This window comes from Dipodomys merriami, unplaced genomic scaffold (genome assembly GCF_024711535.1).
Source record: "Dipodomys merriami isolate MVZ:Mamm:240054 unplaced genomic scaffold, mDipMer1.0.p SCAF_3, whole genome shotgun sequence".
Classification (NCBI taxonomy): Eukaryota; Metazoa; Chordata; class Mammalia; order Rodentia; family Heteromyidae; genus Dipodomys; species Dipodomys merriami.
In genome coordinates this window covers 81,122,087-81,410,444 of record NW_027204492.1, presented here as the reverse complement: position 1 = coordinate 81,410,444, position 288,358 = coordinate 81,122,087, and the positions used below count along the sequence as shown (strand labels likewise).

The 288,358-nt window shown below is 40.6% G+C and overlaps 4 protein-coding genes, 2 long non-coding RNA genes, 2 other non-coding genes and 4 pseudogenes across 15 annotated transcripts; 5 read left to right on the top strand and 7 right to left on the bottom strand.

Moving 5' to 3' along the window:
• Nucleotides 1-19,910: 19,910 nt before the first annotated feature.
• On the bottom strand, nt 19,911-20,119 carry LOC138839587 (general transcription factor IIH subunit 5 pseudogene; annotated as a pseudogene).
• A 49,469-nt stretch (nt 20,120-69,588) lies between these two features.
• Tro (trophinin) lies at nt 69,589-81,120 on the top strand. 7 transcript variants are annotated; one of them, XM_070040383.1, is made up of 13 exons: nt 69,589-69,668; nt 70,991-71,064; nt 71,348-72,517; nt 73,147-73,251; nt 73,363-73,426; nt 73,654-73,733; nt 74,198-74,289; nt 75,383-75,462; nt 75,556-75,598; nt 76,003-76,065; nt 76,603-76,717; nt 77,864-80,871; nt 81,042-81,120. In XM_070040383.1, exons 2-12 carry the CDS (start codon nt 71,020-71,022, stop codon nt 80,858-80,860), a joined length of 4,854 nt encoding a protein of 1,617 aa, XP_069896484.1. In that variant the 5' UTR covers nt 69,589-69,668; nt 70,991-71,019; the 3' UTR covers nt 80,861-80,871; nt 81,042-81,120. The 7 variants fall into 7 exon arrangements, with proteins under 7 accessions (XP_069896484.1, XP_069896483.1, XP_069896487.1 ...); XM_070040382.1 differs by having other exon boundaries at nt 69,590-69,668; nt 70,976-71,064; XM_070040386.1 differs by having other exon boundaries at nt 69,650-69,735.
• Nucleotides 76,270-76,397, top strand: LOC138840588 (small nucleolar RNA SNORA11). The gene has a single exon (XR_011376148.1). It is a non-coding gene; the product is annotated as a small nucleolar RNA SNORA11 (small nucleolar RNA).
• Nucleotides 81,121-82,953: 1,833 nt separating the features above from the next.
• On the bottom strand, nt 82,954-139,859 carry Pfkfb1 (6-phosphofructo-2-kinase/fructose-2,6-biphosphatase 1). 2 transcript variants are annotated; one of them, XM_070040381.1, is made up of 14 exons: nt 139,526-139,859; nt 112,508-112,633; nt 109,859-109,952; nt 108,974-109,040; nt 106,862-106,936; nt 106,079-106,135; nt 105,059-105,180; nt 102,418-102,625; nt 100,755-100,901; nt 96,537-96,641; nt 87,693-87,822; nt 84,584-84,646; nt 83,619-83,683; nt 82,954-83,261 (listed from the first exon to the last, which is right to left on the bottom strand). In XM_070040381.1, the coding sequence occupies exons 1-14, from the start codon at nt 139,551-139,553 to the stop codon at nt 83,202-83,204; spliced, it is 1,347 nt and encodes a 448-aa protein (XP_069896482.1). In that variant the 5' UTR covers nt 139,554-139,859; the 3' UTR covers nt 82,954-83,201. The 2 variants fall into 2 exon arrangements, with proteins under 2 accessions (XP_069896482.1, XP_069896481.1); XM_070040380.1 differs by lacking the exon at nt 139,526-139,859 and adding an exon at nt 134,559-134,921.
• A 2,015-nt stretch (nt 139,860-141,874) lies between these two features.
• Apex2 (apurinic/apyrimidinic endodeoxyribonuclease 2) lies at nt 141,875-154,755 on the top strand. The gene is made up of 6 exons (XM_070039156.1): nt 141,875-142,102; nt 143,471-143,554; nt 145,424-145,604; nt 146,114-146,260; nt 147,236-147,305; nt 153,376-154,755. The coding sequence occupies exons 1-6, from the start codon at nt 141,949-141,951 to the stop codon at nt 154,282-154,284; spliced, it is 1,545 nt and encodes a 514-aa protein (XP_069895257.1). The 5' UTR covers nt 141,875-141,948; the 3' UTR covers nt 154,285-154,755.
• Nucleotides 154,756-154,942: 187 nt separating this feature from the next.
• Alas2 (5'-aminolevulinate synthase 2) lies at nt 154,943-181,097 on the bottom strand. The gene is made up of 11 exons (XM_070040378.1): nt 181,017-181,097; nt 175,414-175,609; nt 173,775-173,897; nt 172,721-172,831; nt 169,754-169,976; nt 169,050-169,234; nt 165,689-165,868; nt 163,032-163,196; nt 162,196-162,464; nt 160,714-160,876; nt 154,943-155,227 (listed from the first exon to the last, which is right to left on the bottom strand). Exons 2-11 carry the CDS (start codon nt 175,592-175,594, stop codon nt 155,064-155,066), a joined length of 1,764 nt encoding a protein of 587 aa, XP_069896479.1. The 5' UTR covers nt 175,595-175,609; nt 181,017-181,097; the 3' UTR covers nt 154,943-155,063.
• On the top strand, nt 170,845-175,341 carry LOC138840308 (uncharacterized). Its single transcript, XR_011376062.1, has 3 exons — nt 170,845-170,928; nt 172,947-173,019; nt 175,256-175,341. It is a non-coding gene; the product is annotated as an uncharacterized lncRNA (long non-coding RNA).
• A 4,497-nt stretch (nt 181,098-185,594) lies between the features above and the next one.
• On the bottom strand, nt 185,595-186,815 carry LOC138840306 (nuclear inhibitor of protein phosphatase 1-like; annotated as a pseudogene).
• Nucleotides 186,816-200,277: 13,462 nt separating this feature from the next.
• Nucleotides 200,278-201,121, bottom strand: LOC138839264 (mitochondrial import inner membrane translocase subunit Tim9 pseudogene; annotated as a pseudogene).
• A 29,912-nt stretch (nt 201,122-231,033) lies between these two features.
• On the bottom strand, nt 231,034-231,136 carry LOC138840517 (U6 spliceosomal RNA). Its single transcript, XR_011376095.1, has one exon. It is a non-coding gene; the product is annotated as a U6 spliceosomal RNA (small nuclear RNA).
• A 4,687-nt stretch (nt 231,137-235,823) lies between these two features.
• On the top strand, nt 235,824-286,393 carry LOC138840307 (uncharacterized). The gene is made up of 7 exons (XR_011376061.1): nt 235,824-235,907; nt 237,303-237,430; nt 251,622-251,659; nt 252,460-252,583; nt 282,653-282,768; nt 285,638-285,756; nt 285,937-286,393. It is a non-coding gene; the product is annotated as an uncharacterized lncRNA (long non-coding RNA).
• LOC138839262 (hypermethylated in cancer 2 protein-like) lies at nt 272,314-281,710 on the bottom strand (annotated as a pseudogene).
• Nucleotides 286,394-288,358: the final 1,965 nt, after the last annotated feature.

Below are 288,358 nucleotides of genomic sequence, written 5' to 3'. Positions count from 1 at the left end.
GTGGCTGGGCCAGACGGAAGCAGGAGCAAGGGCAGCTCAGGGGCTGGTGGTGGGAGTCCTCTCCCACGTTCTCCATGGCTCTTCCAGGTCCATTCTTCACCCTTACCATCTTGCTCTGTGTCCAGGGAGAGGGGCACTCGTTCACAGTAACATCTGGACTCCCCTGTTCTGCACAAAAGAGGCCCTGGGTGGGGTGTGGAGAGGTGGTCAGGAAGTATGTTTGTGTGGGAGGGGGTGGGTAGGCACATGTGGGAAGGGTGGGGGGTTATGCTCCCCCACCTTACCTTCTAGTTGTGCTTTCGCTTTGGTGAAGTTGCCTAACTTTGGCCACAGCCGCTGGGAGGGTGAGCCTCTCATCCATACCTGTGCCCCCCACTGCTCCTCGGCCTTTCATGTCACATGCCATATGATGCTGGGTAGCCTCAGTTGCAGGCTGTGAGTCCATGCACCCCGGCTCCCTGTGACACTGTCCGCCTCCGTATAGCATACCCTCATTCATTTATCTGCCATCTTCCCAGTGTGCACCTGCTTTTTGACAGCACTCTGAGTGACAGTGAGTGTCAGTGAGAAAAGAACAAGTGAGTGAATGGTAGAGGAAAGCGTGGGTGAATGAAACGTGAGCGAAGGCTTGAATGGAGGCACACACATGTGCATGGGGAAAGGCCTGAGTGGCATGTGAAACTTTCCCATCATCCCTGAGGGTGGCAGCAGCCAGGCTGGCAGAAGTGTGCTTTGCCCTGGAACCCCCATGGAGGGCTGAAGGAAGATGGGCAGGCAGGGAATGCAGGCTGCTCTGGAGGGGCCACTGCAGGCCCTGTGGGCACAGAGCCATCCTGGCTGCCAGGCTTACAGCTGGGGTCAGAGGGTGGGGAGGAGCCCAGCAATGCCGGTCCTGAACCAGCGCAGGTGAACCTGAGGCCCAGTCAGGCCCCAGACCTCAGCACCAAACACAGCTCCCATGAGAGCTGAGGGACAGCACAGGGGTGTGCCAGCCCCCGTGGCCACCTTCCCGAAGCTCTGCAACACTGGGCACCCTGGCTAATTTGACCCTGCTGACCAGACAGGCAGTGGGGAACACACAGTGCAGAGAGACAGACACACAGACCAGTTCCCATCCCTGCTAAAGTGGGGCCATCACAGCAAGTCAGCCCATTGCTCTGTCTCTCTTTTCCCATCCATAAGAAGGAGTTGGGTGCAAGAGATGTCACCTGTGGCCCAGGACCAGGAGGAGAACTAGATAACAGTGCGCCCCAAATTTATGGTGCAGAGCAGTGAATACTGCATGCTGGCCTTCAGAGCGAGCTCTATTTGGCACTCACAAGATGCACAGATTTGCACATGGGCCTGCTGGAGTTTCATGCCCACATGGACTGCCTGGGAAGCAGGAGACATGGTCAGTGCTAGGCTATGGACAGGGAGGCTGGGGGTGGGAGGGAGGGATGGCTGGTCCAGGGCTTCAGGGCAGCAGCAGGGACCTGGGCTCACAGGCCATGTGAGTGCTGCAGCCTCTGCTCTTAAGCCCTAAGCTAAAAATGGCAGCTCCCTCCCCCTTCTCCTTAAAGGTTGAAAGAGAGGAGAGAAGCAATCCTGAGGGGATCAAACAAAACAAAGACTTCTGGAAGGAAGGAAGCCCAGGGAATGTATGTCAGCAGGCGCTCAGGAGTATGGGGCTCCCTTTGCCCCTAAGCTTCCTGACAGCTGTAGCAGGAAGGAGGGGGAGCAGAATTCCCAAGTCTCCTTTTTCTGGGAGGAGGGAGGGAGGGAGGCCCAGAGAGAACATGTCTAAATGGACGCTTGTCATAGACTAAAATTCCAGAGCAGTTGCTCTTGTGGCCAGCTCAGCAAACTTCCGGAACCAGCAAGTCACCAGTGATTTCATGAGCCACTAAAAGGCTCATTCCACATGTGATGCTGGGAGTGAGAGGCAGAGGGGAGGAAAGCACATGCAACTCCATCCCAGAGGGAAACCTTGCTGCACTGCTGTTTCCCACAGTCAGGAGGGGGATGGGAGAGACCCAGGCTTGGATGTGTGTGTGTGTGTGTGTGTGTGTGTGTGTGTGTGTGTGTGTGTGTGTGTGTGTGTGTGTGTGTGTACCTGCCCCTGTCCTCACACCCAGCATTCTACCTCTCTGGGAGGAGACCCAGGCTCCTAATGGACCTGAGGACTTACTTGCCAGTGGTGTGGAGAGTGGCCAGGTTGGATAGTGGGGCAGGGAGAGGCTGTGAGTGAGAACAGACTTCCAGGGCTGGGGCCGAGGGCAGAGCTTGGTGTGTGAGGCAGGGGAGGCAGGGGGCAGAGCAGGAGCAGGCTGCAAGGTTTGGGGCAGAGCAGTAACTGGAGCAGGTGGAAGGGCCCAGAAGCCAGAGAGAACTGCCGGTGATGGGAGGGTCCCCCTTCTCACCCTCCCCACCAGTTGTCCCTTTAGCTGTCCTCACCTGTGGCTTTTCTGTGGGCTGAGCCCTCCATGCCACCCCACTGTGACCTTCCCCAACCCTCCAGGTGAGGCTGACTCGCCCCCATCCACCAGGATTGAGAGAGGAGAGACCTGTGTTCGAGTCACCTTCTCCCCAACAATGCAAGAACAGTCTGCTTCCTCCAGCTCAGGCATCATGGCTGACTTCATAGTGCAGTATGACGTGACCATGGAGGACATCATTGGGGACGTGCAGGTGCGGCCTCAGGGAAGTGGATTGAACTTGGATCTGAGCAATGTGCTGGTGTGGACAAGTTGTCTATCTGAGTCTCCTAAGGGATAAATGAATTGTGTGATCGGGGTAGAAAGATGTGTAAAGACACCTGGCTTCACACACCTATGAGCACCCCAAATGGCAGGGCACCTGGGACTGTAGAAAGGGAAATCAGGTCTTCATATACCGACCTTAATGTGAGAAGTGATGGCCCATTCTGGAGCATCTTTTAGTGGAGATGGTGGGCATTTTGTGGTCATTAGACTAAGTGGTTCTGTAGCTCAGACATATCCATGTAGTCTTGTGTGTCTTGCATTACCTAGATTTCTAAAAGTTCCTCTTCTTCACTTAAGCCACATGCCTGAATGCAAATCCCTTCAGTTGTGAACTAGTGAAGACAGTATGGAGACTCCATACTACATGGGAACAGCTCCACGGGGATCCAGGGCCCCTGGCTGGAAGAGGAGGAGCAGGAGGATGGACCCAGAGAGGTCTGTTCTCACCCTCCCTTCCTGCCACTTCTGGTGCCCAGCACACTAGCTATTGTGATGGTTCCCACCACCTGACTCTCCTTTCTCCACAATAACTTGTGCTTTCCCCTCACATATGGGCAAGCTTGCTCAAACTATCAGCTTTCCTAAGTGTGTCTTCTTTCTCATCCATTGGCCAGCATCCTCCTCTTCCTTAATCCCTGTCCAAACATATGGCCATGTATGTGTCAAGATATGCAGGGGCAGAAAGAAATAGCATGCTAAGAGAAGAAAGAGCATAGACACAAGTGCAGAGAGGTATGGTAAGGCCTCATCTGCCAGGAGGGAGGAAAGAGAATACTCTTTCCACTAAGAGGATATGAAGGAATCTGGCCAGTAGATGGCAGCAGGTGGCAGCATCTGGTACTCTAACAGGTGGGTGTGTTTTGTTCATGGAGGCAGAGTCAGCTGCTTCATTCCTTAGGTTTTCCACAATTGCCTAAGGAGAAATGTAGCTATTCAAGGTAGGATCCAGCATAAAAAGCACACTCAACGCCCCCATTGCCTGTGGGCTCTGACTGTGCTGCCATCCCCCCTGGAGCCCTGAGCTCCTGGCCCACTTCCTGTGTGGCAGGGAGGCTTATCTGTCAAATGCCCCACCGCCACCCGCGCCTTCACTCAGTCTCCTGTCTCTGTCATAAACAGGGCTGCCTGACACTGAAGGAAATCCCACCTAGGTGCCACTTCTTGCCTCTTGGTAAGGGCAGGGTGGACACTGACTGGAACTAGTGACATGCCTTCTGCATCACAGACAAGATGGGGTGGAAACCAAAATAAAGGGAATTAAGAGGATCAGGGACTGCTTTGTGGCTGTCAAGGGACTTTGAAAGTACAAAGAAATGGCCCTTGTGAAAGGCTCTGAGGGCAGGGAAAGCCCCAGAGCCCAGATGACTGCTGGATGACAAGGAAAGGGGTGGAGTTAGCCTGGTCAATCAACAATATTTCGTGTGGCAGGAGAGTAGGGAGCACAGATTTGAGATGCAAATAGTTAAATGTGAAACAGAATACTTTGGAGTCACACAGTGGCTAAATTGTGTAAGATACATGACTAGGGGCCTTACAGGAAATAACAATGTGAGGTCCTGTGTCTGAATTGTACAGCAGTTGTTGTAAGCAGCTGAGACGGGAGGCCTATACAAAGCCATGGAACCTCAGGAAAAAGAGAGCTAAGTCTAAGCTTGGTTTCCTTGAGACGAATAAGTTGGCACCCCAAAATGTGTGCAAGAGAAATATAACAGGCAGGGGTGCCTGACCACAAGGGCACAGGACGACTAAAAATTATTTTGGGGTCTGGGGAAAATGAGCCTGGGGATGATGGTACCCAACATGATAATAACATATAATGGATGGAGGGAGGGAGGCCTAGCTCAAGAAAATGCTGAAACATAGCTAGCATGTGGCTCTGAGCTAAGGCCCTCCTATCACTCTAAAGTGGGATAGAGAAATCTAATTGGAAACAAATATCACACAGGTCTACATGGTGGGGGAGATAATACTTGTCCTCTTTGTTAAAGAGACATGCCACTAGCCATTTCACTCATCTAGGTGAACTGGTCCATGGAGTATTTCTACACAGATATGAGATGTAAGTGGGTATCTGGAATGGAGAGGAAGACATGAGTCACAGGTGGTGACTCAGTTCTATAGTGCAAACATGTGAGAACAGAAAATGGTTGCAGTCAGAAGATAGGATGTCTGATGGTGATAACTCAGAGGTAACCACCAAAACCTATATACACGGATTTCAGACCCAAGGAATTGATGGACTCAGGATCCCAGGACCAAGAATTTTGGAAAAAAATGAGAGTCCATGTCGACTGTCACCTACAACACAAAGATCCATCTGGGGAAGGTCCACACATGAGCACAATGAGTTTGGAGACATGCTAGTCGTCTTAGTTACCTTTGGTGAGAAGTGGAACAGGAGGTGGAATGACCCAGGGGCTTGTAAGTTCTACAGGATTGAACTGGAGGCGAGACAGTGGCAATCCTGATTATTCTTAGTATGGATGCTGTGGACAGCAAAAGACCCTAGTTACAAGTGAGAAGAGCCCAGTGCCAGTGGCTCACACCTGTAATCCTACCGACTCAGGAGGCTGAAATCTGAGGTTCACGGTTCAAAGCCAGCCCGGGAAAGGAACATCTGAGAGACTCGTAAGTCCAATGAGCTACCAAAAAGCTGGAAATGCAGCTGTGCCTCGAGTAATAGAGTGACAACATTGACCAAAAGAGTTCAGGGACTGTGCCAGCACCTGAGTTCAAGCCTCAAGAGCAGCACAAAAATTCAAAAAGTGTCTGGGTGGTGGTGGCACACGCCTACTGTAATCCTAGCTACTCAGGAGGCTGAGATCTGAGGATCATGGTTCAAAGCCAGCCTGGGCAGCTAAGTCCATGAGACTCTTATCTCCAGTAAACCACTAGCAAAACAGAAGTGGCAGTGTGACTCAAGTGGTAGAGAGCTCACCTTGAGCTGAAGAGCTGAGGGACAGTGCCTAGGCCCAGAGTTCAAGCCCCAAGACTGACCAAAAAAATCCAAAAAGTGTGAGGAAACTGGGGACAAGGGGTTGTAGACTTGGATGGTAAAGATGCCTAGTGAAGAACATCCTATGGGTGGGTCCTGTGGGAGGTGCTGAGTGGGAGACAGGAGGCAGAGCATGCCTCCCGAGGGGGAGGGCAGAAGGCACTTGTGGAGCTGCCTGGCACTAACCAGAGGGAAAAGGCTATGGAAATGGCTACCCTACCCAACTTCAGGGTGGGTTTTGCGCCCATGGGAGGATCTACACCTTTCACCTTCCCTGTGGCAGGGTGTGGATGGGATGAGCACACTGAGGAGGGCTGGCCAGTGTGTCCTGCCCCAGAGGAATGGGCTCACAGAGGAGCTGGGCCTGGAGAGAGCAGGGGCAGGGCCGCGTGGCAGGGCTTCCCCAGTTCCCACACACCACACAGGCTGCCAGTTGGATGCTGCTCATGGCCCGGGCAATGGCAGGCTGGCTGGTGGAGGCCTTGGGGAACTGGGATAGAGTGCTAGGATTGGGTGGAAGCACAGACCTCCCATCCACAGGCCATTCCTTGGGAGTCAGAGGAAGCAGGAAGCCACCATGTGCTTCCACCTCCTCTGTTCCCCTGATGCAGGAGGCAGCAGGGGAGAGCCTCGTGATCTCAGCTGGCCCAAGGGCAGAGAGGAGGATGAACTGTTTCCCTGGGCAGAGAGAACTGCTGCAATTCCTTCAGGCTTCGGGCCCAGGCTTCAGGGGAGCCCAGGGCCTCAGCAAGCCCAGACATCAGTGGGCTGAGTTGCCTGCCTCTGGTCCTGAGGGGCCTCCCAGCCCCCTTCCCTTCCCTCAGCTGGCCCAGCCCCCAGGCTTTGCAGAGGGAGAGGGAGAGGGAGAGGTGGAGGGGGCAGGGGGCCAGCGGCCAATCACATCCAGGACAGCCCCAGGCATCTGTACCTGGTGCAACCAATCCCCTCTGTACAGACAGCTCAATTGGCCTCTGCTGCCTCCTCCTCTCCCTGCTCTGCCCAGCAACAGCAGAAAGGAGGTTTGAGGGGGAGAGGGAGGCCCTGCAGACTCTCAGCCCTTGGCAGCAAGGAGCTGGGCCCCAGGCTCATTCTATGGAGGGAGGTTAAAACAATACTTGGAGTTCCTGGAGCCCAGGCAAACGTCCCTGGGGGACCCTCAAGACTGTGTAAGCCCAGCTCTCTCACGGACAGGAACTCACATATTACAGAGATCCTGGTCCTTGGAGCCCTGGGCCACAAGCCAGTCTTCTTCACTCCACAGCTCTGGGCAAGGCCTGGGATGGAGGGCTGAACCGCCAGCAGAGACACAGCTCTGGTGTGGGAGACAGACATGAGGCAAACCTCCACACACATGGCCACTGAACTAGAAGCAGGGATGTGTCCTGGGAAGGAAAGTGCAGGCTCTTAGGGGCGAGAGGCAGAGGGTCTGGTTTACATTGTCTCTCACCCTTCTTCTTCCTCTTGGTTTCCCTTCTGTTTGTCCAGATTTATGGGGGCTATTTCATTCACTACTTTGCCCCCAGGGGCCTCCAGCCTGTGGAGAAGAACGTGGTGTTTGTTATTGACGTGAGCGGCTCCATGTTTGGAACCAAGATGAAGCAGGTACCAATGACCCTGGGGTCTTCCTAAGTCCTGCCGTTATATTCCCAGGCCCACAAAGCAAAGAGACAGAGAAGGACAGACAGAGACCGAGAGGTGGCACAATGAATGGGACCAGAGACCCCTCCCTCACCATGAACCAGAGACCTCAGCCTGTCTCAGCCTCTCAGAGCTCATGAACTGGGCTCTCCCTAGGGACCTCGTGCCCTACCTCATGGCAGCCACACTTCCTGGAGCTACAGAATCAGAGGAACATTGAAACATGGATCTCTGGGGCTTGAAAGCACTATGAGTTTCAGTCCCACTTTTCCAGGGCTTGATGTGTCTCAAGTTCATTGAACCTTCAAGACAGAGAGCCCTGTGATCATAGAATGCTGATCCAATGTGACTTTTAGGAATGATGACTGATTCTTCTGGATGCCCTATCCCCTAGGGTTTATGTTCATTGTATTTCTTAATCTGAAGCCCTGATATTTTAGGATGCTGAAATTGTAGCATTTGAACTCCTGCAGTTCTGGGGCCATGTATTTTCTCCTTGCAACACTCCTATCCCTGAGCCTTGAATCACTAGTTTCCCTGCCCCTTGTGTGTCAGTCATGGAGTTCTAGAAGCTGCGTTTCCATTCAGAATGCTCTCAGCCCTGGAGAGCTTAGGCTAACTAAGCTTTTTTTATGACTCAACCAACGTGTGGTCTCACAGGAAGTGTCTCAAATGAGCTTGAGTGCAATGGGAGGGCCAGATCCGACTCAAGCCCTTTGCAGTCTTTCCAACTTACTCAGGTGTGTAGGGGTCAGGATCCCTGGTATAGCTCATCTCACAGGAACACTAGCTGGATGAGGGCCTGAGCCCCAGCCTCAGAACTGCAGAATCCTTTCTCTCCCCTAGTCTTTAACACTATGCTAGCCTGGCTTCTGCACAGTATGTGGAGGAATCAGCTGAAAGAATTTTTATTGGTTCTGATCTTGGGGTTTTAACTCTGGAGCTAGGCACTGTCCTGTATAATTTTCAGTCAAGGCTATCCATCTACCACCTGTGCAATAGTTACACTTCTACGTTTTCAGTGGTTCATTGGAGTTAAGAGTGTCATGGTGTCCAGCTCTGGTGACTCACACCTGTAATCCTAGCTATACAGGAAGCTGAATTCTGTGTATCTTGGTTCAAGGCCACCCTGGGCAGAAAAGCTGGGGAGATTCTTAACTCCAATTAGCTTCCAAATAGCCTGAAGTGTAGCTGCATTTTAAATGGCAGGGTGCTATCCTTGAACAAAAAAAAAAAAATCTCAGAGAGAGCATTTAGGGCCGTGAGTTCAAGTCTCAGGACCCTCTTCCCCTCCCCCCCCCCCCCGCAGAGTCTCCTGTGAGTTCCTGCCCTGCCCTGGCTGGCTTTAAATGGCAATCCTTAGATCTCACCCTTCTGAGTAGCTAAGTTTACCTGTATAGGTAAACTTAGTGCCTGTAAACAGGTGCCTGCCTGAAAGGCTTATTTGTAAGAACTATTAAAATTACATCAGGATGGAGAAGTATGTATTTTAACTACTTTGATCTACATAAAGAAAGGAAAAGGAATAAATTGGGATATAAATATTTTCTTCTGTTATCTGTCATTTATCATGTTTTTGAAATAATTACTCAAAATAATATATTCATGGAATATCGTTTATGTATAAGTAAAATTAATGAGAGCAATGCTTTTGTAAGGAACAGAATGGAACATTTGGGAATACATTATTACATATAGTATGTATGAAGGTATGTGGAATTATTTGAAAGCAGATTTATGTAAGTTTTAAATGCGTATTGCAAAGTGTAAAGCAATTGTGTGTGCATGTGTGTGTGCATGCCCTCATGCACACGTACTGGTACTGGGGCTTGAATTTTGAGTCCTGGGCATTGTCCTTAAGATTTTTGTTGAAGGCTGGAGCCACATGAGTTATAGCTCTACTTCTGGCTTTTTTGTTGGCTAATTGGAGAGCAGGTATCTGGGATTTGTCTACCTGTGTTGGCTTTGAATCTCAATCTTCAACTCTTTGACTCGTGAGTAGCTACAATTATAATACTGCCACCTGAATTGTTCTTTTTCTTTAAGTATAGTGCATATCCTAACAGCTGTTAGCTATTAGAATCATGTAAAATACTTTCTTTTTACTAGAAAACGTAAAACATTTTATGCTATATAAATGACTAAAGTACAATGGCCAGAAATTGAAAATAGTTACAAATATGCTAAATATTAATTTTCTATACCAGTATCCTTATAAATATTAGTGTTTGAAGTCCACCAATTTAAAAAAGTGTCAGCATGGATAACTTAGAAGCAACATTATTCTGTGTGTAAAAATGTCTCACTGTAACTATAAAGCCATAGGTAGATTTAAAGTGATAGATAAACATGTACTATACTGACAGAAACCAAAGGATATCTGAAGTGTTAATTACAGACCAAGTAGACTTTGGAGCCAGGAAATTGCTTACATGTTATTTTTAAGGTGTAGAAAAACCTTAACAATATCCACTGAAAGAGGCATCAATAACAGGCCTTGTGCTGAACAATGAAAAAGAAATCTATGGGAACTTTGAAAAAATTGAATGAGTTTTTAAGGGACATAGGGGAAAATTAAGTTCATATTCATCAAAAATGTTCTTCCAAAATAAATGTCATAGGTTGGGAATGTAGTTCATTGTATAGCTTCACCTAGTTCAATGTCCTGTGTTTGATACTTAGAAACACACATTCAAGTAAAATAGTGACATTTTTAGACAAAGATTTAAGGAATTTGTGGCCTGCAAGCTCAAGCTACATGGTGGGTTAATTGAACTGTGGCTAAGACATAGATTTCTCAGAAGAAAATAGCTATGCAACTAAAGATAAAAAAAATTTTGTATTATATACAAAATATAAGATACAAAAAACTAAGAGAAATAAAGAAAAAATACCACAATAGAAAAAAAGAACAAACTGCATGCAGGGTCTAATATGAACTTCTTGTTTCCATATATTGGAGTTCATGTTGATATACTTCATTATATATGGTTCTATGCACTAACCAATTGGGTTATTGAGATCCTCTGTTAAGAATATCATGAACATATTCTACTTCTTACAAATGAGGGAGATCATGCAACTGTAACCCCCCTGTTCATCACCTTTTCAATCAAAAAATGTTGTTTGAAGGACAGTATTATTTGCCAGGGACTCTATAGCATGTGGAAGCAAAAGATATTAAAACATTAATGTAGAATACCTAAAGCAGTTAAATAGACTTAAAAGGTTTTCTGATTCTTTCAATTATTTAGGATGAGGTAATATGTTGAAGATAGACTAATAATTCATATATGAATATCGTAATTTTTCAGGTAAACACTAAAGGAATAATATAAGAATGTGCAATGAAAACATTATAAATGATATAAAATAGGACAGTACGATGTGAATTAATCCAGAAGAGTGTAAGTGAAGAAGATCAAAGATACAATTATGTGGAATGAACAGAAAAGAAAAACCAATACATTAAACTGTCTATATTGCACTATACACAAATGGAACTCACACTTCAGTGAAACTACCTAAAAACAGAACTTAATTATGTTTCTAAAAATAAAGTGGTGTAACTTAAGGAGAACGACACCAACAAGCTGGAAGTGGACTATGGCTCCAGTGGTAGAGCACTAGCCTTGAGCCAAAAAAAAAAAAAAAAAAAGCTCAGGTACAGCGCCCAGGCCCTGATTTCAAGCTTCAGGAATGGCATGTACATGTATGCACATATGCATGTGCAAACACACACACACACACACACACACACACACACACACACGAACAAGGGCAGACTGAAAAAAATCAGGCCAGTTAGGTTTTTATTGCCAGCCCAGAAAAACTTTTAATCAAGAATTTTTATGAATGACATAATGATAGAATTCAATTCACATGCAAGATGTTACATTTACAAGTTTGTATGTGCCTATTATAATAGGTCTTCTCTGTGTGTATCTCTTTTTTATTCTTAGCTCTACATGTATGAATCTATGCCTATGCATATATGTATATATATGCATACATATGCATGTATATCACAAAAATAAGAATGAAAGGAGATGAATACATTCACAATTACATGTAGAAAATTGAACGTAATTCTCTTATTAACTAGCAAAACACTTATTGAAAGTTGGGCACTGATGGCTTATGACTATAATCCTAATCAGGAGGCTGAGATATGAGGAATACAGTTTGAAGTCATCCTGGGCAGGAAAGCCTGTGTGCCTGTGTGCACCAGCAATTCTTGTTCTAACTTTAACTTTTTTGCTTTTATTTTTGTGACAGTCCTGGGACTTGAACTCTGGACTGTGTGCTGTCCCTGAGCTTTTGTGCTCAAGGCTAGCACTCTACCACTTGGGCTATAGTTCAGCTTCTGGCTTTTAGATGGTTAATTGGAGATAAGAGTCTCATGGACTTTCCTGCCCTATCTGTCTTTGAACCATGGTCCTCAGATCTTAGCCTCCCAAGAAGCTAGGATTATAGATATGAGACACTGGCACCCAGCTTTTTTCTTTTTTGCCTTGGACCAACCTCTTCCCATCCTGTTTCATCACTACACTATCTCATCCCTGATAACAACAATGCTATGTGTTGCATCTATGATACCAAGATGTTCTCAGTTCCACATAAGAATGAAGAATGCAGGGGCTGGGAAGGTGGCTCAGTTGTAGAGCGCTTGCCTTGCATGCATGAGGCCCTGGGTTCGATTCCTCAGCACCACATAAGCAAAAAGAAAAAAGTCGGAAGTGTCACTGTGGTTCAAGTGGTAGAGCGCTAGCCTTGATCTGAAGAGCTGAGGGACAGCACCCAGGCCCAGAGTTCAGGCCCCACGACCAGACCTCCCCCCCCCCCAAAAAAAGAATGAAGAATGCAGTATCTGTCCCATGACCAATTTTTTTCACTGAATATAATTATCTCAGAGTACATTTATGTTATTCCAAATGGATTTCATTCTCTTTTTTCCCCACAGTGGATAGCATTATATTGTGTATCACTTTAAAAATTCACACAAATTTATGCACTTTCAAAGAAGAAATGACCATAGTGCTAAAGAAAAAAAATCACAAGAATGTGATTACTCATGGGCCCAACATAATCCAGACTTTTCCTATAGGGAAGGGAGAAATAAGGAATTCCAAGGCTTTTAGAGGAAATAAGTAGGCTTGGAATGCATACAGTAACCTGTTACAAAGTCTGGCTCACAAAACAGATGATAGTTTATGAGATGATGGCTTATGAAGGATTTCTTTCGGGACCAAAATAGGGGACAAACTCTGTCCAAGTATATTGGCAGTCATCTACTTCTCCTCCTATGATATAAAAATTCAAAGAAGGCATTAGATATAGGGTTTTTGTACTAAGGATTGAATTTAGACTTCTAGTTTAGTTTTTCTCTCTCTCTCCCTCTTTTCTCAAGGCTGGTGTTCTGCCACTTGAGCTACAGCTCCACTTCTTGCTTCTTGCTGGAATATCACAGACAAAAGAGTCTCATGAGATTTTCTGCCTAGCCTGGCTTCTAACCATGATTCTCAGATCTCAGCTTCCTGAGTAGCTAGAATTACAGCACCCAGTTTCACCATTTCATTTGACTGCAGAACTTTTAAATTGAATATGGTCCCATTTGTCAATTCTTTATTTGATTTTCTAAGGACTGGAAAATAATTACCTATGTGTATATCTTCCCTGTTTTTTGGTAGTAGTCCCAACATTTCAGATCTTAAGATCTTTGATGTATTTGGAAGTGACAGAATGAGAGATAGGCGTCTGCTTTCAGTCTTTTGTATGTATATAGATAACCAGTTTTCCAAACACCATGTGTTGAAGAGGCTTTCTTTTCTCCAGTGTATGTTTTGTCTTCTTTGTCCAAAATTAGTTATGTGGATTTATTGCTGGGTCTTCTATCTATATCCATTGATCTTTGGGTCTGTACCAGTACTATGCTATTTTCATTAGTATGAGTCTGTAGTATAATTTGAAAGCCAGCATTGTGACATCTCCAGCCATTTTTTTACTCAAGAATTTGATCCACTGATTATTTAAGGATATATTTTTAAATTTCGACATATTATTTGGATTCTCACATTTTATGTTATTCATTTGTAATTTGAGTTTGAATGTAATTAGAGTTTGAATGACTTGTACTATTTCTATCCATTTAAATTTTTTGAGATTTATAGTCTAAACACACTGTCAATCCTGGAGAATGTTCCATATGCTCTTAAGAAATATCTATGTTCTGTTGTTTGGGGTATAATGTCTTATATATGTTTATTAATTCTCATCATGAAAGGCTTCTTCTTTCATATTGATGATATTCTTAGGTGTTGCATCTACTACTGAAAATGAAGTACTGGAATTTCTAAGTATTATTTTAAAAGCATCTGCTGCTAATTCCTAATTCTGTTAGTTTTTCCTTCTTGAATTTTGGTGCTCTGTTGTTAGTTGTATATAGGTTAAAACATTATATATTCCAAATGATCGACTGTTTTATCATAACAACATGTCCTTCCTTCCTTCCTTCCTTTATTCCTTCCTTCCTTCTTTCTTTCTTTCCTTCCTTCCTTCCTTCCTTCCTTCCTTCCTTCCTTCCTTCCTTCCTTCCTTCCTTTCTCTCTCTCTTTCTCTCTCTCTTTCTCTTTCTCTCTTTCTCTCTTTCTCTCTTTCTTTCTTTCTTTCTTTCTTTCTTTCTTTCTTTCTTTCTTTCTTTCTTTCTTTCTTTCTTTCTTTCTTTTCTTTTCTTTTCTTTCTTTTTCTTTGTCAGTTGAAGGCCTTTAACTCAGGATCTGGGCATTTTCCCTGAGCTTGTTTGCTCAGGGCTAGGGCTCTACCACTTTGAGCCACAGGTCTACTTCCAGTTTTCTGATGGTTAATTGGAGATAAGGGTCTCACAGACTTTCCTGCCTGGGCTGGCTTTGAACCATAATTTTTCAGATCTCAGCCTCCTGAGTAGCTAGAATTACAGGAGTGAGTCACCAGTGACCACCTGTCCTCTGTTTCTAGTAACACTTTCTTTAATGTCTATAATCTGACAGTATAGCCACTCTAAAGTTCCTTTGGTTGCCACATTTTTCTTATATGTCTGCATTTAATTTTATCTTTTTAATTTTAATGCATTTATACTTTCGAATCTAAACTGTTTTATGTATATAGTTGGATGTTAATTTTTATCCAGTCTGACAATCTTTGTCTTTTAAACAGTCTAGTTAGATTGTTTAATTCAGTGAAAGGTAAACCTTTAAAAATTTTTTTTGCCAAGGGACAATCATTTGAATATTTATGACATTATTCACAGGCCATACAAAATTATCAATACTAGAAGACAGCCATGGACAGCCAATGAGAAACATATGAGAAACATACATGTCTGTCCTTTCATGGATAGAATAATTTTGTGGACCTTATGTGGCCTGTGGCCTAGCTGTTTCCCACCCCTAGTTTACTCTATTAATATTTAATGTTATTACTAATGTCCATATTTATTCATGCTATTTTGCTTCTTTATTGTATGCTAGTCATGGGGCTTGAACTCAAGGCCTGGGTACTGTCCCTGAGCTTTTTTGCTCAAGGCTGGTGTTCTACTACTGAATTTTTTGATGGTTAATTGGAGATAAGAGTCTCATAGACTTCCTTGCCTGGTCTGGCTTTAAACTACTATCCTCATATCTCAGCCTCCTGAGTAGCTAGGATTACAGATGCATACCACCAGTGCCTGGATCATTTTCTTCTTTTTTTGGGGGGGGGTCTGGTCGTGGGGCCTGAACTCTGGACCTGGGTGCTGTCCCTCAGCTCTTCAGCTCAAGGCTAGCGCTCTACCACTTGAGCCACAAGCGCCACTTCTGGCTTTTTTCTTTTTGCTTCCGTGGTGCTGAGGAATCGAACCCAGGGCCTCATGCATGCAAGGCAAGCACTCTACCACTGAGCCACCTTCCCAGCACAGATAGATTTTATTTCTTTTTAGCACATTCAAGATCTGAGGACTGAAATTAAGAACCAGCCTAGACAGGAAAGTCCATGAGATTTTTATCTCCAATTAACCACCAGAAAAGGTGTGGCTCAAGTGGTAGAGTAGTATCATTAAGTATAAAGCTCCGGGACAGTGTCCAGGTTCAGTGTTCAAGCCCCAAGACCAGCATAAACATACAAAAAATTCCTAGTGAGAAATTTGATGTAACTTATTTTGGGTTTGTATGAATGTAATATGTAAATATTTTTGGTTGTCTTTTCTTTTTGTTTTTGTTTGTGGTAATGCAATTTGAACTCAGGCATTTGTACTTGCTAGGCAGATACTGGCTACCACTTGAGCTATTTCCAGCATTTTTTTCCGTGGTACTGGGGCTTTAACTTAGGGCCTTGAACTCTCATTGGATTTTTCTGCTCACAGCTGGTATATTACCACTTGAGTCATGCCTTGATTTCCATATATGTTTTGGTTAATTGGAGATAAGAGTCTCATGGATTTCCTTACCTCAACTGGCTGGCTCTAAATCTAATCTTCAGATTTTAGTCTCCTGAGTAATTAGGATCAGTGGTGTGTGCCACTGGTACCTGATTAGCCTATTTTGCTTTATTATTTTTCACTTGTATTTGTGTCTAGGTTGGACTAGACAGTCATCCTTATATTTATACTTCCCACATACCAGGAATGATTGGTACTCACCAGCGTACCTAGATTCTTGTTGGTTGAGATAGGGGTATCACAAACTTTTTGCCTGGGTGAGACTTGAACCATGGTCCTCCCAATTTCAGCCTCCCAATTAGGTAGGATTATAGACACAAGTCACACTACAAAATTTTCTTTTTGACTGATTTCAAATAGTATTTATAGATAGGTGATTTTTGTTTGTTAGTATTTATTTACTTTATGCTTTTTGATATTATTACTATTTTGTGTCTTGCTAATTTTTAAAAATTTTCAGCTATTTTCCTTTTAAATGTTTCTTATTTAAATGTTCATCTTTTTAAGGATTCTAACACACATAAGTTACACCATTTGACACTGTTTCATGATTCTTGTATGTTTGTTTTTCTTTCTTTTTTAAAAAATTAAAATTATATTACAAAGGTGATGTAAGGAGGGGTTAGAGTTAAATAACTCAGCTGAAAAGTACATTTTTTGAATACTGTTACCCCTTTCCTGGCTGTTTCCTAGTTTTTTCCTCCTATCCCCATCCACCAGTTGCATAGTTCATCTTCCACATAGTGTCTAGTGAGTATCACTGGGATGTTCTTTTCCCCCACTCCATTCTCTCTTTGTGTTTTAATTGAGTAATTTCTCTATTGTGCATTTATGGTAACCTGTCCTGAGCATTATTTGTTTCTCTTACATTGTTTTTCAATCCTAACATTTCCATTTGGTTCTTTCTTAAAGCATTATTTTTTCTACTTAAACTCCTTCTGGAGTTAGACTTGTTATCTATATTTCCAAGTGTAATCTTTAATATAATTTTCATAATTGTTAATAGTTCCTGGGCTGATACTTCTAACCTCTCTATCATATATGAGACGTACTGATTCTTGCTTTATCTGTGTCTTTGTATGACTCATGTTTTTCTGTTGAAAGCTAGACATTGTGCATAGGACAGTAGAAATTGATGTAATTTTTCTGCCTGGAAATGAGCACACCTTTCCCCCCTCTGGGCTTTTAAGTAGGGGAGAATATTGAGGGCAATCTAGTCAGGGTTTGAACTGCATTTTGAGTCTTGTTGCTATAGTAACCCTTAGTGCACCACAGGCTTCTATTTCCTGGCTTTGCCTTGTGTTTAATATAGGCTGATTTGCTAGATGAGTTTCCTTAAAGCCTGCTCCACTTGCACATTTGGGTTTGAGAATGAAAGAAATGATCAGTTCCTGACATTCAGAAGCTGGCCTGCCATTCATAGATAGGCCATATTATGCATTTTAAACTTGGATACTTTTATTTCAACATCATGACAAAATGAGACAAAGAAAAATCATGTCATAATTTTGCCAAAGCATAGGAAAAAGCAAGATCTCTCTGTCACCTACCACCCACAAATTAGCAGATATTTGCTTCTCTTGGCAAAAGGAATGTCTGATACTTTTTGATAGTTTATCCCCATTCTAGTCTCTAGGTAAGATTTATTGAGATGCTCAATAATACAATAGCCCCTACTTTATGACAATATTGTATCTAGCATGAACCATCCCTTCCTCAAATTATACAACCAAATCCTATAATCAGACCTTCTAATTTCCTGTTATTGAGATACCTCATGATCCCTTATGATGTATATTCTCTCTTCCTGTGATAAGCAATATACCCAACTACCTCAAATACATATGTGTAGTTGGATAGACAACATTAAAGGAATTTGAGATTTATCAAGATGCATCTGAAACTGTTATTGCTTTGAACCTGGACCCCATGAACTCAGAGACAATGTGCTCATCTCTGATTTCTCTTGGTTAGGGCTACCTGTCTTTGATAAGAGGTAAGTTCACAGTCAATTGAACTTTAATGTTTTATTGGAAGTATTGAGTGTTGTGTTTTTTTTAAAAATCAAAATAGAACCCTTTTTGGGATCTTGGATTTCTGCCTATATTCTTATTTTTCTTTGATGAAGTTGTTTTCTACCATACTTCGCTTGTTTGTCTAATTCCTTGCTTGTCTCAATTCTTCTCTGGTATCTTAAATGCTATTTTTATACAAGATAATAAGTATTTTTGGAACAACTCTCCAGCCTTGACCTAGAAGTTCAGGTTTCTTCTTACGCTGGTGTTTTGTTGGTCAATATTGAGTCAAGTTAACATTTCAAGCTTCATAAATACCTTTTAAAAATGGGTACTTTAGTTGGGGGTTGGTGGCTCACGCCTGTAGTCCTATCTACTCAGGAGGGTAAGATCTAAGGATCACAGTTCAAAGCCAGCCCAGGCAGGAAAGTCTGTGAGACTCTCCAATTATCCAACAGAAAACCAGAAGTGGTGCTGTGGCTCAATTGGTACTGTGCTTACCTTGAGCTGAAGAGCTGAGGGACAGCACCCAGGCCCAGAGTTCAAGCCCCATGACTGACAAAAATATGGGTACTTTATAAGTATCTTTTCTTCATTCTTGTGGGATGTGGGGAATGTGTGTGTGTGTGTGTGTTCTTGTGAACTGATTTTTTTTTTTTTTTTTTTTTTGTCGGTCGTGGGGCTTGAACTCTGGGCCTGGGCGCTGTCCCTCAGCTCTTCAGCTCAAGGCGAGTGCTCTACCACTTGAGCTACAGCGCCACTTCCATTGTGAACTGATTTTGTTTTAGTTTTATCTTGTGCAACCAGAAGGTTTGGTTCTGTTCAGTAATAATTAATCTTTGGCCAATATCCAGAAATACATGTTCACAGAAGACATGTTGCACTTCTTATAGGTCTTCTTAATTTAAAACTGTTTTCTCCTCTAAATTGATGTCTGTTCCCTTCATTTTCTCAGTACAACATGAATTCCTGTGTATTCTTTTCTTTGTATTTGTTTTTTAATAATATATACCTACACAAAGTAAGATTTGTGATGACATTCCATACATGCATATAAAATATCTAAATCATGCTCATCTAACACAATTTCAGTTTGGAATACAGTGAATATTTGACATCTTTTGATATAGACAAACTTGTTTGTTTGAGAGGTAACTTAGAGCAAAAACAAATGAAAATGCTGCCTATCCAGTGGCCTACTTTCTTTACCTATTAGGAAGAGACATCTAAATGTAATGTGGGCTAAGCAATTGAGGTCTTGAGCTAAGTCCAATGGAAATTATAAGCAACTATGACTCTCTTCCATGTGTGTCCATAAAAACCTCATTTCAGTTCTTCCCATCTGTAGCGTACTCGCCCCTTACGTACTTTACTTTCACCATCAGAACCATGTTAATTTTTTTTAACCAAAGTTTCTACTCTGGTATTTTTATTTAAGCAGTAAATCTATAAAGCTTATAACTGAAACAAAATCAACAGCATTCATACTACAAAATTCTTAATTATGAACAGGAACAAGTAATATAATCATCTAAGTTACACTGAAAATTTAATGGCATATTACATCTTATTATTTATTAGTGCATTAAATTAATATTAAAAAAGTAAGAGCCGGGAGCCGGTGGCTCACACCTGTAATCCTAGCTATTCAGGAGGCTGAGATCTGAGGATCATGGTTCAAAGCCAGCCGGGGCAGGAAAGTCCTTGAGACTCTGATCTCCAATATAAAACACTAGAAAACAGGAAGTGGTACTGTGGCTCAAGCGGTAGAGTGCTCGCCTTGAGCTGAAGAGCGCAGGGACAGCACTCAGGCCCAGAGTTCAAGCTCCACAATGGACTAAAGGAACAGCCCACTGTTAACAGTTTCTTGTTGATTTTTTTTTTATTTCTAAAGTACAACACAATCAATTCAGGGGCTTTTTTTTTTTGTTTGAACAAATGATCCCATGGTCTTTCCCACAACATGTTCCTGCACAATCTGCTAGGCTTAACTGATCACATGATTTGAAATGGGGATGGTCTTTCACATTTGCTGCTTGTCACGCCTAAGTGGTCAGTGTTTAGTATTTTCACTTCTGAATAAGAGAAAAAGCATTTTGGTCCATTAATTCACCTACTTGCTCCTGGAGGACATTAACTAACTCAGTGCTATTACAAAGACATGAGCGTCATCAATGTCTTGAATGATGAACTTCTTCTCCAACTCATCCAAGTACAAGAGGAACTGCTTCATGGCAGGATTGCATTCTATAAGCCCACCTTTCAAGACGTTGACCATCTTTTCCCAGTCAGAAGGTGCAGATGGCCTCAAGAATGCCCACTTTTCCCCGTCGCTCAGAGGTTCCACATGCACACCTTCCAGCTGGTCCAGCAGTGCTCTGGCGTCACTGACCAAGAGCCCATGTTAATTCTTATGGGGTCCTTGATTACCTCCATACCCTTCCGGATAAGTTGTGTCATCTTTCCCTCAATGTTGCTGAAGAGTGCACACAAACACAGCACACAGATCCTGGCAGTGACTGGTTTGTAGATTTGTAAGCTTTCCTCACATTCAGGTCTCCACATAATGTTATGGACTTTTCTACTTCTAAAATGGAAAAGGAAAAATCTGTAAAGAATTCAAGCTTGTTAGGGGCACATAAAACCCAGGCCTTTTTGACTTCTTCCAAGAAATCCTTTTTTTGGTGAGACTAAAAGATGGAAATATTTCAAGGCAGAGACTAATAGAAAAGACCCAGGAAATTATTTAGAAATAGAGAAATGAGGGGGGCAGGAATGGTGATACATGGCTGTAAACCCAGCTAACTTGGGTTGTAGATACAGGATAACTGGGGTTCAAGGCCAGCCTTGGCAAAAGCTTGAGACTTTATTTTAAAACAAACTGAAATTCCAGGCATGAATGGCTCACTTATTATCTCAGCTACTCAAGAGGCGGAGATTATAGCAGGATTGTAACTTGAGGCTTGCCTAGGCAAAAGTTAATGAGATGTTAATTTCAACCAATAAGCCAGGTATTATAGTGCATGACTGTGATCTCAGCTACACAGGAGGCTGTAAATAAGAGGATTCTAGTCTGAGTCTGGCCATATGCCTAAAGCAAAACAACAACAACAAAAAAAACAAAACAAACCTCAAGACCATTTCTGGACAAAAACTAAAACCAAAAAGGGCTAAGGACATGGATCAAGTGGTACAGCACCTGTGTAGCAAGTGGGAAGTCCTGAGTTTAAACCACTACTAACAAGAAAAACTAAAATAAAAAACATGAGGATGTCAAATGGTAAAACACTCGCTTAGTAAGTGCTAAGCCCTGAGTTAAACCCAAGTAGTCTCAAAAAATAAGAAAATGTATTTTCCTCAATCAGGCCATTTAACTCACAATCTATCTAGAATCTTTAGGAAACAACACAGTATGTTCTTTGCCAAAGTAAACCATACTGTAGTTTAGTATTGCAACCAATAAAATAATAGGTCAATAAGGGATTAATAATCAGCATCCTGTAGACAAAATCCAGGGTTAGCACTCAATATGGGCATTTCTGATGTCTGTTCCATCTTTCCACTGATAGATTTAAACAAAATTGCATGCAGGCACTGGTGGCTCATAGCTAATCCTAGATACTGAAGAGGCTGAGATCTGAGGGTCATGGTTCAAAGCCAGCCTGAAGAAGAGTCTATAAGACACTTATCTCTAATCAACTAGCAAAATGTCAGAAGCAGAGCTGTGGCTCAAGTAGTAGAGCTCCAACCACGAGTGGAAAAGCCAAGTAAGAGCCTAATGCTCTGATTTCAATCTCTAGTACCAACACCCCCAAAAAGTTACAGATACTGTATGCAAGCACACAAGTGGCTGATAATTATTTCATTACATGGGCTTTAATATTTGACTGAGCTTTTTACATTTTTAAACTATTTTATTAGGGAATATCCTATAGATGTGAGAAGTGCACAATACATAAATATATAACTTAGTCAATGGGCACACACTCACACATAGTCCTAATCCAGGTCCAGAAACAACCCCAAAGTCCCCTGTGATCTCCTTTCTTATTCTTTCCTCAAAGCTAACTATTACTTGAACTCTGTTTTCTTTCACACCTGAGTACAGTTAATTTGCCTGTTAAACAAATGGAATAATCTGTTCTATTATTTAGTGTCAGTCATCTTTCATTCTGCCCAAACAGTTTGAAGTGGCTTTACATACATAAAAGGAAAATGCAAGCACAAACTAATTTCATACATTTACAATGAAAACATTTAAATAAAGATCCCCTTTCTGCAAGAGACAATCATTTCACTTTAACAAAGATACTTGCTCAAACTATTAATAAAAGTGTTACTGGAAAAATAACACTAAAAGAAAATTCAACTCCTCTTCCTACTCATTCTAAGAAATTAAGAAGGGATCTTGAAGGGGATTCCTGTAAATCAAAATAATTTGTGCATGTGCATGTGTTTGTGGGGGAGGAGTGGTGTGTGTGTGTGTGTGTGTGTGTGTGTGTGTGTGTGTGTGTGTGTGTGTGTGTGTGTGTATCTGACTACTGGGGCTTGAACTCAGAGCTTTGTCATCTTGGCTTTTTCATTCAAGCCTGATGCTCTACCAATTTCAAGAATTGTTTTTGCTGGGCTGGGAAGGTGGCTCAGTGGTAGAGCGCTTGCCTTGCATACATGAGGCCCTGGGTTCAATTCCTCAGCACCACATAAGCAAAAAGAAAAAAGCTGGAAGTGGCACTGTGGCTCAAGTGGTAGAGCGCTAGCCTTGAGCTGAAGAGGCGCCCAGGCCCAGAATTCAGGCCCCACGACCGGACCCCCCCCCCAAAAAAGAATTGTTTTTGCTGTTGACTGTAAATTCTACCACAATAACTCTCCATTTTTCCCTTAGAGTCTCAAACCTTGTTCTGGTATGAATTTCAAACAACTTTCAAACTATTTACATTACAATAAACTGTGGCAATAGCTTTTCATCCTTTTATCAGCTAATATGTATTTCTTTTCTGTGGCACCAATTAGGAAATTCATGGAGGGAAAGCGTTTTTTTGAATGTTTTTTTTTATTGTAAAAATGCTGTACAGAAGGGTTACAGTTATATGAGTAAGGTAATGAGTACATTTCCTATTGAGCATTGTTGCCTCCTTTGTTTTCCCCCTACCATCACTTCCTGGAGGGAAAGCTTTTATGCAAATAGTTGTCAAATCAAGTGTTTCTTGGGAGACAGTTCCTCAGAATGTCTGAATATTCTCCTATGCATGATCCTTCTAAATTTTGGTGAAATCCTGATCTGAATGTTTTTGTGAAGTTCCTGATCCCCATTGAACCAGAAGATACACTAATGCAGAAATAACCCTAAGAGTTAAAACATCAAGTAGAAAATGTCTTCTTTTAAACCTTTACCTAAAGTTGCTCAATACATTTTGGGGGATTTTGTTTGTTTTGAGACAGTATCTTGCTCTGTAGCCCAGGTTAACCTAAAACTTCCAGCCCTCTTACCTCACCCTACCAAATGCTACAGGTGTGTGTTACCATGCTCTGCTGCTCAATATGAATTTTGAGAGGACATAAGTACAGCAGATGTGTTGTAAAGATTTCCATGTGTAGATTGAACAAGAACTGTAAGTGTTTGGGGTCCTATCTGGGGAAGCCAGGATTTATAATTGATAACATGACCTGAGCATGAAAAACTGTTTTAAGGTGGCACCACTGGTTTACACTGTATTCCTAGCTACTGAGATCTGAAGATTGAGGTTCAAAGCCAGCCATGGCAGAAAAGTTCATGGGATTCATCTCCAATTAACCAGTAAAAAGCCAGAAGTGCATTGATCGAGAGAGAGAGAGAGAGAGAGAGAGAGAGAGAGAGAGAGAGAGAGAGAGAGTATATGTATACACACACACACACACACACACACACACACACACACACACACACACACACACACACACACACACACACACACACACACACACCTCCCAAAGTGGAGATGTGCTAGAACACCATTCTTTTTTTTTTTAATTTAATTTAATTTTATTTGAGAACATACTGTACAGAGGGGCTACAATTACATGGGCAGGATAATGCATACATTTCTTACCAAGCATTGGGGGAGGGGGGAGGCTGGGAAGGGAGGTGAAGGGTAGAACACCATTCTTGAGTGAAAAAGCACACAAGGCCCTGGCTTGCCCCTCCCCCATAGATAATTTTTTGGTTTAATTTTTATTATTATAAATATGATGTACAAAGGAATTACAGTTACATAAGTTAAGTAAAGAGTACATTTTTATTTGGACAATGTTTTTAATATTCCAAGTAATGTAAGTTTACTGCATTTAGAAATCTTCATTTTTAATGAAGTTTTCAGGTAAAACATATCCCAGTTTAGTGTTGGAACAATTGAACTAGTTTATCCATTTCTTGAAAGTTAATGTGAGTGCTATGTCAAAGTTCTGTTAACACAATTACAAAGCTGATTTGAAGGCCACCTATGAATTAGCTGTAGAAAGTGTGGTGCATTGAAAAAAATAGAGCATAGAAGAGCATAGAAGCTGCATACTGGCAGCTCATGTCTATAATTCTAACTACTCAGGAGGTTAGCCTTTGAGGATTGCAGTTTGAAGCCAGCCTAGGCAGGAAAGTTCGTGAGACGCTTATCTACACTTAAGCACCAAAAAGCCAGTAGAGCTGTGGCTCAAGTGGTAGAACACCAGCCTTGACAGTAAAAGATAAGAGAGAGTGCTTAGGACCTGAGTTCAAACCCCAGGGCACACAGACACATACACAGACACAGACACAGACACACACAGACTAAGAGAAACAAAAAAGACCATACAGAATTAGGTCAAAATCCCAGCTTTGCCATTCATTTTTTTTTAGCTTTCAGAGAACCATAGTTTCATATGTATAGAATGATAAAGATCCTAAAGAATCATTGTGAAAACAAAAATAGTATCTGCAAAACACTTGGGGACATCAAAAGGAAAACAGCAGTAAATATTAATTGGACACTTCCTGTGAATCAGGTGCTGTGCAAATGTTTTATACCTTTACTCTGCACAATCATTATCTTTAAGAAGGCAGTTCCCTTAGGGTACATTCTTGTATGAGTATGTATAGGCTCCATGAATATAATTCTCATGCTTCCTTCCTTCAGGGAGAGCATATGCTTTGGAAGTAATTTCCATGTTCTCTTTACCTGCTGCAGGTAATAAATCTTTTTTCCACACTGGAAAAAAAATAGAAAGCCAGGCCTGGGTGGCTCATGTGTGTAATCCTAGCTACTTGGGACATGGAGATCAGAGGAATGGCGATTTGAGGCCATCCCAGGAAGAACAGTTTGTGAGATCAGATCCTTTTTTTTATCAGTACTGCCATTCTAGTGACATGGGAGGCTAAGATGAGAAGGATCAGGGTTCTAGGCCATCCCAGGTAGAAAATCTGTGAGGCTCCATCTCGATGGAAAGTGCTAGGCATGGTGATATGTACCTGCTATGCCAGTTATAGTGGGAAGTGAAAAAATAGGATTGCAAACCAGGTACACTCCCTGGAAGGAAGCAAGACACGATTTCAAAAATAACCATGGTAAGAGGTCTGCAGGTATGCCTTATTAGTGGATAGTCTGCCTAAGAAATATAGAGGACCTGAGCTAAAAACGAAAGAAGAGATGGGGGAGGGGGGGAGGAAGGAAGGAAGGAAGAAAAGAAGAAAGAAAGAAAGGGGAGAAGAGAGGGGAGGGGAGGGGGAAGAATATAAGCACCTGTTACCTTCACTATGTTACATTTTTAGGTGATAGACTTGAGAATGGGAATAATTTGTCTACAGTTAGACACAGCTGCAAGTTTCTAGTCCTTCTAGGCTATATGAATTCAAATTGCCTGCTTTCCTTCTTTTTAAAAATAGCTTTACAGAGATAAATTTGCCATACAATAAAACTTGGATATTCAAAGCATAAAATTTGCTATGTATTGGGATACTTACACCCCAAGGACTATTTTCAGAATGAAGATAATGGACAAAGTCACTAGCTCTAGAACTTTCCTCTACCCTGTTTGGAATTCCTTTTATCTTTTTTGTTTCACTTACCTCCTGTCTTAGGAAGCCACTGATACATTTTTTGTTCTCGTAGATTAGTTTTCATGTCTAGAACTTTTGAGAAAAGAAATATATTATTGTGGCACAGTATATAGTCTTGAATTGTCTGGGTTTTTTAACTCAGCAAAATTCTGTTAAAAAGTCTTCCGTGTTGTATGTGTTCATTTCTTTACATTGCCGAGTAATGTTTTGTTTTGTGGTATACAGTTCGCTTATTTATGCATTGATAAACATTTGGGCTAGGTCTAGGTTTTAATGACTACAAACAAGTATATTATAAGTATTTGTATATAAGATTTAAAAAATTTAATTGTTATTATGAAGGTGATGTACAAAGGGGTTACAATTTCATAACTCTGATAATGAGTACTTTTCTTTTTGGACAAAGTATGCCTTAAGTCTTTATATAAATATATAAATTAATTCTTCTTAAGCCATCCATCAAAGCCATTTCTGAATACAGTGCATCTTGATCAATGCCACTCTTTCAACATTCTCACCAACCCCTGCCAACCCACCCCCTTCCTGCACTTTTCTTGATTTTAGTTTATACATTGAATTTTGCCATCTAACAAAGTAGTTTATGTGTGCAATGCATCTTGATCTGTGTCATCACTTCAACATCTTCACCCCCTTCACCCTTCTCTTATATTTCTCAGTTCTGTGATATACACAATGAATTCTTGCCTGCATTCTCCTCCTTCCCCTGATCATTTCCAACCCTCTCCCTTTGACACCGTTGACCCTGTCCTCCCCTCTTGCAAGTACCCATTTTCTGGTACTTATTTTGTTGGGCTTTGACTTATTCTTTTGAAAAAAAATTATACTATTTGTGGTCTCCATAGCGTCCATTATACTTCAGTTAATTCAGTTGTAACACCTTGCTTATGTTTACTTACAGATTTATAGGCACATTCTAGCTACCACAGATGAGGGAAACCATGAAACCTGTTTCCCTTTAAAATAACAGCAAAATTATTTTTTCACAGTCATTGTAGCACAGAAACAGTGAGATAGGTGTATTAAGAGATTTATTATGAGTAATTTGGCTTACTTAATTATGAGGGCTCCCATGGTAAATCCAAAAGCTACTCAGGAAAAGCATGCTGGAACTCCCAGGATTAGGTAAAGCTAAGTTCACATGCACAACTTTTTCTTCAGGAAAGTGTAATCAGACTCATCTAGGTTATCTAAGCCAATTTTCCTTACTTAAACAGATATTTTCATTTCATTATCTGCAAGATAAATTCACAGCAACACTTAGATTAATGTTTGAATAACAAATTATAACCTTGCCATATTGACTGACACTATATCACAGCCATTATACCATTTTACATTCCAGGCAGTAGTGTATAAGAGTTCCAATTTCTCCACAACCTTGCCAATACTAATGATAGTCAGATTTTTAAAAATGTTTTTTTTTTTTTTTTTTACCATTCTAGTGTGTAGTGGTATTTTGCTATGGTTATGATTTTCAATTTCCTAATGGCTAATGATGGTGAACAGCTTCTCATGTACTTACTAGCTACTTCTCTTTGGAGAAACGTCTATTTATATCTTTTGTTAAATTTTTTTATTTTTTATTTTTAAATTTTATTTTATTTTATTTGTGAACATACTGTACAGAGGGGTTACAATTACATGGGCAGGATAATGCATACATTTCTTACCAAGCATTGCAGCCTCCTCCTTTGTTTTTTTAATAGGGTTATTTTTCTTTTTCATATTGAGTTTGCATCCTTTATACATTTTAAATACATGTCCTGATCAGGTATACTATTTTCTAAGGTTACTTTTTCCTTTTTTTGATGATAGTTTGGAGCACAAAAGTTTGCTTAAGTCTACTGATCTGGTTCTTGCTCATCACATGTGGATTTTATGGTTTTTGGGGGGGGGGCCTGAACTCTGGGCCTGGGCGCTGTCCCTCAGCTCTTCAGCTCAAGGCTAGCGCTCTACCACTTGAGCCACAGCGCCACTTCCGGCTTTTTTTCTTTTTGCTTATGTGGTGCTGAGGAATCGAACCCAGCGCCTCATGCATGCAAGGCAAGCGCTCTACCACTGAGCCACCTTCCCAGCCCCGGATTTTATGTTTTATAAAAGAATGGAGAAACTATTTTCAAACTATATGTCTGACAAAAGATTAATGTTCAGAGGGCTGGGATGTAGCTCAGTGGCAAAGCGCTTGCCTAGCAAGTGCAACGTCCTGGGTTCGATCCCCAGTACCAAAAAAGAAAAGACAAAAAAATACAGTTAAAAAAAACCCAAACAAAAATAAATGTCCAGAATATACAAGAAACTAAAAAAATTTAACAAGTCCCCAAATAATCCAATTACAAAATGGGCAAATGTAGCTGGGTACCAGTGGCTCATACCTGCAAATCTTGGCTACTTAGGAGACTGAGAGGTAAGGGCTAAAAGTTGGAAGCCAATCAAGGCTGTAAAGTCCATGAGACTTATTTCTAATTAACCTACAAAAAGCTGAAAGCGGAGCTGTGGCTCAAGTGGTAAAGTGCTAGTCATGAGCAGAAAAGGCCCAGCAAAAGTATAAACCTCTGAATTTAATCCCCAGTACTGGCCCCCCCCCACACACACACAAAAAAAGAAAGAAAAGAAAAAGGAGGGAGGGAGGGAAAGCTGATAATATGTGGCATAATGATACAAACCAACTATCTAATGTAGCAGATAACAATGAACCTCCACCATCTTTTGCTAACTTTATGAGAAGAAGCAGTTCTAATAGAAGGAGTCAGAATCTAGGTATTGCCCATGTGATCAGATTAGCTTTGTTAAAAACTAGCCAGTCACTTCTCCAAGTCTTCAGAGACTAATCTTCTAAGATCAAATGAGGTAATGTGCTTTTTGCTTAAATGATAAGGTGTTGTGTGAATGCAATACAGCGTTCCTGTTGTTTGCTATAGTTCTGTTAGTTTTCATGTTGTTTAACATGGATTCTGGTGTATCTGTTATAATTATATTAATACATCTATGTTATAGCAAAAAATGTATTTTTGGACCCAGTTTCCAGTTTTATTTTTTTCTCTCATCTTTAGCGAAAAAGCTAAAAGAGAATGCAAGGCCTTGAGTTCAAGCCCCAGTACTGGCAACAAAAAAAAGAAGGCAAATGTTTCTAATAGATATTTCACAATATAGGAAACACAAATGTCCAGCAAATATATGATAAATACCCAATATCATTAACTGTTGTGGAAATGCAAATCAAAACCACAATAAAATAGTATCACCCTAGTTGAATGGCTATTATCAAGAAGACAAAAAAGATGCTTATGAGGATGTGGAGAAAAAAGAAATTTGTATCCATTTTTAGTAGGAATCTAAATTAGTACAACCATCATAGAGAATGATATGATAGTTTTTTAAAATTCTGAAAATAGATCTCTCCTTTGATCTAGCCATTCCACTTCTGAGTGCATATTCAAAGAAAAGGAAATCAACACAAAAGGCCTACCTGAAAACCCATGTTTATTGTAGCACTATTCACATTGGCTAAGACAGGAAATCAACAGAGGTACTCATCAGTATATGAATGGATAAAGAAAATGTGATATAAATGTCTACACAAGAGAATATTATTCAGCAAAACAGATGGAACTGAAGAACATTAAATGAAATAAGATAGACACAGACAAATACTGCATGTACTCTCTTATATGTGGAAACTTAAAAATAAGCCAACCTGAGTATTGAATTCCTGGGGACAGGGATGGAGTCAGACTTGGTAATAGTTTGGGAGCAATGGGCCCTATACCACAGGGAGGTGTGGCAACTGTGACCTTGGGCATTGCCAATGTTCATCTATGTTCTATGTTATGTCCAACAACCCTCTGACCTTGGCCATGCTGATGCATGGTTTTGAGAGCCACGACCAAGACTTCTCATTTGGGCCCTGGAAGCTGGAGATAAACAAGACTCATATGCTAAAGTTTGGGAATGTAAAGAAGCAAGTCGAATTTCACCTGCTGTTTCTCCCTAAAACCATGTTTGGAGACAGGTTTTAAGAATTCAATTGGAAATGAACTATACAACTTGGGGGAGAGGGGGTCTGGAGGGAAAATGTAGAAGAAAATGAAGGAAAGGGTGACATTGTGAAAAAGAAATTTACTCAATACTTGACTTATGTAACTGTAACCCCTCTGTACATCATCTTGACAATAAAAAAGAGGGGAGGAGAGGAGAGAAAGATTGAGTAGAGGGCTTGAGTCTGACAAAGATGTGTTGCATGCATATATGGACACATCACAACAAAATGAAATCCACTTGTACAACCAAAAGTGATGTTACTAAAAGTGCAAAAACAAATTTAGCATGGTTCTGACTGTGGAAATGAGTTCAGTGCAATATATGTGCTAATATGTGTGACCAATGAGAGCAAAATGAAACTCATTGATAACTGTCGCATAATCAGAGATGGAGGAATGAAGAAAATGAGAGTGGGAGGTAAATCTAAAGTACTGCAAAGTAAAACAGGCCTGTCCAGGTGTGGGTAGTGGTGGGAGAGAAGAGGGTGAACAGAGAAGGTGAAGGAGGGACAATATATCAAAATACTTTATAGGTAGGAAAATGAAACAGCAAAGCTTTGTTTGTAAGAAGGGAGGGAGCTGAGGGAGAGTGATGGCAGGGTGAGTCTGATCAAGATATATTGTATGAATATGTGGACATGTTAAAAGGAAACCCTTCTGTATAACTAATTGATGCTAACAAAAATGTGGAGAAGAGATGTGTGAACATCTGTATACCAAGGAATTCTTCAAGTAACCTGTGCTTCAGTGTGGCAGTAAAGCAGGGTAGAGCATGAGTACACCAAAGAAGTTATTAAACCATAAGATTAAACCCTATACTGAAGACTGTAAAGTAACATTACTTTAATCTCTTAAAGGTTGTTCCCACCACAGATCATATTGATATGGAGAAACTGAAAACCAGAGACCAGAAGTTCTATTCGAGGATGAGCTGCATGGTTGTAGAGTTTCAAACCTGAGTGTGGAAATTTGAGTAATATTTTGTTTTGTCTTTTTTCCTTGCAGTTGTAGACTGACTCCCTCCCTCCCTCCTTTCCTTTCCTTTCCTTTCCTTTCCTTTCCTTTCCTTTCCTTTCCTTTCCTTTCCTTTCCTTTCCTTTCCTTTCCTTTCCTTTCCTTTCCTTTCCTTTCCTTTCCTTTCCTTTCCTTTCCTTTTCCTTCCCTTCCCTTCCCTTTCCTTCCCTTCCCTTCCCTTCCCTTTCCTTTCCTTCTTTCCTTCCTTCCTTCCTTCCTTCCTTCCTTCCTTCCTTCCTTCCTTCCTTCCTTCCTTCCTTCCTTCCTTCTTTCCTTCTTCCCGTGCCAGTACTGAGACTTAAAGTCAGGGGCTTAAACTCTTTCTTGGCTTTTTTTTCTGTGCAAGGCTGGTGCTCTACAACTTGATCCATAGCTCCACTTATTGCTTTCAACTATTGCTCTATGTGTCATATATCATTATATATTTATTTGTTCCAAATATCCTTTTGTAAAAGGAGAATAAACAATAAGCAATTAGTGATCTAAAAGCAAAAGGCTGGGTGTGGTGCCTTATGCCTATAATCTCAGCTACTGGGGAAGTGGAGACTGGAAAGATTGTGGCTTGAGACCAGCCAGACAAAAAGTTTAAAAGATCCCAACGTAATAAATAAGCCCAGTGTGGTGATTCACATCTTTTATTCCAACTAAAAGAGTGGCCGTGGCAGGAGATTTATAATCCATAGCTATTCTAGGCAAAATTGCAAGACCCTACCTGAAAAGTAAGTGAGCTCAAAAGGGGGTTAGGGGGCAGGGCAAGCTTCAAATGGTAGAGTGCCTGACTTGCAAGCATGAGACCCTGAATTCAGTTCCTAGTACTGTCAAAAAAAAAGAAAAAAGAAAAAGAAAAAAGAAGTTAAAAAAGAGAACAGTGAATACTGGAGTCTGGAAAGGATGGGAGAAGAAGTAGACAGAAAGGCTAGATTACAGGTACCATAACAAAGACAAAGGGAAAAGGTTTTGTTGTTTAGTTCACAATGATCTATTATGTATCTTATGTAGATATAGAAAAGAGTAGTCCAGGGGCTGGGAAGGTGGCTCAGTGGTAGAGCGCTTGCCTTGCATGCCTGAGGCCCTGGGTTCGATTCCTCAGCACCACATAAGCAAAAAGAAAAAAGCCAGAAGTGGCGCTTGTGGCTCAAGTTGTAGAGTGCTAGCCTTGAGCTGAAGAGCTGAGGGTCAGCGCCTAGGCCCAGAGTTCAGGCCCCACGACCGGACCCCAAAAAAGAAAAAAGAAAGAAAAAGAAAAGAGTAGTCCAAAGGCCCCAAACATAAGGAAATAATAAGCAGAGGATGATGCTGATTACCCTGAATTAATCATTACATGTTGTTTACATGTTTTGAATTACCACATTGTTACTCATTATTATATGCTAATAAAAATCAAATTAAATGAAAAATTTTAAACAATGGCAGGAAAGGCAATTTACTATAGCATTTAATCATTAATGCACACTCAGTCATTGGGGCAGACTATTATAGTAATACTATTTTGAAGAAGTTCAGAGAATCTAGCCAGTAGCTCATGTCTGTAATCCTAGTTAGACTGAGATATGGAGGATCACACTTAGAAATTAGCCAAAGCAGAGAATTCCGTGAAACTCCATCTCTAATTAACCAGCAAAACACTGGACTGGAAGAATGGCTCAAGTGGAAGAGCACCAGCTGAGAGCATGGATCTTTAAATTGTTTCTACATCCTGGTTATTGTGTTATTATGAACAAAGGAATGCTAATTGCTGTTTAATATCTTAGTTTCAGTTCTTTTGGTTGTGCTCATAATTGGGATGGTTGGATCATATGAAAGTTTTACTTTCCACTTTTTGAGGAAATTTCATACTGTTTTACATGGTGGCTGCAACATTTTGCATTCCACTGTGTCCGGGGACTCCAATTAATTCCTTACATTCTCACCAACACTTGTATTTTCATGTTTTGTTTTTTGACAAGTATGAGGTGATATCTCATCATGGGGTTGATTTGTATTTATCTGGAGTGATTTTGAGCATTTCTTCACAAATCTATTGGCCATTTCTATGTCAAGATAAATGTCATGATACTTTCCCTTGTTTTCTTCTAGAGTTTCAGTTTTTAGTCTTTTAAATATTTAATATATTTTCAGTTGATATTGTATATGCTATGAGACAAAGATATATGTTCATTGTTCTGCCAATATGCACAATGTGTTTTCTCAACACCATTTATGTTGTGCAGATACTGGGGCTTGAATTCATGGCCTTTTGCTCTTGCTCAGCTTTTTCACTAAGGGCTCGAACTTTGCCACTTGAGCCATACCTTCACTTCCAGCTTTTTGCTGGTTAATTAGAAAAAGTGTCCCATGAACTTTTCTGCCCAGCCTAGCTTCAAACCTCAACCCTCAGATCTCAGCCTCCTGGAATAGCTAGAATTATAAGTGTGATGACAAGTTGGGAGCTAGCATCTAGCTCCCAACATCACTTATTGAAGAAACTATCCTTCACTACGTTTGCTTTGCAACTTTGTTGAAATCATTTGGTTGTAATTGCTTGGATTTATTTCTAGGCTTTCTATTCATTCTATTATTGCATGTGTTGGTTTTTATGGGAATACCATGCTGCTTTGATTACTGTAGATATGTATTTGGTTTTTGAACAATTTGATTATGATTTGCCTTAGTATATTTTCGCCATGTTTCTTGGTTTGTGAAATTCTTGGAACTATGACTTTCTTTATATTATCATTAGGCTTCGAAAATTTTGGGAAACTTCCTCTTTCAAAAAATACTCCCTTTTTCCTCCTTTCCCATCCTCCAAGACCTCTCATCATGCTTTTTTTTTTTTGAGGAAACTTTTCTCTTTGTACTTCATTTGTCTAAAGTTCAATGATATTGTCCTTACTAATAATGCTTTATCCACTGTCAATCATTTCATATTTTGCATTTCACTCTGTCCATGTATCTGCTTAAATTCTGATATATTCCATACAGTTATGAGAACAATTTTAATATCTTTGTATGTTACCTGTAACACCTGTGTCGATTCTGGGTCAGTTTTCATTGAGTGATACTTCTTCTTATTGTCTGCCACATGTTTTTTCTATGTATACTGATAATTATGAAATTACCTGGTTGGATGCTTTTATTTATTCCTATAAATATTACTCAATTTTATTCTGATTCAGAGTTAGTAGGGAAATATTTAAAATTTTGAATACTTCATTTGTTAGGCAGAAGTGGACCAGTTCTCAGTCAATATGAGCCTAATGATTTCCTGTTATTGGGGCAAATTCATTCTGTATTCTCTAGCCAATGTAATAAACTTTACCAATCTGGCTGATGGGAACAGTCTTTTCCAATATGACCGAATGTTAAATATTCTTTGAAGTCATTCTTCAAGTCATCTCTAGGAGCTTCTTCAGAGGCATGTTAGTAATTGGCTGGACTTGAGAACTGTCTGGAGAGATATCTGGAGTTCTTCCTCTGTGCAGCCATCCTTTGTCCTTATCCAGTTCCTTTAACTCTATACGTTTTGATTTGTTTTCAACTCTCAGCTCCATCTTCTCAACTTCAGGGTCCAATGAGCTCCATCTGAGGTCTACCTTGCAACTGTAGAACTGATCTCATTTATTTCCTGTTTTGAGAGATACTTGTCTTTTCCTACCTGATATATGACATCTTAAAACCCTCTACTCCTTAAAATTTGACTTTTGAGAGGAGGTTTCTTTCAAGTGATAGGATCTATCAAATGATTATTTATCCATTTTTTTCCAACAAGCAGTATCACCAACAAATATTCTGCATATTTTTTGTAGTACTGAGTTTTGAACTGAGGGCCTCACCCTTTCCAGGAAGGCATTGTATGTATTAGTTATCTTTTAAAATTGCAACAGAATCTCCTGTTATGCTTGAACTGGCCTGGACTGAGATCCCCCCATCTGTTCTTACCTTTATCATCTGATGAGACCCATATGCACTGGGATGAAGACGGGCAATACCATGCCCAGACATTGATTGAGACTGAGTCTCTAAGTGTGATACCCTGATCCCCACCTCCCAAGTAGCTAGATTATAGGCTTGAGCCTTTGCATCTCGCACTAAAAACTATTCTTTTTTTTGTCGGTCATGGGGCCTGAACTGTAAGCCTGGACACTGTCCCTCAGCTTTTCAGCTCAAAGCTAGCACTTTACCACTTGAGCAAACCTCCACTTTTGGCTTTTTCTGCTTATGTGGTGCTGAGGAATCGAGCCTAGGGCCTCTGCACGCAAGGTAAGCACTCTACCACTGAGCCACCTTCCCAACCCTAAAAATGATTCTTAAATCCTGTTAATTGAAACAATGGTGCCAATTCTGGGTCAGTTTTTATTAATACTCTAGATTGATTGATAAACTGCTCCATTTCTGCATAACAAAAGAACCACACAAAAGCAATAGTGAAAAAAAATTAAACATTTCTCCAAATGGCACCTACTCTAATGTCCCTTCTTAAAAGTTAAAAGCAGAGGATTCAAGCAATCCTGAAGGATAACATAAAAAAGATTTCTGACAGCAAAGAAACCCAGGGAATGTATATCAGCAGGTGCCATAGATATTTGGGGGCTTGGTTTGCCCCTAAGCTTCCTGACAGCTGTAGCAGGAAGGAGGGGGAGCAGAATTCCCAAGTCTCCTTTTTCTGGGAAGAGGGAGGGAGGGAGGCCCAGAGAGAACATGTCTAAATGGACGCTTGTCATAGACTAAAATTCCAGAGCAGTTGCTCTTGTGGCCAGCTCAGCAAACTTCCGGAACCAGCAAGTCACCAGTGATTTCATGAGCCACTAAAAGGCTCATTCCACATGTGATGCTGGGAGTGAGAGGCAGAGGGGAGGAAAGCACATGCAACTCCATCCCAGAGGGAAACCTTGCTGCACTGCTGTTTCCCACAGTCAGGAGGGGGATGGGAGAGACCCAGGCTTGGATGTGTGTGTGTGTGTGTGTGTGTGTGTGTGTGTGTGTGTGTGTGTGTGTGTGTGTGTACCTGCCCCTGTCCTCACACCCAGCATTCTACCTCTCTGGGAGGAGACCCAGGCTCCTAATGGACCTGAGGACTTACTTGCCAGTGGTGTGGAGAGTGGCCAGGTTGGACAGTGGGGCAGGGAGAGGCTGTGAGTGAGAACAGACTTCCAGGGCTGGGGCCGAGGGCAGAGCTTGGTGTGTGAGGCAGGGGAGGCAGGGGGCAGAGCAGGAGCAGGCTGCAAGTTTTGGGGCAGAGCAGGAAACTGGAGCAGGTGGAAGGGCCCAGAAACCAGGGGGAGCTGCAATGGGTGGTAGGTTTTCTCTTCTTAGCTTCACCAGGCTTTTGGCTATTCCACCCTTCACTTTAATAAAATTTAAATATTGATAGGATACCATGTATTGTTTTTATACATTGTATCATATTTTTGTGGTTAAATTTATGTGCCTCATTATTTCTTCATGGTAAGAACTTTTAAAATCCTTCCTTGTAACTTTTTGCAATGTATAGTAATTTTGTTACTAATAGTCAACCAACTGTGTTTTATCCCACCAGAACTTCTTGCTCCTACCTAACTTTAATAGTACTCATTGAACAACATTCCCCTACCCCAACCCCTTTCCCTGTCTGCTGAGTTCTCCATTCTTAGTCATTCATACAAGTCAGCCTGACTAGATTGACAATAACTGACTATAACTAATGGGATTGAGAGGGGAGATCCCTGCATTCCTATTATGGGCAGTTCGTCACTGGACAGTCAGTTTACTTTCACTACTTCAAGCATCTTTAAAAAAAAAAAACCTTATGGTCCAGTTCTATGGAGGACATGGAGGACATCACTGAAGATGTGTGAATGAGGAAACCCAGAAGCAAGAAAGATGATAAGCTTTGGGGTTGATACTTGTTACTGTATTCCTTAGGTATATGAAGGCTGCCAGTGTATAAGAGAGTTCCTTAAGTCCACCAAGGTCTCTAGTTAGTATATTCACAAGTCATTGAACCATATAGCAAATATAACCATATTCATATCAAAGTGAAATTTAAGTTTCAGATCACTAAGTAGAATAAGAAGGTCATCGCTTAAAATTAAAGTCGTTTTCTGAAAGAATCGTAATATAAAGGCCAAATACCTACTGCTGAAATTGTTACAAACGGGAAGTATAAGCATACATTTATAGTAGAGATTTTAATTATCTTATTTTAAAATGAACTGTATCTATGCAAGGGAGGATTTTAATTGTGTAACACCTAACTTACAGTTTACCAAAATGAATACCTGGAAGCTAGGAATATATGGGGTCAAGGACAGTGGGCAGGGCAGATGAATGGAGAGAGGAAGGGTAGGAGAATGTTGTCATATCCAATGTGCATGTGTGAAAATGGAACCAGGAAAATTGAAGGAATCAAAGGTTGGGAGAGATGGGGGAGAATGATTAAAGAGGGTGACATTGATCAAAATGCATTGTATATATAAGCTGACATGTTGAATTGAAAACCTTTTGTACAACTACTTAACATAATTAAAAATAAAAAAACAAGATGTCAAAGAAGAAAGAATAATTTAGCTACAAATCCAATCATTGCAATTTATAACCTTTGCAAACTGAGTATAACTCTATGAACACATCCTAGAAGTAGAAGATGTTGACTTCCTTGATTTTCTTGATACCCATAGAAACATATGGTCAAACAATCCCTGAGCTTTTGGGATCTGTCTGTTCTATGCATTGTAATTTGAAGACTTGAAGATTAATCAGACTTTGCCTCATGATTTTGATGAGCTGACCATCTTTTAGAAGGCAGATATGTAAACAAGTAACAGCAAAACCTTGCTCTAAGTGACATGGAGACATCTGTACCAACTTACTGGAAGTCAAACAAAGAAGTTAGTTCTACTTGCTTGAGTGGTGAGGAACAAGAGATGGGGGAATAAACAAGGCTTCAGAAAGAAACATGTGTTTGTGTTCAGATAAAACCATACATGGCCCTCATTTTCATTAAGTGAACATGGTTCTGGCTATGATGTACTAGCCAGAGGCATAGTATGTGTAGAAGCATGTAACTTACACAGGAGCAGGAAACCACATGGCATGTAGGGAGAAAGCATTTCATCTACTCAGAACTGAAAAGAGCCTCCACTCTAGAGTATACTGCCACCAGGTGGCTGGAAGAATCTTATTCTTGGAGTCTGAGGCATAAATGTGATTGGTAGACTTAAACATGTGTTGGCTTTTCCATTTAAAAAACAATCTATACACATATATTAATTATACAAGAGGCTTCATTGTGATATTTCTATACATGCATACAGTATCTCTTGATCAAATTTACCCCTTCTATCAGTCTTCCTCATCCTCTTCCCCTTATTAAACAAATTTCAACAGGGGGTTCCATTGTTCTATTTTCATATATGGATAGAAAGTACTTTGACCATAGTCATTCTCCTTCACCCTCTCCATTCACGAGGCCTCCCTCCCAATGATACCTGCTCTCATTAGAACCTGTTTTACTTTCCTGTCATTCATACTTTTTTTTTTCTTTTTTCTTGTGTTGGTCCTGGGGCTTGGACCCAGGGTCTAGGCACTGTCCTTGAGCTTTTTTGCTCAAGGCTAGCACTCTACCACTTGACCCACAGCTCCACTTCTGGATTTTTGGTAGTTGATTGGAAATAAGAGTCTCATGGACTTTACTGCCCAAGATGGCTTTGAGCTGTGATCCTCATACCTTAGCCTTCTGAGTAGCTAGTATTACAGTCTCGAGCCACCAGCAACCTGCTTCATTATCTTTAGTGTACATGAATTGTAAAAAGAGGTTTCACCTATTCACAAGAGACAACATGTAGAAACAACCCAGATGCCACAAATAGATGAGTGGATCCAAAAAATGTGGTACCTATACACAATGGAATTTTACACAGCCATTAGAAAGAATAAGACAATGACATTTGCTGGGAAATGGATGGAACTAGAACAAATCATGTTAAGTGAGGTAAGCCAAGCTCAGAGAGACAAATGGAGCATGTTCTCTTTGATATGCAGAAGTTAGATCTAAAATGCACTGGAATATGAGACAAATTACACAGTATTCTAGATAATCACATACAGTGAGATGAAAAGATGGTAGTCTCAAGAGAGAATCACAAAGGTACAATGCCCAAATGCTTCTTCACATTTGTAAGATATGGACACAAAAGATTTAATTTTTTTTCTTCATTTTTCTTTTTTCTGATCATTCTGTATTCTTTACCTGATAGACAGTGTATACACATGTATATCTTTGGGAGAGTGAGGGAGGACACAGAACTTGAGGAAAAAGGGTGACAATGTGCAGCAGTGGAGTAAGAGAGGGACTAGAAGAGAATGAGGGAACAGATAACACTGTACAAAAGGAAATGTACTCATTATCTGACTCATGTAAATGTAACCCCTCTGTACAGCATCACTATAATAACAATAAAGTAATTTTTTTGTTGGTCATGGGTCTTGAATTCTAGGCCTGGGCGCTGTCCCTCGGCTCTTCAGCTGAAGGCTAGCACTCTACCACTTGAGTCACAGTGCCATTTCCGGTTTTCTGGTGGTTTATTGGAGATAAGAGTCTCAAGGACTTTCTTGCACGGGCTGGCTTTGAACCCCGATCCTTAGATCTCAGCCTCCTGAGTAGCTAAGATTACAGGCATGAGCCACTGGTGCCTGTCTCAATAAAGTAAATTTTTAAAAAACATAAGCATTTCAGGAAATAAAAGAAATTAAAAAAGAGGTGTCACTATGGCATTTCATGCATATAAATATTGTTTAGTTAGAGAAATTTCCTCTGTTGCTTTCTCTTTCCATATCTTCCTTATGCCTGTACTATTCAACAACTTTTCATGAGTTTCCTTATGCCATTTCCAGCACAACCCAGTATGGAGACATGAGTACAGCTGCCCAGGAGCAAGTTCAGAGAAGCCAGCTGAGTAAGTACCACATCCCTGGCCCCAGGGCTGGTGGGTGAGTGAAACCCCTCTGCAGCTGACTCCTCAGCTATATATAGGTCAAAATAGTCACCAGATTCCCCCTGGGAGAAGCAAGATGTAGGATACATGAGTGCTCAATAGGTTAACTGTGCTGGTTCATACACCATACTACTAAATCCCAACAGATCTTTTTACATGCCTAGAAACTACTTGCTTCTATCAGAATCCACTTAAAACATTTTAAACTTACCTACACCAAAAATACAAAACTGAGACCACAAATTTATTTGTAATTTAAAAATCTTTAAGTAGTTGTATGAAGGTGATGCCACTTCATAAAGTAGTTTATGAATGCATCTTAATTAGTGTTACCCCTTTCAACATTCTCACTCTCCTTCAATCCACCCCTTCCCTTATTTTTCTTAATTTTGTGGTATATATAATGAATTCTTGGCTACATTCTCCCACCCTTCCTCCTTTCATTCATCTACCTCTGTCCCCTTGGCCACAACCCACCTCCTGCATGTACCCATTTCCTGATGCTGATTTTGTTTGGCTTTGGCTTAGTCGTCCTAAAAACTTGTGCTATTTGATGAACCCACCAATTTAAAGGTGTAATAAATGTTATTTCCTTTCCTTTGATTTCTATTTTTCTAGTTTCTATGTCTACTTTTCTATTTCTAACTCTGATCTTTTCTTTTACCATCACTATTTACATATAGACTGTTTAGGGATCACTTTAGAGTTGTATTTAAAGTCTGGAGTGGAAATTCTGGATTGGCCATCTAATATCCAGTGGTCTTACATATCCATGTTGGCATTACTGAGATAAGTTCTTCTTGCATAACTTGTACTTGTTTCTAATATGTCTTTCCTTGTTTTGACCACAGAACCATTTCAATGAAATTTATCATTGTTTATGTACTGCTTTGAACTACAGGAATTTGAGTCAGTTTATTTCCTTGCATACTATAGCTTCTTTTTGTCAGTTGTGGGCTTGAACTCAGGGCCTGGGTGCTGTCCCTGAGCTTTTTGTGCTCAAAGCTAGCGCGCCTCCACTTAGGGACACAGCTCCACATCCATTTTTAGGTGGTTAATTGGAGATAAAGATTCTCACTGCCTTTCCTGCGTAGTCTGGTTTCAAACCACAACCCTCAGATCTCAGTCTCCTGAGTAGCTTGGATTACATGTGTCAGACACCTTCATCCATGTTTCTTCTTCATTCTTGTAAAACATGATATAATAGAGGACTCTGAGACCCAGACAGGTACTTGTTCTTTACTAGGAAGGGAATATAGTATTTCATTCTCATTTTTGAAATCAAGGCCACTCTGTGAGTTTTATAGTCTTATCCTAAGTTTTAGCAGGGTAGAAGCTCTCTGCAAGGTCCTCAGTGATACCTATGCTTTGTTTGCTTTGTGTGTGAAACTGTCCTGCTCTTCTTATATTGAGGAAATTTAATCTGATCTTACAGGAAAAATTGACTGACTGTTTAGTTAACAATTCTGGAAACATCTACCTAATGGCTTTCCAAAATCAAAAGTCAACAACCAACTTCAGTATTTTCTTACTTCATTTGTAACTTCCTGGACCAATACAGTAAAGGCAGAATACCTTCTAAATAGGGATATTATCAGGACAAAATGGAGTATAGAGAGGTTAAGTATCTGGAATGACTGGTGAGGGGACTGTGAGTTGAGACTTATTTGTGAATTCTTGGATATACATGTGGGGTCCTAGGAAAAGTTTGGACAGGTGGATAAGTAATTGATTTTTACCACAGCTTGTCACCTTTCCAGGTAAAGGATCCAAAGCAGATAGCTGAACAGCTAGTATATATGTTTGGGCTGTTGGGAGGTGGGATTTTCCAAGTGCATGGAGAATATTGCTAAATTTATTGGACTGAGGACAGAGGAGAAGAATGTACTAAGTTTATTATTATTCAAAGAAATATACCACTTGTAGATTCAGATGATTTACTTATATAGAGAGTGAAAAAAGAAGATCCAAAGATAAGCCAGTTGTTCATAGTCCTTGTCTCACACTAAGAAGAATAATAAAAAAAACCAAAGGGAGCTGGGTACCTGGGGCTCATGCATGTAATCCCAGCTACTCAGTCTACTGAGATCTCCATCTGAGTATCGCAGGTTGAAGCCAGTCCAGCAAGATAGTCTGGGAGACTCTCACCTCCAATTAATTATCTCCAACTAATCACAAAAAAGTGGTGGCTCAAGTGGTAGAGAGCTAGCCTGGAGCACAAAAGCTCAGAGACAGCACTGACTTAAGGCCCAAAGGCTGAACAAAAAAACACTAACAAAAAAATTGAGGAGCCAATTCTAAAACTCAGCTTGATGACTTTGTATTTTGCAGGCTAAGGCAGGAACCATACTTCATCTGAACCCGTGAGGCAAATGAGAAGTTACCTTATGATAGCTGGGAAGCCAAATAGAAAATGGCCTTATAATAGCTCCTCACAAGCCTCCTAGCAGTTTGTGTTCTGTTAGGATCACAAGTATTCGACCAAGACTCAACTACAATTAACAAGACATAGTGATATATGCCTGTAATCTTATAACTCAGGAGGAGAAGGAAGAAAAATCAAGAGTTCAAGGCCAATATGTGCAGCATAGTGACAAGTGTGGTTCAAACTAGCTAATTTGAAGACAGACATTGGTAGGATCAGGGTTTAAGGCCAGCTAGGGATAAAGCTAAGCAAGATCCTATCTCAATGACAAAAAAGCTGGGCATGATGGTACATGTCCATCATCACTGCTAGGCAGGAGGCCTAAGTAGGAGAATCATGATCCAGATAGGTCTAAGCAAAATGTGAAAAGAGATATGGGGCCATGGCTCAAGTGATAGAGCATCTGCCTAGCAAGTATGAGGCTCAAAATTCAAACTCCAGTACTGCAGCAATAAATCATCATCAGCAGCAGCAGCAGCATCATCAGGTGCTATGACAGACAGAGTCTTCTTCACTGTCTTTCCATTTTCTTCCTGCTTCTCCAGGGAGGAGAAAGCAGTGAAGTGAACAGCCTGGTGGTCTCGGCTTGCCTAAGGGAAGAGAGGAAGATGAACTATTTCACAGGACAAAAGCAGCTGCTTCAGGCTTCTTCAGGCTTCGGGCCCAGGCTTCAGGGGAGCCCAGGGCCTCAGCAAGCCCAGACATCAGTGGGCTGTGCTGCCTCTGGTCCTGAGGGGCCTCCCAGCCCCCTTCCCTTCCCTCAGCTGGCCCAGCCCCCAGGCTTTGCAGAGGGAGAGGGAGAGGGAGAGGTGGAGGGGGCAGGGGGCCAGCGGCCAATCACATCCAGGACAGCCCCAGGCATCTGTACCTGGTGCAACCAATCCCCTCTGTACAGACAGCTCAATTGGCCTCTGCTGCCTCCTCCTCTCCCTGCTCTGCCCAGCAACAGCAGAAAGGAGGTTTGAGGGGGAGAGGGAGGCCCTGCAGACTCCCAGCCTCTGCTAGAAAATACAACTATATGTATCCCAGGCTCATTCTTTTTTTTGCCAGTAAATTAATTTGACTTTTTTATGTTTTTTAATTGTAAAAATACTGTACAGAGGGGTTAAAGTTACATGAGTAAGGTAATGAGTACATTTCCTATTGGGCCTTGTTACCTCCTCCTTTGTTTTTTCCCTACCATTCCTTCCCTTCCCACCTCCCCAACTCCTCCCCTCCCACCAAGTTGTAAAGTTCATTTTCAAAATAGTCTTGTACATTTCATTGTTACAGTGCATCAACCTGTATCCTTATTTAAGCATTTTGTTATTTTCCTTCCCCTCCCCAAATTATAAAAATGTATATACAAGATGCAGGGCACTGGAATCAAAAACAGTGAAAACGGGTTATACCATGGGGGAAGAACATACAAAAGAAACAAAAATATAACATAGTACATTATAAGTATATTAAAAACAATAGCAGGAAAGAAAAAACCACTTGTGTCCCTATCTTGGGGTTCATTTCACTTAACATCATCTTATATGGTCATATGTACATAGCTTTTGACCTTTTCTACTTGTCCTAGACATATACTAGTTATTGCAAATAAGGGAAACCATGGGACCTATGTTTCTTTGGATCTGGCTTACTTCAATTAATTTAATTTTTCCAAGTCTTTCCATTTCCTAACAAATGGTATATGGGCAATGTCATTCTTTCTGATGAGGCATAGAATTCCATTACACACACGCACACACACACACACACACACACACACACACACACACACACACACATCACATCACATTTTCTTGATCCATTCATCTACTGAGGGCATCTGGGTTGCATCTGTTAGTATTATGCTCACACCTTTGGTCCTCAGCTCCACCCAGACCTGGCCCCCTCCCATTCCTGGAGTTCCCTACTTACAGCTGGCCCCTCCTTCTCTCAGCCCAGACCCACCTGAACTCCCATCTACCTCACTTCCTATCCCCCAGACCCTCCTGCTACCTGGATGGTGACGGAGGCCATGTGCTCCCTCTTGGGAGAAATATGGCTCCTCTAATAGACCTTATAATAATTTTTCTCCTGTGCCTGCCTGCTTCTGTGTGGTCCCCTGGGATGAATGTGTCTGATCCTCTTTCAGGGTACATATCTTAGCTGTGATAAACATGGTTGTGCTGGTAGGTATAGTATAGCCTTGTTTGTGATAATTTGGATAAATGCCCAAAAGTACGATTGCTGGGTCATAGGGGAGCTCTATGTGGAGTCTTTTGAGGAACCTCCATACTGCTTTCCAAAGTGGTTGAACAAGTTTACACTCCCACCAACAATGCAGTAAGGTTCCCTTTTGGCCCTGGCTCATTCTTTAGAGGAAGAAAAACATTGATAGCTTTTGGAGCTTCCAAATCTGTGATTACATATATATAAAAACACCTCCACTTTGTTCCTGATCCTGAATTTTCTTTTAGATAGTAATATGGTTTGAATTTAGGGTCCCTAGCCTTCTTAGTTAAATGCTTTACTTCTCGAGCCATCTCACTAGCCCTTAACTTTGATATCTTATAAGATGTGTTAAAGGTGAAAGAACAAAGCCTTTAGAAACCTATATTCAAAGTTCTAGTGGTCACAGAATAACTGGAAAAACAAGTGTCTGATTGTAGACAGAGACATTGTGATTTGAAGTACAGACCCAATCTCACCTTAAGGAGTCAGAACTCATCTATTCTTTTCCACAGTGACCTAGACAATTAGTCTCATTTTCCCACTGTACCTTCAACCTGGATTCTCTCTCTCTCTCTCTCTCTCTCTCTCTCTCTCTCTCTCTCTCTCTGTGTGTGTGTGTGTGTGTGTGTGTGTGTGTGTGCGCCGGTACTGGGGCTTGAATTCAAGGCCTGGGTACTGTTCCTGAGTTGTTTTTGTTTGTTTGTTTGGCTAAAGGGTAGCACTCTACTAATTGAGCCACAATTCCATTTCCAGCTTTATGGTATTTAACTGGATAAGAGTCTCACAAACTCCTACCCAGACTGGTTTTGAACCACAATCCCCAGGACTCAGCTGCTTGAGCAGTCAGGATTACAGGCTTGAGCCACCAGTGACTGGCTCCCTTAGCTTTTTCACTCAAGGTTGGCTCTCTACCACTAGAGCCAGAGTTTTACTTCTGACATTTTGCTGATTAATTGGAGATAAAAGTCTCATGGACTTATCTGCCTGGTATTGAATCTCAGTCTTCATATTTTAGCCTCCTGAATAGCTAGGATTATAGGTGTGAGCCACCCATGCTCAGTGCAACCTGGTTGTTGTTTTTTTTAAATGAAGAACATGTGCTCTCAGATGTTAAAACCGTTCATGCTGAACTAGAGTCATTGGTTTATTCAATCAGGTTATTGGGAATAATAAATACCTTTTCCTGTATGGCAGAGACAGCTTTCTGAAAAATACTTTCTTCCCAGGAAACAAGATGCCAGAATGGGAGTCTGATATAGGACTAGGGAAATGTTCTTCTGGCTAAAGAAGGGAAAATGGAAGGCTTGGGGACCAGGAGTTTATACCTATAATCCTAGCTACTCAGGAGGCTGAGATCTGAGGATCACACTTCAGAGCCAATTCAGAGCCAGTTCAGAGCTAGACTGGGCAGAAAATTCTGTGAGACACTTATCTCCAAATAATCAGCAAAAAGATGAACGTGGTTCTATAGCTCAAGTGGTTGAGTGTTGGCCATAAGTGGAAAAGCCAAGCAAGAGCTTAAAGCCCCAGTGAGAAGTAAAAGGGATAGTAATTAAAATATGTGTGGTTCTGGTTATTGTCCCAGAGGATCTCAAGAGAATATTGATGGTTTGTCCATGAGAAAGTCTCTTCAATTGCTATTGCTTTTCTAGGGTTTTCAGATGCACTGATACATTGTATATTTGAAATATAGACTTTTATTGCTATGTGCTTCTGCACAGTCCTAATTTGGCTATATCCTATAAGCATTTGTAGATTATATTTCCATTTTCATTTGTTTCAAGAATGCCTTTTGAGTCAGTCTCACTATGTAGTCCAAACTGGACTCAAACTTCCAGTCCTCCTGACTTAGCTTCCTGAGTGCTAGGATTTACAGATATGTGTCATTATGTACACTTTTGAGAAATGTTATGTTTTCTTTTGATTTCTTCACTGACCCATGGTTTGGTCAGCAGCATGCTGATAAATATATATGAACTTCTAAAGTGTCTGTAGTTTCTTTAGTTGTTAGTTTCTATTTTTATTCCATTGTGATCAGAGAAGAGAAGATAAATGATAGGATTTAAATTTTTTAATTCATTGAGACTTGCTTTGTGTCTCTTTTGTGTCATTGTAATGTTGTATGTTTTTAAAGAAAGAATGTGTCTGTACTTTATAGTTGGACAAAATAGTCTATAAATACCTGTTAAAACCATTTGGTCTATAGTATAATTTAACCCTGGTGTTTCCTTGCTAATTTTTTTTTTTGGTCGGTCATGGGGCTTGAACTCTGGGCCTGGGCACTGTCCCTCAGCTCTTCAGCTCAAGGTTAGCACTCTACCACTTGAGTCACAGCGCCACTTCTGGTTTTCTGGTGGTTTATTGGAGATAAGAGTTTCACGGACTTAGCTGCCCGGGCTGGCTTTGAACCTCGATCCTCAGATCTCAGCCTCCTGAGTAGCTAGGATTATAGGCGTGAGCCACCGGCGCCCAGCCCTTGCTAATTTTTGTAATGAATGATAGTTCATTGAAGAATATTGTGTTGGATTCTATTGCTACTTTTAATTCTAATCATATGTTTTTACTTAGCAAATACTATATTTTGGGTTTTGGTGCATATATATTAACAACTTCAATATCTTTCTGGAAAAATGGATCTCCTGATCATATAGTGGCCTTCCTAGTGTCTTTTTCACATTTCTTGTTTTTGTCTACTTTTTTTTGACAAAAGAGTAGCCACTCCTATATGCTTTTGATTTCCATGTGCATAGATTATATTTTTCCATCTTTTTACTTAAAGTCTATTTTTTTCTTTATTGGCAAAATAGGATGTTTTGTTTTGGTGCCAGTTTTGGGGCTTGCACTCAGGGCCTGGGTGCTGTCCCTGAGATTTTTTTTTGCTCAAGGCTAGCAAGTCCTCTACCACTTGAAAAACAGCCCCATTTCTGGTTTTTTTTGTGATTAACTGGAAATAAGAATCTCATAGACTTTGTTGCCTGGGCTGGCTTTGAATTACAATCTCATACCTCAGCCTCATGAGTAGCTAGGATTACAGGTGTGAGCCACAGGCAACCAGCACTACTTCTTTTATTTTTTGTAGGTCGTACACTAAAAAAAGATACATTATATGGCATGGGCAGCCATAGGAAGATAACACTTTATCTTCAACCATTGTCAGGGTAAAGACATAGGGTATAAGTTTAAATAGATAACTAGGGGCTGGGGGAAAAAGAATACACATAAGCAGTCACAGTCATAAGTGTGTTCTAGTGGTTATTATCTCAGTCCTAGATTAGGGAAGGGTTCTGAAGAAGTCATTAGGGCTTTGACACTTGAGAGGAGCATCCTGGTGAAGATAAATAAGTCATTGATGTCTATCTAGCAAGTTAGTCAGTCCTTCCTGGATTCCAAGAGGGCTGTAAAATGACTTCAGTAGAGAATAAGTGTTTCAAAGCAAAGTCCGTGGATATAAAGTAGATACTGGAATGTCAAGGTTTTATTTTGTTATTAGTTAATTCTTGGGCTCAGTAAAGAATCAATGTTTCTCAGCAAATACTCTTTTTATTGCCAGTCCTGGGGCCTGAACTCAGGGCTGGGCCACTGTCTTTGAGCTTCTTTTGCTCAAGGCTAGCACTGTACCACTTGAGCCACTGCGCCACTTCCAGCTTTTTATGTATATGGGGCACTGAGGAATGGAATCCAGGGCTTTATACATACTAGGCAACCACTCTACCATTAAGCCACATTCCTAGCCTTCTCAGCAACTATAAAGCCCCTGTTGCATTCTCCTCTTATGCTTGAATACTCCTCAGTATTGAGGAAATTAGGGTTTTGGTTAACTGGCTTTGAAAGTTCTTTGGCTAGTTCCTTGGCTGGTATAGAAAAGGGAGGAAATTAGAATAGCTTAATTATTTGAAGTCAAAAAAGCCTAATTTTTCAAGCCTAAAACTATGCCTATCATTATAGAGCAAAATATGAGAGATTTAACTAAATATTTTGCATAAGGATCCTCTTTTAAATGTCTTTGAGCTGAAGGTGGCTCAGTGGTAGAGCGCTTGCATTGCATTCCTGAGGCCCTGGGTTCGTTTCCTCAGCACCACATAAGCAAAAAGAAAAAAAAGCCGGAAGTGGCGCTGTGGCTCAAGTGGTAGAGCGCTAGCCTTGAGCTGAAGAGCTGAGGGACAGCACCCAGGCCCAGAGTTCAGGCCCCACGACCAGACCCCCCCCCAAAAAAAGAAAAAGAAACGTATTCATTATCTTACTTATGTAACTGCAACCCCCCTGTTCATCACCATTACAATAAAGATACTTTTAAAAAAATGATCCTGGGGCTGGGAAGGTGGCTCAGTGGTAGAGTGCTTGCCTTGCATGCATGAGGCCCTGGGTTCAATTCCTCAGCACCACATAAGCAGAAAAAGCTGGAAGTGGTGCTTGGCTCAAGTGGTAGAGCGCTAGCCTTGAGCTGAAGAGCTGAGAGACAGCGCCCAGGCCCAGAGTTCAGGCCTCACGACCGGACCCCCCTCCCCCCCAAAAATGTCTTTGAGCATGGACTACTAAAAATATGAATTTGGAGCCAGTAGAAATAGTCATTTTTAATCTACTTAAATAGGAGGCTTTGACCAAAATGATGACCTTGTTTTCTCTCAGACGTGTCTATAAGGGATTTAATGTGAAATAATGATGCATTTATAAAAACTTATTCCTTAAAACCGCTCAGCTTTATCAGGGCACCAGTGGCTCATACCTGTAATCCTAGCTACTTAGGCTGCTGGGATTTGAGGATCACGGTATGAAGCAAGCCAGGGCAAGAAAGACCTTTAGACTCTTAACTCCAATTGATCAACAAAACTAGAAGTGGAGCTGTGATTCAAGTAGTAAAGCACCAGCCTTGAGCAAAAGAGCTCAGAGACAGTGCCTATGACCTGAGTTCAAGGCCTAGGACCAGCACACAAACAGATAGATGGACGGACAGACAGACAGACAGACACGCCACACACACACACACACACACACACACACACACACACACACACACACACGGACACGGACAAGAACAAGTGACTTTATTTGTATTCCGATACTTTCTTCTCTTGTTTCAACATTTTTTTCCTCTAAATAGTTTGTCTATGGACAGTTTTCTTTGACCCACCATTTAGCTATTTTGGTTTCTTATCATTTGGGCTCATCTTGAGATGAGCCATTTCCTGAAGCATCTGTTTGGTTCCCATGTTTGAGGGAAAGTAACATGTCATGTGGGAGTTAGTACCCTTTTGGAAGATTGGGAAGAATGGTAGATTAGAAGCATATACCACTTTGATTCCATGAAGGAAGAGAGTCAGGTAACACAGAAGAAACTAGATTCTGAAGAGGGGAAAGGGGAAGGGAAGGAATCATGATAGAGATAGCAGGAAGGTGGGGGAGGACCCACATAAATCAACCACATTCTTGGTTCCATGGGAGGGGAAAAGAAAACTGAAGACATCATTACAAGGTAAATCAGACAGCCCTGATGACAGACTGCCAATTCTAACTGTGAGACAAGCCCACAGACCGTGAAACCTTAATCCTAGTACAGGGATTTGTGAGACTTGACTTCTCTGGAGTGAAAGGTTAGCCTTTGTTATAAAAAGGCTTTTTATCACTCCTTTTATCCCAAAGAACAATAGTATGATAACATCTTGAGAGAGTGCCTACTATTGGAAACTTAGTTATTGAGGAGGCCTGAGAACAGAGAATAATCATAGTACACAGAGCTTTGGGACATCTTGCCAAAGAGATTGTCACAAGATGTGGCTAAGAAGAAAGAGAATGTCCAATAGAGCCTTGCAGAAAATATTTTTAATGTCAGTTCTGGGGTTTGAATACAGGGTCTGAGTGCTGTCTCTGAACTTTTTTGCTTTTGGTTAGCGCTCTACCACTTAAGCCACAGCTGCACTTAAGGCTTTTTTTTTTTTTTTTTTTTTTTTTTTGGTGGTTAAGTAGAGATAAGAATCTCCTGTCCAGGCTGGCTTTAAATCATGATCCTCAGTTCTTAACCTCCTGAATAGCTAGGATTACAGGCATGAGCCCCTAGCAACCTCCCCTCCAGGGAGCTATCATGGCAGCTTGGACCCTGGCAGCAGATGACAACAGCTGGGGCAGCTGGAGTGTCCACAGCCTTGATGCCTGCAATGCCCACCCATGGGTGGGGAACTAGCCGTTTGGGCACGGGCAGCTACTCAACATCAGCTTAGATGCTAGAGGTAGCTACTTGAGATTCCTGGAAGAGACACGTGAAGGTGGCTTGGGACTACCCACAGAGGCATACAGGGTAGGCTAGGATTCTGTGGACACTTAAATTGACTCCAAATTGTGCAGCTATGGCTTAAAATGAAAGGTGGAGGTGCCTTTGGAGATAGCTGAGGCACTGAAGGCTTGGATTTTGCAGTTGTCCAAGTTCCCACTGTCCCTGAGCATGAGTTATTTCCATTGGCTGACTTCAGCAACAACATTTTGAGAAAGAAGGCTGCTTCCCATCTCCATGTGTTCACTAGTATGGAGGTCAGAGCACTTCTATCTAGACTTTCCACATCACATTATACCCATAGCGCGTGCACGTGTGCACGCGCGCGCGCGCACGCACACACACACACACACACACACACACACACACTCCTCACCAATAGGTGGATCATTCAAACAAAAAAAAAGTCAACAAGGAAACCTCAGAACTAAGTGGAAGGCTAGACTGGAAAAACCTTTGTTTTTGTGCCAGCCAAGAGTGAAGCTTGAATTAAGAGTCTCATGCTTTCACTCAAGATTTTTTGCTCAAGGTTGGCTTGAACCACTTGAATTACACCTCCACTTTTGGCTTCTTTGTGGTTAATTGGAAATAAGAGTTTCATGGACTTTTCTGCCTGGGCTGGCTTTGCACCACAAAACTCAGATTTCAGCCTTCTGAATAGCTAGGTGTGAGCCACCAGTGTCCAGCCAGATGGACTTTTATGCATATACATATACGTAAACATTTATACCTACATACAAATACACAGATATCTCAAATAAATAGTTTATTGGGCATCTAAAGCTCATTAATAAAAACAGAGGCAAGCCAAAGCCCAGATTTTCAGATGGAAAAAAAGACTAGAAACTATACAAAAATCAATGAATAAAAAACTGAAAAAATAAATAAGACTGATAAACATGTAGCCAATCTGACAGAATGATGGTGGAAAAAAAGACACAAACCAAATAAAATTAGAGACAAAAAAGGGGATATCACAGCAAACACCAATGAAAGCTAGAGCATACTAAGGGAGTGCTTTAAAAACTGGAGACAAAATATAACTATAGGACTTTTTTTTTTCATTGGTTGTGGAGCTTGATCTCGGGACTTGGGTGCTGTCCCTAAGCTCTTTTAGCTCAAAGGTAGTGCTCTACCACTTTGAGCCACAGCACCACTTCTTGTTTTCTGGTGGTTAATTGAGGATAAAAGTCTCATGGATTTTCCTGCCCAAGCTGGCTTCAAGCCATGATCCTCAGATCTCAGCCTCCTGAGTAACTAGGATTACAGGTGTGAGGCACCTGGGAATGTAGGATTTCTTTGGGAGGGTGGTGCAAGTTGGGGAGAGGGAATGAGAATGGCAGAGGATGGATAATATCAAAACACATGGTGTCTATGCATAAAATAGTTTAAGGAAACTCTAAAAGCTACTGAAGGTTATGGAGGTAGGAAAGATGGAGGAGAAAGAAATAGATAAAATTAATCTGACTGAATTATGAGCACCTGTGAATTACCATGGAGCAACTCCTTTATATAATTAGTCTGTACTAGAAATGAGTGATAGGAAAGTAATACAAACTATGTTGTGTTACAGGTACCAGAGGGGCTGGAGAGGGCCAGCAGAGAGGGTGAAAGATAGTAGATATGGTCAAAGTACTTTATATGCAGGTATAAAAATAGAACACCGAAGCTTTCTGAAATTGAATTAAGAAGGTGGGAGGGTTATAAAGGAGAGCAATAGAAAAAATAAGGTTGATAGGATCTAAGTGTGCATGTATGGAAATGTCACAATGAAACTCCCTCTCATATAATGAATGTATCTAATAAAAACTGTTTTTAATTAAAGTTTTATCGAAAAGGTGATGTGCAGAGGGGTTACAGTTACATATTTCTTTTTGAACAGTGTTACCTCCTCCATCATTTTCTCCCACTTTTTCCCATACCAGCCCCCCCAAAATTGTAAAGTTCATTTCTTACATAGTGTCTAGTGAGGATCACTGTTGCATTGATTCAACCTTTGTTCCACTGTTTCTATGATTCCCATTCCCTTCCCCAAATCGCATAAAATTATATACAAGACAAAGGGTACAGAAATAAAAAAAAAACAGTGACATCTGGGAATAAACCAAAAGGAAAAAAGAAAAAAGAAATAACTGCAAACACTACAATAAAAACCCTCTTGATTCCATTTCTTGGTGGTCATTTTGATAAGCATCATTTTATATGGTCATAGGCACATAGCTATTGAGTTATTATGGTCCTCTACTAAGCATATCTTAGACATATTTTAGTTAGTACAAATGAGGGAAAACATGCAACCTATGTTTCTTTGGGTCTGGGTTACTTCATTTAATATAATATTTTCTAAGTCTTTCCATTTCCTTATGAATGGGGCAATGTCATTCTTTCTGATGGAAGCATAGAATTCCACTGTGTACATATACCACATATTCTTGATCCACTCACAAAAAAATAATAAAAAATATTTGTAAAACATCTCAAAAACCACCAGGCTCATGTCTGTAATCCTATCTACACAGGAGACTGAAACTGGAGGATTATGATTTGAAGCCATCCCATGTAAGAAAGTCCATGAGACTCTTATCTGCAATTAACCACTCCCCCCAAAAAAACTTGGAACTGAACTGTGATTCAAGTGGTAGAGCACTAGCTTTGAGCAGAAGAAGCTTAGGGATAGTGCCCAGTCTTGAGTTCAAGCCCAGGACTGACACCAAAAAAAAAAAAAATCTCAAAAGCCTAAGGTTGAACAAAAAGGGCACTGTGTGTGTGTGTGTGTGTGTGTGTGTGTGTGTGTGTGTGTGTGTGTGTGTGTGTGTGTGTGTGTGTATGAGAGAGAGAGAGAGATACAGAGACAGAGACATAGACAGAGACAGAGACAAAGAGACAGGGTGGCACCTGGCATCCATTCCTATAAGTGGAATCAAAAATTCTGCAAAATGTGAACAGAAAACAGTTCTAAAGTATTACAGGAAAATGTGAAGCAAAGGCAACAAAGAAAAATATCTTTAAAAGGCAAACTTGTCTGGCAAATTAGTTGTTGTTAAAGTCATTTTCCTTGAGTCTGATTGCAAATGTTCCAGAAGGACTCACCCTATGACTTGCAAAACCCTTAGAACAACCATGGCTAAAATTTTGAAAAAAAATAGTATAGCAAATGACAGTATGGTCTAGTTATTTCCATTGCATACAACATTTTAAGATAATAATTATGATTGACAGCATTATTCCAGTATTATCAAGCTTTCCTTGTTACAATTAGGAACACATAGACACAAGCTTACAAAACACTAGCATTATTTTTTCAATTTAGAGGACATAAGCTTGGTAAAATGTTTTCAGAAGCTTTGTGTTCTAGAAGGCTTAACTATTTGGGGGACATAAATACATATAACATTCAAAAGAGTCAGCAAGAATTAGGATTATAAAGGGGAGAACTGGGAGACATCCAGAGGAGGGGTGACATTGTCCAAAAAGAAATGTCCCCTTTACCTGATTTATGTAATTGTAACCCATTTGTTCATCATCTTATAATAACAATTAAAAAATAAATTAAAAAAGAATTAGCATTATAGCTACACAGAAGTAACATATGAATTTAGCATTTATCTTTCGAGTCAAATTTTGAATCTTTGGTTAGGTAAGGCGATAAGTATACAACACTGTCACAAAACAAAACATTAGCTCTTTCATAAGTTAGGGAATAGTTGTAGTGACCCTAATAAGATTTATCTCCTAATGTACAAGTGTATCTCATATATACAAGAATTCTGATTTAGTTAAAACAAATAAACATAGGCCAGCTTGCCCCAAAGGCAAGACCTTTGTCACCTGCATGATACTGATTACAAACAGTAGAAATTGCAAAGGTTATTGATCTTATTTTTTACAAGTCAGAGGTATAGATGTAATGCATTTGGGCTAAAAGAGAGAACTAGTTGGCCTTTTTACACGTATTAAGCTTATATAACTTTTTGTGCTGGTACTGGGGCTTGAACTCAGGGCCTGGGTAGTGTCCCTTAGCTTTTTGGCTTGACGATAATAATGCTCTACCACTTGAGTTACATCTCTACTTCCAGCTATTTGGTGCTTAATTGGTGGTAAGAGTCCTGCCTGGGCTTGTTCCAAGCATCACTCCTCAGATCTCAGCCTCCTGAGTAGCTAGAATTACAGGTGTGAGTCACCAGCAGCTGGTTAAACTTACACATTTCTAACTCGGCAAATGTTTGCATAACATTCAAACAGAGTTCAGACACATAGGTCTACATATCTGTGTTCACGTAGGTCTACATAGGCTCTGACAATGTTAGAATGACTTAAAATAATATTTGTTTAACCATTTTGTGATAAGGTGGTCATTTAGAGTATCACATATAAACATGTATTTAAATGAACTCTGATTTAGGGTTCAATTTTCTAATGAATCAAAATCCTGACAAACAATTGCCTTGATAAAAATGTAAAAATCTTTCCTTTAAGACAATTCCCCCCCCACAAATGTTACTATGAAAGAGCAATATTCTTAAGAGCTTTGTATTTATGTTAGAACGGAATAACTTTCCATAGCAATTTGAATTTAGGCAAAATTATTTCATTTCCCAAAGAATAAAATACTTTCAGTGAAAATCCAAGAAGAAAAGCTCTTATTGTATATGAAAGAACTTACAAAAGTATATTTGATAATAGACTCATATACACTAAATTAAACTTATGACAGAATGAAACAGATCTGTCCATGAAATCCTTTTTTCTTGAATCAGCTGCTTTTCAGTTCATCTTGGTTGAGATAAGAAACTGAGAAAACCTGTTTTCTTAGAAGTGATAACAGAAGAGAAAAGATGCAACTGCTCCTAAAGAATCATTTCAAAGATGTTCACATCATAAAAATATCTATACATTTAAAAAAGATTTTGCATTAGGCATGCCCCAATAAAAACATGCATGAGTTCAAGAAAATGCTAAAAATTTATTTAGAGGCCACAAATATCTTGGTCATATATATCTAGGAATTCCGGGAGCAGATTGAGTTATGAAGAAATGCTGTTCTTTTAGGATTTATTTTGTGAGGCTTTTCTTGGCGATTGAAATAAGAATTTGGTCAGTGTTTTCTAGGTCTGTACCAAATAGGGCTATTGCCATAGCCATCAATCAAACTTCTAACTTTCATCAAGACAATAATCACATCACAGACAAGTAGACACCCACAAAATGACACTCTCAAACAAGTACATTAATACAGATTGTATTCTTTTTTTATTGTGAAAATACTGTACAGAAGGGTTACAATTACATGGGTAAGATAATGAGTACATTTCTTATCAAGCACTGTAGCCCCCTCCTTTGTTTTCCCTTCCCATCCCTTCCCATCCTCCCCCTGCCTCCCCACCCAATCCTCCCTGCTCCCCCTCTCACCCCTCCCCCCCACCAAAGTTGTAAATTTCATTTTCGACATAATGACTTGTACATCTCATTGTTGCAATGGGTCCACCTGTATCCCTATTTAAACGATTTGTTTTTCCCCTTCCCCTCCACAAATTATACCGACATCAAATACAGCGAAAGCAGGGGTTATACTGTGGGGGAGGGACATACAAAGCAACAAAGAAATAATCTTATAAATGTGTTAGAAACAATTGCATGAAAGAAAAAAATTTGAATACATATCTTAGAGTTCATTTCCCTAACATCACCTTATCTGACCTTTTCTGCTTGACTCAGACATATACTAGATATTGCAAATAAGGGAAACCATGGGACCTATGTTTCTTTGGGCCTGGCTTACTTCACTTAATATAATTTTTTCCAAGTCTTTCCATTTCCTAACAAATGGGGCAATGTCATTCTTTCTGATGGAGGCATAGAATTCCATTGTGTATATATACTACATTTTCTTGATCCATTTATCTACTGAGGGGCATCTGGATTGTTTCCATATCTTAGCTATAGTAAATACTGCTGCAATAAACATAGTCATGCTGGTAGCTTTAGTGTATTCTTAAAAAATTGTCCTTTTCACCTGTTTGTCCTTCTGTCCTCTTTTAGTAAAATAATCAGCTAAAATTCTCTCCAGGTGGAAAGATAGACTTGGTACTTTTTATTCTTAAGCAAATAACAACAGAGTTCTCCAACACAATTACCCTGATTTCTTTGTGTACCTCATTCCTTCCCAGCTAATTACCAGTATAAAGTTTTCAAACGAACTCAAATGCTCAGAATAGTCTCCAAATAAAGGATCCAAATGACTGTCAGACAAACTGCAGAAGCCCATATAATCTCACTGAACCCAAGAGGGGTTCTAAAAACCTCCAAAGTGTATAGACTCTAATACTGTCCTCTTAGACAAATGGCAAAATCCCAAACAGTTCAGTAGAACCCAAGTGACTCAGGAGAGCCTTCAGACAAGAAAGAAAAAGAAGAGGAAGTCTTAAGGTGCACTGATCAGAAAAGGTTCTTGGAATAAAAGCAATTTCAGCAGCTGCATAGAACCAATTCCATCTTTCTTTTCCATTCATGTCCAATTATGGCTTATACCTAAAGAATACATTTTCTCCTGGATTAATTCACAAAGCTGAAATCAGGGTTTTTAATTGGAGAACTTAGTCTGTTTATATTTGAGGTTATTTAAAATATGTAAAAACTTGCACCTATCCTTTTGTTTAATCTTCTTCTTCTTCTTCTTCTTCTTCTTCTTCTTCTTCTTCTTCTTCTTCTTCTTCTTCTTCTTCTTCTTCTTCTTCTTCTTCTTCTTCTTCTTCTTCTTCCTCCTCCTCCTCCTCCTCCCCCTCCTTCTCCCCTCTCCTCCCCTCTCCTCCCCCTCCTCCCCCTCCTCCTCCTTCCTCCTCTTTCTTTCTTTCTTTCTTTCTTTCTTTCTTTCTTTCTTTCTTTCTTTCTTTCTTTCTTTCTTTCTTTCTTTCTTTCTTTCTTTCTTTCTTTTTGCTGGTATCAATCCTTGAACTCAGGAATGCACAGTTAGAGCCTTTTTACTCATAGATGGCACTCTACCACTTAGCTGTGCCTCTTGCCCAGTTCTTTGCTGGTTAATAGGAGATGGAGTTTTGTGGGATTTTCTTCCTGGGTTGACTTCAAACTGTGATCATCCAGATCTCAGCCTTCTACATAGCTAGGATTACAGGAGGGAGCCAGCTCTTCTATTTGTTTTAAATATTTAAATATTGTTTACTTAAATGTTGTTTATTCTTGTCTTCCTCTCTTTTTCATTTTTGTAGTTTCTTGATTTGTTGTATCGATAAGGTTTGTGTCTACCAGTGGGCTTGATAGGTTTACATGTTTTCATGATAATAGTAATTATCTTTCTTTTGCTTCTGGATAAAAGATTTTTAAGACTATTTTGTGGTCTGGAATTCCTTTTTTTGAAAGTCTTTAGTTCTCCTTTGTCTCTGAAGATAAGTTTCCTCAATAAAACTTGTTTGGTTGCATTTTCTTTCAAATCTTGAAATTGTACACCATATCGTGTACTAGTTGGTGATGATGCCATGTAGAGTCAGGCACTTTAGAATCAGGATGCCTCCGTTTCTGTGTCTCATCATCTATGTAGGAGTCCTAGCTCATGCCTATTATTATTTCCTAGTTATGTGCATGCCCCATAGTGGAAGGAAAGATGAGGTTGGAGGCATCAGCACTAGCAAAGCCAGCTTGGCACATATTGGAGCTTTTGTCAAGGAATGTAACAATGCAGTCACTGCGGTGGTGTGGGTGGTAGTTGTGGACCTCCAGTAATGAAGCAGCTATAGTAAAGGGTCTGTGCTTGCTGGTCGACAATGACCTTGGTAGCTGTGGATGGGTGATTCTAAATGGTGCTTCTTTGGCTCCCCAGGTATGATTGCTGGATTTAGACAATTAAAGATATTGGTGATGATTATCATAAAAATGAAGTCACAACCTTTGAGTTTCTCCTCCTTACATGGCCCATGTGTTAGGAGTTAGGAGATGTTTTAGAAAGGTATAAAGGATATAAAGAAAAATAAACACTGTTGAGATCCAGAGGGATAAGATACTGAGGAAATGGGAAAACAATGAAGTGATTGCTAAAGAAACGAGTCATACAGTCATGTGGAAAGAGAAAAACAACCCTAGATGGGGGTGAGATAATCATCTTTGACTCTTTGACCATCTTTGATGGTCAAAGGTGAGGAAAAATATAGCCTCTCTTTCCCATTCCATCCCCCTCTGTACTTACCTACAAGGCATCTAGTAGATTTATGCTAGACCACTTATATTCCTATTATGATTTAAACAGCTATTATTAAAATACGTGAGGGGAACTGGGCACCATTGGCTCATGCCTGTTATCCTAGGTATTCAAAAGGCTAAGATATGATGATCATGGTTCAAAGCCATCCCAGGCAGAAAAGCTTGTGGGATTCTTACCCCCAATTAACTAGCACAAAAGCCAGAAGTGGAGCTGTGGATCGAGTGGTAGAGTGCTAGCCTTCAGCAAAAAAGCTAAAGGGCAGCACGTAAGCCTTAAGTCCAAGCTCATGTATCAGCACAAACAATTCTGTGAGGGTAAATAGTTTTCTTTTGGTCTGTAAGACCTATTTAATTCTGAGTATCTTTCATGTGTCTACATGAGCCACACAGACCACAACTTTAACCATAGCTTCTCTATATCTTGTTTTAATGCTTTGCTTCTTTCAGAATGCAAAATGATGGGAGATTTATAAGGAACTATCATAATGCCATGTCCTATGTCACAGGCTTATTCTACTATCTCTCCTGAGAGACTGTCATCTGAGAGGTTTTTTTTTTTTTTTTTGTCGGTTGTGGGGCTTGAACTCTGGGCCTGGGCGCTGTCCCTCAGCTCTTCAGCTCAAGGCAAGCGCTCTACCACTTGAGCTACAGAGCCACTTCCGGTTTTCTGGTGGCTTATTGGAGATAGGAATCTCACGGTCTCTCCTGCCCGGGCTGGCTTTGAACCACGATCCTCAGATCTCAGCCTCCTGAGTAGCTAGGATTACAGGCGTGAGCCACCAGCGCCCGGCTGTGAGAGGTTTTTTGTTTGTTTGTTTGTTTTGTGGTCGTGGGGCCTGAACTCTGGGCCTGGGCACTGTCCCTTAGCTCTTCAGCTCTAGGCTAGTACTCTACCACTTGAGCCACAGCCCCACTTCCGGCTTTTTCTGCTTATGTGGTGCTGAGGAATTGAACCCATGGCCACCATGCATGCAAGGCAAGCACTTTGCCACTGAGCCATCTTCCCAGCCCTTGAGAGGTTTTTTTTTTTTTTTTTTTTTTTTTAGATTATCTCCTCTTATGTGTTGACTTCATTTTGATTAGACACTTACTTTATTTCTTTTTAATTTGTGTGTATGTGTGTGTAGGGCCCCATGTTTTTACCTAGCTTTTTAGCTTATGGCTGGCACTCAAAACTCCAGTTCCAGCTTTTTTATGGTTAACTGGAGGTAAAAGTCTTTCAGATTTGTCTGCTCAAGCTGACTTTGAACTGTGATCTTTAAATTTCATCCTCCTGAATAGCGTGGATTACAGACATGGGCCACCAGCTCTGGCTCTCATTATGGATTTGACTTGTATTTCCTTAGTGACTACTGATATATTTTGTTGTGTACCTGTGAGCTATTTGGTCTTTTGCCTGTTTTTTGTGTAAGTTCTGGGCTTGAAATCAGGGCCTGGGTTCTGCCCTGGAGCTTTTGTGCTCAAGGCTACCATTCTTCTGAGCTACATCTCCACTTCCAGCTTTTTGGTGGTTAATTAGAGATGAGTCGTGGACTCTCCTACTTGGGCCAGCTTTTAATTTCAACTCTCAAACCTCAGCCTCCTTAGCTTGGATGACAGGCATGAGCCACTGTCACCAAGCTTTTGCCCATTTTTAATAGGATTGTTTCCTTGCTATTGGTTTGCTTGAGTTGCTCCAATATTTTGGAAATCAACACCTTATTGGATGTATAGTTGGCCCATATTTTCTCCCATTGGAAACAAAAGGAAAGATTTAAAGTATGCCTTGATAGATAGATTTCAGTTTTCATAGAGGCCTAGGATCTCTTTTTTATGGTTCATTTCCCCCTTCTGTAATAGAATGGGCTATTTTGTTCTGTATTCTCAAATGAGTTAAGACTTGGGGAACTGTTGACATAGTATGGATGTATTTTGCTTTGTCAGAAGGACCTGAAATTTGAAGGCCAGAATCAGAATGCTGTGGTTGGAAAATGGTTTGTCTCTCAAATTTCTGTGTGCTTGAAGCATGGTCCCTAATGTAGCAGTATGACAGGTGGTAGATCTTTTTTAAGAGATGGCACCTAGTAGAAAGTTAGTAGGTCATGATGGTGCCATGATCAAAAGTGATAAATATCTTTGCAGGACATGGGTTAGTTCTTATGATAGCAGATTGGTATAAAGCAAGACTGTTAGCATAGGCAGCTAGGTAGACATGAGCAGGAACAAGGAAATGCCCCTGGTCACAAAATTCTATTCCCCTTTCTTGGAGGTGGAATCATAAAACCCCAGATGGCCTATACCCTGAACCTGCAATTAAGATAACAACTCTATATTCTCCTTATGTAGCACACTTCCCATATCAAGTCTGTACATGTGCCTTGAGGAGCATAATGACTGGTATAGGACCTCCCACTGGCATCACTAAACCAGGAAGGGCACAAAAGATTAAATTCACACACATCTTCTCGAAAGGACATCTATATATTTTCCATATCCAGAGAGCCCACTACACAGTTGCCAAGGGTCACAACATTAGGAAGGCTCTAATTTTGTTCCAGCTAGTAACCATGGTTTCAAAGCAGTCAGTCCTTATCCAAATTGCCTCTTTCAAGTGTCAAGGTGAACGTTTTGCTATCCTAGTAAACCATTTCTTACATTCTTCCTACTCTTCATGGTTATTTTTCTATGCCAAGGCAATGTCGTAAACTTGAAAACCTGAGGGGCATCCATTTTACTGGTAACAAGACAACCCACATTCTTGGATGCTTTTGCATCTAGCCAGTTAACATTTTGCTTCTCTGTCATGGGACAAGAGTCAAAGGAACCTTGCCAGACTTCCAATTCTTCACACCCAGACTCATAAGCAAAATAAGCCCTTATTTTTTTCTTATATGGCCCCAGCTATTGTATGATAACAACACAAAACAAATTAAGACACATTTTACACCTAATTTATTGTGAGTTTTTTTTAAGAATGAAGAGATAGAGTCCTCTCTATAACACAGTTCACTTATCGTGGCTTATTGTGGCTTCACTGTATCGCGGGTTTCAAATAATGCATAAATAGTGATCCCTCGCCTACCGCAGGAGTTATGATCTAGAGCCTCCTGCGATAGGTGAGAATCTGCGAAGTAGCAATAAGTGAACAGCGATATAGTGAGGGACGACTATCTAATGCTGCTACTCCGCGGATTTTCACCTATGGCTAGTGGCTCTGGAACATAACTCAGGCGACAGGTGAGGGATCATTGTATAGAATGTTGTCCAAAGCCTTTTCTGCATCTATTGAAATGATAAAGTGATTGTTTTATTTTTAAACATGAATATCATGTTTGATTTTTGTAAGTGGATCCATTCTTGCATCTCTGATATATCCACACTGGCTCACAGTGAATAATCTTTTGATGTCCTATTGAATTTGGTTTGTTGGTAGTGTCTTGAGGATTTCTGCATTGTAGTACATCATAGTATTGGTTGCTGTTTTTTACTGAATTTGTCTGGTTATGGTAACAGGGTAATTTTAGCATTGTAGAAAAAGTTTGGAAGTATTCTGTCTTCTTTATTTCTTTGAAATAGTTTGAGAAGAATTGGATTAGTTCTTTTTAAATGTCTGGTATAATTCCACAGTGTAGCCATGATATGATAGACTTTTCCTTTTCTAAAAATTTATATTTTAAATTAATTTGTATTATCTTTTAGTTGTAGGTTTCAATTCAACATGTACATCTGTGAGTACAATGCATGTTGGTCAATGTCACCCTTCCATCATTCACCCTCACCTCTCCCAATCCCACCCACCCCCACAATTTACCTGGTTCCAAATTTACTTATGTACTTTACGATGACTATCTTTGCCTGTCCTTCCTATATCCATTGGTCTACCCTCCTCTTGATCTCCCCTACCGCACAATACGTTCCAGCCTCCTGATACTCATTTTGTTAAACTGTAAGTTAACTGTTCAAAGAAGTTACACCATTGAGATCCTCCCCTGCATATATCATACTGTCTTTGATGGGTGACTTTTTTTGTTGGTTGTGGATCTTGAACTCTGGGCACTGTCACTCAGTTCTTCAGCTCAAGGCCAGCGCTCTACCGCTTCAGCAGCAGTGCTACTTCTAGTTTTTTCTGCTTATGTGTTGCTGAGTAATTGAGCCCAGGGCCTCATACATGCAAAGAAAGCACTCTACCACTGAGCCACCTTTCCAGCCCTGATGGGTGACTTTTTGTTGATGGTTCAATCTCTTTCATTATTAGTCTATTCAGATTCTCTCTTTGTTAATAATTCACTTTGGGTAAGTTGTGTATGTACAGAATTGTATACATTTCTTTTAGGTTTTCAGATTTGTTGACATACAATTATCTGTAATAACCTTTATGATTCTTTGTATTTCTGTGATAGCAGTTGTAATGTCTCATTTTTCATCTGATTTTGAATATTCTCTTGTTTATCCCTGAGCCCAGCTAAAGAACTGAAGATCTGGTTTTTCATTTTTAAAATCCTCAAATGTTCACTTTGCCAACTTTTTGTATTTTCTAGTCTATTTCATTTGTTTCTAGTTTTATGCTTATTTTTCCCCCTTTTACTATTTTTGAGATATTTGCTTTTGTTTTTCCATCTCCTAGAAGTGTAAAATTAGGTTGCTTGAGATCTTTTGCTTTTATGTTCTTTTTTCTTATGTGTGTGTGTGTGCGCGCACACACGCGCACGTGCTAATACTGGAGCTTGAACTCATGGTCCCCTGTTCTCCCTTGGCTTTTTTGCTTAAGGCTGGTGCTCTACCACTTGAGTTATACCTCCACTTGAAAAAAATTTTTGAGAGGGTTCCCTATGTAGCCCAGGCTTTCCTCAACTCTGCATTCTTTTGCCTTAGCCTCTTGAGTGCTGGGATTGCAGAAATGTACTGCCACATTTAGCTGTATGTATGTTTGTAAGTGCTGGTGCTGAGACTTAACTCAGAGACTCAGGGCTGGTGGCTCTACCAATGGAGCCATGCCTCCAGTGCCAGGTTTATTTTCATTGCTGTTAAATGGAGATCAGTCTCTTAGATTTATCTGACCAGGCTGGCTCTGAATATGATCCTCAGATATCACCCTCCTGAATAGTTCGAATTTAGGCATGAGCCTGGCTTTTATTTTATTTTTCTGGACATTTATTACTACTAATGTTGTATTGGAACTCAGTTGCAAGAAACAGAGAAGCCAGCAGTTAAGAGGTCAAATTATGAGTCTTTATTGGAGAGCCTGAGGACTGATGGTGGATTCTGGTCTCAAAGCCCCAGTGCAGCTAGCACAAAGCTTATATAGGCCAAGACCACATAAGGTATGTGGAATCAAAACCAACAAAATTGTTACACATAATTAAAGCAAACCAGAGGCCACTTAAACCTAACAAAAGCAAACCATCTAGGGAAACAATCAGGGGAAATCAAGGGCTAATTATTTATGGGAAGCTTAGACCCAGTCTCCTTATTTCACTAGCTTCTTTCTTGGAACTGCTTTTGTTGTATCCTGTAGGTTTTGATATGCTGCGTCTCCTTTCTCACTTACCTCAAGAAACTTTGTGTAGTGTTCGCTTCGGCAACACGTATACTAAAAAATTGGAAGATTAGCACGGCCCCTGCACAAGGATGATACACACACACACACACACACACACACACACACACACACACACACACACACACACACACACACACAGTGCACATGCCAGTCCTGGAGCTTAAACTTATAGCCTGGGTGCTGTCCCTGAGCTTTTGTGCTCAAGGCTAGTGCTCTACCACTTGTGCCACAACTCTACTTATAGTTTCTTCAGTAGATAATTGGAGATAAGAGTCTCATATACTTTCCTGCCCAGGCTAGCTTCAAACTGATATCCTTAGATCTCAACCTCCTGAGTTCTTAGGCTTACATGAGTGAGCCACTGGCATCCAGATTAAAAAAACATTTTAATTCACCTTTTAATTTCTTCATTGACCCATTGATTGACAGCATGCTATCTAATTTCCATGGATTTGCAAGTCCCCGAAGTTCCTCTAGTTATCACTTTCTACGTAGCTCATGGATGTGCTTCTGTAAAGGTGGACCATCTGGATGGTTCTTTGATGAGAGGATGCATGGCTGCTCTTTTGGCTCTGAGTTGGCTTCCCTACCAGGGAAGACCACTAGCTCCTTGGGGAATAGAGAGCTACAGAGACTTGGCACTAGGACCTCAGTTATTCTGCTGGGTTTAAGCTTTATTTTTTACCAGTCTTAGGGTTTGAACTCAGGGTCTGAGCACTATCCCTGAGATGCTTTTTGCTCAAGGCTAGCTAGCACTCTACTTGAGCTACAGCGCCACTCCTGTCTTTTTCTGTTTATGTGGTACTGAGGAATCGAACCTGGGGCTTCATGCATTCTAGGCAAATACTCTACCACTGAGCCATATTCCCAGCCCCTGGGTCTAAGATTTGAGTATCTGGGATTGGAATACTGCAGCCACAGAGATGGGGAAGATAGAATACTTTTTAGCTAGCTTGCTCCCAGGGGTGGGAATGGGGGTCAGAGAGCTCTAGAAGCTCATTTAAGGAATAGTGCCATGACAGCAGATCTTCTGAGCTGGAGAGAAACAGTAGCTATCTGCCCCCACAACAAGTTGTTCTCTTGCAGTGGCTTCAGTTTCAAGATGGTACTATATAGTAGCAGCTTCTGCCACTCTCTTGATGTATCCTAGCAGTCTCCTTTAGATACAAATGTAGCTGGTTTAAAAAAAATGTTTTGGTCCTTTATGTATGTGAAGAGTAAGCATTAGGCATCTCTGGTCAGCCATTTCCCCCTGTTACCCCCTGGTTGTTTTTCGTTTTTAGTACTTTCTAACTTTCTGGTATTATAAGATACCTCAACTTCATTATTGTTTTTCCTAGCCCAGTCTTATAATCATCTATTTCTCCCAAGTCCCGGCTCCTTTTTATTACAGAATATTTTTAGAAACCAAGATGTAGGTGTTAGGCTTGGTAATTGTTATTGAGGTATCATTATCCCCTGGCCTTTTCCATAAATTTAACTGAGGGATATATTTCTTCTGGGCTTAGTTATATAAACACACATATCTTTTTATTTTTTATTGTAAAGATACTGTACAGAGGGGTTACAGTTACATGAGTAAGGTAATAAGTACATTTTCCATCAAGCATTGTTAACTCCTTCTTTGTTTTTCCCCTACTATCCATTCCCTCCCCACCTCCCCAATTCTTCCTCCCCCCCCAAGTTGTAAGGTTCCTTTTCAAAATAGTGTCTTATACATCTCATTGTTACAATGGGTCAACCTGTATCCTTATTTCAGCATTTTGTTATTTCCTTTCCCCTCTCCAAATTAGGAAAATGTATATACAAGATGCAGGACATCAGAATCAAATACAGTGAAAACAGGGATTATACTATGGGGGAAGAACATAAAAAAGAAACAAAAAAATCACATAGGACATTAAAACAACAGCAACAAAGAAAAAAACCTCTTGTGTCCCTATCTTGGGGATCATTTCACTTAGTGTAATAAACACACGTATCTTTAAGTGTTTTTGTACTCATACATTTTTGTGTGTATTAAGCTAAACATGATTTCATACTGAAATTTTTGACTCCCGTCCTTGAGTATATGTTTAGCTCTGTGCCACTTTTCTTGTTTATCTTCCCTCTCAGTACAAAGTTTGGATATCATTATCAACAACTCATTTGCTTGTTTTCTCAATTCTAATTTACATGCAGAGGGTTTTTAGAATTGTTAACCTATGCTATGGTGAGAAAAGAAACTTACTACCTGGGACGACAGCACCATTTATGTAGCCCCTTTTATCTTTAGTTTTTTTTAATTTAGTTTAAATTTTTCTGAACTTCAAAAGATTGTTCACGGAGGCTGCAATTTAATGTGTCTATATGGGTCCAGTGCTTCCTGTTCAGAGTCATTTCTTCCTTCATTCTCCCCCATCCTTTCTATTCCCTCCTTCTAAACTCTTTCCCATTTCCCACTTCCTTTATTACTTATGTATATTGAATATTCTTGCTGTATTTGTCTTCTGTTCCCTTTTGCATTCATCCATTGCACAACCATTTCTCCCCTTCCCCTTACAATCTCATATCAGCTTCTAGTGTTCATTTTGCTAAACTGCAGTTAATTGTTTGAAAAGTTCAGTCATGGAGATTCATCCCTCTATATATTATGCTTTAGTCAACTAAATTTCTTCCAATCAAATCACAGTTTTCCAAAAATACTTAAAAACTCTCTACCTTTCATTCTTTGTAATGATACTTAAGTGATTTTGTCCTTTTTCATACTTCAGGTCTTCTTTCATCCTTCACCATAAAAATGAAAGATCATAGGATGCATTTGTAATAAAGTTAGATCCATTGTTATTCTCCTTCTTTTGTCAAGGGGTCCCTGTATATCTTGGTTAATTTTGGTTAACATATAATGAATTAAACCCTGTGTGATGTACAATTGTATGGATTCTTGACAAATATTCTTAATATTTAAAATATTTTAAGATTGCTTTGTGTCCCAACTTATGATCTATATTCAAGAATGTCCTTTATACATTTAAGAAGAATGTGTATTCCACAGTTTACTGGATGGAATGCTCTGGAATGCTCTGTATATGTCTGTTAGGCCCACTAACTAAAGTGAAGTTCCAGTCATGTGTATCCTGGTTGATTTCCTGTCTGGTTTATTTGTAAATTGTCTAAATTCAAGCATTGAAGTCTTCTACTATTATTTTATTGCAGTTCATATCTCTCCTTACATCTATAATGTTTGCCTCATATAGTCAGGTGCTTTGATGTTGGCCTGTGTGTGTGTGTGTGTGTGTGTGTGTGTGTGTGTTGTTATATTTTCCTGAGTTGACTTTTACATTTTGGTGGGCGTTTTTTTTTGTTTTGTTTTTTGTGAGTCGTGGGGCCTGAACTCTGGGCCTGGGCACTGTCCCTGAAGAGTCAGCTCAAGACAAGCTCTCTACCACTTGAGCCACAGTGCCATTACCAGCTTTTTCTGCTTATGTGGTTCTGAGGAATCAAACTCAGGGCATCATTCATACAAGGGAAGCACTCTACCACTGAGCCACCTTCCCAGCCCAACTTTTAAATTTTTATATAATGACTTTGTTTCATTTTAGTTTTTGACTTAAAGTCTATTTTATAAGACATAAATGATCAAGTGAATAAATTAATGCCTCAGAAAGTTCCTTCACTGGGAAGTAGTGCACTGTATCCTAAGAGACACTTTAAGTACTAGTTAAGTACCTTAGGAAAGGAAGAACACACAATATATAATATATATTTTACACATATATAAATTTACTGATTTTTGAAAAAGGGCCTCATTACAGAGCCAATGCAGACCTTGAATTTAAGATCCTTCCATCTCTTCCTTCCAAGTGCTAGGATTACAGGTACGCATCACCAATGTTCACCTGGCTCCAATATTTTTCAGATAAGTTGAATTTTATTTGGCAGTCCCAGGGTTCAAACTCAAGGTCTTATATATTCTAGACAGTTACTTTGCCATTTTAGCCATGCCCTCAGCCTTTTTTTTTGGTTTTTATTTTTCAGATAGGGTCTTGCTTTTTTCCTGGTTGAGCTGGACTACAACCCTCCTTTCTGTCTTGCACAGGATTACATGTGTGTGTCACTACTCCTGCGTTGGTGGTGGTTGATAGGGTCTCCAATAACCTTTTCCTGGGCTTGTCTCAAACCTTAACCCCTCTCCCCAGAAATAAATTTAAAAATACTTACATATGCCAACATTAATAGTTAATAAATTGCAATGCACAAAAAAACAAAACCAAAAAACCCCAAACCAACCCATAATCCCCCAGATCTCCGTGTGCTGAGTAGTTGGGAAACAGGTGTGAGCGGCTGAGTCCAACCAGATAATTGATCTCTTTCCACATTTTCTATTAACATCAATTAGTTTGACGGAGGGTTTCATTTTGATGTCCAATAAGCTGATATTAAAACATGAAAAAGGATCGATATAATCATTACAAAATAAATACATTTCATAGGATTTTCTTACATCCACTGTTTTATTATGAATACATATGACGTGGAAGCTCCCTACCTTGTAATATTTAGAGCCTCTAAATATCTTAAGACATTTAGATATATAATCAGATTAATCTGATATGTATGTATATGTGTGTGTGTGTGTGTGTGTGTGTGTGTGAAATGTATATGACCTATTCCTCTGTCTTCTGCTCCTGTGGGAAAGATGTCGAGATTCATACTGTAAGAATCTATGTACTGAGGATGACACATTTTTTTTTAAAGACTGTAATTAATGTTGAGAGATGGGTTTGTTGGAAGAACTTGAGTGGGAACTCTGAAGAGTATGTTACCTTTGGGAGGAAAACGAGAATGAAATAGGAACGGGAATGTAGGATGGGAAATAAATCAAATGGAGAAGAGGAGGGAGTGACTGCTGAGTGAAGGACAGTAAAGAGGAGGTACTATGTGGGGAATGGAAAGTTGGAGGTAGCGAGGGGGAGGGGGCAGGCCAGCAGGAACTGAGACCCCCTCTGGAGGCGGAAAGAGGGAGGACCACTTCCGGCCAGGGAGGTGGGGGGAGGAACAGGCTCAGACCTGAGGAGAAGCAGTGAGAGAGCAGACGCTGTCCGGACTCCCGAGGACGAGGTGAGCTGAAGCGTTCTGATTCAGTGAAGACTTTGGCGGGTGGAGGCTTCCAGGCTGCAGCTTTGAGGTGCCTGACGCCATATGGTTTTAAGGTTTGAAAACCTTTTGGGGATTCGGGATCTGACCACGACGACCTGGTCGTGTTTAGCTGTGCATGTATCCGATTTTCACGGGAGAAAGGAGGGGGCGGAATTTCCTCCGGGCCACCGAAAGGTCTGGACTGGGTTCTGGCGGTAGAAAGGAGGGATGCAGATCTAGTTGGAAAGGAAAGATCAAGAAGCCGTTCGGGCAATAGCAAGAAAGGGAGGAGGGGCCAATTCGGGTGGGAGATCGGAGACAGCAGGACCCCGTTAAGGCTGGAGAACGGACCGGCCCAGGTTTGGGCTATAGGAAGGAGGTATTGGGACCGAGAAAGGAGGAGCAGACTCTTTAAGCGGCCACGATAGGACCTGGTTCAGAAGGGAGAAAGAAAAGGCCACGATCCGGTTGATTTCTGGTTTGAAAAGAGAAGGGACAGAACCTGTTAAGGTTCGAGGGCAGGGACTACACAGAAGGTTAATTTTGTTGGATTTGGAGGTGGGGTATCCATGTTGCAGAAAGGGCGGGCCCAGGCACTTGCAGACGTGGAAAGGGGGAGCCGTGTTGGGGAAGGGGCGGTGCGGAGACGTACTGCAGACTGGGGGGAGGGGGCTTATTAAGAGAAGGGGAGGTGCGGAGAAGTACTGCAGAGCCGCGGGAGAGGGCAAGTCGAAAAGGGGCGGGGCGTGGCTGTACCGCAGAGAAGAGGTGGCGGTGTTGGGGAAGGGGCGGTGCGAAGCTGTACTGCAGAGCAGAGGGAGGGGGCGGGTGTTGGGGGAAGGGTTGGTCGGAGATGTGATGCAGCTAGGAGGGGGGTGGGACTGAGATGTTTTGTTGCTAGGAAAGCTAGGGAGCATTTGTGGGAATGAGATGGTCAGAGTCGAGTCCATCATGGCGCATGCGCACTGAGTGTCTCGGTGAGCCAGCTCTTGGGAAAGCAGTGGGCCTGAGGGGGGAGGGGGCGGGAGCTCTTTTTGGTGCGCATGCGCACCATCATGTTGCGGTGCCGAAGGGGGCGTTTGTAGATGCGGGTAGTGGTGTAGAACCGAGTTGCCATCTTGGAAGCAGAAGGAGCTGAGGCTCAGAAACCAGATGTCCTGAGTTTCTAGGTATGAGGACCCAGGAGCTGGAAGATTTGGGACTCCAGGTTAGGTGAGACCCTTCCTCTGCATTCAGGTTAGGCAAATCTTATCATCATATCATCTCTCCCTCCTTCTTCCTTAACTCAGGTCTATTTACTTTAGACTCAGCTCTCACTTGGCTTCCCAGAAAGATGGATAGAAGAAATGATTACGGTTATAGGATGCCCACATTCCAGGTGAGACTTCTCTACATTTTCAGCAGGCCATCTACCCCCATCCTGAGTTCACCTACCGCTCTTAAGGCCACTACCATTGTGTAGTTGCCTAATTCCCTGCCTCACCTATGTTTGCATGGTTGGGGGGAAGGAGAGGAAGTCCTGCCTAACTCTATCCTTTGCTCCCTTCCTCTTTCCCTTCCAATTGCAATCAAATACTCCTCAGAATAAGGGGAGGACTTCATGGAAAGGGGTGGGTGTAGGGTGGTCCGATGGCCTGGAGAACATAATCCTAAGTATGTAGGGCCCTCTGCCTCCCCCTGGGAGCCTGGGGCTTCCCTTCTCTCCAGATGCACACACTGAAAATACAGAAGAGGACAATGTTTTGTTGATGCATACCCTGTTGGCAGCAACTAAGGATCCACCTGTTGCCAGCCGGCCTAAGAAAAGCAAGACCAAGAAGACCTCTGTTAAGGCTATTAATAAGACCACACCTGCTGCCCCTCCAGTTCCATCTTCCAATGAGATTGCAACCAACAAGCCCCAAATAACTTTGCAGACTTTAAACTTGCCAATCCTAACCCAGATCAGCCAGGCTTCAGCTACTGCCGAGGCAGCCAATATTCAGGCTTCATCCCTCACTGCTCAGCCTAAGAAAGTCAATAAGACAAAGAGAGTTAGTCCCAAGGCATCTCAAGGCTCCCAATCTCTCATTGGCAGTGAGGGTGTCACTCCACAGGTTAAGTCACCCTTGAAGGCACTAAATGTACCAGTCACTTCCCAGACTATCCAGGCTCCAGTTGCCAATGAGTCAGCCAATTCCCTGGCCTTGACAGCCTCCACCAAGCCTAAGAAACCTTCCAAGGCTAAGAAGGCTGCCAGTAAGGCCGCAGCTTGTGCCACTGAGATCTCACTGGCTCCAAGTACCACCCACACAGTTACTCCCCAAGGCCAAATTGCCAATGAGACAGCCAATATCCAGGCCACAGCAGCCTCCATTCGAACCAAGAAAGCGTCAAAAGCCAAGAAGACAAATGCTAGGGCAACAAATACTGATGCTGAGCATCTAGAGGCTCCACATGCCATGGAGGCAGTTAGCAAACAGGTTGAGGCCTCAGCAGCTCTCCGGCCCAAAAAACCTAAGGGCAAGAAGGTTGCCAATAAGGGCTCTAGTTCTGCCTCGGAGATCTCTGAGGCCCCATCTGCCATTCAGATGGTCTCAAATCATGCCCTGTCTGTTACTGTGCGGATCAGGAGAGGATCTAGGGCCCGAAAGGCTGCCACTAAGTCTCGGGCAACTGAACAGCCTCAAATTGCTGATCAAGGGGCTCAGGCCAAGATGGCTACCTCTCAGACCAGTATAAGTGCCCTTGAGACTCAGGTTGCAGCTGCTGTCCAGGCCTTGGCAGATGACTATCTGGCTCACTTGAGTTTGGAGCCCACGACTAGGACTCGAGGCAAGAGGAACCGAAAGGTAAGATCTGTGACATCATCCTTTTATGATGCTCTCTATTCCTATCCCTTTAGCTTGCTCATTATTTTTCTATGAATATTTACTAAACCTTTTTACTCTGAGCTAGTCTCTATCTTCAGATATAGAGCTGCTGAGAAGAAAAGAGAAACAATGTGTCTTGTTGTTCACAGATTGGTAGGGAAGTAAGATGTCTATATACTTAGCTACAGCTTGTATGTAACTCACCTTAAATTACACAGTTGTTACCATGTAATAGGGTTTGTGTTGTTACATTTACATAGGTCATGTCCTTCCTTATGTCTTGAAAGCAACTCCCTACTGTCTTAGAAATATATATCCAGTTTTATAGATGAGAAATTCAAGTCATTGAGAAGTGATATGACTCATCCAAGATGTATGGCTAGCACAGTCTAGTGGTGGCCAAAGAAATAAAAGGAACCCCAGGCCCTGCTCTTGGGTTGCTTCTGCCCTAGCAGGGGAATGAAAAGGAAAAAAAAGGAAAGAGAAGCTGAGGACTCCATGGCCAATGACAGGGTCAGAGCCCACTACAGGAGAAGTCTTCAGGGGACTTCTGGATGAGAGAGGAAGGATCCAGCCTCTTTTTCACCCCCCCTTTTTTCTGATGATAGTCTAAGCATTCAAATGGAGAAGAGAAAAGTGGCAATAATTATAGGCGGATCCCATGGGGTCGGAGGCCTCCACCACCCCGAGATGTGGCCATTTTACAAGAAAGGGTAAGAATCCAATGTTGCCTCGTTGCTGTTCTTCTTCCCTTCCCCTTTTGTCATTCTTTGAAGTTTCCTGCCAATATATTGATATATTCTTATCTGTTTCTCTTTTCTCAGGCAAATAAGTTGGTGAAATACCTGTTGGTTAAGGACCAGACAAAGATTCCCATCAAGCGCTCAGGTAGTATCCTGCCAATCTCCCTTGAGCTCTCTTTTTCCCCCATAGTCTAAGGAGAACCATTCTCCTTTAGAGGACCACCTTCTTTCCTGTCACCACTTCATTATTGCTGACATCGCTCATTAACCCAGATCACAAGTTTGTCTGTACTGACCCCACAGGGCTGGCAAAAGGTTGCGGCTCTATGGTCTATACTCAGACCAGCTTCTCCTACCTTTCCTTTCCTGCAGATATGCTGAAGGATGTCATCCAAGAATATGAGGAATATTTCCCAGAGATCATTGAACGAGCAAGCTATGCTCTGGAGAAGGTGATGGAGAAGCCCTGGGGGATGGGCACATTGGGGAGGCCATGAATGAACTAGGTGTACAGTGACCAAAGAGAACTACTAATACATCCCTATTGCTGTGCACTTGGGCACAGCTGACCTATGGAGGGGTATAGATCAGCCATAGGTCAAACAAGAAGCCAGTGGTGACAACACAGCTCAGATCTCAGCCCCTAGCTTATGGCTTCTGTCTGCTGTTGCTGCACACTTCCTCTCCCGTGTTTCAGATGATCACCTCTAATTCTCCCTGGATTCCCAATAAACAAAGATGAGGTTGATGATGGTAATAATTTGTTATTATTTACTGTGTGCCAAATACTTAGCTTCATGCTTTACACACAGTCACACTGACTCATACATGCAAAACCCTTAGGTACATGGGGGACCTAAAGAATACCTGGGAAGCTGATTTTGTGATCTTATAAAGCTATTCTTTTACTTGGCAGATGTTCCGAGTCAATCTGAAGGAAATTGATAAGCAAAATAGCTTGTATATTCTTATCAGCACTCAAGAATCCTCTGCAGGCATACTGGGAACGTAAGCTGGGAAGGTGCTGGGGTGGAAGGTGGACTTCTTTTATCCATAGTATGAAACCCTTGTCTCTCTTCCTACATCCTCTTAGAGGGTCAGGAAAGACAGGGCTTGCCCCTTAGCTGGATGCTGATAGCTTACGCCTGTAATTCTAGCTACTCAAGATGCTTGAGGTCAGAGGATCATGGTTTAAAGCTACCTGGGCAGAAAAGTCTATGAGACTCTTATCTGCATTTAACCACCAAAAAGCTAGAAGTAGAGCTGTGGCTCAAGTGGTCCAGCTATAGTTTTGAGCAAAAAAAACTTAGGGACAGCACCCAGGCCCTGAGTTTAAGCCCCATGACCAAAAAACCCCACCAAAAATCGGGAAGGATGGGGGAGTGAGGGAGGGAAGAAAGAAGGGAAGGAGAGGAGAGGGAAAGGGAAAGGGAAAGGCGAGAAGGAAGAAGGAAGGCAGGTAGGCTTGCTCCTGCCCCAGCTTCTTCTGCTGAGTTGAACCCTGTATATAGTAGTGGTGCCTGATTATGATTGACTGAAGGATATAGGAGCCTAGGATGTAGAATTCCTGCTGTAAGGTTTCTCTTCTTTTCAGAAGCTTCCCAGGCAAGCATGCCTGTTGTTACTTGTCTGTTCCTATTGAGTGTCTTGCCTGGCCTACATAGAATGGAGCTCTAAGGGGAGAGAGAGCTTCTGTGTGTGTGTGTGTGTGTGTGTGTGTGTGTGTGTGTGTGTGTGTGTGTGTGTGTGTGTGTGTGTGTGTGTGTACATGTACATGTACATGTACTGTGATGCTTGAGAGGTAGTAATATCACAGGCTCTGACTAGAAGTCTGTCAGGTCTGTGAGCTCTGGAAAAACAAGGACCCACATTGACTGGTTTTAACAGGTGTTCTTCTGTTTTCTTGAGTTAGGATATGTTTTTCCCTCTACTGAATCAGAGACCTTGGTTCCTTTACCTTGGGTCCCAGGGAACTGGAAGCATAGGCTGGGCAGAGTTCTCCCATATCTGAGGAATAAGAACAGCACTAGTAAACTGGCTTGTGTATCTTGCAAATGACTTCTAGATATAAATTTTGTTTTTATCTTATTATTCTCTTTAGGACTAAGGACACACCTAAGCTGGGCCTCCTCATGGTGATTCTGAGTGTCATTTTTATGAATGGCAACAAGGCCAGTGAGGGTGAGTGGCTGGGCATGCAGCTGAATGGGTGACTGTGGTCTGAATTCCACATGCTCATTTTCTGTCCCTGTTTCCTCTTGCCTCCCCTTGCAGCTGTCATCTGGGAGGTGCTGCGCAAGTTGGGGCTGCGCCCTGGGTATGATTGGGCTCTCAGCGCTTGCTGTCCGTGTTGTCCTTTGGCAAGAGAGGACGATCTCAGGATTGTATCAGCTTGGTGTTGTGTGGTGCGGGTGGGGTTTCTGACCTGGGTGGATGGGGAAATTGGTCTGAACTCTTGCTTCTTTTCTTCATCATGTCCTCTGTTTTAAGATAAGGTGTAAGGTAGACCTTCAGGAATCCCTGACAAAGCCACCTGGCTTCTGCTGTTTGCTTCTAGTGGCTATGTGCTTTTACTACTTTCTTCGCTTCGTTGACACTGCCCCATGTGCTAGAGAGGTCTCTTCCATGTTGGGAATTGCTTCTGCCCTCATCCAAGCAGTTCGTTCTGTGTTCATTGGTTGTTTTTTGTTTTGTTTTGTTTTGTTTTTTAACCATTGCCAGGGTGAGACATTCACTTTTTGGGGAAGTGAGGAAGCTCATCACAGACGAGTTCGTGAAGCAGAAGTAAGTGGTGTTTGGAAGCTTTATCTTCCTGTGAAATATTCTGGATGTATGCTGGACTGGTTCAGAAAGTGTATAACCAGTACCTTTCATTTCTCACATTGTCTTTAAAGTGATGGTTGTCCTGTGTCCTAGACTTGAGTTTTGTCTAAATTTCCTGGACCTGTCCAGGACTAGGCTATATACCAAACAAAAGGCCTATGCAGTGGGGTATGCTCAGAGCAGGAAACTTGAAGACTGGCTCCTCTGTTTATAACATATTCAACCAGAATCTGGGGTTACTCCTTTTGGCAGCAGGACACACTGGCCTTCTTCTGCCACCAGACCCTCTATCTGCATCCAAGTAACTATTGCACAGGACCGCTGGAAAATGTCTCAGTCTTAGAGACCAAGACCAAGATTATATATATGAGAATGTTAGTCTTGGGAATCTTTAAGGTTCCATAGGCTGTTCAGAATTTTTGGAGGTTGCTATTTGGAGCTTAGTGTTTAAGTAGGATTTTCTTAGTTAGAAGCAACTTTTTGTTTCTTTTTTCAAAGGTACCTGGAATACAAAAGGGTCCCAAACAGCAGACCACCTGAATATGAATTCTTCTGGGGCCTGCGCTCTTACCATGAGACTAGCAAGATGAAAGTCCTCAAGTTTGCGTGCAAGGTAATGCGCTGCCTGAGCCTTAGCATGGTAAGGAGCTGGGTTACCCCCTGGCTGAGGCAGGCTCTATGTTGTGTTAGAAAGGTACATGGTAGCCAGCTGTGTATGTATGTACACACACACACACACACACACACACACACACACACACACACACACACACAGAGGCATAAAGCCTCATTAATACGGAACACTGTCAGATACATACTTTATAATGTATCATTCATTTTTCATAGTTGATATTAATCAGTTTAGGCTGCCATTGCAAAATACCAGAAACTGAATGGTTTAGAAAGAAGAAATTAATTATCTCATAATACAGGATGCTGAGAATGTCAGATCATTACCTAGCAGTCAGTTTCTGGTTATAGTTCTAGGTTTTAGGCAAGTTTCTTTTATGTTGTGCCCTCTCATGGCAAACAATGAGTCCAAGCTCTCTGGTGTCTTATATTACAAGGACATGAATCCTTTTGCCTTAAGTGGAATTACCTCTATAAAAGGCCCCATCTCACCTCACTTTGAAAATACAATCGTTGTGGAGGTTAAATATTTAACATGCTGATTTGGGGTAGGGAATACAAACAGCAGTCATTTCACATACTGTAAAAGATATCTGAAGCCAGGTGCTGGTGGCTTACCCCTAAATTTGTAACTATTCGGGAGGCTGAGATCTGAGGATCATAATTTCAAGCCACTCTGTGCAGGAAAGTCATTGAGACTCATCTCCAGTTAACACCAAAAAGCTGGAATTTGGAGCTGTGGCTCAAGTGGTAGAGCAATAGGTAGCCTTGACACACACACACATACACACACACACACACACACACACACACACACACACACACACACACACACACACACACACACACACACACACACACACACACACACACACACACACACACACACACACACACACACACACACACCATTTGAGCCTAGTGAGATTACTTAAAACTTGTACAAGTTCATATAACACCTAAGTTATCAGAGCTGAAATTAGATCTCAGGACTGACCTATTACAGAAGCTTCAATGAATAAGAGTTTTAAAAAATTGCTATTAATTTTATACAGATACCATAATAGAGACGCCTCATATATAATTACAAAGACTATTTCCTATTAAATGGTTGTCATTTCCATTTCAGGTACAGAAGAAGGACCCCAAAGACTGGGCTGCTCAGTACCGGGAGGCAGTGGAGATGGAAGTGCAAGCTGCAGCTGTAGCTGTGGCTGAGGCTGAGGCCAGGGCTGAGGCAAGAGCCCAGATGGGGATTGGAGAGGAAGCTGTGGCTGGGCCCTGGAATTGGGATGACATGGATATCGACTGCCTAACAAGGGAAGAGTTAGGTGATGACGCTCAGGCCTGGAGCCGATTTTCATTTGAAATTGAGGCCAGAACCCAGGAAAATTCAGATGCCACCAGCAATGTTGACTTCAGCCAAGGAGCTAGCCCCAGGGGTAGCTTCAGTGATGCTGCTAGTATTAGCTTCAGTGGCAGCCCCAGTCCCAGTGGGGGCTTTGGTGGTGGAGCTGGTATTACCTTTGGTGGTGCACCAAGCTCTAGTGCCAGCTTCAGCAGTGCAGCTAGCATAAGCTTTGGTGGCACACCCAGCACTGGTGCCAACTTTAGCAGTGCAGCCAGTATTAGCTTTGGTGGTGCACCTAACACTAGCACTAGTTTCAGTGGTGGAGCCAGTATTAGCTTTGGTGGCACACCCAGTACCAATGCCAGCTTTTGCAACACAGCCAGCATTAGCTTTGGTGGATCACCCACTACTGTCACTAGTTTCAGTGGTGGAACCAGCATTAGCTTTGGTGGAGCACCAAGCACCAGTACCAGCTTCAGCAGCACAGCCAGCATTAGCTTTGGTGGTGCACCCAGCACTACTACTAGTTTCAGTGGCGGAGCCAGCATTAGTTTTGGTGGAGCACCAAGCAATAGCACTAGTTTCAGTGGTGGGGCCAATATTAGCTTTGGTGGTCCACCAAGCACTAGCACTAGTTATAGCAGTGCAGCCAGCATCAGCTTTGGTGGTGCACCAAGTACCAGCACCAGTTTCAGTGGTGGAGCCAGTATTAGTTTTGGTGGTAGCCCTTGTACCAGTGCCACTTTCAGTGATGGAGCCGGCAGTGGCTTTGGAGGCACACTTGGCACCACAGCTGGCTTTAGTAGTGCACTTAGCACAAGCACCAGCTTTGGAAGTGCACCCACCACAAGCACTGTCTTCAGTGGTGCACTGAGCACCACCACTGGCTTTGGAGGCACACTTAGCACCAGTGTCTGCTTTGGTGGTTCTCCCAGCTCTGGTGCCAGCTTTGGTGGCACACTCAGTACCAGTATCTGCTTTGGTGGCACTCCTAGCACCAGTACTGGTTTTGGTGGCACCCTCAGCACCAGTGTCTCCTTTGGTGCTTCTCCTAGTACCACTTCTGACTTTGGTGGCACACTCAGCACCAGCGTCTGCTTTGGTGGCTCTCCTAGCACCAGTGTGACCTTTGGTAGTGCACTCAGTAGCAGTGCTGGTTTTGGTGGAGCACTCAACAACAGTGCTGGCTTTGGCAGTGCCATTAGCAGCACCAGTGCTAGCTTTGGTGGTACACTCAGTAGTGCTACTGGCTTTGGTGGTGCTGTTAGCACCAATACTGGATTTGGTGGAGCACTCAGCACCAGTGCAAGCTTTGGTGGTGCACTCAGTAGTGCTGGCTTTGGTGGTGCCGTGAGCACCAGTGCCAGCTTTGCTGGAGCACTCAATAGTGCTGGCTTTGGTGGAGCACTCAGTGTCAGTTCTGGCTTTGGTGGTGCTGTCAGCACCAGTGCTAGTTTTGGTGGTGTACCCAGCACCACCCCTGACTTTGGTGGTGTATTCAGCACCAGTGCTGGTTTCAGTGGGGCACTTAGTACCACTGCTGACTTTGGTGGTACTCCCAACAACAGAATTAGCTTTGGCAGTACTCCCAGCACCAGTGTGAGCTTTGGTGGAGCTCATAGCACCAGCCTGTGTTTTGGTGGGTCACCCAGCACCAGCCTCTGTTTTGGCAGTGCATCTAACACCAACCTGTGTTTCGGCGGCTCTCCCAGCACCAGTGCCTGTTTTAGTGGTGCCACCAGTGCCAGTTTCAGTGATGGGCCCAGCACCAGTGCTGGTTTCAGCTTTGGCAATGCTGGATTTGGAGGTGGACTGAGTACTAGCGCTGGCTTTGGTGGTGGCCTAGGCACCAGTGCGGGTTTCAGTGGTAGCCTAGGCACCAGCGCTGGCTTTGATGGTGGCCTGGGCACCAGTGCTGGCTTTGGTGGTACATTAGGCACCAGCACCGGCTTTGGTGGTGGGCTAAGTACCAGCTCTGACTTTAGTAGTGGACTGGGCACCAGTACTGACTTCAGTGCTACACTAGGCACCAGCACTGGCTTCGGTGGTGCACTAGGCACCAGCACTGGCTTTGGTGGCGGACTAAGCACCAGTGCTGGCTTTGGTGGTGGACTGAGCACCAATTCTGACTTCAGTGGTGGACTAAGCACCAGCACTGGCTTCGGTGGAGGACTGGGCACCAGTACTGGATTCAGTGGTGGACTGGGTACCAGTGCTGGCTTTGGTGGACTGATCACCAGTGATGGCTTTGGTGGTGGACTGGGTCTGGGTACTAATGGTGGTTTTGGCAGCACCCTTGGCACTGGTACAGGCTTTGGTGGTGGCCTTAGCACCGGCGATGGCTTTGGAGGTGGGCCTAATGCCAGCTTCGACAGAGGACTGAGTACCATCATTGGCTTTGGCAGTGGTTCCAACACCAGCACTGGCTTTACTGGTGAACCAAGCACTGGCACCAACTTCAGCAGTGGACCCAGTTCTATTATTGGCTTTAGTGGTGGACCAAGCTCTGGTGCTGGCTTCTGCAGTGGACAAAGCACTGGTGGCTTTGGTGGTGGACCAAGCACTGGAACTGGCTTCAGTGGAACAAGCTCTGGAGCTGGCTTTGGTGGTGGACTGAACACCAGTACTGGCTTCGGCGGCGGTGGACTGAGCAGCAGCACTGGCTTCAGTGGTGGACCAAGCACCAGTGCTGGATTTGGCAGTGGACCAAGCACCGGTGCTGGCTTTGGCGGTGGAGCCACTAGCCTTGGTGCCTGTGGCTTCTCCTACAGCTAGTGTGGTTTCAGGTAATTGCAATACCCTCCTTGCCAGGGCCCCTGGGGATGGGTACAATAGCTGGGAGATGTTAAAAGTATCCCTGAGATAGGAGGGTTGAGTGGGAAAACAAAAGCAAGGAAGTATGAGCAAACCATCCATTTGGTACTAAAATGTGTTCCTGTTTGCTTTTGTTTTTCAGATTTATTCTCCTCGTTTACGTATTCTGCTAGTGAGTTGCAGCAGTTTTTCCCCTGGAGCCCTGCTACAGCCTTGGAATCTTTGTCTGCACAGCAGTTTAAGCAGCTATTACCAATCAGCTGAGAGTGGTGATACACTTTGAAAAAATCTGTTTGCTGTTCCTGCTTTCTTGTTTGCTTCCTGTGTGCTGTCATATTTTGGTATCAGAGTTACATTAAATTTGCAAAATGATTTGGAAGTGTTTCTGTCTTTTATTATGCTTAAGGTAGTTTTGAATGACACCTTGGTTTTATAGAAGAGCTAGAGGGCAGCATAGCTCTTTGGACAATGTGGGGTTCCAGTTTTAGACTAAAAGGCAGGGATTTTTTTTCAGTGTTAAGAGAAGCCTGGGGGCAGGTTGGAGATGTGGCTCAGTTTGTAGAGTGAAAGCATCAAATACCTCGTTCAAGTCCTGGTCTCAAACCAAAAAGAAAAATAAAAAAAAGAGAAGTCTGGGAAACCATGGCAGTCCAGGGGACATGAGCTTGGACAAACATGGAGCAGAAGACAAAGGGTAGTAAACATCTGGGTACTAAGTACAGATTTACTTTGAGTCATTTGTGTAAGAATGGAGATGGAGAGATAGGAAGAGAGGTAACTAGAGAACATGGGAATAAGGGAAGATTTTCTTAGGATAGGAAAGAAAGATGAGCCCATTACATTAATCAAAACCAAGAGAGAATTTGAAGTTTGATATTGGAAGACTCAATTGATTGATGTGTCTTGAGAAAGTAGGAAGGAAAGAGCTAGATAGGGATCGGGGCTCGAAAGCAGAGGATAACCCTGACGAATACATGGAACATATCAACAGAGATCTATTTCTAGCAACTCCAGGATATCCCAAGCAAAAAAACAGTGTAGACTATTATACAGGGTTTCTTTTTTCCATTTTTGTGGAGTTCATTTTGATAAATATTATTTTATATGATCAGAGGTATTGCCTCTGATCCACTAAGAGTATCATCCTTTGGTTTCACACCCTTTGGTGTGATTGTCTAGAGTGCTTTATATTTTTTTTTGGTTCATCGTGGGGCTTGAACTCTGGACCTGGGCCCTGTCCCTGAGCTCTTCAGCTCAAAGGTAGCACTCTACCACTTGAGGCATAGCACTACTTCCGTTTTCTGATGGTTAATTGGAGAAAAGTCTAATAGATGTTTCTGCCCAGACTGGCTTTGAACCTCAATCCTCAGATCTCAGCCTCCTGAGTATGATTATAGGCATAAAGCTACCAGTGCCCAGCTCCTTTACAATTCATCATGCTATTTAGGGAATTGTACATTGCTAGGTGACTACAATGAAAGAGCAAGGAAACAAAGACAGTAAGTTTGTCTTTTTTCTTCTTTGTGGTACTCAGGTTTGAACTTTGGGCCGAGCCACACCCTAACCCCTTTTTGATTTTATTTTTTGAATAAGGTGTCACGTTTATTTCTAGGCTAGTCCTCCATTACCATGCTCCTGGTTATACTTCCTGTATAGATAATAGGTATGTACCTCTACACCATGCTTTTTTACTGGCTGAGATGGCAGTGTTGCAAACTTTTTGCTTGGACTGATCTCAAATCATGATGGTCCCATTCTCAGCCTCCCAAGAAGCTAAGATTACAGACATGAACTACTGGTGTCTGGCAAACACTGGATTCTTACATAAGGATGACGTACCTTGACCACCAAGGACCAAAGCCCCCAGGCACTCACAGTGACTATTTTTCTGTGTCATTTTTGGAGGTGCTACTCTAGGACTCTGTTCCAGGAAGCTCTTTGCCTCCCCCCCCCCCGACAACCCCCCTGTCCTAACTCATTTCACATGCAGAACATCAGCATTGGGTTTGGACCAAGATCTTGGAAACGAAAGGAGAAGTCTTTAATCACCCATCAACAGGCAGTACGAAGTCTTTATTCATCAGAAAATAGAAACTAAGATAGTTTGATCTACAGCTAGGTAGGCTCTTTAATTGTGCCTAGGAATTGAGACTTGTTTGGGAATTGCTGAGGACTTGTACATTATAGCTAGTGTTCTCTCATTGAGGCTAAGGCTAGAATGGTCTCAGGAGAAGAGCAGGTACAGCTGTCCTACAGGTGGGAGGCAGTGAGCACAGAGGCAGTTTGAACTCTTGGAAAAGGCTCAGTAATGGGCAGGGACGGTATCCAGGGCTTCCTTGGGTTCCCGGGTGATATCCACATTCTGAAAAGAGATTGCAGGGTTAAGATGAAGGAGATAGCAGTGTAGATCCTCAGTCCTTTTCCAGCCTCCTGCTTTCACTGCTGGGCTCCCATATTTTAGCCAGGCCCAGGTTCTGACCCTCTTCTCAGGCAGACCTCTGGGAATCTTAATCTAGGGCCTTTGGGGCAGGGAATGTCCCAGTCCAGTGCCTACAGTGCTTCAGATCTGGGCTATGGCTCCTTCATTTCTGGGTGCTGGTTATTTCCCCATTGATATGAACCATCCAGGATCTTTAGGGCTAGGGTGGCTCTTCTGTGAGGGAGGGTGTTCTCACCATGCTGTACCCACAGCTAATTCCAGTACAGAACGCCTACCTACCTCTGGCTTCTCCCGGTGTGTGTTCACAGCCTCTACATTCAGGTAGATGGACTCCACTTTACAGCCTCAGAAAAGAACAAGCCATGTGTTCATAAGCCCTTGAGGTAAACACAGGTCTTCCTGAGGTATCATTCCCTATCCCATAGCACCGCCTCCCCCCAGCTACATTGTTCTGTAGGGAGAGGAATTCAGACTAGGCAGATGTGTGAGGAAGATGTTCCCCAACTCCACCCCTAACAGTCTCGAGTTGTCTGAGTTTCAGTTGCTCATTTGTACATGGGTAGGAGATGCTATAAGACTGATGAATCCAGAAGACATGGAAGAGCCCTTGGCCACTGGTCTTGGCACTGACACCCAGGCAGTCTGCTTAGTAGTTAGTGTGGTTATGATGATACTGGATGTGTGGATGTCATGAAGGAGTTCTAGGAGCTTGGGACTGATAGAGGAGGCTTAATGCCTCTGGAAGCCCCATTAACTCTGTTCCTGTGGAACACATGCTACTTCAGGTGCAGTAGGTTATGCTGTTCTGTTTATACCCCTGAGTAGATTTGAATATGTCCTTTCTCTGCTTGTGAACCTTTCCTAACTAACTAATACCCAATAGAGTCTAAACTATGCAGGATAGATGGTATGCCTAGAACGATATATAAACTTTCCTCAATATAGCCTCAACCTACAATTTTTTCTCTGGTTTCCTTTGAGGACTACCCTTTATAGCTCAGTGTTCTGTGTTCTGTGCTCAGTGCTGGGTTAGAGACAGAAAGTTGGAGTGAGGCCCCAGATTTAGAGACCATCCTACTTCTTCTCTTTTATTCTACCGCCACCAGTCTTAGCTCCATTAAGATACTCTACCACCCACCCAGGAACCCTCTGCTCCCCAGAACTCTGGGACAAATGGCATGCAATGGAAGCAATGTTTATGGCCTCTATGTCCCTTTCCTTAGATGAGACTGGGGTATACTCACCATAAGCCACAGGTGTGAGTTTGAGAACTGTGTGTAGAGGGCACTTGAGATAGGGCAGCTCATCTACAAAGAAGGAGATAACAGTTTTCAGAGCCACTGTGCTGTTCCTAGCATCACCTCTCAAGCTCCAGGATTTCTGGTCACATCCCCTTCCATATCCCTGTCCCAGGTGGGCCTCATCACACTCTGAAGGGGATGCTAACAGACTGGGCAGGGAGAATGTGAGCAGCCAGACTGACTTGGAACAGGGAGGAAAGAAAGCCTTGGGAAAGGTAAGCTGACTGGGAGAAGAGATAGCTATATCCTCATTCTTAGAATCACCAAGCCTCCCTCCTGCCCCAGGCCAGACCTTCCACTAAGTACTCCCACTACAAAGGCCCATAATTCATCTTGGCAAGTGTTCTCTGAGACCCTCCTATGTTCCAGTTCCGTGGCAGTGATGCATATGGATCTTGACTGCTCCCACAACCTCCTCCAAGCCTGGGCCTGTTTTCTGGGACTCTCCTTCTTGTTCATGATTGACAAACACTGATTAAGGCACTGATTCCCAGTTATTTACTATTATATGGAATGCCATTCCCCTATTATGTGAAAGTTATTGGCAATTAGCAGAAACACAGTTTCCTTTCTGGCCTGTTTCCATTTTTTGGCAGTATTGAAGACTAGGGAGTTAGGCCCTAGGGAGTTAGGGAACTGGGCTTCAATGGGAGAGGGACTGGTTTGAATTCACAGCTAGGAAGTGGCAGTGCAGGGACTCAAACCCGAGGCCTAGTGAGGACAAGACACTTGCTGTACACACGGTCTGCAGCTGCTGCTGTGGAGGACCTCACAGTGGGCATTCTGAGCATTTTTCCCTTTTTTGTTCTGGGGCTTGAGGGCCTGGGTGCCATCCCTGAGCTTCTTTTGCTCAAGGCTAGCGCTCTGCCACTTGAGTCACAGCACCACTTTCAGCTTTTTCCAAGTAGTTTATTGGAGATCAGAGACTCACAGATTATCCTGCAATCTCAGCCTCCTGAATAGCTAGGATTACAGGAATGAGCCACCAGTGCCTGACACTTTCCCTTCTTGTATCTACCCTCCTAGTCCCCAGGATACAACGTGGATTCCCACCTTCCCTCATTAGCTAGAACAGTACTTATCATGGATTCTTTGCTCTTGGGCTCACTCTAGGCCTACAAGGACTGCTACCATCTTCTCAGACTCCTGAGACAAGATGGGCATTTTCCTGGGCATACATCCTATTTCTGTTCATTGTCATCAGACTATTTGCCAAGGATTTTTTGTGCTTGATCTCATTGCACCCTCATTGATGCTCTTGGATCTTGTCTACCCTCATTATCCACATGAGGAAACAGACTCAGAAAAGTGAAGCATTGCCGGGTACTAGTGGCTCACATCTGTAAATCCTAGCTACCTACTCAGGATGCTGAGATCTGAAGATCACAGTTCAAAGCCAGCCCTGGCAAGAAGGCCCATGAGACTTGTACCCCCAATTAATCACCAGAAAACCAGAAGTGGAGTTGGTGGCTCAAAATGGTAGAACTCTAGCCTTGAGCAAGAGTTCAGGAACAGCACCCAGATCCTGAGTTCAAGCCCCATGACTGATAAAAAATGGCCAGCCTCTTTTTCCTTTGGTCCTTCAGATGAAACTTTGATAGCACTTTAGCTCTTTTATTCTATGGGTCTATCTTCTCATTATATCATCTCTTTGGGTCTTGTTCTATCATTTTCCTGAGTGATGGGGGTAAAACTAACAGATTGGCAGTGTGGTACCTGCTGCCCAGGGAAGTCGTGAGCAGCTGGCATAACTTGTATATAAGAGTGGGTATGGGAAGTGGTGAAAGAGAGAGGTACCTATGCTCCCCACATTATGCTCTTCATGTATATTTTAGATGGGAGGGACTCTAGTATGTACCTTGAACTAACTCCTATCCCTGACACTGAGCCCTCTGAGCTTGGGCAAGCCACTTCACATGACAAGCCTTGACTTCCTCATCAGGGCAACAGGGATTATAGTGCCTACCTCATAGTCTGAAAAAGTACCCCGACAAATAGATATGAACACATCAGAATTCTAGTAGTGCAAAAATGCCCATCACCCATCCCATCACCAATTTCCAGTGACAAAACTGAAGACCAGCTAGAGAAAATAACTTATGCAATGTCAAATTCTCAAGTTCCCTGGATGATTCCACATTTTGAAAATAGCCTAATAGAAAAGACCCAAGCATCTAAGATATTGGAGGCATTAAATATAATATTTCATTGTCTCAAACACTCAAAATATCTTGGAACACTTTCAGTATCCACATTACAAATGGCTTTCATATGTGAAGGTGATAACAGCAGTCCCTTGTCACACCCCTTGTCCAGTTTGTAGATATTCTGTAGATGATTTTTAGACAGATTACCATTTGAAAAAAATTAAAATGAAGCCAGACACATGTGACTCATGCCAGTTATCCTGGCTAGTCAGGAAGCTGAGATCTGAGGCTTGGGTTTCCAAACTAGCCTAGACAAGAAAGTTCATGAGATTCCAATTAACTACCAAAAAAGATAAAAGTGGAGCTGTGGCTCAAGTGTAGAATGCTAACCTTGAGTGAAAATAGCTTAAGTGCAGTGCCAAGGCCCTGAGTTCAAGCCCCAGTTCTGGCAACAACAAAAAATTAAAATGAGAAATTATTGCTATAGAAACCTATAATTAGGATCAAGAGGCCACAAAAGATCACAGTCTCATTCAAGGACAGTATACTTCAGACAAATACTAACTCAACATTTTAGGCTAAAGCAGACTTAATTCTGGCTTTTAAATCATTACTTCATAATAATACAACAGCCCATATAAATATTATTATTATATTATATTATATTTTACCATTATATTACATTTTACCATTCACTTTCCCTGCTTCACAAACTGAGGCTCATGAGGGTTACAGTACTTTGTCATAGGTAGGATGGTTAGTATGTAACAAAGAATCCGAGCCTAGGTATCCTTGATTTAGATATTGTACTTTTAACCAGTAAGATTTAAATCTCCAGTTGCAGGTGTCAGCATCTTAAATCACATCCAGATCCCCATGCCAGGAACAAAAAAAAAGGGTATTACCTGAACTTTTATCCAGAAAGTAGGCCAGGAGACACCGCATGACAGCCTGGTGGCAGATCACCAGAACATTCTCCTGTCGCTCCAGCTCCATTATAACTGGCTCCAGACGCTGAACCAGATCCTCATAGGACTAAAGGTGAAAGAAATACTTAGGCATATTTAATATAGAGAAGACTTCCCAGGAACTGGACAAACCTAGTTAGGGGGTCTGTTGAGTTATAACTCATTTTCTCTTTAGGGTCTCAGTTTCTTATCTGTTTAATGGATATACATATATTATAAATATTAAAATATAATACAATAAACATTATATACATACAATATAAACTATATTATATATTACATGTATAATATGATATGTGCTATGTATCACATATTAGATATGTGATATACATTTATATTGTAATATATATGTGTATACATACAAACATACACATATATATGTGGCTTTATAACAACAAAATTTTCCATTACAAGATCTGTACTAAATTGTACCACAGATATTTTAAAAGAATAAGGAAATTCTGAATATAGGGTTCCAAAATGAATATATATATATATATATATATATATATATATATTGGTAAGGTATGTAGAAGCCAAAGTTTTCCTGTGGGCACTTAGTAAGGCTCTTTAAAGAAATTTATAGAATTATAAGACAAAGGGCTAAGTGTGCACACAGAGGGGATTTGGGACCAAGATGAACAAATCTGAGACTCTCAAAGGGCAAGTCTGTAATTCTCAGTAAAATGTAAGCCAGAAAAAGTCCATGAACAGGTAAAAGGGAAAACAGCAAGAAAATGCATCAGTCCCTCCATGATTTTTGCTGGAAATAAAACTTAGGGAAATCCTCCTGTAAGAATTTATAAGTCTAAACTGGTATGGGTGGTTCATGCCTAAACCCTAGCTATTCAGGAAGCCGAGATCTAAGGACTGCAGTTCAGAGCAAGCCCAAGGCAGGAAAGTCTGTGAAAATCATATCTGTGATTATCCCCCAAGAAGCCTCAAAGTAAGCTGTGGCTCAGGTGGTACAGCCTGACTTCAAGCTCCTGGACCAACCACCACACATGCACACAAAAAGAATTGTAACTCTAAGTTCCCTTAGGTGGCTTTGTGATTCTGAATTACACTCTATATATGTTTTACAAGGTGGTTTTTTAATGGTCTTGAGTTGGTAGCTTCTAGGAGTAACTGGAAAAAGCAAATGGAAATTCTCTATAGATTTTCTCACCTCTGATGCATGGGATTTCCATAGATAAATTCTTGTCAAAATGAAGCTCATAAATAGACAAGGAAATAAGCGGCTATGGATGAAAGTAAGAAATAACAGGAATATAATCCTAAAAACGTAAGATAAAGGATGAACAATATAAAATTAATGCTTGAAATATTTAAAGAAACAAAATATGCAAGTAAAAATCTAAGAAAGAAGCAAGAAATATATGATATAGATTTCAGAAAGAACTAAATAGAATTTCAGAAATGAAAACTATAGTCATTAAAGTTGAAAAGTAAATGGAGGGGATAGAGACTGCGTATTAAGTATGATTTGGTTTCTGAAGTGAATTGGAAGATAAAACAGAGCAAAATTTTCTAGAAGCCAACAAAGAAATCAAAGGGATAGACGAAGGATAAAGGGAGGAGTGACACTTGCCTAACAGTATTTCCAGAAAGAGATAACAGAGAAAATCTGAGAAGAATTTTTAAAGATGTAATAATATCTGATAGCATTCTACAATTGATGAAAATCCCAATCCTCAAATTGAGGATGTCCAACTAATATCAAGCAAGATAAAATAAGTAATTATCTAGACTTCAGAGGACAAAACAAAGAAAAAAAGCAACAAACATACAAGATACAATATTATGTTAGTCATGTATATTAGAATGCTGAGTGTAAGATGGTCTTAAAGAGACAGCCTGTAACACTCCCATGTTTCCATAACACTAAGGCTCAGGGATAGTTGAATGACAAGGAAGAGCTAGGGAGGACAATAGTAAACAATAAGCAGAAGCTAGATGAAGTCTAGAATTTGAACTTTGGATTTATATAAGAAGCAGTGAGCCCTAACATAGAGCTCTGAGCAAAACAGTAATGCAGGGGCCCAGCACTGTAGGATCTAGCTTAGCCTGTAAACTGCTTTTTCTAGTCTAACTTGTCTGGAATTCAGAGAAGTAAAACCAAATATTCCCCAGAAAGGAAGTTGAAATCACAAGGCTGAGGGGTAATTCACTTTCTTTTTCTCAGTGAGGAAGAAAAACTGGTGTTTTTTAAAAATTATTTTTGTTTTGCTGTAGTGGTGGTTCATTGCAGTTTTTATTCTGTTCTTGTCCTTTGTACTCAAGTTTTCACTTTTAGTTATTCTTAGTTGTATCATGTCCTCTGTTCTGTTACTCCAACATTTCACATAACTCCACCCCATAAATGTTCCCTTCTTTCCTATTTTGCATCTTCTATTTTCTTTCTGCATCACCCTTTGTTAGCATTTAATTATTAGTACCTCTCTATCTAATAACTTTTAAACTAGTGTATCCTATAAATATTCTAGCTTCTTTCTTTTGTAACTTTATTGGGAGTGTAGTTGATGTTTTGTACTATGGCTAAGTATCTGACAGTAGGGCTTGTGACCCTTAGAGAACACTCTACTAAGAAGACTGAAAAATCCCTCAAACAATATAAGAAGATGGCTGGAATTCAGCTCAAATAGTAGAATGCTTGCCTACCAAGTATGAAGCTCTGAATTCAAACCCAAGTACCACCCAAACAAATAAAAAGAGACACCCATCCTAAACATGCACAAATCACAATGTAGAAACCTAAGAAATAAAAATAGAGAGAATATAACTTCTCAAAGGCTCATAATACCTTAATAACCAAAGTGAAAGTACTAAAATGGCTAAAATGGAAAAGAATTCAAAAGCCAAGTTTTAAAAATGATTGAGGGGCTGGGAAGGTGGCTCAGTGGTAGATTGCTTGCCTTGCATGCATGAGGCCCTGGGTTCGATTCCTCAGCACCACATAAGCAAAAAGACAAGCCTAAAGTGGTGCTGTGGCTCAAGTGGTGGAGCGCTAGCCTTGAGCTGAAGAGCTGAGGGAGAGCACCTAGGCCAAGAGTTCAGGCCCCACGACCGGACCCCAAAAAATAAATGATTGATATGCTGGGTACTGGTAATATAGCTCACAACTATAATCCTAGCTATTCAGAAGGCTGAGATCTGAGGATTACAGTTTGAAGACAGCTCAGTTGGTGAGACTTTGAGCTTCAATTAACCATTGAAAAGCTAAAAGTAGAGCTGTGGCTTAAGTGGTAGAGTGATAGCCTTGAGCACAAAACCTCATGGACAGAACCCAGGTCCTGAGATCAAGTCCTAGGACACACACACACACACACACACACACACACACACACACACACACACACACACACACACACACACACACACACTGTGACCTCAGAAAGAATTCAAACATACTGCTAAATGAAGTAATTTCATCAAATCAGTAACATGGATGAGCAATTCAAGGCTATGTGATTTTGAAATAAAAAGGAAATGATGAAAAAGAAAACTTCAATAAATAAAATAAAAAACGAAGTGGAAACCATCATAGACTATATCAAACAGAAGAAAGCATATAGGGTATTGAAGACAAGGTTGAGAGAGTACTATATTCAGATAGCAATAAAGGAATAAAAGTAAATGTGAACTCAGATTTTTAAGCACTCTGAGTCATAATCAAGAGAACAAAACTAAGAATCTACATGTTAGAAGAAGGAGCAAGATAAAAACTAAAGTTATAGGAAAATGATTAAATGGAATTATTAGGGAAATAAAGAAAGCTGCAAGAGAAAAATGTCAGCTTCATGTAAAGGCAAAAACAATTTTTTTCAAACCTCTGAGCAGAAACCCTAAAAGCTACAAAAGCATGGAATAACATATGTCGAGCCCCAATAGTAAATAACTGCCCATTAAGAGCACCATATCCTACTTATCACTTAAAATAATGAAGAAATAGAGACCTTCAAAGACAAGTACAAAATAAAGCAATCCATGACTACAAAGCCAGCTTTATGAAAAATATCCTATACCCTGAGAAGGAATAAAGATAAGTCAGAAACATGAGAGCTCAGGAAAGAATACATTTCATGAGGAATTTATAAATACATGTGAAGAGGAAAGAATCAAATATGTTTAACTCAATAAATCAACAACCTAAGATGAATGAGAGCAAAAGAACAAATCATAATAGAATCAACCTTTAAAAATACAACAAAACAACAGGAATTACCAAACTCCCCTTGATAACCATAAATGACTTTAATTCTCTAATTAAAAGTCATAGACTGGATTATTGGATTCAAAACAAGATCTACTTATTTGTTATCTGGAAGAGACACCCTCACTGACAAGGAAACACATACTGAAAGTGAAAGAATAGAAATTATATACCAAGCAGTGGAAGACAAAAACAAGCAAGGGTAGCTACATTCATACCTGACAAAACAGACTTTAAGCCAAAATTAGTCATAAGAGATAAAGAGGGTAAATATATTAGCAAAAAGAATAATCCATCAAGAAGATATAATGCCTTCTATAATCTTAGCTACTCAGGAGGTGGAGATCTGAAGATCATGGTTAGAAGCTAGCCTGGGCAAGAAAAATCCATGAGACTCTCCAATAAACTACTCAGAAAAAGCTGGAAGTGGCATTGTGGCTCCGGTAGTAGAGCCTTAGCCTTGAGCCTGAGAAGCTCAGGGACAGTACCCAGGCCCTCAGTTCAAGCCTCAGGAACAGAAAAAGAAGAGGAGGAGGAGGAGGAGGAGGAGGAGAAGGAGGAGGAGGAGGAGGAGGAGGAGGAGGAGGAGGAGGAGGAGGAGGAGGAGGAGGAGGAGGAGGAGGAGGAGGAGGAGGGGAGAAGGAGGAGAAGGAGGGGGGGAGGAGGAGGAGGAGGGGGAGGGGGAGGGGGAGGAGGGGGAAGGAGAAGAAGGAGAAGATGGAGAAGATGGAGAAGAAGGAGAAGATGGAGAAGAAGAAATATTTCATAAAAGACACACTAGTTGATATAAAGGTCCAGATATGATAATAGTTGGTGGTTCTAATATCCCATTCACAATAGCCACAAAAAAACCAGCAGTAATCCTAAACTAGGTAAAAGACTTCTACCATGAAATTATAAAACACCGAAGAAATTAAAGACACTAGTAAATGAAAAGACTTGTTCATGGATCATTGGAATTAATTCTTTAAAAATGGCTATATTACCATAAATTATATACAGACTCAATTAAATCCCCTTCAAAATTCCAATGACATTCTTTACAGACTCAAAAAAACTCCCAAAATTCATATGGAAGCACAAAAAATCCTGAATATCCAAAACAATGCTGAATAAAAAGAGCAATGATGGAGGTATTATATCTGACTTCAAATTAGACTATAGAGCCATTGTAACAAAACCTAAAAATAGACCAGCCATATGATGCTACCGTATCACTCCCGGGCATTGACCTGAAGGAATGTAAGTAAGCACACACCCATGTTTACTGCAGCAATCTTCACAATAGCCAAACTATGGAGTCAGTCTACATGTGATAGAGAAAATGTGGTATACATACACAATGGAATATTGTTCAGCCATAATTAGGCAAAATTGTGTCATTTGTAGGAAAACTGATGTAACTTTAGGCAAAATAAACCAGACTCAGAATGATAAATATTGTATGTTTTTCTAAAATGGCAAATCTAGATATATAAATACTAACAAACCAAAATTATGCCTAAACATGAGAGTACTTGAAGAGAAGGAAAATAGGGGAGGGGGAAGGAGTCTGAGAGAGTGAGGGGGTAAACAGGATCACAGTACAAAATACATGTGTGGAAATGTCATAGTCAAATATATTATTTTGTACAATTAAAAGGAATAAACCACAAAAAGAAAATAAGGTTAAGTATCCCAGTTATATAACAACATACAGTAAAGAATTATTTTGGGGGCTGGGAAGGTGGCTTAGTGGTAGAGCGCTTGCCTTGCATGCCAGAGGCCCTGGGTTCAATTCCTCAGCACCACATAAGCAAAAAGAAAAAAGCCGGAAGTGGCGCTATGGCTCAAGTGGTAGAGCGCTAGCCTTGAGCTGAAGAGCTAAAGGACAGCACCCAGGCCCAGAGTTCAGGCCCCACAACCGGACTCAAAAAAAAAAAAAAAGAATTATTTTGAATGATTTTAAAGAGTAATATTTTGTAACACAATACAAAAGGAAGAGAGAATGAAAACAGTAACAATAGCAACTACAGTGTCTCTTGTTTCCTTCTTTTGGAGTTCATTTCATAGAATATTATTTTATATGATAATCTGTTCATATCTATTGAGCCTTTGGCCCACTACTCCTATGCTTAGGCTCCTTTGGCCTCTGTATATTTATGACTAGGGTCCTATATAGTTTATCATGCCCTGGTTTTATTTATTTGTTTTGGCCATTCAGTGCGTTTACTTGTAGATTTATAGGCACATTCTAGTTACCACAAATGAGAGAAACCATGAAGCCTATGTTTCTCTGGTTCTGGCTTACTTTGCTTAATGTAATATTTTCCAGATCTCTCCATTTCCTTACAAATGGTACATTATCATTCTTTCTGATGGATGAGTAGAATTTCAGTATATATATATATATATATATATATATATATATAACATTTTCTTGATCCATTAGTCCACTGAGGGACATCCAGGTTATGTAAAAAATGAACTGGATATCTTATGGGTGAAGATGGGAGGGAAAGATTGGGGGAGAGCGATGGAAGGGAAAAAATGGTTAAAAAAGAATTGTACTGATTGTACCTGATTCATGTAACTGTAACCCCTCTGTATATCAGCCACAAAAACGCAATAAAAAGGAATAATATTTTGGGCTCTTACTGTTGGTGGAATACCTTCAGGATGGAGTGAGCGTGGATGAAACCCTTAAAAATGTTAAATATAGCCTCTGAAAATATGGAAACAGATTATATAATTTAAATATGGATGTATAAAGATAATGCTAAGGAAAACAGGAATAAGCTCTATGCAGAGGTTGACACCAGTGGTCCCAGCTACTCAAGCAGTAGATATTGGGAGGATTGTGGCCCAAGGCCAGCCATGGGAAAATGTTAGCAAGTACACATCTAAAAAGAAAGAAAGAAAGAAAGATAGGCATGGTGGCATATATCTGTCATCCCAGCTTTGTGGGAGGTATATGAAAAGGATCATATGTCCAAGCCAAAAAACAAGACTATCCTTGAAAAAATATCTAAAGCAAAAAGGACTGGAGATGTGGCTCAAGTGCCGAGAGAATGCCTGCCTAGCAAGTGAGAGGCCCTGAGTTAAAAACCCTAGTACTGCCACCCCCCAAAAAAGGCAGAAAAGATAGAGTAAGCATAGAGAATCAAGACAAGATAAAATGAATTTTAAAAATCAATAGTCATGATACTAATGAATACCAAATATATCATTCAAAAACTTACTCAAAAGACACATTTCAGTTTGGATTGAAAATATCAAAATCCAACTATAAACTATAAAAAAGACACAAAACAAGAAGCTGAAAGTATATGAGTAATGATAAATAAAATTATACAAAGTCATCAGAAACAATCCTATATAGCTATATTAATGTCAGATAAAATATACTTTCAGGAAATAACACTATAAGAAAATATGTTCAGTCATTATGTAATAATAAACATTTGATTCACAAAGAAGATGAATTGCCTTAATTTATATGCCTCTAATTGTATAACTTCAAAAACTATAAAGAAATGATGGCAAATTTTGATTGACTTTATAAGCTATTTCTGAGGATGAAGGCAAACGTGAAAGTGCTTCATAACTGAAAACAATATCGATTGCTATACCTTTCCAAATACTGTGCTTTTTTGATAACCAGTCACAGGAAATTGTATCTGAAATGGAGTGTGACAAAAACACTCTAAAATTCAGAACTGGCTAAGTGGAGGCTGGATTGAAAGCAATAACCACTCATTTCATATGGGGATGGGAAAATGATGATCTTTTTCCTGCAGTAGCAAAAAGGTTGACTGAAGTAGTACCTATTGTTCCCTGGGGGTGATGCCAACTGCCCAGATAGGCTGGAGCTTTAAGCAACTTGGCAACAAGCTATCATATAATTAGACTATGATGAATTATTTCAAGTGTCTTTAATGATGGTGTGTACCCAGGACAATGTATAGGATAAAATGGCTTCTCCTACAAGTAAGAGAGAGCATAAACATGCACAGTTGTATGTTTAGCTTTTCTGAGATTAAGTCTTGCTATGTAGCCTACAACGATCTTGAACTTGAGATGTTTTTGGCCTTAGTATCCTAAACACCAGGATTTCAGGTACATGTTATCATGTGTACCAATATGTAGCCTCCTCTTCCTCCTCTTCCTCTTCTTCTTCTTCCTCCTCCTTATTATTATTATTTTTATTTTTAGTAGTTGTACAAAGGAGTTGCCATTAAACAAAGCAGTTTATGAATACAATATCTTGATATATGTCACCCCCTTTCAAGATTCTTACCCATCCGTTTCCTACACATCTCTTCCCCCATTCTTCTTAATTTTATAGGCTATACATTGGAGTCTTGACTGCATTCTCTCCTTCTCTTCATTTGTCTTTTTTCCTCTTGACCTTACCCTACCTATGTTGCCTACAACTAAGAACCTGAGAAAGCCAAAGACCAGATAATCATGTACTTTGGAGATGGCAGCCATTGAAAAATATGCTTTACCTTGTCTCTAAGGCTGTTTAGGAATGAAGATATTGTGAAAGAGATCTAGTATTTAGGCCACTCCTCAAAAATTTTTACCTCTCCCTTGGGATAGCGGTAGCGATATTTATCTTGGTCCCGTAGTGCAAATTCTTCAGGATAGTGTTCCTGGATTTCTTCATAGGTCATCTCTTCACAGACACCCTAAGAAAAAGCATTTGGAGACAAAAGTATTCACCTGACGAAATCCACACAGCTGTTAGCATAGTTCTAAGACCAATGATATGGAATAGTAGAAAATCTGTATGTCTATGAACAAAGCTCGGAAGTGATCCCTGTTGTTTGTGATTATATATGTGTACAGAGGGTTTGTGGCTGTGTGAGTGTGAGTATGAATGAATGTGTTGAACTGAGTGTATGGCATTTTCCTATATTGTCTCAGTATGTCCATAGATGTATATAATACATACAAATGTGTGTTTTTATAAATATGCAAGCAGAAGGATTTGTGATTGATAGCATATATGCAGCATATTTATGATGCATACACAAGGTATAATTAAGCACTTCATACCTAATATTGGTGTGTATTTGTTCCTACATATGCCATGTTTGTGTGAATGAGTGAGTGTGTGTGTGTGTGTGTGTGTGTGTGTGTGTGTGTGTGTGTGTGTGTGTATACAGGGTGTCTGAACATCTGAAAATGTGCTTGTGTGGGTGTTGCTGTAGTATTTGTCTCCACACAGGTTTCTGTGTGGAACGTATATCTATGAACGTGTTTGTCACTCATGTTTCCATTTATATGTGCATGTGTGTACCTGCATCTGAAGTCTCTGTGAATTTGCAGTAATGTGCTGGAGGATATGAATGTGCTATGTTCATGTCATGATATGCTCCTCTGTGTCCATGTGGGAATATATGCAAGACTATGTTTATAACAAATGTGTCTATATTTATTTCTACATGTATATGTCTCTCTGGGCACATGTGTAGTGCAGGTATGAGTGGTAAAAGATGGTCCCTGTTTGTGGAATGTATGTGTGCATATGTAAGCATACTTAAAGACAGTATCTAGGATTCTATGCAAGTACATATATGTATATAATACAATGATGCTTTCCCATTGAAGAGTCTTCTCTGTTCTTCCTGTTCTGCCTCCTACTTTGGGATCTCTGGAAAACTGACAAGTAGCCACAAACATAGAAGAGGGTGGAAACTAGTAAATGATTAAAGGCTTCAGAATAGGCTTTGAGGAGACATATTCTTCATCTAACAAAGGTATCAGGGACTAAGAGAAAGCGTTACTCAAGCATATGACAGCTTCCATATATTGAGAAATCCCCCACAGGTAAGTGAATGCTGGAGGTGGTGGGAAGTGATATTACGTTTCTATAGTCTCTTTGTAAGTGTGTAAGGGGGCAGAAGCCTATTTTTTCCCTTTTTTTTGGTGCCTGTAATGTAGCTTGAACTTAGGGCCTGGGAGGGTCCCTTAGTTTTTTTTCAATCAAGGCTAGTAGAGTCACAGCTCCACTTCCAGCATTTTTGGTGTTTAATTGGATTTTAGAATCTTCCAAACTATACAAACTATCCTGCTCTGGCTGGCTTTGAACCATGATCCTCAGATCTCAGCCTCCTGGGTAGCTAGGATTACAGTAATGAGTCACTGACACCCAGTTTCTGGTTGTTTTTTGAGACTACCTACCAGGCTTCCTGCAGGGGTGAGAAACTGGACCCTTCCATATCCTAAAAACAGCCCAGCCATGTCAAACCTCTTGAACTGACACTGTACATGGAAAAAAGTGTGCCTACTGGGCACACAGGCCCTTCTGATTGAAATCTACCTTTTATTCTGAGGCATGTTGTAATCCTTTGGCCTGGAGAATGGTCATGGGCTCCGTATTTTGACTTTAGGCAAATTGCGTAACCCTCTCTAGATTTATCTTCCTCATTTACAAAATGAAGAGAATTACAACTACCTTATAAAAGTGTTCAGACTATTAAGCATACCATATGTAAAATGTACTAGTAGAATATGTACAAGCACATAAAAAACCAATATCTCTGGAATTAAACATTTAATATTATTGTTAATAAAAGAAAATAAACAGCCGGGCGCTGGTGGCTCATGCCTGTAATCCTAAATACTCAGGAGGCTGAGATCTGAGGATCATGGTTCAAAGCCAGCCCGGACTGGAAAGTCCGTGAGACTCTTATCTCCAATAAACCACTAGAAAACCAGAAGTGGCATTGTGTCTCAAGCAGTATACTGCTCACCTTTTGCTGAATTGCTGAGGGATAGCGCCCAAGGCCAGAGTTCAAGCCCCACAACCAACAAAAAAAGAAAAAGAAAAGAAACCAATAACTTATTTCTTCTTCTTCCTTATCCATCGACTATAGCCAATTCTCAAGTTTCTACCTCCTATCTCTCTCTCAAATCCATTCCTGGGCTGGGAATGTTGCTTAGTGGTAGAGTGCTTGTCTAGCACTAGTTTTCAGGAGGCTGAGATCTGAGGATCATGGTTCAAAGCCAGCCTGAGTAAGAAACTTCCTGAGACTCACCTCCTGTTAAGCACCAAAAATGCCAGAAGGGTGGCTGTAGCTCAAGTGATAGAGCACCATCCTTAAACAAAGAAAGCTCAGGGACAGTACCCATGCCCTGAGTTCAAGCCCCAAGATGTTCACAAAAAATGTAGTTATAGCCAGGCATTGGTGACTCATGCTAGCCACCCAGGAGGCTGTGATCTGAGGATTGTGGTTTGAAGCCCATGCAGGAAAATCTGTGATTCTTTTTTTTTTTTTTTGTCGGTTGTGGGGCTTGAACTCTGGGCCTTGGCGTTGTCCCTCAGCTCTTTAGCTCAAGGCGAGCGCTCTACCACTTGAGCTACAGCGCCACTTCCGGTTTTCTGGTGGTTTATTGGAGATAGGAGTCTCACGGTCTCTCCTGCCTGGGCTGGCTTTGAACCGCGATCCTCAGATCTCAGCCTCCTGAGTAGCTAGGATTACAGGCGTGAGCCACCAGCGCCCGGCAAATCTGTGATTCTTATCTCCAATAAACCACCAAAAAGCTGAAAGTAGAGCTGTGGCACAAGTGATAGATCTCTAGCATTGAGCAATAAAGCTCAAGGACAGCATACAGACCCTGAGTTTAAGCCCTAGGACAGGCACACACACACAAAACATTGTAGTTACATTCAGACTACTTCTCCTTGACTTAGGCAATGTCATCAGCTTCCCAATGCTGCCAAAAGAGCATCTATATCTAGCAACATGGACTGTAAGGTCCTGTGACCTAGGCTCTTTTTCTAGCCTCATCTCCCTTTCCCCCATATGTCCCTATTATTGTCCCTGCCTCTCCACTATTCTTTTGGCTTCTTGACCAGCTCACATTCTCTTTTCAACACTGGGCTTTCACATGACCTGTTTTCTCTTTCCCTGAACGAAATTTATTATTCCATTCCAAGCCCATTTTGTTCTGTGTCTTACCTTGAGCTTTTTTCAGAAAACTTTGTTTACAATCACTCTTCCAGATTAGGAGTTATTAGACTAACAATATCATGTGAATTTGCCCAGCTCAGCAAGTACAAAAGCTACAGGCAAAAACTACCATTTTGAATCTTTAACTCTCATTTGCATGGGAAGCAAAAATAAGTTTCCTAGGGCTGGGAAGGTGGCTCAGTGGTAGAGCGCTTGCCTTGCATGCTCGAGGCCCTGGGTTCAATTCCTCAGCACCACATAAGCAAAAGAAAAAAGCCAGAAGTGGCGCTGTGGCTTAAGTGGTAGAGCGCTAGCCTTGAGCCTTGAGCTGAGGGACAGCGCACAGGCCCAGAGTTCAGGCCCCACGACCGGACCCCCCACCCAAAAAAAGTTTCCTTCTCTTCATTTCTCCCCACTGTAACCCTGTTATGCTAAAACAAATCCTTGCTAAAACTTAAAATATATAAATCACCCTCCCAGATTTCATCAGAACCCCTTATCTTTTTTCATCCTCCACTGTTCCTTCTCGTCTCACAATACTTTGTTACACTTAGATGTAATATCCTTCTTACTTGCTGCCTTTGGGATGAGAAAATGTCTAGTCCCAATACACAGACGTGTTTTTCATGCACATGGATGGTTGTTGATAAATGTTTATTGATGGTACAGTACTTTACCTAGTATGTGTGAAGCCCTGGGTTCGATCCTTGGTAGCAGAAAAAAGGAGAACTAATTGAACTAATTAGTTTCTCCATATGGGATACAGCAGAGACAACTAGACAATAAGCACAAAGTACAGTCTCCTCCCCCCACCTGCCAGGAGATTCACTCTTTCCATCTCACCGCATCAATCTCATTCAGGGCCTTCCATTGCTCATATGGAACACCGAGGGCCTCTGCTGTCTGGATGGTCCTCTTCATGTGGCTGGTCCATACCTTCAGGGAACTGATGTTCTGGGACTGAATGAAGTTGGCAAGGGCATAGGCATACTAGAGTGTAGAATTGCAGAGAAGAGGAGAGAGGAAAAATGCATGAGAAAGATAGGGAAGCCATGAGAACAAGCTCAAGTCCACCATGATGGTGGAATGGTGATGAACAAGCCAGAGAAGAGAGCTTAAATGTTCCATGCTTACAAAAACATAAATCTTGCTGGGTGCTGATACCTGTAATCCCAGCTACTCAGGAGGCTGAGATCTGAGGATTGCAGTTTCAAGCAAGCCTGGGAAGGAAAGCCTATGAGACTCTTATTTCCAATTAAGCACCAAAAAGCCAGAAATAGGGCTGGGTGAGTGGCTCACACCTGTAATCCTATTTACTCAGGAGGCTGAGATCTGTGGATCATGGTTCAAAGCCAGCTCAGGTAGGAAAGTCTGTAAGACTAATCTCCAAGTAACCACCAGAAACCTGGGAGTAGCGATGTGGCTCAAGTAGTAGAGTACTCACCTTGAGCTAAAAAGCTCAGGGACAGTGCCCAGGCCCAGAGTTCAACGAACTCAACATCAAAAGCAAAAGTCAGAAGTGGGGCTATGGCTCATGTGTTATAACACTAGCCTTGAGCTCAAAAGCTCAGGGATAGCATTCAGGCCTTGAGTTCAAGCCCAAGAAGTGCTCCCCCCGCCCCCACACACCATATTATTTTCATGTTGAATGGTAACCTCTTTGTATAACTATTTAAAGATAATAAAGATATAACTAAATAAAAAAAGACATAGTGTTTGGAAGGGGATACAGGAAGTGGTTGATCAAAGGACTCAAAGTTAAAAGTTATTGTAGGAGGAGAGAGGAAAAATGCATTAATAAATTCTAGCATTCTACTGCACAACAGAATGATAATAGTTGAAAAGAAGGTGTTGAGCATTTCAAAATATCTAGAAGAGATGATTTTTTTCGCCAGTCCTGGGACTTGAACTCAGGGCCTAAGGTACTGTCCCAGAGCTTCTTTTGCTTACTTGAGCCACAGCACGACTTCTGGGTTTTTCTGTTTATGTGGTACTTAGGAATCAAACCCAGGTTTTGTGCATGATAGGCAAGCACTCTACTGCTAAGCCACACTCCCAGTACCAAGAAATGATTTTTAATATTCTCATAATAGCTGGGCTCTGGGGCTGTAATCCTAGCTACCCAGGAGGCTGACATTTGAGAATTGTGGTTCAAAGCCAGCCAGGCAAGAAAGTCTGTGAGACTCTCATCTCCAATTAACTACCAGAAAACAAGAAGTGGTGCTGTGGCTCAAAGTGGTAGAGTGCTAGCCTTGAGCAAAAGAGCTCAAGGATAGTTCTCAGGAACTAAGTTCAAGCCCCATGACTGACAAAATAATAATAATAATACTATTCATAATAAATGCATGAAATATACAATAGCTGACCATGTGGAAGAAGAGTCACTGTTACCTGCTGTGACCTATCACTAGGTCTCCCCACCCCCACCTCAGGACCCAGGCAGTGGCCCCCTGACCAAGGCCAAGCTCAGCCAGCCCGCAATTGTCTGGCATGAGGCCTTCCCTACCTGCTTGCCCCGAGCTGAGAGTCCAGAGTCACCTCCGATGCGGCCTCTGAGGTTGAGTTCACTCTCACCATGCCGGCACAGGTAGATGGAGCGTGGGGTGACGTGGATGTTCATGAGGTAGTAGACTGTGCGACTCTGAACGTGGTCCTGAACTCGATTCACCATGTAGCGTGTGCCCACATCAAAGATCTTGATGTAGGACAGGTGGCTGGGCCAGACCGAAGCAGGAGCAAGGGCAGCTCAGGGGCTGGTGGTGGGGAAGGTTGATCCCAAGAGAAAATCCCAACCGTATACCCTGCTTTCAAGCACTCTCTGCTTGCTAGTCCCAACTCATCTCCTGAATCCTCAGCTGTAACTGCACTCTTTTGACTTTTACTTACCACAACACAAGTAGCTGGGACTTTTTTTTCCCTTTGTGTTCTATATTCTTATTGTACTCAGAGATCCCTGGGAATGTCCCAACACTTACACTGATTATCTCCTTACTTGTCCATTCCCTAGTCTTTTTCAATCCTAATCAGGTCTCCTCCTTTCCCCTGAGTTTCTCTCTCCCCTTCAGCTGTGATAAGCTGTACTTTGTACTGTACAGGCAGCTATCAGGTTGTGCCTGTATGTTCGCACACAGAGAGAAAAGAGATTATCTTTTCTGTGTGAGAACACAGAAGCAGTTTGACTAGAAACACTTTCTCAGGAGCCTAGAAGAATTATCATCTAATGTGACCTTGTTCACTAGATACTGTCTGCTCCTCAGATCAGTCCTGCATGGCTCTAGAAGAACTTCTAAATTCCTCATTTTAGTCTAACAATTGAGTTGCTTTCACACACTGCCTGGTCTGGCTTCATCTTGCAGTTCCATGCCATACCTATATACTTTCTTTGTCTCATTCCTGTCTTCATTATTTTGCTTTTATACTTAAAATTTTCTATACTCCTTGTCTCTTACTCAGACTTAACTAGGCCATTATAAACACTATTCCCTTTACTTGAAATGACATCCCTTGCCTGATTTCCAGTTTCATTCTTGTGAATACATCTTCCAAGTGTTAGCACATGAACTCTCTTGAAGAAGTCTTTGGGTCCAAGGTCATGTAAAAATCACTTAGATTCATTCAGCACCACAAGTATTGTAATAGCTCATACCAATCCCCAGTCCTAAGGCTTGAACTAGGACCTGGGCACTGTCTCTGAGATGTTTTGTTCCACTATGTCTGTTTGGTAGTCAACTGGAGATCAAAGTCTCATGGACTTTCCTACCCAGCCTGGCTTTGAACCACTAATCTCAGATCTCAGCCTCCTGAGTAGTATGATATCAAATATAAGTCACTGGTGCTCAGCTAAAACAACTTTTATAAGCTATATTAATAACATAAGGAGATTTTATCAAATCTAGTTTTGCCTTTTTCATTTTTCATTATTTTGAATACTAAATATTAAAAGCTTTCAGGATAGTTTCCTTAGGTTTTGAAGGGTAACTTGTTAATATCCTAAGCACTCAAGAATCTAACTCTTCCAGGTCTTCTTTCTCCATGCTGGGCCAGGTCTCCTGCTCTGTGTTCCTTCAGTCTACTTTGCTTACTGAGTTCTTACAACTGTTAATCAACTGTGGTCCCACTGTCTTCTCTGACCACCTCGACATTTTATCAGAGCAAAGACAGCTCATCCCTCTTTAGGTTCCTAGCCACAGCTAAGGTTGCCCTTGATACATTGCCTGTAAATAACTACTAGTGGAAAATTAAATCAAGTTGCCCTTCTAGATCTGTCTTATTCAGGCCTAAATTGCTTGTTAAAACAAATATCACTCTTCCTGGATTGTAGTCTCAGATCTCAGGGTTTTCCTGATGCCATTCTTTCACTTCACACACCTCCTCCCAAGCTCTACCATTTGCTATTTGCCTATATGGTGCTCTGAGCATAACACAAAATGCCACTCCAGAAAATAGATAATCCTATTCAGCATACACAACCCCACTCCAGCACATCTGAGAGAATGAAATGTACTCTTGACCAGGGAGTTTGTACAGTGAGCAATATGTAAAATTAGAAATAAAGGCCATGCTCCTTGCATTGAGTATCTAAGCCACATATAATAGTTTTTTATGATATAGGGATACAAGAGGAATAACCAGGCTGGAGAGTTGGAGATATCAGTTTCAGTATATACTCTGCTGATGATTCATCATGTGGCAAGCCTCTGACCTGATCTCGGTTTCATGTGCTCTAATTAAGGAGTAGAGCAGTAACAGTGCCATTTTCTCAGTAATTTGGTTGGGTAAAGCTAAAAGAATTCTATTTAAACTTCTGAGGATGAAATTGACCATTTAAGGCCTTTTGACACTTCACTCTAGGGTCTCAAAGGATGTGGATGGCCAGGGCCTCTTCTCATTACAATCCATTTTGAAAGATATTGCCATTCTGGAAGCACTTCACATGTAAACTCACATCTGTCTTGAACTTCTAGCTATCTCAGTCAATCTCATGAATACCTCATACATCATGGAACATTAGAGCCAGGAATCTCATGAAGGCACCTCATTAAATCTCTGTCCTGATGCAACAGACAAAGAAGCCGAAGCCACAGAGGGAGGATATGTACACAGGTTCTAAAGGATATTAAACCTGGGTTAATAATCCAGGCTCTTACCTGTCCAGTTCATCATCCAGGGGTTGGTAGTTGATTTCATAGCACTCAATTCTTTTTAGAAAGTCTTCTAAAACATTTTCTTGGTCACAGTCTAGGTAATCAGGGCTGCCAAGTTTCACTTGCTGGGAAAAGGAAGAGAGACACAGAATCAAGGGAGAGAGTGGGAGACAAGAGACTCTGGCAGTGTTGAACATACCTTTTGTCACTGTGGGTGTCAAAAAGAAAATCTAGAGAAAAAATCTGAGCTTCCAATTATCTGATGACCTTTCAGGTCTCTTCTGTTCCTGAGCTCAGTACTTTGATGAAATATGTAACAATAAAAGTTGGTAAATGATCTAGTACTAGATAACATGATTAGAGTAGTAATGGTAGAGATAAAACGTGGGACAGGATAAAAAACATGGGCTTTTGAGAAAGACAGCCATTCTTGAAATATAGTTCTCCTTTAATGCTGAAGCATCAGTCTATGACAATCCACCTTACTTCTTAGAACCTCAGTTTCCTCTCTCTAACATGAAAATTATCCCTATTATGTGGGTTTGTTTGTTGTGGATAAAAGAGAACCGGGTTAAAAAAAAAGAGAGAGAGAACCGGGTATAAGTGGCTCACCATGTAATCCTAGCTACTCAGGAAACTGAGATGTGAGGGTCTCAGTTCAAGGCCAGCCCAGGCAGGAAATTCCATGAGACTCATCTTCAATTAACTGCCCAAAAGCCAGAAGTGGAGTTGTAGGTCAAGTGGTTAGAGCACTAATCATGAGCAAAAGGCTCAAGGACTGTGCCTCAGGGCCTGAGTTCAAACCTCAGGACTGCCATCCACAAAAAAGAGAGTCAAGCTTGGTGCTTGGTGCGTACTAAGGGCTATTGTAAGATCATTATGGGCCAACATGATCAGAGGATACTTCCTTTACCAAGTGAGAGATGTTCAGGTAGAAACATTTCCTTTCATGTACTAGAGATCTTTTTAGACATGATGCAAACCTAAGGCAGAGTAAGGAGGAAAGGTAATTGGTGTTTTTACCTTGATGTTTTCTGCAATGATGTCAGGATCATTACAAATGGACTCAATGAAGAAGACCTAAAAGAGAAACAGAAGGGAGATTTCCAGCAGGAAATTATATTTGGTAGGATTTACACATAACTTCCGCCTTTGCAAAGGCTCTAAGACATCTTCAGGGGCATCTTTGACAACATCATGTTTCATACAATGGTGCTTGCAAGTTTTACAAGCCTGTCTGGATTAAAGTTGAATGGGCCTTAGATTGTTTTGTGTTTCTATTAGGTTCTGGTTCTTACATATGTTTTTCACAGCGTTTTTTTTTTTTCTGCCTCTTATTACCACACTCCTACCCCAGTTCCAGGTGTCAACAATCATCTTCAACTGCCCAATGTGGCACTTCTCCTTCCCTGCTGCTTTGTTGCTTCTGACTATATTGTGGAGTACTAAGCAATCAAATTAAGATGTCAAAATATAGAGTACAATTTGGCTCTTCTGGCTATCCTAGTTTGTAATTTTTTGCCAGTAATAGGGCTATAACACAGGGCCTTGCTCTCTTGCTTATTTGGGGCTTTTTGGTCAAAGATGGTGCTCTACCATTTGAGTCACACATCTACATCTGGCTTTTTGCAGGTTAATTGCAGATAAGAGTCTTGGAGTTTTCTGCCTGCCTCAAACTACAGATTTCAGCCTCCTCAGTACCTAGGATTACTGGTATGAGCCACTGGCACCTAGCCCCAGTTTGTACTTCTTTGAGGTTTGGGCTGAGGAAGTAGGCTGTAAGCAAGAGCAGGAGCGATACTATACCTTATAACCATGTTCTTTAGCAAACTGCAGAATTAGTGACCGTCGTTCTCTTGTAGTGTTGGTGGCATCAAAAACCTAGATACAGGTAAGAGATTACTTACTCTGAATCTAATGTTGACAGAACACCACTGTGTTCTGTCCTTCTGCTAAGGGTAGGCTTCCAGAAGGGCACAGAATTTGAAGAGTGTTTTGAAGGAAAGAAAAAACTTAGAATTGGCTCATGTCAATTTCTAAAGCACTGTGAGCCTTTGTTGGCTACTCAGAAATATACTAGACTCTGTGAATGTAATAAGAAGAACATTGTGGAAGCAGGGTGCTGGTGGCTCATGCCTGTAATCATGGTGACAAGAAGCTGAGATCTGAGGATGACTCTTTAAATCCAGGAAGTGGCGCTGTGGCTCAAGGAGTAGAGCACTGGCCTTGGGCTGACAAGTTCAGGGACAGCGCCCAGGCCTAGAGTCAGCACTTGGGCCCAGAGTTTAAGCCCTTACAACTGATAAAAAAAATCTTTGGGGCTGGGAATGTGGCTTAGTGGTAGAGTGCTTCCCTAGCATGCATGAAACCCTGGGTTCAATTCCTCAGTACCACATAAACAAGAACAAAAAGACCACTCTTCAAATCGAGCCCAGGCAGATAAGTCCATGAGACTCTTATCTCCAATTAACTACCAAAAAGGTGGAAATGGAATGTGGCTCAAGTAGGTAGAGTGCTATCCTTGAGCACAAATGATCAGGGACAGCACCCAGGCCCTGAGTTCAAGCCTCAGGACAGGCACAAAAAGTTGTAGAATTTAAACCAAAGGAGGAGTGTGCAATGCTTGGTAAGAAATGTACGCATTATCCTGCCCATGTAATTGTAACCCCTCTGTACAGTATGTTCACAAATAAAATTAAATTAAATTAAAAAAAAAGTTGTAGAATTTTATTAGGGTTATTTTACAGCTGAAACAATTGAGGTTTAGAAGTTTCTGACAGATTTTCTTAAAACTGATCCTTCTGGGTGAGGTCTCTTCCTTCTTTTATTTTTTTTCTGTCCGTTGTGGGACCTGAATTCTGGGCCTGGGCACTGTCCCTAAGCTTCAGCTCAAGGCTAGCGCTCTACCACTTGAGCCACAGTGCCAATTCTGGCTTTTTCTGCTTATGTGGTGCTGAGCAATTGAACCCAGGGCCTCATGCATGCAAGGCAAGCGCCCTACCCCTGAGCCACCTTCCCAACCCCTCTTCCTTCTTTATCACCTTAGAAACCTCAAAAACAGGAAACAATTATATTATCTTTTCTTATTTTTTTCTTCCTTCCTTCCTTCCTTTCTTTTCTTCCTTCCTTCCTTCCTTCTTTTTTTTTTTTGCCAGTCCTGGGTTTAAACTCTGGGTCTAGGCCTGTCCCTGAGCTTCTTTTGCTCAAAGCTACCACTCTACCAATGGAGCCACAATGCCACTTCCAGCTTTTTCTAAGTAGTTTATTGGAGATTTATAGTCTCATGGACTTTCCTGCCCATGCTAACTTCTAACTGCAATCCTCAGATCTCAGTTTCCTGAGTAGCTAAGAGTATAGGTGTGAGCCAAGAGTATAGGTGTGAGCCACCTGTACCCACCCAAGTCTGGCATAAAGGTACACATCTACTTTTCTTTCTTTCTTTCTTTTTTGTCCATAATGGAGCTTGAACTCAGGGCCTGGATGTTATCCCTGGGCTATTTTGCTCAAGGCTAGTGCTCTACAACTTTGAGTCACAGATCCACTTTCCAATTCTATTCTTAACACTTTACTTGGGATCATTTGCATGTGAACATCTTTCCTGTTTATTACTTACAAATTTGATCCTAAGAATCTATGAGATTAAATTGCCTGGGTGTTTAGACAATCTCTAGAACTCAAAATTGTTTATAGTGCAGTCTTAAATTCCAGTATAGTCCTGCTGAATTTTTGAGCCATTTCTTCTGGTCTTTAACATGGAGAGTAATAACAATACATATCTCATGAGAACGTGAAAATTTCAATGTAAGTAAAGTACTTAAAATAATGTGTGACATACAAGTAAGTGCTCAAAACAAAAACAATGTCAGCATTTTCTATTATGAAAGCCATCCAAGGGGGAAAAAAAGAAAATTTCTTTACCGCAACGTGACCTTCCTCATAGCTGAGATATTTATGAACATCCTTCAGGGCTGCTAGGGCACATTGCCTGAAAAAGACAGAAAAGCACACAACCCTCCTCCCAAGATGTGTTCCTCTCTCTCTTTTCACATTATATTCTGTAGTATCTTTCATACATCTTACATTAAATGATTCATCTGTTGAATACATATCCAGAGTGTCCTCTATACTAGGCACTATGTCAAACACAGAGGGGGTCACATAGTAACAATTGGCTGTGTATACAGCTTGAGGGTAAGTATAAAGTGACATGTCCAGAAAAAGCTGAGTGATGACAATATCCCTAATTTTAAGGGCTCCAACTCTTGAGCTAATGGAGCTCAAGCTGAACTTGTTTGTCAACTCAGGTAGGGGCCTACACATGTAGTGTGAAGTTAAAGACATTCCTGGTATGTGTAATATTGTAACCATAGTCTTAACAGTGGTAGTATACACATGCTTCTAGGAAAAAAATCCCTTTAGTGACTGCTCACTACTGGCTTCTATGATAAAGGAGACCCAGGCTCTGTCATGGAAGTACTTTGAGTCATAGAGAAAAGAGACTTTCAGGTTGAGGTGATGAGACTGGAGAGTCAAGAGTAGACCAAGCTATTAAGACTCTCAAATGCTAGGCTAAGACATTTCTATCCACTCCTATCATAATCAGGAGCCTATAAAAGGTTCTTGATGGTTATGATCAGAACAGGCTTCTAGTAGGATTATAGAAAGGCTCTTGTAATTATCCTTTGAGAATTTACAGGGTCTCCTCCCCAGCCCAGATTACTCTGCCTCACTCCCCCTACATCTGAAGAAGGGCCTCCCTCAGCCAGGGGACAGAACAGGTCCCTAAAAATGTTATGTACTTACTTCCTGATAAGTAGGGCCTCCATGTTGTCTGGGAGAAAGAATTCGTAGTTCTTGTAGCTCACTGCCTCTCGTCGATATTGGCCTAAATTAAACACTGAAAGCAGGGAGCCCTAGTGAAAATGTTTGGAAGAACCCAGAAGATATCCTCACTTGGAGGACTATCAGAATAGAAGAAGGGTAATTTATAACTATAAAATGTGTAGAAAACTTCAAATTATGACTGCCAGCCCCTTATTTCTTCACATAGCCCCTGAAGGGAAGAGTCACCCTTGCCTCTTCACAAAGTGAAGAAAGCAAAGTTCGGAGATAGGAAATAAACAGTAAATAACTGGGGATTGGGAATTCAAACCTAGGTCTGTCTGACTTCAAACAATTCCATTTTATTATAAATTTAGCCCTCTAAATGTCCTACTCTACTAGAAAGATGAAGAAACTGAGATCCAGGGAATAAAATCAATCCCCAAAATTCAAACAGTAAATGAGCTGATAACACAGATACAGATTAGGCCTCCTGCCATTTCACTTTTCTGAATCATGAGAGAGAATCTAAATTTGAATCTCTAAGTAATAGTTTCGTACTTGCAATGGTGAAAAACGAGTGAAATGAGAAGGAAAGGAGAAAGAAGATAAGCAGCAGGAGGAAGAGGATGAGAGGTAATATTTCATTCATTCATCCAACAAATACTTTTTGATCTCTATTCTGTGAAGTGGCATATGAGTTCTGAGTCACAGAGAAATAACCAGATCTTTGTAATGGGGCCAACAAGAAGCCCACAATGAAGCAGGAAGGATGGTGAAGAACCACACAGTTTGTTAAGTGCTCTGACAGATACAAAATGGAGGCATGCAAAACAGTAAGAAGGAAGGACAAACTTCATTTGGGGTGATCAGAAATGGCTTCTTAGAGAAAATAAATTTGGACCAGTCTTTTAGAGTACATGGGTATGAGGGTGATGGTGGGAAACAAGAACACTCCAAGAAGAAGAACAGCTTGAGCAAAGGCAAAGCATGTTTTGGGGATGGTGGGTCCACCACTGTGGCAGTGGCTTGAGAGCCTGGAAGGGGTCAGTTGTGGAGAGCCTTCAAGGACAGGGTGAGAATTTTGGGATTAAACCTGCAGTCAAGGGGACTCTTGGAGGCTGTAGGCATGTCCACATTGTACTTCTGACTCTAGGCCTCTGTGAGTACTGAGTACAGAAGGACAGGAGAAAGGAAGATCAGGGAAGCAACCCATCAATGACTGAATCACATTCCCCCACTAAGCAGAGGCTCCTTAGAGCTTGCAGCCCTCCATAGACATAGATCCTTCTCCCCTTTCATTCTGCAAATGCCCCCCTCCTCCCATAGGACCCAGCTCAAGCTTGACGTTACCCTCTAGTTAGTATTCCCTCTGTGAGCCTTCTCATTGCTGTGTGTGATGATTCCTAGGTGATGTACAATCAAGTTGAGAATTCATCAATGACAAAGTAAGAGTATCATCCATTTTTCATAGTTACTACCTACCATGGGTTTTTAGCATGTGGGAAATCATTGGGAAAACTTTTCACTGGTGAACTAGGTAAAGACAAAGTAGGTGAAAGGCAAGGAACAATTGGGTAAAAGAAGAGATTTAGGGGCTCCAGTGTAACTCAGCTACAGAGTTCACACTTATCATCCAGGAAACCCTGAGTTCAATCCCCAGCACAGAGAGAAGGAGAAGGGAAAAGAGAAATGTATATAGAGTTAGAGGGAGACCAGTGGGAGGGAGGATGGGGAAAAGAAAGAGACAGGGAGGGAAAGAATACTGAGAGAGAGATGAATAGAGTGAAGGGGGTAGACAGAATGTTGAGAAGTGTGAGGAGAACTGAGGAAAGCAGAGGACAGAGCTACAACGGATCCCTTTCTCCATCCATCAGTAGAGCTAGGAATTAGACCTTGCACAGTGAATGTCAGGCTTGGGAACAAGCAGATTCTGATTCTGTCACTTACACACATGAGTCCTTACATAAGGCACTTCACCTCTGTGGCCTTCATTTCAACTATGAAATGGCAAAGAAATGATAATACTAAAAAATAGCAATAGTGTGGAAGTAAAAGCAATGATTATAAAAACAATCATCTTATTATTTAAAACAATTATCCTATTACCCAGAGGATTATTTTGAGGTCAGATTTCTTCAAAGAAGTCTGACTTGTTCTTCCTCCCACCACCTTTCTCTCTGTGCAGATACTGGGAATTCAACCCAGAGTCTAATGCTCTTGCTTCACTTTTTCACTCAAGGCTGGCACTCTACCATTTGAGCCACACTTCCACTTATAGCTTTTGTTGGTTAGAGATAAGAGTCTCATAGACTTTCCTGTTTGGGCTGATTTTGAACTGCAATCCTAAGATCCCAATTACAGGATTTCAGGTGTGAGCCATTAGTGCTCAGCAGACATTTAGTGTTAAAACTCATTTTCCTGTGACTGCCTCCCAGCATGTGATTGGACACACATGTCCTGGAATGTGGTGGCAGTGGTTATAGTAGAAGTAGTAAGAGTGTCAGGAGTAATTTCAACCTTGTTAATAATCATGATGAAGATTTTGAGACCAAGGTCTTTGACCTCTTACTCGGTTTTCAGCTAGTTTCATGTACTGGGGCTGTAGAACAAAGAATGATAGAGGTATACCTTTAGTTGGTGTTCCTATCCAGTTTAGGTATCGCGTGAGCTTTGTGGAGATGTACGTCTTGCCTCGAGCTGGTAAACCCACCATGATCACCATCGTGGGGGAATTGGTAAACTGGGGTACTGTTGCTGGAAGATAAGAACAGAGCCTCAAAAGCTTTTTCCTCAGAGTTATATAATCTTTTAGCATCAGCGCAGAGATAGTAATTGGAAAGAACATTTCTTCCTCCCATTAACAAGGGGACAAGCTGAAAAATCTGTACATTGACTTTACTTGGACTTGTCAGAAAATTGAGGTTGCAGTGAAAGTAGGTAACCTAAAACCTAATGAAAAAGGCATCTGTGAGAGGAACCACACAACTGTTTACTTGATACAGATAGTGCTGAAAAACATACACACTCATTAAGAAGAGTTAGCTTAAAAGGATTATTTTTTGTAGTACTAAGATTGAACTCATGGCATCACAATTGCCAGGCAAGTACTCTACTTGAACCATGTCACCAGCCCTTTTTCATTTAGATATTTTTAGATAGTCTTGTGTTTTTGCCTTGTCTACCCTCAGATCTTGATCCTCTTACCTATTTCTTACATAGATGAGATTATAGGTATATACCATGCCTGGCTTGTTTCTTCAGATGAGATCTTAGCTATATTTTTTTGCTTGTCCTGATCTCCAATTGTGATTCTCCAGATTGCTACCTCCCATATAGCTGAGATTATAGACATAAGCCATTGCAGCCAGCCTAAAAATTATTAATGAATTGGTAAAGGCTAGATGCATGGCATTGAGAATGTGAAATCCTCAGGGCTGTGATCTTGTTGCAATTTTCCTCCAGAATTCTACCAGATGCTGACAGTGATAGTTGAGGAAAAATCCCAGGAAGGATATCCTCCAGGGAAAGGAGACAGAACAATATCCACTGCTAGGATTCTGGTCAGACCATGTTCTCTATATTTTCCTTGGGAAAACTCTTTCTCTGTATTTCCTATGGTATTCAGGGAACAGTAACAAAAACTGTAGAGTAGAATGACATCACCCCATTTATTAGGAAATGGAAAGTCTTGGAAAAAATTATATTAAGTGAAGTAAGGCATACCCAAAGAAACATAGGTCCCATGGTTTCTCTTATTTACAATAACTAGTATACGTCTAGGATAATCTTGCCAGACAAGCAGAAAGGGTCAAAAGCTATGTACATATGACCATATAACCTGATGCTAAGTGAAATGAACCCTGAGACACAAGAGGATTTTTTCTTTGTCGCTGTTGTTTTTAATATACCATGTGATTTTTTTTGTTTCTTTTGTATGTTGTTCCCCCATGGTATATCCCCTGTTGTCACTGTATTTCATTCTGGTGTCCTGCATCTGGTATATACATTTTCCTAATTTGGGGAAGGGAAGGGAAATAACAAAATGCTGAAACAAGGATATAGGTTGACCCATGTAACAATAAGATGTACAAGACACTATGCTGAAAATGAACTTTACAACTTGCGGGGGGGGGGGGAGGGAGGAGTTGAGGAGATGGGGAGAGAAGGGATAAAGGAGAGGGTAACAATGCCCAATAGGTAATGTACTCACTACCTTACTCATGTAACTGTAACCCATCTGTACAGTATCTTTACAATAAAAATATTTTTAAAATATAGAATGATAACATTGTGGAAACTTGCTGCAGCTGCCAGTGGAATGGCCACCACCATTGAAATTCAGTCCTGACCAATGTACTTTCTCTCTTGTGAGAGGAACAAATGCTCAATCTGTACAAGGAAGGACAACAAAACCTGCGAGCATGGGTTGAAAATTACTACCTCTGGGAAGAAAAATGGGAACGAAGTTCCAATCTAAGAAGGGCACAGACCTGGGCATGCTTGCCATTACAGTTAAGGACAGGAACACTTGTTATTTTGTTTTTTTCTTTTTTCCCTGAGATCAAGACTCGAACTCAGTATCTGACACTTTAGCTCCTTGGCTAATGCTGTACCATCTGAGCCATGCCTCCAACTCTAAGGGCAGGAACACTTATGAGGGTTCCACCTCCAACACTCAGGGAAAGCCTGCCTGATTGAGACTTATCAGAATAACACAGAATGTCCTAGTCTTCTGTTCTGCAGGCTTAGAAGCATCATTACAAATATTAGTGAAATACATCTAACAGAGATTCAAGAAACAGATTGTCTCCAGGGAACAGTACAAAGGGAAGAATGAAGGCCAGACCAAAACAAATTCTGAAGAGACAAACCAATGATCAGGACCAGACATAGTTATGACATAGGCATGGGAATTGTTAGACAGAAAATTTAAATCACCTATGACTAATAGTTCAAAGCTCTATTGGAAAAGGTAGTCACAGAATCTCAGATAGATATTTTCAGCAGGGGGATTGAAAGTACACTAAATAAAAATTCAAGAAGAAAAAAAAAACAAGAGAAAATTCTGTGTGTGTGTGTGTGTGTGTGTGTGTGTGTGTGTGTGTGTGTGTGTGTTTAAAGAAGATAGTACAAAACATCCATGAACTATAGGCCAAAATCTATGGGTGATATGGAAGGAAGAGTGAAGCAGAATAAATATTTCAAAACTTAATAGCAAAAAATTTCCAAAATTAGTACTGATGTCAACCCATAGATCTAAGAGACTAAGAGAACACTAAGCACAGTATTATTGTCAAGAACCATGCCCAGACATACAAAATTCAAATATCAGATAATCAGGACAAAATAAAATCCTTTAGGCAGTCAGGAAGGAGAGAATAGGCAGAGAACACCACATCTATAGAGAAAAAAAAGAGAAGAATTATACTAAATTTCTTGTTAGAAACCACATAAGCAAAAAGATAGTGAAATGAAACCTTTAGTGTTGAAAGGGAAGAAAAACCCAACCCAGAATTTTAAATTCAGCAAAAATATCCTTCAGAACTGAAGGGAATATACCTGGGTGCTGATGGCCCATGGTCTGTAATTTTAGCTATTTGGGAGGCTGAGAAAGGGAAGATCATAGTTACAGGTTAGCCCATGCAGAAAAGCTCACAGGCCTCTTTTTTGTGTGTGCCAGTCTTGGGGCTTAAACTTAGGGCCTGGACACTGTCCCTGAATTTTTTTGATCATGGTTAATGTTCTATTACTTAATCCACAGCTCTACTTCCAGCATTTTGGTGGTTTGGAGATGAGTCTCATGGAGTTTTCTGCCCAAGCTGGCTTCAAACTATAACCCTCAGTCTAAGTATTCTCAGTAGCTAGTATTACAGGTGTGAGCCACTGATGGTTGGCATGAGGCTTTTTCTTAACCCGTAAATGGGTGCAGTGGCATTTACCTATCATCTAACCTACATGGGAAGTTAAGATTGGGATTATTACAGTACCAAGCCCAGCTCAGGCAGAAGAAGAGAAAGAGAAAGAATGTGAATGAGATGGCACATATCATCATCTGTCATCTCAGCAACTCCAGGAAGCTTAAAATATGTGAAGTATGGTCCAGGAGCATGTCAAGGCTGGCAGAAGACCTTAACTTAAAAATAACCAGCAAAATAATTTTGAGAATCTGGATGAAATGGAAGAATTTCTAGCAAATATTGACATGTCCAAATTAAATCAAGATGAGTTAAACTAACTTAATAGTCCCATATCAAGCATTGAAACAGAAACAACAATAAGAGACCTTCCATCCAAGCAAAGCCCAGACCAGATGGGTTCACTGCTGAATTCTACAAGGCCTTCAAAGCAGAACTCACACCAATACTCCTCCAACTCTTCAATGAAATTCAAAATGAAAGTTCACTACCAAACTCCTTCTATGAAGCCATCATAACCCTCATTCCAAAACAAGACAGGGACTCATCAAAGAAAGAGTACTATAGACCCATCTCTTAGATGAACATTGATGTAAAACTTCTCAACAAAATTTTGGCCAATCAACTTCAACGAGTCATAAAAAAATCATACATCATAATCAAACAGGATTCATTCCAGGGATGCAAAGCTGGTTCAATATATGCAAATCAATTAAGGTAATATATCACATCAACAAGAGCAAGGATAAGAACCACATAATTATCTCAATAGATGCAGAAAAAGCATTTGACAAAATCCAACACCCCTTTATGATGAAAGCTTTGAAGAAGCTAGGAATCCAGAGAACATTTCTCAATACAATAAAGGCTGTGTATGACAAACCTACAGCCAGCATTATACTTAATGGAGAAAAGCTAAAGCCATTTCCTCTTAACTCAGGAATGAGACAAGGATGTCCACTTTCTCCACATCTCTTCAACTTAGTATTAGAATGCCTAGTTACAGCAATTAGACAAGATGTAAACATAAAAGGGATCCAAATAGGGCAAGATGAAGTAAAACTCTCCCTCTTTGCAGATGACATGATCTTGTATTTAAAGAACCCCATGGAATCCACTCCTATGCTACTCAAACTGATTTGAAACTTTGGCAAAGTAGCAGGGTATAAAAATAACCCCCCAAAATCAACAGCTTTCCTGTATGCTAATAATAAGAGGGTGGCTGAAATCAGGAAAGCAATTTTATTCATAATACACCCACAAAAAATAAAATACCTAGGAATAAACTTAACTAAAAAAATGAAGGACTTCTATGAAGAAAACTTTAAAAATCTGATAAAGGAAATTAAAGAAGATCTAAGGAAGTGGAAAAACCTCCCATGCTCCTGGATAGGGAGGATTAATGTCGTGAAAATGGCAATACTGCCAAAAGCTAGCTACAAATTCAATGCAATACCCATCAATATCCCAACATCATTCTTCAATGAAATAGAAGAAGCAATTCAAAAATTCATATGGAACAATAAAAGAACCCAAATATAAAAATAATCCTTAGCGGTGGGCGGGGGGAGGCTGGGAAGGGATGTGAAGGGTAAACAAAGGAGGAGGCTGCAATGCTTGATAAGAAATGTACTCATTATCTTGCCCATGTAATTGTAACCCCTCTGTACAGTATGTTCACAATAAAAATAATAATCCTTAGCATAAAGAACAGTGCTGGAGGAATAACAATACCAGACTTCAAACTCTACAAAGCCATAGTAATCAAAACAGCTTGGTGCTGGCACAAGAATAGACCTGAACACCAATGGAATAGAAATAAAGACCCAGAAATTAACCCACAGACCTATAGCTACCTAATCTTTGATAAGGAGGCCAAAAATAGAATGGAAGAAAGATAGTCTCTTCAGTAAAATGGTGCTGGAAAACTGGTTAAACACTTGTAGAAAATTAGATCCTTATATATCACCCTGCACCAGAATCAACTCCAAATGGATCAAAGACCTCGAAGTAAAAGCAGACATCCTGAAAATATTACAGGAAGGAATAGGAGAAACTCTAGAGCTCCTTGGCACAGGCCAAAATTTTCTTAATAGAGACCCAGAAAGTCAACAAATCAAAGAAAGGTTGGACAAATGGGATTGCATGAAACTGCAGAGCTTCTGCATGGCAAAGGACATAGCTAGCAAGATCAATAGAAAGCCCACAGATTGGGAGAAGATCTTCACAAGCCATATAACAGACAAGTGCCTCATACCTAAAATATACTTAGAACTCAAAAAAAAAGTCACCCAAAAAACAAATTCTCAAAGAAACAACCTCCCAATTAATAAGAGGGCTAAAGACTTAAAGAGAGACTTCTCTGAAGAGAAAACAAGAATGTCCAGTAGACACATGAAAAAATGCTCAACTTCTCTGGCCATAAAAGAAATGCAAATCAAAACAACATTGAGGGAGGCAACAATGTAGGATTAGAAACGTACTCACTACCAAAACAAAAAACAAAAAACCAATATTGAGATTCCACCACACCCCAGTTAGAATGGCTATAATTAGAAATCTAATAACAACAGTTCCTGGAGGGGATGTAGCCAAAAGGGAAGCCTACTGCATTGTTGGTGGAAATATAAACTTGTTCAACCACTCTGGAAAGCAGTATGGCGGTTCCTCAAAAGACTCCACATAGAGCTCCCCTATGACCCAGCAATCCCACTTCTGGCCATTCACCCAAAAGACCACAAACAAGTGTATACTAAAACTACCAGCACAACTATGTTTATTGAAGTATTATTTACCATAGCTAAGATATGGAACCAACCCAGATGCCCCTCAGTAGATCAGTGGATCAAGAAAATGTGGTATATATACACAATGGAATTCTATGCCTCCATCAGAAGGGACATCACCACCCAATTGGTTAGGAAATGGAAAGACTTGGAAAAAATCATAGTAAGTGAAGTTACCAAGTCCCAAACAAATTTAGGTCCCATGGTTTCCCTTATTTGCAATAATTAACATCCATATAAGATAATCTTATCAGATGAGCTGAAAAGCTAAAAAACCATGTACAAATGACCGCATAAGTTGTTGCTAAGTGAAATGAACCCCAAGATATGGACACAAGAGATCTGTCTTTATTGTTACTATTTTAAATGCATCATGTGATTTTATTTATTTATTTATTTATTTTTGTTGGTCGTGGGGCTTGAACTCTGGGCCTGGGCACTGTCCCTCAGCTCTTCAGCTCAAGTCTAATGCCCTACCACTTAAGCCACAGCACCACTTCCAGCTTTTTTCTGCTTATGTGGTGCTGAGCAATTGAACCCAGGGCCTCATGCCTGCAAGGCAAGCGCTCTACCACTGAGCCACCTTCTCAGCCCTTTATTATTTTTTGTTGTTGTTGTTTCCTTTGTATGTTCTTTCTCCTAAGGCATATCCCCTGTTGTCACTGTACTCGATTTTTATACCTTGCATTTTGTATATACATATGTGTAATCTGGGGAGAGGAAGAGGAATAACAAAACACTGAAACAAGGACACAGGATGACCTATTGCAACGAAGATACCTACTGGGCAGTATACTGGAAATCAACTTTACAATTTCGGGTGGCGAGGGGGGAGGGAAGGGATAGTGGGACAACAACAAGGGAAGGGGTAACAATGATCGACAAGTAATTTAGTCATTGCCTTACTCATGTAACTGTAACCCCTCCATACAGCATCTTAGCAATAAAATAAAAATTTAAAAAAATAACCAGCAAAAACTAAGTTGGAGGGATGACTCAGAGGGAAAGAATCTTTCAAGCAGGCCTGAAGCCTTTAGTTGAAACTCCAATGTCACCAAAAATACAAAGGAAAAGTAAAGATTTGTCATACAAATATTAACAGAAAAAAAATTATCACCAATATACTTGTTTGAAAGAAATAGTAAAGGACATTCTTCAGGCAGAAGGGATAATAACATAGGTCAGAAAAATGGGTCTATAATTAAAAGAAGAGTGAGTTAATTAAATAGTTTAAAAGATTAAATGGAAGTAACTTTTTTCTTATTTTTCTCATTATTTTCCTAAAATACAATTTAAAGCAATAATAATACTTTATTAGTGGGAAAAATCCCTAGAGATTTTATTTATTTCTTTCGTTTTATAGTAAAAGTAACAACAAAAAAAGTAGCCCAGAATGGGAGCTTCTGAGAATCAAAGCTCTGTAGGATGAGATCCTTCCTTGTAGTTTGAGGCACAGTGTCAACAGGACACAAGTAGACTTCATACAAAATTTCTGTCTATTTGTGTCCCTCTGTGTCTGTTATCCAGCAACTTGTTTCTGGAAATGATACAACAAGAGAGTACTTTCTGAATAAAGGGAAGAAAATGGGAATTTGAGGAACTGGTAGGTACCAAAAAGAGAAGAGGAAACAGAATTTACCTATGGCCTGTGAGTGCTCAAAGACTGGGAAACTCAACTAGCAAAGACTTGCTAACTAGTCAAGTCCCACAATGACCACTAGGTGGTGCCCACCCAGGACGGACCTAAATAGTACTATTGTAAATGATAAGGAAATTGAACTGACCTTGGAACACAGAAGGCTAAAACAAAAATGTAAACCTTCTCCACAGATTTAAAGAACATTCAGAGTCTCAAAACAATATTTACAACACCCAGCATATAAACTTGTGTGAGACTCAAATTTGCCAACTAGAATACAGTATACAGTACTTTTGGTTATTAATCTTAGAATATAAGTGAAACCGCATTTTTCCAGTCATTTATCTCTATTCCCTTCACATTTAATGATGCTACAAACTGCATATTTGATGTATTAGAGTTGGAACCTAGGGCCTTGTGCATGCTAGGCAAGTTCTCTATCACTGAGCCTTATCCCCAGCCTGTGCTGACATTATACTATACACTTGTAATAGTTATATCCACTCATCACAAATGTCATTCAGTACTAGGTTATCTAGACATTTTAACAATTTATATATAATAAAATTCAGTCCTTCTAGTTTTGAGAAATCTATAAAGTCAAATACTTACATCCATAGTACTATATAGAAAATTCCATTGTCCCTAAATTCTCTTGTACAGCCAATTATAATTAAGCATGCTGACCTTTCCCAATTCATCAAAAATGCTGATCTGTTTTCTATTCTTATATTCTTTGCCTTATCCAGGATACTATATAAATGGAATTATATGACAGTTTTTGGATCTGGTTTCTTTCTTGCACTGATAAATTTTAGTTTGTAATACATTTAAGAATCACCCTATTAGATGAGTCAATGGTTCTCTTATTGCTGAATGATATTCTAGTTTATGGTTGTACTGTAGTTTGTTCATCCATTCATCAATTGAAAGACATCTTGGTTATTTCTAGTTTTTAGTGATTTTTATGAGGCTTTATAAGCATTCTTACATACATTCTGTATAAACTCAAGTTTTTAATTTACTTCAAAACATTGAAATTAATTCTTATAGCAAGGAGTGACAATGTCTGATCATATGTTTTTTTTTAATTTTATTTTATTTTATTTGAGAACATACTGTACAGAGGGGTTACAATTACATTGGCAGGATAATGCATACATTTCTTACCAAGCATTGCAGCCTCCTCCTTTGTTTACCCTTCACCTCCCTTCCCAGCCTCCCCCCTCCCCCCACCCAATCATACCCCCCTCCCCCCCCACACCGACATTGTAAAGCTTGCTTTGACATGACATTTTGTAGTTCTCCTTGTTGCAACAGGTCTGATCATATGTTAAATGTATGTTATGCTAGCCTGTTTTCTGGGAAGTCAGAAAAATGTTGTTGGGTGGTAGGGATTTCTGGGAGGTGCCTAAATCATTAGGGAACATGTTAAAATTTGTGTGATAGTTCTTCTGCAATCCCTTGAGTTCTTGGGAGCAGTTAATTAATTACCTTGGCCTCTAACTTGTTGGTCCTCTCTTCCTCTTTCCCTTGGGTTAGGAACTTCTGATTGGAGATGCCCATATGACAAGGAGCTGGTCTCTGGCTAACAGGTAGTGAGAAACTGAGGACTTCATTCCAATATGCTGTAAGGAACTGCATCTTTCAGCAACTAAGTGAATTATATTGGGAGTGGACCTCCTTTAGGTTTGAGATGACTGCAGCCCCATCCAATACCTTGAGCGTATGTATCCATGCTAAAGATCCTGAGTCAGAAAGAATGCCATTGCCAAATTTAAAGGAAATGGAAAAACCTGGAAAAAATTTATTAAGCCAGGCCCCCCAAAAGTAGGGTGCATGATTTCCCTCATTTATAATAATGAGAATATGTCTCTGAAATTCTTAACAGGGGATCTCAATAGCCCAATTGCTAAGTTCATAGGACCATATATAATGAAGCAGATCAACATGAACTACAAGAATTGGAAACAAGAGGTTCTTATTATGTCCTGTATGCAATTATTTCTTTTTTTTAATTCTTCTGTTTTAATTTTCTGTACCCTTTGTCTTGTATATAAGTTTTTCTGATCTGTGGAAACAATCCAGAAACAGCTGGACAAAAGATGAACTAATGTAACAATGATACTCACTTGACACTATGTTGGAAATGAACTATACAACTTGGGGGAAGTAGTAAGCAGGAGAAAATGAGGGAGAAGGTAATAGTGTTTTCAAAGAAACGTACTCACAGGGCTGGGAAGGTGGCTCAGTGGCAGAGCGCTTGCCTTGCATGCCTGAGTCTCTGGGTTCGATTCCTCAGCACCAGATAAGCAAAAAGAAAAAAGCTGGAAGTGGTGCTGTGGCTGAAGTGGTAGAGTGCTTGCCTTGAGCTGAAGAGCTGAGGGACAGCACCCAGGCCCAGAGTTCAGGCCCCACGACCAGACCCCCCCCCCCAAAAAAAGAAAAAGAAACGTATTCATTATCTTACTTATGTAACTGCAACCCCCCTGTTCATCACCATTACAATAAAGATACTTTTAAAAAAATGATCCTGGGGCTGGGAAGGTGGCTCAGTGGTAGAGTGCTTGCCTTGCATGCATGAGGCCCTGAGTTCGATTCCTCAGCACCACATAAGCAAAAAGAAAAAAGCCGGAAGTGGCGCTGTGGCTCAAGTGGTAGAGCACTAGCCTTGAGCTGAAGAGCTGAGGGACAGCACCCAGGCCAAGAGTTCAGGCCCCACGACCGGACCCAAAAACAAAAACAAAAAAATAAAAATAAAAATAAAAAAATGATCCTGGGGCTGGGAAGGTGGCTCAGTGGTAGAGTGCTTGCCTTGCATGCATGAGGCCCTGGGTTCAATTCCTCAGCACCACATAAGCAGAAAAAGCTGGAAGTGGTGCTTGGCTCCAGTGGTAGAGCACTAGCCTTGAGCTGAAGAGCTGAGGGACAGTGTCCAGGCCCAGAGTTCAGGCCCCATGACTGGAAAAAAAATTAAAAAAATAATAAATAAATAAATAAATGATCCTGAGTCAGAGGGTCCAGCTTAGCTGTGCACTGATTGCTAACTCACAGGAACTGTGAGATAATAGATGCTTGCTGGTTTAAGACTCAAGTTTAGGGGAAATATTTTTATAAAACAATACATAAAAAAAATACAGTGGAGCTGGGGCCAGTGGCTCATTCTTGTAATCTTAGTTCCTCAGGAGGCTGAGATCTGAGTATTGCAGTTCAAAGCCAGCCCAGGCAGGAAAGTCTGTGAGACAGTTATCTCCAATAAACTACCAGAAAAGCCAGAAGTGAGGCTGTGGTTCAAGGGGTAGAGCACTGGCCTTGAGAAAAAAAAAACCTAGAGACAGAGCCAAGACCTTGAGTTCAGAACCAGCACACACAAAACAATAGATCACAGAAAACACTTTTGGGGTTAAACTTAGACATCTATACAAATATGAGTGTGTTTATTGAGTGGCAAAGTGAATGTTTCTTGCTCGGCTACTATCGAAAGATGAAACTTTGTACCCTAGAACTTGGATTTTGAGATATAGCACATAGAAAACAAAGTAAATAAAACTCTGTATGCTCAAAATGGGAAGCTGGGTCTAACATCCTATCTAAAGTGGGGGCTTAAGAGCAAAGAGACAAATGGCACATGGTCTCACTGATATGTGGATGTTAAATCTAAAATGCAAGGAGATTCAACAAAGTAAACAGGAATTGAGAAACAAAGGACCTCCTCTCATATTGTCATATCATTACTAAATGATCCCATGTTGTTGACCACATATATATGATATATAGATATATATCATATATATGCGCACATCGGAGGGAAGCTAGGAGGAGGACACAGAAACAGAGGGAAACAGGGGAAAACATACAACAGAGTGGCCCATCAGCTGTACTGGATATTGATGAAAACAAACTAAGCAACTCAAGGGCAGAGATGGGAGGGAGGGAATGAGAGGGAAAGAGGGAACAGCTTATACTTAACAAAAGGAAAGAAATGTACATATCACCCGATGTGAAAGAAATAGTTGTATTGTCAAAGCTCATAGAATTCACAAACTTTATAGACAACGATAATGACAATTTGATTCATGAAGGTTAGAATGTGTTTGTGACTTTAACTATCACTATCTCACAATACTGTGCAATTTGTGAAATTTATGTAATCACTGAATCACAATAAAAATTATTAAAAAAATAAAGTGAGGGCTTACCAAAGGTGACAACATCAGTAAGAGAGGCAAAAGCACTAAACTGAGAAAGACTGGCTCATCCTTGGCTTACATGAGGATAATAAGGGAGTAAATAAGCATTCCTGGGATTCCCTAACACAATACTGCATTCATATGGGTTCTGAAATGGACTAAATACATTACCTGTATAGGGAAAAAAATAAACCTGCTCAAAACACATATACAAATATACTTGGAGCAATGTGAACAAACACCCCCCCCTCCAAAAATAAATCCCAACCTCTATGAAAAAGAATCTTCTATAAAAAATCAGAATTAAAAAAAATGTATGACTGGAATTACCTGTTGCATACTATGAAATAAATATTTCAAAGACAATATGAAAAAGAGGATGGAGTTGTAGCTTAGTAGCATCATTGAGGGCCTGGGTTCAAAACCTAGCAGTGGAACAAAAGTATCAAAAGGATGTCAAAGAAATATGAAATACACATACACTCTCTCTATATATATATCACATATCACATATGTACATATATCATATATATATACATATGTCACATATATACCATCTGAGGTATTTTCCTTTCTTTCATTGTGCCACACCTGGGACTTGCACTCAGAGCCTGAGACCTGTTCCTGAACTTTCTTCCTCAAGGCTAGTGTGCTACCACTTGGGCCACAGCTCCACTTCCAGCTTTTCGGTGGTTAATTGGAGATAAAAGTTTCATGGACTTTTCTGTCTGGACTGGCTTCAAATAGCAATTCTCAGATCTCAGCCTCCTATGTAGTCAGAATTATAGGCATGATCCATTAGTGCCCAGATCCCTGTGAGTTTTTTTTAAAGAATCAAATAAAACCTCTAGAAATCAATAAGTATTAAACTTACAATTCAATGCATGGGTTAAACAGCAAATTAAATAGAGGTAAAGAGATAATTAGTAGGTGACGAGATAATTAGTAGATTGGAAGACAAATCTGAAGAACTTAGAGGAACATAGGATGCATAGGCTTACATCTGTAATCCTAGCAACTTGGGAGGCTAAGATCTGAGGATCACAGTTCAAAGCCAGCCCCGGCACAAAGTCTGTGAGACTCTTATTTCCAATAAACCACCAGAAAACAGGAAGTGGCGCTGTGGCTCAAGTGGTAGAGTGCTAGCCTTGAGCTGAAGAGCTCAGGGTCAGCACCCAGGCCCAGCGTTCAAGCCCCATGACCAACAACAACCACAACAAAAAGATAAGACACATAAATATCCAATAAAGATTAGAAGACGTGGATTTGGAGGTGTGGATCAGTAAAGCACTAGTCAATTAGTAAAAATGTCAGGCACTGAGTTGGAGTCCAGTCTCAGACTTAAAAGAAAAATACTTGACAAGAACATATGCCTAGATATGACTGAGAAATAAGGTATGTCACTGACAGAGGAAAACAGCCACATTTTACCATTTCTTCTAGCATCCTGTTTCAGAAGCTACATTCCTGGCAAAATGTAGGGGAAAGATCATAGGTTTCTTTCATCCACTGAGTCTACTCATATAATAGAGACTATATGCAAGGTGCTACAGGCTGAGTTTATTAGGTTCCTAATCCCTCACTCCAACTAGCTTATAGAGGAGGTTTTACATGAGGACAGGCAAACTAAGAAGACCTGAGGCTAATGCTTCACCTAGCATCCGGAGTGCTTGCTCAGAGTATGCCTAGGGTAGTACATAGAGGGCATTAAAGCTTTCTCCAAAGGAACTGACTATATTTGAAACAAGGTACAGTGAAGTTCAAGCTTAAGGATGCCACCAAAATCAATAGTTCCTCTTATGTAAGAGCAAAAAAGCTAAGCCATCCGTCAGTTAGTTCAGTAGAGAACTCAAGAAAGGGCCAGCAAAGAAGAGCCTATTAAGAGTAGGGCAAATCTCTGATTCACCTCAAATTGACCCCTGCCGCCTGAGTTTAATTGAATAAGGCATCTGAACAATGTATACCACAAAACATTACTCAAAAATAGAGCAATCAGCTAGTAATTAGTGAAGTCTGGAGTAAACACCAAACACACTGACAGCTTAATAAAGAGATCAAGGAAAGATACAAGGACACCCCAAAGATAACTACCTTCACACCAAAGGCTATGTTTTCCAAGAAGCAACACTAAAGGTTCACTCTGTAGGTAAACAGACTTCATGATAAAAGTCTAGCCATACCACAAAATAAAGCATTCCACTGGAATAAGGAAATGGCACTAGAAGGTAATTCAAATCCATAGGAGCAAAGAAGACAATGAGATCATTTATGTATATATGTATATATATATATATATATATATATATATAGGTATATAAATATATACCTGTGTTCCTTAATTTTCTCATCTCTTAAAAGATAAAAACATATAGCATATGTTTTTTTTATGTTTTATTTTATTTTATTTTATTTTTTTCAGATTTGTTTTCCCCTTTTTTTAAAAATTTTTTTATTGTAAAGATACTATACAGAGGGTTACAGTTACATGAGTGAGGTAATGAGTACACTTCCTCTTGAACATTGTTACCCCCTCCATTGTTTTCCCCCTACCATCACCTCCCTCCCTCCCTTCCCCAAGGTTCTTTTTTTTTTTTTGATTGTGATTAAGTGATTACTTAATTTCTGGAAATTCACAGTATTGTGGAATAATGATGCTCATTTAAAGTCACAAGTTCATTCTAACTTTCCTGGAGCAAATTGTCTATCACAGTCTGTAATATATAACGGTGCTCACATGTTATATACCATATATGTGATCAGCAGCATGGGGATATTTGGTAGTGGTTCAACCAGATGAGTGGGAGTTCTTTGTTTCTTAAGTCCTGTAAGTTTGGTCATATCACCTAACATTTTGGATTTATCATCCACTTATCAGGGAGACCATGTACTGTTTGTCTCTTCGTTCTTGGCTTACCTCGCTCAACATGATTCCTTCTAGGTCCTTCCATTTCCCTGCAAATGCCATTATTTTGTCATTTCTAATGGCTGCATAATATTCCATTGTGTATAGATACCACAATTTTTGGATCCATTCATCTGTGGTGGGGCATCTAGGTTGTTTCCATATCCTGGCTATTGCGAACAGTGCTGCAATAAACATGGAGGTGCACGTGTCCTTGTATATTGGTTCCTGTTGTTCAGGGTAGATGCCTAGAAGTGGTATGACTGGGTCATAAGGGAGGTCAATCTTTAGCTTTCTAAAGACCCTCCAGACTGCTTTCCAAAGTGGTTGTATGAGTGTACATTCCCACCAGCAGTGTAATAGCGTTCCTCGTTCTCCACATCCCCTCCAGCATTTGTCGTTGGCTGATTTGTGGATGTGGGACATTCTGACTGGGGTAAGGTGGTATCTCAGGGTTGTCTTTATTTGCATTTCCTTCACCACCAGGGATGATGAACATTTCCTCATGTGTTTCTTTGCCATTTTTATTTCTTCATTTGAGAAGTCCCTCTTTAGTTCCCTTGCCCATTTAGTAATTGGTTTGTTAGGTTTGGGAGGGATTAGTTTCTTGAGTTCCCTGTATATACAGGATGTTAACCCCTTGTCTGATATATTGCTGGTAAATATTTTTTCCCAATTAGTTGGTTGTCTTTCTAGCTTTAGCATATGTTTTTGACATATAAAAGTTATTACTGCATTATTCAGTTTTAGCATATACATATAAAATAAGTACAAAGTAGTCACACAAAAAGAGGATAAAATAGAATTATAATAGGTCACTCAAACAAAAAAATCAACAAGGACACTTCAGAAATATATGACACCATTGTTTCTTCAAAAATAAGATTGATAAACTAATTTGATCCAAAGGAAGAGACTCAAATTAATAAAATTAATTTGAAGTAGCTATAAAGTAGCTGTAATCCTAGCTACTCAGGAGACTGAGATCTGAGGATAGTAGTTTGAACAGAAAAGTTTGTTAGACTCTTATCTCAAATAAAGTACTCAGAAAAGGTACAAGTGGCACCTCCAGTGGTAGAGTGTCAGACTTGAGCAAAATGAAGCTCGGGTACAGTACCCAGGCCCTGAGTTCAAGCCTCAGGACCCACAGAAAAAAAAGGGAACATTACAATAAATACTTATGAAATCCAAAGAATCATGAAGAAGTACTTTCAAATATACTCAAACCGGGAGATCTAGAAGAAATAAATTTCAATACTACAATATTGAACAAGAGAAAAATAAACCACTTACAGCAGATCTATAATAAAAATGAGGTTGAAATAGCAATGATTTCCCAACCAAAAAAAGCTAAGCATGGATTTACTGGTGAATTCTATCAAATCTTTAAAGGAAGAACTAACAACAATACTGCTCAAACTCTTCCATGAAACAGAAAAGAAAGGAACACTACTGAACTCATTCTATGAAGCCAATTCTACACTTACACTATTCCAAAACCAGAGACACAAGAAAGAGAATTATAGACCAATCTCGATGATGAATATTGATGCAAAAATTCACAACAAAATGCTTGCAACCTTCTGTGTACTGGTGGCTTACACCTGTAATACTAGCTACTTAGGTAGCTGAGATCTGGAGGAATGTTGTTTGAAGGCAATCCAGATAGAGAAGCTTGCTAGACTTGATCCCCAAAATAAGCAGCCAAGCCGGGCCCTGGTGGCTCAGGACTGTAATCCTAGCTACTCAGGAGGCTGAGATCTGAGGATCATGGTTCAAAGCCAGCCCTGGCAGGAAAGTCTATGAGACTCTTATCTCCAATAAACCACTAGAAAATCTGAAGTGGCGCTGTGGCTCAAGTGGTAGAGTGCTAGTCTTGAGCTAAAGGGCTGAGGGACAGTGCCCAGGCCCAGAGTTCAAGCCCCACGACTGACAAAAAAACAAAAACAAACAACAACAAAAAATCCTTACAACAGTTAGGGGCTGGTTGCTCACATCTTTAATCCCAGCTACTCAGGAGGCTGAGATCTGAGGATTGCTGTTCAAAGCCAGCCCAGGCAGGAAAATCCATGAGACTCTCACCTCCAATTAACCACCAGAAAACCAGAAATGGTGCTGTGGCTCAAGTGGTACAGTGCTAACCTTAAGCTGAAGAACTCAGGGACAGCACCCAGGCCCAGAGTTTAAGCCCTACAATTGGGGGAAAAAAAACCTCCAACATTGACAGAATTACTGGGAGACAATGACAAATTTCATACAGTAGTAGAGGCCAAACCCACAGAAAAATGTAAGAACATGTGGACCAAATTGACTAGGACATAAGTGAGGTATATGCTGTATTAAACAGTATTCTATACTGTATATTCTTTTCAATAGCATATGGATTTACCAAAATCAACCATATGTTGCTCCATAAAGCAAATTTCAATAGATTGAACAGAATTGAAATTATACAAAGTTTGCTCTCTGACCAGGATTGACTTAAACTGGAAATGGCAAGAGCCTTGACCTATCCAAACAGAAGCTGGCCCAAGGGCTGGCATCAAGTACTGAGACCTTCTCCGTGCCAGGCATTAATTAACCTTTCAGATGCTAGATGATAATCAGTAGGTCCTAGCAGTGGTGGGATAGAGACCAAGGTGACCAGAGCAACTTAGTAAGTTGCAGAGAAGTGATAGATATGTTAATTGCCTTATCTGATCTACATAGCTTGTATACACCTATTGATATATCACATTGTCACAAAGTTCTGACAAGATTCATCCAGGGAGAAAAAAAGAAGATACACATAAACAAAAGAACAAAAGAAAGGATATAACTGAAAACACAAGAGAGATAAAAAAGAAATCTGACAATGGATATAAACTCAAAAATTTCTTAGAAAATACATAGCTTTGCAAAGCTAACTTAAGTAGAAATGGCAAACTGAAATGAGTCTATAACTATTAAGGCAATTATCAGTTAATTTTTAAAGGACAAACTAGGCTCATATGGTTTTACTTGGAAGTTCTGCCAAATATTTGAAGAACAGACAGTTCCTTGGACAGACTGTCAGAGAACGGAATGAAAGCAAATAGTGGCATGAGGTTAGTATAACCTTGACACCAAAATCAGACAGGGATAACATGAGAATGAGAATCATAATATTGTAGGCCCATCTCATTTCTGAACAACGGTGCTAAGAATCTAAACAAAATTTTAGTGAACTAAATCTAGACGTTTTTATTTATCCAAGCACAGTAAGATTAGTTCAATAGAAGAAAAATTTTTGTTTTACATCATATTCACAGGTTAAATAAAAACCATTATGTCATCTCAGTGGATAGAGAAAACATGCTTAAAATTCAGCATTAGCTCATAGTTTAAAAACTATATTGGAAATCTAGGAATAACAGGGACTTCCTTAACCTGTTAAATGATATCTGTCCAAAAAACTCCATCAAATTTACTCATGATAATATTTTAAAATTTAAAAAATTAGGATCATTTATCTTAATGTACATAACATTTCCATTCAACATTGTATTGTTCTGTGTGTGTGTGTGTGTGTGTGTGTGTGTTGGAAGTGGAGGTTGAAGTCTTAGTAATGTTGCAACATAAGAAAAAGTTTAAAGTCATTGCTATTAGAGGAAGAAAATGATAGCTGTTACTTAAGTTTAACAGGTTTGGCACACAAAGCAATTATATTTGCACACATCACTATCAAACTGCTATAAAATGTTATTTTTCTATAAAAATAGTGCTCACAGTAGAACAAAACATAAAATGATGTGCAAGTCCATGTAGATTAAATTATAAAACTCTACTCAAATAACATACAAGAGAACATACAAGTTTAGAGAAGATTAAATATCACAAAGATTAATTTTCCCCAAGCTCATTAACATATTGAATGTAATTTCCAATCAAATTCCCCAAAGTTTTGTCTCTGTGTATAATTTAATTCAAAAATTAATAAGGAGCTGGGAAGGTGGCTCAGTGGTAGACTACTTGCCTCTCATGCATGGGGCCCTGGGTTCAATTCCTCAGCACCACATAAACAGAAAAGGCCGGAAGTGGCACTATGACTCAAGTAGTGCTAGCCTTGAGCTGAAGAGCTCAGGGACAGTACCCAGGCCCAGAGTTCAAGCCCCACGACTGACCAAAAAAATAAAAATGAGGAAAATCAATAGACCGCATAGTCAGGACCCTCCAAGATGGCAGGACTTGTTCTACCAAGATAAGTATATGAGAATGTCTCCTGTACTACAGTTCATAACCAAAAACTAACAACACTCTGAGTGCTCACAAACAGTAAGGTGGATAGATAAACCATGGTCCATTCATAGACTGTAATAACACACAGCAAGGGGAGTAAATAAGCTACAAATATAATCAACAAAAATATAGATGGCTCATACAAACATGATGTTGGAGATATATTTATATTTATATGGAGATATATTGAACCCTCAGACAATAGCATTCAGTGTGTCTAGTATCAATAGCCTGGTTTACCCAGCCCAGGTAGTTGTAGTTGATCACTAAAGTATCTTATGCACATGAAACTCTATAGTTTACTATGGTGAATGGTCAGTGTGGAAGTAGCATAAGTGATGATTTACAAAGAATCTTCTAAGTATTGAGGGCTTGATGCTAAAAATAATACAACTAGCTTCTTGTTTAAGTAATGCCATTTATTGATGCATACTACATGCTGGCCACTCTTCTACATATCCTAACATGGTTTATTTAACTATCTCACCTTCACAATGTTACTAGCAATTTCAATTTACAGGTGAGGAAACAGAAGCACAGATATTGAGACATGTCTCAAGGCAGGGATGCAAACTCAGGCAGTCTTAGATCCAAAACTTCTCAATCAGTAAATTGCCCCATACAATACCAGGAAGTAGGTAACAATCCTTATAACTGAGGAAAGCAAGACTAAGAACTAAAGTGGGTACATATTATTCTATACCTTCTATAAGACAGATTATATTGGGTGAATAAGGTATATTATCTCTCTAACTTGAAAGACAGATTACCACTGGGTGCTGGTGGCTCACATCTGTAATCCTAGCTACTCAAGAAGCTGAGATATGAGGATTTCAGCTCAAAGCCAGCTTGGACAGAAAAGTCCCCATCAGACTCTTATCTCAAATCAACCATTCAAAAACAAGAAGTGGAGCTGAGGCTCAAAATGCTATTAGCATTAGCCTTGGGCAACAAAGTACTCAGGGCCAGCACCCAAGCCCTGACTGAGTTATAAAGCCCCATGATGGACAAAAGAAATAAAAGCTGGGAAGGTGGCTCAGTGGTAGAGCGATTGCCTTGCATGCTCGAGGCCCTGGGTTTGATTCCTCAGCACCACATAAGCAAAAAGAAAAAAGCTGGAAGTGGCGCTGTGGCTCAAGTGGTAGAGCGCTAGCTTTGAGCTAAATTGCTGAGGGACAGCGCCCAGGCCCAGAGTTCAGGCCCCACGACCGGACCCCCCCCCAAAAAAAAAAAGAAAAGAAAAGAAAAAGAAAAAAGGAAGACAGATTACCCAGGAATATAATGGCTCTTACATGGATGAGGCGTGGCATGCTTGCTTGTCAGCTTAGCCTAATAGGATCTACAATGGCTTGGTGGCAGGCTTCCTAGATCTACAAATGACTAAGTAAAATTACTGGTATAGAAAAGAATGGAGACCAAGAGGCTGGCTTTTGTCCTCTCTTCTTCCTCCTTTATTCACATCCTATAGCTTGTACCATTTACTTAATATTCTTCATCTGAATGGACTCTCTAAGCAGCTACTGCTTCCTTGAGCCTGAATCTTCTCCTCTCCTAGCATTAGGAGCATTGAAGCTTGATCATATAGTCCATGAGATGTCTGGGTCCCACAGACAATAAATGCCTTACCTCTACCCACCTTCTGGCTCCTCAGGACATAATTTTTGTGCTGGAAGCACCTTAGTCCGTAAATGTTCTCTGTGAGCTATGGGAAACAGTATACTCTAATATTCTATTTTGTTTTTGTACCAGTCCTGGGGCTTAACTCAGGGCCTGTGTGCTGCCTTTGAGCCTTTTTGCTCAAGGCTAGTGATTTACCATTATGCCACAGCTCTACTTCTGTCTCTGGCTTTTTGGTAGTTTATTGGAGATAAGACTCTCACAGACTTTCTTACTTGGGTTGGCTTCAAAACGCAGTTCTAAGATCTTAGCTTCCTAAGTAGCTAGAATTATAGGTGTAAGCCACTGGCTGGCTAGAATTATAGGTGTAAGCCACTGGCTGGCTGTGTGTGTGTGTGTGTGTGTGTGTGTGTGTGTGTGTGTGTGTGTGTGTGTGTGTGTGTGTGTGTGTGTGTGTGTGTGTGTGTGTGTGTGTGTGTATAGCTGGGTGCTGGTTGCTCACACCTGTAATCCTATTCAGGAGGCTGAGATCTGAAGATCTTGGTTCAAAGCCAGTCTCGGTAGATAAATCAGAGAGACTCTTATCTCCAATTTTCCAGCAAAAAGCCAGAAGTGGAAGTATGGCTCAAATGGTATAGCACTACCCTTGAATGAGAAACCAAGGCCAAGTGAGATTATAATTTTATAGAGTATAGATTTTATAGAGTATAGTTTCCTCTATGTTTCTTCTTAAATGTTCAAAGTGAACACCACACCAGCAGGCTGGCTCTGATAGACTGTCACCCCTGCCCCTAAGTCTTTAAAGTAGCAAGAGGGTCTATATACATCAAGAAAACAATGAAACAATGCAGGAGATGGGACACTCAGACTTTCCCAGCCCAGGCACGTATAGACTTCTTCGAAGAAGCTTGAAAAGGGGGAGGAGCAATACTGACTAGTGACAGGGTACTGTGGTATACCCAACACCTGTCCTCTGAGAAATGATGCCAGGAACCATCACCTTATTTCACCCCCAGCACCACCAGAGATCATTTTCCATCCTTGACAGAAGAAACCAAATAAAACATTCTAGGTTAGTACTGAACAGTCCCAAACTAGAACCCTCAAATTCCAAACAAGAAATCCAAACAAGGTCTAGATGCAAAAAGGAAAACTTCTTAGTCAAAGGTACCTGTGATTTAGAGATCATTACTTAATTGTCATTCTTTTTCTTTCTGGATTTCTTTACATTAGCCTCTTGTTATCCTGCAGGTATTTCATTCAGCTATATATCTATTCCAACTTCAATGTTAGGGTAGATGGATGGGGAGGGCATCCTTTGCTTTTCTATACCCATTCTACCACCACCACCCACAGAAATAAGCCCCACTTACAGCCCCTCCGCCGTTGTAGCCTGCTGTCACTGCTGTGTGGAATCCAGATCTTCTGTAATCTGGTTTGGGTGAGTTCTCCCATCTCTTGAGACATCTTAGGCTGTGCAGCTAATGATACCAATGTCTACAAGAACCGTGCCTCACTTCCTATCTTCCTAACTATCCTTACTTTTGTTACTGTAGCCAGAGTAGCAGGTGCACAGGCCTGGGACAGAGGAGGCACACTGGATTTCTGAGCCTCTCCCAGCCTGTCTCCAGCTCCCTGTTCTTTGTCCTCTAGTCCTAGTCTACCTCTGCCCCTGTATGTACCAGTGGGGACTTGGGTGCTGAGAGTGAAAGGCTGGGCAAAAGTCAGCAAAGGCCTCTGAACTCCAAGGGCTGTGTACATAGGAGATAAGTTGGAGCCCAGCAAGGAAGGCAGCCAGTAAGACAGCCCAGGTCTGGCCAGTAACTTCCCACCAATAAAGACAGGACTAGTAGAGTATGCAAATAAAAGACCAAAGATCATGTGCTTACATCTATGTGGAGTGGCACGGAAAAGGTGATGAAGGAGAGTCTCTATATATTTAAAAAATCAACTCAAGTACAATTCAAGCTGCAACCCAGAAAGAGAGATGCACAGAAATGCAAGGGCCCCAAGAACAAACTCACATACACAAAATACCTAGTGAAAAATGCAATGTTTTGAGCTAGCAATTAAAGACTAAACTGGAAGTGGAAGATTCACTGCCTCATTGCTCACCCGCACCCAAAATGTCATTGCAACCCTGTCTTCTTCTGAATTCAGTTGCCTTCCCTGCCGCAGGGCTTCTCCCTCCTAAAATGTGCTATCTGGGGCACTCTTGGAGAGACTGGCACTTTATACTCTCTCCAGCCAAGACTAAATAAATCAGAGTAAACCTGACACCTTGGGAAGAAGAGTGCATGTAGCCATTGTGGAGGGGGAGAGATGGTAAGCACTGCTGGCATGGCTGCCAGCTGCCATGACATGCCCTAGGGATAAAGGCATCATATCTGATCCCAAACCTGGCTAAAGATAAGATGGTGGCTAGGAGGGAGGAAGTTGCAGCAGGAAGAGTGTAAGCAGGACAACTCCCTAGGCCAGGGCCACCTCACCCAAATGTCTCCTGTTCACTTGTTTCTGCTCTCCTGCCCTCCCCCCAGTCCCCTCTTTGGTTATTTTGAGGCTTTTATCTATAGAACTCATGTAACTGCACAGCATTGCCTGGCAGATGTCCGAGTGTTCTCTGACTTCATTATTTTGCAACTCTCCCACCCTCTGATGAATCGTCAGTGATTGGCCACTTAGAAGTTCAACTTTCTTCCACTGAGCTGAGAGACACAAGGGCAATCTCTTGGGGATTGAAATCTCCAACCCTTGTCCTCAAATGTTCCCAGATCCACTTTGACTTTTAAAGAATCACCCTAAAACACATTCTTAGTGACTTAAGTCTACACAAAGATTAGATTCTCTCCAGTTGTTGCATATAAATCATATCAGATTTTCCACATCAGAGCCCATCTATTTAAAACAAATCTACTGAAGCAGTGGGTCACAGTGATTAAGAACAACACGCCATGGAACCATACAACCTCAGTAAAATACCATCACTGCCCATATGAGACACTGCTGCATAAGAGACACTAGAGAGAAAATGGAACATGAAAATGTCTGCCTACTTTCTTTACTGCAAAGCAGAGATCTTCAGTCACTTTTGCCTTGCCACCCCACATAAGTTACTAAAGGTTACTGAAGATTTAATGTATTAATGCATATAAAGCAACCTTGGAAATGCTAAATATATATTATCTAACACTTTGTGAAGTAAATGACCAGTCTCCCCTTCAACGTATCAGTAACTTTCATCAGTAAACTTAGAATATGACAAAGGATTAACATTTATAATATAAGGAGCTCCTGAGAGTCAATTAGAAAGATGGATTCATTTTTTCACAGATCATTTCATCTCATGTTCTTTCTCAGGTTAAAAAAAAACAGGCCTAGAGAGGGGAAATATTTTTTAAGGTCAGCAAATCAGTGACTAAGTCAGTGGTATACTTGGAACCTAATTTCTCCCAGTCCAGGGTCTTTTGTTTGGTTAATTGATGAAGTTAGGATAAGAATGGAATCATTCAGATTATGTTAAGTAAATTAACTCAGGAACAGAAAGTCAAATACTGTGTTATTACATATATGCATATGCTAAAAAGGTTGATTTCAAGAAGTTGAGAGTAGAATAGTGGGTACCAGAGTATGGAAAGGGGTGAGGGATGGAGAGAATGGTTAACAGGTGTAGGATGAATTTGGATAGGAAGAATAACTTTTTTGTGTGTGTATGGTACTGGAGATGAAGCGAGAGCCTTGACTATGCTTGGCAAGCATTCTACCACTGAACTATATCCAGATCAGGAAGAATAAGTTCAAGTGCATAGTTGGATAGCTGTGGTGATAGTTACAAACAAATCACTGTATATTTCAAAATAGTAGAGACATTTGAGTATATCCAGAAGAATAAAAGGTAAATGTTTGAGATAAGAGATTTATCAATTATCCTGATCTGATTGTTACACATTGTATACATGTACTGAAATATTACATGGCACCCTACAAATATGTACAATTATATGTTAATTAAAAGTTAAAACATTTTCAGATGTGGACTTCGAGATTAACACAAAACTTTTACTCTCAGAGACAGATTTTAGAATAGATACAACTCTTCCAATCCTATATTTCTAAATTGGTAAAAATTCTGTTAATGCTGATAATCTTATAACTCTTTCACATTTGTAACCTAGCCAGTCACATAAACATGTCTTTTATGTTTGTAACTTTGTCCTCATGACTCTGCCAAAGAGGTAAGGATATAATTTTAGTAGCAAGAAATCTGAGATAGACAGCTAGTGGGATTTTTTTAACAAGGTCTAAAAGGGTAAATCTAGGGTTCAGGGTTGAGAGCCCAATTTAAAAGTATCTCAAACTACCTACACAATATTTCTCTAGTATAACCAAATGAAACAAGCTTTATGGCAAGTATTCAACCTCACAATCAAGCTACTTCTCAATCAAGGCCCAATCTATCTGCCAAGTCTTATGTCTCCTTAGACCATCATGTCTTACTACTTTATTATTATTGTTGTTATTATGTTATTTTATTATTTTGTTGGTCATGGGGCTTGACCTTTGGGCCTGGGAGCTGTCCCTCAGCTCTTCAGCCCAAGGAGAGAGAGCTCTAACACTTGAGCCACAGCGCCACTTCCAGTTTCCTGGTGGTTAATTGGAGATAAGAGTCTCATGGACTTTCCTGCCTGGGCTGGCTTTGAACTGCAATCCTCAGATCTCAGGCTCCTGAGTAGCTAGGATTACAGGCATGAGCCATTGGCACCTGGCTGACCCTGATATTATATACATTATTGGTTGATTCACATGGTCCCCAAACATACCTTCATGTACTCTCTTTCAGACTTTTGCTCAGCCTGGAATTCCTTCTCTTCCCTTCCATTTTCAAGGAAATCTGACTCACTCTATAAGGTCTGTTTCCATGGTTATCTTTCCTGTGAAGTCAGCCTTGTAACCCTGAGAGGCTTTTTCTTTGGTTCTTATATTGCCCAGGTGCCTCCACTGTCTGAGAAGTATCCACTCATGTTTCCTGGGTCTGCTTCCCTACTAGACTGTGGGTTCCTTGAAGAATGGGAACTAGATTCCTGGGAACTATATTTTCATTGTTCATCTTAGTCTCTGGCACAGCTGAGACTATGCCAAATGAGTATTTGAGCTGTTTGTATCCATGTGTTTTAGATGTGGATAGGTAATCTCAGCTCAACCAGAGAGCTGCGCAGAGATGGGAGAACTGACTAGGTCTGAAGTAGAAGATGGCACCTAGAAAGATTTCTCAACCATACATAGTGGGTGCAGTGGACAGAATAAACAAAAGAATGAAGTGCCCTCTGAGAAGGTCCAATGAACTGATTGTAAAAAGGGTTCACTCAGCATCAGATTCCCACTGCAGAATTAAGAGCTAAGCCACAAATTCTAAAATGGGTCTATCTCTAGGGCAGAAAAGTATACAGTGTTACTTCTTGACATCCATATGTCCCAATCTCAGTCCTATTTAAAATATTGATGAGAAATAAAATCACAAATAGGGTCTTCTTAGTTGTAATACTTAGGATATGTGAATGTAAATGCATTGAGAGGTGTTAGAGGGCTGAGAGGGGGTTGGCCATAAATGTATGGACTAGGTGTAAGTACATAAGTACATACAAGGACTTCTGTGGCATCAGTTTATGATCTACTTCCTTCTCAGTCACTACCCCAGCCCATCACTCCCCCTACCTACTATTTTCAGCCCCATACCTGGGCCCCCAGTTTGCTGCATAGTAACGCTGGAAGTGGTTTTCTATAAAGCATAGTGACTCAGGGAGAGGCATACTTGGAGGGTTGTGGGTGGTACTGCCATGGATACTACAGGGAAAAAAAGCAGGTGTGGTATTCTCAGGCAGTAGTCTTTAAAGAGATTTGGCTCTATTTTCTCACCCTTCATGATCTTCAGCCCTCTGGGGGAAGTAGGCTAGGGATTTCAATATCCATTTTACTGAGGAATCTACTGATACTCAGGAAAGCTAAAGCAGCTTGTTCAAAGTGTCATAGCAAATCAACCTTATATTTTATACCAATAGAGGAGGTACAAGATATAATATTTAGCACACATTTCACTCAAACTGTACATGCTAGAGAAACTTCCAAAGATGCTAGATAATTGCAGTTTATCCCACTGCCCTAAAAAGCCAGGCAAGAATGAAGAAAAATAATTAGGTACATTAGAGATACCATTTTCTTCCCAACTCTCCCATACCCATTCATAGATACTTCAACCCACCTCTTATGCAAAGAACTGTACAGAGAGCCCAAGGAATGGATTTGGATTTGTGTAACTCCTGTCTACCTTTCCTTCTTTCTTACCTACCTGTTCTGTTTGAGGATTTTTCTTCCATCACTAATTATTCGACAGCTCTCCTGCATTTACAGACCCCCAAAGCAGATCCAGTAGGTGTCATCAAAGAGGAAACTTGGAGATATTTGTTGGTTCCTGGGAAGGCTGAGGAAGCACCCTTGTTAAGGATGTGTGTACTCTGTTGAAATATCAGCTGCTATAGTTGCCAAAGAAGTTCCTGAGCCACCCGGAGCCTTTTCTCTTCAATCCAACCATGTGTTCACCTTGCCCCAAAGGTCAGAACTAATATTAACAAGCCACAGCAGAATGGAGAAATTAAAACCAGCTGTCAAGACAAGCAAGATCTGGATTTCCTTAGAGCTGAGTTTCAGACTGGTCTTCAGTACAAATGGGCACAATTCTTTACTGGAAAGCTATCTGGTAATGTGAAGCAAGAGCAAGAAAAATGCTCATTTCCTTTGTCCTAGTTAGCCCCACTCCTGGGATTCAATCCTGAGTAAGTAACTCCCAAACCATGATGAGGCTCAAGGCACAGAAATTTGTATTTTAATTACAGAGCTATTTTCTTATAGCAACCTTTGAGTCTTCTGTGAGGTAAAGTAGCTCCTCAGGGTCCTTTTTACAGCCATCAAAAATGATTATTTTTATAACTGAAATTTGCTACCATTCTGGGTGAGAAACCTAGGGATGCATAGTTGTACTTTTCCCTGAAAATTTGGCATGCTTATTATTTTTGTTTTTTATATTCTCAAAAATAAGTTGTGGCTAAGTGATGGTGGCTCACCCTTGTGATCCTAGCTACTCAGGAGGCTGAGATTTGAGGATCACAGTTAAATGCCAGCTGGGGAAGGGAAGTCTGTGAGATTCTTGACTCTTATTTCCAAAGAACTAGCAAAAATCTAGAAGTGGAGGTGTGGCGCAAGTGGCAGTGCACCAGCCTTGAGAAAAAAAAGAAAAAGAAAAAAAAAAGCTAAGGGACAGTGCCCAGGCACTAAGCATGCCCCAATATCAGGGCAAACAACAACAAAAACAACCTCCTTCTTAAAAAGCCCAAATTACGAACATGTTGTTATTGCTATCGTCATTCATTCATTCATCTAATAAATATTTATTCCCTCCTGTTATATGCTATGTCCAGTGTTATAAAATAGAATAGAGCTGGGAATGTGGCTTAGTGGTAGAGTGCTTGCCTAGCATGTACAAAGCCTTGCGTTTGATTTCTCAGGACCACATAAACAGAAAAAGGCAGAAGTGGTGCTATGGCTCAAGTGGTAGAGTGCTAGCCTTGAGGACAAAGAAGCTCAGGGACAGTGCCCAGGCCCTGAGTTCAAGCCTTAGGACTGGCAAAGAAAAAAAAAAAGAATAGAAACAGCTCTTACTGCTGGGTGACTTATGGCAACAGAAATTGAAGTTAATGGTAACTGTCCATTGTGTTAGGTGAAGTGAGGCGGCCACAGGGTGTTGGGAAAGGGAGACCCAGAGGAAAAGACCTAAATGAGAGGCATGTGGTCAGTGAAATCTTACTCAGGAAAGTAATCCTTGAGCTGATTAAGGTTTTGAATCTTGGCTCTAGCATTTCTGTCAGAATAAGGTGAATGCACTTAATTCCTTTCCTTTCTTCAACGCCTCCTACTGGATTGTCCTGAGAACGAAATGACGTATACGGAAAAGCCATGGCTGGATCAGGAGGCACGGTTTCTCAGGAGCTTAAAATTTCTAGGCCCCGATTTTACTCATCTGGAAAATGGAGCCAAGAGCAAAATTTTGTTTGGCCACATCGTTCTGGATGCTATGAGATGAAGCCAAAAATGGCTAGGGTTGATTTGGGACCATCTCCTCCTGCCCCAATAAAACTAGAGGCTATCCTCCCAAGTCTTAGCCCACTAGATCGGTTCTTACGGCTCCCTCTTCCAACCGCGAAGTTCCCTCCGCCCCAGCCCTGTGAGAGCACATAGCGTCAGCGACTGCCGCGGCGCAAGCGCCACAGCCAGAGGCGCACTTAGGCAGGCGGTCTTTTGGCACAGGGGGCGGGACTTCGGTCTCCGCGTTCTGATGAGTTCCGCCGCTTAAAAAGAGGCAAAATCCCATTTGTAAGTCACCGGAAACACCAAGGAGAAACTTTTGAACAGAGGAGAAGGGCAGATAGACTCGGGACCTGGGGACGGAGTGAGGAGTGGAGAAAAGAAGCCTGACCAGAAAACTTTCTTTGGCGGTTCTTTCTCCCTCGGTATCTACTCCGCCCCTTTGACTTCCGCCCGCTGCCAATAAGAATGGAGGAATTCGAAGCCCCACCCAGAGTGTGTCAAGTCCTTCCGAGGCACGCGAGAGGACGCATGCGCAAAAGGGAGTGGAAGGCGGAGCCTGGCCGATTTTAGAGCGGTCAGCCACTCGCTTGTGGCTGCTGGGACTTTTTGAAACGTCCTAGATTGCTTAGGATGTTGCGTTTAATAAGCTGGAATATCAATGGTATACGAAGTCCCCAGCAAGGGGCGTTAAGCCAGGAAGCACGCAACAGTGCCATGACCACAAAACGTATTTTGGATGAGCTGGATGCGGATATCGTCTGTTTCCAAGAGACAAAAGTGACCAGTGAGCACTCCATCTAAGATCCTTACCATGTTTTTTTTTCCTTTTCTTGCTAATCTTGCCTCCTTGTTCCATCGCATTTTCTTTCCCATTTCCCTGTACTGAGTCCTTCCCTTAGATTCACCTCCAAATCCCCATCCATTTTAAACGTCTGTTTTCACTCCAGCTACAACCCCCAATTCCCCATCTCCTGTGTTCGACAGAACATTAATTGCCTCCCCCCTTGGTGCCCTCACGTCATTCAAATTCCACCTCGTTCTATCACCCCAACTCAGTCCTTAACGCCAACCTCCCCACTGCCAATTCCTACCCATAAGTCAGACTTCCTCAATTCTCAATCCTGCCCCCAGCTCAGATCCCACAATTCCCATCCCACCTTTGTCCCCACTTCAGACTCTCATTTTCATCCATTCCATATCCCCAATTTCCTTTATCCCCCTCATGTCTCTTCTTGAGATCAGTCTCTAATTCTCAGTTCACTCCCACCCCAAGCTTAGACTTCCTAATTTCCTTTCCCCCTTCCTAAATCCTCTTAGTTTTTCCTATCTTCATTTTCATTTCCACTCTCTAATTCCCTCAACTCCAACTGAGATTCCCCAGTCCTTCTCCTACATCCATCTCCATTTCCCATCCCTCATACCCTCCCATCAAGCTCCCAGGCTTAATTCTTAATTCTCTTTGCTCCTCACTAATTCTCCACTCTGTAAGCTGTCTCTGTGGGTTGTCTTCATTTTCTCACCTTCTTACTTTTTTCATTCTACTGGCATTTGAACTCAGGGCCTTCTGTTTGTTTGGCTTCCATGCTTGGCCACTCTCCCAGCCCTACTTTTTGCAGGTAAATTTCTAGATGGATTCTCATAGACTTTTCTTCCCTGGCTGGCTTCAAACCATGATCCTCTGGGTCTTAGCCCTCTAAATAGCTAGCCACCCAAACCTGTTTCACCAATTTCTTTGTTTTGCCAATCTTGGGGCTTCAACTCTGGGCCTGGGTGTTGTCCCTGAGCTTTTGTGCTCAAGCCTATGCTCTTCCACTTGAGCTGCAGCTCCACTTCTGCCTTTTTAAAAAATAGAGTTTTTAGTGGAGGTGAGAGTCTCAGAAACGTTACTGCCTGGGCTGGCTTTGAACCGTGATCCTTAGATCTCAACCTCCTGAGTAACTAGATTTGCAGGCACGAGCCACTGAAGCCTGACTCACTTTCTGATTTTTCTATCGATTATCTTTCTGACCTATCCATACTTCTAGCTTCTTTCATCATGAATACTTCATTTTCACTGTCAACTCTGGCTCTGATGTGGACTAATAATTAGCCTACAACTGTAATCCCAGGCTCCTTATTTTACTTCTGACTTTATGTTACATTTTTTCCTCAGGGGATGTACTGACAGAGCCATTGGCTATCGTCGAGGGCTATAACTCCTATTTCAGCTTCAGCCGCAGCCGTAGTGGCTATTCTGGTAAATGATTTTCTTGGGACTTTATTGTGAGTGATGGAGGCAAATGATGCAGAAAAGGTTTTATTTTCATAATTCTCATAATTGATGAGAAGGCTCTAGTTGAAAGAGCTAGAGACTTGCAACATTAGGTTATATCATTAGGTTATGTGAAGCCTGATTTTTTTTGTCAGTCAAGGGACTTGAACTCTGGGCCTGGGTGCTGTCCCTGAGCTCTCAGCTCAAGGCTAGTACTCTACCACTTTGAGCCACAATGCCACTTCTGGTTTTCTGGTGGTTAATTGGAGATAAGAGTCTCACAGACTTTCCTGCCCAGGCTGGCTTTGAACTGTGATCCTCAGATCTCAGTTTCCTGCGTAGCTAGGATGACAGGCATGAACTACCAGTGCCCAGCACGAAGCATAATTTTTAATGTATAAAATTATCCTGTTGGACCTAAGAAGAACAGTCTTGTTTTAGTTAGTTGTGTGAGCTCTGGAGCCAGATTGCCTGGGTTTAAATTATGGCTCATTTCTCAGCAGTGTGCCCTCCACAAATTACCTATGTGTCTCAGCTTTCTTACCTAGAAAATAAGGATAATGGATACCGTCTTGGAGAGTATTGCATAGAGTAAGCATATCAATCCATGTCATAATAAAATCATAACTAATACTGTATGAGCACTTACCATGTATTCATGTAAAATACTTAGAGCACAGCTGTTAGTGTTCTGTGGCTTTTTTAGCCAAAGGAATTGAGGCTTGCAAGTGTGAGTTAAGTTGCCTCACCTTTGAGACAGAGTCATCTACAGCCCTTGAGAGAGTTGTCAGTATATTAAAAAATACATAGTACCTTCTATTTGCAGTACTGTGGATTGAAATCAGGGCCTCATCATTGCTAGCAAGTGCTTTCTCACTTGAGCCACACTTTTAGCTCTTGTTATTTTTGAAATAGGGTCTTGCTTTTGGGCTAGGCTGGCCTGGAATGTGAGCCTCCTATATACATTTCCCAATGTAGCTAGATGACAGCTGCATGCCACCATGCGCAGCTTTTTTTCTGTAGAAATGGGCAGGGTGGTTATGAACTTCTGGGGGTCTTCTTTGGCCTAGATGGGCCTGAAACCGTGATCCTCCTGACCTCAGTGCCCAGCATAGCTGGGATGACCAGTAGGTATGTGCAAGTGCACTTAGCTAGTGGTTTAGATGGAATCCTGCAAACTTTTTGCCCAGGTTGGCTATGAACTGGGATATTCGAAATTTCTGCCTCCTGAGAAGCTAGGATTATAGGCATGAGCCATCACTGCTAGCCACAAGCCAGATTTTTTTTGTTGGTCGTGGGGCTTGAACTCTGGGCCTGGGCACTGTCCCTGTGCTCTTCAGCTCAAGGTGATTGCTCTACCACTTGTGCCGCAGCACCACTTCAAGTTTTTCTACTGGTTTATTGGAGATGAGAGTCTCACAGACTTTCCTGCCTGGGCTGGCTTTGAACCGTGATCCTCAGATCTCAGCCTCCTGAGTAACTAGGATTACAGGCGTGAGTCACTGGTGCGTGGATCATGAGACAGATTTTTTTTGGGGGGTCCAGTTGTGGGGCCTGAACTCTGGGCCTGGCGCTGTCCCTCAGCTTTTCAGCTCAAGGCTAGCACTCTACCACTTGAGCCACAGCGCCACTTCTGGCTTTTTTCTTTTTGCTTATGTGGTGCTGAGGAATCAAACCCAGGGCCTCTGGCATGCAAGGCAAGCGCTCTACCACTGAACCACCTTCCCAGCCCAATGAGACAGATTTTTATGAGGATGACTTAGGTGACTTTTTTGTTGACGATTTAGAGTGTGACAAGCTGTACAAAAGGCTGTTGGCTACCAATCCTGTTCAGAGTACTTTCTCTGTCTCTAGGTGTAGCTACCTTCTGTAAGAATAGTGCTGCTCCTGTGGCTGCCGAAGAAGGCCTCAGTGGTTTGTTTGCCACCCAGAATGGGAATGTAGGTTGCTACGGAAACATGGATGAGTTCACCCCAGAAGAGCTCCGGGCTTTGGATAGTGAGGGCAGGGCCCTCCTTACAAAGCACAAGATCTGGTAATATCCCCTATCCCCCAGCCAGGGAGCATTGCTGGTTCTGCTATATGAAGATTCAAAGTTCCCTTTCTATACATGTATTTAGCTATAGAAATGTTTCTCAAGCTGCCTTTCCTGAATGCTAGTCCTGGCCGTGCTGTTCACTATGTTCCTGTCTGTGCCTGAGTTCCCATCTTTACTGAAGGACACTGAACTGGTAGTTTAGTTCTTTTATTAACACAAGCTCCTCAAAAGCAACTTAGCTAATATGGAATTCATTTTTCCAAGTTTCACTGTCCATAGGTCTCTGTGTCTGTCTGTCTTTCTGTCTCTCTCTCTCTCGGTGTATCATCTTTATGAATGACAGTAGCAGCAGTTTCTTAAGTCCTGTGCATGCGTGCTTAGTTATGATGTCCCCACCAATCCCTTCTCTTAGTATCCTCTGGACAACCATTAACTGGGAGCCACATAGTGTGAGTACAGGAGAGATGGCTTGAAACTAACTCCTTTGAGGTTTCTTTTCTCCCCAGCACACTGGAAGGGAAGGAGAAGACTTTGACACTAATCAATGTATACTGCCCCCATGCCGACCCTGGGAAGCCTGAGCGACTGACCTTTAAGCTAAGGTTCTATCGACTGCTGCAGATTCGAGCAGAAGCCCTTCTGGCAGCTGGCAGGTACTGCAAATATGGGTAGCTGGGCTTCTTGAGATTTTCCTGGGTACCTCACCTTATGCTCCATTGGAATGGATTTTCTTTTAGTTCTGTCACTGCATCATTGCAGACTACCTGAACAGGGCTTGCTCTCTAAGAGTTTTGAGGACAAGATAAAATGGCACAAATATGGATTTTGTACTCTTCTACTCTGGCTTTTCCGCTTACTGCAGGCCCCAAGGTTATCAATGCCTATGCCTCTGTTTTCTCTTTTGTTGAATGTGCAAATCCCTGTCACAGAAAAGAGGTGTGTGTGTGTGTGTGTGTGTGTGAAAAAGAGAGGAGAGAGAGAGAGAGAGAGAGAGAGAGAGAGAGAGAGAGAGAGAGAGAGAGAGAGAGAGATAATATGCTGCTCCTGGGGCTTGACAGAGCTTGGGTATTGCCCCTGGGCTTTTTTGCTCAAAGCTAGCACTCTACCACTTGAGCCAAGCTCCACTTTTGAATTTTTGGTGTTTAATTGGAAGTTAGTGTAGTACAGACTTTCCTGATCTGGCTGGCTTTGAACTGTGATTCTCAGGAAGCTGAGATCTGATGAAATGGGATGAGGATAAAAGTAACTAGTCTTGTTGCAGGGTAGGACAGGAAAGTAAGGATAAGTGAAAGTAATCAAGAAACCCTTCCCAAAAGAAGTGATATCTGAGTTCAGCTTTGAAGGATGAGATAAATAGCAATATGTAGAGATAAATGGAGCAGTCATGTCAGACAGGGAACAATGACATCTTTGGAGCTTAGAATTTGGTTGGTCACTAGTGAAAGAACTTCAGGTTGTAGTAAAATGTGAGCATGGGAGAGGTAGGCTACTATGAGTAGTTGGAAGCTTAAGCCTCCCTATGAGAGATGGTTTATGGGATTCCTTTAGCCTGGGAAAGTATATGGGCCAGTACTACTGACTACTTCTTTTTTTGAATGTCTGGTTAACAACCCCACATTTTTTTTCAGCCATGTGATCATTCTGGGGGACCTGAATACAGCTCATCGCCCCATTGACCACTGTGATGCAGCCAATCTGGTAAGAATCCCTCTATGTCTCAGGCCCCACTCCTGACTTTGGGTCTTTTCATCTACCTAGCCAATGCTGTTTTTTGTAAATTGTGAAAGTACTATACAGAGGGGTTACAGTTACATGAGTAAGGTAACGAATACATTTCCTATCGAGCCCAATGCTGGGGTTTTGACCTCCAAGGCCAGCCAGCTTCCTTTATGGAAAAGCAGAACTTAGTTTGAAATACTATTGTTTCTTTCCTTAAATGACATATAATATTGGAGCTGTGGCTCAAAAGTATGGTGCCAGCCTAGCAAGCATGAGGCCCCGAGTTCAAACTACCCTGTACCACTGAAAAGGAAAAAATGAAAAGAAATAATTGTGTTTGAGTGCCTGTGGCTTACACCTATAATCCTTTAGTAAAGAAGCTCAGGGACAGTGCCCAGACACTGAGTTCAAGTATAAGTACTGGCACACACACGTGTATGCACGCGCGCACACCCCCACACACATTTATATACTAAATATGTGATCTTTTGATGCTTATATATGTTATGCAGTGATGAAATTGTGATCATTAGCATGTCATTTCATTGTTTCTCTGTGTGAGAAGCATTCAAAATCCTTTTGGCTACCTGTTCTGAAACATACGATAAACTATTGCTAACTATAGTCACCCTACTATGCTATAGAACACCAAAACTTTAGCCTTCCATCAAACTGGACTTTATACTCATCACCCAGTCTGTCTATATGCCTTTCCCTCTATCCTTCCAAGCCTTTGGCAACCACTGTTCTAGTCTACTTCTGTAAGGTCACTTTTTGTATATGAGTGAAATACATTTGTCTTTCTTACTTATTTTTCTCATTTAATATGCTATATTCTAGTTCTGCCCTGTTGCAAATGATAAAGATTTCATTCTTCTTTGCAGCTAAATAGTATTCCAGTTGTATATGTGCCATATTTTCTTTATTTGTCCATCAGTGGAGATCTAGATTGTTCCCATATCTTGGCCATATAATGCTGCAGTGGCTAGTCACCATTGGCATACACATATAATCCTAGCTGCTCAGTATGCTGAGACCTAGAGGATCAGTTTGAAGCCAGCCCAGGTAGAAAAGTCTGTGAGACTCCATCTCCAATTAATCAGTAAAATACTCATGACTCAAGTGTTGGAGCTCCAGCTATGAGCAAGAAACCTAAATGCAAGGCCTTGAGTTCAAGCCTTGATTAACTGCACAAAATAATAGTAATATTAATAAAGCTACAATGAACATGGTAATACAGATTTTTGACATACTGTTAATTTTCTTTGGATACATACCTAGAAGTAAGATTAATCATGTGATAGTTCTGTTTTAAATTTTTTGAGGAAACCATACTGTTTTCCAAAATGATTGTATAAGTTTATGTTCCCACCAACAGTATATGAAAGTTCCTTTTTCTCTGTATCCTCATTTGTTAATTCTTGTCTTTGATAATAGTCATTTTAACTAGAGTGAGATATCTCATTGTAATTTTCCCTTATAACTTATGAGGTTGGATATTTTAAATATATAAATTGTCCATGCATATCCCCCCCCCATTTTGGTGCTGTTACTGGGGCTTGAACTCAAGGCTTGGTTGGGCACTGTCATTTTTCTTTTTTTTGCTCAAGGATGATGATCTGTTACTTGAGCCATAACTCCATTTCTAGCATTTTGGTGGTAAAAAGCTGCCAGGGCTAGCTTTGAACTGTGGTCTTCAGGGCTTAGCTTCCTAAGTAGTGAGGATTATAGGTGTGAACCACCAGCACCCAGCTCATTTGCCCATTTTTTGAATCAGATTTTTTTTGCTGTTGTTTGAATTCCTTATATATTCTGTGTATTAATCCATTCTTAGATGACTAGTTTGTAGCTATTTTCTCTCATTCTATAGCTTGTTCAATCTTGATTATTTTCTTTGCTTTGTGTAAGCTTCTTCATTTGCTACAATCCCATTGCAATACTGTTCTAAACGTACTGAAACCTGATGCTTCATTCAGTAGATAATACCGATCCTGCTCTTGACCTGGCCCTGAGCCTTTTGCTAGGGATTCAGTTATAAGTCAGATATACAGTTATAAGTCAGATATAGCTCACTTTGTTTGGCGGGGGTGGGGGATGGAGGAGGTGGGGGACAATAGACACATGGACAGCCAATTGTCAAATGGTGTTTTTAGACCTCAGGCAGAGATGGCAACCCTGGAGAAGTCCAGAGATGAGATTGCTAGGCAAATAGGGTCCTCAGGGCAGCAGATGAAAATAGCTGAATCTTAAAAAGATGAGTATTACAGAGTATAAGGGGTAGAGGCAGCAAAACATTTCAGCATGGACAAAGATTTTAAGTTGAGAAATTACCTGGTATATGTGAGGAACTTCAAAGTGCTATCTTTTTTTTAATGCCAGTCCTAGGGCTTGAACTCAGGGCTTGGGTGCTGACTCTTAGCCTTTTTTGCTTAAGGATAATGCTCTACCACTTGAGCCACAGCTCCACTCCCTGCTTTTTATTGATTAATTAGAGATAACAGTCTCATGGACTTTCCTACTCAGGCTGGCTTTGAACCACAGTCCTTAGATCTCAGCCTCCTGAGTAGCTAGGATTATTGGCATAAGCCACCTGGTCCTATGGGAAAAGATACAAGTGGCAGGAGGTAAGGCTGGAAAGTCCTTATGGAGACCAGATTTTAGGATCTCAAATCCCACACTCTTGGTTATTATCCTAATACACTATTTCCTACTCATGAACCCTTAGTACTACCCTTTATCTCTGTGATATAGAGAAAACAACAGCCAGTATTTAAGACACTTTCTTGTCTCCATATCCATTCTCAGTATTCCTCTACATACTGTCTACTCTGGACTGTTGTCTCTTCTGCCTATTGCAAAAGCTGTTGTCATTCTAGCTTTTCTCACTGTGTCCCCAAATTGATGGTCATCACTTCCCTCCTATCCTTTTTTTCCATATATGAACCTCTCATTTGTAATTCCCTTCAGTCCAGTGGTTCCTAACTTGCTATTAAAAAGAAATAATCCAAACCTTAGCACTACTCCACAATAATGGAATCAGAATCTCTTGGGTGGGGGTCTAGGGTAGTGGTATGTTTTAAAGATTCTAGGATGTATTTATTTTACACACAGGATTGTGACCCACTAACCTAAAATATAGAAGCCACTTCTTATCTTGGCCTAGTTTGGGAGGTTTTTGTGTTGGACGAACAGACTGTCCATTTTTACTTTGTTCTCAAACCACAACAGTAACAACCAGAAGACTTCTGTAACCTCAAAATATGCCATTAGTTCTTTAATGGTGGACAACAGCCGGCTATCCCCTAATCCACTTCAGTTCTATACTCTATCTACAGATAGTATAAGACCCCACACATTGATGGCTAATTCCCCCAACTATTCTCTTCAGACCTAGTCATCAGTCTGACTCTCAAACATCTGACCAAACTGTTGTAAATTGAGGTCCCTACCAACCTCTCTTCAGGTTCAATTAATTTGCTAGAACAAAGCAAAACAAAGCAAACACTCTGCTAGAGCTCAGGCAACCACTATACTTACATGTTACTGGTTAGCTGTAAAGGATATTTTAAAGGATACACAAATAAGCAGTCAGATGAAGAGGCACATGGAGCAGGACTAGAAGGGCCCCAGTGCAAATCTGCCGTTCCTGTGGCGTTGGGATGTGCTACCTTCCCGGTCTTTGGATGAATCCTTGTTCACCTTCCTTCAGGGCTCCACACGTTCAGCTGTCCAGAAGCTCTCTGAACCCTGTCCTCTTGGGTTTTATACAGACTTCATTGCATAGGCACAATTGCTGAAATATTGTGTGGTGAAACCCAGCAAAGCCTGTCTGTTCAGATTTTTCAGCATTCCTTCCTCACTGGTTCAGGCAAGACCCCTGTGGAATGAGGGTCTTATGACCTAGTATTAGACAAGGGTAGGTCAAAGATTTCTTAATAGCTAGCTAAAGGCAAAGAAAGATGTGTTTCTGTGACCTGCCTTAGGGAAGGAAAAATATCTGGTTTTTCATCACTTGCCTTGAGGGAGTTAGGAGGCAGGATCTGTGGATGAAAAACAACAAAAAAAAAATGCATACCGTACTATGAAAGGGATGATCCGTGCTGGTACAGTCCAACTCAGCCCCTAGACTTTGCTTAGAAAACAGGTCATGGGAAGATTCTTTGATTAGTTTGCAGGAAAGTCACGTAAACACTTCTGGCTGTCAACTGAGAAAATGAACAGAATTGAGATGAGGAAAATGGTTGTGGTGTTGTGGGGAATGGGGTAAATCTTACAAAATACAAGGCTTTAGTCTCTCCTGTCACAGTCTTTACTAGTAACTCATTCAGGTGTGTGTGTGTGTGTGTGTGTGTGTGTGTGTGTGTGTGTGTGTGTGTGTGTGTGTGTGTGTGTGTGTGTGTGTGTGTGTGTGTGTGTGTGTGTGTGTGTGTGTGTGTGTGTGTGTGTGTGTGTGTGTGTGTGTGTGTGTGTGTGTGTGTGTGTGTGTGTGTGTGTGTGCTAGTCCTGGGGCTTGGACTCAGAGCCTGGGCTCTGTCCTTGACATTCTTTTTACTCAAAGCTAGTGCTCTACCATTTGAGCCACAGCTCCACTTCCAGCTTTTTTGGTAGTTTATTGGAAATAAGAATCTCACAGACTTAACTACCTGGGCTGGCTTTGAACCATGATCCTCAGATCTTAGCCTCCTTAGTAGCTACAATTACATATGTGAGCTCACTGGCACTGGGCTCAGTTGTTTTTTTTTTAAGCTTCCTGTAATTGCATTACATACCATTATGGTTTCTCTACTTAATTCAGAGTATCCTAGATGTGTCCAGTGCACATCATTCATTCTTTCTTCCAGAAAAAAAAGAACTAACAATAGCAGTAGTCTTTTCAAAATAGCATATGCTTCCAATCATACCAGCTGTCCTAGTCTTCCTGTCTCTCTCTAAATGGACCATCATCTTCTTAGTTGCTCCTACTAGAGGACTGGGAATTTTTCCCTTATTGTCCTTCTTTAGCCCCATTTCCACATTAAGTTGGTCTGCTAACTATCAATTTTCTGATTCTTTTGATGCCACCCTATTCCAGGTGACTGTCATCTCTTATTTGCATGGACTACAACAGTCATATCTTATTTCTTTTGTTTTGTTGTTTTGCTGGTCCTGGGCCTTGAACTCGGGGCCTGGGCTCTGTCCCTAAGCCTCTCTGTGCTCAGGGCTAGCGCTGTACCACTTGAGCCACAGTGCTCCTTCTGGCTTTCTCTGCTTATGTGGTACTGAGGAATCAAACCCAGGGATTCATGCACTAAGCCACATTCCTAGCTCTCTTTTGTTTTTTTTTTGAGTAATTGCATCTACCCTCCACAAGTCCATCACAGTGTCTGTTACCACAGTTAGGAGTCCATTTTCCATAGGTTACTCCTGCTTAGCGTTCACATTTTATTTCCAGATCATTCCTTTAAAGGAAGCACCCTTTGTCCCCAAGACTAGATCTGAAACAAAACAGTCTTCTGTGTAAGTGTTGTTTCACTGAATGAATGTGTAGGTGAGTGGGTGGGCTGAATACTTGGATGTATGTAAGTGAATCAGTTTCAGGGCCAAAAGAAGTATTCAGATGGATCCCTACAGCCTTATCTAAACTCAGGAAGGAGAGATGATCATATGTTGACACATACAAGATAAGCCAAATGGCGGCAGAGAATTTAAAGGAAAGGTCAGCTTTCTTCCTAACTCTTAATCCCTGCCTTACTGCTTCCTCAGGATAACTACTTTTCCATCTGCCCTTCTTTTGAAAAAATGTAGAAATTGATTTGATTAAGCAAAGTACAGAATTTCAGAGTCAGCATTTATGGGCTAGTGCCAGGTAAGTGCATTGTGGTATAGAATGAGGTGGGGAATAAGCAAGAACTTTTTGATAAGTAAGGTTAGAATTTGAATGACCTGAGCAGTAGTACACTCTTGGACAACTAGATTTTTTTTATTTGTAAAATGAAAGTCTCTTAAGTTTCTTCTTGTTTCACACATCTCTAGTTCTGCCTTTCTCTTTATCCTCTTTCCCATTCCCCAGGAGTGCTTTGAAGAAGATCCAGGGCGCAAGTGGATGGATGGCTTGCTCAGTAACCCAGAGGGCCAGGCTGGGTCCCAAGTAGGGCCTCCCTTCATTGATAGCTTCCGCTATTTCCAACCAAAGCAGGAAAGGGCCTTCACCTGCTGGTCAGTGGTCAGTGGTGCCCGCCATCTCAACTATGGCACCCGGATTGACTATGTGCTGGGAGACAGGACTCTGGTCATGGATACCTTCCAGACTTCCTTCCTGCTTCCTAAAGTGATGGGTTCTGACCACTGCCCTGTTGGTGCTGCCTTGAATGTGTCCTCCGTGCCTGCAAAACAGTGTCCACCTCTATGCACTCGCTTCCTCCCAGAGTTTGCAGGCACCCAGCTCAAGATTCTCCACTTTCTAGTTCCTCTTGAGCAAGAACCTGTGCTAGAGCAATCAGTAATGCAGCCTAGCAATCAAATCCAGGTGCAGAAACGACCAAAAAAAGCCCCTGTGTGCTCGACCAAGCCTTGGCCAGATCAGGCTAGCTCCAGAAGAAAGCAGAAAGACCTAATGAGCTACTTCCAGCCTTCCTCAAGCCATCCCCAAACTTCTGATTTGAATCTACCTCACCTGCCTGTCATGATGCCTCATGTGACTCCAGAGACTTCTGAAGAAGAGGTGATGGCCAAAGTGGTAGAAGAGCAGGCTAAGGCTAAAGATGAGAAGGAGGTACGAACCTTGTTCTGGAAGACTGTGCTGGGGGGACCCTCTCCTGTGCCCCTCTGTGGAGGCCACAAGGAGCCATGTGTGATGCGTACTGTAAAGAAGTCAGGACCCAACCTGGGCCGCCATTTCTACATGTGTGCCAGACCCCAGGGTCCTCCCAGTGACCCCTCATCCCGCTGCAACTTCTTCCTCTGGAGAAAACCCAGCTGAAACAACCAAGGGTAAGGGATATCTGGTGTGGTCACCATAGTATAGGATCTGATGCCGGCTCCCTTTCCTTCCTCCTAAGCTACCATGATTGTCTTCCCCCTTCAGGTTAACTTCATTCCTTCTCTTTTTCCTTCTTCTCTTTCTGTTCTTCCTTTTCCTTTCCTAATTTTCTTCTTCCCCCAAAACATCCTTCCCTGTTTCCTTTCCTTCCTATTCCAAGGCCTTTTTCCTTCTCTTCTTACCAACTCTTTCTTGTTGGTGAGCTTCTTATATCTCAATGCTGTGACCTAGTCTTCCACCCCCCTCCCCACCTTAAGAGGAGTACATGGAAAGTGTGCAGGCAGTTGTGAATTTTTTTAAACCCTTCTTTCATTGCTGGGAAATGTATTTGTTCATGAATAAAGTCTGTCTTTGTTTCAATGTACCACATTGAGTGGGTATTTTGGATGGTCTTTATAAAGTTGGGTCAGAGAAGTTGTATCAAAATGGGGTTTGACAGTAGGAAAGAGGAGCAGTGCTCATTACCATAAAGGCTTCTATTGAGTTGTAGGAGTTCTCTTCAGTGCTGAGGTGGGATCAGCAAAGAATATAGCACTTGTCTGAAGGGGTCAGCATAGTGCAATTGTTAGTTCTCTGTTGAACAAAAGGTTACAAAGGCTGCAGTTTGCTCTTTATTTTCAGATTCAAATCAGCTAGGGGCACACAACAAAGCTGAGGAGAGAGGAGGCCCAGCCTCAAGGGAAGTGCAGGTAGGGTAGCCATCCAAGGCAGCTAGCATCTCAGGCGTAGGTGGTGACGTATTGGGGTCCCATGTTCCCAAAGTAGGAACGCTCCCACTCACTCATAAGCTCAAAGTGCACTGGACGGCGGCAGAAATTGCAGGCAGCAGCAGATATATCTTGCAGAGGCAGTCCCACTTCAGTCCAGGCTACCAGCAGCTTCTCTGAAGGTGGAAGAGAGAGGAGGGAAAAAATGTTTAGACTTGGTTTTCTACATCCCTATGTCACAGTATAAAAGTATAGATAGGTCAAAATATTGTTCCTCTTAATCCTTGGAGGTGTATAACGGCCAACAGTAGCTTTGTTTGTTCCAATGTGAGCTGTGGATATTGCCATTTATTTATGAGTGCTGAGATGTGTAAATGATTGAGAAGAAGCCAGCACCTGTCACCCGTGACTCACAACTATAATGCTAGCTACTTAGGAAGCTGAGATCTGAGAATCATGGTTGGAAGCCAGCCCATGCAGGAAAGTCTGGGAGACTCATCTTCAGTTTACCACCAAAAAAAGAGCTGGAAATAGAGCTATGGCTCAAGCAGTAGAGTGCTGGGATTGAGCAAAAAACTCAGGGGCAGTACCCAAGCCCTAGGTTCATGCCTCAGGACTGGCAAAAAAAGATTGAGAAGAAATCCTATGACAAAATTTCAAGTCATACTGGCTATCCCACTCCCTAAGTATAAGAACTGTGTGGGCCATGAGGCCATAGTTAGAATATCCTAGCCTTATGATGAAGATGATACTGTCACATTAGCATCAGTGTTGCATCCAGGGCAGACTTTGTTGTTCCTGAGGAGTGTGGAAACCTATGGAGGGAGCCTGATCTAGCTGTAGGAAGTGCATCAAATTATATGCCAGGCCTCTGCCCTTATAATCTTTTTATGTATATATCTCTGATGACCTTGTGTAGCTCATGGCTTTAAACATCATCTCTATGCTGATTCTGAAATTTCATCTCTAGCCCAGAAGTCTGTCTTAATTTCCAGATTTGTGTATCCAGTGTCATTTGTCCATCTCTACTTGGATGTTTAGTAGTCATCTCTAACTTAACATCACTGGACTAACTATTCATGTCCTTCCTCTCTATGCTCAGCCTGAAACTTTCAGAGCCAGCCTCCATCTTTTTCTTTTTAAGTCCACATTCAGTCTGTCAGCTAACACTGTTTGTTTCAGCGTCACAGTCTGATCACTATTGCGATCATTAAGTATAAGCCACTACCTCACCGGGAATATTACAGTGGCTGATCATTGACTTTCCCTGCTTGCACTTTTCTCCTTTTCAGGATATTCTCAACACAGAAGTTGAAGTGATTCTGTTAAAACTTATATCACATATCCATTCTTAGATCTTTCCTAAGGATCTTCCAGTATAAGCCCAAATCCTTCCAGTGACCTACAATATCCCACACAATCTGGTTCCACATCCCATCTTACTTGCCTAATTCTTCTTCTATGTGTTTACACCACTCTACATTCATCATATTAGTCCCTTAATATAGAAGGAATATTCTTCTTTTTTATTTTTTATTGTGAAAATACTCTACAGAGGGGTTACAATTACATGGACAAGGTAATGAGTACATTTCTTATCAAGCATTGTTGCCTTCTCCTTTGTTTCCCCTTCCCATCCCTTCCCATCTCCCCTCCCCTCTCCCCTGCCCCGCCCCCCAGAAGGAATATTCTTGTGCTAGAGTCTTCCCTACCTTAGGCTGTTCACTTTGCCTGAGATGCCCTTCTCTGGCAATCTAACTCCTTTACCTCCTTGAAAGCTTTACATGTGTCCCCTCAGTAGCTAACCTTGATACCTAGTACTACAGCTCAGTTCCAAACTACTGCCCTCAGCACTTCCCATCCTCCCTTTCTGCTTCTTTTTTTTCTCAAAGCTCTTAGAACTAACATGCTATTTAACTTGCTTATTATTGTTTGTGCCAGTCCTGGGGCTTGAATTCAGGGCCTTAGTATTGTCCATGAGCTTTTTTGCTCAAGGCTAGAGCTCTACCCCTTGGGCCTTAGCTCCATTTCCAGCTTTTTGGTGGTTATGTGGAGATAAGAGCCTTGCAGACTTTCCTGTCTGGGCCAGCTTTGGACTGTAATGCTCAGATCTCAGAAAATTCGAAGTGTGACCTACTGGTGCATGGCAAATTTGCTTATTTTTTTAAAAAAATACTTTGATTGTCTCTCTCTGGAAGAATATAAGTTTTGGAAGGGTAGGAGTTTTGTCTCATTTGCTAATTATTGAGTCCCCAGCATCTAGAATAGTGTTAGCCCACAGCAAGTATTTGTTAAATATTTATTGAAAGAACAAATGAAAGAATACTTGAGTTAAGCCTAGAAGAAGAAGGAACTAGACCAGAAGGGGGGAAGGAGGGCATTCCAGTCAGAAGATAGCAGTGTTAGCAAAGACCCAAAGGTAAAGAGAACAAATGGAAACCAAAGTCATCTGGTTCAGCTAGAGAAATAAAATATGAGAGGAGAAGATATAAATATAACTGTTGGACGCTGTGCTACTGAGTTTCAACTTTGTTCGGTAGGCCAGGTGTCTACAAACTTTGAACTAAACATGTCTCTCAGTGTGGACAGTTTAGCATGTGTCTCCAATGTCTATTTATGTATTATATACATGAATTATTGTCATCTTGTATGTTAAATTCAATGTCAATAATTTTCTGTTTATTTTTGTTCTTGCCTTGGGGCTTGAACTCAGGGTCTGGGCCTTGTCTCTGACTCTGTGCTAGTGCTCTACAACTTGAACCACAGCTCCACTTCAGGCTTGTTAGTGTGATTTTTTAACTGAATATAAGAGTCTCACAGACTTCCTTGCCCAGGCTGGCTTTAAACTTTGATCCACAGATCTCAGCTTCCTGGGTAGCTAGGATTACAGGCATGAGCCAACAGTGATTTTCTTAAGTTCTTATTTTTAAGATAAAAATAAACATAAAACTCTTAATCCATTAACTCATCCCAGGGATTATCTTGTAAACCATACCTTAGAGATGACTACTCTAGTGTATAGTTGCCAGGGAAACATGAAGAGGGAAACATGGCCAGGATTTTAGAAAAATAATTCCCTCTGGGGGTTCGTACAGAGAAAGGATTGGAGAGGAAGAAGAGAGAGGCAAGGAAATAAGGAAGAAATTATGTCGACATGGATTAAAGAAAAAGCAGTAAGGAAAGGATAGATTTGAGAGAAGTTGCAGGAATGGGTTTCTGGATGGGTTGGCTGTGGGGTTGAGGAACTAGTGGAGTCATGATAGATGCTTTTGTTAAATCTTTCCTGCAAATGTCCAGCCTAAGTGAACACTCAGGGGCCTAAGAATACTGAGAGCTTATAACTTAAGCCCATATCAATAGAGACTGAATTAAAGGTCCAGCAGTAGACATGGTATTTGTAACCATAGTTATAATCCCCTACTCCATCCCCACCTAGTCCCTCTATGACCTTGAACCAGTAACATTTTTTTTATATGTGCTAGTGCTGGAACTTGAATTCAGGGCCTGGATGCTGTCTCTTAGTTTTGTCTAATGCTGCTACTGTACTACTTGAGCCACAGCTTCACTTCTGGCTTTTTGCTGGTTAATTGGAAATAAAGAGTCTGAGGATTGAGGTTTGAAGCCAACCCAGGCATGAGTCCATGAGACTCATCTTCAGTAACCGGCAAAAAGCTGGATATGGAGCTCAAGTGGCAGAGCACTAGCCTTGAGCACAAAAGCTCAAGGACACAGCCCAGGCTCTGAGATCAAGCTTCAGGACTAGTGCCAGAAAAAAGTTTCATGAACATTCCTGCCTGGACTGGCTTCAAAATGTGATCCTCAGATTTCAGCCTCCTGAGTAGCTAGGATTACAGATGTGAGCCACCAGTGCCCAGTTTTTATGCTTTAATTTCCACATACACAAAATGGAAATGATGATAGCACATTAACATTGAAGATTCAGTTTGTTAATTCTGTAAAATGTTTAGATACTTCATAATTGTTAGCATCATTTAGTGCTTTTGAGTGACTGGATGAATGAATGAATTGTGCCTACCTATTTTGTCACCCTCAAACTCCTGTACTATCTGTCCTCCAGGCAAAACAACTTTCCTACATACCTCTGCTTTCCAGTCCATAACTCATTGCTGCTGGAATTCCTTTGTTTTGGAAATCCTTATACCATATCTAAATGTACTTCAAAAAGACTTCCTTACCCTACCCATAAAGCCCATTCAATCTTACCTCTCCCCCTTTTGGTGGCTATGAGTGAATTCTCTCCCCACAGCTCTCAGAACACCGGATTACCCCCTCCCCCACACACACCACACCCCAAAATTCTCCCCCTTTTGTGGCTATGAGTGAATTCTCTCCCCACAGCTCACACACACACACACACACAGACACACATCACACCCCAAAATTCTCCCCCTTTTGTGGCTATGAGTGAATTCTCTCCCCACAGCTCTCAGAACACCAGACACCACACACACACACACACACACACACACACACACACACACACACACACACACACACACACACACACACACACACACACACACACACACACACACACACACACACAAATTCTCTCCCCACAGCTCTCAGAACACCGGACACCACACACACACACACACACACACACACACACACACACACACACACACACACACACACACACACACACACCAAACACACACATACACACATACACACACACACACACACCCCAAAAACAAAAAGAGACAAAACTATATTCAACATGAATCTAGAAAACTTCATATGAATTGATGAAGCTGCACTTTTTAGGGGGAAAATCCAAACTACTCAGCTCTACAAACTTCTTAATATAGTCCCTATCTTGCATTGTCTTTCATAGATTCAAAAATTAACTCTTTCCCACTCCATTCCTACTACTCTATATTCTTTTTTAAAAATTTAATTTATAATTTTTTTGCCAGTACTTGGGCTTGAACTAAGGGCCTGGGAACTGTCCTTTAGTTCTTTTGCTCAAGACTGGTGCACTGCCATGTGAGCCACTGCTTCACTTCCATGTTTTGGTGGTTAATTGGACATAAGAATCTTAAGGACTTCCCTGCCTGGGCTGGCTTTAAATTCTGATCCTTCAATCTCAGCCTCCTGAGTAGCTAGAATTACTGGTGGGAGCCACCAATGCCCTGCTCCTATTACCCCATATTCTAGTAATACCTGTCTATTGTTCTTGATATATCTTAAAATGTTTATCACTCTCCTCCTTGTTCTTCATGTTTTTCCCTATGCTCAAAATGTCTCTATTACACTTTTCTTCTCTTGGTACAATACTACTTACCTTGCAAGATTGAGCTCAGTTGTTACCTTTACTTGTGGGCCTTTGAATTCCTTAGACAAGATGAAGCCCCTCCTCTCTGATCCCATAACTCCCTAATGCACTGCCCGTTGAGCTTTGATCATCCCTTGATGTTATTTATTGTATTTGTGTTGGTCTTTGCAACTAAACTAGAGCCCTTGTCAATCTGTGAGCTGTTTCTCATCCATTCATGACCCTGGTATTAAAGCCTGGCAACCAACAGAAAATAAAATAATTTCTAGATTGAATGGAATTTATCCTCCAAACTTCTTTAGATTCTAGGTCGGGGGTAGGGAAATGCTATAATCCTTACCCACAAAATTGAGTACTTACCCACAAAATTTTCCATCATCTGTGGGCTGTGATGGGGGGAAGGTGCCAGGCGCAGCAACTCCTCACCTCGGGGGACAGTTGGGTAGTTGATAGCCTGCACGTAGATACTGTGCTTGGAGAGTAGGAGATCACAGATCTTGCTGTTGAGTGCTGCATCACCCACCTGTGCTCAAAAGAAAGGTCATTGAATACCTGCCACCCTGGACTTGCCACTAGCTCCATTAAACAGATGGAGGGATTCCAGTCAAGGAACATCAGTGAATTGGAGCTTGGATGTTTTTTTCATAAGGGGCTTAGGCAGAGCCACCTGTAGAATTTCTATTGAGGAAGAGCCCAGAGCCAGCAACTGCATTTGAAGGAGAGGTAGAATTAGTACCAGGAATCTTGGCTTGAAACTATTTTTAAAGGCAAGCACATAGATTAATTTGGGGTGGTTCTGGGTGACACAAAAATACCATGAAGGTATCTCAGAGATGTTGTCATTCAGCCCATGAAAAGGTCAGGTATTTAAAAAATGTTTACAAAGGAACATTAAGTTAGCCTAATGAGCAATTCTGACCATTATCCCTCTATATCTGTGGGCTTTCCCAGGTATTCAATGGATTGCAGATTTAAACAATTAAAAGAAAAAAAAACAATGAAACAATATGTATTTAGCAGGGCACAGTAGCACACACCTGTATTTCTAGATACTTAGGAGGCAGAGATCAGGAGAATCATGGTACCAAGCTAGTGCAAGCAAAAAAGTTCATGGGATTCCTCCAACTCAACCACTAAAAAAAAACAAAACAAAACAACAACAAAAAAAACCTAGAGCACAGTTTCAATTGCCTGTCACACCAGCAGTGTGGGATGCACAAATAGGATTGCTGTCTAGGCTGGCCTATGTATAAATACGATACCCTACTCAAAAATTAAGGAAATCAAGATGGTCAAAGGGTGTGGCTGAAGTGTTAGCGCACTTACTTAGAGCAATCGCAAAGCCCTGAGTTCACACCTTAGTGCCACCAAAAACAAGAAACAAAAACAAAACAATAAAAAACTCCGCATGTTTAATAAACCTAAAGGTATTTTTTTCTTGATATTTCTAAACAATACAGTATTGTAACTATTTATATAGCATTTACACTGAATTAGGATAAGTCATCTAGAGATAATTTAATGCATATGGGAGGATTTTATAGGTTATATGCAAATACACCATTTTATAAAGGGATTTGAGCATTTGTGGATTTTGGTATTGGCATGTGTGTGTCGTGAGTGGGGGGGTCCTAGAACTTATCTTTCTGTTCATATCAAGATGACTTTTTTCATCCACAAATGATTATAAGCATTCTTCCCACACATTCTGACTTACTGACTTACTCGTCCAATAGATGTCATTTAAGAAAGAAATAGCAGTTCATTTTTGCTCAGAATATGTGTGGAAAGGCTCCTGCAAGAGTCAGGTGGGGAAACAATGAAGCAGGGTGGCACTCTCACCCGAATGGGGATGATGTGGCTGGGGCAGGGGATGACAGGAAGGCCCTTATCCATTAGTAGCTGGCGCATGTGCTTGACATTCCGCTGGTGGGCCCTCCTCAGGGCTTGGCCCTCTTCTCCCTTGAGCAGACGCACAGATTCCAGAGCCCCAGAGAGCACCATGGGGGGCAGTGAAGTGGTAAAGATGAAGCCAGCAGCATAAGAGCGCACCATGTCCACCAAGTCGCGAGTGCTGGCAATATAGCCACCCACACAGCCAAAGGCTTTGCCTAGAAACAGAGATGAAAGATATGCACAGACTTTATCATTACCCCCCCCACCCGAAGAAACAAGACCATTCCCCATTTCACACAAGGTGATATATCAGAAGCTGGGACTCCAGACTCCCTTTCCAGTCTTCTGCTCATCTCTTTTGTCCACAACAAGCAAAGAGTTGATAATTCTGTGGGTCTGAGATAGGGCTGTCAAGGCTTGCCATATGTAATGACTAGATAGGAGGGAGGAGGGTGGAGACCTTTAGCAACTTAGACATGGAATGGAGCTAAGATCAAGGCTGGAGTTGGTATTGGGAAGGTAAATAGAGCTCTTTACAAATTCAAATTGAACCTGGCTATTTAGCACAGCTCAGGGGGCTTTGCAAAAAAACAAAACTTTGCTAGACTTTCTCAAGAAGGGCTGCAGTAGGAAGAGAGTGAAGAGAGGGGATCTGGTAGGACAGTCTGGCAGTCAGACTTGGTCTGTAAATTCTACCCCCAACAGCTTCTGCAGCTTTGGGGAACAGGAAGAAAAGGATCTGGCAAGAGCCTCTGGATTGCATGCAAGGGCAATTCACTCACCAAGAGTCCCAGAGACGATGTCAATCTTGTGCATAATTCCATCACGTTCCCCAATCCCAGCACCTCGGGACCCATACAGCCCTACCGCATGGACCTCATCCACGAAGGTCAGGGCCCCATACTGGTGGGCCACATCACACAACTCTTCAAGGGGACAGATGGCACCTGAGCAAAGACAAAGCAGAGGGCTTAAGAGATCATACTCTTCCCTGGTTCCTTTGCCAATTTGGAATTTCCCATGTATCCCTACCTGGGGTTGGAAAAAATTGTTATAGAGAAAGAGGGGTATACACTTTCATTTGAGATGATTACACACTTCTTTACATGCACCAACCATTTGTGCTCACCAGCTTTGGCTCTGTGTGTGTGTGTATCTGTGTGTGTGCGTGTGCACACACACGCACATGCATACATGCTCACAAGTATGTGCATGTGTGTTGTGTGTGCTTTCCTGGCCTGAGGTTAAGTGTTGGTTCTCTAGTTTTTCTTCATTATGACAATGTCTATCATCTTGTTTCTGCCATTTTCACACTCCTTTCACTGCCTTTCTTTCCCCCTGCAAATCTGCATTTCTATCTATGGTTAATACTAGCCTTGTTTAAATAAATTGGGAAAACCCCTCATCTTTTGATTTAGGTTATTACAGTTCTAATTTCAGACCCAATTCATCCCTTGGCCAGGTACTTCTAACAGCTGTCAATGACTCATTCTTCACTGGCCCTCCTTTAATCTTTCTGGATTTGTTACTATCTTCATTTTTGTCTTCATTTCCATCCTTATTTTTCTGTTTCTGCCTCTTTTCTCTTCTTCTTTCCTTTTCTTTCCCTTACTTTCCCCTTTCTATTTCTGTTTGTGCACCATTGTGTCTGTCTTTCTTCAGACTTTCTCTGTGCTCTTGTGTCTGTGCTTCTTTGTGCTTCTGTTATTTTGTATTTTCTAGGTCCCCATGGGACTGTTTCTCTCATCTTTGCCAATGCAGTTTCCCAAGGGATCCTTAGGCAAAGTCATAATCTATGAAGTGAGAGTGAATTAGAAGTAATCATTTTCAATAGATTTATCATTTTCCATATTATTCTAGACATTATGTAGATTGACAAATTATTCATAGATCTTCAAATGACTGTAAATCTCATGAAATAGACTTCAAAGCCAGTCTTAATATTGTAAGAATCCACAGCATTTTCCATTTTCCTTTCTTTTACTCCTTGGCATATAGGAGAAACTTCAGAAAGGAGAAACAGGTGCTTCAGACCAGGAATAAAGAATGTAAGCAGTTGGTTGGACAATATGACAGGAAAGAAAAGAATGTGATGTTTCAAGTATCATTTCAAAGGGAAAAGTTCATTCTTGTAATTGACAGTTTAGCAGAGTTTCTACCATAAATAAAATGGAGCCATTCATTTGTAAATGTAAATAGTATGATCCCAACGTAATTTTCACTAGAGAAATAGTGAATTTAATAGTCTTAATGCTAAAATATACAAATATGATAGTTTTGCCTTATTACTTCTTGTAGAAAGGTGGGTGTGGTCATGGAACTAATTAATTACATACATTCATGTATTTCTCCCAGCTATTCTCTTAATACCTCCATGTTGTAAACAGGCTAACTGTGATACAGAACAATTTAAAAACTTGCCAAAGCTACTGAATTGTTCTGCTAGGATTTGAATATGGACAGTTTGGGATTCAAGCCTATGTATACAATTATTATATGATGCTCATTACACTTAGGATAGCAAATCAGGGAATACTTTGGACCTTCTCTTGTTTCAGTTGTAAAAGGGACAAAACGAGGACCTTGTACTGTGAATATATCCAGAAGAATGTACTTAAATAACCTGACTTCTGCTCAACAGGGACAGCAATAGAAAGCTTTGAGCCTTGTTGCATCTAGGAAATAGAAAGGCACAGTGACATATTTCTATTAACACAAAATAAATGGAATGGCTTCCATCATCTCCAATTTTACAATCAGATATTTTACCTTGGGGAACATTGATGCCCGGAGAGTTAAAGAGTTGTTCAAGTTCACAAAGATAAATGTCAGATGTGGGGTTTGAACCCAGGTCTGTGTGATCTGAAAAACTATTTTGATTCTAATGCTTCATATTTGACCTTAGGAGAAATCGTAGGTAATAATTTATGAATGTTTCCATTGTAGAAGCCAGACACAGATGATTGCTTTGCACATCATTTCTAGTGAAATGAGTATTGTGCAAGGAAATTGAAGTTATACATCCTTGGTGAAAATATGTTTAACACCAATTTCCTGAGCCAACTAAAACAAAATTTGATATCATCTGTGAACTTTACTTTCTTTACTTGTAAGATGAATGTAATTACGGCCTCTATCTTTTGGTATCTATTAGCAGTAAGACTGGGTAAGTTACTCCAATTGAAGCCACTGTCCCAGTTTCTCATAGAAAAAGAAATAAAGGTAATAATAGCACCTGTGTCATAGAATTGTCATGAAGAATGAATGAATTAGTAGATATAAAATAGTAATACTTTTGCATGGCATGCAATTAACACTTTATAAGTGTTAATTATCATATCATCATTGTCCCCAACATATCATCATCATCATAGTCATCATCATCAAGGTTTTTGTGAGATACATATTCGTAAACATATTCATTCACACATATACGTACCATCCATGGAATGAACAGTCTCAAATGCCACAATTTTGGGTGTCTTAGGATTAGATTTCTCTAGAAGTTTCTTCAGATGATCAGGGTCATTGTGTCTGAAGACAAACTTGGTTGCTCCACTATTGCGAATGCCTTGGATCATGGAAGCATGATTGCCTGCATCTGAGTAAATCTCACATCCTGAGGGAACAAAATGTGTAATTCTTAAGCTTCTTTCTCAGTATACCCACTTCAAACTTTAGGTGTGACATATCAGGGAAAAGGTGTTCCCCCTCCCCTCCTTTCTTGAAGATCCTTCCCTGCTTCCTCCTCCTCTAGAAATCTTTGTGACACTCATTTCTCCCTTGCCCTGAATTCTGACCCTTACTTTCTTCCTGTCATTTGATTTTTTTTGTATGCTGGCCCTGGGGCTTGAACTCAGGGCCTGGGGCTGTTCCTGAGCTTTTTTTGCTCAACACTAGCACTCTACCACTTGAGCCATAGCTCCACTTATGGCTTCTTTTTGTGAGGGGAGTAGTTAATTGGAGAAAAGAGTCTCACTGACTTTCCTGTCCAGGCTGGCTTCAAATCATGATCCTCAGATTTCAGCCTCCTGAGTACAAGTATGAGCCTGGCACCTTCCTATCATTTCTAATTCCTCCCTGGCTTCTCACTGACTTGGAGTAGAGATAAAAATTAATTTGACAAGAATCTTTAGAGTTTCTTGAAGATAGGGCCTAGGTTCATTCTCTTCAACAAATACAATTAAGGCTTACAGTGGGGTTAATCTGAGGGTATATCTGTAAACCAGGATGATGCTAGATTTTTCCTGGTCTGAAATCATACCTTTTTCAGGTAATCTATGTGCTTTAACAGTTACAGGAATGAATACTTATTAGGCTTTTTCCATTGGAAAAATGCTCATGACAGGTTAGAACAAGGACAGATAATGTCCATGACATCTATTTACTTTACTATACAAGGGAGAAAATGAAGGCCTTTCTTTAGAATATGAGGTTACAGAGAATTTTTTACTGGGAGGGCAAGTGAGGTGGGAAATTGGTAGATTGTTGACTTTTGGATCTTGGAAATTATACTGACATTAAAGAAAAGAGACTTTTCATAAGAGTATGAGATAACTTCTACTTAAGAAAATGTCATGGTTTCTTGAAGGACATCTCTTGGAGTTTCCTCAGAGCAAGAATAAAATCATTTTATCTTTATATCCTTTGTTTCCAGTATAAGATTAAGTATACAATATGTGCTAATGAAAATGACTGGTTTAAGACTGGGTACTTACTGTCAGCTGATGCTTATAATACTGTCTGCTAAGGAGGCTGAGATCTGAGGATTGTGGTTTGAAGCCAGCCCAGGCAGAAAAGTCCATGAGATTTTTAATCTCCAATTAACCATCCAAAAGCCAGAAGTGGGGGTGTGGCTCAAAGTGTTAGAGTGCTAGACTTGAGCAAGAAAGATAGTGTCCAAGTCCTGTGTTCAAATCCTAGTACCAGGACACACCAAAAATACTGTTGCTAGGCACTGGTGGCTCACACCTGTAATCCTAGCTACAGGAAGGCTGAGGTTTGAGGATCTTGGTTGAAGCTAGCCAGGGCAGAGAAGTCCACAAATCTATTATTTATAATTAACTATCAAAACCTGGAAGTAGAAGTGTGGCTCAAGTGATGGAGTACCTATCTTCAGAAAAAAAAAGCCAAACAAGAGAACAAGGTCCTAAGTTCAAGTCCAGTATAAGTACAAAAACTGAATAGATTATAGGGTGCAAAGAAAATTATGTAGGTTCACTAGATTAGTGTGGTGGTAAAAGAAAGGGCAGAAATTAGCCAGGTGCTTGTGGCTCATGCTGTAATCCTGGCTACTCAGGAGGCTGAGATCTGAGGATAGCAGTTCAAAGCCAGCCCAGGCAGGAAAAGTCTGTGAGACTGTTGTCTCCAATTAACCACCAGAAGATTGGAAGTGGTACTGTGGCTCAAATGGTGCTGTGGCTTCAGCTCACCTTGAGCTGAAGAGCTGAGGGACAGCACCCAGGCCCAGATTTCAAGCCCCATGACCGACCCCTCCCCAAAAAAAGAAATGGCAGAAATTGAATTTTAATGGTTAAAGAGGAGGGGAATGACAAAAGAAATCTGAGAAATGTTGACTTTATTTGAGATCATAGATGACCTCAGAAAACGATTCCAAGAAATAATTGTGATAGTGTGCTGAAGAATCCACAGGAGGTGGGGCAATAGATTACAAACTCAGTGACTTCTTCCAGGCAGTTTGCTTCTTATAGGGATAGAGACAGGGTAGTAGCTACAACATGATGAGATGCAAGAGAATTGAACATGTTTAAAAATAGAGAGTGGCTGAAGATATAGAAGATTATGAGGACTGATCAAGGTTCCTGAGTAGATAGTGGGGAGTGGGACACAGAAGCAGTGGAAGGATTAGTCAACAAGAAAAGAGGCATCTCTTCCATTGTGACAGGAAACAAATAGTGAGGAAAGAACAGGTGAAGCCGCATGTGAATTTGCAGGTATTTTGTGGTTTGGAGTTGCTTGCTGTTTGTTGTTTTTACTTCCAGCAGGCTGGAAGGGGCAGGGAAGGTTGGGGATATAATGGGAAGGTCAAAACTGCCCCAGAGACTTGGACAATTGCCTAGGCAAACAGGATTGCCAGACAACATAGAGGGTAGAGTGGAATGATTTGTTAATGGTATCCTTCTCAGCAATTGTATGAGCCTAGGATCGACATGGCAGAATGTGAGAGTGTTATTCATTTGTGGCTGAGCTGTGTTGGAAAAATGACAAGGTATAATAAATTGATGAGGTTACTGATTGAGAATATGTGGGGAAATATGTGATCTAGTGTGTATGTAAATGGTCGCCTTTATGCACAAGGAGAGATGTATCTTTCATTGTAACAAAAGAATGAGGAAAGGTAGATGAACAGAGAAGTTGATAGATCTAGTGTTAATAAATAAGGATATCATACCTGGTGGCTTTTGTATTATTTGGGAAGGAGATGTGGGTTATTTGGTAAGGTTTTAAAGGGGAAAGAAGGTTTGAGAAAATTTCTGTGGAGAAATAAAACTATTTATATGTATTAAGGGCCCTGTTGAGCTGGGAGTGATGAATTCATGGTGCTATTATGCTGTGAGGTTGGATGATGTTCCCTGATACTCTACTCAATCCAGGTATGGAAGGAATGAGAGCAGAAGGTTATAATCCTCTTTTTTTGGAGGATATGAAAGGTAGGCAAAAAGGAGGAACAATGGGAGCACGTGAACTCAGAACAGAGGGAATGGTCTATTGCTGCAGTGAGACAGCATACTGTGCTGTAGGGTATCAGCCTTGACACAAATCTCAGGCCACTGACTTACCTGGCAGGATCTTGGCCATTGTGAAGAGAGTAGAGTCATTGGCCACAAAGCAGGAAGAGAAGAGCAGGGCTGAATCCTTCTGGTGCAGTTCAGCCAGCTCCTGTTCAAGCTCCACATGAAACTTACTGGTGCCTGAGATATTGCGGGTACCACCAGCTCCAGCTCCATGATGTTGCAGGGTCTCCCTGGTCCAGAGATAGCAGAAGAGAGACAAGGAAAAGAACAACAGAAATACTATCAGGTGTGAAGCCTTTTCCCGATGGGACAGTGGTCAGTGTTGATTTAGGAAACCTATATGAATTGTGTCCTATGTGATTCAGTAGAGGAAAGACAGGAGACATGGGACCTTTTTGGGACCGAGGCACTCAGAGATGTTGTGGAAGGTGGAGAGAAACCAAATAGAACTTGAATCATTGGAAAATTTAAAGAGAGGGTCACAGGCTATCTCTGGCAATGCTCATTCTACAGTTAGATAAGAACTCATGAACAGTAGACTTTGATTGTTTTCTCATCCTCCACAATACCAGATGCTCAGGAGTTTAGAAATTTAGCTTATATCTGAGTAGATAGCCTGAAAGACTTGGGCCCAAAGAGTTATATTAGAAATCACGTTTCCACTGCCAGCTCTGCCTTTCCCTTCCATGTGTGCCTCATGATCGTCTATAGATATCCCCCACAGTTTGTGAACCAACTCTACTACTCACTGTGTTGCTTGCAAGACCCGAGGGTGCCTGCTCATGCCCAGGTAATCATTACTACACCAAACAGACACATCCTTTGAGGCCATAGATGCATCGGTGAAGTGTTGCGCAAAGGGGTATGCATCAGCCCAGCGGTTCACAGTCTTGAATACACGGTAAGTGTGGTCCAGTTTCTTTTCCATGATCTTATCTCTGAAGAATTGATCATAACCAAAGACATGGTCTCCTGCAAGAGTAGAAATGGGAATGAAAATAATGTATTTCAAATCTCTCTTTTTTTTTTCTGTCATTCCTAGGGCTTGAACTCAGGGTACTGTCCCTGGGATTTGGCTCAAGGCTAGTGTTCTACTAATTAAGCTACAGCTACACTTCCAGCTTTTTGGAGGTTAATTGGAGATAGGAGTCTCATGGACTTTCCTAGTTCAGGCTGGCTTTGAACTGTGATCCTCAAATCTCAGCCTCCTAGGTAGCTAGAATTTATAGGCATGAACTACTGGCACCTATATATCCATATTGTTGGTTTTGGGTTTTCCAAATATTTGTACTACCACTGTTTTTCTGGATTACATTAACTTGCCACTATTTCATTCAACTGTACTTTTGTTTATTCACTCATTCAGTAATTAATTTACCCATTTCACTCGGGCTTCCTACCCTTGGCATGACCTCATCCCTCCTCCAAGGATTAGTGCAGAAGCCTTCTAACTGGAATTACTACTTCCAGTCTCGGTGGAAGAAGCACTGACAGATCTAGTTCATAGATATATCTCTGTCACTTACTAGTTATGTAGCCTTGAGCAAAGCATAAATCCTCTGTCTCTGTTTTAATGTCCTTATTTGTAGACTGGACTAATAATACTTCTTTGCAAAACTGAGAACATCTGGTAACAAACAGTATGTAATGAACCTGAACTAATACCTGGCACATAGTAATAGTATCATTACTACTATAGTAACAATAGTTAATAAAAAGATAATATTGAATTATATTATCATAACTAGTTTTTAATGAATGTCTTATAGCTATGAGGTCCATTTTCAGGAACTTTAAAAATGTTATTTTATTTATTCCTCACAGAAACCATATATAATAAATTCTATTAACATCTCTGTTTTATAGATGAAGGAACTAAGGCATGAGGCATGAAGAGTCATAACTTTTCAAGGTTAAATAGCAAGTAAGTGTCCAGGAAGTAAGTGACATACTAGGTTTTTATGAAAAGGACTGGGCGATGGTGGCTCACATCTGTAATCCTAGTTACTCAGGAGGCTGAGATTTGAGGATCTCAGTTCAAAGTCAGCCTGGGTAGGAAAGTCCATGAGACTCCTATCTCCAATTAGCCACCAAAAAGTGGGAAGTGGAGCTGTGGTAGAGTGCAAGTCTCAAAAAAAATGCTCAGAGACAGCATTCAGACTCTGAGCTAAGCTCCAGGACCTGCACAGAAAAGGTGAGGCTATGTAGTTTCTTCGAGTGTATTTATATGTGGATAAAACTGACATGCCGAGGAGGCAACAATGCTTGATAAGAAATGTACTCATTGGGGCTGGGAAGGTGGCTCAGTGGTAGAGCGCTTGCCCTGCATGCCTGAGGCCCTGGGTTCATTTCCTCAGCACCACATAAGCAAAAACAAAAAAGCCAGAAGTGGTGCTTTGGCTCAAGTGGTAGAGTGCTAGCCTTGAGCTGAAGAGCTGAGGGACAGCGCCCAGGCCCAGAGTTCAGGCCCCACGACCGGACCCCCTCCCACCCCCCAAAAAAGAAATGTACTCATTATCTTGCCCATGTAATTGTAACCCCTCTGTACAGTATTTTCACAATAAAAAAACCTGACATGCCATCTAAATGGCAAGAATTTTTTTTAAAAAAGAAAATTAGGAACAACCTAAATGATAGGTGCTTATTGGCAGAATGCTCTTGTATCCATTTATAGAACATACTTCAGCTATTAATAATTGTTAGCAGCTCTATGGTTATGGATGTGAAATGATGCCCATTTCATATTGTTAAGTTGTTAAGCCAAACAAGCAACACAACAAACTGTGGATAGAAAATTGTGTTTCTCAAGGATACAGGTTGACCCATTGTAACCATGAGATGTACAAGACACTATGTTGAAAATGAACTTAACAACTTGGGGGGGCAGAGGGAAGACTTGAGGAGGTGGGGAGGGAAGGGATAGTAGGGGAAAAACAAAGGAGGGGGTAACAATGCTCAATAGGAAATGCACTCATTACCTTACTCATGTAACTGTAACCCTTCTGTACAGTATCTTTACAGTAAAAAATATATAAAAAAGAAAATCATGTTTCTGCAAAAAATATATATATGGTGATGAGAATAGAGATTCTCTCTCCCTCTCTGCCACCCCCCACTCCGCTCCGTGTTTAGCTATATAGGAAAGTATCTGGGAGAAAATATAACAAAAAGTTAATGATGAATGATGGAATTCTGAGTGGTTTAATTTTTTCTCTATTTTTCTGTGTTGGTTGGAAAATAATTCCTTATTCTTTCAAAATTAGAAAAATTGAGCAAATTGCATTACAATAAATAACTATGAACACATACAGGAGAGGTCCAACGGCTCTGTGAAGAGTAAGGATTTTTGAGGGAAGCATGGAGAAGAAATAATGGACGTAAAGCTAATATTTAATGCAACTTCATAATAAGTTAAACTTCCATAACTATAATTTAGTTTTCTTCTTATGATCACCTCTTGAGGTAGACTTTAAAATCCCACCCAAGGCAAGTGACTTATATATATATATATATATATATATATATATATATATATATATATATATATATATATATATATATAAGTACTCACATTCAGCAAGTACCAATACTAAAATTGATCTTAGATTCTCCTGGTTTCAAAACCCTTCTATCCCCTTTCTTCCACTGAGTCAGATGCTCTTGCAGAACTCTTTTCTTGTTCTGTTCCTGGTTTATTTATACCCTTGCAAACTTACCCGGCATATTGTCCTGAATCAGTTGAGTAAGTTTTCCTGCAATCTGCTCTGGATCCTGGGAAGAAGAGAGTGTCTTCCTCAGGCTGGTTGAGGCTGGGGAGTTCAGCATGTCTGAGGAGTATAGAATTCATTGGCATTAAGTAAGGGAGAAAGTCAATATGTGTTGTTCACTTTAGGCTCAATGCAAAAAACAGAAAATTGAATTTATATTCCCTGCTTTCTACAGAGAAATCTCATGCAAAGTGAGCCCTTACTCATCTCCCCAAGTGACAAGACTTTTAATGTCAAGAAACCTTAAGGTAAGTCACACTTCTCTTTTTAGGTGAAGTAAGAGGGTCAACACATCCTGCATTTGGGAGACAGATGCAGGAAAATGCATTTGGGTCCTGCATTTGGGAGACAGATGCAGGAAAATAGAACTTACTCTTGTTCTGAACATCATTACATTTCTATTTTGAATTTATTTGCCTATCCCAAAAAGGACTTATGAAAGATGTCAACAGTGATGCCATCTCTCAGGTGTTAGGATCATGGATGGTTGCACCACTTGAGTTGACCTTGGGTTCTACACCCTTCCAAAAGATGTATCTCATTTATAAAACTACTCATTTATTTTAATAAAACTACTAATTCAAAATACCTTTCAATGAACAAGGCTCATTGAAAAGTATGTGGAAAAAAGAAAGGGCATGTCTACTTCCTACCTTTTCTCTTTCATATAAATCCATACTCTTATGATGTCGTCCTGCTAAAATGTAGGATCTTAGCCTTCTAGGTTCTATTTAGCTATCTAGGGGAGGGAAGGCAGAACACTAGAGGTTCATTATATACTTCAGGCTAAAAGTTATAGGTTCCTGGACATGCATGTATACTGGGGAGTGCATGCTTCAGTACAATCTTAAGTTATTGTCTATTGTGGCGTCCCTGAAAAAGGTTAGATATCTCATCAGGAGTTGTGTACTAGCTTCTCTTGGGTTAGATGAACTCAAGACTATGATGAAGTAGATTTAGGCATTAGCAGTAGAGATTGGATAAGGTGGAACTTGATTTCAACCTGTCTTGAAAGTCTTCACATCCTCCTGAACTTCTGGGGTTGCCTTTAGCACAATCTTGCTCTTCCCATCCTGGAGTTCTGACAGCATGAAGGGACAATGGCCTTTGGGCCAAGATGAAGAGTCTAAACAACAATAAGAGAGTGTTTGGAGGTTCATTTCTGGTTACAAGTTTAGTTGAGCAATGATAATGAAACATAATGTATCTATCCTAACCCTATCTCAGGTTATGGTAGAAACAGAGAGATGAATCTGGTCTCTGTGCTAGGAGAGCTCCTAAGCAGGTGGAGATAGTACACACTGAAGATACATAGTGAATAGTTCTAGGATGGGATAGAGGATAGGGGACATGACTAAGGGTTAACATTGGATAAGCTAGCATTGTAAGCAAGCTATGCAAATGTATGATGCCCAAGATCAGTATTAAATGAGATGTTTGAGAGGAGGCAATAATATGGGAAACTATAATCATTTATGTCAGGAGCAAAGGTACAGAATATTGAGACAGTGGGGTTGATTAAAGCAATTTAAAGTAATTTCTGCATGGCTGGGGTATAGGATAGAATGAGCACAGGAATGAGACTCTTTCTAAACACTCTGGCAGAAGACATATCATGGGTATATTTTTAAACAGTCCATTCTGCCTTGACATTTTTTTATTGTGAAAATACCATACAGAGGGGTTACAATTACATGGGCAAGGTAATGAGTACATTTCTTATCAAGCGTTGTTGCCTCCTCCTTTGTTTCCCCTTACCATCCCTTTCCATTCCCTCTCCCCGCCTCCCCCCCACCCCCGCCAAAGTTGTAAAGTTTGTTTTTTGACATAACGTCTTATACATCTCATTGTTGCAATGGGTCCATCAGTATCCCTATTTAAACAATTTTTTTCCCTTCCCCTCCACAAATTATACCAACATCAAATACAGTGAAAACAGGGGTTATACTGTGGGGGAGGGACATACAAAGCAACAAGGAAATATAAATATGTTAGAAACAATCGCAAGAAAGAAAAAAAAACATTTGAATCCTTATCTTTGGGTTCATTTTGCCTAACATCAACTCATCTGACCGTTTCTGCTTGTGCCTTGACATTTTCATATGAACTTTCCTAATTATTAGGCACTGGTGTTTAGTATGACTTGAAACCTTGTGGTTACGATTTATACATTCTACTCTGCCACACAATGTTCTACCTCATAGTAGACTTAAAACAATGGAGCCAGCTAGCTATCCATGGACTGAAACCTCTAAAATCATGTGCCAAAATAGAATTTTCATCTTGTATGTACGTTTTCTCAAATATTTTGTCACTACAACAAAACACTGACAAACACATATATGTGTGTGTGTGTGTGTGTGTGTGTGTGTGTATATATATATATATATATATATATATATATATATATATATATATATAGCCTAAAAAACAAACTTAGACTCATATTTTACATGCTGCTTGTATCTTGCTTTTCCCATGTAGCAAGATGTCTTGGAAATTATTGCATTGCTGCTGCAGTTGTCTCACTAATATGAGATTGGATGGAAATTCATGCAAGAGGAAATGTGTGGTAAGCATTTTTAACAGACAGTTCTTTGAATTCTATTTCCCCTTCTGCCCTGCTAGTGACCTCTTCTTACCTCCTCCAGCTTTGGTTGTCTTAAGATGGATTTGAGAACAGGTTGGTCCTTGGGTGGCCAGGATGGGACAGCGTCCACTACCAAATAGGAATGGATGAGCCTTGACCACTTTACTCAAGAGGTTTGTGGGACCTCGGGCAAGCACTGGGCAGCACTGTAGCAACACAGCTGCTGCCACCATCTTGATCCCGAAGTCCTGCAGAAAATATAGAAGAGATGAGATTCCATTATGACAGCTTGGCCACAAGCCAAGGATCACTCCTATGTTTGATTCTTTGACTTTAGCTTTCCATCCAAAGATTAGTGCTTTCCTCAGAGACAAGGAAAGGATTTCTAATATTATCAGAACAGTAAGAAAGCCTGGACTCAGATTCAGATTCTGCCACTCTGATTATGGGGATCATTGAAATGTATTTGTGTGTGGCAGGATGAGAGTTGATACAACCAGCTTTAATGAATACTTGAAGCAAGGAACCTTTTTAAGAATATCATTCTTAGCCAAGTAAAGACTGATACAGATCCTTAGACTTGTCCTAGAGCATTTCCTAAGAAGGCTCTGCCAGAGATGGAGAAGAAGCTCAAAACCAGTTATCAGCTTAAAGAGATCCAGGGAGCAATAAGAAAGGAGGTCCTAGGGCATTCAGACTATGTACTACCAGGCTGATACTGTCCTATTTTTGGATTTTCTCTTGACATTTGGATAAACACAGATAAAGGAGGAGATGAAAGAAAGACTCAAAGAGTCTGGAAGACGAGGAACAAAAATATTGCCTATGAGTCAGAAGAAAAGGCAGAGGCCAAGACAAGAAAGAAAGGTGCCAGAGAGAATATCAGGAAAAGAGAAACCAAATGAAACATAGCACTCAATGGATATTTATTGAATTTTGGAGCAAATGAATGAATGAGCATGATCGCAAATAGGGGAAGATAAGAGAATTATGGGAAGAACCAAAATTGAAGATTAGGAAAGATCCAAGAGGGAAAGCAGAGAAAGAAAACAAAGGCATGGTCTCGGTAGAATTAAATTAGAAGAGCAGAAACTGTGGGTGAGAAAGAGAAGGAAAAGGGAAAGGTAGAAATGAGAGGAGACATGAGGAAGAAGGCAGAAAGACAAAACAAGATAGTAATGGGGAATTCAGAAGAATAGAGAAAAAAGTAAGATAAGAGAAAGAGAAAATGAGAGAGGGGGAGAATGAATGAATGAAGGAATAAAAATACAAAGAGGATCACAAAAGGAACATGAGAAATGATCCAGTAATTTAGAGGAATATACAAAGACTCATAAAACTGAACAGGAGAGGGGCTGGGAAGGTGGCTCAGTAGTAGAGCGCTTGCCTTGCATGCCTGAGGCCCTGGGTTCGATTCCTCAGCACCACATAAGCAAAAACAAAAAAGCTGGAAGTGGCGCTGTGCCTCAAGTGGTAGAGCGCTAGTCTTGAGCTGAAGAGCTGAGGGACAGCGCCCAGGCCCAGAGTTCAAGCCCCATGACCGGACCCCCCAAAAAAACAAAAAAACAAAAACAAAACAAAAAAAACTGAACAGGAGAGAAAATAATCCAAAGGGAACAGAGTCAGTAAGTCTCAAAGGTAAAGGAGAAATTCTGGGGAGGCTTGAGCAATAAAAGAGGTAGGGGGATAGGAGTTATGACACAAATAAAGAAGATGAGAGAACAGTTGAGTGCCCAAAAGAAGTGGGCAGAGTAAAAACAAAAGATTAATGATAGAAATGGAGGTACTAAAGGGGGAGGAAGAGGAAAAACTGAGATATACCAAGGGAAAGACAGCTAGAATAAGCAAGAAGGGAAAACAAATTGCAAGAAAAATGGCAAATTATGAAGCCAGAGTCAAAGGGTCAGACAAGATAAGGAGAGATACAAGAATGTGGGAAGACTAAGACTCTAACACTGCCAAGAAAGCTACTGCATAGAAGTGAACAGCATCCTCAGTGTATAAGCCTTCTGCTGTGAGAAACTGATGAGAAAGAGCTCATGACCCCATTCTCAGTTGGCATTCTCTCACCTCCCTTCCTCCTTCCCTGATTTCAAAGAGAAAGAACCTTCTCCTTATTACACAAAGCATCCTTTTATTCTGTATTTGAGTATCCTCTGTTACTCTCACAGGCTGTCACAGCAGCCTAGGTTACTTTGTAGGGCCTGGAGATATGGCCCCTGAAATTAGGAAAGGCAAAAGATTCCTGAAACTACTAAACATAGTAAGTTTTCAATAAGTATTAGCTTTTCTTATTTAAATTCCAGCCCCCTATTTCCTTTGTGTAGTGTTTTTTTTTTGACAAGTCACTCCCTTTGTTTGGATCTTTCATCAGCTGTCAAATGTGAGGTAATTTTGTCTACCTCACATAGTTGGTCTTGCATTTGATCCAGTGCCTACTTCATATTTGTAGATAAGAATTTCCCTTCCTTTGCCTGCCCAGGAAGGCTAAAGCCCCTAGGCCTGAGCCTGCAGAGCACAGATAAAGCTCCCCGAGTTTATCACTATTGGGGTCTGAACACTCCCCAAGATGAGTCCAGGGTGTGGGAGAGAAGAGGAGCCTCTTCCTGGAATCACATCTGAGCATCTGGCTGAGGCTGGCTCTGGCTATTGAAGCTGAGCTAAGATGGATGGCCAAAGAGTCCCCCAGAATCAACACAGCAATAATAGCAACATTGAACTATGTAGTGAGAGGGGAAGCCCCCAAGATTGGAGGCAAAGTCTAGTTCTGCCTTAGAATGATGGTAGAATAAGGCCTATCCTCTCTATATAAAACTGAAGAAGTTTAGTATACTCATCCTCTCTAATGAGGTTTTTTTTTGAGGGTGGGATGACAGTCCAGGAGCTTGAATTCAGAGCCTAGGTACTACTATCATTGAGCTTTTTTAGCTTAAGCCACAGATCCACTTATAATATTTTGGGGGGTAGTTAATGGGAGACAAGCCCAGGCTGGCTTTGAACCATGATTCTCAGATCTTAGCTTCCTAAGTAGCTAGGATTACAGATGTAAGCCACCAGTGTCTGACCTCTAATAAACTTTTGACCATGATGTGCTCAGGGTCCTGGGGATATATAGACTATGTGAAATTCATTGTATTCTCAAGTTTATTTAAGCTCTGCTTCAAATTCTACTTCTTCGGATACTCTTTCCCTGGAATCTACTCTTCTTTCACTCTGTCTGGACGTCATTATGATTCATAATTTTGTAAGCTAGGTACATTAGGCACTAGGTCCATTCCATACCACTTCCTACCATGAGACTATAGAGAATAAAATTGAATTAGGAAGGCAATTTTGGTGATTTAAGGTATTAAGATCACAGATTCTGGAGTAAAGCTACTTGAGTTTGAATCCGGGATTCACCATTCACTAGCTCTGGGATCTTAAGAGATTGACTTCCCTGCTATATATCTTCTAACTATAAAATTTAGATATTATAGACCAGTTGCTTCACAGCGTGTTGTAAAGACTCAGTAAGATAATCTATATGAAGTATTAAGAAGACTACCTATTCCCAAATAAATACTAAAAAAGTGTTAATAATTATTTTCTCTAATTTTCTATGTAGGAAAAATGAAGGTACAGCTAAAGAAAATCACATCATAAATATGACAAACAAAGCCTGGAAAGCTAGTGACTTGATTCTTGTCTCAGTCCCGTGATAACTTACTGTGTGTATTTGGGATCTGTGTTTATCCCTTCTGGGACTCAGCTTCTCCACAAATATTACACTAGGTAATTTCATAGATCTCACTTGATCCTGATATTCAGATACACATTCAGTGACTTATTCAGTCTTCATGAAGACCCTCTGGTTAGAAAACGAAGACCCTAAGGGACTTTGGTAAATCTCTAGGCCACAGAGCCTAGTAAATGAAAGGAGCAGGATTTTAACTGAGGCAGATTGTACCCAAAGAGCACTATATATTAATTACTATGGTCCATGATTCAAATATTATTACATATTTTTGTAACTGGGGGCCTAACTCTAGATGCTCTACTCTGCCCACTAACACAGATCCCCTTCTAGAACAATGCCTTTGCCAAAAGAGCCAAAATCCAACTAAAGTAAGATTTTAGGCACTAGTAAAGATTTATTCAGAGCTGGGTGCTGTTGGCTCATGCCTATAATCCTGGCTACTCAGGAGGCTGAGATCTGAGGATCACAATTCAAAGCCACCCCAGGCAGAAAAGTCTATGAGACTCTTATCTCCAATAAACTGCTCAGAAAAAGCTGGAAGTGGCACTGTGGCTCAACTGGTGGAGCACAAGCCTTATGCAAAAGCAGCTAAAGGACAGTGCCCAGGCCCTGAGTTAAAGCCTCAGGACCTGCACACACAAAAATGATTTATTCAGTCCTCTGTTCCACCACTCAAGCATTTTTGTACATTTTACTATGTGTACAAATGCTTTTTAGGGTTCTACTTAAAATAATGCTTTCAATCACAGATAATAGTCAAATTTCAAGCCAAGTTATGGATCAAAGGGTTTCCCTGTATCCTTACAATTCCTTTTCATGCCAGGCGCCCAATCAGCAATCCCAAATGTCATAAGGGCCAACCACAGCTTAACCCAAGCAGAGAAACCAGAAACCATCCATTACAGCATTCTTTGATCCCGTCCCTTTATTTTGTGCTCTGATTTGCAAGCATCAATTAGGACTGGAAAGTAATCAGTTACTTCTCTTCAGGAGTTGGAGGCATCAGGCTTTACCTCCCTTCTTAGTACACTGATCCAACCACTGAAGATAATATTTTAAATACCTGGAATAAGAGAATCAGAAACGCTCACCTATCTTACCAATTATCAATTCCCCTAAATCTTTCCTTACCCAATTGTTCATTTCTATCCCTTTCATTTCCCTTTATATTTTCCTTCTTAAATCTAGTCCCCTAAACTATGACTTGTCAACCTATGTCCTTGGTCAAGTAGAGAGAAGGGAATTAATGGAAGAAGGAATGGAGAATTGTTGGAAGAAATATTAAGACATTCTTCTCTATAAAAAACAAAACAAAACAAAATAGTAAGCTGGGTTCCAGTGGCTCACACCTATAATCCTAGCTACTCAGGAGGCTGTGGCTGTTCAAAATCAGCACAGGCAGCCAAGTCCCCATGACACTCTTACCTCCAATTAACCACCAGAAAACCAGAAGTGGAGCTGTGGCTCCAAATGGTAGAGTGCTAGCCTTGAGGAAAAAGATCTCAGGAATAGCACTTGGGCCCTGAGTTCAAGCCTCATGACCAACAGAAAAAGAAAAGAAAAGAAATAGTAGGACAGGAAGAAATAGAAAGAAACAGAGGGACAGCGACAGAGACACAGAGTTAAGAATAAGAGACAGAAAAAGGAAAAGATGTTAAGAGAACTTAGTGGAAGGAAAAATAAGAGAAAGCAAGTGTTGGAGAGTAGGCGAAATAATGTCAGAAACTACCAACAGAGAGAAATGGGAAAAGAAGCAAAAACCCATTAACAGGGAAAGATAGGAAGAGACAGAAAAAAAGAAAGTGACGGACTTTTTAAGAAACAGAATGTCAGATTTAGTCAGACAATAGTGTATGTAGCACTGAGGTGGACAGGTATACTCAGAGAGAAGGTGCCAGGCTAGAAACAGCTCTTACCTGTTGCCCTGCACTGAGGACGAACGGAAGACGGGTGAGTGCAGTGAGTTAGGACTTGGTGTTTATCCCTGGCTTTGGCTGAGCTCCACCCACCCCGCCTTCTTCTGGCCTGGCTTTCATTGGTCTCAAAAGTATCTCAGGGCCCTGTTAGAGATAAAAACAAAGTAATTCCCCCCACTCTGGATTTTACCCTCCCCCAGCTCTTGCTGTTGCCTCTCTGCATTCTCTTCTAAGGTAGTGAGATGAGCTCAGACTATCCATATAGAATCAGGGAAGGCATCTTGAGTAAAATTATCTTTCTGACCTTCCATTTCTTCAACCACAAAAGTAAGGCAATCAACCCCAGAATAAATGTAGCACAAGTTGAAAAGACTCTGGAGATAGTCCTGGAATCAAGTTTTGTGCTTATGAGCTGTAACAACTTCCACAGAATACATCCTAAGATTATATAACAATTCAATAACATCATGTATAGAAAACAGCACAGTTCCTGTCCAGAGAAATAACAGTGAATGTTAATGGAATGCTTACTATGTAGCAAACTCTTTGTTAATTGCTTTACATGGATTAATTTAGCCCCCATAATGACATTAAGGCATAAATATTATTATCCATGAAGAAACTGAGGCTCAGAAAGGTGAAGCGTCTTACTGATAATTAGCTAACTAGAAATTACATGGCCTCAACCTGGGAAGTCTGCCACCAGGACCTACACTCTTCTTTTCCTTTCAGAATATATAATTAAAGAATATATAATTGAAGTTCTCTGTCTTCTCTTTTCTAATTCTTGCCCTCATAAAAAGAATAATGAAAGGTGTAACATTGATCATGATACATTGTACTCATAAACTGACATATTGATTTGAAATCCCTTTGTACATTACTTAAAGCTATTTAAAAACGAAAAAAAACATGAAAGAAAGAAAAATTGTGAATAAATTTTCACTCTCAGTTCTCATTCTCTGTTTCTTTTTAAGCCAATGGCAATGGAACTGTTATAACCAGACAATTTCATCTCAAAAGCCGATTGTCATCATTAATATTATAACTACATAAACAAGATCATAGCCTGCATATTATTTACAGCTTCCTTTTCCAGTTTGGCCATATGCCAGTATACCCCAGAAGTCTTTCCATGTAAATTCACTGTTGGTGGAATTACATTATGGAGGTCTGGATGCACTATAATTTATTTAAACACTTCCTTGTGGAAATTTAGGTTATTCCCAGGGATTTTCCTCCTCTATTATAGATAATGCTGCAATTAGTAGCTTTGGGCATGCACAAATGGTTTTTTCCCTGTAGGTTGTGGGGCTTGAACTCAGGGCTTTTGCACTCTCCTTGAGCTCTTTTTGCTCAAGGCGAGGCTAGTGCTCTACCACTTTGAGCCACAAATCCACTTCTGGTCTTCTGGTGGTTAATTACAGATAAGAATCTCACAGACTTTTTCGCCCAGACTAGCTTTGAACCATGATCCTAAGATCTCAGCCTCCTTAGTAGCTAGGATTACAGATGTGAGCTACCAGTGCCTGGCTCAGCACAAGAGTATTGTTATATGGTATCATCCTACAAAGAAAGAAGCATTCCTGGTTCAAAAAATAAAAATTTGCCTTTTACATATGTTATACATCTCTAATAATTATGTATTCTGTTTTTGTGTTTTCTTACACTCACCAATACCATTTGTTACCAGTTTAACTGTTTTAAGCACAAAAAGTGACATTGTGATTTATATTTAATTTTTAATAAGATTGGCTTTTTTCATGTTTCTTGTTGTCTGTTGCCCTTTTGACCACCTGATCTTCTTTTTTGTCCATTTTTAGTTCAATTTTGTCCATTTTAGATTGACAGTAAACTGTAGTGGGTAGAAAGTATATGTTGTGGAGTCAGCTTTGCCCATGTTATTTTACTTATTAGCTATGTGGTTCTCTAAGTGTCAGTTTCTTATCTGTAAACGAAATTGTCATAGAACCTATCCTAAAGGATTGTTATTAAGATATCTAGATTATTTTTTGTAGTTTTCTTTTTGCATTGTAGATAACTTTTAAATTGTATGGCCATTAACCCCCTTTCAGTGTATCCATTGCTCCATCTGGATTTATTCATTAGTTCAACAAATACTGATTGTTCACAGGTACTGGTGATGCTACATCAAATTTAACGACTTGGGTATATCATGATGTATTTAACCATTTTCTAAACTTGAAGATCATCTCCAGATCTTCTAGAAGGTATTTCAAATAGAGTTTCAGTAACCCTCAAGCTCCAGTTCTTTATTAGGCCAGCCATTTTCTGCATTAGCTATTGGCTATTGAATGGGAAGCCCTCTCTAACCCTCACACTGAATCTGGTCCCCTCTCCTGTACTCCCACACATCACTCTATACTATCAATACCCTGTTTTATGTCTTCCTATCAGTTTTTGAGCAATTGGAGAATAGAGATCCAAAATTATTGGCAAGTCAGACTATCAGAAATGGATGCTGTATTCAAATTGCATTTTCTCAGATCCTTCCACTCCATTCTGCCTATACACAGGAAAGGGACAAACCTCTAAGATGACTCAAAGAAGACTGTATAATGCCCAAATGGAGGCATTAGGAAGGATGCTTGAGCCTCTCTATACTATTCTTGTTTCATATGAGCATATGTGTGTTTGTATCTGACATCAACATTCCTCAGCATGACTTTAACTCTCACCTCTCCTTCCCTCCCTCCTTCCCTTCCCTCTGTGATAGTAGTCATTTGGTTCTCATTTCCTTGAGAGACAGTGCTCTCTGGAGAATGAGTTTCAGTCTCAGATCCTCATGAGGCTTATTTTGGGTGCAGGTCCTGGGGCTTCAACTGGTATCTGGGGCTGTCTCTGAGCTTCACTTGAGCCACAGAGCCATTTTCAGTTTTCTTTTATTTTTATATTTATTTATTTTGCCTGTCGTGGGGACTGAACCCTGGGCCTGGGCACTGTCCCTCAGCTCTTCAGCTCAAGGCTAGTGCTCTACCACTTGAGCCACAGTGCCACTTCCAGCTGTTTTTTTTCTGCTTATGTGGTGCTGAGAAATAGAACCCAGAGCCTCATGCATGCAAGGCAAGCACTCTACCACTGAGCCACCTTCCCAGCCCTCAGCTTTCTTTTAGTAGTTTATTGGTGATAAAGTCTCATGGACTTTCCTTCCCAGGATGGCTTTGAACCTTGATCCTCAGATTTCAGATTCCCGAGTATCTAGGATTACTGGTATGAGACACCAGTGCCCAGCTTTTTCTGATGGAGTACATCTCTGAATCTCTGTTCCAGCCTTCCCTCTCACCCTGAATTGATTTGTTCTGTGTCTTGGCCGACTTCCTTCCTGCCTACAAATTCCTCTGAGATTAGTGGGCAAGTTTGACTCATTTCTGCATCTCCAGTGTCAACCTGGCAATAGACTTTAGTGATTTAAGGTTTTTCAACTTTTCACTGTGAAATTACACTACAGTGACTATCACAGTCATTTTCTCTTCATCTTAGATTTTTTTAGCATTAATTTCATAAAAGCACACTTTATAAATCATAAAATCTACAGCTTTAGGTTCAAAATCCAGTGTGTATTAGTATATTTATAGAATTGTTCAGTCATTACTCAGTCCAGGGACAATGAGCCTCCAAACCAACAGCTAAGAGGTTCTCTTAAGAGACACTAGGTCCTTAGAGAGTAAAATCTTTTCCCTTTAAATTTCATTTTCCCTAAATGGTTACTGTATAAAAACTGACTTTGTAGCATATTTAAAAAGCAAAATAAGTTCTTAGTGGAGAACAGTACTCTGGAATTAAATTTAAAAACTTAGGCAGTGGAGTGCTTCAGGTTGGACAAGAAAAACATGTAAAGTTCAAATTGTAGATTTAAAAGCATAAATTTGTGCCATGACAGTGTTCACAGATGAAGGAAAATCAAAATATTCTTACTCCAACAGAAAGGACAAAGGAAAAAATCCTGATTATTGGATCTCAAAACCACTGACCTAAGAAAACACTTTTGAGTTTAAACCTTACCTTAACAGATCAACCTGGGATCTGTGGCAACTCTTTTTGCAAAGGTGATGTACAGAGTGGTTACGCTGACGTAAGTAAGGTAAGGAGTACCTTTATTTTTGAACAGTGTCACCGCCTCCCTCATTTTCTCCCAGTTTTTTTTTCCTTCCTGCCTCCCTCCCACCCCCAAGTTGTATATGGTTCATTTCCAACATAGTTCACTGCTGAATTGGTTCACCCTTTGTTCCCCTTTTCTGTTTCCCCTTCTCCTCCGCAAATCAGATAGACAAAGGGTAGAATGAAAGGTCATCTTGTGAGGCCATTTTACTTCCCCAGGTCTGAATTCAACATGAAGGCATGTGACTTCACCCAAGAATCATCCTAGGGAGGAGAGAGAGAGCTGAGGGGGAAAACACAGGACAGTTTATCTAAAAGCACCCATGAAACCTTCATCTACATGGAAAAAATTCTCAAGACAGGCCTTTGTGGGATATTTTAGCCCCACCCAGAGTCTCATATTATATGGTTTAGGATCTCAGGAGACGCTCTGAAAAACGATACTACACACATGGAAACTTTCCTCCCTAGTTTTTTATTTTTGTCACCCACCCCATTCCCCGGGAAACCCCATTGTTTTCCATGACCAAAGGTAACGAGTCAGTAAGGAAGGTGTGGGTTTCTTGCCTGGATGCCTGGCCAAACCTCTTTTGCATATTTCTTCTTTGTTGGTTCATTTTCTGCTTCAGCATGATGGACTGCAGGAGTTGGTGTGGGGTTAATATTCACTATCGAAGGTAGGACAGGATTCAGGTACGCTTCTGGGACAAGGTTCGGATAGGGCACGGGCAAGTTGCAGCTGAATGGTACTCCATGGATACCATGTGGCTGGACACTTGCTTCACTCTGTGGGGGAGGCAGGCCCCCATAGAGTCCTCCACCGAAGGTAAAGGTGGGTCTTCCAAACTCTCTCAGGCTTAGAGAGTCGTGAGCCTCCATGCGCCTCTTCTTCACTGGGACCATCACCGTTCGCCCTCTGTTCTGGAAGCAACCAAGAGAGGGATCCACATCCTCTGGATTGATTATTTCATCTTCTTCATTGAAAGTTACCCGTGAGTTCTTCCTTTTCCTCTTTGGTGTCCGAATGGTTAGCTGTCCCTCCTCACTGGCGAAGATTGGAATCCGTTTGTTGTGGGTAGTATTGAACTTCGTCAGATTATCAAGTTCCCTTTCCTCATCTCGAAGCCCCAGAAACCCCTTGAGTTCATGATCTTCTCCACTCATCTTCCCTTCTTTCACAGCTGATGGCAATGTTTGAGACTTCTTACTCAGAGTATGTGCTCTTATGAATGTGTCAAGTGAGACTAGAATCAATGGGAATTTGCTGATGCTTATGAGGTTCCAACTGAATGTGACGTAATAAAGTGTTTTGTGTGCTATTGAGACCAGTCAGGAAAACTCTGCCGATGCTTGTGGTAGACCAGAAAACGTTGACTCAAGAGGAAGCATGGTGGTCAATGGCAAAGTCACACAAATCAATATTTCTCTCCCCAAAAAGTACTATTTCTTCTAATCAATAATCAGTGTCTCGTTCATTCCACACAGTTCCCTGTATGCATGCAGGAGGAATTCACCAAAGTAGGGGGCTTCCAGTTTGACTAACGCTCATAGACCCTTGATCTATTAAAACTCTTAGTCTTTTGTGAAAACATCCACAGGTAAACCAGGTGAGGGTTTACTTGCCCAGGTCAGGCAGTCAAACAGGGGGAGGCTAGAGCTGGAGTTCGCAGCTGCGGCCATCTTGCATCTCCGTCCCCCCCACCCCCCCTCATTTAGCAGGCCTGAAGCACACAGGTGTTTGCATTTTATTTTGTTTTATTTTTGAGATACTATCTCACCGCTGAGACTGGCATTGAACTTTAGATCCTTCCGCCTCTGCCTCCAAAGTAGTTCCAAGGACAACCTTGTTAATTACCAGAGGTCTGTGCAGTAATTGTAGTAGATACCATGAATGTTGATTCCTCCCATTATAAGCTTTATGTTTTCCATGGACCAACCTCTTCATTAGTCTATTTACCTGTAAGTTTTCCTCTTTGTTACTACTAGAACTTTTTTTTAAAAGATAATAATGAGTACAATAAGGAATAGAGAACCTATCCTGAGATTAAACTTTAGGGGAGGATTTTTTGCAGTGAGGAGTAAGTTTCTGCCATTTGCTGAGTAAAGATAATGTGCAAGCCAGCACTCTGTGCAAATCTACCCCTGAAATAACATTTTGTGTATTCACCTGGCTGATCAAAGGAGTTCCTGTATAAAAGCTTTCAGTTATTGAGGTTTGTAAATGACAATGATAGAATTACTGGGAGCATTACAATCAAACTATTCACAGATATGGAGACAGAACATAGGTAAAATGGAAAGAACTTGGGCTTTGTCATTAGCTCCACTAGTTTACGGTCGTGTGGCTTGATTATGTAATTTAACCTGTCCACTCAGTTTTCTCATCTATAAAATGATGAAATGAACACTTACCTATACTAGAACAGTACTAACACATACTAATTTCAAATACTAGATTCCTTCTATTTCTTTCTCTTTTTTTTGTGCCCATACTGGAGCTTGAAGTTAAGGCCTTATGCTCTCCCTTACCTTTTTCGCTCAAGGGTGGTGGTCTACTTGTGCCACAGTTCCACTTCAGGATTTTTTCTGGTTAATTGGAGATAAGGATTTTTCCTTCCTGGGCTGGCTTCAAACTTCAGTCCTTAGACCTCAGTCTCCTGAGTAGCTAGGATTCCAGATGTGATCCACTGGTGTCCAGATCTCAATAGGCCTACTGTCCTATTTAATACCTGAATGGATCACAAATTCTGCCTCAACTTTACAGTCCTACTCCTATGATGAAAGGGATAACTTTAAGAAAGGGAATATAAGAGATCATAATATCTCAGCCTCCTGAGTGGCTAGGATTATAGGAATGAGCCACTGGTACCCACCCTATTATTTTATTGTGGTAAATACCTGTAACATAAAATTTACCATATTAAGCGTTTTGAAATATGCAGTTGACTGGTATTAAGCACAGTCACACAGTCACCTTGCTGTGTGACTTTCACAGCCACTCCTCTCTAGCTTTTTTTCATCTTTCCCAAGTTTCATCTGAAATTCTTCCCAGAGTTTCATCTGCAACTCTGTGTCCATTAAATGATAACTCTTCATTCTCCCCTCTCCTCATCCTGCCCTCTTCTCAGCCCCTGGCAACAAACATTCTATCTCTATGAAGTATGACTTACTCAGAGATCTCATTTACATAAGTGGAGTAATACAACATTTGAACTTTTGTTCCTGGCTTATTCCATTCCACATAGGGTAATGTCTTTTTTTTTGTCGGTTGTGGGGCTTGAACTTAGGGAGTGGGTGCTGTCCCTGAGGTTTTTCACTCAAGGCGAGTGCTCTACCACTTTGAGCTACAGTACTACTTCCAGTTTTCAGTGGTTAATTGCAGGTAAGAGTCTCACAGACTTTCCTGCCCTGCCTGGTCTGGCTTCTTACCATGATCCTCAGATCTCAGCCTCCTGAGCAGCTAGCTAGCTGGCTAGGATATTGTTTTGAGATTTATCCATGTAAACATGTCAAAATTTCTTCTCCTTGTCTTGTTTTGTATTCACTTGGCTATTTTTTTATTTTGATAATTTTATTTTTTCCATTAAAATGTTACAGATATGTATATATAGTATAGTATACAGCATATTTTGAAGTATATCAATAGTTAAATAGTTATAGGAATATAATAGGAATAGTTAAATCTAGCAACTTATAGGCTATTAATATTCTGTTGTATGTATGTACTGCCTTTTGTTATACATTTATTACTAAATTGGAATGTTTCCACTTTGGGGTTGTTGACTATGTCTCAGTTCCATTTGCTTCTTTCCATCTTTCCTGTGCCTCTTTATTCTAGGCTACTTTCAACTCATTCATGAACTACTCTAACCAATCTCCTAACCATAAAAGAGCTAGCTTTTCATATACTAAATGTAAAATTTTCAAATATCAGATGTTGAATCTAAATTTACTTCAAGCATCAAATCAAGTATGTGATGAAATTATAAAATCTCTAAAAAATCTGACTCCACATTAAAATTTATCAACTGAAAATTGATAACTTGACTATGTCTAGTAACACAGGACCTCAGTGAATATATGCTGGGTCTAACAGTGTTGAGTCTATTGTGTCACAGAAAACCAGCAATGAATTTCATTTGTTTTCAGTTTTCATACAAGTCTTGTTCATTACTGGTGGGTAACACATTTAAACAATGACTTCGCTACTATAGCACTGGTAACTAGATAAATAATCAACTCAGCTAGAAACAAGCTCACAAGTAAGTTAGATTATTTAAAACATAACTTTTTTTGCTATTTTTTCAGTAAACATGAATTTTCTTATTGTGAAATAAAATATACATATTGTGTTTATTGTATGTAACATACATTTGAATAGATTGTATATACAAATTGTATATTGTAGATGTTAAGTCAGTGCTTAACAATATTATTTGCTATATTATATTCCTCCTTACCATTATCAACAATTGTTTGATAGTTGAAAATTTTCCATTATGCAAAAACAACTGTTTTACATGTAAGTGCTTAGTACATCTAGATATATTTATAAATAAGAATATATATTAGGAATAGCATGATATTCTCCTACAAGCATTAAGAATTCCTGAATATAAAAGCATAATTATTTATGTTTAAGATTATGAAGTTAATTATATTTAGATAATATTTGCTTAAAATTCCACCTTTTACAATTAAGAAACAGCATATGTAGAATTTCAGATGTGTAGTTAAAATTTTCAGAATGCACACATGTTCATGTATTTTCTACAATTTATTAGTGCATTTAAATTCCTTTTACTAATAAACTGTTAAATAACAATGGGAGTTGAAGATAGGCATGGTAGTACACATCTGTAATCCCAGCACTCAGGAGAATGAAGCAGGAGGATTCCGAGTTTCAGACCAGGTTGGACTAAATAGTGAGATTCTGTATGAGAACAAACATACAGAGCCTGGCGCTGGTGGCTCATGCCTGTAATCCTAGCTACTCAGGAAGCTGAGATCTGAGGATCCCAGTTCAAAGCCAGCCTAGGCAGGAAAGTACATGAGATTCGTATCTCCAATTAATCATTAGAAAACCAGAAGTGGTGCTGTGGCTCAAGTGGTAGAGCACTCGCCTTGAGCTGAAGAGCTCAGGGACAGTGCCCAGGTGAGAGTTCAAGCCCCATGACTGACAAAATAAAAAACAACATGCAAATAAGTGACAATAATAAAAAAGAACAATTACAGTGAAGAAAATCAATGTAGGCTATCCATTATCACTTTTCCTCCAATAAGTGTTATTTTACGGCTTTACTTTCTACTCACAATCAACTGAATTGAATTAGCTTATAATAATTTTAATTATATATTATGTTCTCTGCTTTTAATAATTGAACTGAAATTGTATGAAATTCATATATTTTGCAACACAACATTCAAACATAAACAGAGCAATGAAACTTATTGAAATAGTTTTAGGAAATGGGAAGGGAGATTAAAGGAAGGTGGCAGGGAGTTTGATGAGAGCACATTGTACTCATAAATGGGAATATACATTTGTAAATGAAAATATCACAATGAACCCCTCCCACAACTCATCTATGCTGATAAAATATTTTTAAAAGAAAAAGTCAAGCGAGGTGGACAAATGAAGTAAGGAAGAGGGAGAATGCAATCATAAAATTCATGCACATCCTACAAAATTAATAAAAATGAGTGAAGAAATGAGGTTGGGAAGGATGGGGGAGAATGATGAAAGGAGTGACTGATTAAGAGCATTGAATTCATAAACTGCTTTGTTGAATGGCAACTCCTTTGTACTGCTACTTAAAGATAATAAAATATAAGTAAAATTAAAGACAGACACATTAAAAATAGAAAAAGAAATTAAATAGTTATTGAAAAAATAAACATAGCCATTAACCAAGAGTGATAACAAGATTATCTGAAAATCTAAATAAGGAAATTGAATTCATAATTGAATTAACAAATGTTTAGGATGATGTGTTACTTGTAGGATGATGTGTTATTTGTAGATTTTTCAGGGTGAGGGTGTAGGATTTTCAAATACTTAAAAATGTACTAATGACATTTTTCTTAGGTGAATATCTTGGTCATAATTTTTTTATTTAGACTGTCAACACTTATTTTATCTGTAAATTATTCTTTATCTCAAGTTCATAATTCTTTTTTTTTCTTTTTTTATTGTGAAAATACTATACAGAGGAGTTACAATTACATGGGCAAGATAATGAGTACATTTCTTTTTTTAAATTTTTATTTATTTTTTATTGTGAAAATACTGTACAGAGGAGTTACAATTACATGGGCAAGATAATGAGTACATTTCTTATCAAGCATTATAGCCTCCTCCTTTGTTTCCCCTTCCCATCCCTTCCCATCCTCCCCCCCACCCAATCAGTACATTTCTTATCAAGCATTGTAGCCTCCTCCTTTGTTTCCCCTTCCCATCCCTTCCCATTTGGTCATAATTTTTAATATATTTTTTGTTGTAAAGATACTGTACAGAGGGGTTACTTGAGTAAGGTAATGAGAACATTTCCTATCGAGCATTGCTACCTCCTCCTTTGTTTTTTCTCCTACCATCCCTTCCCTCCCCACCTCCCCAACTCCTCCCTTCCCCCACCCAAAGTTGTAAAGTTCCTTTTCAACATAGTGTCTTGTATACCTCAGTGTTACAATGGGTCAACCTGTGTCCTTATTTCAGCATTTTGTTATTTCCCTTCCCCTCCCAAAATTAGAAAAATGTATATACAAGAAGCAGGGCACCAGAATCAAATACAGTGAAAACAGGGGTTATACCATGGGGGAAGAACATACAGAAGAAACAAAAAAAATCACATAGTACATTATAAGTACATTAAAAACAACAGCAAGAAAGAAAAAATCACTTGTGTCCCTATCTTGGGGTTCATTTCGCTTAGCATCATTTTCATGGTCATATATACATAGTTTTTGAACTTTTCTGCTTGTCCTATACATATGCTAGTTATTGCAAATAAGGGAAGCCATGGGGCCTATATTTCTTTGGGCCTGGCTTACTTCACTTAATATAATTTTTCAAAGTCTTTCCATTTCCTAACAAATGGGGTGCTGTCATTCTTTCTGCTGGAGGCATAGAATTCCGGTGTGTGTGTGTGTGTGTGTGTGTGTGTGTGTGTGTGTGTGTGTGTGTGTGTGTGTGTGTGTGTGTGTGTGTGTGTGTGTGTGTGTGTGTGTGTGTGTGTGTGTGTGTGTGTGTGTGTGTGTGTGTGTGTGTGTGTATCAAATTTTCTTGATCCATTCATCTACTGAGGGGCATCTGGCTTGGTTCTATATCTTAGCTATGGTGAATAATGCTGTAATAAACATAGTTCTCAACAAAGGAGGAGGCTGCAATGCTTGATAAGAAATGTACGCATTAACCTGCCCATGTAATTGTAGCCCCTCTGTACAGTGTGTTCACAAAAAAATAAAAATTAAAAAAAACATAGTTCTGTTGGTAGCTTTAGTATGACCTTGTTTGTGATCCTTTGAGTAAATGCCCAAAAGTGGGATTGGGGGACCTCCATACTGCTTTCCAGAGTGGTTGAACAAGTTTACTCTCCCACCAACAATGCAGTAGGGTTCCCTTTTGGCCACATTCCCTCCAGCATCTGTTGTTACTAGATTTTTTTGGGGGGGAGGGAGGGTCTGGTCGTGGGGCCTGAACTCTGGGCCTGGGTGCTGTCCCTCAGCTCTTCAGCTCAAGGCACAGCACCACTTTTGGCTTTTTTCTTTTTGCTTATGTGGTGCTGAGGCATCGAACCCAGGGCCTCATGCATGCAAGGCAAGCGCTCTACCACTGAGCCACCTTCCCAGCCCTAGATTTCTTGATGTTAGCCATTCTAACTGGGGTGAGGTGGAATCTCAGTGTTTTGATTTATATTTCTTTTATGGCTAGAGAAGTTGAGCATTTCTTCATGTGTCTATTGGCCATCCTTCTTTCTTCTTCAGAGAAGTTTCTCTTTAAGTCTTTAGCCCACTTATTTATCAGGCAGTTGTTTCTTTGAGGATTTGTTGTTGGGGGAGTTAATTTTTTGAGTTCTAAGTATATTGTAGATATGAGGCCCTTGTCTGCTGTATGGCTAGTGAAGATCTTCTCCCAATCTGTGGGCTTTCTATTGATCTTTCTAGCTATGTCCTTTGCTATGCAGAAGCTCTGCAGTTTCATGCAATCCCTTTCTTTGATTTGTTGTGTTTCTGTGTCTGTATTAAAAAAATTTTGACCTATACCATGGAGCCCTATAGTTCTCCTATTCCTTCCTGTAATGTTTTCAGGATGTCTGCTTTGACTTCGAAGTCTTTGATCCATTTGGAGTTGATTCTGATGCAGGGTTATATACAAGGATCTAGCTTTAGTTTTCTACAGGTGTTTAACCAATTTTGCCAGCACCATTTGCTGAAGGGCTGTCTTTCTTCCATTCTATTTTTTTTAGCTCCCTTATCGAAGATTGGTCATAATTTTAAACTACTTTGAAATTTAAAATATTGATATAAGGATTTAAGATAATCCATTAAAACACATAATCATTTTGTAGAAATTGATAAATATTTGAAGAATGAATTAAAGCCTATGTATATAATATTTTAATACATACAAAGTATACATATACTTACATATAAAAAATATTTTTTATGAAAACACACTGGTGACTCATGCCTGTAGTCATGGCTGATCAGGAGGCTGAGATCTGTGGATTGCAGTTTAAAGCCATCCCAGGCAGGAAAGCCTGTAAGGCTTTTTATCTTCCACAAAACACTAATGCTGGGTGCCAGTGCCTCACACCTGTAATCCTAGCTACTCAGGAGGCTGAAATCTGAGGATTGCAGTTTAAAGCCAACTCAGATAGGTAAATCCGTGAGACTCTTATCTCCAACTAAGGGGCTGGAAAGGTAGCTCAGTGGTAGAGCACTTGCCTTGCATGCATGAGGCCCTGGGTTTGATTCCTCAGCACCACATAAGCAAAAAGAAAAAAAGCCTGAAGTGGCGCTGTGGCTCAAGTGGTAGAGCACTAGCCTTGAGCTGAAGAGCTGAGGGACAGCACCCAGGCCTAGAGTTCAGGCCCCACAACCTGACCGCCCCCCCCAAAAAAATTAACTAATTATCTCCAACTAACCACCAGAAAACCGGAAGTAGTGCTGTGGCTCAAGTGGTAGAATGCTGGCCTTGAGCTGAAGAGCTCAGGACAGGGCCCAGGCCCAGAGTTCAAGCCTCATGACCAACAAAAATATAAAAAATAAAACACTAGCAAATAGCCCAACGTGGAGCTTTAGCTCAAGTGACAGAGCTTTAGCCTTGAGCACAAAAGCTCAGGGACAATGCCTAGGCCCTATTTTCAAGCCCCAGTACTGGCACACACACACACACACACACACACACGTGTGTACCACACATATGTAAAGTATATCTTTCTTTAGCCACATCATATATTTCAAGGAATATTAAATATTTGTCATAGGTGAGTAAAAACATTAAAAATTTTTATACCTCCCCAAAAGAATTAAAAGTAGCAATTCAAATAGATATTGTAATGTCTGTTTTCTTAGCAGTGATATTCAGAATAGACAAAAGAATGGAAGCAAATCCCACTGTTCGTTAACATGAATGGATATACTACACATACATAAACTTTAAAATATTATGACTATATGTTACTAAACCCACAGAATTCTGGCATATGCTGCAACATGGATAATCCTTTTGAATATTATATAAGTGACACAGAAAAGGGCATTGGGTGATGATTCCAATATTGTTCCACCTCTGTAGGAAACCTAGAACCTAGAAATTCTTAGAGATGGAAAGTAGAATCAAGGATGTCAAGACTGGGGAAAAGGTGATCTGCTGTTCTTTCGAGGGGAGGAGGCACTGTTGCTCAGCTGGCAGGGTCAGGCTGCAGTTGTTGTAGTTGGGGAACCCAGTCAATGTTTTATAAGTAAATGAGAATACTGATGTTTCCATAATCTGATCAGTTTAACCTAATTAATCCCCAACCTTTATACAATGAGTTCTTTAAAAATTTCTTTATTGATGAGTGACATTAAATAGATGCTACTAAGAATTTAGTATATAAATTTTATGTGTAGAGAGCAGAGTTGGACAAGCTTCCTTCTTCCCAGATTTTCTCCTTCCAGCTAGGGTGTATCTACTTGAAATAGAGGGAGAAAGCACATGGAATTTGGAGGTAGTTGTTATCATGTAGCTTTTTAATCAGGATCCTACTTGCTTTAATTCTATTTACCTTCCCTCAGATTGTCTTTGTCAAAGGTTAAATCAAAGAAATAGGAAGCTTTATTTGAGAGTATATTGTCCCCAAAGTAGAGATGTAATTGTGTTCATTTCCTGGGTAAAGCAAGTTTGCTTTAGAAACAATGTTATATTTGATAGCTCTTGTTTTCAGTTCCTTTTAAATTAAATTTGATCTCTCTAAAATGGTTGGCTCAATTCTGTGTGTGTGTGTGTGTGTGTGTGTGTGTGTGTGTGTGTGTGTGTGTGTGTGTGTGTGTGTGTGTGTGTGTGTGTGTGTGTGTGTGTGTGTGTGTGTGTGTACACTAGTACTGGAGCTTGAACTCAGCAACCTCTCTGGGGCTTGTACTTGGAGATCTTTCACTTGCTCAGCTTGCCTGCTTATAGCTGGTGATGTAGCCTTTGAGCCACACCACAGAGGATAAGACTGGGCAATAAAGGAGCTGGGTTAAGGCAAACATCCTAATGTTTTGGTTAAAAGAATGAAGGTGATAAATAAATGACTACTGAAGTCTAGGAAATGCTAGCACAGTTGTTAGCAATGAGGGCCCTACATATTGATTTGTATCCAAATCATAGACCTTCCACTTTCTGGTCATGGGATGTTAAAATAATTGAAAATTTTTTAAAAGTTGAGAATTTTCTTTCTCTACTCCACATACTTCCCTCGTGAAAAAATGCAATCATAACCTAATTGTACAGTGGTTATGAGAATGAAAGTAGAATATATTTACCAAAAATGTCCACCAGAATGTCTGGCATATAGTGAGTGTTGAATACATGGTTTTGTCTTTGTTGGTTACAAGTGGCTGTCAGTTCCTAGACTAGTGTTCCTTTCTTCCAGGTATTGGGAAGATCAGTGCAGGGAAGGAAGGCTGCTAGTAAAATGAGGGAAAAGGAAAAGGGTCTAACAGGCTGATCCAGTGATTATCATGGCTTCTCTGCAATGTTTCCCTTTCATTTCTTCATTTTAATTATTCTATGGTAAGTCATAGCATAAAACTTAATGTTCTAGCCATTTTAAAATGTCATTAGCATATGTATGTACAGTGTTGTACAACCATAACCACTAGCCTTTTCATCATTCCACTAAGCAATAACTCCAAGTCCCCTACCCCCAGTCACTGGCAATCTCTATTTTATCATCTATCTCTATAAATTTCCCTATTGTAGGTGCCTACAGTAAGTGGAATGAGATATTTGTCCTTTTACTTCTGATTTATTTCACTAGGCATAATATTTTCAAGGTTCATCATGTTGTAGAATACATCAGAATTTCATTTATTTTTAAGTTGAGTAATATTCTTATATGCATATATATACATGTGCATCATGTTTTATCTTTCCATTTGTTGATATACATTTGCATTATTTCCACCCCTTAGTTATTATGAATAATACTGCTATGAATATTAGTGTACAAATGTCGATTTGAGCCGCTGATTTCCATTCTTTTGAGTGTACACTAGGTAATGTAACTGATTAGTCATATGATAATTAGTTTTAAGTTATTGAGAAAACAACAAATTATTTTCCACAATAGGTGCGTTATTTTACATTTTCATCAGTAACGCACCAGTGCTCCAATTTCTTTACATCCACACCAACACTTGCTGTATTTTCTGTTTTTAAAATCATCAGCATCCTAATTGGAGTGAAGTAGAGTCACATTTTTTTGTTTTCATTTCTCTAATCATTAGTAATGTGGAGCATTTTTATATGCTTAATGATAATTTGTATACTTTATTTGATAAAATATCTATATCCTTTTACCATTTTTGAAATCTTTTTGTTGAATTTTAGCAATTTTTCATATGTTTTGACTGTCAGTCTCTTAAAAGTTGTATGGATTTTCACATCCTTGTTTGAATTTGTTCTTGAATACTCTTTTTGATGCTATATAAGTGGAATTGTGTTCTTATTTTTTCAGTTTGTATATTGTTAACATAGGGATACAAGTGATTGTTATTTAAGCATACATGCTGTCACTTTGCTTGAATAAATATATTAGCTCCATTTTTTGTAGATCTTTAGTGTTTTCTATATATATGAAAGATCATATCATCTATAAACAGGCATTATTTTATGTTTTCCTTTCCCAATTTTGATGCTTTTCTTTTTCTTGCCTAGTTACTACGCAAAGAACTTGTGATAACAAATTAAATAGAAGTGTCATAAGTGAGCCAGGTACTCACACCTGTGATTCTAGCTACTCAGGAGGCTGAGATTTGAAGATCATGGTTTGAAGCCAGCCCCAGCAGTAAAGTCCATGAGACCTTTATCTCCAAATAACCAACAGAAAACCAGAAGGGTGCTGTGACTCAATGTAGAGTGCTAACCTTGAAAACTCAGGGATAATGCCCAGGCCCCTGAGTTCCAGCCCCACCACCGACCAAAAAAAGAAGAAGGGGGGGGTAGAGGAGGGGGAGGAAGAGGAGGAGGAGAAAGAAGAAGTAGTTGCATAAGTGGGTATTCTCAACTTCTTTCTGATATCAGAAGAAAAACTTTCCCCTTTCTTGGTCCTTTCAGCATTCAATTTTATGTTCAGTGTAGGTTTTTCATGTATGGCTTTTATCATGGTTCTTAGTTTAATGTATAAATTTGTCATGAAAGAATGTTAAGTTTTATTAAATATCTTTTCTGCATCAATGAAGATATCTTTTTACTTTATTCTGTTAATGTGTGGTATTCTGTTGTTAGGTTTCCATTATTTGTACCATCCTTGCATTGCAGGATTAAATCCTACTTGGTCCTGATATATAACCCTTTTAATGTGCTTCTAAATTAAGCTTTGTACTATTGTGGCAAGCAAATTTGCATCAATATTTGTAGCCTAATAATGCAACTCAAGTTCCTAGTGAAACCAGAAGCCAAACCCCAAATTAACAAATGGAAAGAAGTAATAAAATAGGGAAGAAATTATCTATACAAAGAATTTATGAAACAAAAAACTGGTTCTTTGAAAAGATAAGTAAGCCTGGCACCTGTAATCCTAGCTACTCAGTAGGCTGAGATCTGAGGTCATGATTCAAAGCCAATCCTGGCAGGAAAGTCTTTGAGACTCTTATCTACAATTAACCACCAGAAAACTGGAAGTGGTGCTGTGGCTCAAGTGGTAGAGCGCTAGCCTTGAGCTGAAGAGCTCAGGGACAGTGCCCAGGCCCAGAGTTCAAGCCTCATGACCAACAACAACAACAAAAAAAGATAAGTAAGATTGATAAATTCATAGTCAATCTGACTAAAACGAGAACAGAAAAGACCTAAATTAGTAAAATTAGAGATGAAAATAGGAATATCACAACAAATATCAATGAAAACCGGATATCATGAGAGATTATTTTGAAAACATATATTCAAATAGACTAGAAAATATATAAATAAGTGATACCTTTCTTTTTTAAAATTTTATTTTATTGTGAAGATGCTGTACAGAGGGGTTACAGTTACATGAGTAATTAGTACATTTCTTGTGGAGCACTGCTAGGCCCTCCTTTGTTTTTCTCCTACTATCCATTCCTTTTCATACCTCCCTCACTCCTCCCCCCTCCCCGAAGTTGTAAAGTTCATTTCCAACAGTGTCTTGTGAGTCTCTTTGTTGCAATGGGCCATCCTGTGTCCTTGTTTCAGCATTTTGTTATTCTCTTTCCCCTCCCCAAATTGGATAAGTGTATATGCAAGATGCAGGGTACCAAAATCAAATACAGTGACAACAGGGGTTATTCCATAGGGGGAAGAACATACAAAAGAAACCAAAAAATCACACAGTGCATTAAAAGCAACAACAACAAAGAAAAACCTCTTGTGTCCATATCTTGGGGCTCATTTCACTTAGCAAATGATACCTTTCTTGATGTATATAATGTGTAATGTTGATTTATAATTATTTTATTCATTTGCCTTTTAAATTCCATAGTAAATAAAAAGAGTAATAAACCAAGATTGTAATATCAATGGCTTTTATATTGCTCATGAATTTAGCAAAGATCTTTTAGCTTCAGCTATAAAGCTTTGAGTTTCAGATATAAAGATTTGAGCTTTGAGATATAAAGCCTTTCATTTCAGTCATTTACCACTTTGGTGAGGGGTGTAGGGGACATATAGTTGTAATTTGCTGTACTGTATTTTTCTTTTTATATTCTTTAAAATATTTTTATCATCTTTAAGTATTTTTAAGGAGATGCCACTCAACAAAGCAGTTTATGAATACAATTCATCTTGATCAATGTCATCCTTTCAACATCCACCCATCCCTCCTAAGCCACCTCTCTTTTTTATGTTAAATATGGCATGTTGTAAGTTTCTCCCCAGCCTCTATGTAGCTTTTTCTGGATATAGAATTATCAGTTCATAGGCTTCCCTTCTTTCAGAATTTAAAATATGCTATCCTCCTGTCTCCTGGCTTCTTCAGTTTCTAATGAGAAATCTGCTAATAATTCCATGAGGAGTTTCTTCTCCCTTGCTGATGTCAAAATTCTTCATCTTTTTTTTAGTGATCTTTCCATTCATTTTACTTTTAGTAATTATTTTTTCTATCTTATACATGATTGGACACATATTTGCCTTAAAATTAAGAGTTACAACTGAAGAAACACTGGTTTTTTTTCTAACCAAAATTACAAGCTGTGAATCTTAAGGCCTCAACAAATGTTACACTTTACTATTTCACTGAACAATGACCTATTTTGATTATTTCCAGGGAACAGTGATTTTTGTTTCTCCAGTGGTTTCCATTTGCCAAGTAGCTAGGATAGATGGTTTAACAGGGTGCCTTAACTGCTTTCAGAGGATTCTACGAGATGAATCCCCATTTCCAGTGCAATGAGTAACAAGTGATCTTTCCTTGGAAGTCCATCCATCAGGATTTCCCTATCGTGGCTGGCCAACGAGTCCTGCTTTTGCTACTAGGGTTTCATTCTGCTGAATATGATATTACTGAAACCTCATGCATATCCTTTGGGTCATTTAAAAATATTTCTGTAGGCGGGCTGGGAAGGTGGCTCAGTGGTAGAGTGCTCACCTTGCAAGCATGAGGCCCTGGGTTCGATTCCTCAGCACCACATAAGCAAAAAGAAAAAAGACGGAAGTGGCGATGTGGCTCAAGTGGTAGGTAGAGCGCTAGCCTTGAGCTGAAGAGCTGAGGGACAGCGCCCAGGCCCAGAGTTCAGGCCCCACAACTGGACCAAAAAAAAAATATTTCTGTAGGCAATGTTTTCAACAGATGAACTTGTCAGGCTTTGCTTCTCTTGTGAAGTCTTTACCACAGTCTCAAAAGAAGGTTTCTGCAAGTTTATTTTAGCTTCTCAGGCATTCTTCAAACTGTTTTGTCTGGTCAGATTCTGGTATTTGTGAGTTTCCTTTCTGTTTTGGAAATGAAGGTGCCCAGCCTTTGCTTGAATATATCTAGTTAGGTATGATTTCTTACTTAATCATAGGCTATCGTATCAGTGGCTGGTACATCGTTAGGGTGTTGCAAAGCCTGTCCAGTATAGGGTGACAGCAGGTGCAGCTATGGTGGGGCCATTTGTTTGCCTTTTTGATCCTTAGGTGGCCTATTATATTATTAAATCAGAATCTGTTTCCCAAGACAACTTCAGGTTTGTAGTCTCTTATAGATTTATTTTTTTGTAGTATTGGGGTTTGAACTCAGGACCCCATGCTTGCTTGGCTTGCTTGCTTGGCTAGTGCTCTACCTTTTAAGACATGCCTCCATCCAACCTTAGAGATTTATGAGTGGTACCTGCCAGTTTTCCTATGTGTATCCTGACTAATGTGAGACTAAAATGATCAAGTCTTTCCTGTAGTTATTCCCTACAAGGTTAGAACAGATTTACACAATAATTTGCAAATAAGGTCTGCTTTTCTCGTTCTAGTCGAAGAGGAAAAACTACAAACTGGGTTACTGTTTCTCAAGATTAATACTGTTGACACTCCTTGGGAAGAGTAGAATTGGGTAAGGGTGAGTAAAAATACCACAATGCTTGTCTTATGTTTGAAGATTATTTCTCTCCTTTTGCTTAATTTCTTAATTGTTAAAGTTTACTTTAGATTGTTTTACAGAGATTCTACAAAATTGGTTCAAGACATTTCTGGCAGTTTTTAAATTTTATTTTAAAGATGCTGTGCACAGGGGTTACAGTTACATGAGTAAGGCAATGAGTACATTTCTTGTTGAGCATTGTTACCTCTTCCCCTGTTGTTGTCCACTATCCCTTCCCTCCTCCCCTCCCACTCTCTTCCCTACCTTCCTTCCATCTCTGCCCCCCCCCAAGTTGTAAAGATGGTTTCCAATATACTGTCCTATGGGTATCCTTGTTAAAATGTGTCATCCTATGTCCTTGTTTCAGCGATTTGCTATTCTTCTTCCCCTCCCCAGATTAGACAAATGTATATACGAGATGCAGGGTACTAAAATCAAATACAGTGACAACAGGGGATATACCAAAGAGGGAGGAACATACAAAGGAAACAAAAAAATCACATACTACATTTAAAACAGTAATAAAAAAGACAGGCCTCTTGTGTCCATCTTGGGGTCCATTTCATGTAGCATCATTGTATGTGGACATATGTCCATAGCTTTTGAGGTTTTCTGCTTATCTACTAAGATTATCGTGTATGTATACTAATTATTGCAAATAAGGGAAACCATGGGACCTAAATTTCTTTGGGACTGGCTTCCTTCATTTAATATGATGTTTTCCAAGTCTTTCCATTTCCTAATCAAATGAGGCGATGTCTTCTTTCTGATGGAAGCATAGAATTCCATTGTATATATAAACCACATTTTCTTGATCCATTCATCTACTGAGGGACATCTGGGTTGGTCCATTTCTTAGCTATGGTGAATAATGCTGTGATAAATATAGTTGGCTGGTAGCTTTAGTATGGCCTTATTTGTTATCATTTTGGGTAAATGTTCTGGCAGTTTTTTTGATGTTCCTATCAGTAAACAAGAGCTTAGACCATTCCATTACAATGTGGTCACTCTCTCTCTCTTCCAGTGTATGTGTGTGTGTGTGTGTGTGTGTGTGTGTGTGGTGTGTAGGGGGTGTTTATGTGAAGAGAGGTGGAGGAAAAGAATAGTGTCACAATTTCCTTTGAAGGTTCATGATTTGCATGTAAGACTCTCAAGAGACACCAAAAAGGACACTAACTTGTAAGAGATAATTGTGCTTGGAGATCTTGTAAATTGTCCTTATTTCTAAGCTTCATTATGGTATAGTGTATTAGATATGTCAAATCAGTGCCTGGTACCAGGTGGATTACAATTTTCCTGGGAATTAATGTGGTATGTATCAAGATAAATGAGTCAGACATAGACCATATTTGTTTCTCACACTACATTTAGCTAACTAGTGTAGTTCCACATTTTTCCTTCAATGTTGAAAGATTGCTTTCAGAAAAAGACTTATAAGACAGAACCTTTAAGTCTATACATGGGATGATGCCTAGATCAAAATGCTAATCTGTTCCAGGCCATGACAGCCATGTGATGCCTGTATTCCTCAGAACACAAAGACAAATAATTTATTCACCTGGCAAGAGCATGAGTGTAGACTCACAAGACCACAGAAATAGAAGCAGAGGGACACCGGGGGCATAAATTACATGTAATCATAATCATTCTCTTTCACTCTCCCTCCCTCTCATTCTCCCTCCCCCTCTTCATTTCCCTCTGCCTCTCCCTATGACTTTCTTCTCCCTCTCTCTCTCTTTATATTAAAACTATCTGATCTTCAACAGTTTTAGTCCATTTTATTTATATTAGTTAAAATAAGAAACTTATTCTCAAAACTCCTAACTATGGAAAACTTTTCTTTAATGAAAAACTACTAACACTAGCATAGTGTATAAAGGGGCGGGGGCGAGGGGGGAGGTGGGAAGGGATAGGAAGGGGAGACAAAGGAGGAGGCAACAATGCTTGATAAGAAATATACTCATTATCTTGCCCATGTAATTGTAACTCCTCTGTACAGTATTTTCACAATAAAAAGAATTTCCTGGGGCTGGGAAGGTGGCTCAGTGGTAGAGCGTTTGCCTTGCATGCCTGAGGCCCTGGGTTCGATTCCTCAGCACCACATAAGCAAAAACAAAAAAGCCGGAAGTGGCGCTGTGGCTCAAGTGGTAGGTAGAGCGCTAGCCTTGAGCTGAAGAGCTGAGGGACAGCGCCCAGGCCCAGAGTTCAGGCCCCACGACTGAACCCCCCCCCAAAAGAAAGAAAAAAAATTTCCTAGTCTGCCAGGTACATAACACTTAACACCTCTAATCCTAAATACTTAGGAGGCTGACAGCTGAGGATCATGGTTTGAAGCCAGCCTGGGCAGGTAAGTCTGTGAGAGTCATATCTCCAATAAACTTCCAAAAAAGCTGGAAGTGGCACTGTGACTCAAGTAATAGAGCACTAGCCTTGAGCAAAAGAAGCTCAAGGACAGCACCCAGGCTCTAAGTTCAAACCGCAAAACTAGCACATACACACAAAAAATTCTTAGGGTTATATCCTAGCTCCACTACTGGCCGTATGACCTTTGGCAACTGACTAAACTAACTCCTATGTGTCACAGAGGTCAGTGGTGGTAGTAGTGGTAGCAGGGATAGGGGAAGAAGGGTGTACTTTCTTGTTTGTTTTTAACTGCAGTTTTTGTCTTTTCTTTTTTGGTACTGGGAATCAAACCCAGGACGTTGGCACTTGCTAGGCCAGTGTTTTGTTGCTGAGCTACATCCAAGCCCTGTACTTTCTTTAACTGCTTTTCAAATTCAGAGTCTAGACATTTTGAGATCTAGTCCTATTAACTGCTATTTTTATTTATTTATTTATTGTAACTGCTATTTTTAATATATTTTTATGGTAAAATACAGAGGGCTTAGAGTTACTTGAATAAGGTAATGAGTTCATTTCCTATGGAGCATTGTTACCTTTGTTTTCCTTTGTTTTCCCCTACCATCCCTTCCCTCCCACCTCCGCAACTCCTCCCTCCCCCCACCTAAAGTTGTAAAGTTTGTTTTCAACATAGTGTCTTGTACATCTCATTGTTATAATGAGTTGATCTATATCCTTATTTCAGCATTTTGTTATTTTCCTTCCTCTCCCAAAATTAGAAAAGTATATATAAGATGCAGGGCACTGGAATCAAATACAGTGAAAACAGGGGTTATACCATGGGGGAAGAACATACAAAAGAGATAAAAAAATCACATAGCACATTATAAATACGTTAAAAACAATAACAAGAAAGATAAACCCACTTATGTCCCTATCTTGGGGTTCATTTCACTTAGCATCATCTTATATGGTCATATGTACATAAATTTTGATCTTTTTTCTGCTTGTCCTAGACATATTTATTGCAAATAAGGGAAGCCATGGGACCTATGTTTTTCAAGTCTTTCCATTTCCTAACAAATGGGGTGCTTGTCATTCTTTCTGATGGAGGGATAGAATTCATAAATATACCACATTTTCTTGATCCATTCATTTACTGAGGGGCATCTGGGTTGGTTCTATATCTTAGCTATGGTAAAAATGCTTTGATAAACATAGTTGTGTCGGTAGTTTTAGTATAGCCTTGTTTGTGATTGTTTGGGTAAATGCCCAAAAGTGGGATTGCTGGGTCATAGGGGAGCACTATATTTGTCTTTTGAGGAACCTCCATACGGCTTTCCAAAGCAGTTGAACAAGTTTGCATTCCCATATCCCCTTTTGGCCACATCCCCTCCAGCATCTGTTGTTATTAGAGTTCTTGATTATAGCCATTATAACTGGGGTGAGGTGGAATCTCAGTGTTTTGATTTGCATTTCTTTTATGGCTAGAGAAGTTGAGCATTTCTTAATGGGTCTATTGGCTATTCTTATTTCCTCTTCAGAGAAGTTTCTCTTTAAGTCTTTAGCCCACTTATTTATTGGGAAGTTGTTTCTTTGAGGATTTGTTGTTGGGGGATTTAATTTTTTGAGTTCTAAGTATTTTAGATATGAGACCTTTGTCCATTGTATGGCTAGTGAAGATCTTCTCCTAATCTGTGGGCTTTCTATTGATCTTGCTTGCTATATCCTTTGCCATGCAGAAGCTCTGCAGTTTCATGCAATTCCATTTGTCCAACCTTTCTTTGATTTTTTTTTGTATTTCTGGGTCTTTATTAAGAAACTTTCTGCCAAGGAGCTCTAGTGTTTCTCCTATTCCTTCCTCTAATGTTTTCAGGGTGTGTGCTTTGACTTTGAGGTCTTTCATCCATTTGGAGTTGATAAGGATCTACTTTAGTTTTCTACAGGTGTTTAACCAATTTTTCCAGCACCATTTACTGAAGAGGCTGTCTTCCATTCTATTTTTTAAAGTTCCCTTATTGAAGATTAGGTGGCCATAGGTCTGTGGGTTAATTTCTGGGTCTTCAGTTCTATTCCATTGGTCCTCAGGTCTGTTCCTGTGCCTTAACTGCTATTTTTATTCATATCAGCTCACATTTTTCTCTTTGTTGCTATGTCTAGAAATCCTTTTTGTGTGCTGGTTCTGGGTCTTGAACTCAGGGCTTGAGTGTTGACCCTGAGTTTTTCTGCTCAAGACTAGCCCTCTTCCACTCAAGCCACAATTCCATTTGTGGCTTTTTGGTTGTTAACTGGAAATAAGTCTTACAGACTTTTCTGCCTAGGCTGGCCTCAAACTACAGCCCTAAGATCTCAGCCTCTTGAGTAGCTAGGATTACAAACTTTTGAACCACCAACACCTGGCTTTGTCTAGAACTTTTTAGAAAGAAATGGTCAGGTACGTTGATGTTAGGCGAAATGAACCCCAAGATAAGGATTCAAATGTTTTATCTTTCTTGCAATTGTTTCTAGCATATTTATAAGATGATTCCTTTGTTGTTTGTATGTCCCTCCCCCAGGGTATAACCCATGCTTTCACTGAATTTGATGTTGGTATAATTTGTGGAGGGGAAGGGAAAAAACAAATTATTGCAACAATCAGATGTATAAGACATTATGTCGAAAAACAAACTTTACAATTTTGGTGGGGGGGGTGTGGGAGGGTGGGGGGAGATGGGAAGGGATGGGAAGGGGAAACAAAGGAGGAGGCAGGATGCTTGATAAGAAATGTACTCATTACCTTGCCCATGTAATTATAACCCCTCTGTATGGTATTTTCACAATAATAAAAAGAAAAGTTTTTTATTAGCATACCATGCATTAGATATGCAAAGGAAATTTCATTGTGACATTTCCATACATGCATGCAATAGCCTCATCAACCTCAACTTCTCAATCACTCTTACTATCCATATCCTTCTTAAAACAATTTCAGCAGGATTCATTGTTCTATTTTCATGCATGAATAAAGTATTGTAACTATATTCACCCTTACCCCTCTCCATTTCACTCTCCCCACTTTTAAACTTAATTCTGTTTAAAAAGAAATGTGTGAAGTAGTTTTTGAGTGATGCATTCTTTGAAAATTGAATTTTGTAATTTTCCATGAAGGTTGTTCTATTTGCTCTGGCAGCTAGCTCAGTTACTGTTAGATACTATTGGTTCTCTCAAGCTTGCTTCCAATCTTTTTTAGAGTGTATACAGATCAATTTTGAACTTAGTTTTAAGAGATGGCCACTTATATTAGCATGTAATAGTTCATCCTCAAATATGGCCTTTTTGTCTTTGAATTGAATGGCCATCATGCTCAGCAAGTTCTCTGTACTCCGCCCTATAGTACTTCTCTATTATAGGAATAATAAAGTCTTGCCTTCAATACGTATTTGTATCTATAATGCCCATATTTGCACAGCAGTGTGTGTGCCTGTGACTGCCTCATGTTTTTTCAATAGCACACTTACAGAGAAATAGATGTGTGGGACATCAGAGTGCCCTACTGTAAGGTCAAAATAAATGGGTATGCATTAGTCATTTTGTGCTACTATTATAGAAAATATGTGAGGCTCGATAATCTATAAGAACAGAAACTTATTTATTTATTTATTTCTCCCAGTTCTGGAAGCTAAGATTGTACTAAGAAAGTGTCAGAATCTGGTTTGTTGAGAGAGGCTTCTTATTTCCTCACATGGAGGAAAGCAGAAGGGCTACTCTCACAAGGCCTTTAAAATTATTGTTATTATTAGTAGTAATATTAATTGATTTTATAAATAGAATTCATTGTTATATTTCCATATATGCATATAATGTACTTTGGTCAAATTTACCCCCCTCTATTACCTTTTAAAAATCCATCTCCCACCTTTTAAAACAATTTTGAATGGGTTTCATTATACTATTTTCTATTTCTGTATATTTGTATATTAAAGTACATTATATATGCACACATATAATATACATTTACATTATATAAACGTATGTGTACATTATATATAATATACATACATTAAATATATTGCATGTTGATCAGATTATATATATATATATATATATATATATATATATATATATTGATCATATTAATCCCCCATCACCCTTTCCATTTGTCTGCCCTTTCCTATTTATTACCCCTCTACCAGTCCCTATTTCATGGTCATGTCATATTATTATTTTAATTTTTTTTGCTATGTGCTTTGGCTATGACAATGTTTCATGATTTATTTACATACGTTTTTGCCAGTCCTGGTGCTTGAACTCAGGGCTTTGGCATTGTCCCTGGGCTTCTTTTGCTCAAGGCTAACACTCTACCACTTGAGCCCCAGTACCACTTCTGGCTTTTTCTGTTTATGTGGTATTGAGGAATTGAACCCAGGGCTTCATGTATGCTAGGAAAGCACTGTACCACTAAGCTACTTTCCCAGCTATTATTTTAATTTTTGAGTCTAGATTCTACAAATGAGAGCAACCTCATTTTCCATCTGTTTTCTTTATGTAAACTTTAAATAATATAGATATTTTGTCATATCATAAAAGAATGTTTATGTATATTTTCATTTAGGCAGTCAATGTGTGAATAAGCATGTTTTAGAAATTATAGTATAGGAAAATATTTTTATTATATACTACATAGGCATGTAATTTCATTTATGAAAATATTGATTGCATATGGGGTCACATTGTTGAGATTAACAATGCTTGATATGTAATCTCTCGTAAATCCAAGTTAATGTAATAAGCTAGCTTTTGTGTGATTGAAAAAAGATCTTTGAGCTACTCAAGAGGCTAAGATCTGAGAATTGCTGTTCGAAGCCAACCGAGACAGAAAAGTTTTTTTTCTTATTACTACATATTAGTTAGACAATGTAAAGACTTTTATGACACCTCCATATGTACAAATATATTTTATTATATTCACTCCTCTTATTACTTTCTTTTTAAAAATTATTTATTGTTATTGTAAAGGTGACGTACAGAGGGGTTTCAATTACATAAGTCAGATAAAGAGTACATATCTTTTTGAACAATGTCACCCCCTCTCTTGCTATCTCCCAGTTATTCCCTCTTGTCCCCACCCACAAGCTGTAGAGTTCACTTTCAACATAGTGTCTAGTGAGTACTGCTGCTGCATTTGTTCACCCTTTGTCCCACCATTTCTGTGCCCCTCCTTACCCTTCCAAAGACAGATAAATAATAAGACAAAAGGAAGAGCAAACAAAAACAGCAACAAAGGAAAAAAACTGTTATTTTCCATTTCCTGGAGTTCATTTCCATAAATACTATTTTATATAATCAGATGCACATAGCTAGTGCACCTTTGTGATTCCTCTCCTAAGAATATTATCCTTTGGTCTCTCTCTGTGTGAATATCATCCTTTGGTCTCTCTTTTGTGTAATTTTATCATGTGCCAGTGTATTTTTTTCTTTTACAATCCAATGTGTTTACTTGGTGATTTATAGGCACATTCTCCAATTAACCACCAAAAAGCTGGAAGTGGAGCTGTGGCTCAAGTGCTAGAGTGCTAGCCTTGAGTGAAAAAGGTTCAGAGACAGGGCCAATGCCCTGAATTCAAATCCTAGTACTGGCACCAAAAGATGGGAAATCTTTGATCCATTTTGAATGGATTTTTATACAAGGTAAGAAGTGCAGGTCTAGCTGTAGCAGCATTAATCTCTTTTTGATGACAGAGACTTTATGGCTAACCAACACGTGGGTTTCACAGGGACATTAAGACCATGGCACTGTGTAACATGGTTTGATTTTTAAGTATGAATGAGACTGCATATGTGACACATGCAAATTCAGTCTACTTAGTAATATCCAAGTACACTTCTATAAACCTAGTTATAAAGTACAGAACACCAAATATGTGCATACTTTGTTAGAAATTGAGTATTTATGTCTCCTCTCAATAAATTTGTATGTTGAAGCCCAAACTCACAGTATAGCTGTAATCAGGAGATGGGGCCTCTACTGTAGAGTTATATTTTAAATGTTTTTGACCCTCCAAAATTCACATTGAAACTTAATATTCAATGCAATTGTGCCTTTAGAAAGGTGATTAGGCCATGAGGGCTCCTTCCTTAATGGATTAATACCCTTAGGAAAAGACTGGAGTGTGTGTTGAACCCTTCCATCCCTTTTGTCCTATGAGAACACATATTTGTCTTCTTCAGAGGATACAGCAATACAACACCATTTTGGAAGTTGATAGCAGCTTTTATTAGACACCATATCACCTTGATATTGAAACTCTAGAACTGTGAGGATAAATTTATATTGTGTATTTATTACCCGAATACTGGTATTCTATTATAGCTACACAAATGTACTAGACAGGACTGTGTGGGGGAAGTGGGACTGTTGTAACAAATACCTGAAAATGTAAAATCTTTAAAACTGGGTAATGGATACAAGTTGGAAGAGTTTGGAGGAAAAGGCTAGAAAAAAATCTGTAAATGGGCTGTAAAGGGTGAGTGTGAGAGGCAGGGGAGAGCTGTAGACAGAGCCTCAGCCTTCTTATGGATTATTTAATGATGGATGATGAGAATGTTGGTAGAAATATAGGCAGCAAATGTTGGTAAAAGTATGGAAAGCAAAGGCCATTCTCATGAGGTCTTATATGGCAATATAATTGGAAACTAGAGGAACAACCATCCTTTCAATAAAATGGCAATGAACTTGGCTGATTTCTGCCTGTGTTCTAGTGCTTTATAGAAGGCATAGCTTAAGAATGATGAATGAAGGCCTGGGAAGGTGGCTCAGTGATAGAGTGCTTGCCTTGCATGCATGAGGCCCTGGGTTCGATTCCTCAGTACCACATAAGCAGAAAAAGCCAGAAGTGGCTCTGTAGCACGAGCTTTGAGCTGAAGAGCTGAGAGACAGTGCCCAGGTCCAGAGTTCAAGCCCCACAACTGGCAAAAAAAATTAACACTGCTCAAAGAATGATGAATGAGGAAGAAAAATCGAAATGCTTATCATAAAATATGAGATAAGAAAATGACTTAAAATGGAATTTATAATCAAGAGGGATGTAGAATGTAAAGATCTGAAAAACTAAACCTGGTCATATAATGAATTTTAAAAAACAACTTTGTTTAGGAGAGAAAAACGAAAACCAAGAGTATAGCCAAGAAACCATTTGATAAGAATATTACTATCTATAAAGCCAGATGATTATCAAATCAAGACAATGCAAAGACAAGTTCAAGGGCATTTTTGAGATCTTTGAGGCAATGGCATCACAAACCCTTAGTGCCACAGCCTTGATGCAATGGAGTTTGAATAGATAAGCCCAGAGTATCAGTGAACCTTAGATCTCAGTGCCTCTGGCTTTATTATTCTCTGCTCCCTGCATTCTAGTGCAGTTCCACTTAGATGCCCCAGCTGTAGCTCAGGAGAGTCCAGGTGAGGCTCTAGCCACCACCCTTGAGGGCACAAGACATACAGCATATATGTGTTGCTAATTTTGCAGCTATGCAAAGTGTGTGAACTATGGTGGTACAGTTATCTCCATTTAGACTTCAAAGGATTCTCAGAGAACTTCAGAGTCTCAATGTCAGCCTAGAAGAGGCAAAGGAACCAAACTAACCCTTGAGGACTGTGGATTGCATTCAGCAAATCTATAGGGAAAATATTCGCTAGAGCAGCGAGGAACAATGCTTAGGCTGCCCTAGCATGTCTGGTATAGTTTTGAAAAGGAATAGTCTTGAGAAGATTATTCTCAAACCTTAAGATTTAATGCTGTCTGCCCAACGTTGTTCTTTTTTTTTGTTGTTGTTTGTTTGTTGTTGTTGGTCATGGGGCTTGAACTCAGAGTCTGGGAGTTGCTGCTGAACTTTTTACTCAAGCCTAGCATTCTACCACCTTGAACCACAACACCACTTCCAGTTTTCTGGTGACTTTCCTGACCAGGCTGGCTTAGAACCACAATCCTCAGAGCTCAGCCTCCTGAGCAGTTAGGATTACAAGCATGAGCCACTGGTGCCTGGCTTGTCTGCTCTACTTTTTTACTTATATGGGATAAGATACTACTTTCCCCTTTGCAATGGAGATGCCTATGCTGTACCTCCCTCATTACATTTTGGAAGCACATAACTGGTCTGAAGAATAAGTTTCTTCAAATTCACAAATTCTCTTCAGCTTTGCAGCTGAGAGAAGAAATCAGCCTCAGGATAAATCATGCATATAATATGTAGATGGGACTTTAAACATAGATTTTAAAGTTGGTACTAGAATGAGTACCATTAAAACTGGCTATTTAGATGAAAGTAGTGTATTTTGTGTGACAGAATGATGTACACATCATGAGGGAAGGGGCCAAGGGTGGAATGCTAGAGTTTGAATATGACCCCTTTCAAAATCTGAATGTTGCTAACTAAGGTGATAGTATTAAGAGTGGGGCTCGCCCTCATGAATGAGATAAGGGCCATATGAAACCAATGTCACATGTGTTTTGTCTCTTGCCATACTTCTGCCATGTGAGGACATAATATTCCTCCCTTTGCAATAAAAAATATATATATTCCTCCCCTCCAATTTAGGCAGCTCTTACCAGCAACCTGTTGGACTCTTGATATTATGTTTTCCAGCTTCCAGAACTATAGTAAGTTTCTGATTTATGTATACACACATATATATATAGTTTCTGTTTTTTATAAATTATTCAGTCTGTGGTGTTTTTGTTATAGTGGCCACAATGGACTAAGAACTATTGCCTCCTCTTCAGTTTTCTTAAAAAAGATTCAGAAAGGTTATCACTAATTTTCAAATGATGGGCAAAATTTACTTATGAATTCATCTGGTCCTGTAAGTTTTTTTTTTGTTGAGGTTTTGATTCCTGAGTCAGTCTATTATTGCTTTGTATTTTCTGTTTATCCACTTTTTCTAGATTGCTTCGTGTTCCGTGTGTGTGTGTGTGTGTGTGTGTGTGTGTGTGTGTGTGTGTGTGTGTGTGTGTGTGTGTGTGTGTGTGTGTGTGTGTGTGTGTGTGTGTGTGTGTGTGTGTGTGTGTGTGTGTGTGTGTGTGTGTGTGTGTGTGTGTGTGTGTTGGCACTGGGACTATAACTCAGGGCCTGGACTCTGTCCTTGAGCTTTTTTGCTCTACCTTCTGAGCTAGAGCACCATTTCCTTTTATGATGGTTAATTGGAGATAAGAATCCCATGAGCTTTCCTGTCCAGGCTGGCTTCAAACTGCAGTCCTCAGATCTCAGCTTTCCAAGTAGCTAGAATTACAGGCATGAGTCATTGGCATTGAGCTACGTTGTCCATTTCTTGACATACAGTTGTTTATGTTAGTATCATTGTCCTTTGTATTTCTTTGATTTTCAGTTGTAATGTTTCCTCTTTCACTTGTAATTTTATTTCTTTGAGTGCTCTTGCTTGGTTAGTCTAGTTAATTTCTTTATCCTCTCAAAAAACAACATTCTTCACAAAAGAAAATATTATTAAAACCCTTCCTAGAAAAATACATAATCATATATATATATATATATATATATATATACATACAATGGAATATATCTCTTTAATATGTGAGTGACAGTGTCTAACCAGAAAAATGCTTACTGGCTAGAAGTAGGACTTTTGAATAAGGAACTTTCTGGTCACTGGTGGCCCATACCTGTAATTCTAGCTACTCAAGAGGCTAAACTTGGAGTACTGAAGTTTGAGGAAGTAGAACTATGGCTTGAGTGGCTAGAGCATTATTCTTGAGCAAAAACGCTCAGTGACAGTGCCCAGGCTCTGCATCCCAGTCCCAGAACTGGTACAGGAAAAAATCCCCCAACAACCCTGAAGCATGTTTTTTGTTAGGCACTGTCCTTGAGCTTCTTTTGCTCAAGGCTAGCGTTACCATTTGAGGCACAGCTCCAATTCTGGCTCTTTTGATAGTTTAATGGAGATAAGAGTCTCAGATTTTTCCTGCCCAGGCTGGCTTTGAACTGTGATCTTCGGTTTTCAGCCTCCTAAATAGTTAAGATTACAGGTATGAGCCATTATTGCCCAGCATAAAAGAATAGAATATCTTCTTATATGAGAAATTTCTTTAAATACCACCCCCCCCCCGCCGCTTTAATAGTTTTGCTTGCAGATTCACAGTAGTTCTCTCTAGAAATTCACTGTAGATAGCTAGCTGTTTATCTTGGCACAAGATAAACATAATGTTGCTCACTTTGTACTTGTGAGACCATGAAGATGCCAGTGGCCAGCTATGCTTCCTCTCCAGGATGTATAGCTCCCCATATTTACTTCTAAGGCCAAGTTAGTTTTATCTGGATTTGGACTTTGGATTTAAAAGATCATATTGTATTTACTCTTTTGAATCTAGGTTTTTTTTTAGTACAACATTAGGATTATGAAATTCTTCTGAGTTGCAGGTAGCTCCTTTCATTCTCATTACTGTTTGTTTATATAAATGTACATTTCATTTATCTATTTCAATGTTTATAGAATAGGGGTAGTTTTTATTTATGGACTTTGAATTGTGTGATTTGAATTTTCATGGGCACCTCTTTTGATACATACATTCTTGTTGGGTATATACCAGAGAAGTGAATTGCTAGTTGTACATGACACGTATGTCCTCAATTTTAGTAGGTACTATCAGTGTTTCATTTATACTCTCATCACTACTTTTAAATTAAACTTCTCACCAGGCACTGGTGTCTTATGCCTGTAATCCTAACTACTCTGATGATTGAGCTTCAAAGCCAGCCCAGGAAGGAAAATTTGTGAGACTCCAATTAAATACAGAAAAGCTGGAAGTGAAGGTGTGGCTACAAGGGTACAGCACTAGCCTTAAGTGAAAAAGCTAAGGGATAGTGCTTAGGCTCTGAGTTCAAGTCTCAGTACCACCACAAAAGTTCAGTTGATCAATAATTTACATTATGGTTTGTTTCCTTTTTAATGCAGTCAGATGTACATTCTATATTCTTTCAAATAGTAAATTTTTTTTCTATTTACTAAGCCGAAGATTACTGATATTTCCTGTTCAGTTTTTTGTTTTCTTGAACTTGCTTTTGGTACCATTTTGAAAATTCAGTCTATTTACTTTTGATTTTCTTATTTGATTTACATTTGAAGATGTACATTAACCCGAGTAAATGTAAACTTTGGTGCTTCCTTTAATTCTGCTAAAGGCTGGTTTAAATTAGTAATAATTATTTTCACATTTTTAACATTTTCTTCAAGATAATTTAGACAAAGTGGGTTACCCTTTCTTCCTTCTTTTCTTTTCTTTCTTCTGCTCCTGGGGCATGAACTCTGGGCTTGGGTGCTATCCCTGAGCCTCTTTATACTCGAGGCTAGCGCTCTACCACTTGAGCCACAGCGCCACCTCCAGCTTTTTCTAAGTAGTTTATTGGAGATAAGAGTCTCACAGACTTTCTGGCCTGTGATAGGTTTGAACTGAAATCCTCAGAGCTCAGCCTCCTGAGTAGTTAGGATTACAGGTGTGAGCCACGGATGCCTGGAGGGTTGTTGTTTCAAACTACTTTGGAACTGAGGAGTTGTATACCACAGCATGTCAGCCCTTACATAGGAATAGGACAGCTAGGCCTCTGAAAGAGAGATATGGAAGCCTTTGCCTGAGTACAGAGGTCTGGATCATTTGAGGGAAGTTCCAGAATTTTCCCTCAAAATTTACCTTCTGGCTAAGTCAGTTAAATGTCTCTTCGTTAAAGTAATTAACCTTTTTCTTAGTTTATTTTGCATAGAGGTATTGGCCCTGTATATTTTCCCTTTAAAAGGGTACTCAAATTACTTTTTTTCTTTTGATATGGCTATTATTATTATTATTATTTTAAATTTTTGTTGCTTTTTTACTATGGCTACCAGAAATATTAAATTTTTACATCTGGCTTCCATTATGTTTCTCTACTGTCCCGAAGACAGATGAATGAATAAATAAGAGATAATGAGTGATGGGGTAACAATGATTAAAAACAAATGTACTCATTGCCTTACATATGTAACTGTAAACCCCCCATCACTTTTTCAATAAAAATAATTAAAATAAAATAGAACAAAATAAAAATTAAAGAAAACAACAACAAAACAAAGAAAAATCTTCATTTCCATTTCCAGGAGCTTATTTCAATAAATATTACTTTATTTGAGCAGAGGCACATAGGCATTGTGCCTTTGTGTTCCTCCCCTACGCATCTCCTCCTTTGGTCCCACTGTGTTTGAATGCCTAGATTAAACTACTTTTTTTTGCAGAGAAACACTGACTATGCTAAAGCTCATGAATTAACTAGAAGTAGGATAAAGGCTAGGTATCCTATCTTCTTTTGATTTGTATCTATCCTCTTTTCCCTGAACCTTTTCTTTCCTGCAGAATACCTCACCACCTGGCAGACTCTTATTGCATCAAGACTCTACCTGACCACTCCTGAGACAATAGATGGTAAAACCACCTGTGATGCTGCCCCTGCCAACATCTGAACAGACCTATAAGTGAGACTGTTTTAACTATGCACACCTTCTCATACTCTACCCCCACTTTTCCCTAATTAACTTGAGGCACTCTGAAGGTTTCCCTGAGACCTTGTTGTGGCTGAGGCTGTGAGTAAAGTGGGGGAGGTAGCAAAGTTTTGGAGAGAGATCGGATAAAATGTGGAAGCTGTGGAAATCCAGATCCCTCTAAAGGAGGAAGCAAGCAAGAAAAAAATGATGGAAACTTTTTACCTCTCTAGTAGTTGTTTTTAGTAGTTACCAATAAAGAAAGTGCCTGGGTGTTGCATTGAATCCTATGGCAACTTAAAGACTCCAGAAATAGAGAGCCTTGAGAGGCCAGGACTGTATAACCAGTATACAAACAACATGTTTGCTCTCATAAATGCTCTGCTAGCATTGAGGCTTATCCCAGAAAGTATGACATGTAGGAAGCCCCTTCAGAATGTGATAAGCCACACAGGCTGGTCAATTGTAAGGAGGCATGTTGGAGGTTGGGGATTGGAGTGGTGGTAAGGGGGAGTGACTTAGTATGAGAACAGGTTGGGATGGAGACTATGGGGTGGGGCTCTAGCAAGAAACCTGTCAGAGTGCTCTGGGGATGCAGCAGTGATAGATTATAGAATAGCTGCCACCTAGCTATTTCACAAGCAGTGCCAGCCAGCCTCTGTCCCTTCCATGGTCAACTGTCTTTTTTGTGCCAGTACTGTGACTTGAACTTGGCACCTGGATGCTGTTCCTTGCTTTTTCCCTCAAGGCTGGCACTTTGCCACTTCAGCAGTAGCTCTACTTCCAGCTTTTTTGTTGGTTTATTAGCGATGAGAGTTTAATGGGCTTTTCTGTCCAGGCAGAAAACTGCAGTCATCAGATCTCATCCACCTGAGTAGCTAGTAGCTGAGTAGCCACCAGCACCCAGCTCAACTCTCTTTTTTCCCCTCACTTCAGATGACAAAATGGGGGAGGCAAGACAAGGAAAAAAGATAGAGTCTTTACGTATGATAAGAATATTGTATTCCAAAAGCACTAAGAACAGAAAAGACTGCAAAGAAAGCTATCTGTTCTGCAGAAGATTTGAGTCTCAGAAACAAATTGATGCAGAGAGGAAAGCAAAGTGTTTGAGGTATACACAGGTGTGATTAATCACACTAAACCCCACCATCAGACTTTGTTCATTTTGGGTGGGGAATGAAACATTGTGGTAGGAAAGGGAGGGTGGGGGGATAAGGGATAATATTTTCTAGCCTACTCTCTCCATTTCGGTATTTTTCCTTTTCTCTCTTCTCATGACCGAAGTCTAGACAGGAAGCAGAGGTTGGTTGCCAAGGAAACTGAAGCTAAGTATGCTTGATTGGTGAGCTCATGAGATAAAGGCAAAATTACTATTCAAAATGTAGAGGATGGGTAAAACCCCAACAAGACCTTCATTTTTCCTTTCTATTATATTATATACACATATAAAAGCACCAAGATTAAACACAGAGATTTTCTTACAGTTTATTCCAGTATTCCATGGAATGTCCCTGAATTCTGCACCTGATGCCTTCCATTCTCTCTGCTGGCCCCATCCAAGACAACTGGTAGTATCTGACTCTGATGGAGTCCTAATAAGATATCATCTGTTCATGGCTCTGCCAGCTAGAGAGAAAGGAAATGAAAAAGGAATAATTTCATCCAGCTTTAAAACCAGCAAAGATATCTCCATCACTAAAGTTTTTTTTTTTCGGAAATCCTTTTAAGATCCAGGCGATCAGCCAGGACAGGAAAATCTGTGAGACTCTTATCTCCAATTAACTACCAAAAAGCCAAATGTGGAACTGTGGCTCAAGTAGTAGAGCACCATCCTGGAGTGGAAAAGTCAAGTGAGACCACAAGGGCCTGAGTTTAAACTTCATTACTGGCAATAATAAAAAATTTTAAAAAGAGCTGATGGGTATGTTGGTGTGTTCGTGCATGCGCACTCGTGTGCATGCACACACACACACACACACACACACACACACATATACACACACACAAACACGTACTTGTGGGAAGGGAATGTCTGTTCTCCTCCATCTGGGCTGTCTCTACACTCCATTCTACTCAAGCCCACAGCAGTGATGTTTAAATTGCAAAAGATAAAGATCTATATTTGGAATTGAAAACTGTAACTGAAAGCAGTGTCTTGAATATTTTTTCCCTATGACAGACAAGATGAGAGTACCTTCTATCAAATCCTTTGTATTTCAGGATTTGCAAAATAAAATATCAATTAAAAAAAGAAAAAAAAGATCCAGGCAATCTAACCAAAATATTGGTCTTTCAATGTCTCATTCATCTGTATTTGTTTTTAAATTAAGTATCTGAGTTCTGTGCAAATGTTATCAGAATATATCACCATTCCTTATACATTGCTGCCCCTAGTGTAACAAATGTAGACTGCACTCTGTTGATAGCTATGTGTTTTAGACATTTTTCTGAATTCTCTCTTCCTTTCTCTCTCCCTCCCTCCCTCTCTCTTTTCCTCTTTATCTATGTCTCACTCTCTCCCTCCCTCCCCTTCTCTCTCCTGTGTGTGTGTGTGTGTGTGTGTGTGTGTGTGTGTGTGTGTGTGTGTGTGTGTGTGTGTGTGTGTGTGTGTGTGTGTGATAACTCAGTCAGGGCCTGGGAATTGTCTCTGAGCTTTTGTGCTCAGGGACAATTGTTAATTGTGCGAGCATTCTACCACTACAGCCACAGCTCCACTTCTAGCTTTTTGGTGTTTAATTGGAGATCAGTCTCATGGAACTTCCTGCTGGGGCTGCCTTTGAACTGAAATCCTGGGATCTCAGCCTCTTGAGTAGCTAAGATTACAGGTGTGAGCCACCAGTGTGTTTCTGTATTTTCTTTTTATTACATAACATTGTGACAGGTAGTGTACCAGGGGTCATATAATTCTTCTAATGGGAAAATACTCTTGTGGTAACTGCTTTCTGATATTGTTTCTATTGTTAAATTGAACAAAACCGTATTCTGCGTATGCACTCTGAAATGAGTTCAAGAAGTTCACATGCCTGTCAACTGTATTCTAGTAATATGATGTCCATAATTGAACTTAGAAATGAAAATGAAGCCGGGCACCCGTGGCTCATACCTGTAATCCTAGCTACTCAGGAGGCTGAGATCTTTCCTTCCCAGCCCAGGAAGGAAAGCCTGTGAGACTTGTATCTCCAATTAACCAACAGAAAACCAGAAGTGGATGAAGAGCTCAGGGACAGTGCCCAGGCCCAGATTCAATCCCCATGACCAAAAAAACAAAAATGAAAATTAACCTACCTTTAGAGTTTTAAATTTTATTTTTATTTTTGTACTGATATTGGGGCTTGAATTCAGGGCCTCATGTTCTTGCTTGGCTTATTTTGCTCAAGGTTGGCAGTCTACACCTTGAGCCATCATTCAGCTTTCAGTGTTTTAGTCGTTAATTGAAGATAAAAGACATTAAATTTTCTCCTCAAGCTGGTTTCAAACTGCAGTCCTCAAATTTCAGCCTTCTAAATAGATAGGATTACAAGATTGAGCAACCAGCACCTTGCTGGCTTTACAGTTTTAAGGAGAGAATAAACAGGAGGTGTTTATATCTGTCGTACTGTCTTCTAAGATTAGAAGACTTTAGTATATGAAAGGCTTAGGTTTGAGTAGGATGTTGTGCAGATTTATATGTGTATTCCTATGTAGAGATAATAAATATAGAGTGATAAGAATTGGCAAGACATAGTGAGACCAAAGGAAGATACTCTTAGGGGAGAAATGCAAAGGCACAATGCCTCTGTGCTGATCATATGAAATAATATTTATCAAGATGAAAAAAAAGAATTAGCAAGAACTTGCGCCCTACCAGGTGTGCTATACTTTGCATGGTTTCATCTGAGTATTACAAACATATAGGAAGTTGACTATCTTACCCAAGTTGAGCCTTTCAAAGGGCATTCTTTTATTCTCCAAGGCTAGTTACTGTGCATAAAAATGTTATTGGTACCAAGATCTTTCTGAGACTTTTAGTTATCCTGGCTCTTTGTAAGTTGGAGAAAATTCTGATAGGGAAATGAATTCTCATGGGTCAGATCCACTTTCCATGTGATAAGCCTGTGACAAATCCTATGACAGAGACACAATGACCTTCCTCAATTTACAAATGAGGTACCTGGAAATGAGAATGACCTAAGCCTTCCCATTTCTGAAGTTTGTGTCCTGCATCAACACCCTACCATGTTGTTCAGTCAGGTTTTCTTCCCTTTTGTAAGAAGAGTCTAGAGTTTTAATATCTGTTTATTTGAAACATCAGGAAGCTCTTCCTACATCTCAACCTTTTATCATATAAGATCATTGCACAGTCATGTATGTGGCCCCTACAGGGAAAAGTTCAGATTCAAACTATAACAGGATGGATTAAGTGAGAAACATTTATTTTCTCATAGATCTGGAGGCTACAACTCCAAAATCAACTTGGTCTCTTCTGTGGTTTCTTCTTGGCTTCTTCTTAGCCACCTCCTCCCTGGTCTTTATGCAACCAGATTTCCTCTTGTGAAAATTATCAGTCAGATTGGATTAATATCATATGAAAGATATCATTTTAACTTAATCACCTCTTTAAAGGTCCTGTATACAAATATACTAAAGTACTGAATTAAGCCTTTTCAAGCAGCATTTTAGTTATTAATTAGTTCAACTTAAAAATATAAGTTGTATATAAGGGATACAATGTGATGTTTTCATGTTTACATACAGCATGGAATAAGCAAATTGAAATACATTAATTTATAAGACCACTTTTTGCAGTGAGAACATTTAAAAACTACACTTTTGGCAGTTTTCAAGACTATAATATTTTCTTATTTATTACAGTTGCCATGTTGTAAAATGGATTTCTAGGACTTATTCCTCCTTTCTAATTGTAACTTTAAATCCACCAACATCTCCTCATTCCTCGCCCTACTCCAAGTTCCTCATAATTACCATTCTACTCCATTTGTGTGTGTGTGTGTGTGTGTGTGTGTGTGTGTGTGTGTGTGTGTGTGTATGCATGTATGTGTGCATGTGCACATGTGCGTGCACTTGTCTGGTCCTCTGTCTTGAACTCAGGACCTGGATGCTGTCCCTGAGATTTTGTGCTCAAGGCTAGAACTCTACCAGTTGAACCACAGGTCCACTTCTGATTTTTTTAAGTAAGTTTTTTTTTTGTGAGGATACTGTACAGAGGAGGGGTTACAGTTACATGAGCAAGGTAATGAGTACATTTCTTATCAAGCATTGTTGTCTCCTCCTTTGTTTTTCCCCTACCATCCCTTCCCTCCTATCTCCACAACTACACTTTCCCCCTCCACCCCCTGCCTAAATTCTAAAGTTTGTTTTTTGACATAGCATCTTGTACATCTCATTGTTGCAACGGGTCAACCTGTATCCCTGTTTAAACATTTTGTTTTTCCCCTTCCCCTCCCCAAATTGTACCAACATCAAATATAGTGAAAGCAGGGGTTATACCGTGGGGGAAGGACATACAAAACAACAAAAAAAATCACGTGGTACCTTATAAATACGTTAGAAGCAAGAAAGAAAAAAAACACTTGTGCCCTTATCTTGGGGTTCATTTCACTTAACATCTTATCTGACCTTTCCTGCTTGTCTCAGACATATACTAGTTATTGCAAATAAGGGAAACCATGGGACCTATGTTTCTTTGGGCCTCACTTACTTCACTTAATATAATTTTTTCCAAGTCTTTCCATTTCCTAACAAATGGGGTGATGTCATTCTTTCTGATGGAGGCATAGAATTCCATTGTGTATATATACCACATTTTCTTGGTCCATTCATCTACTGAGGGTCATCTGGGTTGGTTCCATATCTTAGCTATGGTAAATAATGCTGCAATAAACAAAGTTGTGCTGGTAGCTTTAGTATGACCTTGTTTGTGATTGTTTCGGTAACTGCCCAAAAGTGGGATTGCTGGGTCATAGGGGAGCTCTATGTGGAGTCTTTTGAGGAATCTCCATACTACTTTCCAAAGTGGTTGAACAAGTTTACTCTCCCACCAACAATGCAGTAGGGTTCCTTTTTGGCCCTGGCTCATTCTTTAGAGGAAGGAAAACATATAGCTTTTGGAGTTTCCAAACCCTGTGATTACATATCTATAAAAACATCTCCACTGTGATTTGCATTTCTTTTATGGCTAGAGAGGTTGAGCATTTCTTCATGTGTCTATTGGCCATTCTTATTTTTATTTCCTCTTCAGAAAAGTGTCTCTTTAAATCTTTAGCCCACTTATTTATTGGGCAGTTGTTTCTTTGAGGATTTGTTGTTGAGGAATTTAATTTTTGAGTTCAAGTATATTTTAGATATGAGACCATTGTCTCATGTATGGCTAGGGAAGATCATCTCCCAATCCGTGGGTGTTTTTTTGATCTTGCTAGCTATGTCCTTTGCCATGCAGAAACTCTGCAGCTTCATGCAATCCCATTTGTCCAACCTTTCGTTGATTTGTTGTGTTTCTGGGTCTCTATTAAGAAAATTTCGCCCTGTACCCAGGAGACCTAGGGTTTCTCCTATTCCGTCCTGTAATATTTTCAGGGAGTCTGCTTTGACTTTGAGGTCTTTGATCCATTTGGAGTTGATTCTGCTGCAGGGTGATACATAAGGATCTAACCAATTTTGCCAGCACCATTTACTGAAGAGGCTGTCTTTCTTCCATTCTATTCTTTTTTTTTTTTTTTTTTTTTTTGATCCGGTCATGGGCCTGAACTCTGGGCCTGGGGCGCTGTCCCTCAGCTCTTCACCTCAAGGCTAGGGCTCTACCATTTGAGCCACAGTGCCACTTCCGGCTTTTTTTCTGCTTATGTGGTACTGAGGAATCGAACCCAGGGCCTCATGCATGCAAGGCAAACACTCTACCACTGAGCCACCTTCCCAGCCCCCATTCTATTTTTTTTAGCTCCCTTATCAAAGATTAGGTGGCTATAGGTCTGTGGGTTCATTTCTGGGTTTTCAATTCCCATTGGTACTGAGGTCTCTTGTTGTATAAGTACCAAGTTGTTTTAATTACTATGGCTTTGTAGTAGAGTTTGAAATTTGGTATTGATATTCCTCCAGCACTGTTCTTTCTATTGAGGATCGTTTTTGCTATTTGGGGTCGTTTTTGTTCCATATGAATTTTTGGATTACCTTTTCTATTTCCTTGAAGAATGAGGCTGGAATATTGATAGGAATCACATTGAATTTGTAGATAGCCTTGGGAAGTATTGCCATTTTCACAATGTTTAACCTACCAAACCAGGAGCATGGGAGGTTTTTCCACTTTCTAAGTTCTGTTTTGATTTCCTTTTTGAGGTTTTCACCATAGAAGTCCTTCACTTATTTGGTTAAGTTAATTCCTAGCTATTTTATTTTTTTGTGGGGCTATTATGAATGGAGTTGCTTTCCTGATTTCAACTGCCCTCATCTCATTGTTAGCATACAGAAAAGCCATTGATTTTTGAGGGTTAATTTTATACGCTGCTACTTTGCCAAAGTTTCGAATCAGCTCGGGTAATTTGGGAGTGGAGTCCGTGGGATTCTTTAAATACAAGACCATGTCATCTGCAAAGAGGGAGAGTTTTACTTTATCTTTCCCTATTTGGATCCCTTCTATGATTGCATCTTGTCTTATTGCTGTAACTAGGCATTCTAATACTAAATTGAAGAGAGGTGGAGAGAGTGGACATCCTTGTCTCATTCCTGAGTTTAGCAGAAATGGCTTTAGTTTTTCACCATTAAGTATAATGCTGGCTGTAGGTTTGTCAGATACAGCCTTTATTGTGTTGAAGAATGTTCCATGGATTCATAGTTTTCCAGGGCCTTCATCATAAAGGGTGGTTGGAACTTGTCAAATGTTTTTCTGCATCTATTGCGATGACCATGTGGTTCTTATCCTTGCTCTTGTTGATGTGATTTATTATGTTAATTGATTTGTGTATATTGAACCAGCTTTGCATACCTGAAATGAATCCTGTTTGATCGTGGTGTATGATTTTTTGGATGAATTGATTGGCCAAAATTTTGTTGAGACATTTTGCATTAATGTTCATCAAAGAAATGTGTGCATAGTTTTCTTTCTTTGATGAATCCTTGCCTGGTTTTGGGATGAGGGTTATGATGGCTTCATAGAAGGAATTTGGTGTTAAACTTTCTCTTTCAATTTCATTGAATAGTTGGTGTGAGTCCTGCTTTGAAGACCTTGTAGAATTCTGCTGTAAATCCATCCAGTCCTGGGCTTTTCTTAGATGGGAGGTCTCTTATTGCTGTTTTTATTTCAATGCTTGATATGGTCCTGTTAAGTTGGTTGAACTCATCTTGGTTTAGTTTTGGATGTCGATATTCTCAAGGAAATCATCCATTTTTTCCAGGTTCTCAAACTTATTAGCATAAAGATTTAAGATATATTCCCTTATAATGTTTTGAATCTTGGTTGTTTCTGTGGTGATGTTTCCATTCTCATCTCTGTTTGTTTATTTGGGTGTGTTCTCTTCTTTTTTTCTGATAAGATTTGCTAAGGGTCTGTCAATTTTGTTAATTTTTTCGAAGAACCAACTCTTTGTTTTGTTGATTCTTTTTATGTTTTTTTTATTCTAATTTGTTTAGTTCTGATTTAATTTTCATTATTTCTTTCCGTCTTTAGCTTGCTGCTCTTTTTCAAGGAGGTTCAAATGTCTCATTAAAATGTTGGTTTCAGATCTCTCCTATGTGTTGATGTAGGAACTCAGAGCTATAAATTTGCCTCTGAGTATTGCCTTTATTGTGTCCTGGAGGAGCTGGTAATTTGTGTTTTCATTTTTGTTGAATATCATGAACATTTGAATTTCCTTTCTAATCTCCTTCATGACCCACTGGTGGTTCAAGTGAGTTGTTCAGTCTCCATGTGTTAGAAGACTTTCTTTGGTGGCTTTTTGTGTTGAATTCTAATTTTACTCCCTTGTGGTCTGAGAGAATGCAGGGCATAACTTCAATGTTTCTGAATTTGGACAAGTTGGCTTTGTGACCTACAATGTAGTCTATTTTGGAAAATGTTCCATGTGCTGCTGAGAAAAATGTGTATTCTGATGCTGCTGGGTGAAATATTCCGTAGATGTCTGTTAAATCTAGTTGATCTATGCAGTTGTTTAGATCTGCAATTTCTCTGTTGAGTTTTTGCTGAGTTGATTTATCTAGTAGGGTTAGTGGTGGGTAAAATTCCCCAACAATTAATGTCTTTGGATCTATGTGAGATCTGAGGGAAAGTAGTGTTTCTTGGATGATTTTGGGTGCTCCGTTGTTTGGTAAATAGATATTTAGAATTGTAATTTCCTCCTGAAGGAAAGATCCTTTAATTAGTATGTAGTGACCTTCTTTATCTCTTCTGACTAATATTGTTTTGAAGTCTATTTTATCTGATATTAGGATTGCAACTCCCTCCTGTTTATGGAGGCCGTTTGCTTGGTAGAATTTAGTCCAGCCTTTCACTTTCAGAATATGTTTGTTGTTATGGGCAAGGTGTGACTCTTGAAGGCAGCAGATAGAAGGATCTTGCTTTTTAATACAACTAGACAGTCTATGTCGGTAAATTGGAGAGTAAAATCCATTAATGTTGAGAGTTAGGTCTGAGAGGTGTCTGGTAGTTCCTGCCATGTTATCCACCTTCATGGGTGCTGCGACAACTGGGTTCTTCCTATGGTTCTTGGATCCTCAGTTTGGGTGCAGTTTCTTGGCCTTTATTGTGGTCTTGTTGGTTTTCTATGTGTAGGACGTCTTTAAGAATCTTTTGTAGGGCTGGTTTGGTGGAGATATATTGTTTCAATTTTTTTTTGCTATGGAAGGTTTTTATTTAACCTTCAGTTATGAAGGAGAGTTTAGCTAGATACAGTATTCTTGGTTGATAGTTGTTTGTCTTTAGGGTGTGGCATATATCATTCCATGCTCTTCTTGCTTTAATTGTCTCTGCTGAGAAATTTGAGTTGATTCTAATTGTTTTCCCTTTATAGGTGATTAATCTTTTCTCCTTGACAGCTTGAAGGATCCTTTCCTTGGTCTGAATTGATCCTGTGTGGACATCCTGTTCTGGTCTGGTCTATTTGGGGTTCTAAAAGCTTCTTGTATCTGAATAGGCCTATCTTTTTGCATGTTTGGGAAGTTCTTTGCTAGGATACTCTTAAATAAATTTCCTAGACCATTAACTTCTGTTTCTAGGTGCTCCTCTATATACATTATCCTCAGATTAGGCCTTCTGATGGTGTCTTCCAAGTGTTGGATAGATCTACCATATTTCTTGGACTTGTCTTGGATGGTTGTATGTTCTTTCTCTATAATATCTAGGCTGTCTTCAATCTCTGAGATTCAATCTTCTGCATGGTCTAACCTGCTGTCAAGACTTTCTACTTTGTTTTTTATTTCCTTCTAATTGGTTGGCTTTGATGGGTTCAAATTCTTTGGTGGAGCTTTGGTTTAGATCTTGTATGAACTTCTGTACTTCCTTAATTTGTTGTTCAGTGTTTATTCTTGTAAGGTATATTAAATAGGTAGGTTTCACTAGGTAGCTGAGGAAGAGAACACTATGCGCTATTCAGGCAGGAAAAGAAGTTTATTTACCGAACTGTTGCCCCCCCACCATGCATGGTGGAGAAGCATGGCTGAAAAGGAAAATGGGGGGGGGAGGAAGAGGGATGACCCACCTCTGGGCCAGGACTTATCTAGGCCAGGTACAGGAAGAGGTGTGGCCAGGTTGGGGAAAGGTATGGTCACATTGGATCTGGATATGACCTCAGAGTCTGGGACCCTCCTAAGGTCAGATAGGAGGCATGTGACCAGAGGTGGCCCAGGATGTGACCTAGTAGGAGGGGAAGGTGACTGCTTCCAGGTGAGTCAGTTACCTAGGTAAGAGATACTGGGTAGAAACTTAGCCAAAAGGGAGGGAGGTGTCCCTGTGCAGACCTTACAATTCTCAAATCACTTAGTTGATTGGTTATGATTTCCTTGGACTCCCCTTCCTTCTGAATGGCTCCATTCAGCATTCCCTTCATGGTCTCCTGCCTCTATTGATTTTTGTCTATTCTCATCCCGTGGTGTTTTGTTTTCCTGTGGCTTGATTGATTTCTTAAGTCTGTTTGAGCAGGCAGAAAAATGCTCTGCGTTATCCAGGATTTTGTGATCCTCCTCCTAGGCTAGTTTAGTGGGAGGGAGGCCTGCTTTGAGTATCACAAAAGAGGGAGATGGCTGTTTCCTTTAGTTTGGAGATGCTGTGATGAGGCTAGGTTCTGGGTAGGGTTGAGGCCTTTCTGCAACCCCTGAAGGGCTAGCTCCTGAGACACTCACAGAGCCCAGCCTGGAACCATTCTCAGGGTTTATGTTTACTGAATTTCAATTGATTGTCTAGGCTGCTCTAGGGAGGGGCAGCCTCTGGCTCTGTTTACCCAGTGAAGAAAGTCACTCCTCTGGGGGTGGAGCTTTCTCTGCCTGGGCAGGGTGACTTCTCCCTGGGTGGAGCTGAGCCTGGCAGGTCAGGTCAGGTTCCTGTGACCTGCTAATGGCTCCAATTGTTTTCTTCCAAGGCCTGGGTTGGAGCTAGCTGCTGGGCCGAATTTTGTCAGTCTCAAAGATGGAGATCTTCTCCGGTGGTGGGGGAGGGGTTACCTTTCCACTGCAGCTCGGTGAGAAGGAGTGAGGATGTCAGGGTTCTACTCACGCCAGACTCTTGGTTCCTGGGCTGTCCCTGGTCTGCGATCATCAGGATGAAGATTTCTGCTCTTTGTCAGTTCTTGCTGGTGATGAGTAGGATCTGCTAACAAGCCGTGTCTGGTGCCTTTGTCCCGGACTTTCTCTGTTGGTATGGCAGCTGCGGACGCCGCTGTAGCCCCAACTGCCGCAGCCGCGGCTACCGGCAAGTGCTCAGATCTGTCTCCTTGACCAAGCTGCCTGGATTTTCCATCTTTGGCCAAACTCTCTGTACTGTGATGACACACTTGGTGTGATTCTATAGCCTAGGACTGTTCACTGGAACACTAAAACTGCTTTCTATGTGAGAGCTTGTTTAGCCTCCAGCTTCTCTTCCACCATCTTCCTCCGGACACCACTTCTGATTTTTGATGTCCATTGTAAGTAAAAGTTTCACAAACTCCTGCCTCTGCTGGCTTCAGACCAAAATCCTCAGATCTCAACATCCTGGGTAGCTAAGATTACAGGTGTGCACCACTGATATCCAGCTGAAGTAACTATTTGTTTGATTTGTGAGTTTGAGTCCAACGTAAGTTGCAAAATGAAGAGACTAGATCATCTAATTATTGCCATCTATCTCTCTGATAGTAATTTTCACTGAGAATGACTCTTTGGTGGAGCTATAAGATTTTTTTCACTTTTTTTTCCAGATTGATAGTAGCTGATTAAATAGAGGATTTCTTAGTCACTTCACTTGTCTGGAAGTCCTGCCAGGCTTTGAATTGTTTTTTGAAATCCCCAGCCTGAATCATGACTGTGTCATCTGCTAGTAAAATCTGTGACATTATTCTTCCTTCTTTATCTTTTGGTGCCTTTACTGGAGCTCATATGCAGTTCTTTGCACTCTTGCGTGGCTTTTTCATTCATTTCTGGCAGTAAAACACTAGCCGTGGATTTTTTTTTCTTTTTTGTTTTTGTTTTTGTCATGGAGCTTGAACTCAGAGCCTTGGCACTGTCCCTGATCTGTTTTTCTCAAGGGTAGCATTCTACCACTTTGAGAACCACAGTACCACTTCCAGTTTTCTGGTAGTTAATTTGAGATAAGAGTCTCATGGACTTTTCTTCCTGGGTTGGCTTCAAACTGTGATTCTCATATCTCAGCCTCCTGAGTAGCTAGGATTACAGGCATGAGCCATAGGTATGAGCCACTGGCATCTGGATAGCCATGTTTTTAGAGCACTTTGAAAGTGCTCTAAAAGGCTTCTGTCAGTTTTTAGGATAGTGAGAGAGATAGAAAAATAACATGTATTCATAAAAGATTGTGTTTGGGCCTGCTATAAAGAAAACAGAAAGTGTCATGGGACCAGAGAGGAGGGTTTTCTGCCCATAACTTGGGGGAGTGGTCAAATCAGCCCTCCAGGAGGAAGTTAGATCTAAGCTAGTCCCAAAGAGTGAATAAGAGGTAGATAAAAATAAAGGAGCCACTCCAGAGAAATGAATGCAGGGCTTTGTGTGGGTTTGTGACCTGCGTATTTCATTTTCTCCTATCCTTTGCATCTCTGGTAGTGGAAGAGATGGAATTTCTGGTCACTATCTGGTTGGTAACAGTTCCTTTAGACTTTAGTGAGGTTAATGGAGGTAGAACAGGTCAGGAAGAAAACTTATAATATCGCCATGCATCATTCCTGTAAGGATTAGTTTGAAGCCAACCTAGGTAGGATAAATAGGCCATGAGACTCTTTTTTTGTCAGTTGTGGGGCTTGAACTCTGGGCTTGGGCACTGTCCCTGAGTGTTCAGTTCACGGCAAGTGCTCTGTCACTTGAGCCATAGTGCCATTTCTGGTTTTCTGGTGGTTTATCGGATATAAGATTCTCATGGACTTTCCTGGCTGGGCTGGCTTTGAACTGCAATCCTTAGATCTCAGCATCCTGAGTAGCTAGGATTACAGGTGTGAGCCACCGGCAGCTAGTGAGACTCTTTTTCTTCAATTAACTAGCAAAATCCTGAAGTAGAGCTGTGGCTTAAGTGGTAAGCTCCAGCCTTGAGGAATTAAAAAAAAGTAAGGGGCAGTGCTCACGCCCTAAGTTCAAGCTCTAGTACTGGCACAAGAAAATAAAATTATATTAGTACAAAGACAGGAGGCTGAAGGTTTTTTCTCTTTTGTATGTGTCTGTCCATCCATCCATCCTTCCATTCCTCTCTTCTTTCCTCAGCATATAGTATAAGATAAATGTTAAGTAGCTGTGGTTTACAAATCACAAGAAGTCCTATGGCCAAAAAGATCTGCACCCAAAAATGTTTCTTTCCTCTTGTTTGTAGGCTGCCATAGATGAAGATCAGCTAGTTTGACTGATGCTCCTGTGCAGGAGGTACCAGTTTAGTATCTGATAAATGGCAGTTACCCTAAAGCATTATACCTGTGATTCTGAGAGGTCCTAATGTGGTTATTGAAAGAAAAAAAAAGCTGTACTTTCAGGTAAAGTTGTCAATGCAAATAATTAAATGCTCTATCTATCTATCTATCTATCTATCTATCTGTTAAAAGAGAACATGGTAGCTCACGTCTGTAATCATAGCTATTCAGGAAGCTGGAATTTGAGGATAGAGGTTCAACGCCAGTCCAACCAGAAAAATCTGTGAGATTATTATCTGAAACTCACCAGCAAAAAGCCAGAAATGGAGCTATGGCTCAAGTGGGAGAACTCCTGAGCCTGGGCTCTGTCTCTGTGCTATTCAGTTCAAGGCTAGTGCCCAACATGATTTGATTATTTTTAAATTTTTATTTTATTAAAGATTCTGTACAGAGGGGTTACAGTTACATGAATAAGGTAACGAGTACATTTCTTGTAGAGAATTGTTACTCCCTCCTTTGTTGTTCTCCCACTATCCTTTCCTTCTCCCATCTCCCTTACTCCTCCCCCCACCAGAAAGTTGTAGAATTCATTTCTTTTTTTTTAAATTTTATTTTATTTTATTTGAGAACATACTGTACAGAGGGGCTACAATTACATGGGCAGGATAATGCGTACATTTCTTACCAAGCATTGCACCCTCCTCCTTTGTTTACCCTTCACATCCCTTCCCAGCCTCCCCCCTCCCCCCCCCATCCCAATCCTTCTCCTCCCCCCCCCTAGAATTCATTTCTTATATAAAAAATTATGGAACTTGCATGTCATCCTTGTTCAGGGGCCATGCTAATCTTCGCTGTATCATTCCAATTTTAGTATATGTGCTGCCGAAGCTGTAATAGCTCGTGGGGCCCCGATAATCAGTGGGGCCCAATAGTCTGCATGGCCCTGTGGGTTGGCCTGCTGGAGGGGGCAGGGCATCAAGAGGCGAGCCTCACCTCTCCACAGACCAGGCCACCGGACAGAGCAGGGCTTTGAGAGGCTGATGTCACAGCCCCACTGGGCACCTCTGGAGGGGCGCACCATACGTAGTGGGGCATGCTATTGGAGGGGGTATCAAGCCCCTCATGGTGAGCTGCCGATTGGGATTGAGAGGGGGAAGCTTGGGGGAGGAGCATAAATGGCGGTATGAAACCATTAGTAGGGGAGGGACGCAGCCTATCTGGATATATATAGGCTGTGTGCTCCAAGGCCTAGGGGGAGCAGGAGAAAAACCAGAGGCTGGAGGAGAGGTTAGGGAGAGGTTAGGGGAAAAACAGTTCAGAGGGAGGAGAGAGGAGTCGGGAGGACACCTGGACTCCTGAGGACACATGGACTCCTGAGGAGAGGAGTCCGGAGGAGACCAGGGGTCCTGAGGAGAGGAGAGTAAGGGAAAGAACAAGAGTCATGAGGAAAACAGTACGAAGTTAGCATGGAGAGAGGGGAGGAGTAGGAGTGGAGGAGAGATGGCAGGAAGGGGAAGCTTGCCGGATCTGGGCGGGCCTGTGGAGGACAGGGCAAGCCTCGGGAGGTCATTTGGGGCTTCTTGAGGAAGCCATTTGGGGTTTTCTTCAGAGGTCATTTGGGGCCTCCTACGGAAGTCATTCGGGGCCTCCTCTGGAGGCCATTTGGGGCCTTCCTCTAGAGAGGCCTGTGGAGGCTCCTCCCGGAGCACAGCAGGCAGGGCAGACCTGTGGAGAGTGGAGAAGCATGCAAAGAAGGAGGAAGGGAAGAAAGAGAAAAGCCTTCCTCTTTGGAGGTTTGGAGCTTTGGAGCTTTGGAGGTCAGAGGTTTGGAGGTTTGCAGACCGACTAATGGGTGGTTGGCAGACCAACTAATAAAGGTCGGGGGTCAGGACTGCCCATTTGAGGTTTGGAGGTTTGGTGATGGAGGCTGCTCTTGGTTCTGGGTATCTAGCCCAGGACAAGGTAGTCTCAAGACACCTTTCTGGTATAAATAGTGTAAATAAACTTCTTTTGTCCACCCTTTCACTGTCTGTGCCTCGATGGATTGTCTTGCTCTCTGTAGGTCATAAGTAAGCAAGCACTGATTTGGTTTTGTAAAAGCAGCTTTTCCCATTCATTGTTTGGGTTTTCTACTTTCCCCCATACATTTTTTTGACTAATCTGTGGCATTGATTATCGGTTCAGGAATAACTGCTTGCATGTGCACATGTATAATGCATGTACAAGAATCCTTGGGAAAACACATAATAGTCTCAATTTCATTTCTGTGTATGGATTACTATACTCTATCCTCACTTTTATATTACACTAAACACTTTTTCCCTCAGGACTTTGATAGACCAGCTTCAGTTTCCCTGTCAACAATTATTATTTCTTTGTTTCAACCTTTACATTACCTCTCCCTGGCCTCTAACCACAGAGTCCTCTGAATCATCTGAGTGATTCAGAGAAGATGAAAAACAGCTGTTACCATGGCAACACAATCTCAGATTCCTGTCACTTGTGAGGCCTCAGCATTCCTATTAAGTAAGAAAAGTGGGAGGTATGGAATAAAAATATTTGCAGTGAGCTATGAAACCATTTAAAGATGACTCAATAATGATAGGTTTTATTTTTATGCTAGCATGTAAATAGCAAAATAATTTTTGAATAAGAATTGACACAATAAATATGATATCCTGAAGACATGGTTCATGTGGTAGAATTTCTGCCTAGCAAGTGAGAGGCCCTAAGTTTAAACCCCAGTACTAACCAAAAAATGAAAAAAGTCAGTAACTGTCAGAGTTTGTAAGACATTGAATAGGCAACAAACTAAAGACAGTAGCAGTGGAGTTCTCAATCTCAGCCATGTGTCAGAATCTCCCATGGAGCATTAGAAAAAAAAATGTCTGGCCACCAAAAGCAAGCATATGTCTGTAATCCTAGTTAGGATTGTGCTTTGAAGACAGCCCAGGCAGACAGATCCAAGACACTGTTATCTCAAATTAACCAGCAAAAACCTGTAAATGGAGGTGTGGTTCAAGAGGTAGAGCACAAGCCTTGAGTGAAAACTCTGAGCAAGAGCCTGGCACTGGTGGCTCATGCCTTTAGTCCTAGCTACTCAGGCTGAGATGTGAGAACCAAGGTTTGAACCTAGGTTTGAAGTCACCCTGGGCAGGAAAGTCTGTAAAACTGTTATCTCCAATTAACCACCAGAAAACTGGAAGTGGCACTGTGACTCAAAGTGGTGGAACACTAGCCTTGAGCAAGTTCAAGCCACATGACCAACAAAAACAAAAAACAAAAAAATCTAAGCAAGAGCATGAGGTACTATATTCAAACCCCAGTACTGGCACAAAAATTATAATATTAAATAAAAATAATAAACATAAATATATATAAATGCCTGCAATCTAGCCTGAGAGATTTTGATTTAGTTGGTCTGGAATGTGGCTCTGGAATACGTTTAAAACTTCATCTAGGAAGTGGCGCTGTAGCTCAAGTGGTAGAGTGCTCGCCTTGAGCTGAAGAGCTAAGGGACAACGCTCAGGCCCAGAGTTCAAGCCCCACGACCGACAAAAAAAAAAAAAAAAAAAAAAAAAAAACCAAAAACAAAAAAAACTTCATCTATGCAAAACCAACATAGTAGATGTGGAAACAAAACCTGTGCTCAACAATGAAAACAAAGCCAGACATTGATGCCTAATGTGTATAACCCTAGTTACTTAGGAGGCTGAATATTGAGAATTGAGGTTGAAAGCCAGAAAATTCCAACAGACTTTTATCCCTAATTAACCACCAAAAAGCTGGAAGTGGAACTCTGGCTCAAGAGGTAGAGTGCTAGCCTTAAGCACAAAACTCAGGGATAGCATCTAGGCCCTGAGTTGAAACCCCAGGATTGGCATAAATAAAAAGGCACAAACCCACAAAAATCAGATTTACACTGAATACTGTGTTAGACATAATTGAAGCATATTCTCAAGCAAATAGATTTTTTCCCCCAATTACGCTGAACTATACCTAAGAACCAATGTCTGGAAAATTTAAAAAGTCATCCCTTTACTAATAAAATGTGTTCATTTTCTTTCTTATGAAGGCCATTTTTAATAATTTTATTTTATTGTAAGGATGTTGTACAGAGGGGTTACAGTTATATGAGTAAGGTAATGAGTACATTTCTTGTCCAGCATTGTTACCCCCTCCTTTGTTTTTCTCCCACTATTCCTTCCCTCCCCATCTCCCTCACTCTATGAAGACTCTTTTAGACCCAAGTTACCATCCAGGTTTGTCAAATATTGAATAAATAAATGACATAAGACTTAAAACATTGGTTAGCCTCATAATTAAAGATAGATAACAAATTATATCACTTGATACATATGAATTAGTATATTTTTCTTTTCTTTTTAAATTTTTCTTTCTAAAATTATTATTATAAATGTGATTACAGAAGGATTCCAGTTACACAAGTCTGGTAATGAATACATTTCTTTTTTGGACAATGTCACCCCTCCCTTGCTCTCTTCAAGTCCCCCCTATCACCACCCACAAATTGTATAGTTCATTTTGAACATTGTGTCTAGTGAGTATCACTGCTGCACTTGTTCACCCTTTGTCCCTCCATTTCTGTGCCTCACCCCCCAAGATCTGTCTAGATAGCCCAGGCTGTTTTGGGCTCCTAAGTGGGTAGGATTACAGGTGTGCTCCATTTGACTGGCTTCATTTTTACTAATTATCTTAAGTTGTGGTGTTGGGCATGTTCATTTTACCAAGTTAGTATATGTATATAAGTTTAAAAGTCAAATATTACTACAAAGATTACCTTAAAAACCATTCCTTGATATCCTTATATTTTAAAGTTTCAGTTTATTTTGCATGGTATTTGCTTTCATATTTCTATCAATTAAGCTTATATCACCTATTATCAATTTTAGACATATCTATTGACTTGTGGTAGATGAATTTTAATCTCTTACTTAAATAACCCTATTTTTCTCTATTTTGTCTATGCCCTATTTGTTGAAATTCTGAACATTTTGTAGATAAATTGATTTTGGTTTCCCTTATTTGCAATATCTAGTATAGGTATGAGTCAAGCGGAAAAGGTCAGATAATGTGATGTTAGGAAAATGAACCCTTAAATATGTATTTTAATGTTTTTGTTTCTTTCATGCATGTGTTTCTAACGCATTTATAAGATTATTTCTTTGTTGCTTTGTATGTCCCTCCCCCACAGTGTAACCCCCACTTTCACTATATTTGATGTCAGTATAACATGTGGAGGAGATGGGGACAAACAAGTCGTTTAAGGATTCAGGTGGACCTGTTGCAACAATGAGAAGTACAAAATGTCATGTCAAAACCAGCTTTACAATGTCGGTGTGGGGGGGGGGAGGGGGGTATGATTGGGTGGGGGGGAGGGGGGAGGCTGGGAAGGGAGGTGAAGGGTAAACAAAGGAGGAGGCTGCAATGCTTGGTAAGAAATGTATGCATTATCCTGCCCATGTAATTGTAGCCCCTCTGTACAGTATGTTCTCAAATAAAATAAAATTAAAAAAAATTGATTTCAGCCCCTAATCCATAACTTTGTGTGTCTCACCAGGGAGAAGATTTCCACCAATATTTGTCAATTTGGAGAATATAATATACTTTTCTAGAGAAGATCCATGGAGTGCTCTGGAAGAAGAGAGAGGTAAGGAAGAAAGAGGAGAGAAAAGGGTAAGAAAGGGAGCTCATTCATGAAAGAGACACACACAAAGAAAGAGAATGAGGGAAGAAAGGGAACTGCACACCATATTTTTAGTTGATTTGCAGGGCATATTAGAGATGTCTTTACAAAGCTCTACAAAGTCTATGAGTTAGCTTAGAGCTGCTATTGAGAAATGGAAGTGAGGAAGGAATCAGCATCAATGGTGATCAGTGTCAAATAACTGAAAGCTTTGAGTATGATCCCTGGATTAGAGATACTGACAAAGACAGAAGTGAGAATTTTGAGGCCAGAGTACCATAATATTTAAAAGTCAAGTAGAGTGGATGAAAACGCAACAAGAGACTTAGAAGAAGTGGTCATGGAGTTTATAGCAGCAGCATCAGAAGAAATGTTGGTCACAGGAGAAAAAAAATGAAGTTTCATGAAGGAAGTAATGTCAACTGTGACCAGGACTACGGAGAGTAAATTCAGGACATCGGTAAATCATTTAACTTTTCAATAAGGAAATAATCAGTGGTTGTGAGAGGAAATATTCTCTGAGAGGCAGAGAATAGATGGGTGTATATTGATGGTAGAAGAGGTGATCAAATAGATCAAGATAGTATAGTCTGTATTTTGAAAAGAGTGAGTTATGGGGTATTAGCAGAAGAGAGATGTGTTATTTCAGTTTCCTTTTGTTATAAAATGACTACAAAGCTTAAACGGTATAAAAATCTAAAATTGAAGCCAGCCACCAGTGGCTCATGCCTGTAAGCTTAGATACTCAGGAGGCTGAGATATGAGAATTGTCTGAACCATCCTTGGAAGGAAAGTCTGTGAGACTCTTATTTCTTTTTTGGGGGTGGGAGGTCTGGTTGTGGGGCTTGAACTCTAGGCCTGGGCACTGTCCCTCAGCTCTTCAGCTCAAGGCTAATGCTCTACCACTTGAGCCACAGTGCCACTTCCGGCTTTTTTTTCTGCTTATGTGGTGCTGAGGAATCAAATCCAGGGCCTCATGCATGCAAGGCAAGTGCTCTACCACTAAGCCACCTTCCCAGCCCCTCTTATTTCTATCTAAGCAGCAAAAACCTAGATGTGGAGGTGTGGACCAAGTGGTAGAGCATCAGCTGTGAGTGCCTAGGCCCTGAGTTCAAGCCACAAGTACCCCCCAAAACAAACAAAATCCCTAAAATTGTCTCATGATTTTCTTTACCGAGCAATTTCTTTACCAGGAATTGCCTTGGAGTCACTTAGTGATGTTCAGTGTGATACCTATTTGATCAGAATAGTCTAAGATGCTTTCATTTACATATCTGATACTGTGGAAGGATGGGGTAAGCAGCTCTTCTTTTCCTTTTCATGCTGTCTTAGGGGTTGTTCTCCATGTTCTGTCCACAGGTATTCCTTTTTTGTTTTGGTCGGTTGTGGGCTTGAACTTTGGGCCTGGGTGCTCTTCCTCAGCTCTTCAGCTCAAGGCAAGCACTCTACCACCTGAGCCACAGTGCCACTTCCTGTTCTGTCTACAGGTAAGTAAGACATCTTATGTGAAATCTCAGGGCTCCTAACATATACAACTGAAACTGACAGTTCTTTTGTAAACAAAGCCTGGAACTGGCATTGTGTCACTTCTACCATATTGTGTTAATCAAGCAGTCACAAGCAAGCCTAGATTCATACTTAAGGAACCATAGTCATTTTAATTTTGCTACTATAGTATGGAAAGAATGCATTTACCCTCAAGAAAGAAATTGTGAAACCAGTCACCAGTGGCTTATGCCTGTAATCCTACCTACTTTGGAGGGTAAGATTTGAGTATCAGTGTTCAAAGCCAGCCTTGAGCAGCAAAGCCAAAGCCCTGAGTTCAAGTCCCAGTATCAACACAAAAAGAAAGGAAGAAAAAAGAGAGAAAAGAACAGGGAAACTGTGCTTTTGTCACAGTTTTGCTACTCAGAAGACTGTGATTTGGAGGATCATGGCTGTTGAGACCAGCCTGGGAAGAAAAGTCTGTGAGACTCCATCTCTAATTGCCAGCAAAAAGCAGGGCTGGAAGTGTGGATCAAAAGGTAGAGCACCAGCCATAAGCAAGCAAACTGGGTGTGAGGCTCAGTATTCAAGCCAAGGCATTGGCACATACACAAAATACCCTTCTTTATGTTCATTTTATTGTTAGTTTCTCAGGATAAGGGGCACTACCTTCATGGAGGAAAGCACTTGAAGATTATACTTGCTAAACCTTCTTCTTAGTGCATATTAATTATATAAGAAAATAAGACTCATGCAACGTTTTCATACAGGCATAAAACATACTTTGACCATACCCTCCATTACTGTCCTACTCTCTCTTTCTCCCTCTCCTGATCCTCTTTCACATCTCTAATGGTACTGTTATGACTTTCATGTCATCTTCTCCCCCACCCCTCAGATCCTACGTATAAGAGAAAGCATGTAATACTTGTCTGTATCTGGCTTATTTCACTTAACATGCTGATCTTGAGTTCTATCCATTTTTCTTCTAAAGGATGTTCTTTCATTGTTTTATGACTGGATAATACTCCAGTGGTGTGTGTGTGTGTGTGTGTGTGTGTGTGTGTGTGTGTGTGTGTGTGTGTGTGTGTGTGTGTGTGTGTGTGTGTGTGTCTGTGTGTGTGTGTCTGTGTGTGTGTGTCTGTGTGTGTGTGTGTGTGTATTTCCTTATCCATTCATCTGTTGGTGAGCCCCTAAATTTTACAGAAGAGCTTTAAGCCCAGGATCTCAAGTCCAGCATCCCATATGTCAGGTTTGGCAGCTCACACCAATACACCAAATAAAGAGACACTTGTCTGATAGAGATCCCACAAAGGAGATTTCATTAATGTGACTTTGGCCTGGGCATGCAGCCAGGTGGCAAAGTACATGCACATGTCAACCCATCTCACCACACAAATATTTCCTTTAGCTTTCAATATAAGAATTTGGTGGAAAGAGAGAAAGGTATATATAATTATAATTATATAATTCATATAATTATTAAACAACCCCGGTCACAGGTATGTTTTGGTGGTCATGATCCAGTTGATCATTATTTTAGGATTGCACAGGCAGGCCTTTATACAATAGCAGTCATTGCTTTATGGTATGTGGTCTTTTCTACAGAGGCTCTGCTGTTACTTTCCTTGGGGATAATTTCCTTCATTCTGTCCTTTCTAAATTCCAAGGTGATTGTAGGGAAGATAAAACAAAGCAAAGGACATAGATACAAAATGGAGATAGATGTCATACTTTTATCCTGCTTTCAGATCATTTATGGGTCCAAGTAGAGATTCAGTACTCTATAGTAAATGCAGTTTAAGTACATGTTATAGGATGATTCCATAACTTAGCATTTGTGACTACTGCCACAGTAAATGTGGGCATGTAAGTATCTCTATCAGAGGTTGGCTTTGATTCCTTCAGGTAACATACCTAGGAGTGACATAGCTGGCATTTAGTAGTTGTTTTGAATTTTTTGAAGAACCTCCACAACTGTTTTTCATGATGGTTGGACTAATTTATACTCCTACCAACAGAGAATATACATACTTCCTAGTATTTTTAAGGTGCTGGGGATTGAGCCCAGGTCCATCCAAATCATCTATCACTTAGCTATACTCTCAACTCCAGTGTAATTTGTTCTTGATGCTTGATAAAAGAATAGCAAGTCAGATTTTATTCTAAGCGGGTTTTAGGGACCACCACAGTGGGGTTTTACAGTGAAGGAGAAAGATTGGGCTCAACTCCAAATGCAACAAGGAAAAGTGGGAATTTATTGCCAAAGAGTGGAATGCAGGTCATTGGATGGAAAACTACTGAGAAGAAAAAGAAAAATCTATGTCTAAAGCAACATAGCAACATTTTTGAGGAAGATGGGCTCTTTTGTTTATAAAGCAAATCTATTTGTAAGATGAGGTTACAATTTAGATTCCCAAATTTGGACCATTTTTCTTGCCCCAGCTTATATTGGGGCCAGCCCTTTTCAGATTATTCAGGATCCAAGTGACCCCAGTGTTGTAAGGTAAGGAAACAGAGAAGGCACATTTTGAGAGGTCGAATCTTGCAGTCTTTATTAAAAGACCAGCATCCAGCAAATACACTTAGCACTGTTTAGAAACTGAGCCGTGAAGGCCAGAAAAGAGAGAAAGAACAAAAACAATACAAACAAACCAATTCAGCTCCAATGGAAAGCTGAAATGGGACACCATGGTGACTGGTGAACAGACAGGAGACAGGAGACAGGACATGAACATGGAGACACATGGCATGGCACAATGGTGCCTGAGCTGGTCCAGGCCTAAACAGGGGCAGGTCAGGGGCAGGGTGACAGGAAACTCCCAGTCCCAGGCACTGAACTGACAGGTTTAGTAACCTATTGTCCAAGTACCTGCCCCTGTCTCCAGGGATTCAGTTATACCAATCACTTGAGGGGAGGAGGAAGATTCACCTTCCCCCATCATGAAGATGAGATGCCAGACCTTAAATGGACATACTCAGGTACCAGCAGAACTTTTCCATCTAGGGAAGATAGGCCTCAAATTCCATATAGGGTATACTTAGACGCTATTCAGAGGCTGGTGATTCGAGCCATTTAGGGAAGTAATAAAGGCAGAATCAGAGCATTCTCTATATACAAAGCTTTCCTAAGCCTATGATGTCTGTATTTCTCTGAAGCAGAGCCCTCCTAGCTCCCCTTGATCTGGGCATCTGCATTCAATGAATGGCCTTTCTCACTTCTAGGTTTTTCAGCACTGGGTGGAAAATTCCCTCCACCCGGAAAGAGGCACCAGGATGGCTGCAAGAAGTTTCTTAGACTCAGCCTTCCTACTTTACCACTAAACTATAGTCAAGCAGGATTTTCCCTGTTCTTTGAAGGAATGGCATATGGAAGGAGAGTGATACCCATATTATGACTCTGGAGAAGTAGCAGCTTTAGGAAGGAGGTAGAAGCCCTGTTATTAACTTGGAAGAGGGGCAAATCTAGGAAGGAGTTTGGCACTCTTAATACTAACCTGGATCTGGGGGAATCTCTTCATGCTTCAAAGACTATGTTCCACTACAGAATATCTACTTTGGTGAATACCTCATTGGCTAGTATGAAGGAGGAGGTCATTATGTCATTCCTGACCCAGCGATACCTGTTTCCACTGCACATGTTTCTGGTTAGAACTGGCCCAAAGTGTTTTTCTTTGTTTTGATTTGCAGAGAAGTTTTAACCATAGACTGACCACAAATTAACTTACCTCAGTGCCTTGGCCTTGAGCAGGGATGGACTGGTCTGGAGCCACTGCCTACATGTAACTTGTTCCTTTCACTGGCTCTGACATGTCCATGATAGGAAAAATGGCTCATCGCTAAAGCAAAACTTAATGGGGAGAATTGTTTGTAAGGAGAGATTGAGCAAATTTAAGAGATTAGCATTAGGTGGAACAAATCCAAGGAAATCAGATCAGAGAAGCATCTCCGGATCCTCAGTTGTATGCAATTTAGAGTTTCAGTTGACTCTGTGGTTTCATTTGTGGAGATCATAAGACAGACAATTGGTGTCATAGAATGGCTGGAACAGGACTTCTCTTTCCTCCCTATCTTCTCCTTGTCTGTCCCTGCCTCTGTTGGCCTGCTCTTGATGGCCATTCCTGGAGAGGAGACTGAACCTTTCCACTCTGACTAGCAAAAAGAAAAGTTCCAAAGCAACACACTTTCCTTACCTTGTGAGACTCAACCCCTGGCTCAGGTTCAGCAATCTGAGTCCTATTACTGAAGGATAGTCAAGGGCTTCCCTCAATTTCAAAGTTTTCACACAAAACTATAGATCCTTGAGATCCACTCATAAAAAGCATTTCAGTGTTTCATAAGGTTAAAATTTTCACAAGGATTGTGTTTTTAGTATAATGGGCTAAAATGGGGAGGAATGGGGAAGAGAGAAATAGTTTCTGATCCCCATGTAGAAAATGAGTAACCGACTACATCAAATTACTTTTAGAATGTATAGTTTGGTGCCAGGGTGCACCTTTTCAGTAGAGCATTGGGCTAGCACTTGCAAGGTCCAGAGTTAATTTCCAGCACCAACAAAAACCAAAACAAAAAGCAATCAATTAAACAATAAATAAATGTAAAGAAAAGCATGGCTTAAAAGACTATTCTGGCTGTTTAAACTCTCAATATCTCCTACCACAAGTTTTGCAATAGTGTTGTAAGGTAACTTATCAGAGAAGCCACATTTTGGAAGATGGAATATTGGAGTCTTAATTACACAGTTAGCAGGCTGCAGGCATACAGTTGTTACAAAGGCCCTCAGCCCACAAATACACATAACACAGGAAACAGGCCAGAGAGGAAAGAAAGAACAAAAACAATACCAACTAACCAATTTAGCTCCAATGGAAAGCTGAATTGGGATGCTAGTATGACTGCAGTCAGGAGACAGGACACAGGATGGGAACACAAGAACACTGAGAAATGTGGCATGGTGTCCTGGCGCCTATGCTCCTCCGGGCCTAAATAGGGCTGGGCAGGGGTCAGGATCACAGGACATTTCCAGTCCCAGGCATTCATCTGACAAGTCCAGCAGCCTATCAGGCAAGTGCCTACTCCTGTCTCCAGGGATCCAGGTATGCCTATCACCTGAGGGGTTTGGGGTATCACCCTCCCCTACCAATGAAGACAAGATAACATCTGTATTGCTCTGAAGCAGAGCCCTCCTAGCTCACCCCATTGAGCCAGGCATCTGCATTTCAAAGGATGGCTAGTCTCCCTTCTAGGCTTTGCAGCTGGGTGGATAGCCCCCCCCCCCCCATCTCCTGCCTAGGCACCAGATGGCTGCAAGAAATTATTTAGGCTCAGCCACCTTACTTCATTAGGGGTGCAGTCACCTACATATAATCATTGCCTGACATAATCTTCAATCCTTACTCAGCTTCAGAGTTTTCTGATCTATAGGTCTACACAATCTATTTGTGTCACTTCATTGTTCTATGACAGTATGGTACTGTGGCTTGGCTAGGTCTCACCACTGCCATGATGAACGATAAGCCTTATTTCTTCTAATCAAGTGTTCCAGTGTATATTTGTAGCCTATAAGCATGGAAGCTTGTAAGTATTGATTGTGAGAAATATATTTGCACATTTTGCCATAGGATTTTGAGAGACATAGGGATACAACCTCTAGAATTCATTATATTAGGGGAGTAAAAAGAGTTCCCCTAAATATTTAAACTGGAAATGAAGGGTTCAATAACAGTATAATCCATTCTATGATGATGGTGAGAATTAAGGATATGTAAAACTGTGTTGTGTCATAAAAACTCATAACTTGAGAAAAGTGACTCAATTTTCTGTAGAGCTTGGTTTTCTTTTCTATTTTTGTGTGTGATGGTACTGGGGCTTTAACTAAGGACTTCACACTCTTGCTTAGTTTTTTTTTTTGCTCAGCTTTTTTGCTCAAGGTTGTCACTCTACCACTTAAGCCTCACCTCCGCTTTCAGCTTTTTGCTGGGTAATTGGAAATAAGACTCTTACAGACTTTTCTGCCCAGGCTAGCTTCCAACGAGGATCCTCAGATTTCAGCCTCCTGTATAGGTAGGGTTATAAGCATGAGCCATTGGTGCCCAGTAGTAGAGTTTGGTTTTCAAAGATGTTATTATTTCCTGCATTTATACTGTTTAGTTAGAATGCAGGTTACTCTATTTAATACTCTAGCAAAAATATATTAACTTTATTTTTTGCTTTCCCGAGTTCTCTCATTTTTATTATTTTTAAATTCTAAGTAAGCAGAATTTCTATCAATTTTTAATATATTTTTATTATAAAAATACTATACAGAGGTGTTACAGTTAACGTGAGCAAGATAATGAGTACATTTCCTATCTAGCATTGTTGCCCCCGCATTTGTTTTTCCCCTACCATCCCTTTCCTCCCCACCTCCCCAACTCCTCCCCCACCAAAGTTGTAAAGTTCATTTTCAACATAGTGTCTTGTACATCTTGTTGTTACAATAGGTCATCTTGTATCCTTATTTCAGTAAAAATATATTAACTTTAAAAAGATGAAAGGTTTTTTTCAAATAATCAAGGGCTGGTATAGTAGCTGGAATACCCAAAGTCCAAGTTTACTGATTTGTTTCTCATTTTCCTTTACTAATTGGGACTCTGGGCACAGAGTGAAAATATGTACACCAATGAATTTGGAACTATTTTTTTTTTTTTTTGGTCCTGAGGCTTGAACTCTAGGTCTAGGTATTGTCCCTGAGCTCCTTTTGCTCAAGGATAGCACTCTGCTATTTGAACTACAGCTCCATCTATGGCTTTTTCTGTGACTAACTGGAGATAAAAGTTTCATGGACTTTCCCATCTGGGCTGCCTTTGAACCGTGATCTTCATCAGATTTCAGCCTTCTGAGTAGCTAGACTTACAGGCATGAGCCAGCAGTGCCTGCCTCAAACTATGTTTTAAGTGAAAGAAATCTCAGGGAAAAAGTGCAAGGAGAAGGTACTATACTAGAAATAGAGGCCTTTTACCGTCTCTCTCCCTGGAAGGTATTCTTTCTTCTTCTTTTTTTAAATAGTTTATTTTTTTCAGAAATATAATTTTTAAGATTGTTATTATACAGTGGGGTTACCGTTTCCTAAGTCAGGTAATAAGTATATTTCTTTTTGGACAATGTTTACCACTTCCTTCTTCTCACCTAGCTTCTCCTTCCCATCCCTACCAACAAGTTGTATAATTCATTTTCAACATAATTTCTACTGAGTACCAATGCTGCATTTGTTCATCCTATGCTTCTCTACTTTTGTGCCCCCAAAGACAGAAAAAAGAACAAGCAGGACAAAAAACTAAAAGAAAAAGAAAAAAACCTTCTTGTTTCTGTTAGGTTTTTAAAAGAGGTAGGCGAGTAGGAACAGCGCCAGCACGCACGTGGTATTCAGGTAATGGGCAGGTTTATTCAGTAGACCTGCTGGGACCAGGCAAGGTTGGCACTCCACGTGGCTGGGAAAGGCCTGGGAATGAGAGAGAGCTGGGAAGAGAGGAAAGAGAGAGGAAAGAGCTAGAAAAGAGCAGAGAGGTAAGAACAGCAGCACTCACGTGGTATTCAGGTAAGGGGTAGGTTTATTCAGTAGACCTGCTGGGACCAGGCAAGGTTGGCACTCCATGTGTCTGGGAAAGGCCTAGGAATGAGAGAGAGCTGGGAAAGAGAGGAAAGAGAGAGGAAAGAGCTAGAAAAGAGCAGAGAGAGAGCAGAAAAGAACAGAGAGAGCGAGCCTGCGCTAGGCCTTATCTAGGGTAGGGCGGAGAAAGGTGTGGCCACATCAAATTCAGATGTGACCTCAGCAGATGCAGATGTGACCTCTTCCAGGTGTGCCAGTTGCCTAGGTAACGCAGGTACTGGGTAGAGACTTTGCTGCGAGGAGGGTGGAGTCTGCTCGCCATCCAGGAGCGGACCTTACAGTTTCCATTTCCTGGAGTTCATTTCAATAAATATTATTTTATATGAGCAGAGGCACAGAGGCATTGTGCCTGTGTTCTTCCCCCGAGAGTGTGCTCCTTTGTTCTCACTGTGTGTGAATTAGGTTTCCTCTTTTTAATAGTGAGGTAATAGCTGGCCCAGGAAAGAAAGAAACTCTGTTAGGTTTCAAAAAGTCACCATGAAGCTAGACACCCAGTGGCTCAACTCTGTAATCCTAGCTGCTCAGGAGTGAGCTCAGAGGAGAGTGGTTCAAAGCCAGAGGGCAGGAGAGTTCATGAGACTCTTCTCCAATTAACCATCCAGAAGTCAGAAGTGGAGCTGTGGCTCTAGTGGTAGAGTACTAGCCTTGAGCAGAAAAGCTCAGGACAGTGCCCAGGCCCTGAGTTGAAGCCCCAGGACTGGTGTGCATTCATGCACACACACACACACACACACACACACACACACACACACACACACACACACACACACACACACACACACACACACACACACACACACACACACACACACACACACACACACACACACACAACAGGCAGTGAGAATAGACAGACCATACCTGCACAGGTTTATTGGGGGGAACGAACCTGCAGAGAGGAAGCCTCTAGCTAAAATTAGAGTGGCTCCTCACCTACAGGTTGTAGTGGATCTGAAGAATTGCTAGAGTTGTCTGGTTGGTGTTGGTAGAAAAATAACTAATGGTGGGACATAGGTAACATGGGAAAAGGGTCACAGCCAGAAGTTGGGAGGAAGCCAGACAAGGGTATCTGCTTAAGTCCCTAATTGGTTTACAACTGTAGTATATTTTTTGTCTGGTGGTAGCCACATGAGTCCAGCAGGTCAAGGAGAATAGGGTAAGAGTTCTTGTAAGTCAAGACACTGGTCTGGGGGTCTCAAGATGAGAACACCTGTCTATTCAGATATAACAAACTTTATTTCAGTAAAATACCAAGAACTGATACAGCTGGGAGTAGAAGTAAAATTGACCTATGGAGGCCCAGCCCTCATAAGGCCCTGTGACTAAAAATTAGTGAACTGTATATCTAAATCAAACAAATGTCTTTGTGGCAAAGATAATTGTGCACAGAACAGTTAAAATTAAAACTATCGGTATGAAATACATTATTTTTCAGGTATGTGAGGACAGAAGTGAAAGAATTCAGAATACTCTGAATACTGCTCAGATGCTCATACAATCAGGGAGCCTTTGAAATACTGGGTGTTATGGACAAGCTGGCCCTTATCTGATGCACAGAACGTGAAGGCAGGCTGGAAACAGGCAAGGGGACCATCCCCTAAGATTGTCCTCAGTCTCCTGGGCCCTGAGGTCTTCAGTTGGGATTAGGGGTGTGTGGGCTGAGATGACATCACGTACGCCCTACCATTAGCATGTTCTCAGGCTGTGGGAGGAGCAGGCCTCTGAAGTAGGACATCCCTGTCTGGTAGCAGATCCAAACACCACCTATACCTAACCATTAGGTAACAGTACTGCAAGGTTAGTGTTGGCAAACCAAGCCTGGCGGTGACTTCACTAGTTTCTTACACACAGGCCCACTCACACCCAAACATCCTAGAACATGTACAATGGCATGCTTCCAGTATGATAGGATTTCTGGCTGTTGTTTTTTTGTGTGTGTTGTACATTTTTATTGGTAGACTAACTTATTAAAGTAACAAATCTGGAACACATTTTGATTTTGCTGCAAAGAAAGTACTATGTTAGAGAAGAGCTAGGAGAAACCAGAAATGAACCATTTGCAAAAAATCAGCATGACAGTCTATGGTGATGCAATAGCCAGAGGTGCTGTTTACCCATTTGTGTGTGCATGTTTGTACAAGTATCAGAAACCAAGGGCATAGACCCCAAAGCCAAGTTATGACAGTTTTCTCAGGGAAACATGCTGGGTGACAACCACAGACGACCCAGGATGGATAGGGAGTGGGATGAGAAGAAAAGGTTTGCTTGCCAGAGGTGGTTTGCAGAGCCCATTTCAGCTTGTGTTGGTATATTCTTAGTCCTCTCCTTCATTTCACTTTGCTTGTCCAGCCTGCATCTTCAAACCTCTAAGGAGAAAAATAGTGGGATACAAATTTCATTCCAATGTGGGTGGCGTTTTGTAATTTGGTCAGCAGGTGGCAGTGTTGCGCTGTCAGATTTCTCTGAGCAAACTCTTCCCCCGCCCTTCACTCTTGAAAAAAATCTGGATTTTTTTTGGAATAGTCTCTAGGCTTTCTTCCTCTCTGGCCAGCCTGTCTGGCTGGGCGACTGATTATTTGCTGCCATCTGGGGGTTCCATCATGTCCCCCTGGTGTCTGGACAAAGGCTTTGGCTTTATACTTCTCTTTTATTCTGTGTTACTAGGGCTAGGTGCTGTAGCTACTTGTAATTCTGCTTTCCTGAAAGGTCTTGTCACACGTTAGTTTTTTTCTAAGTTTTCCCAACCTTTAACAGTACTTTCATTCAGTAAGAATGTCATTGATTCTCAGTTTGGAAATTCTTACCCACATTCCCATAATCCATGCTCACCATGAATCTGTTTTGTGATAATTAGTTTTTCATTCATTAAAGGTACATTTTACACATGCATCCGTAATATTTACACCCTTACTTTAACTCTTAAAAAACTCGTGTGTATACACACACACACACACACACACATGTATATACATGGGACATATATGTGTGTATATATGTATATATATGTATATATATATATACATATATACACACAAGGGAACACTGAATCTTGTCCAATAATTTGTACAATGAGTGTGTGCTGTGTCTCATATATTTGGCATGCCTTATCCTGTCCTAATGACCATTTTTATATGACCATGAAAGAAATATTTCATTATTGATGTGGAAAACAACCCCTACCCCCATCTTAATGGTAAGGATAAAGTATTTGTTCTAAGCATAGGAGATAATTTTGTTTTGCTTTGTTTTTGCTCACCATTAATTTTCCAGGTCACCAACAGAACAGTGCCTAGCAGCGTGTTCTCAGCTTAGGCATTTGTTGAATACATTGAATACATGGGCATGTACCTGATTTCATAATACTCTGTAGTGTTTCCACTGTTCCCTACATGGCTTTTCCTTCCATTCAGTGCTTTGTTATGAGCAGTAAATATTTTATTACAGTTAAAACAAAACTTGCTTGCTGTTTTACATTTTCCCCTATGCCTTTCATTTCATTGATTCTCTGTGGGCAGGAAAGCATTTTGCCATCCTGTGTGTAATCTAAAGTGTGACAGAACAAGGACATGGATGCTCCCTGCCAAGCATGAGATTTTTCATAACCTACACCACAGTTGTGTGCCACAGTTCCAAGACATGTACTTTAATGGTGGTAATAGTATATAGCTTGCACAAATAGCCCTATAGATTCTTAGCTTGTGTCCTGGTAAGGGTAGATATCATATTGTTGTAACTTCTATGAAATTCAGTCAAGGAAATATGTAAGAGGAAAGAACATTGATGCATTCCTCAAAAATAATCTGTCTTTGCTGGCCGCCAGTGGATCACACCTATAATCCTCACTACACAGGAGGCTGAGGTCTAAGAATCATGATTCAAAGACAGCCTGGGCAGAAGAGTCCAAGAGACACTTATCTCCACTTAGCCAGCAGAAAGCTGGAAATAGAGGTGTAGCTTAACTGGTAGGACTCCAGCCTCCAGTGAAAAAGCCAAGCAAGAGCTCGAGGCTCAGATTTCAAGCCACAGTACTGGCACCCACCCTCCAACCCTACAGATTCCATCCCTCAAATTTAAGAAATATTTAGTACAGATATTTTCACCATTTTTATTATCCATCATAGATTGCTAGAAGTAGATTTTTTTTGGTGTGTGGCCTGTCTTAGGGCTTGAACTTAGGACCTAGGTGTTGTCCTTGAGCTTTTCTTTTTTCCTTACCTAAGGCTAACATTCTACCACTTGAGCCTCAGCATTACTTTTGGAGTTTTTGGTGATTAATTGGCTATAAGAGTCTCATGGATGTTTCTTCTCAGGCCAGCTTTGAACCTCCATCCTCAGATTTCAGTCCCTCAAATCCTTATATATATCGTGAGGAACTTACTATTTATGCTGTCAGTAATATTTTATAATACTTATTGTTTTCCACACCATCATTTATTAGTTTTAAAAAATAGTTATATTACTGGTTTAATAGTAGTTGCAGAAATCAATCTCTATTTGTTGCATGCATTGCAAATATTTTTAATTTTTTTCCAGTATTGGGGATTGACTGTGGGGCTGGATCTTGGGAATTCTAGGCTCATGCTCTACTTACTATTAGAACCACATTAGAGTTTGACTTTTGTTGAGGTTTACTTTTACTTGTTCTTTTGGTTTCCATATACAAAGAAATTTTATTTTATGTGTCAGGAAAGGTCCTTCTTGTTCTACCTCTTATTACATATTTTTGGTCCCTGTTCTTCTTTGATGTTTCTAGTTTCCTGATTAAACTATCCACTAGAAACAAATGAAAATTCCTTGTAACTAGGAATTAGCATTTCATGTCATCCAAATACTTAGCAAAATCTGAAAGAATTTTCCACTACCTGGCAGAATAGCCTTTGTTATTTTTTATTTGGTGCCTATGAACTTATGGGAATTTCACATACTTAGTCATTCTCTATAATCTACCTGATTTTGGCTTTAACTCTCACCTACTACAATGTGGATCCTTCAGAATCTGATTCACTAAGTCTCCCAGGCATGAACGATATTTTACTCTGTATGTAGGAGAACAGAGATGGCAGGGGACTGAAGCATGGCCTAAGTGGCAGAGTGTCTACCAAGCAAACATGTCACCCTAAGTTTAAGCCACAGTATGGCAAAACAAAAAGTCCAGAATAGATGGCGAAGCCAAGACTTGCTTTGTGTAGAGTAGAGGGAGAAGTAAGAGATGATGTTGCTATCAAAGAAAGAGATGAGAAAGGATATGCAGTAGCTTCATCTACCCCCCAGAATCCTTCAACCACCCCCATATTAAAGGTGATTTCAGTTTTTCTTTTAGAAGACTTGTATGCATTTTATTTTGCATCCTTTTGTAGCCTTGCTTCATTGTCTCTAAAAAAGCCCAATTGCTCCCTTGATCCTTCATATTTTTCTTCTCTGTCATTAAGGTATCTTGCCTTGAATGGGAATGAACAATTCCTGGACATTAAGTTATCAAGTAAGGAAAGAATACATAGACCTCCTTTGTAGGAACCAGTGTCATGATTAAAAGCAACTCCTACTTCTGATCATGGCATCTGCTGTCTCTTAGAGCTGGAAATTTGTGGGGTTTTCATTCTTAGAAGTATATACACACATTTCAGCCACAAGATTTTGTGAGAGAGGAGTGCACAGCTTTAGAATTTGTAATTGTAGGAACAGCATAGAGTTCTCCTACAACTTTTTTTTTTGTCAGTCATGGAGCTTGAACTCTGGGCCTGGAAGCTGTCCCTACGCTCTTCAGCTCAAGGCAAGTGCTCTACTACTTGAGCCACAGTGCCACTTCCAGTTTTCTGGTAGTTAATTGCAGATAAGAATCTCATGGACTTGCCTGCCTGAACTGTGATCCTCAGATCTCAGCCTCTTGAGTAGCTAGGATTACAGGTGGGAGCCACCAGTGCCTGGCAGAATTCTCCTACATCTTTAAAATGCAAATGAGGTTTTTATGTTTGTGTCAGAACTAGGCCTTGAACTTAGGGCCTTACACTCTTTCTTGGTGTTTTTATTCAAGGTTGGCAGTATGCCACTTGAGCTGCAGCTCCACTTCCAGTTTTTTGGTGGTTTACTGGAGATAAGTGTCTCACATACTTCACTGCCCAAGGTGGCTTCAAACTGTGATCCTCAGATCTTCCTTCCTGAATAACTAGGATTAAAGTTATGAAACTGAGTTGTAACAAATTATAACCTACTAGAAATTAAGTATAGGAAATGTCAGTAGAAATTAAGTACAGGAAAAACTGTGGCTTACTATTTGGGATATGTGTGTGTGTGTGCGTGCGTGTGTGTGTGTGTGTGTGTGTGCGTGCGTGTGTGTGTGTGTGTGTGTGTGTGTGTGTGTGTGTGTGATTTTAAAAGCTTGAAATAATTCATTATTCTCTCTGCTTAGAAATTAAGTATAGGAAAAACTGTAGAAATTAAGTATAGGAAAACCTGAGACTTGGTATTTGGGAATATATATCATTTAAAAAGCTTTAAATAAATGGAATTTTATACAGACATTAAAAAGAATAATATTTCATTTGCAGGGAAATGGATGTACCCAGAACAAATCATGTTATATGAGGTAAGCCAAGCTCTAATAGACAAATGACACATTTTGTCTCATCTGTGGAAGTTAACATACACTGGAACATGGTAAATTATATAGGACTCTAGATATTCACAAACAATGAGCCCAAAGGAGGATATTTTTAGGAGAACACAAAGGTACATCTGATTATATAAAATAATATTTATCAAAATGAACTCCAGGAAATGGTAACAAGAGTTTTTTTTCTTTGTTGCTGTTTTTGTTTGATTTTCCTTTTCTCTTGTCTGTTTATCTGTCTTTGGGAGGGTAAGGGGTAGATGCAGAAATGGTGGAACAAAGAGTGAACAAATGCAGCAGTGGTACTCACTAGACACTATGTTGAAAATGAATGATACGAGTCTGGGAAGGTGGCTCAGTAGTAGAGTGCTTGCCTCACATGCATGAGGCTCTGGGTTTGATTCCTCAGCACCACATAGCAAAAAATGCCAGAAGTGGTGCTGTGGCTCATGTGGTAGGGTGCTAACCTCGAGCTGAAGAGCTGAGGGACAGCACCCAGGTCCAGCGTTCAGCCCCCACAACAGACAAAAAAAAAAGAAAGAAAATGAATTACACAATTTGTGGGCAGGGACAAGAGGGGGAAAACTGGGCGAGAGCAAGGGAAGGGGTGACATTGTCCAAAAAGAAATGTACTCATTACCTGACTCACACAACTTTAACCCCTCTCTATATTACCTTTATAATAACAATAATAAATGTAAAAATCTTTGAAATAAATTATTATTCTCTCTGCTTTATAAAATACATTAAAACTTCTTTTCTTTTTTTCCAACCAGAGAAATTTTTCAAGGCAGAGAACTATGTTCCAGACTATGGCTCATCATGTTTGGCTGAAAATATACTTTCTTTAAATTTCATTTGGAGCCATTATTTTGCATGAAGGACTTCATTTTGTTTAAGGTAAGAGTATGTTTGTAGGTGATGGAAAGATCCAGAAAATGAGAACATGTTTCTACAGAAAGTAATTAGTACTTGGAATGCCTCCCTGCTTCTGGAGACCTTGGGTGGACAGAGCATCGAGGAGAAGGGCCTGATTCTCAAGTGTATCCTGTCACTTTTTCTCAAGAGAGGGGAGGTTTTAGAAGTGGAGATCTATTGTTACTGGGAAGTAGTGAGAATTCCTATCTGTTTTCTTGATGAATATTTAGTGAATATCAGAAGAGGAGTTGGTATCTGCTTGAGGAAGGCTATTATAAGTAGAGAAGAGCAAAAATAGAGATGTGGAGGGTTCAAACTTTGTCTGTTAGGGATGCTGCCAGGAGGCCAAGGAGAATGGAGCGTATGTGTGTGAGAGAGTTCATAGCTCTGTGTAAGCTAGGAGATGAAGGGCCTGGAGTAAGGTAAGGAATCATGGTGGTAGCAGCCAGTATAGTGGAGGCCTCCAGAAGGCTGAAGTCTATGTAAAGGCTTTAGAGAGGAAGCTGGAAGCATGGGAGGTGATGATGAGAGAGAGCTAAAGAAAAGGACATCATGGGTGTGTGGTGTAGCCTGGTGATGCCCAGGGCCTGATTCCAGCTGGGGAGTCTTGGGAAGGGGAAAATAAAACCATTCCCAAGGAAAAGAGGCTCTGATAATGGCTTCTCAGCCTCATATGTGCTGAGATTTGCAGTTGGGATCACAGAGGTGAGGACTGAGGAAAGGACAATGAGTGGGCCACATGAAAAGCTTTCCAAAGGATTGTTGATAGGGAGAAGCAAATACAGAGGATTGTCAGAGCTACCAGACATGGGGCCTTCAGGCAATCGAGCAGTTGGTCTGGGGCACAACCAGTCTTGCTCCTTATCCTGTAGATAACAATGGCATTGGAAGAAAAGAGAAGACAGACAAGACAGAATAACAAAGACCTCACTGATCAACTACTGCAAGCCCAGAACTAGCTAATACAAAGCTAGCCCCACCCTTATTGATGGGTCATTAATGTTTCAGAGACTTCTGCTGGTATTGCTATGGGTTTCTAGTGTGAGACATGTAAATTTCTTAGTGGAAATGTTTCATGCATTAGGAGGAATCATTCTAGCTGATACCACTTCTTTTCTGTGGTCCTTGTCTTCTTGTTTGTCCTCCTCAGCCAAAATTTCTGGGTTCTTCACACACAAAAAAGTGGTAGATTGGGTGGGAGGGGTGGGAGGAGGATGGGAAGGGATGGGAAGGGGAAACAAAGAAGGAGGCTACAATGCTTGATAAGAAATGTACTCATTATCTTGTCCATGTAATTGTAACCCCTCTGTATTTTCACAATAAAAAAAAAGAAAAAAAGTGGTAGAATTGATTGGTATTCCCCAAGGACTTTTTGACTTGATCTAGAGACATGCAGTGGTGCACCATGCAGGGCTTGCTGGGTCCTGACTCTACCTTTAGCTTGGAAAAAGCTGCAGAGTTCCTTTGCAGAGAGGAGCACTGTTGTGCTGTTGGCCTCTGCTAGGTTTTAGGGGTTGAGCCTACTGCCTTCCCTGAGGATCCTAGCAAAAACTCACCAGCTAGGAACACCACATTCTTTGCATTTTAGTTTTCAATTCTTCCATGGGGTTGAATGACTCCTGCCATTCTTCACCATGGAACCTGAGAAACTTGTATTTCTGAATGTCATTTTTCCCCAGGTGGCCCTGGGTTTTGTAGATGTTTATTAACATATTTTTTCCAGTATGCTATTCATTCAACCTCACTGTAGGAAGACTCAGAAATGCAGAATAAGAAAAAACAATTGCACCCACATTCCTAGTATGTAGAGGTAAATATTTAAAAATATATTGTGATTATTCCTCTGGACATCTTTTGCTCCTAAAGTATAGTTTAAATAAAGTGAGGTTACATTTCAACATGATTCAGATATCCTACATTTTTGTGGGGCTTGAACTTAGAGTCTGGGCCAACAGAAAAGAGTAAGAGCAGAAGACTTCAGTGTGGAGGAGTAGACTTCCCCATCAGATGCTGAAGGAGAAGTATCTAGGAAACAAAGGAGAAACCATATTCAGAAGAGCCAAGGTGGAAGAACACCAAGAATCACAAGAGAGGAACAGGACAGCTGAAAAGTGTGGGAGAGCAGCCATGTGAGAGAAAGCTAGGAAAGAGTTTGCAGCTCCAGCCTCTATGACACAGTGAGCCTGGTAGTCATCACAGAAGGCATCACATATAAATGATCATACGAATATGTGTGTACATATTTGGGTGTTTATGTATATGTACGTATATACATATGTATACATATATACACATATATACATATGTGTGTATATATATATATATATATATATATATATATATATGATACCTTACAGTGACACCAACAGAGTGTAAAAGTTCCTTTTTCCTCATTTTCTTCTAGTCACTTTTTGTTATATTATTGGTGATGACTATTCTAATTGGAGTTAAGAGAAATCTCAGTGCAAGATTTTATTTTATATTAATGGAGCCCATGCTCTATATAAAGCACTTTGATGGTTAATTGGAGAAATAAGTCCCATAGACTTTCCTCTCTGGGCTGATTTTGACCTGGATACACAGATCTAAAACTTCTGAGTATCTTGTATTATATGAATGAACCACTTTTGCTAAGATCAATTCTGTTTTAACTTGCATTGGCCAGGGATATTGAGCATTTCTCTTTTTTCCAGTCTATTCCATATATTTTATTTTATTTTTATTGTCTTTAGTTGTACAAAGGGTTATCATTCACCATGCCAGTTTATGAGTACAATGCATCTTGATCAATATCACTCCTTTCGTCATTCTCTCCAATCCTTCCCAGACCCATTCATTCCCTCGATTTTTCTAATAGGATATGCATTGAATATCATGGCTGCATTCTCCCCCAATCTCCCTTTGACATCCCCCAGATTCTTAGTATTCTTTTTAAAATTATTAATAAGTTTTTTATTGTGAAAATACCCTACAGAGAGGATACAATTACATGAGCAAGATAATGAATACATTTCTTATCAAGCATTGTTGCCTCCTCCTTTGTTTCCCCTTACCATCCCTGCCCTCCCATTCATTCCCTTCTCCTCCCCCCATTCCCTCCCCCCACCAAAGATGTAAAGTTCGTTTTTGGACATAGCATCTTGTATGTTTCATTGTTACAATGGGTCTACCTGTATCCCTATTTAAACAATTGAGTATTTCTTTGTGTGTGTGTGTGTGTGTGTGTGTGTGTGTGTGTGTGTGTGTGTGTGTGTGCGTGTGTGTGCATACATGCATGTGCATGGATACATATATACATATATAGTATGTACATGCATATATATGGATATTATATAAATATTGATGCATATATATGTATAAAAATTTTCATTGTGGAAATGCTTGAGAGATTTTGATGGAGAAAAGAAAAGATTGTTAGGTAAAAAAAAAGCAAAATCACATCTATGATCATGTTACAACAATGACTGAAGCTAATGGATTTGGCATAATCACAAAAAATATTTTAGTGTAGGAAGTAGGGCCTACTTCTTTCTTATATTCTTTTTTTGAGAATGGGTCTTGCTGTGTAGCACAGACCGGCCTGGAACTCATGATCTTCTGAAGAGTACCTGTTTCTTTACATTGACATATTTCATGTAAAAAGATACTTTTTGTGAACCAATTCTCTACTTCTAAAGCACACATTTAAAGGTATCTGGGAAATATTTTTAGTTAAATGAGTTATACTACAAAAATAAACTGTTAGAAATCTCATCATTTACATTGTAAATTGGTATCCTACCCTTCCATGACATTATCATAGGCTCCACATTTGTTAAGATCTTCCTGCTGTATCAGGCCATCTCAACACTCACCTCTGTTTTTAGCAATACTTAGCACTAGTTGAACAGATCCATGGCAGGAGTATAAAACAAACATTTCTTCATATTCAGAAGTAAAGCAGTTAACATTAAACAAAACAATTCTGTCCATTGTGTTAGTCTGATGAAATAAAATTATGCAGAATAATATGGTAAAGAATACAGTACACAAGAATGCAAAAATTGTTATTTCATAACTGTGGTGAGAAAGAATAGGTAGCAGTATTTCCTAAATGTCAAAAGCTGCCCCCAGAAAACTTCATTGATCTCTGAACTTTTGTAGTTCAAAATGTTGAGTCTTTTAGACTAGACTGTGAACCCAAGACTGAAATCATATCTCTCACAGATACTATGTAGACCTTGTGTACCATGAGGCTCCATGGAAACAGAAAAGGTGGGGGCGCAAAGGAGCAGAGAACATTTTCCCACACAGCAAAATAAGATCCCATGAAGAAGGGAAAATTCATTATAATGAGGAATAGTACTTAGCAGTAAACTTTATCATGTTCATTGATGCAGGCAATTTTCAGGCAATGTTAGAGACCCAATCCCATTTAAAAATATTTTTATTGCAATGGTGATGTACTACAGGGTTATACATAGGTCAGGTATTGAGTATATTTCTTTTTGAATAGTGTCACCTTTTCCCTCATTTTCTCCCAATATTTTCTTCCCCAAACCCCTCCCTCACAGGTTGTATAGATTCATTTTCAACATAGAGTATAGTGAGTATCACTGCTGAATTAGTCCACCCTTTATCCCTCTATGTCTATCAAAACAGCAATATAATGGGGAAAAAAACAAAACAAAACAAATCAAGAAAAGTCAAATAAAAAGCCTCTTGTTTCCACTCCTCAGTTTGTTTTGATAAACATCACTTTATATGATCATATGCAAATAGATATTGAGTCTTTGTGATGCTTTCCTAAGACTATCTTCTTGTTTATGCTTAGAGTGTTTAGAGTCTTCTATAATTTATACTGTCCAAGTGTAATTGTCTTGTACCATTAATTGTGTTTACTGGTAGATCTATAGGCCTATTATTACTGCAAATGGGGGAAACTATGCAACCTATGTTTGTTTGGTTCAGGTTTATTTCACCAAATATAAATTTTCCCATTCTTTCCTTTCCTTATGAATGGGTAAATATCATTCTTTCTGATGGAAACATAAAATTTCATTGTTTATATATATTGCATTTTTGTGATCCTTATGGCTTTGCCTTGGAATACCAATACTATATTGAAGAGGAGTAGAAAGAATGGACATCCCTATCTCATTCTTGATTTTTAGAGGAAATGATTTTAACTTTTCAACATTATGTATAATGCTGGGTGTAGTTTTGACATATGCAGGTTTTATTATGTTGAGGAGTGTTCCATATATTCCTAGCGTTGCCAGAACTTTTTATCAAAAAGCGGTGTTGAATCTTGTAAAATGCTTTTTCTGCATCTACTGGGATGATCATATGGTTCTTGTCCTTGCTCCTGTTGATGTGTTGAATTGCATATTGACTTTTGTATATTGAACCAGCCTGGCAACACTGGAATGAATCCCATTTGATCATAGTGTATGAGGTTTTGGTTAGTTGTTCATTTGGCCAGGATTTTATTAAGTTTTGCATCAGTGTTCATCAAAAAGATGGTCTATAGGTCTCTTTCTTTGATGAGTCCCATCTGGTTTGGGGATAAAAGTTATGCTGGCTTTATAGAATGAGTCTGATAGTGATATCTTGCTTTCAATTTCATTGTAGAGTCTTAGAAGTATTGGAGTGAGTTCTCCTCTGAAAGCTTTAAAGAATTGGGCTATAAATCCATCTGGTCCTGGGCTTTAATTGGATGAGAGGGCTTTTTGCCATTTCTGTTTCATTAAGTGTTAAGAGTCTATTTAGTTGCTTTAAACTGTCTTGATTTAGTTTGGTTATATCAATATTTTCCAGGAATTCCTCCATTTATTCTATATTCTCAAATTTGTTAGCATAAAAGTTTGCAAAAAATTATAATGTTCTGAATATTGCTTGTTTCTATCAAGATGTTCCCACGTTTATCTCTAATTTTTTTTATTTTTTTATTTTTATTTTTTGTGAACACACTGTACAGAGGGGTTACAATTACATGGGCAGGTTAATGCATACATGTCTTATCAAGCATTGCAGCCTCCTCCTTTGTTTACCCTTCACATCCCTTCCCAGCCTCCCCTCTCCCCACCTAATCCTCCCCGATTCACCCTCCCCCCCCCCCCCCCCCCCGCACCGACATTGTAAAGCTCGTTTTCGACATGACAACTTGTACTTCTCATTGTTGCAACAGGTCCACCTGTATCCTTAAATGACTTGTTTTTCCCTATCTCCTCTACAAGTTATACTGACATCAAATACAGTGAAAGCAGGGGTTATACTGTGGGGGAGGGACATACAAAGCTACAAAGAGATAATCTTATAAATGCATTGGAAACACATGCATGAAAGGAAAAAAACATTAAAATACATATCTAAGGATTCATTTTCCTAACATCACATTATCTGACCTTTTCCACTTGACTCATACATATACTAGATATTTCAAATAAAGGAAACCATGGGACCTATGTTTCTTTGGGCCTGGCTTACTTCACTTAATATAATTTTTTCCAAGTTTTTTCATTTCCTAACAAATGGGGCAATGTCATTCTTTCTGATGGAGGCATAGAATTCCATTGTGTATATATAGCACATTTTCTTGATCTATTCCTCTACTGAGGGGTATCTGGGCTGGTTCCATATCTTAGCTATGGTAAATAATGCTGCAATAAACATAGTTGTGCTGTTAGCTTTAGTGTGGTCTTGTTTGTAAACACTTGGGTAAATGCCCAAAAGTGGGATTGCTGGGTCATAGGGGAGCTCTATGTGTAGTCTTTTGAGGAACCTCCATACTGCTTTCCAAAGTGGTTGAACAAGTTTACATTCCCACCAACAATGAAGTAAGGTTCCCTTCTGTCCACATCCCCTCCAGCATCTGTTGTTGTTAGAGTTCTTGATTTTTGCCATTCTAACTGGAGTGAGGTGGTATCTCAATGTTGTTTTGATTTGCATTTCTTTTATGGCTAGGGATGTTGAACATTTCTTCATGTGTCTATTGGCCATCCTTTCTTCTTCAGAGAAGTTTCTCTTTAAGTCTTTCGCCCACTTATTTATTGGGCATTTGTTTCTTTGAGGATTTGTTGTTGGGGGATTTAATTTTTTGACTTCCAAGTATATTTTAGATATGAGACCCTTGTCTGTTGTATGGCTAGTGAAGATCTTCTCCCAATCCGTGGGCTTTCTATTGATCTTGCTAGCTATGTCCTTTGCCATGCAGAAGCTCTGCAACCTCATGCAATCCCATTTGTCCAACCTTTCTTTGATTTGTTGTGTTTCCGGGTCTCTATTCAGAAAATTTTGGCCTGAGCCAAGGAGACCTAGGGTTTCTCCTATTCCTATTTCAGAGTGTCTGCTTTGACTTCGAGGTCTTTGATCCATTTGGAGTTGATTCTGGTACAGGGTGTTTATCTCTAATTTTATTTCTTTGTGTTCTTTTTTTTTTTTTTTGGTCAGGTTTGCTAAGCATCTGTCACTTTTGTTAATTTTTTCAAAGAACCAACTCTTCGTTTTGTAGATTCTTTCCCAGTTTTTTCACTCTAATTCCTTTATTTCTGATTTAATTTTGATTATTTGTTTCCATCTACTGGTTTAGGGTTTGGCTTGCTCCTCTTTTTCAGGGAGCTTAAGGTACATCGTTAAATTGTTGATTTGACATTTCTCCAGTTTATTGATGTAGGCACTCAGAGCTATAAAATTTCCTCTGAGTACTGCCTTTTCTGTGTCCTATAAGAGCTGGTATTTTGTGTGTTCATTTTTGTTAAATACCATAAACGTTTGAATGTCCATTCTGATCTCTTCAGTGACCCATTGGTGATTCACCATGAATTAAAGAGAATTTTCTGTGATGGGTTTTGGTGTTGAGCTCTAATTTTTTTCCATTGTGGTCTGACAGGTTGTAGGGAATGATTTCACATTTTTCCTGAATTTTCACAGATTTGCTTTGTGACCTAAAATATCTGTTTTGGAGAGTATTTCATGAGATGCTGAGAAGAATGTATATTATGATGCTGCTGCGTGAAATATTCTGTAGATGTTCATTCAGTCTAGTTCAATGTAATTATTTAGTTCTGAGGTTTCTCTGTTGAGTTTTTGCTGGATTGATCTATCCAGAGGCAACTGTGATGTGCTGAATTCACCAACAATCAAAGTGGTTGAATCTCTGTTTTTGGGTTAATGAGTATTTGTTTGATGGAGGTGCATGCTCAGCATGTAGAGTATAGATGTTTAGATCATATGCGGATTATAATGAGACAGTGGGATGTTCTTTTCTGGTCTGGTCTGTTTGGAGTTCTAAAGGCTTCTTGTATCTGAATGGGCCTATGGTTTTGGATGTTCGGGCACTTCTCTGCTAGAATTCTATCTCTGATAGAATGTTTCCTATCCCTTTAGTTGCCTTCCCCTCTCCTTTTTCAATACCTATCAGTCATAAATTAGGCCTTCTGATTGAATACCAAAGTTCCCATAAGCTACTTTCTATTTTGCAGTCAAGACTTTCTACTTTGTTGTTTACTTCTCTGCCTTCTAATTGATCATTTTTTATACCTCCCCCCACCTTTTTTTGAAGCTTTCTATTAGGTCTTGTGTGGTTTTCTTTTCTTCCTTGATTTGCTTATTTATGTCTGCTCTCATATCCATTAGCTAGGTGATTATTTTTTCATTGGTTTCCCTTTCCTTTTCTTGGAATTCATTAGCTTTCTTTTGTAGACTCCTCTAATAATCTTTGTATAGTCTCCTCACGCTCATGAATTGACTTGAAAAGCCTTCTATCTTTTCATTAAACATTTTTCAACAGTGTTTTAAATCATTTTGAGAACTATTTCATAGATCCTTCATTGTCTGCTCTATTGCCTGATTATTTTCTGTGGGAGTTGAGCTTCCTTGGATTGCCATTTTTCTTGTCTTTCTATGGTTTATTCTGCCCATTTGGAAACAGAAGCCCTCAAATGGTTCCCAGTGCAGCTTTGGGCCATTTATGATGTGAATTGGTTCTGCATCGACTGTGGCTGGCTTAGCTATGGGCTTTTGTTCCTGCTTTTTCCCATGTGGGCTCTTTAAATTCTCTGCTGAAGGTAGATACAAAATCCAGGGCTTGGTCACCATCACCGCAATTGCCACTTCCATGGCATGCTGGTTTCTGTCTTTTTATGCAAGCAGTTTATAATATTCTTTTTTGGTGTGTATCTCTATATTATTAAAGTGTACTTGGTTTGATTCTCTAGACCTGATGGGACACTAAAATTCTGCTTATTGGGAGAGTTTAAATTATTCCCTGTTTTCATTCTTCTGTCTTCTGATATCTCTGATCCTATTGTTTCCTTTTCCTTACCTCGTATGCCATGACACATGACACATGGATCCTTCACTTACACTCATCAATTCATTCTTCCCAAAACATAACTTTGAACCTCAGGTGCTGGTGCATCTCTCTTGAGCCAATGTGGATCCTGTCAGTTGGTAATGGCTCTCATTGACATTGTACATTCCTAGATTCCTATAAATAGGAACCTAAATGAAGGCAAAGTCAATAATATATTCATATGTATATACAGTCATACATAAGGGTTAACAAAGTTACAACACAGCACTCTGTTCTTATTAGAATCTTTCTTGTGTAGCAGATTCTATTGTATTGGTGTCTTTTATATTAATTGATCAAAAATAACGAGTAAATTGTTTTTCCATTATAGTCTTCTCTAAAAAAATACTTATAAACATTTTTTCAATTATGTTGATTCACACTGGATGGATGTCAGAAAGGAGCATCAGGCATAGGCTGATGTGTAAAAGCACCAATGTACGAAACATCAGAAGGCAGTCTTCCTGGATCAATGGGTCATTCATGAGACTCAATGATTACTTGTTCCTAGCATGTGATGCTGTCGTCAGCCTTCCTAGTTCAGTATTTCCACATGCAAAAAGCTTCACTTGATGAACGCTGCTTAAGTTTGAAAACTCTGCTACAAAAAGATGAAATGTGTTTATTTTTCATTTGAGAATACTTTTTTGGGCTGGTTATAGGGCTTGAACTCAGGAACTGGGCACTGTCCTTTAGCTTTCTTTTGTGTGTGTTTTGTTTATTTTTAAAATTTTAATTGTAAAGGTGATATACAGATGGGTTTCAGTTAAATAAATCAGGTAATGGGTATATTTCTTTTTGAGAAATGCCATCTTTCCTCATTGTTTAGCTTTTTTGCTACAGTCTAGTGCTCTACCACTTGAGTCACAACTCAGACCGCTTCCTGAATATCTAGGATTAAGTTGTGAACCACCATTGCATGGATATTTGAAAATATCTTAAAAATAAATTCCATTTGTATTCTATGTACATGCTTCTAATTTTACTACATACATGTCTGTTTATATTATGTGAAGTTATAAAAATCACTTTAATGCACATGATAAAAGAGAAAGGTCTACCTGGGTACCTGTAATCCTAACGACTTAGGAGGCTGAGATTTGAAGTTTGTGGTTCAAAGCCAGCTGGAGCAGGAAACTCCATGCAACTCTTATCTCCAATAAAAAGCCAGAGGTAGTGCTGTGGCTCAAGTGGTTGACTGTTAGCCTTTAGCACAAAGAGGTTCAGTACCCAGGCCCTGAGTTCAAGCTCCAGGACAGTCAGAGAGATAGAGAGGGGAGAGGCTTATATGTTGAAGTCTGGTTAAGTCTAGATTGTCCATGAGCAAAGCTTTAGGAAACACCTGAGAACTGAAATTACCATGACTACACATTCTGGATGTCTCTGGTCCAGGATGAGGTAATGTCCCTCTGTGAGGATCCTTATAAGTCAGATTGTCTTTTCTATTCAAGGGGTATCAGTGGCCCTGTGGTAGCTGTGGTTGCACAGTAAGGTATTGTCACCAGACACAATTCAGCCATTGAGTGTCCATATTACAGTGATGCCCACTATTACCCACAGTTGTGTCTCATATCCAAGACAGGAAGACTTGAGAAGACAGGTGGAGGAAGTCGAACATCCACTCCTGGTAGCATCACAGGTAACATGATCCCTAGGCTAGGTTATTCCTTGGAATATGCCTTTCTGCATAGGGACAGATGGAGGTAACCCAGGGTGGGCTGTGCTCCTTCTTCCTGGAAAGCTCAAGTTTTAGTGTTGTTCAAGAGAATGTGAAATCATCTACATACCTTCATCTTTGTTTTGCTACCATGAGCTCATTTTTATATTTAATGAAAGAACAGTTCTCATAGTTTCATTTTCTCCCTTTCTTTTTCATTCTGTTGGGGCAGCTTCCCGTGGCTCATACCTGTTACCATGGGTATTCACAAGTCTGAGATCTGAGGATCATGATGTAGAGGCAGCATTGTCATGAAATTCCTTGTGACTGAAGGCCAATCAACTACTAGCTAGAAGTGGGGCTATGGCTCAAGTAGTAGAGTATGAGCCTGGGTCCATGAGCACTCGGGGAAGTGCTCAGACCCTGATTGTAGCTCCAATATTGTCACATACAACACACAAATGCACACATACACACACAACTTCACTATACATATATACTAAAAGAAACAAATGCACACATATACCTGCACTTTTCTTTGACTTTGCAGTAGGGAGCATGGACTGGCCAAACCTTGGCTAATCCTAAGGCATAGTTCTGGATGCGTAAGGTTTTGAGAACATTTGCAAAATAGACTTGGGTTTAAGAAAAGGCCATCAAAAGGGAAGAAGTTGGCAGCAAAGCAATAGGGAATCTCCCTAGCTCTCTCAAAGCAAACAGGAGATCGACAATAAAAAATATACAGAGAATCATAGGAATGGAAAATAAACCTCATAAGTAGCACACACAAGGATGGAAACTGCAAAGTGCCTTCCCACAATCCCCCATCCCATGCAGGTAGCATGGATAAGCTGTGAGAAGGGCTCTGTGGCTGCCTGGGACCCTGGACCTGACAAAGGAGACTGTAGCATCCAGGCACAGAAAGCTTCCACAGTATCAGGACCCAGCCAGCACACACAGCAACAAAAATCAGCAAGGTGAGACCATGGCATCCAGACACAGAGATCTTCCACAGCGCTGCTGCCAGTTACTCCACAAACCAAGTCCCTGATCAGTGAGTACCCTTCCAGGAAACCCCTCCTCAAGCATGGAAGACAAGCTCTGGTTGTGACCCAAAGAGCTTGGCTCAGACCCTGCCCTCCTTCCCAAGATGGGACACCACACTTGAAGAGGACAAATAGGCCAGAGCCTCTCATCACATCCCTCCCCCCATCAACCTCCAGGGAAAACACCTAGACGAAACCTGGGGGGGGTTAGTCTTTGCCACCCTGATTGCTGGCAAGGAAGCTTGGCCTGCTGGAAGGAAGAACCAACTTGAGGCAAAATAACAGCTCTGGGCCAAATGGAGAGACAAACTCCCTCTCACAGGTGGGAGCCCGCCCCTTCTGAAGCTCACCCCCACCATGGAGGCCTGAATCAAGACCTACCATACTCACTCTCGACCAGACCAAGGGCCTGCCAGCCCATGGAGAGTTTGCTGGCTAGTTCACCCAGTGTGAGCTAATCAGGCCAAATTATGACCACCACCTGTCAGGCCGGAGCAGGCCAAGCTCTGGCCAAGGTCCTAAAAATCCCTGAACCCAATGCATAAATCACAAGGAAAGAATAGAAGACTCATGAACAATCAAAACAACAAACAAAATCCAAAAACCAACAACAAGCTGGGGAAGGACCACAGTGAGATTGAAGAAATGGAGGACAGAAGAACCATTTAAAAATGATGACCAAATTGGCCAATAAATTAAAAAGGGATATCCAAAAACAATTTCAAGGTTACAAGGGAAAAAATAACAAAGAAGACCCAGGACTCCCAAGAAGATGTGGAGATAAAATTTGAAATGTTATACATCTCATTAAAAGACAAAATTAACACTGAGAATTGATCTTGTTTAACAACAGAATCAACACTCTGAAACTACTGCAAGAGAGAGAACTTACAGGTATAGGCAGGAACTTCTTGAATAGAGTCCCAGGGGCACAACAGATAGGAGAGAGACTTGACAAGTTGGACTACAACAAAGTAAAAAGTTTCTGCACAGCTAAGCATGTAATTACTAAATTAGAAAAACAGCCAAATAATTGAGAATAGATCTTTACCAGCAATATACCATACAATGGCCTAATATAAAATATATACAAGGTACTCAAGAAACTAACCCCTCACAAACTTAATAAACCAATCACTAAATGGGCAAGGGAGCTAAGGAAAGACTTCTCAGAAAAAGTTCGCATGGCAAAGAAACACATGAGGAAATGCTCATCATCCCTGGCCATAAAGAAAATGCAAATCAAAACAATCCTGAGATTCCATCTTATCGCAGTTAGATTGGTGAACATCATGAATTCCAACAACAAATGCTAGTGAGGATGTGGGAGAAAAGGAACTGTACTACACTACTGGTGGGAATGCAAACTACTACAACCACTCTTATCTGGAGGTTCCTCAAAAAACTAAACATAGACCTTCCCTACGACCCAGCCATACCACTCCTAGGCATCTACCCTGAACATCATAAACCAGGATATCATAAGGACACCTGCACATCCATATTTATTTCCACCCCTATTCACAATAGCCAAGATATGGAAACAGCCCAAATGCCCTGCAACAGACAAGTATATCCAAACAATGTGATACCTATATACAATGGAATTTTACACAGTAATTAGAAAGAATAAAATAATGTCATTTGAATGGATGGAACTGGAACAACTCACGTTAAACGAGGTAAGCCAAGATCAGAGAGACAAATGGCACATGCTCCCTTTGATATGTAGAAGTTAGACCTAAAACCCACCGAGATATGACAAATTACACAAGATTCTAGATACTCACATACAGTGAGACCACTGTATGTGGAGAGGATAGCCTTGGGAAATAATTACAAAGGTGCAATGGCTAAGTGTCTCTTCACATTTATATAAAATATTATATAAACTGAAATGATCTTATCAGATATGACAACAAAACTCTCTTTTTTTCCTTTTCCAATGTTCTGTATTCTTTATAGATAATGCATTAACATGTATATCTTCAGGAGGGTGGAGCGGGGAGCACAGAACTGGAGGAACAAGGGTGAAAATGTGCAGCCATGGAGTGCACTGGACATTGATGAAAGTGAAATATACAACCCATGGGTGGGTATGGGACAGAGGTAATAGGAGAGAATGAAGAAACAGATGACACTATATGAAAGGAAATGTACTCATTATCTGACTCATGTAAATGAAACTACCCTGTACATTACCTCTATAATAACAATAACATAAAAGAAAAGGCTATTATTGATCCCAAACTTCACACAAGCCAAAATCCACATCTACCTGGACAAATTCTACCCCCAGGCCTCAGTGCTGGGTGTAGAGTCCCTTGTTGATGTTAGTTGGGCCATTCCTCATGGGCTAGGAAACACACTACAATATGATGCTTCAGGGAAAGGACAGTAGAAAATCTTCCTATCTCTATAGGTTGGAAGAGTGTGTGGAGAATAGCTTCTGATCCATCCTTGATAATATATGCACTGTGCAGCTGAAGTCCCAGCTCCTACTCACCTCAGTCTCATTTATTCAATGGGCATAATTACACCATTTACTAAGCTAGAATTTGTATGACCAGTGGAGAGATGGGGCTATGAGAGAGCAGATTTTAACTATGAGGAGGAGTGGGTCAGAGGGTCAGAATCACTGAGGAAACACTGACTTGGAGCCACTGAGCCTGAGCCAATAGAAGTCTTGTCAGAAGCTCAGGGAAGTTGGTCAGGGGTAACTGGACCCATGGGCCCAGCACCTGCTGAGGTTGTCTCTGTAGTGCATTGGCTTAGCCACTGCTGTCACCATCCTCTTCTGTCAGGTCATTTCCTCTCATCACTGGAAGCCTCTGTATGAGCTCAGTGAGCTCATCCACCTTTAGTTATTGTGACCTTAATGCTATGAATTGTCATCCCAGCAGCTACCAGGTTAGAAATTATATAATATAAATATATCCAATGGTGACTCACAGGATCTGAGAGAATTTTGAGTATAGGAAATTGTGTATTGTCACCAATTTTTATTCAGTTGTAACTAGTGGCTCTTTACTGTTTCAAAATTCTAGTCATATCAACTATAATTTGTTGATATAAGCATTCTAGTAAACTCCAATATGCTTGTACAGTGTAATATGTTTATTTCGCATATGTTGCCAGTCCTAGGCATTGAACTCAAGGCCTATCCCTGTGCCTCTACACTCAAGGATAACACTCTAGCACCTGAATCTCAGTTCTATGTCTGGCTTTGTTTAAATATTTTATTTGAGATGAATATCATATTCTTTTCTTCCCTGGTTGGCTTAGAACCTCAATCCTCAGATCTCAGCTCCTGAGAAGCTAGGATTATAGGTGTGAACCACAGGGTCTAGCAAAGTTAACATTTAAAAAATCTTATTGTGGTGGGTGTTTTTAAGACACATTCATCCATAGCAGCAAGCTGTGTGTATTTTCTGGACATCCTACAAATGGGAGAAAAGTTGGTTGGGAATAGAGTGCTGTGCACATCTATTTTCAATCTTATGATATGTAGAAGAGTTCATTCTGCATGAAGACAGGAAAAGATATTTAAGGACCGAAGGTGTTTGACTTGGTGGGCATGGCTATTTCTAGGTATCATACTACATTATATTTGAGCATGCCCAAACCTGGGTGTGTTCCTCATTGTGCATGTTCAGACTCTGTGTCCAGTCCACCCCATGCATGCTCCTTACTGCTTATGTGCTTGAGTGAGGCTTGGCATTTGGAGGTGTGCACAGGGAGGTAGTGTGTGCTTCTGCTGCATTCTCCTTAAATTTGAGCTGAAAGTTCAGGTAAGGCCTCAGGGCAGTCCTGGCTGCACTTTTTTAAAATTAAATTTTACTTTATTGTAAAATGCTGTACAGAGGTGTTACAGTTACATGAGTAAGACAATGAGTACATTTCTTGTTGAGCATTGTTACCCCTTCCTTTGTTCTCCCACTGTCCCTTCTCTCCCCAACTCCCTCCCAAAATCATAAAGTTCATTTCCAACATAGTGTCCTGTGAGTATCATTGTTGCAGTGAGTTAGCTTGTGTCCTTATTTAAGCATTTTGTTATTCCCCTTCCCCTCCCCAAATTAAATAAATCTGTATACAAGATGCAGTGTACCAAAATCAAATACACTGACAACAGGATATACCATAGGAGGAAGAACATACAAAAGAAACAAAAGAAAATCATACAGTACATGAAAAGCAACAGCAACAAAGAAAAAACCCTTGTGACAATATCTTAGGGTTCATTTCACTTAGCATCATCGTCTATGGGCATAGGTACATAGCTATTAAGGTTTTCTGCTCATCTGATAAGATTATCCTAGACATACTAATTATTACATTATAAGGGAAACCATGGGACCAATATTTCTTTGGGCCTGGCTTACTTCACTTAATATGGTATTTTATGTCTTTCCACTTCCTAACAAATGGGGCAACCACCCCATAAATAAGTGGGTTAAAGACTTAAACAGAGACTTCTCTAAAGAAGAAATAAGAATGACCAATAGACACATGAAGAAATGCTCAACTTCTCTGGCCATAAAAGAAATGCACATCAAACCAACACTGAGATTCCACTTCACCCCATTTACAATGACTATAATCAAGAAATCTAATAACAACAGATGCTGGAGAGGATGTGGCCCAAAGGGAACCTTACTGCATTGTCGGTGGGAGTGTAAACTTGTTCAACCACTTTGGAAAGTAGTATGGAGTTTCCTCAAAATGACTCCATATAGAACTCCCATATGACCCAGCAATCCCACTTTTGGGCATTTACCCAAATGTTCACAAACAAGGTCATACTAAAGCTACCAGCACAACTATGTTTATCACAGTATTATTTACCATAGCTAAGATATGGAAGCAACCCAGATGCCCCTCAGTAGATGAATGGACCAAGAAAATGTGGTATATATACACAATGGAATTCTGTGCCTCCATCAGAAAGAATGACATTGCCCCATTTATTAGGAAATGGAAAGACTTGGAAAAAATTATATTAAGTGAAGTAAGCCAGGAGCAAAGAAACATAGGTCCCATGATTTCCCTTATTTGCAATAACTAGTATATATCTGAGACAAGCAGAAAAGGTTAGATAAGATGATGTTAAGCAAAATGAACCCCAAGATAAGGACACAAGTGATTTTTCTTCCTTGCTGTTGTTTCTAATGTATTTATAAGGTACCATGTGATTTCTTTGTTGCTTTGTATGTCCTTCCCCCACGGTATAACCCGTTTTCACTGTATTTGATGTTGGTATAATTTGGGGAGCGGAAAGGTAAAAACAAATTGTTTAAATAAGGATACAGTTTGACCCATTGCAACAATGAAATGTACAAGACACTGCTGAAAAACGAACTTTACAATTTAGGCGCGGGCAGGGGGGGGGGAGGAGGGAGGAATGTAGCTGTTGAGAAGGGAGGGAAGGGATGGTAGGGGAAAAACAGCAGGAGGCAACAATGCTTGATAAGAAATGTACTCATTACCTTGCTCATGTGATTGTAACCCCTCTGTACAGTATTTTCACAATAAAAAAACTTACTTAAAAAATTAACCCTCAAAATCAATGGCTTTTCTGTATGCCAATAACGAGAAGAACACGGCTGAAATCAGGAAAGCAACTCCTTTTGTTATAGTCACACAAAAATAAAATACCTAGAAATTAACTAAAGAAGTAAAGGACTGCTATGATGAAAACTTTAAACACCTGGGAAAGGAAATAAAAGCAGAACTGAGGAAATGGAAAAACCTCCCATGCTCCTGGATTGGGAGGATTAACATCGTGAACATGGCAAAACTGCCAAAGGCTATCTACAAATTCAATGTGATACCTATCAATATTCCAATCTCATTCTTCAGTGAAAAAGAAGAAGCAATCAAAAAATTCATATGGAACAATAAAAGACCCTGAATAGCAAAAAGAATCCTTAGCAGAGTGAACAGTGCTGGAGGAGTATCAATACCAAATTTCAAACTCTACTACAAAGCCATAGTAATCAAAACAGCTTGGTACTGGTACAAGAACAGATTTGAGGACCAATGGAATAGAACTGAAGACCCAGAAATGAACCCATAGACCTATAGTCATCTAATCTTGGATAAGGGAGCTAAAAAAATAGAATGGAAGAAAGACAGCCTCTTCAGTAAATGATGCTGGCAAAATTGGTTAAACTCCTGTAGAAAACTAAAGTTATATCCATATATATATATATATATATATATATATATATATATATATATATATGTGTGTGTGTGTGTGTGTGTGTGTGTGTGTGTGTGTGTGTGTGTGTATACATATATATATATATATATATATTTATATATATCCTTATATATCATGCTGCACCAGAATCAACTCCAAATGGATCAAAAATTTCGAAGTCAAAGCAGATACCCTGAAAACATTAGAGGAAGGAATAGGAGAAACTCTAGGGTTCCTTTGTACAAGCCAAAATTTTTTTAATACAGACACAGAAACAAAACAAAGAAAGGCATTGCATGAAACTCTAGAGCTTCTGCATGGCAAAGGATATAGCTAGAAAGATCAATAGAAAGCCCACGGCTTGGGAGAAAATCTTCACTAGCCATAAAATAGACAAGGACCTCATATCTAAAATATACTTAGAACTCAAAAATTAAATTCCCAGCAACAAATCCTCAAAGAAACAAACACCTGATTAATAAGTGGGCTGAAGACTTAAAGAGACTTCTCTGAAGAAGAAATAAGAATGGCCAATAGACACAAAGAAATGTTCAACTTCTCTACCCATAAAAGAAATGCAAATCAAAGCAATATTGAGATTCCATCTCACCCCAGTTAGAATGGCTATAATTAAGAAATCTAATAACAACAGATGCTGGAGGGGATGTGCCCAAAAGGGAACCTTCTGCATAGAGCTCCCCTATGACCCAGCAATCCCACTTTTTGGCATTTTTCCCTAACAATCACAAACAAGACCATACTAAAGCTACCAGCACAACTATGTTTATCGCAGCATTATTTACCATAGCTAAGATATGGAACCAACCCAGATGCCCTTCAGTAGATGAATGGATCAAGAAAATGTGGTTTATATATACAATGGAATTCTATGCTTCCATCAGAAAGAATGATGTTCCTGTAACCCAAGACCTGCAATGCTAAGATACTCACCGCCTCAGCTCTGGTTTGTTGGTAAGGGGCTCCAAGATGTTTCTGCCTTGTGTGGTTACATTTCCTTTCCTTAACCATATTTCACTCTGAAATATAACACTGATATTAGGAAAATGTACTTCATGCACAACAATATATTGCTATTCCTGTGGTAAAAGGCTGACGTGTAAATTTTATAAATGGTGGAAGTATGCTAATAATATGTCAAATAGCAATGATAAAGATGTTCACATTTCAGTCAAAACACATACATATACATATACAATAAGTTAAATACACTTGATATAGGCACGAAACACTCTTATTTCCCATGGCTAAAATATTTTGCCTCGTTCAAGTTTATCTTGCTTAAAGATTTTGAACATCCAATTTTATCAAGAAATCAATTGTCACACTTTCTTTGTAGCCTTCATAGATAATGTCTTCTGATTTCATCAAGAAGTTTGGGTTGCTTTCATAAAGGTATCAGCAACAAGAAAGAAAATTCAAGGTGGAGCCAGGAGTACTTTGATTACATGACCTTTAGCCGGGCCCTTTTGCCTCAAACATGGCTTCTTCAATGGAACAGTCCACCACTACTCCTTGTGTAGTATTAGGTGTTGAGTCCAGCAGAGTATCTGTTATTCTTTTTTTAATATATATTTTTATTCTAAAGATACTGTACATAGAGGTTACAGTTACATGAGTAAGGTAATGAGTACATGTCCTATCGAGCATTGTTAACCTCTCCTTTGTTTTTTTTTTTTTTTTTTTTTTTTGGTCGGTCGCTGGGCTTGAATTCTGGGCCTGGGCGCTGTCCCTCAGCTCTTCAGCTCAAGGCGAGCACTCTACCACTTGAGCTACAACGCCACTTCCGGTTTTCTGGTGGTTTATTGGAGATAGGAGTCTCACGGTCTCTCCTGCCCGGGCTGGCTTTGAACCGCGATCCTCAGATCTCAGCCTCCTGAGTTTTTACTCTACCATCCCTTCTCTCCCAACCTTCCCAACACCTCAATCCTCCCCCCACAAGTTGTAAAGTTCATTTTCAAAATAGTGTCTGTCTTGTATATCTCATGGTTAGAATGGGTCAATCTGTATCCTTGGTTCAGCATGTTATTATTTCCCTTCCCCTCCCAAAATTGGAACAAAATGTATATACAAGATACAGGGCACTGACATCAAATACAATGAAAATAAGGATTTTACCATGGGTAAAGAACACACAAAAGAAACAAAAAGATCACATAGTATATTATAAGTACAATACAAAACAACAGCAACAAAGATAAAACCTCTTGTGTCCCTATCTTGGGTTTCATTTCAATTAGCAACATCTTATATGGTCATATGTACATAGCTTTGCTTGTCCTAGACATATACCAGTTATTGCAAATAAGGGAAACCATGGGACCAAGGTTTCTTTGGGCCTGGCTTACTTCACTTCATATAATTTTTCCAAGTCTTTCCATTTCCTAACAAATGGGACAACGTCATCTGCTATGAAGCATTTTGAGGTCAGTGGATCACAGCAACAAATAGTGAGGGGAGGAAGGGGAAGGGAAAATTGAAGTGGGCTACTGTAGAAAATTAAATTGGGTGAATTGAAGCTGAGCGCATCCTCGGAAGGGGTTCCAGGCAGCTTCAATTCCCACTGCCCCCACCAATCCCATTTGGAACTTCAGACTGGAACTCTGGTCAGGTCCTTTGCCATTCCCTCATTCCTGGCATCAACTTTACAGGTTCAGTTAATATGGAGCCCAGTGTGACTGGGTAATCAGAGGACCTTAGTCCCCTTAGAGGGGCACAATAGTGCTAAGCACCCCATCTGCTCCTCTCAGCCTGGCCAGCTTTCGTGACTCAAGCCTGGTGGTGGGATGCAGCACTTGCTCTCCTGAACTCTGCCCTCTTGGATATCCAGGCCTCTGCACACTCAGGATAGGTACAGGAGGGCAGCACCTGCCAGCAGCCTAGCTTGCTTGCACGCTTGCAAAGGTACCTGGGGTTCAGTAAATAAGTTCAGCAAGGGGACAGTGGGCATGTGGGCCAGTGCCCTCAAGTGGCAATAGACCAGAAATCCCCCTGGCTACATGAGATTGGGAAAGTCAATTTGGGTTTAGATTGTTGGCTTCATAGGTTGAGGTGTATGGCTATTCTGCAAGACTCTGAGATTCCCATTTGCTTAAAGGTTCACCTTTTATTCTTCTTTCCTTTTTCGTTTTCTTCTTAATCTTGGAGGAGGCTTTTCAGTGTCTGGAACCTGACGGAGAAGACAGTAGCAGGGCCCACCTTGCTACTACCTCCTTGTCCCGAATCTGAGAAATAAATGTATTCATCACTGCACAAACATATTGATACAAGGACAACACTGTTGAGAGTGTTTGCATTGTCTGTATTGGTAAGGATCAGGTCCTTTCTACCCTTCACTAAACCACTGGAATCAACTGAGTTGTGCAAATTATCCCCGCATTTGGCTTCAATGAGACTCTCACATCAACCCAACCCCCAAGGTTCAGGAGCAGAGCAGCAGAAGGAGTTCACCTTTCCCTTGGGGATGAAGCCCAGACGCGGGCACCAGCTGGCAAGACCACTAAGGTCCACCCAGAAGGCCTGAGGCCTGGGGAGCACAGACCCAAGGTATTATGTGCCATCTAGGCTTGGAGAGTCCTTGGGATTGGTGATGAGGGCCCTAATGAGTCCAGGGAGGTTTCCAACCTCTTCCCAGCCCTATGTTTGCCCATGAGCTGATCCAGGGCCGACCCAGGACCTGCAGCAAAGCTGAAGATTCCTTGGGATTTGCCTAACAGCTGCTGAGATTGGAAACTGTAAAAGTTTATGTAAACAATGAGATAAATATATTAGTGTCTTTTTGTTTCTGAGCCCACTGAGGTTTTATACTCATTCAAAACGTACTTTGTTTAAAAAAAAAATAGGTTTTGGGGCTGGGAAGGTGGCTCAGTGGTAGAGCGCTTGCCTTGCATGCCTGAGGCCCTGGGTTCGATTCCTCAGCACCACATAAGCAAAAAGAAAAAAAAGCCAGAAGTGGCGCTGTAGCTCAAGTGGTAGAGCGCTAGCCTTGAGCTGAAGAGCTGAGGGACAGCACCCAGGCCCAGAGTTCAGGCCCCACGACTGGACCCAAAAAAAAAATAGGTTTTGTGTGTTTGAGTTATGAGTTCCCTACCCATTTAAAAACAATCATTCCTAAGTGAGATCTGTTTCCTGTTTCTCTGAAACATTCAGGAATCAAGTGACTAAAGCACAAAACTGTAAGCTGTCTTTACCTCCCACAGCCTAATTTCTTTGTGAGACTCTTACTACTTAAACACATGCGCGTGCGCACGCATGCATGCACACACACACACACACACACACACACACACACACACACACAGAGTTGCAAGCATACACTGACATGGATTCAATGGAAAAGTAAACAAAACCAAGTATTGTATTAATCCCACTCCATCTCAACTACTGGTATCATATTAAATAGGGAAGTAGCTGGGCAGTGCTGTCTCATGTTTCTAATCCTAGCTACTGAGGAGGCTGAGGACTGAGGATCATGGTTCAAAGCCAGCCCAGGCAGGAATGTCCCTGAGAAAGTCCCCAATTAATCACCAGAAAACTGGAAGTGGTGCTGTCGCTCAAGTGGTAGAATGCCAGCCTTGAGAAAAAGAATTTAGGCACAGTGCCCAGGCTCCAAGCCCTATGAGTGACAAAAAAATCAGAAGCATGAGTTGTGTTTTCTTTTTAAAATACAAAAGAGGTTTGATATGGTTCTGAGTGGGTACAATACTATGTAACACAGATATTGAGTGAGGGAGCTGTGCTCCCAGTCCCTGAGTTTTGTAGAGGGATCACCTAATTTCCAGTCACCTCACAGATGCAGAAGCCTATGGGGTGGAGGCCACAGGTGCCACTTGGGTTTTAGTGCTAATAGGGCGGGGGTTGGACCTCTGGAATTTTCTCAAGTTCTCAATTTCCTTGAGCTAAAATCAAGGGTACAGGCTTCCATCTCCTATCAGACAGGGAAGAGAGCCATCTCAGGGATAGGGGTTCCACATGGAAGACTCTGATAAGAGCTCTTCTTTGACATTACTCCATTATTTTCAGAAGATGCCCTCAGCACCCAGGTCCCTGAACTTGGCTCTGTTTTCACTTGGAGGGTCTCTGAAGGGGTTGGATTGGGAATAAATTTGGAATTGTTTGGTCTGAACTTAAAATTGTAAGGAAACAAGAAAAAAAGTATGAAGCAAACTGAAGATAAAAGGTTGCTGGCTCAGTTGACCAATAGAATGGAAGCAAGCATGCAACCTTGGTCTGGCCTAGTTCCTGACTAGGACCCATGGAAATATCTGAGAAACCTATGGTATGGGAGAACTCATTGGACCCAGACAAGGCTGAGCCTGTGGGCATGACCAATCCTCACTAGAGTGGCCAGGAGTGTTCAAAGGTTCTGTTCCCTTCCCTAGTCTTGTGATTGGTTCCTGCTCAGTCTACATGAGCCAGGAGGAGCTTTAGCCCTCTCCAGCTCTGTAGAGATAGGATGGGGGGGGCTCCCTTCCACTTTATTGCAGACCTGGCAGTAGATGTTAAGAGCTGGTCTCTCTTTGTGGATCCTGTTACTTCAGTGCCCAACACCTAGCTCACACTCAAGCATAGTCAGTAGCAGTTAAGAACTTGGGGCCCAGGCCTCTGGATCCCAACATGACTGGGCTGATCTGAGCCCAGCTTCTTCCTCCAGATAAAAAAAGCAACCAGTTCTCATCCCTCAACTTCCAGCACCACCATACCATACTGTTGTTATCAATTCAAGAGTTAGCAAGTGGTCAGAAGTCTCTCCTCCTTGTTCAGTGAGAAAGGAAAGGGAAGCATCTGTGCACAGGCACAGTGCATATCACACTCATTCTCACACACAGAAGCAAAAAAATGCAAGTACCAATGGCATTGGTAGCAAGTCTAGCCTCTTTCCACCCCCTCCTTCCAAAACCTTCCAGTTGCAATGCTTCCATAGATGTGACATGGGGAAGGGGGCTCTCAATTAAAAATGATAAAACAAGAACCTCTAGACAAAGAATATTTCTTGAAAACTATAGGAAACATGTTTTCCTGAGGCAGCCCAGGCAGGACTCAGGACAAGGGAAGAATTTGGGCAAGGGGGCTTCTGGGACCTGGAGAAATGGGCTCATTGTTGGGTTCCAAAACATCAAATTTTAAGGAAAAGGGGGACAGGGGCACTTGCTCCAGTTACATTCAGTCTGCAGACCCGGGCTCAGCCCCAAAGGGGTAAAAGGAAAATTAAGGATGGCTTGTTTTGGTTTAAAAAGAATTCACAATTCACAAAACAGGTGGAGGAAGAACAGATCAGTAGGATTAACAGCAACACAGGCCCAGAGTTTGGCCAGGTGCCTCCCTGACTATCCCCTGCCAGAGAGCAATGTCACCCTGGCTAAAGGAGGGAGGGAGGGAGCTGCCCCCAAGCATCTGCTCCCTGGAGCCAGGGTCATTCACAGACTCAAGCACACAGTCCTGGTCCCTGCTGGGTGGGGGATCTCAATAGCATGAAGGAGATTCCCTCTTCCCCTTCTCTATCCCAACCTAAAGGAAAGGGACCAGGTCTCAGAGAGACCCAAGTGTTGTGTTTGTACCTGTTCCTTGCAGTCTCCCCCACCACCAGGGCTGGAGTGAGGTGTAAGACAGGGAGGTGGAAAGGTCACCACCAGCACCACACATGGGGCTGGGCCTGCAGGCTTCTCTCCCTTGGTACATACTGTTGATTAAATCTCTGGGCATGGGCTATCTGTGGCAAAGGAGCTGTTGGGATATGCCCATTGGACCTGAGGCTCACCCCCCCATGCCTACCTGCTTCCCCTGTGCTAGGTTCCCACAAGTCAGGTCTCTGGAGGCCACCCCTATATCCTGGCTTCTCCTTTGCTGGGCTCCTACGTGGCAGGTCTGCAGAGGGCACCCCTCTGAGGGTCTTTGTCTTCTAGGAGGGGATGTGTGCAGGTGTCTGATGAAGTTTGATTGCTGGGTGAACTTGCCCCTGGCACTCATAGGGATTCTTGCCTGAATGCAATTGCATATATGCTAGGTGAGGCGGTGCTGGCGGGTGAACAGCATGCCACACTCATCACAGGAAAAAGGCTCCACATGGGGGTGTGACATAGTGGTTTGCTGGGTGAACATCTTGTTGTTGATATTGCAGAGGAAGTGCCTCATGAGCCAGAGTGTCTTCTCCTGCTGCCTCAGGGTGGCCAGGTCCTTGTATTCTTCTCACAGACTGAGAATGTAAATGACTGGGTGTCTGCTGCATAGGCTGTGTGAGGCATCAAGATCCTCAGCCTCCTCCTCAGCAGCCCTGCTGCCCATCTCACGTGCCTCCTCCTCCTTGATGAACAGCTCCTCCTCTGTGTGCATCTCCATATGAGCAGTGAGCTGCTCACAGGCAGGAAAGCCCTTGGCACAGGGCAAGCACACATAAAGGATATCTCCATATGAGGGTGGCCACTGCCACCCTCACTCCAGCTCTGCCCACTGTCCTGACTCCCCTCCGTATTCTCCTGCCCTCCTTGCAGGGGTGTGGGGGTTTTCAATAAGGCTCACTGGGGCCACCAACACTAACACTGTGGTCAGAATGCATTGGGATCTGTGTCTCCTTCACTCTCTTCACCTGGGCAGGAGCCGTTGGTTCCTATTTTTCTCTGCTCAAAGAGCAGGAGGCAGAAACAAGCTCCGTGCTTTGTTCCTTCTTTCAAGAGACTCTTCAGAGGCTGTCCACCTCAAGCAGGCTCAGGCTGTTGTCTTCAGTATTTTCCAGATCCATGGACTCAATAGGGGTGCCCCAAGCTAGGCCTAAGAGGTACTGTTGGGAACAGGTGGGATGGAGACCCACAGGGGTAAATTGTGTGAGCTTTTATTCAGCTGCGCTCTGTCATCAGTGGTCGGGGGCTGCTCTTTTTGGACAGGTCTAGGTCCAGCTATTGTCCATAGCCCCTGCTACTTCCATTGGTGCTAATGCCACAACTAAGCGAGCCCATTCTCCCACTGGCTGAACAGAGCCCCGGACGCAGGCTGTGTGTGCACCCTTGGGCAGAGCTACCCAGAAAAAGCTCATCATCTATCTTTGGGCTGAGGGAGATCCTGAGAGGAATGGTGCCCCTTATGTCCATCCAAGAGCTATAGATAGGAAGCCTGGTTACCAGTGGCTGTGGAAAGTCTTTGGCTGCAAGATGGACAAACCATACTAGCAGCCCCTATTTGTCCATGGCCAAAGCACTGTCTGGTTCTCTGGAGTATGGTATGGTGGAGGGCTGTGAATGCAGGCAGCTGGCAGTAGCTGGTAGCAGTAAGGACAGTGCTGAAGTTGGGATTGTTAGTCTGGACACTACGCCCAAGCTTGCCTGTATACATGAAATCCAGGATTTTCTGGAACACCTTGGAGTTAACCATGTTCATGTCTAGGCTGATGAGGATGTGTTGCAGGAGCCAGGACTTGAAGTAGATGCTGCTAGCAACCAGGACATTTTTTTTTATTTTACTGTTATTGAAAAGGTGATATACAGAGGAGTTACAGTTACAAAATTCAGGTAGTGAGTTATATTTCTTTTAGAATAGTGTCACCTATTCCCTCACTTCCTCCCAGTTTTTTTCCCCTTCCAACTAACCACACAACTTTTATACTTCATTTTCTACATAGTGTCTAGTGAGAATCACTACTGCATTTGTTCACCCTTTTCCCTTTATTTCTGTGCTGCTTTAAACCTCCCCCAAACAGATAAATTTACATACAAGACAGAAGTTACAGAAAACCAAAAAATGACAAAGGAGAAAAAAACAAAGAGAAAACCAAAATATAGAACAACTCCTTGCTTCAATTTCTTGGTGTTCATTTTGATAAACAGCATTGTATATGATCATATGCACATAGCTATTGAGCCTTTTGTTTTTCTCCTAAGAATATCCTCCATTGGTTTCATTGTGTCTAGAGTCCTGTATACTTTATGATCACCAAGTGTTTTTTTTTTTGTCTTTTACCAACAAATGTGTTCACTTTTATATTTGTAGGCACATTCTAGTTTAACTAATGCTAGAAACCATGCAACCTATGCTTCTCTGGGTCTGTTATATTTTTCTTCACATTTGTTTTTACAAGTTAATCCATTGCCTTATTTCAGTTTAATGCAATCTGATTGTGATCTTCTGCTAAGAATATCTTAGACACATTCTAGTTTTTACAAATTAGGGAAACCATGCAGCTTATGTTTCTTTGGGTCTGGCTTTCTTCACTTAGTATGATTTTTTTATGTTTTTTCCATTTCCTTACAATGGGCAATGTCTTTCTTTTTGATGGAAGCATAGAATTCCATTGTGTATATATATATATATATATATATATATATATATATATATATATACATACACACACATACATACATACATACCATATTTTCTTGATCCATTCATCTACTGAGAGGCATCTGGGTTGATTCCATATATTAGCTATGGTAAATAATGCTGCCATGAACATGGTTATGCTAATCAGTTTGCTGTGGCCTTGTTTGGGGTCATTTGGGTAAATGCCCAGGAGTGGGATTGCTGGGTCATAAGGGAGCTCTAGGTTTATTCTTAGAGGAAACTCCATAGTTCTTTGCAGATTGTTTGAACAAGTTTACTTTCCCACCAGCTGTGTAGTAGCATTGTCTTTTGGCCATATTCCCTCCAGCATCAGTTCTTAGTTTTCTTGATAATGGCCATTCTAACTGGAGTGAGGTAGAATTTCAATATTGTTTGGATTAGCATTTCTGTTATGGCCAGAGATGTTGAATATCTCTTCATGTGTTTATAGACCATTCTTATTTCTTGTTCAGAGAAATTTCTCTTTAAGCCTTTAGCCCACTTATTAATGGGTTGTTGTTTCTTTGAGGATTTGTTTTTGAGGGATTTAAATTTTGGAGCTTTAGATATAAGGCCAATGTCTGATTTATTGGTAGAAAACTTCTCCCAATCTGTGGCCTTTCTATTTGCTAGCTATGTCCTTTGCCATGAAGAAACCCTTCAGTTTAATGCAATCTCATTTATCCAACCGTTCTTTGATTTTTGTGTGTTTCTGGATCTTTCCTTAGGAAATTACTACCTGTGCCAAGGAGCCCTAGTGTTGCTCCTACCCCTTCTTGTAATATTTTCACTTTATCTAGCCTTCCACTAAGGACTTTGATCAATTTGGAATTGATTCGGATGCAGGGTGATATATAAGAATCTCCAGGTCCAAAGAAACATAGGTCCCATGGTTTCCCTTATTTGCAATAACTATTATATGTCTGAGACAAGCAGAAAAGGTCAGATAAGTTGATGTTAGGTGAAATGAACCGCAAGATAAGTATTCAAATGTTTTTTCTTTCTTGCGATTGTTTCTAAGATATTTATAAGATAATTTCTTTGTTGCTTTGTATGTCCCTCCCCCATGGTATAAACCCTGCTTTCATTGTATTTGATGTTGGTATAATTTGTGGCGGGGAAGGGAAAAAAAACAAATCATTTAGATGGGGATACAGGTGGGCCCATTGCAACAATGAGATGTACAAGTTGTTATGTCGAAAAATGAACTTTACAACTTTGTCCTGGAGGGGTGCGGGGGTGGGGGGAATGGGAAGGGATGGGAAGGGGAAACAAGGGAGGAGGCACCAATGCTTGATAAGAATTGTACTCATTACCTTGCCCATGTAATTGTAACCCCTCTGTACAGTATTTTCACAATAAAAAAAGAATCTAACTTCTATTTTCTGCACTTGTATCACTAATTCTAACAGCACCATTTGTTGAAGAGGCTGTCTTTCTTCCATTCTGTGGTTTTTGCTCCTTTATCAAAGATTATGTGGCCATAGGACTGTGGGTTCATTTACTGGTCTTCAATTCTATTCCACTGTTCCTTGGGGCTGTTCATGTGCCAGTACCAAGCTGTTTTTTTAATATAAATATGGCTTTGTAATAGAGTTTGAACTTTGGTATTGATATTCCTCCAGCAGTTCTTCCTGCTAAGGATTTTTTTTTAGTCGATCATGGGGCCTGAACTCTGGGCCTGGGCACTGTCCCTCAGCTCTTCAGCTCAAGGCTAGTGCTCTACCTCTTCAGTCCCAGCACCACTTCCACTTCTGGTTTTCTTCCTGGCTTAAGGATTGATTTTATTTTTCCATATGAATTTTTGGATTGCTTCCTCTAGTTAATTAAATAATGATGTTGAGATATTGATGGATTTTTGCATTGTATTTGTAAATGTCTTTTGGCAACATTGCCATTTTTGTGATGTTAATCCTCCTAATCCCAGATCATGGTAGGTCTTACCACTTCCTTAACTCTGCTTTAATTTCCTTTCAGATTTTTAAAGTTTTGTTTCTTTAGAAAATCTACAGAATGTTCTATTCCAGAGATTCTAACTTCTGTGTTATTGAATCTGTTGTCATGACTCTCTCTTTTTTATTTTCCTGACATCTAACTGGCCATTTTTGATTGCTTCAATCTATTTATTAAAGCTTTATTTTAGGTCATGTATGGAAGATTTGTGTTTCAGTGCCTTCTCTCATATCCTTTTGCTGAGTGACTGTGTTGTCTTTGGATTCCCTTTCCTTTTCTTGGAATTCATTCAGCTTTCTGTTTGTGGATTCCATGAATTCCTCTATTAATCTTTAAATAGCCTCATCATGCTCTTGCATAGCCACGTGCAGGCTTTCAATCTTCTCATTCAACTTATTTACCAGCAGTGTTTTTAAAACATTTTGAGAACTATTCTCAAGTCTTTCATTGACTGCTCTATTGCCTTTTTATTTTGAGTGAGTTTTTATTTTGAGTTGAGGTTCCTTTACTTACCATTTTCTTTGTGTTTCTACAGATCGTTCTGCCCATTTGAAAACAAAAGCAAATCCAATACCACAGAAGAACACAATTTTAAGACAAACCAACCCAGAACCTTGTAATTGCACAGACTTTAGAGGTTCAAAATCATAGGTAAGTATTCCCTTATCTAACTCTCCTTTTCTTTATTTCGGGAAGGGTATTGTGGTTCAGTAGAGATTATATATAGTTGTTGCCAGTGAGAAAAATCTGTTGTGAGCAATAAAACAATCCTAACCAAAAGAATGATAGGATGAGCCACTTAAGCACAGTCAAAATGGAAACAAGTACAGTCTAACTCACAAACATTTAGCCTATAAATACATGAAGAAGTGCTTCACATCCCTAGTAACAAAGTGAATACTAACCACAATTCTACTCAGATTCTGACCATCCCTGTTTGTTTATTTAGTTTGTTTGTTTATTTGTTTTGGTGCCAGTTCTGGGGCTTGAACACTGTTTCTGAGCTTCTGTTTCCAAGGGTAGAGCTCTACTACTTGAGTCACATATCCACATTTGGCTCTTTGGTGATTAAGTGAAAATAAGACTCATGGACTTTCTTGTTCAGGCTGGCTGAGAAACTCATATCCTCAAATGTCAGCCTCCTGAGTAACTAGGATTAGGATTATACCTTGCCTCATATCATCTCTACAATGTCCATTTTCCAGGATTAAATGACTTCTACTACAAAGTGAAGGAGGTGGGGGACAGGTTGGACCTGCCATCTTAAATTATAGTGAAAGATCAGTGCTTGGCATAGAGGGGAGAATACTGTTGATGGCATCTGAGACAGTGTACCTAACCTCTCCCAAGGGAAACAGGACTCCTTGGCTTGGCTCTGTCTGGCAGGACCACTTATCAAGCAGATAAACTTTTGGGTCTCCTTCCTAGATCACAGTCACTCAGCATCCTGAGAAGGCTGTCTTCATTGGGGACTGGAGATAATCAACTGGTTTCCTCCCCTCATTCTTCCTGTAGGCCTAGTACAAGCAGGAGTAACAGATCCTTGATGCATAACTTGCTAAATTGTTATTCCTATGCTGTCCTTTGAGAATTTTAATTCATTGATGCCAACTCCCCTGTTTTCTCCTCCCTCCACCTTTTTGAGAAAGGCCTAGTGGCTTCTTACCACTAAGGAATTTGGTGATCTGATGCAGCTGTCTCCAGGTGTCTGAGCCAACAACCAGGTATCTTCATTCTTCATTGAAGTCTTAGGGTCCTTCAGAGTTTTCCTCTTGAACAGGAATATGATACTTGCACCATGAAATATGTATCTTCAGTTAACCAGCAAAAACTGGAAATGGAGATTTGGCTCAAGTGGAAGAGTGGTAGCCTGGAGAAAAATAAAACTCAGAGACAGGTTCTGAATTCAAACTCCAGGAATGGTACCAAAAAGGAAAAACTACAAAAAGAAAAAATTGAAAGGCAAAAAATTTAAGGCGTAGAGTTCAAGCCTTAGTTCTAGTAAAAAGAAGACAACACAAATGTCTTACTGACATAAAGGTAGCCAACATGGAAAAGTACAAAAGTGAAAGTAGATTGGGTTGTTTTTTATCCTTTGTCTGCTGGAGATGATCATGGCTAACAGTGATAGTAAAGCGGCCCTGCTTCTCACAGTGCAGTGTACCCAGCAACATGGTCCACAATGTCCTGTGAGTAAGGAGGAGGCCACAGATTCCGGGTTAAAACAAGCGGCCAACTCTTCATGAGATACACTCAGGACAACTTTCAAGGCTTTTTGAAAGTGGGATCTGAGGAAATGGAAATGTGTTTCAAATGACAGAAGAGTGCCAGCCTTGAGTGATAAAGTGAATAGAGAGTACAAGGCCCTGAGTTCAAGCCAAAATGCCAGCACACAAAAAAGAGACAAAATCTGACATATATCCTTCCTTTGCTGGGCACCAGTGGCTGGCATCTTTAATTGTAACTGTGCAGGAGGCCGTGACCCGAGGCTTGAGGTCTGAAGGAAGCATCCACACACACATTCTTGTGACTCTCTTAACCAGCAAATTAACCAGAAAAATTCTTGGAATGAAGTAGCTCAAGTTGCAGAGCACCTGCAATATGCAAAAAGGCTAAACAAAAGCTCCAGGCCTTGAGTTCAAGCCCCAATACTGTCTCAAATAGGGAGATTTTTTTTTGGGTCCAGTCATGGGCCTGAACTCTGGGCCTGGGCACTTTCCCCTCAGCTCTTCACCTCAAGGCTAGCACCCTACCACTTGAGCCACAGCACCACTTCCGGCTTTTTTTTCCCTGCATATGTGGTGCTGAGGAATTGAACCCAGGGCCTCATGCATGCAAAGCAAGCGCTCTACCACTGAGCCCCCTTCCCAGCCCCTAGGGAGATTTTTTTATCTGAACCCCAAGCCTGTATAGAAGTTCTCTGACAGTGAATATTAGGAAGGGGTCAAGGTGGAGTTCAGGGTGATACTTGTTCAAATTTTTAGGTTTTTTTAAGGTCAAACTTTTCTTTGTTTGAAAATTTAGACAAGTAGGACAAAATAAGAGCTGGGGAAGGTTGGGCATGGACTGAGCAGAATGTGCTTTATTGGGCCTGGGGAAGTCCAGTTAGATACACAAGGGTGGACCCTGTGGAGGATGTATACCATGGATGAAATGGATGATGTGGTGAGAATGAACAGGGTGAATTCAGGACAGGGACATTGTGAGGATCCTGAACATAGAAACCTAGGGTGGAAATGGCAAATGAAGCCTCTACAAGGCCTGCCTAAGGTCAAGAGATCCCAGGACCAAGACAGGAGCAATCCAGGCCTGACCCCAAACTCAGGTCACCTAATTCTCCAAAAAGTTGAAAGTGGTCTTGAGCATACTGTCCTTTTGCTTGAGCAATTCTAAGGGGCTGGGTGGAAATGGTACGGCTGGCAACCTGGCCACTGTGAAAGGTTCACACCACTGTCCTCCAAGCTCTGAGATATTCAGCAATCTGAAGCCTGCTTGTTTTTTTTTTTTGTCTGTGTACCAGGAGATCTAGAACACTGGAGATAATGGCCACACTGAGGCCAGGCCTGTGGTAAAGGAAGCTGGGACATTAGGGTAACCACATTGATCATGCTGAAGAAACCCCAAAGGACAGAAATAGAGGTCAGTTGTCTAAATGGGCTGGCCAGGGCTATGCATTCAGCCCCTAAGAGATGAGGCCATGCATAGTCTTTCTTGCTTCAACATTCAGATTTATTGTCATTCTCTCTGTTCTTTCCTTTCTCCCTCCCTTCCTCCTTGCTTCCTCTTTTCTTTCCTACTTCCCTTCCTCCATTCCCTCAGAATATTGACTTCCTGCATGATGGTGGCAGTCACAGTCCATGAGGTTCTGGAGGGTTTCACTGCATTCTCTGGTTGAACTCATGTATCTGAGCAGTGACTCTGTGCTTTCATCTCAGAATGCAGCAAGGAAGTTGGCAACTCCTCCCAGCCCTCAGGAACAAATGGGAGGAGAGGGCCATGGGGCAAGTGACATACAGGTTTGTCAACAGGTAAATAATATGTCATACATGGATTAGTGATGTCAGGAACAGAGCAAGAGGAGAGGACTTCAGTGTGGGGGAATAGATTTCTCCATCAGATGCTGAAGGAGAAGAGTCTGGGAAACAAAGGAGAGACTACTACATTTAGAAGAGCCAAACTAGAAGAACACTGAGAACCACAAGAGAAGAACAAAGAAGCTGAAAAACGTGGGAGAGCAGCCATGTGAGAGAAAGCTAGGAAAGAGTTTTCAGTTCTAGCCTCCACCACAAGGCAAGCCTGGTAGTCTCCTGACAGGGTTCATTATATACAATCTGTCATATGGGTATGTATGTGTGCATATATTTATGTATGTCTATGTACACACACACACACACACACACAAACACACACATATATATATAATATGTACATATCCTTATACATATGACAGCTTATTTTGACCCCTACAGATTTAAAGCATTCCTTCTTCCCCACCTCCTTAGAAGTATTTATTGTTATTATGTTCTTGATAAGGACTAGTCTAACTGGAATTAAATGAAATCTCTGTGCTGGGTTTTGTTTTGTACAACTTGTGCTAAAGCTTCACTTTAAGCACTTTGGTCTATATTTGGAGAAAAAGGTTCATAGATGTTCCTATCTGGGCTGACTTTCATCCTGGATACTTAGATATCAAACTCCTGAATCATCTAGGATTATAGGAGTGAACAACAGTTGCTTGGATCACTTCTGTTTTGACTTGCATTTCCTTTATGGTCTGAGATGTTGAGGATTTCTCTGTGTGTCCATATATATGTATGTCTTTATACACACATGCATTTATATGGATATATAAATGTTCATACAAATATATGTGTAGAAGATTTTCCATTGTGGAAATGCTTTAGAAGATTTTATGGGGAAAGGTGAACAATACTAAAATCCTAGCTGTTAACCTATTATAATAATGACTGAAGATTTGGCATATTGACAAAAATTGTCTTAGTGTTGGCAGTAGAGCCTATTTCAATTTTAATCCTCTTTTTTGAGAGTGGGTTTTCCTATGCTTCACAGGCAGGCATTGAACTCATGATCCTCTGAAATGAGTCTGTTTCTTTACAATGGCCAATTTCATGCAAATTGAGGTATTATGAATTTTAAAAGCAAACATTTATAAAAGTATCTGGAAAATATTAGTTGATGTTTAAAAGTGTTTGCTGCAAAATAAAGTGCTGTCTCACTTATATCTATCTATGATAGTCTAACATGCAGAATTCCCAGAGTTTGCATTCTAAATTGTTATCATATCTTCCTATGATATACTCACAGACTATAGAGTTTTAAGATCTTCTTGCTCTCTATCAGGCCACCTAAAAACTCACCCAACTTTTATTTTTAGCAGTACCAGTTCCAGTTGGACAGATTCATGGAAGAAATTTAAAACAAGTTTCACCAACTTAAGTAAAATATTCAATATAAAACCAGAAATGATGATGCTGGTTCTGTCAGTACAATGAAATAAAAAGATGGTGTGGTAAGAAATTGTTAATGAAATGAGTCCCTTCCAATAGCTTAGTCCACCCCTTCCCTTTTCCATAGCTTAACATGCTCCCTTCCTAGGCAGCACTAGGCCCATGTAGTAAAGGCAGTAAATGATCAACTTCCAATCCCCTTTACCTGGGGATGGCACTTCTCTGGGGCAGCTACCACCATATAAGGCAACAATAGTCAGTTAGCATGACCTTCAGGTCTGGGCAGTTTCAGGACCCTTATCTATCATTTGGACAGCAGCCATAAATTCTAGTCTGCCATGATGAAGCCCCTGGGCCTCAGGTCCACACTAGTGTCTCCACCTCCTAGCCCCTTCTAGCCCCTCCTAACCCCCCTAGGTTATATAGGTCACCCCAGACAATAGCTGGTGTTTCTTCTCACTTCTCCCTTGTGAGAAGGAGACTTGCCGGCCCCCTTTCCTGGCAATAAACCTTTCTTTGCTCTCTGGATGTCTGCGTGGTTCTCTGGCAAAGTCTATTGATTTTGCTATCAGAAATACTGTATACAAGAATGCCAGGAATGTTATTTGATGAGTGTATGGTGAGAAAGAATAGGTGGCAAGATTTCCTAAATGTCAAAAGCTGCCCCCAGAAACATTTGTTGATCCCTGAACTTTTGTAGTTCAAAATTCTTGAGTCTTAGTTGGGTGCCAGGGCTGAAAATTCAATCCTCAGACCTCTTCCCAAATAACTAG

Bases quoted from the DNA above. Each gene is read 5' to 3' on its own strand.
- Tro (XM_070040383.1), top strand. From the start codon at position 71,020: ATGGATAGAAGAAATGATTACGGTTATAGGATGCCCACATTCCAG. The intron at 73,252-73,362 runs GTAAGAATCCAA...CTCTTTTCTCAG, and splicing joins TGGCCATTTTACAAGAAAGG to GCAAATAAGTTGGTGAAATA. The intron at 73,734-74,197 runs GTGATGGAGAAG...TTTACTTGGCAG, and splicing joins CAAGCTATGCTCTGGAGAAG to ATGTTCCGAGTCAATCTGAA.
- Pfkfb1 (XM_070040380.1), bottom strand. From the start codon at position 134,652: ATGTCTCAAGAGATGGGAGAACTCACCCAAACCAGATTACAGAAGATC. The intron at 96,642-100,754 runs GTGAGATGGAAA...GCTTTTTCTTAG, and splicing joins CCCTGAATGAGATTGATGCG to GGTGTCTGTGAAGAGATGAC. The intron at 83,684-84,583 runs GTGAGTATACCC...TTCTTTTCTGAG, and splicing joins ACTCACACCTGTGGCTTATG to GCTGTAAAGTGGAGTCCATC.
- Apex2 (XM_070039156.1), top strand. From the start codon at position 141,949: ATGTTGCGTTTAATAAGCTGGAATATCAATGGTATACGAAGTCCCCAG. The intron at 143,555-145,423 runs GTAAATGATTTT...CTCTGTCTCTAG, and splicing joins CAGCCGTAGTGGCTATTCTG to GTGTAGCTACCTTCTGTAAG. The intron at 145,605-146,113 runs GTAATATCCCCT...TTTTCTCCCCAG, and splicing joins CTTACAAAGCACAAGATCTG to CACACTGGAAGGGAAGGAGA.
- Alas2 (XM_070040378.1), bottom strand. From the start codon at position 175,594: ATGGTGGCAGCAGCTGTGTTGCTACAGTGCTGCCCAGTGCTTGCCCGA. The intron at 173,898-175,413 runs GTAAGAAGAGGT...ATTGTTGTTTAG, and splicing joins GACAACCAAAGCTGGAGGAG to ACTCTTCATCTTGGCCCAAA. The intron at 169,235-169,753 runs GTGAGTAGTAGA...TCTCTGGACCAG, and splicing joins CGGGTCTTGCAAGCAACACA to GGAGACCCTGCAACATCATG.